Below are 285,521 nucleotides of genomic sequence, written 5' to 3' on the forward strand. Positions count from 1 at the left end.
AGCCTTGGAATTGGTAGCATACTGCAAGCACACCTTCAGATTTCAACATTTCTACAGTTTGGAAAATATTATCTGATAAATCAAAGCTCCTCATGTGGCCTTGCCCACAACACTTAAAATTAAATCTAATTCAACAAATTTGGACTGATCCACAAAATTTCATGTGATAAAACACACTCTCTGTCTGTGGCTGGGATCCTGTGCAAGACAGCATGGGACTCATCTTCCTTTCCCCAGAGCTCTCAGAAGAACATTGCTGCTGAACCCCGATGAGTATTGTAAAAGGACAAACATGGACATGAATCCAACCTTGAATGGAGGAGAAGGAGCCCATACTTTTCTGAGCTAGCTTAAAATATACTGAATTTGTGTGGACTGCTGGTTGCCACATGATGGTCGTACATATGTTCCTTTAGGTCCATGTCTGGGAATGATGAAGGCCCATGTCCTACTTGGCATCATTAATGACTTCTGCTGACAAGAAGAACAGTTTCCACCCAAGATGACTCAATATTTGCAAGGCTTTGTGGCATTTCTCTGTTTAAAAATGGAGACCACTTGAGCTCAGCAAATTTTTAATGCATGGGCATTTGTGAGCACAAACAGAAACTAATAAGAAGATATAAACACCAACGTGTTAACCCTTGAATGACCTCTGAAACAGCTGCATGGGGAATGTGGGGCTTAAAGGACCCTCCTTTGTGGCACTTCAGTGGGTGATTTGAGGAGTATTTTCAAAGATGAACGGGCCCTTGTTAGAGGGTGGCAATGCACAATGCATGCACACATTTGAAAGTCCTTGGTGAAAGCCAAGGCAGGCACCTGGAGAGGCTGTGGAAGATGGAGGTGCCCTGGCTGTGCTGTGGTGCTATCACCCCCATGGCTGCGGGGAGCAGCGCTGTGTGTGGTGGAAGTTTTTAAAACGATTTTCATCAACATGATTAAATACTTATTACATGAGTCAGCCATACGGGCTGCATTAAACCAGTGAACTGAGAGGAGTCTCCTCATCTGTTTATGAAATCCATCTGGAATCACGGATGGCTCAGGAGAAGGAGGATGAATGCAGCTCAGTGTGACAGAAGCCCATTCCCCTCCCAGGAGCCTGCCTGCACCAACACACACTGCACTCCTCGCCCCACACTCAGGGAAAAGAGCTTTTATTTTTCTTTCTGCACATTCCCGGGCAAAGAACCAAGGCCTGCCATGACTTTGACAGTGAGACTTTAAATATACCCTGTCGGGATGTGACACAGGCACCTTTTTCTGGTGGCAGGATATAATAGAGCTTTAAAAAAAAAAAAAAAAAAAAAAAAAAGTAGATGCAAGCTTTTGCACTGGAGGGAAGTATACCTTGAAAGGAACGGCTTAATGAACTTCAACCAGCCTTCCAAGATCTTTATTAGTTGCCCCTTTATCAAATTAAATTCACACTGTGCTAGGCCGGTTAATACTGCGAGTTGATGTCATGTGCTAAGTGCCAAAGTAGGCTTTAATTGGCTGTTTAAATGAGAAAAGGGGTCCTGCTGTGCAGCACATGCGTGTGCACACACGAGCTCAGCTCGCACTAAACAAGGTACCAGATTTTTCTTAAACCAGCTGGGAAGGTTTTGCTCCATGTCAGGTTGAGCCTTTTCTCTACCAGGACAAATAAGTGAAGGAAAAGTTGCACAAAGGTCCCTAAGCTCTGTCTTCTGAGTTATAGGTGACACAAGGTGTCCATGGCTGATGTGCTTCAAGATAAGCTGGATGAGATGCTCCTTCCAGAAAAGTTGTCCCATGGAATTACTCAGAATTGGCTCTTTCTGAGCAGCACTCCTGAGGAATGCCTGCTGATTAACGTGGCAGGGTTTTAATAAAGGTTTTTTGTACTGGTCACAGCTCGGTTTCATCGATCACCAATTAGTCACAGATGTCACCAAGAGTAGCCAGAACAGTAAAGGCCAGATGGAGACTAGCGGGTCACCTGCAGAAGGATTTTCATCTTAAAAACACTTTACGGCAGCAGCAGTGGTGACTGCAGAGTTAAGATTACAGAACATGGGGGGTCCTTTACCTTCCCAGTGGGAAACTCTGGCCTCCCAGGAGGAGCAGTTAGTCACACATGGAAAATCCTGCTGGCATTGCTTGCGTGGGATTGTCCGAGGCAGCCACTCGCATGACTAACAGCTCTGCCCCTTTGTGGGAGGGATGAAAAATGAAGTGGCAGCGGCGTTTCGTACTCCTGCGGCCCAGACAGAACGAGGGTGAAAGTGCTGCTGGAACTTGCTAAATTTGAACAGTTGTTTTCTGTTAACACATGGCCTTAAAAATGTGATTCGAGAAGCTTGTTAGAGAGTTAGTGTTAACATCTAGTCCCAGTGCAATTGGGCCCAGCTGGGCAACAAGCCTCCGGAGCATCCTGCTTTCCCTATCCAGCTGTATCCTCCTGTCCCACTCATCAGCCTTTGCTTGATCTGCCATGGTGGCAAGCTCCAGTGCTGCCTGGGAACACTCTTCCTGCCCATCCTGACCCACAGGGTGAGCAGCTGAACCCTCAGCTTGATTTCCACAAGATCTGGGACTGGGGAGCAATGGCACTTGAGCACTGGTGGCTTCTGTTTTCTGCTTTCCTGGACAGTGATGCTGTTGGTGCCTGTGGGGCTTTGCCACAAATCTCTTTATCTTCCTCCTTTGTTAAGCATGCAAAAAGCAATTTTCCACTGATAGAAAGCCTTGCAGTAGGTCCTGCTCCCTTCCTCTCTCTCCTTCTCCTGCCTTTCCTTCCAGCCCTTCTCTGGTTTCCTCCCAGCCCCTCTCATGTCCCCATCCCTGAGTTTACCTTTCCCTTTCTCTTTCCTACTGCTTCCCCCATTAAGCTGGACACTTTGGGGAACTCCTGTCTCCTCTCTGCAGCTTGCAGCTGATTTGATCTGCCCCCCAGGGATGGTTTTCCTAGGGCAGCAGCCAGCACAGAGGTGCAGAGTCTTCCGGCACTCGCACTAACCTGCATTCTAACATTAAAGATAATGGATACAATGGAAAATCAATGCAGAATATGTAACTTTATCCCATTCATAGCTTCATATTGCATTACACCATGGCCTTCAGATACATAAAAGTGATATATGGCTGAACTTGGCAGCAGAAAAGAACACAGGAAACAAATATCTTCGGTAAGAATCGCAGTCTAAGTATAACTTATACAGCAAATAGGCCTGAATATCTTCTGGTATTCATGAATTTTTGCTTTGTAATTATTTTCCAGTAATACACCAGAGTGTAAAAAATAAATCAAGCCTTTGTGCATATTACAGATTTCCCCTGAGCGAGATAAGAGAGAGAAAGAAAATGACTGCTTGACTTTCCAACCTCAGCCATATGCCAAATCTGTCAGAAATACTGGTTTTTTTACATTATATCAGTGGAGGAAATTATAGCTGCTGTTATCTGCCCTTTGGTCAGGAGCACATTCTGCACCTTGGCTAATGTGCTTTTGTGGTGCAGCACCTGCACTTTTTCGGGGAGTAGAGCGTAGATGAGTCAAGCTGCATTTCCTATGGGCTGTCTACAAACATAGGAAGTTATTAATACTGATTAGCTGAAAAAGTCCAGGTCTTCTCCACGACGTTTCCTGGCTAATATTAGACACACCTTCTGCGCTTGAAGGTGTGATGGCTGATAAGAACCAGTAGTGCGGCCACCGAGGTTTTACGGCCGTGGGTGCAGTGTGGGACAGACTGTCCCAAGAGGGTTTTTTTCTTACACCTTTGGATGCATTCAAGCAGACAGGCTGGAATGAGAATAGGAAACTAAAAGGAGAGGGTACAGCCCTGAATAAAGTGATGTGCAAGGCTCTTAGGAAATGATGAGGGAGTGGCATGATGCTGCCTTGCCTTGGTGCCTGGCAGCAGAAGAAAGTTATTGGGAAATTTTCCTTTCACTAGAAAGAAATATGTCCCCAAAGGAAAACAGAAAGTTCCTAGGAGATGTTGTTGTAAGACTTGAGCTCCTTGTTTTGGAAGAAGATTAAAAGAAACTTGACTGTTTAATGTGAATTAAGCAGCTGTAGCCAAGCTCTAACAACAGGCACAGTGGAAACCTGCTGGGGCAGAGGTCCCTGCACGACCGCTGGAATAACCAGGGTTTGGAGACAGACTGAAAGCCATGGGGCACAGAAGAAAGAGATGCTGCAAGGTCTATTTTCAGGTCTTCCATCAATCTGCAAATCCTTGCTGGGCTGTTTGCTGAGCCCTCTTTCACACTGGGCTGGCTCCTCTGTGCAATCCACCAGGGCCAGGGGTTGTTGGTGGAGTGCCAGCTTCACACTGGGCTTGTGGACTCCCACAGCGACCTGAGCCATGCTCCTTGTCATCATTCTGTGTGAAGAGATGGAAAAGGGGATGTCCTATGGCCCAGTGGGTGGAGGGACAGGAGTTTGGTGGTGATGGAAAGCTCAGCTCATGCCTGTCCCTGCCTGAGTGGTGGCTGTGGCTCAGGGACACCTGGCCCAGCTCTGAGAGGCAGCAAAGGGGTGGAAATAATGAGGTAGCACAGCTGGCCCTGCGGTTGGCAATGGGGTCTTCACGGGTGTCACGTGGGGATTTTCAGATGATAAACCAGAAGGTAGAAAACAGGACAGATGGGTAGAGTTATGGAGATTTATCCAAGTCGTGCAAAGGGGTAAAGAAAGCAGACAGAAAATTCTTGAGATGTAAGTGATTATACCTTAGAAAATAGGTAGAATAATAATGTCCCAGCAACCAGGACTGAGAGCCAGAAGAACAGAGATTAAATGCTTTAAACATTCACAAAACAAATCTTGTATCACAGATGTCTTGATGTTTTATCTTTTGATTTATTTCACATTTGCAAGCCACAGAAAAATGGTACGTGATGGTTTTTCCTTTTCAGTTCCCACTACTGAGCTTACAAATCTTGCCAAGTGTGGAGAACTTCACAGAAATCAAGAAGAAAAAGCTTCCTGGCTGGCTGGATTTTCCATTGCTTTCTCAGCTGTACTACAGTGGCTCCTCTGATTTATTCTGCAACCAGAGGGGACAACTGGGCACAGCATGGGCACATGGGATGGGGAATAGGGGCTGCCACACGGCACCACAGCTGCTCTAGAATCTAAGGAAAATTGATTTTAGGTGGAAGGACTGTGTTTTTCTGCTCCCTGGGTAAAGGAGGAATGCGTTTGGCATTGCATGGGCATAATGGTGAAAGGGAGAGAAGCAGGCTGCAAAACCTTTCCTCCCTAGGTCCCTTGGGTTCATATTCTTAGTCAGAGTGCATCATACAACAGGAAGTTTTGCTTCCTTTCTCCCTCACTTTCCTGGGTTTGATTTCAGCTCCTTCTGTGTGGCACAGCTAGTACAGGTTAAGTTATTTTATAGTATGAAGTTGGTGCTTCTCCAAGTAATTAAATTAATGTTTATAACATTATCCCCTGTAAAAGGGATAAGTGTTATCCCCCATTTTACAGGTGTGGAAATCAAGACAATTTGGCCATGGTGTTGAAAGGAAATTATGTTGAGCTTGTAGCATTGAATTCATGTAACTCATCCCACTCTTGACTGTGGATCAGAGTTCAGAGAGTCATGCTCTATAAATATCTGCCAGCAAGTGTATGTGAAACATAAAAAGCCTACCCTTCACTCAAACTTTGATTCAGTCTAAATGTATCCTTCTGATATCTGGTTTTACTATATTTAGTCAAAAAGCCCATAAATAGAGTTACACACAGAAACTTTGGGGAGAAGATTGCCAGAAATAGGGCTTCTGCTGTTGGAGGATGCTGCCCAGTCCTAACCTGTGCTTTTCATGTCTCAGCTGCAGATGAGATGGAAAATCTGAGCTGCTTTGGCCAGAAGCTTAAGCTGGATTCAGATTCATTTTTGTTTTTCTCTCCCTCAAACAGTATGTACAATTACTGCACTACTTTGAAATACAGAAGAGCAAAATTCAGGAGTGGGGCTTTGATGATCCTTGTGCATCTCTTTCAGCTCAGGGTATCCTATGGCTCTATGAGGATACTCCCATGTCTGATTGATGGAACTGGGATGGATCTGATTTATAAAATAAAATGACACGTACAAAAGTAGGCAAAAAAAAAAAAGGAGAGGGAAAAAATCAGTGAGAAGCAACTTTCAGGGAATCATTAAAAAAACAGAAGACAGAATTTCTTCCTTATTGAATAGTTTTTGCCCAAGAACATTCTAGTCCTAAAGCAAATTCAGAAACTGTTGTGAGTTTGTGACATGACTTGTATCTTGAGAGTTTACAGCAGATTGCAGCAGACTGAGATGACATTTAGGCAGCTGAAGCCACATCCACTGAGTTTTGTTTTGCAGGGAAAAACACCCTGCCTGGTGGGAATGTTGTGCTGTTGGGTGGCAGAATGCATTATTATTATTAGAGATGGCAAGGATCTATGTGGCCTTTGTGCTTGAAATAAGAAATTTGCAATTTGGGCTGGGCACTCCTTTGTTTGCTCGCTTTTGTATTGCCTGGGTTTCTGCATGTGCATATTTCTGCTAATGCAAAAATAGAGCCTCTTTTATTGCAACATTTCACAGAATTTTCCAGCTTAAATGAGCCAGTTTCCAAATCAAAAGGATAAACCCTGATGAAAAGTTGGCTTCTAAATGTGAGATTGTTCATTGTCCACATTCCATTGGCTTTTAAAGGAATAAAAAAGTATTTCTATAATGAAGAGAACTCATATTTTAAGGGGGCTGCAACCATTCTCTAGCAAATGGTAAAAGTTGTGTCAAATTGAGGAGGGTGGGTTTTTTCCACCACTTCTGGTTGCCTTATTCTTGCACAATGCAAAGACGCCCAGAGAGTAGGATGGAAATGCTCAGGAATGAAAAATATCTTTGATTTCCAAACTTCTGCTCATCTTTGAGGAGCTGCCAGGTCTTGTGTTAGTGGTGACTTTGTGAATGTGAGAGGCACCTTGCTGATCTGGAGGCAGAACCATTGCTCACACACTAGTGGCTCTTGTGGGCAAAACCAGGTCCCATCTGCCAGTCCTGCCTGCCCAGGGTGACAGATAATACCTCTGCAGGTTTGAACCCTGATTCCTTCCAGTTTGAGACAGGGCAAATCAGATTTTGTAAAATGGAGCCAGCAAAACTCTTTAAGGGGTCTTAATTCTAAAGTACCCATGTGCTTTTGCACTGATTTTATACATATTTTTTGATGAATTGTAATAGGTCATCTGTGGCAGGTAGAGGGAGAGTCCCAACACCCTGCCGTGCTTCTTCAGGGCCATTGGTTCCCAAAATGAAAACAGCAAAGTCAACAAGGTAAGCAGTGCTTGGATTGTGCCTCAAAGAAGGAAAAGACATGCAAGATTTTCAAGCAAGGTTCTCCATGGAAAAGAATTACTCCAAGACAGAAAATCCTTAACTCTGCATGAAGAGAGGCTGAAGTCCAGCCTCTTTACCTTTACAATACCTGCTTGACCTTACTGTGGCCCTACAAGAGAGCTGGAGAGGGACTTAGGACAAGGGCATGGAGTGGCAGGGCAAGGGGGAATGGCTTCAAACTGACAGACAGCGTGATTGGATTGGATACTGGGGAGAAATCCCTGACTTTGAGGGCAGTAAAGCACTGGAAAAAGTTGCCCAAAGAAACTGTGGAGCCTTTTTAGCCTTTTCCTGGCAGTGTTCAAGGCCAGGCTGGAAGGGATTTGGAGCAACCTGGTCTAGTGGAAGGTGTCCCTGCCTTCCACATTGGCTCAAAGATTCCCGGCAGCTGGGATGGGGGATGAGAGGCTGCCCTGTGCTCTCACTTCCCCACCCAGACTCTTCCAACACCCATCTCTTCCAACAGCACTCCTGCTGTCAGGACTGACCAGCAGAAGGTAAGTGAAGTTGTTATTTAGTTATTTAGTCTAAAAATAGATTGATGTAACCTGCAAAAGGCTAAAAATATAACCTAGAAAAAGAGACTGACGTCTTGTCTTATATTCCTCCAGTTACATAGTGCTGGATGATGAAGAAGATGATGATGCAGCAAATTAATTCCTGATTCTGCAAGTGCTTTTGAGGAGCTGAAAAATTGCTTGGCTAAGGTGACAGAATGGTCACAGAGGACAGCGAAATCAGCCTTCTTGATGTAGGAGCTAGAAAATTTGGCTAAACCAAGACATTTGCAGCACTTTTCTGTACCCATCAGTAAACCAGAGAAGTTTGAATAAGGGAGATAATTTGGTTTTTTACTCAAATAATGCAAAATTGCACTGGGATGGGAAGGCTCCTCAAAGGTCTTGCAATCTTAAAAGGCTGACTGGGAAGGATGGACACACATGGGTTTCGAAGTGTGGACCTGAGCAGCCCAGCTTTGATGCTGCTGCAAGATTTATTGCCAGATTGAGGAGAAGAGAAAAAAAAAAAGCTGAATTATCCAGGGTTTGTACAAGTCCTTGATAAATAGTTGGGCATCAGCCATTAACCTAAGCTGTTCTGGGGAGAGTCAAAATTTGAAATGAAGGAAAAGGAAATGCTCTACTTGAAAGGATAGAGAAGCAGAGGAAATTGACTTGAAACATTGTTCAAGTCCCATAAAACAAGAAAAGCTGAACTGGAATACAAAGAATGAGAAAGAGTTCTCTTACAGCCTTTCACTTTGCAATTTAAGAAAGAAAAATTAATCCTGGCTGCAGAAAAAGCTTTTAACGAGACAAAATAATCTGGGACAGAATTTCAGAAGTTCCCAATACAAACTTCTCCCCTAACACGTGCTAGAGGAGGTGGCATAAAGCTGAAGAGTCAGATCAGGGAGAAAAGTGCATCACAGTTGAGACCTGCACAGGGGTTCAGAGAATCTGGGCTTTTGTGGAGCAAACATGGATTCCCACTCATCTGCTGAGCATTTCTGATAAACAGCAGGATATTATAGAACAAGGAATGACTGTGAATCATGGCTTTCAGAGATGTGAGTGTGGAGGGGCAAAAAACTTTGGAAAAAGCAAGTTAAGTTCTCTAACTTGTCCTTGGACTAGTGCCAGCACAGGGCAGTGCTTCTAAATGGGGAAAGCAACAGTGCAGGACAATTTCTGAAAAGGAACCAGGCTCTGTTTTTCAGATCTCATAGAGGCACAGGTGTTAAAACTGATCCAGGTAGTGGCAGAAACAGGCTCATTATTAGTCACTCCACTGACTAGGAACAGAAGAAGAGGCTTTATGTACTGCTGAGCAAATGGATTAACTATGCATAATTAAACTTGAAGTCACAGAATTATTTGGGTTGGAAGGGTCCTGAAAGGTCAGCTCGTTCCTACCCTCCCTGTCATGGGCAGGGACAACTTGGACAAAGGTCAGTCAAGCCGTGACCTTCCCCCAGTTCATACTATGAAACAGGATGACAGCACCAGTGAATGCTGGAAAATTAAATTCAATCATTTTAAATGCTGGCTGTTGCTTGTATAGAGATGATATTAAGAATGCTGTGGTGGATTCAGGTGGGCTTTTCTTACTGGATCTGGAAAAATAGTGGTGGATACAAAAGGCAGGAAGATAAAAGCCCTGCCCTTAGAGCAAGAAAAGGCTTGTACTCATTTAAAGAGATGGCTCTCAGCTTGAAAATGTACTATCCATTGACAAAGAGGGTCTGGTGGTGTCATTTGTCCAGTGTGTTGTACCTACCTGAAATCCTGATGCATCCAAAGTCTTTGAAGGGGAACTCATAAACATTTTAAAAGTGGTTTGTGATAAGGAATGGGAGGAGCCCTGGGAAAAAGAAAAAAAAACCTTTCACATATTGTGCAGGAGAACAACAGGGATGGAAAAGAGTTATACAAGTTAAGGCATAGCAACAGCATGGAAACAACTGGGTAAAAGCTGCTCAGGAATAAAATTAAATTGGAAACTGGAAGGAGTTCTGTTCTGGATATGTTTTTATAGGAGAAGTGAGAAAGAGTTTATGAAAGAGACAGCAGATTCCAAAGAAAGAATAAATATTCCTCAGGGACTCTCTCAAAAGGCAGATGTAAGAAAAACAAGCAGGAAGATTAAAATCCCCCCAGGAGGCTTGTACAGGAGAGAGCTCAGACTGAGCTCGTGGTATGAAAGCATTATGACACAAAGTAGAGGCTCCTTATTATGGTTGTGCCATTTGTGACCTGCCCACGGTCCTTTTCTCTGTTTGGTGCGCACCCAGCAAGAAGCAGGAGAAGATGGGATACTGCTCCCCTGGAAAACAGCCTCCCAAAGGGTGTGTTTGGCCTCAGGTTAGGGCTGGTCTCACTGCTCCTTTCCTTCTATAGTGAAACAGCTCCTTTATCTAGTGGCAGCCAAAAAGGAAAAAGAAACAGAGCAGAGGACAGGGCAAATAATTAAAAACTGAGTTGAGAGGCTCAAAGGACATGGAGACATTCCCAGGACATTTGTATTTCCTATGATAAAGAGGCTGATGCTATTTGATTGAGAAGAGTGGGCAAGAACAGCGAGGGATAAAGCAAACATAAGGCACATCCTGAAGAAGAACAAAGAACAAAAGGTTTGGGGCAGCGTGGGGGCGAGCAGAAAAGCAGCCTCCTGCTGTTTGATCCCATCACATCCTGGCACACGGGGATCAGTTTGCATTTCCTAAAAATAAACAGAATGGCACTGAAGTGGCATCTGACCACAGCTCAGCATATGCATCCTCCTCGTGGAAACACCCTGAAACCATCCGGACCGAGGGAGGTGACAAGACACCCACGTGTGTACACACAGCAGTTACAGCTCTCCACACATTTATTATTAAAAAATCCCGTGCTACAGAATTGTCCTGTACTCCAGCAAAAGCAAAACCCATTTGCTTTCAACTCCTCTCCAAAGAACTTAAAAATCCATCACAAAAAGGGTGCTAAAATAAGGGTTTCTTTTATGGTACAACAGGTTCCCGGTTGTAAGGCAGGAACATGCATTTCAGACATGCCAAACAGCCTGGAATTCCTTAGGTTTCAATAGTCCTGCTCTCTCCTTCTTTGAACAGTCATTTCTTTTGATCCTTTTCTGTACCTCTTTGTTGCATTTCAGCTTTTGATACCAGTGGGCAACTTCTGTGTAAAAAGTGAATTCTGAAGTAGTCTCGGAATATGCTGAATTTCTCTACCCTAAAATGCACAGGGGGTAATTCATGTCCTCTGTCCATGCTGAGTCTAAGGGAACCTTCTGCATTCTGAATGACAACTCCCCAAAAAGTATTTTTCTAACCCCTCACCCAGAAGCTTGGCCCTGAGCATGTGAAGGAAGCCTTTAGATTCTTTATAAATTTGGGATCACCCTTTATTGAGTCTTAGCCAATATGTTTTCTGGGTGTGGGAAGGATTGTAATTGTTTCTTGGGATGAACCCCAAGCAGTGCACATTCAATGTCAAGAAATGTATGCATTGATCACAGACTTATATCTGATTTTAGAAACCAATAGAGCAAGTAGCATAAACCAGTAATATTATTTCATGTCAAATTCCCGAATGTCAAAGCACAGAATGGTGTCATGTCTTTTTTATTTGGTCCCAGAAATTAGATTTTACTGATAATCTAAGATATAAATGACTGCTTCTCTTTAGAAACCACTGTGACTCACAAGATTCATACATCTTGAGAATTGCACTCAAAGAGGTGTTAAATAGCTTTAAACCTAAATACAGACATGATAACCCTCAAGTCAGTGGCCTGGAGAAGAAGAATTTGAGCGCATTTCATGAGAGTTTGTCACTGGCTAACTAAAATCCCAGAATATTTTAAAACACCATTGTTCAGGAGGGGTGACTCCCAGTGGCTGCCTGGCCAGCCTCAGGAAAGAATGTGTGTTTTGGTTTGGTTTGTAAATGCCTACAGGATTTAGCTGATGAATGCTCTTCTCATCTGTGAGGAAGTTCTCCACTTCTTTTAAAGCTGGCATGGAGCAAGCTGCCAAAATGAATGGAGTTAAGCTTTACAATGACATCAAATTATTCCTCTTCTTTCGAAGCAACTCTAAGTTGATAACTGTGGATTAAAATGAGGAATCTGTGGGTTTTTTTCAGCATCCCAGAACTGCAGCTGAGATGGGAGCAGGATGCAGGATTCCCATGGCTTTTCCTAGGTCAGTGCCTCAGGGCTCAGACCACCTGCACAGCACCTGCAGGCAAATTATTCAAGGTAATTAGCCTCAAGATCTCCACTTGCTGTCAGCCTCCTCCCTCATTCATATCAAATGCTGAGCTGTCACTGAGGGACTGTGACAAGCATTCACCATGAATGTCTGAGCCTCTTCTTTTCTCCAGAGCTGCACTGGAGGATTTACCCTGTTTCCAAGATGGACAAAAGTCTTTAGAATACCACCAGCAACTACAAATGAAGTATCTCAGGTAACACCAAGGTGCTGATATATTGAATTGATTTCTATTGTCCTGCAGGACAAGCCCCAGGTTTGGTCTATTCCCATCTGTGCCACCATTCATACTCATGGGACTTGGAAATTGAGGCAGAGGGAGGAAAGTACTTTGGGCACAGCAAAGATGGGGCACTGGAGGCAACCAGATCCTGGTGCAGGGAAGTGTGGCAGAACATGCTGCTGTGTCTCACAGGTTAAATCCTTCTGTCTCTCTGCTGCAGAAGGAACAACCAGCTCAGATGGTTGTGTACAGCAGCAGTGCCTGGCAGGGTGCTAAACTCCCATGAAATAATGGATTTTCTCATGTTGGAGGTTGAAATCCTGTATCATTCCCTGCGGCACATTTTCCTCCATTTGAACCCTCTCTCAAAACTCTGGCCTGGAGGGCTCTCGTAATCCCCTGGCTGTGATAGATTAGGAGTTTAGCTTTTATAGTTTTCAAATTCTGTACTGCATTAATGTGTAACTCCAAACTCCATATGAAGAGTTAGTTAACTGCATTCACATTTTGGTTAGACAAAACAATCCCTCTAGGCCTGAAATCCAAGGACACCCTACTGCCTCAAGCCCCAAAAAGTGTAAACAAGAATTGAATGTGGGGGGGAGCAAACTGGGGGTGTATAACTTCATTACCTGAAGCTGTCACTGGAGGATTAACCCCTGATATATAAATGGACCAAACTTATAATTGTCTGAAAAACTCGTGACCATTGTCCAGCTTGGGTGAGGCCTCTGGAAGGCTTCTGACTGCCCAAGGTGTACCAGTTTGAAGGCCTTGAGCAAATACCCACTTTATTATCTTAATCTTGTCTAGCCTCAGCTCTAGGTACCACTCCAAGGCATCAGCTGTGTCAGGGGACACGTGTTGATCCTGACACAGGCACCGTGAGATGAAGCTGAACTCGTCCCCACCTGGTCCAGCCAAGGGGACAGGGACATCTCAGGAGACCTGGGCTGCCTTGGGTGGTGCTCAGCCCGTGTCAGGCCGCTTGACAGGGACTGCCCCTGGTTGTGAGGGCTGGTGTGGCCGGGGCAAGGGTCCTGTGTCCTGGGCCTCATAATTCCAAAGGTGCTGAGCACCAGAGGCCAGCAGTGCTCACGGTGCGGGCCGGCCGCTGCTGGGAAGGGTCACTTTTCCCCGGGCGTGTCCTCTCACACGGCCTGTGAGGAGCTGCTGCCTCCTCCTCACCGATGTCAGGCTATCCCCACAGAGGAGCTAAGAGATGCTTTTTCTGTCCTTTAGAACGGGTTTGTGCATAATTTTTGGGGAACACCCGGTTTCCCCATTTTTCTGGCTTTCAGTCTTCTATCAACCCCCCCATGCCTTTTGGAAGGGAAGGCGTGACAAGGTAGTTTCAGATAGCTCCAGGGTTTTTCTGCAGTGGCACCATGTGATGATTTTTCTTTTTTTTTTTTTTTTTTCAAGAAAAAGAAATGTTTAGAAACATGCCCAAGCCACAGATCTCAGATCAGGAAACATATTTTTTTAAAATACACTAAAGTTGGGAAGTGTTTGCCCTAGAGCAACTGTTGGACTGTCTTCAGCCTTCTAAAATAGCCCTGCCCAAAATCCAGACTCTGAACCCCACCCTTCAGTCTCATGCTTTACTTTAGCAAAAGTGGAAATATAAATAAAATCTCATTTTATCTGATATTTTTGCTTCAAAACACTTACACATTTTTTAGTTTTGCTTTCTTAATAATTCATGTCTGCTAAATAAATGGGTTTTTTTGACCTCTTTGCCCTCTCGACCAGTAGTTTTCCAAGCCTTGGCTGTCAAGGGTTAAAGAAAGGAGGCCTGAGAGAAACTGCCACTCATTAACTGTAACAGCCAAAATCCTTGAAATTGCTATTGAACTTGGAACCTTGTGTGCTATTGTTCTTCTCTCCTCTGCTGGAGTCTTGCATGATGGTGGTTTGGATGGAAACATTTTTGGGCAGGTCCTTGGAAAAACAATGGGAAAAAGCCCTTTTAAACCATCCTGTGAAAGCCAGCAATGGCAACACTGACCAGAACTCATAGCTTTAATTTCGTGCATCTGGAATTGAAGGGAAGCTTTCTCCCAGGGTGATGGCAAAAGTCCACCAGTCTGTCAGGGTTCAGGACCAAACTCTTTCCAGGCATAAGGACTAACTAATGTTGCAGAATACCTTTCCAGGTGACAGGATTAAGCATAAATTTTGGGAAACCATGTTGTTATTTTCAGCCTACCAGTCAATTGTTACTTATCATTGTGAAAACATAATTTATTGCAAGGTGTCTTGAGCCACCTCTCAAAGTGTCAAAAGTGTCTTGAGATACTTCTCCATTTTTTCTGGTACCTGTATTGAGCACAATAGACGTGGGAAAAGGCTGCAGAACTCAGCTTGAGCACTGAAACCTTCTGCTGGATGTCTACCTGTAATTGTTCTGAAGAGGGCACAGAGAGAGAAGGAGAAAAGAAAATGAGACAAAACTGAATTTTCCCTGGTTCTTGGACTCTGGCAAGCAATAGTGGTTTTGCTTGTGTATTTTTTCCCTACTTGCATGCAGTGGGGCAGCCTGCGAAATGGCTTTGCCTCGTTATTTCAGCTTTGCTAAGGTAGACAGCTTGTGATCCCTCAAAAGAACTTTACTGTCTTTGTCTTTGTGGAATATGTTTTGAGCAAAGAGGACTTTTGGACTTGGCCCAATATTTTTCTTCTGGGCAATTATGGTTTCCTGGCCTTCCAAAAGAGAATACCATACCCATGCGTGTCCTAGTGCCACACAAACCTTGTTTTAATTAAGATGATCACCAGATTCATGTGAATCCAAGCAGAAATGTGGGACAATGTCCATGAGCAGCCCTCTGGCTTACATAGGCTTGTTTTCCATTACACAGAGTCTCAGGAACCAAGCAGGATGTACCTGCCATGAGTGGTTTGTGCTGCTGAAAAATCTCATTTTTGGGCAACCTCAAAATGCTCCTGTTGGGACCCTTGAAGGCTGCTGTGCTCTAGAGAAGTTATCCCCAGCCCTGTTCCCTATGGAGCAGCACTCCAGCCTCCAGCAGAAATGCACTCCCAGGCATGGGATAGATGGAAATTTCTTCCCTCCCTCTTGTATCAGCCACTGGAACAGGCACAGCTCAGCTACAGAGAACTCTGGAGTCTCAACTGACCCCGGATGAACCTTGTCATAAAATAATAACAATAAAAACAATACAGGAATATGAATCCTGTAAATCACTGACCTCTTCTGAGAGTAAACTGGATCTCTCTTAACATTTTTAAGATTCATTTAGTGCTGTCTTTATGGCCAGCTTGTATGTCATCATGGCATGGGCAGGTCTTCAGCTGAAATAAATCCCAGAGCCTCCACTAAAACTGTCATTTCACTTTTGATTTACAGTCTCCTGAGTGAGACAGTCCCTGTGCTATTTCAATTCAGATAAGGAACTCGAGAAAGTTGTTATCAGAGCATATAACACTCTAATTATTCTGACATTGGAGACAGATTAGAAAGCAGATCTTTGGAAGCCTCTTGAACTGGACTGATGCTCTTTGAAATGTAAATATCTTCTGACTTGGAACAGTGATTGCACTTGCCAATTTATCAGGCTCTTAATGTTATTTCAGCATGCCTGAATAGCTGATTTTATTTGCCTGCTTTGTGATAAAAACTAATGGGAGCAGACCACAACTTCATGCTGTGTTTCCATATAGCAGAGTAATTACAGAACAGGCTTTGAAAATACATCTGCAATGCAGGTATTTCTCAGTCAGGTTTTTACTAGGGGATATGGCCACTTTTTTGCATGTATACTGACTTTCCATGTGTTTAGAGCATGCAGGGAGTTTGATTATCCCTTAAAGCATGGCCAGAACACCTGTCAAAATACCACTTCTGTTCTTGGAGATTAAGAAGTAATTTATTTCTTGCCATTTGCCAACTTATTCTTAGCTTGATATCCCTGTCTTGTATTTGATATGGACATATCTGTAGCTGACAAATTCAATTTCTTGATAAACCTGACAAGAGCATTTCTGACAGAATACAGCTCTGGCTTGATCATATGTCTGGAAATGAGAGGAACGTTAAGAGGGGGAAAGGCAGCAAACAGAGAAGGAACCAAAGACCTGAGCTGCAGCCAGAAATGTGCTTAGAGTCCAACCTAGAGAGAATAACACAGAAAGGGACAGAGAACATGGGGGAGTAGCTGATTACAGTAAGACCAGGTGTTGTCCCCACCTGTTATTTGATCCATGCTCTGCTCAGAGAAACTAGGTTTGGTTAATAAAGAGTATTTGAGTCCATAAAGAGATTTTGATTATTAACTTTGAAAAATAACTAAAGTGAGTTTCTTCTCTTAATGGAAAGAGCCAGTGAGACCCCCAAAAACCATTGAACTTCTGGAAGACAGCACTGCAAGGACCACTCAGGGCTTCAGCAGTACATGATGACTTCACCCGTGTTCCCTTGGACCTCTCGTGGATGAGCAGAATGGCCGAGGGGAGGCTGAGGAAAACCAGCCACTTCCCTGTGTGTGCAGCCCCTGCCTGGAGCATCAGAGAGCAGCAGATGGGATGGGGAGGTGAGCCAAGGAGCTGCTGAGCCTGCTGAGGTGTTGCACACCCCCTCGAGTGAGATGTGCCTGGCCAGGATCACCCAGGACATGTGTCCCACCACCAAACCAGTGGGGATATAAATCCTTGCAGGGACTGGACAGTGAGCTGTCTGAACACATGGAAAAGGAGCATCAGCCCCTGGTCTGGGGCTGTTGATAATGGCTAGAAATGCTCATTTTAGAAAATGAGGTAAGTGTAATGTTACTAGAAAGTGGAAAGCTTCCAAGCCTGATCCTGCCTTGTGCCCCTGCTGCTCTTCAGCTTGAGACCAGACTTTTGGGGTAAGCTTTACCCTGCAGCAAATGTTGACTGTGATGTTGGGATCCCTCACAGGAAAGGAGAGTTTGTGATGGAAATGATGATGGAGTATGAAGTGCCATGGTGTTTCGTGAGCAGCACAGCTACAACAACAACCCCCACACCAGTACATAGGAAAAAGGTCCTCTCTGTCCAGATGGGGAGGCAGGAGATATAACCCTACTCTACGTAACACCAGAGACTTTCCAAATCCCACTCCAAAGCTTTTAATCCCTTCAGTCCTAAACGGTTCAAAATTACATCATCATTTCCTCCATTTCAGACAGAGCATTGCCCCTTCTGCTTCTTAGCTGCAGTGCAGCTTAATGGGACTCATACTTCTTCATCTTAAATGGAAAAATATATGTCAAGGCAAAACAAAGCACAGTTTCTAGATCTCCACAGGGGGCAAGGGGGGTGTCCCACAAATCTGTGTGTGATTAAAGGCAGCTGCAGATTGACATGGACAGTTTGAGCTTGTCAGTCCCTTGATGGATGGCTGTTGGAGCAAGCCAGCAGTGGCAAGCTCAAGACAATGAATTTCCTGCACTTCCTAATCTCATTGCTGAGGACTGGGAAATGGATGCCTAATCAGCCCTCTATTGGTAAGGGCCCTAACCCAAACCCCAGCACAAGCACTGCAAGTTTTCAGCCTGGCCATTTATTCTCAACTCTTTCAATCTCTTGTTTCAATAGCAGCAAATGTGGAGAAGGACAATGAATTCCTTTCTGGTAACCTGAGAATATCGACTAATGGAAAAAACAAAAACTGCTCTGCAACTATATTAAATTTTCAGGGATTTTTCCCTCCTGCCCCCAACTGGCTGATGTTAACATTTTTTCCAGCGTCCTTGAGATTGCAGCAAACAGCTTGCAGGGAAAAGCTTGAACCAAACAGCTTGAACCACATCCTCAGCTGGCACAAACTGATGCAGCTCTCCTTTTTACACCAGCTGAGAAGCCAGGGCACTGCTGCTTTTATATCAGATTCACAACAGAGTTACCATCATAAAAGTAAGCTACTGCTCCAAGTGACATCATAAATTTGTGGGGAGCAGGAAATGTCTTGGCAGAGCTGAATGGGGTGCTGTGCACAGAGCCTATTTGGCACCAGCAACTAAACCCAGGATCCATAGGGATGCATCAAAGGACACAGTCTTGCATTTTGTCTCCTGATTTTATGAACATCAGACTGATCTGTGTGTTTAGAAATGGAAGTAGGAAAAAATAATGATGAAAACACACATCCAATATTATGGTTGCAATGCTGGTTATCTAGCATGTTTCATTATAAAAATTGAGTGATTTGAGAAGAATGGAATGGAATGGAATGGAATGGAATGGAATGGAATGGAATAGAATAGAATAGAATAGAATAGAATAGAATAGAATAGAATAGAATAGAATAGAATGAATATTTCAGTTGGAATGTACCTACAATAGTCATCTGGTCCAACTGTCTGACCTCTTCAGGGCTGACCAGTACATTAAGAGCAAATGTCCAAATGCCTCCTAAGCACTAAGACAGATTTGGGGAATCAACCACCTCTCTAGGAAGTCCGTTCCATGGTCCGACCATCCTCTTGGTACGGAAATGCTTCCTAATGTCCAGTCTAAACCTCTCCTGGTGCAGCTTTGAACAATTCCCAAGTGTCCTGTCACTGGATACCAGGGAGATGAATCAGCATTTGTCATAGAAAGAATCACAGAATGGTTTGGGTTGGTGATATTGGTAGTGTCCAGCAGCATCTGGAAGGAGGAGGAGGCACCTAATCTGAGGTGTGAATTTAGGGAACTCTGCTGCTGGGCACTAGGGATCCAACATAGTTTCAGGGTGTGAAGTTTATGAACAGGAGTTTGGGGATTTCAAGTTTGGATTTAGATACAACTCCCAATCTCTCAAAGGTGTTGTAAATACTCCTATTTTTTTCTGGGAGAAGAGATATTTGGAGAACTGCAAGTCTGGGGCTTAAAATGTGCAGAGATCTCAAGTTACCAGGGATGTACTGATGTCAGTAAAAGCTAAAACAAAAGAGCCTATTAAAGTAAAGAGGACTCCAATGTGCTCCAGAAGACCTTTTGGAAAAGCTGACTCCAGAATTCAGTATTTGCTAATTGGAGACCTCACAGTTTGCATTTGGGGGACTGAAAGTTACTACATGGAATTTGGAAGCCATGTTTTTAGAGGTGAATATGAAAGACAAAACAAAGCTAAGGAATCTACAAAACTGCTGTTTTGCATAAACTGACTAGTAATTGCTTTTTGAGCAGTCTCTCTCTCTTCTGTATTTTAACAGAACCGCAATACATATTCCAAATGGCTGGAGTATAAAAAAAAATCTTTGGCAAAAAATCAGGCTTGGCAGCAACTTGTTTCAGGACTTTAAAAATGAGATTAATGAGGAAGAAGGTGTTGAAAAAGGGGGCCAGAGAAGACGGGGATTGATGCTATTGTAGCACAGACATCCTTGTACCACTTATCAGGATTTCCTGCTTTTAATTTGTTTTTGCATTATTCACCTGGAAAGGAAAAAACCCTTAAGTTCATGCACTTCATTGGAACACACTGGTCTCAAAGAGATATGTTTGCTGTTTTCACATGGGAATGGTTACTACTTGGCATCTATTCTAAATTCAAAATGCATTGGGTCAAACTCCTCTGTGTTGCAGCCTTCTCAAATTGCAGGATTTCCAGTCAGGATGCATTTGGCCCAGTGTGCTCTGCCTGTTTTGGCTTCCATACATTATGAGATTGTTAGTTCCATATCCCCTGAAGGATTATATTCTTCCTTGGGCACAGAGCCCACTCGGGTCTCTGTGTTTCACTAAACCAGACTATAAAGAATAGGTGCAAAACCTGCACAGGAACTTCACTCATCCTATCAATACCATTTCAAGCTGCCCTTGGAAAGAACATATTTAGTGATGGGCTTGGTGTGCTCTTCCCAGTCATAAAAGATCTGAGGATTGAGTCCTTCTACACAGCTACCCTTAATTTGGGGGATAAAATCCTGCCAAGCCCTTCAGCACAGTGCCCATTAAGCAGTGTAGTTACAGCACCTGCACTGTTCTGCTGTCTGGGAAACATCCTGCACGTCAGCACCTCCAGCATGCCCAGTGTTCAGCTCCTGCTGGGAATCCTCCAAAGCAAACTCCTCCATTCCCCTTTCCAGGGCCACACATTCCTTGTTCCTGAGCTACACAGGGCTCAGGCAGTGCTCCCCCCATAGCAGCACAGAGCCACTTACAGACAGATGGGCAGAGGTGAGGCACTTTGGGCAATGGGAATTTTGGGTAATGTGGTGTGGATCTCATGTGGAAGACTCAAACATCACCACACTGCTATGGAATTCTTTCTGTAGCACAACACTACAGATTCCTGAGGTACAAGGATGAGAAGAGGACCACAAGCCAGGGCTGTGTGCCTTACACTCTGTGTACATGACTTTTCTGAGCTCACCCTGCAGGTTACAGCCCAGAAAGTCTGAAATCACCCTCTACGCTGAACTCCCCCCAAATCTCCCTTGGTTATGCAAGTCTGGAATGGCTCCGAACACTTGGGAAAGGAGAAATAACAAATAAGAGCCTTTCTGTCACATTTTGTCACTGTTTGATGAGAAGTCTTCATCAGGATCAGAAGCAGAGCCTGCTGTGGTTGGGGTTCTAGACTGGCATGCACAAGAAGCATGTATGAGGTCTCTGGGCATAGTTTTTCTACAGCCTTGAGTAAATCACTCACTTCTCCTTTGCAGGAAGCATTTGCAGCCTGTTTCTAGCTCTCTTACCCTGGCAGACTCGAAGGTGCTTTGTCAAGGCCATGGTTTGGAAAGTGTTAAGCAAATTTGGCCAAGGCCCATAGATGCTCCTGTAGCACAAGGCAGGAAGAGCAGCAACATTTAATGAGATTCTCCCTCAGGAATGATGGAGGAAGAGAGAACCTTTCTGGAGCTGAACACTGCCATAATCTGTATTACTACAAATCTAAACTGAAGTTCAAGGTAAATCTGGTTTCTTTTGTTGTCTTTATTAAAGGCAAAAAAATCTGATAACTTCTAATAAGCATAAAATGTAAATCTAAATGACTTAAGCTTAATAAAAAGACTGGCCTCCCATCTGGGAGTAACCTGTGCAGTTTTCAGTATAAGAAACAGGTCATTACCCCTCCATAGGCAATACAATTAATAAAATAATACAATTATGCTAAGCCAGTGCTGACGATCATTTCAAGGGATAAGTATAGTCATTCTGCCTTGCAAATAAAAAACAAAAGTAGTTGAAAGTTAGAACAGAGAGCAAATGGACGACTGTGAATCCTCCCTCTATTGTTAAACTGTACAAATCTATTGCTTTTCTAATAAATATTCCCAGCGCAGAGCATTTTCTTGCCAATATTTTCAGCGGTGGAAGCCAAGCCAGAAGGTTCTGAAACCAACATATTGGCATGGGTGTTTTTTTTTCTCCTTCTTCTAATATACCATGGAATCTAGTTAAATATTTTTCCACTTCTTACTTCTCTCTCCTTCTTCTGGAGAAAATGTGAGTCCTATTTCCTCATAAAAATATCTTAGCAGTTGACAGGTTGGGTGTCTTTGATCCTGAAATGTTTTTGGATGATTTTTCTCCCCCACTTTGACTTTGTAATATAACGCTCCATAAAAAGTATATGCATATATGCAACTTTAAAAGGGGATCCTTATTTGAAATTAAACTTTTACACCAATTAACCTCCTCCCAGTGCTCTATAAAGTGCAGTAAAAACAGTGCTCTTACAGAGACCCTTGCAATTCTCAGATTGATGCCTCCCTGGCTGTGGAACCCAGAACATCTGCTTTAAATTAGCTCTGATGGAAGGTCTACTTGTAAATGCATGACTTAATCAGCCTTACTAAAGTAAATGGCACATACTGTAGCACAGGGTGCTTCAGAGTCAGACTCAAACCTGTCTTTCTTTTGAAGCAGAGAGGGGGAAAAAAGGAGGGGCACAGAGGGGGCAAACTTTAAACCAAAGGCGATTTTTTTTTTTTTTTTTTGGTCTTTTATGAGCTGACATTAGCAGACGTGTGGCTGTACCATAGCCAGTCTAACTCCCAGCACCATGTGCAGCTGTGCAGGGCAAGCCTGCCTTGCTCCTCCCCATCCTCACATACTCAGGCTTTCAGGCAGGCCCCATTTAGGTGAGGGCTGCAGAGAATTCCATGGGAATTCTCTGGGAAAACTCCTCCTTTGCCTGAAGGCTCTGAGCATCCCCAAGAGCGCCCAGTTTGTCCTGAGGGAAGTCTAAAGGCAGCTAATCCAGCCAAGTTTGCCCAAGGATGAGTCTCCCTGAATTGCCCAGTCCCTGCTAATCTTCTCTGAGCAAAAGGAGCCACAGGCTTCCTGTTGGCTTTTAACAGTGGGATTGTGAAGGGTGAAGAGTTGCAGAAGGTCCTTATGAGGCTGAGTGACTGGGTAATAAAGTGACAGATGAAATTCAGTGTGTATAAACAGAAAGTGGTGCACGTGGGGAGAAACAACCCCTAGATTCATTATAAAATGATGGGCTCTGAGCTGACTATTACAACTAAGAAGTGAATCTGGAATGAAAACATCAGTTCAGGGCTCAAAAGCCATGAGTTAAAAAAAGGTAAATTGAATGTTAGGAATGATTAGGAAATTAATAGAAAGAAAACCAAAAATAATTTCATCACCTTCTACACCCATGGGTCATCCACACCTCAAATAATGGATAATTATTTCATAGCATAAAATAATGTTCTGTCCCCTCATCTTAAAAAAAAAAAAAGCATGTAGTAAACTGGAAAAGTTCTAAAAAGGGTCAAAAGTGTGATCAAAGGCTTGGAATAATTTCCATATAAGACATGATTGAATCTGGAAAAGGGAAAGTTTGAGAGTAGGGGTAAGACAAAGATTTAGAGTACCACAAATAATAAGGAGGGTTTTAAGCAGGGATAGACTGTTCACTATCATTTCCCTGAAAGTGTTCAAGACAAGGCTGCATGGGGCTTGGAGCAACCTGGTCTAGTGGAAGGTGTCCCTGCTCATCACAGGGGGGTGGAAATTGATGATATTTAAAGTCCCTTCCAACCCAAACCACTCTGTGATTTTTCCAGCAAAAGTGGCCATGATAAAGGGCTTGTAAAATCCAGGTTAAAAATAACAGGAAGTTTTTCTTCACACAAAGGTAACAGAGCTGTGGAATCCCTGCCAGGAGAAGTTATGGATACAAAAAGCTTAGTGATTTCAGGAGAGAAGGGTGAGAATTTAGAAGAGATGAGTAGGGTAGGGGATCAGTAGATAGGACAGATGAGCAGAACAGCCTGAGCTGTTTGAGTGTCCATCATTTCCTCCAGCCTTGGACCAGCATTGTGGTGCACAAAAACTCAGCATCCAAAACCTGCAGTGGCTACTCCCACTCGCTCTCTGCACTACAGACCACACCTCCCACCCCACAGATGGATTCAGAAATCCTTCTGATACTCCACGCTACCAAAAGGCTTAGATTTTATTTCTTCTAAAAGGAAAGCTCTGCAAGCCCCGCTTGTGCAAGTTTGGCAAAGCAGCCTTGGCTTTCCTTTCCTCTGTTGAGATGCCTGGGACTCTGTCTGAATTACTCTGCACATTGCGATATAAAAATATGGTTTCTGTGAGGAGCCTCCTCTCCCTCTGCTGGCTCCACTCAAACCAGGATTAAACCAGAGTTCAGTGGGAGCTTTCAAACCCCAGCATTTCCTGGGGGCCTGCTCTCTGCTATCATCCATCATTTCTGTACAGCTCATTTTTAGATGCATTTGTTACAAGTTACTCTCTGGCTACACCCTTTTTAATGCCATAAATCTGTTGCCTTTGGCTTGCCTGGACACTGCCCAGTCCCCCCAGTGCCATTACTACCAGCCCTCCAAAAATGCAGCAGACTGAGTCAAACCTCAGGAAAAGATCTGTAATTGCCCAATTTCATGTTATTTCTTTTCCATTAGAAAGCCAAACTAGAGGTGGCCATTTACATTTTTGGGGTAATACATATTCTAAATAAGGCCTTGTTGTTGTTTTCTTTTTTTCCTCTTCCATTTCCTTTTTGGTTTATTCATTATACGTGATTCTAAAAACCCATTTATTTAGCATTGGTCTTTTAGTGTTAGAGAATGGGAGACATATTGATCGGTAGTTGCTCATGTGAAGTTGTTTAAATAGTACTTTAAAAGACATTAAGCAGCATTTCAAATCAAAAACCATTCAGACACATGTATTTGGAAAGATACTGACTAGACTCATATTTCCTGTATTAAAATACTTGTATAAAAATGTGTTCTTTTCTGATTTATCAAACAAGCAAATGACCCTCCGGAGAGTTTCTGGTTCAGACATGAATACCTAAGCAAAATCTTGGTGAATCATTTGAACTTGCTAGAATTTTTCCATATGAAGGCTATTATAAGTGTATCAATATTATGGTGTGATCTTATTCAATACATGCCTGAAATCTGTATCACTATACTGTTGGCTCTGGAGATTTAAAAGGAAAAATGCACACAAGAACTTATTCTCCAAGATGTATGAAGAATATAAATTCCTTAAACAAATTTGGTTTGTTACATGCTGACAAAATGTTTAGCTGAACTTACCTCCTTAGCTCGGCACCATAAAATTTAAGCTTTAATTGTAATTTAATTATAATTTAAACTTTTTTCCATTTCACATAATTGTTTTGCACATTTAGGAACAAGAAAACACTAGGGTGAGACCCACTCAGCAGATCTTAGCAGATAATTTGACCCATCTGTAGGATTTAGAAGTAGGTTGGGAGATGTCAAAATATTTTAAGCTATTTAAAAGTCATGTGTCTAATTCAGCCCTCAGATATAGATGCATTAAAAAACTCTACCAGATGTTGTAAGAAAGGCAGGAAATTGTGGCAGACATGGGAAAATCAGAGAAAAAAAGAGAGGGGACAACGTAGAGATTTTGGCTTAGACCAGGAATTCAGGTCCTGATCTGAAACCCAAGGGGATGACAGAAAGATTCCTGTTGTTCTCAAAAGCTTTTGGATAGTATTTCCTAATATTGCCTAAAAAAAAAAAAAATTAGAGGCAGGGAAGCACTGAGATATCACAGGGGCAACATTTACTGTGCCTGATGCAGATTAGAAGGGTTTTAGCTTGAGCCTGAATAAAGCTGAGAGAGAGACATATGGATGATAAATATCTGTGTATGTGTGTGCATAGATGTACACACATATTTATAACGGGTTTTATGGAATTACTCTCTTGCTCTGAAGCCAGAGAGGAGTTTGCTCCAGCCCCAGAAGTGGCCAGCCCAGAGGAAGGGTGATGGGCTGGATGTACTTCTGGTCCCTCACCTGTTGAGAAGGAAGTCAAAATTGGTCCAATACCAGCCTTACAGTAAGACTGACAGAGGGAGGAAAACTCCCTCAAAATATATGTTCCCTGTGCTTAAATTTTTACACTGTTAAAATACTTCCATAATCCATGCACTTAAACACCAGTTGACTCTGGACACTAAAAAAATATCTCTTTTAAAAGAGATTTGTTTTAGGACAGTGAACCAGACAGCACAGGCAACAGCTCAGAGAGCAGCTGAAGGAGCTAAATTAGAGGAATTGATAGTGCTACCTCCACAGCAGAAGGAATTTATGAATTCAGGATGCTGTGCCCCACCACGGATGGAGCTGTAACCTGGATGGAGCTGTGACCTCTCTTGTCCTGTGGGGAGGATTGAGAGATGAGATAGGAGACCACATCCCACTTGGGTCCTGCTCAGATGCTCAGGGGTTTGCATCATGGTCTGGGCAGCTCTCTTGAAGTCAGGATTGCAAGTTCAGCTGTGTGGTGATGGGGAGAAGGGGTCTGCTTGCCAGGATTTCACAGTTTTTCTCTCTCCCGGTAAAGGTTTAACATAAGGGAACGCAATTACTTTTAACAGGCACAGCGGAATCTCAGCTAATCCCACACAGGAGTCAGATGGGATCATTATTTCTCTTCCTTCAGGTTTTTGGGGCAAGCAGGTCCTCCCTTGTAGTGTCAGAGCTGCAATAAACTCAGGGCAATTTGTGACTGTTAACAGCAGCAGAACAGCATCACCTCCATCACTACTCCCACCGTCCACAGGGGTTCTCTTCCCATGGGATTCACATCTCCCACTTGTCCATCACAATGCATTGTTCCAGGGTGGCTTCCTGGGTAGGGACACTCTTGATGCTTTTTCAGGTCTGTAGTTCATTTGAGTGTCCACCTTGGGTTAGCCAGGAAAATAGTGCCAAGAATTACATGCATTTTTCTAGCCAGCTGTGGCATGCACATTCTCTAGACAGAGAGACACAATTCTGTCTCTCAAGAGAAGCACAGAGAGAAGAAAAGAAAAAAATCTTTATCTCTGCTCCTTTGTTTTCCCCATGTAAAATTTAGTATAAAGATTGTTTACCTAAAGTAATTACTTAATTAAATTCCAATGAAAGTTATTTAAGTTCAATATCCAGTCAGATCCAGCTGTGTCTCAAACTCTCAACAACCACAAGTTTGTTAATCAATTAATAATTAAATAAATAAAAAATATGTCTATAAAACAAAATAATCTCTCTTTAAATAGTATATTAATATAATATGTTATAGTTTAAATAAAACTATCCTTCAACCTTCTAATCTAAAACCAAACATCATCATTTCTTCCTGCAGTTGGGGTCGCCTTTTTTACTGTAGCCAGCAGTGAAAAATATTCCCCTATGGATCTTTGGATTTCTAGACCTCTGTGAAGGCAAGGCTGGTCGGCCACTTCTGGAACCACTGTTAACCACAGGATTTCATTCAGACTATTCATAATGGAGAGGTACGGTAGGCCAAATATTAAATGCTTCCCTACAAAAGAGTGTCCTAGTAATTATTGGTGCCAGATGTGATGGCTTAGCTGAAATATCCTGCAGTTCTGCATCTGATGGGTGTTCCTAGATATCCCTCATCAACTGATACCTGGTTATACCCATCTGCACAGTGATCTTTTACTGTGTTACTGAAACATGGGCACATCTAAGTCCACGTGGGTGTGTGTCTATCCATGTGCTTCTGCAAGTGCAGGAATTAACTCCATTTCTGTATTTCTCTTCATAGGAAGGGATGATTTCCTGCACTTAGTGTCCATCAGGAGTTTATCCGACTTTGCAGCTTGAGAAATCCAGAATTATGAGTTATAATTTGGGAACTTCAAGGTCTGTAAACTGTCAAATATTTCACTATTGCCTTTGTTCTGTATTTGCCTTCCCTGATAAAACTCCCTGCCTTCTCTTGGTTAAAATCCATGCTGTGGTGTCCTGGGATAAAGTATGTCAACTGTCTGTGTGTGTGGAGTGAGTGGAAGCTACTCCAGAGTTCCCCTTTCAGTGAGAGGGCTTTGAGACAGGAACATAAATCTTTGAAGTATGTGTTGAGCCAGCTGCTGCATCATTTAAAAATAGTCAGGTTGGTGCCAACAAGACAGATCGCTCAACTTGGGGGCCATAAACAGAAATCAAAGGCATGCATTAGCAATGCCCCAGTGTTTGTGTGGTTCCATGACGAGCCCTCTGCCCCTTCCAGCACGTATGTGATGGTGTTAGAGAAGAGCCTGCTGTCACTTCTACCACAGATCAATGTCACCCAGCCTAGGAAGGTGCTGTATGCTGAGGGCTGTGTGAAGGGGGAAGATATTTTCCGACTTTTTGTGTTAGATTGCAGCCAGTTTTCTCAACTTCACAATAAAAGACAGGTTTTAAGAGTCCTAATAGCCCCAGCAGCTCTGGTGACCTGCCATTTGGGTATTAAATACTTGAAAAGGGTCAAAACCTATGAAGTGGTCAAAGGGAACAGAAACAAGGTCAAAAGTTTAAGCCATGGTACACGGTAGGCAGGGAGAACTCATATTTTAAGGAGTCTAGACAGCATATTAGCAGAGAAAGCTTACTGTGTTGTACTCTGTTTATGGGAGTTTTCCATAAACTGCAAAAATTATTAGGAATGCAGCATAGCCAAAGCTTTGCTTTTCCCTGCTGCTGTGCAGTTTTATGTTCAAAGACCGTGGTACCTATACACACTTAATTCAAGTACAAGGGACACAGTGCCTTAGGGAAAAAGATTAAAAATGAGTTTATTTAAGATAGTTTTTCCTGCTAAAAACCTTCCAACATTGATTTATGTATCTGTCTGGAGACAGGTATAACCTAGATGTTGGTGCTTTACAGCAGATTTAGGAGGCCACTGCAGCACCTGGGCACCTGTGTTTTTTATGTTCATGGATATATATATTCTTGTTTTCAGAATGAAAAATATGCAGTCCTGATTCATTTACTTTGCTCAGCTAGTTTCAAGCTTTTCTCTTGTTTTCTCGCTGAATAAAAAGCAAAGTATGTGACATTTTCAGCCCATAAATCTTGCCTGCTGTGGGCTAAATTCTGCCCACAGCTCTTATTCAGAGTAAGTTCATCAGGCCAACATGTACCCCAGGGCAGAATTAGGAGCTCTGAGGCTACCTGGGTAAGTGGAAGGATGCAGGCTTGGCTTGGGACTTGGGTTCAGCTCAGGGAGCTCAGCTCTGTGATGTCACCTCTGAGATCTTGGCAGAAGCAGCTCATGGTGTCCCAGGCTCCATGGCTCCACTCCATGATGGTCCTGGATTGAAACACTTACATCCTTTATTTCCTTCAATTAACATCCTTACCTGCCCCTTTGCATCACTGCAGAAGTGGAAATTATCATTATTTTTGTCTGACATGATTGACAGTTCTTTAAGGCAGAGAACACTCTTGTTCCTTTGATTCATTTCTACAAGAAAGTAAAGTAGTCTCAAATATTCTGTTAAAAGTAGTGGCATCAAAAAAATGATTATGGTGCACCATATAATTAAATTTTATTAGCTCTAATCAAGGAGTTCTTCCCAAAAATAATTTGAGAAATACTGTGCTTACCCTCTATGGTTACCTGCAGATAGTGAATTAAAAAGGGGGCAGTGAATCAGCTGCCCACAGGGGTGCACATCTAAAATACAACTGTCAGGACAGTTTTATGCAAAACACCTCAGCTATTCCAGTTCTGTCTCACTTGGACCAACTCAGTGCCTAAACTGTGAACTCATTGTCCTCAAGAAGTGGAACCTCCTTTCTGGACTCTGGCCTGGAAACCACCAGCATCCATCTCATATTTTGAGAAGAACAGCATTCTTTGGGAATAACTTCTGAACCTTAGATCAGGAGTTTAAGATGTTGCAGTGGGATTTTCAAAAGCCCTCTTTGGAAGCTGTGCTGGGCCAGTGCAGAGCAGTTTTGTAAAACCCAGGGTAAGTTCTGAGCCATGCTGCCCTCCTACCTGCAGGTGTTTACTGAGGTTGTACTGAGCACTTTGCCTAATCTTGCATGTATGCAAACCCTGTAAAATCAGGTTCAGTCTGATTGTGGCTGGGTATGTATTTTGTAAAAGTGAAGCCATGAGGAGAGAGATCAGGGAGAAATATTAATTGAGAAAGAGGAAGGCAGGAAGATTTGGAAAAAAACAAAAAGGTGGGAGCTAAATGAAAGAGCAAAACAAGGATAGAGAAAAAACTGTTCATTTACAATATTATCTATATGAAGTATAAAAGAGTCCAGCCAGCACCAGTGTTACGAGATACACCAGATCTTATACAAGTGTTATGATACAGCAAAAGAGTTTTTTGCTGTAATGTAAAATATAAATTTGTATGATATTGCTTATGTGTGTGGGGCCTTCAAGCATCACTGAACAAAACCCAGCAGCTCTCTGCCAGGAAGATTTCTGGGATTTGAATCCCAAGTAGGATTCATTGCAACAAAGCCAAAGTGCTGCCGGTCCGGTCACTGGGATGGGCAGGCTGAGTGCCTGCCAGCTCAGAAAGAAAAGTCAATTTTCCTCCCAAGAGAATAAGGATGTGTGAACTTCCAGCAAGGTAAGCTGAGGAAATTCACATGGAGCAGAAATCTCCCAGTGAAGATGAGCTGAGGAAGGATTTTTAGCAATGTGCACTGATGAGTCATTGCAACTTCTATTAATATAATTGGCACATATGCAAATAAATTCACATGTGCTCCTCTGGAAAGTTAGCTCATGAGATCAGTCAGCAATAATAAACCAAGAAGAAATGCAGTTTCATAGAAACAGTGACCCATGGCATTATTTTCCAGGTATTTTGGAAAGAAAAGGAACTACTTGGTCCTTTGTGGTGGAATAAATGGCCACATATCTCAGGAATTCTCTTTTAGCCCTTCACAGGTATTTACATGTGGTTCCATAGAATAGTTTGCTGAAGAAATTTGTACACATTCTCTGATTTCTTAAAGACAACCTGTGGTGTGTGGATCCATGGCTAGGCCTGGGGAAGGAAATCAGCACAGCACCCTGGGCTGAGCTTCAATACCCATCGAGGACCTGCCCATGTTCACCAGGAGCTGCAGGAAGCCCTTTCCTGTTCCAGGCAGTGTTAAACATCAGCACCAAAATGTAGGGCTGCCTTCCCCCTCCCCCACTCTTTTAAAAATGTGAAACCTGCTGCCTGTTATGCCCTTAGCCACCCATTCATACTTCAGACACCCTTGAGTCCAACATTGTACAAGAAGAACTTTGTGTTTTCTGAAAAAAGCTGCTGCTGCTCTTAGGGTGGGACTTTCTAGACTTATGGGTTATCCTAATAAAACCCAGGAATGTTTTAAAGGCAGTAGCATTAGAGACCACCAGCTATTTTATTGTTCAAGTCTAAAAGAAAAATCTGTTATACCTGAGACTGACCCTGTAGCTGTTTCTTTGAGCAGGCTCCTCAGAAAAGTAGAAGGGCTGAATTTTTACAAGGGCATTAATGCATTAGTTTAGATTGCATGAGTCTGGATATTTACACTCAACCATACAGCAAGCACATGAGAAAATCAACTGGATTTGGCCCCACCACACCTCATTTTTAACACAGAATACAGAAGAAAAAATATAAACAGAGAGGACCAAATCTTGCCTGTTCAGCATGGCTATTTTTACTTTTCTAGATGTTTGTGCGTCCTGTCCTCATCAGTGTAACATGTGAGCAAAACATATCTAAAATACATTAAAAATCCCCATGCATCCTTCCTCACACTCTTCCCATGAAACAGACCACAGCTAATAAACAAACAGGGAATCTTGCAGGTTCAAAACTGGGTCACCTAAAACTGAAAACCTGAAACACCTCAAGGTGGCTTAGTGACAATTTCCACTGACTTAAATGGACTGACTGTGTCTGGTGGATCTGGGTTTCCCGTGCCCAAGGCTGTTTAAGAAGGTATCAGGTAGTGAGTAATCTTGAGAGCCAAATCCCATAATTTATTTCAACTCTTGTCCTTCTGAATGTACTAAAACAGGTGATTTGAAAGCAACCTGTGGTCCATGGCTAGTGGCTCTTCATCCTAAGCATGTGGCTTTTAATTTTTGGAAATATTGATGGCAGGTTTGCATCTGGTACCTTAAATTAAATTCAGTGATCCAAATGTCTTGTCTGGAGTCCTAGATGGTCACATGGCTATGAGGAACTTCTTTCACTAGCCATAGCCTTTGCCATTAATTTCAGTTTGGTGGTCACTGTGTTAATATTTAATAATATCTTCATAATATTTCATATGAATAATGATAATGATAATAATAATAATAATAATAATAATAATAATAATAATAATAATAATAATAATATTTATTATTAATATTATACCATGAAGCACTGTCTGTGGAGGATGTGAACATTTAATGCAAGTTTTCAGGGACAAAGATTTAATTATCCAAGCTCTTGCCTTCTCAAAACAGCGATGTCCACTGTCTCTCATTGCAGGGTGAATATGCAATTGGGAAGATCTGAGCCTTGCCGTAAAACTCGTGTAGCCCTGACACTTGAGATGCAGGGCCAGGTTGTCCAGCTCCCAGAAAAGAACAGTTGTTCAAAATACATGGAGGGAACCTGGATCCCCACAGGGAACCTCATTTACACCTACCAATCCCCAGCAGTATTTGTGCTGTCTGCTGATAGGGAAAGCTCCAGGAACTGCCCTGAAAGAAGGCCTACAGCTGGCTCCTTGCCTAGCTAGTTTAGAGGAAAATTCCTGCCAATTTGGCTGTTTTTAAGTTATACTTCAAATAACAGGAAAAAAAATTGAAAGTGTTGAATACATTTTGGCCTTATCTTAAATTCGACTTAAAATTAAATGCTTGACATGGGATTACCTTAAAACATCCTTGCTTGATTCCACCTCTAGCTAAGAGGGAAGAAAAACAGACACAAAGAAACAGTGATTGAGAGGCAGAGATTTAAAAATCAGCTGCTGTGCTCAGTCTGATATATCCCCTGACCTACCCATACGTTTATACTCCTGCTCACACACAGACAGAATTAATTCATCCCAAGATGCAATTGTGCATCTGTTTTATATATTTGACCAGTCACTTCAGAAATATTTTTAACTTGTGGGGAGCATTTACAAGTGTAAGAGCAGGAAAGGTGACAAATAAAGGTGAGAGTATACATTTTCCAGACAAGAATAAGGAGACATAACAACTATGGACAAAAATCTACTTCTCGGTGATCCATCCTGTATGTAATCCCCAGCAGGGATTCAGTGATTTCACCTGGAAAGTATTGAGAGGTTGTAAGGAAATCCTGCTTGTTACCAGGCACAGGTAGCAGTCAGGTTGTCTGTATCCACAGCTGCAGTAGCACAGATTTCTGCTGCTTGGATTGAAGGTAATCTCAAGATGTTGTGTAAATCAGGCCAGCTGCTATTAGCTGCACATCCAAACCAGCACATGACAATGTGAAGTAGTAGACAGGAATGTACAAAGCAGGATAAATTCTAAATAAGACCCTGTGACCTTCCAGACAAGCTTTTTGTTTCCCCAGGTGAACCTCTGCCTTCATTCCTACTAATGAATTCTGAATCTTCCTACTCAAAATCAAAGGTGGTGTCTTCCCTCTGACAGCAATTAGGTCTTAAAAAGTTTCCTGACTTAATTTGCCCTCACAAAAATGCGAGTTGAAGGATTGTGTCTGATCTGAGCCCTTGGTCTTTTCCAGTTTCTTAAGCTGACAGGGATTTCTCTTTCCTTCTAATCCGAGGATCCCCACTGACAGGGCTGCAGGAGAGGAAAGGAGGCTGGCCACACAATGCTGGAAAGCAAACTACCTCCAGCTTCCTCCAAATCCCCTTCCCAGTCCCAGAGGAATGTATCCAGGAGGCCAAATGTCTCAGGAAGCAGCTGCCACACTAAATACTTCTAGCTGGGGACTAGTCCTGAGACGGTGGGAAAGCTGAACTAGTTTGGGAAATGTTGGTGAAAGCCCCCAAAACCAGCTCAGCAGAGAGCTGCCCCCCAGCTCGTGTTGCAGTGGCAAGGAGGAGATAAGAAACCCCCTCACGGTGCAGAGGCAGGGGGCTTTTAGCACTTGATATGTCAAATCTTGTTTAGGGTTAGATAAGCAAAATCACAGTGCTTCCCTCCTTTGGAACTGGGATTTTTTTCCCTCCTCCTGAAGGATGACGGTCCATTTTATGCAGTATACCTAAGGGGGCAATGTCAGGAAAAGATGTCTGCAGTCATGCATTTGAGAATTGTGGCGGTACAGGGGGATTTAAAGCAGGCTGTAGGCTCTGAGATTGTGTTCTGGTACTCACCCCAGCATGGACAATGTGTGTGTGTTACAAGGGAAGAAGAGCTGATTGCAGTCAGGGCTTGCTGTACTTCGTTTTTAATGTTCTTGGTTAGTGCAAGTGCAAATGTTGGGCTGAAAAAGGCAATAAAAATCCTTGATTCAGCATATTTATACCAAAACTAGCTTATTCTCCAGATACCAGAATTTTCTTTGGAAATAAGATTTATCCTTTGCTTTTCACATTTCTTTGGATAGATGATCTGACTTGGGAGGATCGTCATCACTTTTATTTTTTCGGAACATAAATTCTTGTAAAAAAACCCTGTATCTCTGTTTCAGAGAGAAACTTCAACAAATCTTTTTCTGAGGAGGGGATGAAATCTTTCCAAGTTCTAATACTCCTAATCCCTGAAGTGTTTTAGGAGGCGCAGACCTGCTCTCTGCAGTGTGTTGCAGGCAAGACCGACCTCTGCAGGACAAAGTAGGGCAGGGCTGAAGAAAATTAGGCTGAATGTATTTTGTAGTGGTACCACTAAAAAGTAAGTGCTCTCCCATTTTTTGGAGAAAATCTTTCCTCCTTCCCGTTTTCTTGAGTCAAACTCATAGTGTGAGTTTACAGGAAGGGGCAGGTGAAGTTTTTGTGTGAGCTCCAGCCCTCCCCAAAGGTTTCCTCTGCTCCCACTGATGCACAGAATGGCTCTGAAGGGTAATAAATTCTTGCCACTAGTTCTGTTCAGGGTGAGAAACTCCTTGCAAAGTGCTTGTCGGGGCCTAGGACACTTTGCTATGAATTTTAAAAGTTACACAGTGGTGGAATTCAGCCTAACACTGAAAAGGGGATTAACATTTTTCCAAGACCCCTAGGACCAAACTGAGATGGGGGGACAGGATGTGTGTGATGTGTGTGGCAGACTGGGGAGTGTTTCTCCTGCTACATGCTGAAATTGAGTTTAAATTTCTTTTTTTTTCTTTTAGGCATCCTGGATGAAAAAATTGCCTTTACTATTTTAATGGCTGCTCTGGTTCTTTTCCTTCTAATTACTTGCCAGCACCAGAGAGTGTTGTTCTTGTACAGTCATCACTGCAGATTCTTTGGAGACCCCAAAACAGCTGAACAAAAGCTCCTAAGCCTAACAATTTGCTCAGAGAGCAGTGGAACTTGTGAATCCAGGCTTCCTGTGGCTCTGCAGTGTGGGTGCTTTGGTGGCCAATAACACCAACGTCTCTGAAAGTGCTTGCACACGTGGGCTCTCTGGTGGCTGATAAAAAGGTGAGCTCACACTGTGGTTCTCCTCCTCTGAGGAGTTTCTCCCCTTTCCTGGTGCCTGATGGGAGAAGCAGGAGCTCAGTGTTTGAGTCCTCAGCCCTGCTGTAAGGTTGGGTGGAGATTTGGTGGCCAGACAGATTTAAGAGCTGTACAGGGAGAGAACAGCAAAGACTGATGAACACATGTGCGCACATGGAGTGATTTGGTGGCCCTTTAACTGTCCCCTGAAAAACCCAGCACCCCTCACCCTCTGTTCTCCCTGCAGGAGCATTGCTCCTCTAGGTGTTGGTGGCACAGGTAATTTCATAGCTGGGTGGTGGAACTGATCAAACCTAAAAACGTGTGAAGGATTGGGTCTTAGGTTTGGGTTAATAAGACTTCATGGCTTATCCTTTTTTCAGCCAGCACCTTCTCTCCTCTGCTTTGCTGTACAAACCCTTCCTGCACAGGTAGGGATGGGGTGAGGGGGTGCAAATATTTTGTCTTTACATTGGCAGCACCTGGTTTAAATGCACACTGAATCATAGGCACAGACACCAGGAGAACACAACTCTTCTTTCTTAAGAAAATAAACCTAAAAATATATATTAAAAAAAAGAAAGTGGTGGGTTTGATACCTAGCAGAGGAAGAATAAACATAAAACCAATGGTCAAAACATGAAGATTTGTTTTTCCAGTGACTCTGACTTACACAGAGAGATTTTTTTTTTTTTTTGCAAGGATAACAAAGGGAGCAGACAGAGCAAAGAGGTTTTGCAGCTACACCAGACTCTCAAGCATAGATCCAAGCATGAGAATTTTAACAAAAATTTCAAATTACCATGTAAAGATAGCAGTGGGGAAGTCATGGCAAGAATACAACAACCTTGAGGAGATAATCACACCAAAAGCAGTGCCTAAGGATGCTTAAACCTCCATCAGTTGGTATTGGATGCTGTTCCATGGAGGATGTAGGGTTTCTATGAACACCCAACAGCTTTACTACATATCTAACTTGCTTTTCTTTAGATTTTTGGGCCCTCCTTCCTTTTTAAAAATGACATAATAGCACAACTGAAATTCTGTCTCAGATCTAGGTGGATTGCATGTCATGCTTCTGGCTATGGGAATGTCAGGGAAAAGTCCTGTGATTATGTAATGCAGGAGATCTAATTTGGTTATCACAATGATTCCTTCTGTCCTAAAAAACCTGTGAATGTATCACTTACTGGGCTATGGATACTGAAAAAACCCCAGGTTTTTGTTGAAATGGAGCTTTCGAGATTTGTTTTCTAAGTGCTGGAAAGTTCTCCATTTTCAGGTGTATTTTGTACATGGAAGAGCCTTGGTTGCTGCTTCTTTTGTGATGCAGTGGTAATCTTAACTTCTGTTCCAATTCATTGTTTTTCAGAGCCACACCTGGCAACAAAGACAGACTGATTCTGGTTTGGATGTCCTCTTTCTGGAACTCTGCGGAGTTTTAGCACTTGCCTCTTGAATGGCCAGGAAGATCTTAAGTCCTTGCTATTATTTCTTCTTCACTATCCCTCTTGCTGTCTGTTATTGTTCTTGTTCCTGCCATTGCTGAAGCTGCATGACCTGGAAGAGCAAGACAAGCTCTCTCCCCCAAAGATCTGCTTGTTTCCACTTCACATGATATTCATGTTATGGCCATCAGCACACTGCACTTGTACTCCTAAATCTGCACTGTGCCATGGGAGGTAGCTCAGAAAGAGCTTGTGCACAAAATACTATTTCGGGAAGAAGTGTTACTTCAGGTAGAACAAAAATGACAAACCCTGAGCACACGTATTTCCCCTTCCATAGGCATTATTCTGGAGTTAGAAATCAGGAAAGCCAACAGTGTTGTGGTTGGTGATCTGATGACACCTGCCCTGCCATAACCAATGCAAAGGAGGAACAAAGCAGTGCAATGTCCGCCACTACGTACAATATTCCTCATAGTCCTGCTTTGTCCTTTTACTTAAAATTTAACTCCAGTCTTGGTTACTATTCTGTAGTCTCTGTGCTGCAGAAACACACTGGAGTTGATAAAAATGCCTATATTTTTTGACTGAGGCAAAGTACTTAAGTAATTGATTTGGAGCAGGATTTTGTTTGATTATACCCCAGTTACTGGACTCTTGAGCTGCTTCACTTCCCTGCTTGCTTCCAGGAGGCTTTCATTTTGAATAAGATCAGTCTCTGCTCCCCAGCCATCTGGCTTCGAGTTCTTCAGCATTTTCCTCCTAATCCCCTTCTTATGCAAGCCCAGAATAAAGGAGTTTCTTCCAGCTCCAGATTAAGTAGTAGCTGTATTTTTCTCTCCTGGTTGCCAAAACTGCCACAGTTCATCACAGGAAACAGTCCAGCTCCACATTCTGACCTGCTGGACCTTGGTTGAGGTATTTGGCCTGCAGGTCCTACTGCAGGAGGAGTGTGTGGGGGAAAATGAAATTACATCTGCAAAGTTGATCACAGAAATCGAAGTTTGCTTTGCTGAAGACACAGAATTTTTGCTATTTCACCAGAAAGTTTAAACCAGCACTAGTGAAATGTGTCCAGGTGGAAGTGCCTACAGTGCAGTCATCTGCACTGTGCTAATATTCTGTATTTCTTTACAGTCCATGGAGGGAAAGGCATATGGAGATTGTGATTTATCTCATTCAAGACATCTGAAGTAATTCAGATGAGCTAGACCTGGAAGTGATGTAGCTCATCTTCATTCTCTCCAGTGATTAAAGGGAGCTTTAAGTGGTTACAAAGCAGACCTCTAAGGGCAAAGTCCTTTCTAAGTCCTTAGAGAATTAAGATGTCTGAAAGTCTGAACTTTGTTGATTTCAGGATTGTATTTCTTTCACCAGGCTCAGGCTGAGCTCTACATGCCATGAGCATCTTAGGGCGACTGTAAAAATCAGGTGTTGTAGCTGTGACATTATTACCGTAAGCTGTAGCTCAGAAATGCCTCCAGATCAGCTGAAATGTGCTTTCAATCAACACCAGGCAGGGACAAGTCTCTTTCCCTTCCTTTCTGTCTGCAGGGAGGGCAAAGGGGAGCAAACCATGTCTTTTGCAATTCAAAACGGAACAGTCTCCACTTGTATCAGTGTTCCCAAATGACTTTCTTGTAGTACAGTGGGGTCTCATGGAACAGAGGATATTGTTTCCCACACATCTGTCTTTTTCAAACCCACGTCACCACAACAGCAAGCACTTGGTTTTAGTGACCTCCTGTGCCCATATTTGTGTCTCAATGTGGAGGGAAAGGATTTTCCTCCCTTAGCAGGTGAACATCTAGGTGGTGTCTCATATTCCATCTCCTTAGAGGCAAGGCCTGCAGAACAGGCATCAGGAAGGCAGCAGATTTCAGGCCTCAGGAGAACTACCCAGTGTTATTAAAACTGTGCTTTTTTCCCCCATTTGCAACACTATTTTTCAGCCTGTGGTCTGTGTGCCTCTGGGAGTCTGTAGAATACTCCAAGAGGTCCATGAAAAACAGCTAACAGGAGCAAGCCTATTGTCAGTAGGTTTAAATTCCCTACACAAAAATACATACCTCTTTTGGAGGAAAAAAAAATAGGCAGCTTATAAATTGAAAACTGTTGAAAACTGCAGCTCTGCAATGTTCCAAGGAATAATTTTTCTGAACTCTTCAATGGTGAGGGGTCGGAGGGTGAATTATTCTAGCCTGGTGGTTAGCAGTCGCTTTAATAATCATTGTATTATTTTGTACAAAGAGGAGAGGCTGAAAATTTCCTACCTCTGAATATCCTGTAGTGCAGGAATTAGGAAAATCTCTGGGAAGGTGAGAGGCTTGAGTTGAGCAGGGAAAAACGTTGAAAGCTTAGCACATGTGTTGGGAAAGTTCCCTTCTCCTCTATACAGGATAGCAACACAAAAGCAACACCTTTCCACACATCTCCCTTCTCAGTGTTTTGTGCTGTGTGGCCTCTGGTAAATGCTTCCTTGTGGCCGAGCAGTTGTACATGTGCTCAGTGGTGGGGTGGTGTCCTGGAAGAAGAGGCTGTGAGGGTGGATGTCATGTTTTATCTTCTTTTCTTCTGCCAAGCTCAGGATTAAATGCTCAAGACGGAATTTTTTGTTCTTGTATGTTTATTAATTCTTATCTCTGTTACAGTCTCACAAACCCCGAGTTCTACAGCATTTCACTAACTACAGCATTTCACTTACTAACTACAAAATGGAGCCCTCTCTCTCTCTACAAGGCCTTTGAAAGCTAAACTGTCCAATTAAGAAATGACACCTAAATTATTTTTACTTTTAACCCAATAACCAATCACCCGTGCCCGCAATGAGGACTTTTTTATCCAATTACACAAAATCACCCAAACCCCTGGAGAAGAAGGTAAAGAAGAAGGAACAGTCTCCACCCTAAGACTTCCATCTTGCTTTATATACATTATTGTATTCTAAAACCTTAAACTCTAAGTTTTCCACCACGTGATATTACACACTTCTATCCAAACTCCACACCCATAATCCCAGTGCTATCATTCCACTTCGGAAGCCTTCTCCACGGCCTCAGGTAAAATGCAGTGTTCTCCTGGGGCTCAGTGTCTGTCAGTACAGAAAGTCTGAAATTCTCAGCATCCAGGGCTCCAACAGGTGGAAGTCTAGAGCTGCAGCTCCACTGGCACTGCACCCATGGTGCTGGAAGTCTGTGTTTATGGGCTCAGCACCAAAAGGTGCTTTAAGATTAAGCCTTTTGTGGCTCACTCAAGGCCACAGGAGGTTCTTGGCAAAGGCAGGGCGTGAGCTCAAGTTCAACAAATACAACACCAGTACCTTGGCCACAGGGCTGAGATGTCTCTGTTAACACAGGAGTAGAAGTGATCAGATTAAGGATGAGCAAGAGATGCTCTTTCCCCCCAGAGAAGTTTAAAAGAGAACCAGCACATGGCAGTGCTACCAGCAAGGAAGTTGTGCCAAGGGGGAGGACAAAGCCCAGTGTTGGATGTGGAAAGTAGAGGTGTGGTGCAGAAAGAAATGTAAGGTTGGATTTACAAATCAGGGAAGGGTTACAAAGAGGAGGTCACTGCTGCTCCACAATTCCCACACACAGGTCACAGCATCCTAACGAGAGGCAAGGATGGGTACATGGCTCTAGTGGAAATGACACCCAGTTTAAAGAAATAGATCAGCTTAAAAGAATGAAGAGCTTCTTACTCCTCCAAAGAGCTGTAATTGAAATCAAGACAATCTACTACTTCCTGAGGGCTTTGTCATACCCTTCAGACACCCTGAGGATCCATAATTGGATTTTTACCATAAACAAGCACTAAGAAACTTGTTTCTTATTTAGGTTGTTCATGTGCTTTTTTCTTCCCTCTTAGTCAAGAGAATTTCTGTGGACATGAAGGGAACAGGAAAGGAATTTGTCACGTGAGGAAAGGCAAACTTCCCAAAGTCCACAGAACTGAAAACTATTAACCTATTTTGGGCATTTAGAAAACAAAATGTTTACCCTCACAAACTTGTTTTGCCTGTAATTTAAACTCATTTTCTCTCCCATGCCTTTTAAGCAGATTACATTTCAAAACCAAACAGATTTTCTAGGGAACCTGCTTATGTATTAAAGAAGGCTGACAAAAGCAAAGCAGCCACAGATCAGATCCTACAGAAAGGATTTCTCTATGCCCTATGAGGATATTTTATAATATTTCTTCTGTTGGAAAGCATTTTAGATTTTTTGGTATTGCATTAAATATTAAATTATGTATTACATAAATTCAATAATACACATTAAAGAATTATAAATTTTTATTTGTTGCGTTTACTGCTTGTATTTATTTGTATTTTTGTTTGTATGTATTAAATCCACTGAAGCTTCTGTTTTTTCCTCTGCCTTTCAGTTTATTGTGTCTCTGTCAACTTCTCCCAGCAGTGCATGTCTTAGTGAGAGGTTATGCTTTGTTTAGAAAACATGAATCCAATAATATGAAGAATAACTTTCAAACCTAATTTATTGACATTGTCAAAGAATTTGGAAATTTTGGAAAATTTAGAAAATTTGGAAAATTTGGAAAATTTCAAACTTTAAGGTCAAACCAGCTGAGAAAGCAAGTATGTAAATATGCTTAATCTTGGAAGATTGTGGATTATTCTTCAAACTTCCCTTTCTTGTTGGTCTTACTTTGATGCTTAAAACTGATTCAATTTTGCAGGCAGGGTACTGTGAATGGGAGTGAGATTCCTGTTTGTATTACAGTGACAACCAAACAGCTGGTAATGATAAGGGGATTTTCTATTACAAGTCAAGAGGTGCTGGAGGGAAGAGCCAAAGTTGAGCTTTCGGATCTAACTTTCCATGTTCTGACAGTTGTGTATTTGATTTTCCAGCGCTATGGTTTACTGCTAGCCCAGAAAGACTATAATGAGAGTTTAGAAGCAAAGTGATAAAATTGGTTTGTATGTGGTCTCTGAAAGTAAATAGCATAAAAACAATTTGGCTGCAGTGTTTTAATTGAATTTAACTGAATTGAAACACTTTATTTTTTAAAGAATAGGACCATTTGTGAATCTCCCAATTTTTTAACCCACATGCGGTATTTTTCTGCTCGTTGTGTTTTCTAAGGAGTTACATTTTATTCCTTTATCTATTCAGAAAGTTTTTGAACATACCACTCTCAAAAAGCACAGGGTGGGTGGTTCTGAATGCAATTCTGAAGAACAAGTCCCATGGAAATCTGTGGATATATTCTCACCCCATGGACATGCAAAGTAGGTCTGGATTCCCAGTGGGTCTGAGTCAAAAGCTCACAGAATCATTTTGAGCTTTCCCTGTGACTCCAGTTATCTTTGGCTCATGTTCAGTGAATGGGGAGTCAGTTGACTTGTAATTCTGACCCCAACTTATTTTTATTTATTATGAGTGGACACCAGCTGCTTCTTTGTTGTCTGAAATACACTGCGTGCCCTTGAACTTTGACATCTTCCTTCCAAGAGGATGATTTAGGCTTTGTCCAGGGTTTGCCAACCCAGCAGGCTACCCCATACTTTTGGACTTCCGACAGACCACGAGGGACCAATCCCCCACCTCCCTTTGGAGTGGTACATAAAGTGAAATAAGGAAAACATAAACGAGGCCTTATGAAATGGAACTATTGATCGACAGGGCCACAGCTTGTGTGCTACCTTTGCTGATATGTTCAATTAACAGTCCTGTCAAGGAGAACCTGGCTTTGGTCACTCAACCTTACTTCATTTGAGTTGATAACCCTCGATATCCAACAGTGGGATAAACCAGATTCCTCAGCTTTGTTTGTTTTGGCCTACCGTGTCTCTTTATGAGGAAAATGGTCAAAGTAAAGTGCTTCCTCTGTGTATTTTGACAGGAAACAGTACTAATATGCTTTCCTTTTGTCGTATGCCTTGCTCTTTTCTCCCAGTGTTGTTTAAATATTTTCAGTCCAATGACATATTTATTAACCCACCACTCTCTGCATGGGGTAAGACTTTGATTGGCCCATCTGTAAAGAGTCTCGGTTAAGGTGGTTTTTTCAGCGAGAGTTAATAATATTACTACTATTCACGTAAAACTCTGAGACAATCTCTTTAAAAATGGAGCACATTTATCTAAAACAGCTGGTTAAGAGAGCATGAGGGCCCAGCTAGAGTCGGCAAGGTCGGGGGTCAGGGTTAACACCAATCTCTCTGGAACTTTGAAGCTGACATTTTACAGATTATATGTGTCTCAGTGCACAGTGGGCATGGCATATAAATTGGTCTTAGAGGCCCCTATTTGTTCTCTGCATTTTTATGAGCCTACAGAGTTGTTCTTTGAAGCAGCACACACAGAAAATAAAAACTCATTTTAATGTTGTGGAACTATTTGCAGTAAATCATGTTAACATCCTGGCTTTTCTTTAGAGAGATGCAGGGTGTTTTTCCATGTTCTTGGGTGCTGTGATTGCCTCTGATTTAATCCTGTAATTTTCCTTCTAATCTCACTTCATACATCTTGTCTTCTCTCCTGTCCCCACTTTGGTGTTTGCACAGTTCTCCTGCGTGCCTGGCTGATTTTAAGCTCCAAGGACACCTTTCCTTTGCTTCATACAGTGACTTAGTTATTGTAAGTGCTTACTCCCTCCTCTATCAAAAATCCCCTGGCACTATAAATCCCTTGCTATTGTATGGCACGGCAGCCTTAAAAGAAAGCATCTGATTTCAAAGAGACCAAGTCCCATTCTGGAACTAATTATATCATTTATTTTATGATTTTTTTTTTAATTGCTAGGTGTTTTAACTGGAAAATGCTGAGTTCTGGAGAGCCACAAGGAACAGACACTGTTAACAGAATCTGCTGGAGGTATTTTAGCCACCTAATTAATTTTCAATAAATGCTTCCAATAGGTAATTTGCTTCTGGCCAAATGTAAATCAACTGGAGACAAATAGGGTTAAAATTGGAAATGTGTGATGGGGACAATGTTTATGGACAAAATAACGTGGCACTCCTAGAAATAACTTGCTGACAGTAATAGAAAATTGGACCACACAGAGGTTAACAAAACCTGAACACTGTGTGTCACATGGCCCTGGCAGAGTTTCTCCAGCTGGACACACAACTGGCTCCTGTGTGTGGGTCTCGCCATACAAGGCCTGTTTATCCTAATCCTCCTTTGGAATGGATTGGGAATGACATCCCTCAGTCCTCTTGTACCTGGTGGCCTTCCTCAGGTGCCTTTCTCCATTCTCTTTTGCAAAAATTTATTTTACCCTTCTCTGGAGCCTCCATGAAGCTCCAAAGACACTCCAGACAGTACAAACATCCTCTGCAAAGCTCCAAGCTTTTGTGTTCTCAAGGTTTAGGGGTCATACTTTCAGAGGTCCATAACAGGTGAAACACAGACAATTGATGAATAAAGTTTTCTAATTTTTTTAATTAATAATGGTACCAATCTACACCATCTTCTGAGATAAAATTGCATATTTGTTTTTTTTTTAAGTTTCCTCACCTCTTTCACATATTTTACACTGCTTCTAATTTCATGATAAATCCCATTGTCTTCTCCAGGTAATGAAGTCAGTATCTGTCCCTTCCCAAAGGAGCTGGTAAGAGATTAATTTTGTACTTCCCAGTATTTCCATGCAGGTGGCCCTTGGACAGGACTGCCTCATGGCCAAGGTCCCCCATGAAACAACATGCCCAAGTCCCTTCCTGCCCTTAAATCCAATCTGGAAAAAGTCTGACCTGGGCAGAAACAGACTCTTTACGGAAACCTTCATATGAAAGAGAAGCGTTAAGGTTTGATGCCTTTTTATTATGGATGTTAAGTCACTCACCCTATAATTTAGAATAAATTAGGCAATTTGGTTCAGAGGCAATGACAGGATTGGTGTTACTTACTCCTGGTGTGCCTGTGGGTGTTGGGAGAGACTTCAGAGCAGATGCCAGCTGCTGTATGAACAGGGAAATCCCCGAAGCTGGTGCCCATGGGCAGACCAGCAGCAGCCCTAACGAGATGTGGTGGAGCTACAGTGACATTGTCATCCTGAAAAACAGGCTACAGATAACTCTGTGGCACGAGGTGTGACAAACATAGGCTGCTGCCAAATATAAGAACAAGAGACCTTTGATTGCCCTTCTTGCTTAAATCTTGAGCATTTTCTGAAACCAAAATTCAACTTGCATGCTCGCAACTTTTATAAACTTCTCTAAACATATAGGTGACAAAGCAAATTATGACAATTATCCTGCCATTTTCCTAGTCTCTGTTACTGAAAAGGCACTTACGTGGTCTCAGCATTTCCCTAATTTTAGTGGATTTAGGTCTGGTCATAACCTATAGGTAGGAACTCTGTCAACTTCAGGAAAACGGCTGGGCAGCAAGTTTGCTGGTTGATCTAGCAAATCTTTTAACACTGTAGAATCATGAGGGGGTCTGGAAATTTTTGTTCATCTTTTTGAAGTCCTACAAAGTTTATTTCTGTCACTTTTATTTTTCCATGATGGCCAGTGTATGGAAAATGGCAACGTATCAGGCTCCATCCCTGTCTCAAGCAGCCCCAAACAAGGCTGTGTGCTGGCTCCCACGCTGGTTTCCTTCTTTTTCTTGGCTGTGCTGGCGGAGGCATTTTGCTGACACTGAGAGAGGAGTATTTATTTAGTTCTATACCAATGGAAAGTTTCTCCATCTGCAGTGCTGCTCATCAGAGATCTTTGGCTTTTTTTTTCAAATGGCTCAATGCTGGCAATGTCTTCAGTCAAAGACATGTTCTCGGTGTCCCTTTTTGCTGAGCAGGCAGATGAGTGGGTTTCATGACTGGACAACAGGATGGGCATGTCCATCCTGCTCCTGCTTCTCTCCAGTCTGGAGAGCTTTGCTGGTTGGTAAGAATGCTGTCACAGGGGCTGCCCAGGAGATTAACCACTGCAAGGCTTTGTGTTTTGGCTGTGGCCACACCTCTGTTTCAACATTGTGCAACTGAGCAGTGATGACAATGTCTGCCAAAATGTCCAGCTCACACTGTTCCTTCCTCCTTGTAAGACACACCATTGCTCCATCAAAACCAATCCTAAAGAGCCTCTATGCTTTGGTTTCACCTATTTGTGAGACTACGGGGTGGGGTGAAATACCTAATACACAAATCCTTGTATATTGACAAATTGTTCTCATTGAAAGCAGAAAACGCCTAGAGACCTTACCATACGGCTTGAAAATTCTTAAAGAAATACTTTATGATCAACAAAACCAAACCAGCTGTTCCCATTTTGCTGGGATAATGCAAGCCCAGCTGGAAGGTGAGCTGGACTGACCCCTGCCCTGAGGAGGCAGCAGCCCACAGCAGAGCAGGGTAGCAGCACCAGTGCTGTAAACATCTTTGCAAGAAATCCTGAATTGTACAAAAACAGAGCAGCCTTCCTTGATTTGATAATTCTGCTTTTTCCACATCTATCTACTCGAAAGACTTTTGCACAGCTCCAGTTTCCAATGTACCTGTCCAAGCTGGGTGTGTCCTGCACTCAGGTGTGCTGAAATCAGCGTGAGTTTCCCTCATTTTCAATGAAATAACAAGAAAAGCAGGTAAGAACTGAATTCAACAGGACTGTGCAGCTTGATGCAGAATCCCATTACAAACAGATATTTTAGATGTGTTCCTCAGAGCAATATTCTAAGGGAGTTTAATAAAGGAAATAACTGGGCAAAAATATGTTGTAAAGATAGGGACAGATTCTCAGCTGGCCTAAATTTCTGTAGCTCTGCTGAAACCAGTGGAGCCTCTTCATACTTTGCTATACAGGTGTTTCAGCACATAAAGCTGTCATTTTATGTCCATCATTAATTATGAGCTGTATTTTTTAAATTCATAGTCAGACAAATAATTCTGTAATTAACATTGTGCCTAAACATGCATTTAGGGTTGCAGGAAGAGAGACCAGCTAATCTACAGACCAATAAAAGAGTAATTCACATGAGGAAAGAGAAACTGATTCTACATGGCATTTTAAGAATATTTTTCTTCTGTATCATGAAGTATATTGATTACTTAACCCTTAATCACATTTAATAATCAAGCAATCAGTTATGTGTTCCAGGAATTCTGATTTTATGACCCATCTCCCGATAACAGCAAATTACCTTTACTAACTGTGTTTAAGATGGAGTTACCATAAATTTTTTTGACTGCTAGAAGAGCTGATGGTCATAACATCAGACAGATCAATCAGTTTTGACTAATAATCTTGAATTTTGGAGAAGGACAGTTCTACTCCTAGAATTCTCTTAAGATAAATGATGGCAAGTTTTCCTTAAGCCTGGTTCTACCCAGTAGTACAAGCTAGTTAATGAGGGACTTAGAAGTTGCTGGAAATACTTTATTTTTGAGTTTATGGACATTTGATACAGTGCTGAATCCATATATTGCCTTTAAATCTAAAAAGCATAACGAAACTCTACATTTTCTGCATTAATCTAGATGTATTTAATTAGCAGTAAAGCACAAGGCTGGGAGCCAGGAGGTCTGGGCTGTAACTGCTGTGGGGATCCTTTGCAAGCCTTGCCTTTGCCTGTCACCTGGGAATAAAAGTCTCTCCAGGGAGCATTTGCCACAGTGGAACTTAATTTACTGATGTTTTTAAAGAGCTTTAAAGGACTGAAATGGGAGGCACAGGAGAAATGAGAATTGTGAGGATCTATTGTGCATCCCAGGACCCTGGCAGCTGTTAATGATGGACACATGGCAGAAAGTTTACAGAATAGCTTAGATAGCCACATATTTGGGCACTTACCAAACACAAAGCTTGCTCCTGCTGAAATCAATGGAAGTCCTGTGCTAAACCTCATGAAAGCAAGACCAGCCCTTGTTCTCTGGGTCTGTGTCAAAAAAAATGATGCAGACATGTTGTCATAAAATTTTCCCACCAGGACTGCCTTCATCACATTGAACTAGAAAGTGCAAAGGAAGAGGGAAGCAAGATATGTATCTCTTTACATGAAATGGAATTTTATTTTTAATCTCGAGACAGGCTTTTCTTGATTGCTGTGCACAAATTTGTTTTACTTTGCTATTGCCAAATTTCTTGAGCTACTGCCAGTCGTAATTCATCTGAGCTCCCATGTCATGATTAAACACGTTGAGTGACTGAATGAAGATGGGAAATGCCAGTGCACATAAATCACAACAGTCTGCCAGTTGTTCTCCATTTGCTTCCTCCTGCTCCTCCTCGTTGTCTCCCAACACCCACGATCAGTGCTGTTTCTTGGCTGCTTCACTCACATGTGTCCTCATCCTGCCTTTCTTACAGCTTCATTTACAAAAGCTTCTCTCTTGTTCTGCCAAGTAATCCTTGTTTCTGGGGAAAGCCCACCTGGAACACTCAGGTGAGTCAAATCCAGTGGCTTCCATTAGCATTGCAGGGATATGTTCACATTAGTGTGAAAAACCACCTGGAAAAACCCATTCATCTTGACTTTTCAGCCACTGAGAAATTCCACTAATCCACATCTCAGTTCTCATGGCTCTGCCTCAGCAACTGCTCCCACCCCAGACCAAAGAGTCTTAAGCTCACAGCCAGTGGAGGAAAGTGCACAGAAAACTGGGGCTACGTTTCAGCCCAGACTGATGAAGAACTGTGCTCTGGGCTCCTGGCAGCTGTTTCTTCCTTTGGCAGAAGATCACAAAAATGATACGCGAAAACACCGAAAAAAATGGTAAATCACTCAAGGAAAACCACATCTATTTTGTTTTGTCCTGAAGTGTTTCATTATAATCATAAACTATAAGGTGTTAAAGGGGTTAACAGGCTCTCAACTCATTGTCAACTAATTATCTTTAAGGTGTTGTCATCACATACTAATCGCTGGGTGAATGCCAGTCCCACCACGGGGAGGTGCCCAACCCCAGGGTGACCTTCTCTCACCTAACAGATGCTTACTTCATTAACTTCAACCATCACTTGTACGGAAAAAAGCTTTTAGGGGCTTTCATCTTTTTAAAAGGGCAGGGGAAAAAACCCTAATAAACTGGTAGCCTGGTTAGCAGTAGGGGACAGCTTTAGCTTCAGGCACCATGGGTGGCTAAGATGTATGAGAAACAGATGTAAGGCCTTTGGTGATAGGTCTGCACTTTCTATTTATTGACAAATGAAACAGGCAATAGAAGGCAATTAAAAGCCAATGATTGCACACAAACAGTGCAAACCACAACAGCAGAGAGGAAAGAAAAGCAACAGCACAGTGAAGTTCAGCTTGTTCAGGGCCAAGTGACATCGATTTGGGAAGCAAAAATGTGAATTCGTTGCAAAGAAAATGTTTTGAGTTTAAAGCTGAAGAGGTTTGATAGTCGTTCTTGCTTTTGTATTCTGTTTTTCCCTAAGGGCTGCCCAGTTACAAGGTACTTCCCAGCTGTGTGACTCTGGTTTTCTTTCTGGGGTTCAAAGAGGAGCTTTAGTATTGGTATTAATTGATGGAACGGATAAGAAAGATAATCAAATGTGAATAGACAGCAAAGGGACAGTCCTTCATTGCTGTGACTGAATGTGGCAGTGTTTTGATACCAAACCTCAAGTTTGACAGCCTCTCTATATCTTAATGTTTTCTTAACAGGCAGCTGAGACCTGGACACGAAAAGATAAATTCAAATTCCTCTACTCAGGTTCTCTAGAGAGATTTCTCTCTTTTCATTACTAATCTTCTGTCCTCAGGAAATCAGTTTGCAAGACAGTTTATCTCTGAAAGAACTCGAGGAGTGTGTGTTCTGCTGACCTCCCTGATCCCAGAGCATAGATAGGGAATGCAGAGAAGAGGGGATCTTCTTTGTAGGTATTTTAACAACCAGACCTGGGATAACACCTACTTTTCACGTAATATGATGAAGGTGCAAATCCATAGGTCCAATTTAAGTGAGTCTTTATTCTCAAACTATAATTTTGCACCAGAGGCAAGGAGAAAACCAGCAAAACCTCTCAGGATGATGTTACGGCCAAGCAGAATCTCATTAAAAATCAATTCCTCATGTCCATAAAACAAGTTTATTTTATCTTGTGGGAGCCTGCTGTTAGCACTCACACAGTCCCATTGTGTGGAATTCCTGCCCCTAGCTGCATGCCAAACTGCACAGTGTACCATTAACAAGTTTCAATTTTATGCTAAGCTTTTCAATATTTTTGGTGTCATTAACCGCAGGTTATTTTGCCAGCATGTGGTGTCTTATAACATATGTTATTAATAGTGATGACATGTTTAGGTTCTGAAGGTTTAAACAAGACCTCCAATATTTACATTTATAAAAGGGGGAAATGATGAGATCAGGGCTGCCATTGGCCACTGAAGGCTCCAGCTGTGCAGGTATTCATCCTAACCCTCACAGGTCAAGGCTTGCTGGCCAACTGTTACAAAAACATAATGCAAACCACATTTTATAAGCACCACAAGACAAGCCAATACATGTTAATTATCTATTAATCTGCCCTTCTTGCAGAGGGTAACAGGAGGGACATGTGTTTGGCCTCGTGCTTTGCAGAGCCCCACCCAAGGCCTGCAGGGATGATGGCACCTGGGTGATGTGGGTGCCATGGGCTCAGGTGTCCTAATCATTTACACTGCCCTAACACCACAGATAATCACAGAATAGCCAGAGCTGGAAGGGATTCACAAGGGTCTTTGAGTCCAGCTCCTGGCCCTGCACAGGACAGCCCTAAAAATCACCTGAGAGTGTTGTCCAAATACTGGATGAACTGTGGCAGAGCTCAAGATGCTCAGCAGCTCTTCCTCACTGAGACCATGCCACGAAAGCAAGGTAAAATACGCTCACATCTCAAAAAGAGAGGGCTGAATTAATGCATTTTATGCCTTACTGCAACAGGTTAAGAATATGCATGTGCTCAGTAAATAGTTTTGCTGACCTGTGGTGATTTAAACTTCTGTAACTTGATTGTGTCTCTGGGCCTTTCATCTACAGGGCTTTTACATCTCTCTCTGTGTGTTCTGGTTGAAAAATGGCATTTGGGATTTTTAGGCGCTATTGTAATTAATGAATAATGGTTTCATATTAATTTAGAAATGTCACTTTTGCAAGCTGTGAAGAAAACATCATATGTTCAAAGTATTGCTAATCTTGCATGTGTGTGTTTGGGAAGGCAGGAGGGAATTGCAGTCCTTAGTGCCAGACATAATTAGGATGATTAGTCAGGGCTGACTACACTGTAAATTATAGGGAGCAAAGAATGGTGCTTGAGTGATGCTTTGTGGTGCTAGGAAATGATTCATGTCTAGGAAGAATAAACACAGAGTCTTAAATGAATTATCATATACTGTATTTCATTATAGTGACAGAAAGAGTCTAATTTTCATTTTTTTAAATTTATGGTGCACGTAAGATTGCAGGCTTAGGACTTTTCAAAAGGACACATCCAGCTCTATTTAGGCAACCAACTAATTGACTTAATTTACTTGATTAAATTTCCCTTAGAAATTCCAGAGGCACTGGTTTAGGTTTTTGGTTCACCAAAAAAGTACAGGCATGGCAAAATGCTGCATAAAGTAGAATTTCCTGTGAAGACAGAGTTGCTGTGTTTGTAACAGGTAAGTGTAGGCAGCAAGGAAGTGATGGTCAGAAATGTTCCTGTGGGCCCAGCTGCTGAACAGAACCAGGCATGGGCATGGACCTCTTGGGAGAAGTCATCCCCTTTTCATTCCTTACATAATGATTGTGCTTTTTGTAACAATGGTGTTATTTGCTGTGATCTCAAATGCTTCAATTAAAATACAGGTAATTAAAAATATGACATGACCTCATGCTGGTATCTCTGAAAAGAATTGAATGCTCACAGAGCACAGATAAGGACTTGGTGACACATCACTTGTTTGGGTCACCAGGGAGCCCAAGATCTCTGTTCCTCAAACTTGTCTGGGCATAGGAGTTGTCATGGTCAGTCAATTTATTTTATTTTCCTATTCTTTTTTGAATCGAAATTGCACAATGAATAAAGTGAGTGATAAAATAGAGCTGAAATTATCCTTATTGTTTTGTATAAGGAAACAAACAAAATTACCTGACACATCACATGTTCCCAAGCCTGTATTTTTAGCTTCCATTCATCCAATAAAAGTTGTGTGAAATTTTTAGGGAATTTCAACCAAATCAGACAAACAGAAGATTTAAGTAAGGATTCACGGGGAATTCCTACAGGTTTTATAGAAAGTGATGTCTGTGTAAAATGAAATCTCCTTTCAGTACTTCAAGGGAGCTTATAAAAAAGAGTGACTTTATGCACGAACAGATAGAGGTAGGACAAAGGGGGATGGTTTTAAACTAAAAGAGGAGAAGTTTAGATTGAAAGAAATTCTTCTCTGTGAGGGAGGTGAGGCCCTGGCACAGGGTTGCCCAGAGAAGCTGTGGCTGCCCCATCCCAGGAAATATTCAAGGCCAGGCTGGATGGAGCTTGGAGCAACCTGGGAAAGTGGAAAGTGCCATGGCAGGGGAATGAGATGATCTTTAATGTCCCTTCTAACCCAAGCCATTCTGTGATGATTCTGTGACAGATGTAAATAAAAGCCCCCCCTGAGAGAGAGAGAGAGAGGCAGCAGCACAGCTCCTGCTGTACTGACAGAAATGGGAAATACCTGTGAAACACTGAATACCTGTGTCACATGGAACACCCCAAGAGGAGAAGAAGCCTGTGCTGGAGTTCTGACCCAAGTATGAGACACAGCCACAGGTTTCACAGGTTATGGTGTTTACAGAACCCCTTGACTTTAGACCCCAAAAATTAAAATTCCATTTGAATTCAGCATCATAAAATAGCATCTAGGAAATGGAATACTTGCACTATGGTCAGGACACTGAAGAAGGATTGTATTTTGTTTAAAAGGCTTATTTTTATGAGTCCTCTCAAATTTTATACACAGAAGAAATAATTTGTTGTTAAAGTACTTAAAAGTCAAGAAAAATTACCCAAATTTTATTTTCTTTCTAGTTAATGAGTTTCAAAATAATATTTATTGGAGTTTTTCGAGGCAAATGGGCAAGTTAGGCATGCATCTCCTGCTGGCTTTCAGTGAGGACTCAACAATTCACTGCCATATTTTTTCTTTAAAAATCTCCTCCACCACTATGCAACTATTCATTTAGGCAGGACTGATTTTGTACAGAAGGAGTGCCAGAACATTAGCACAACTTGTAAATAATAGAGGGCTCTGCTGGGTGGTGAACTAGGTCCTGTCTCACCATGCTGCAGCCCTCTCACAACAGCTGTCCCTGGATTCAGGCGTCCAGCGCTAGGAGTGCAAATTGAGAAATGCAGCTGGTGACTTTTTTGCTTCATTTTTATTCTTCTCCTCCTCGTAGAAGTCTCCAGCTAGAATTCCACAGTGAGGCCCCCTGCAGACAGCAGGAGCAAAGTAGTTGGTGGAGTTGGAAAATTCTGGGGAACCAGAATGATCTGACCTTCATTGTTGATCCTCTTGGTTCATATTTATTTCTGGTTTGGGAAGTGTCACTGCCTCCCTACAGCATCTCTTAAAGGTTACCTGTGGAACTTTTTGGAATTTTAAGAGCCCTCAAATTCCTCCAGTTCATCTGGTGACAAAAAGATGGGATGGCACAGCGCTGTGCCCAGGAAGGCTTGGAAGGAAAGTGTGACCTGGACTCGGGTGTGCCAGCTGCTGCTGGGGCCAGGAGTGTGTCCATGTGCACTGAGCAGCTTCTCCCACATCCTTTCATTCAGTGAGCTGAGTGGGGTCTCTGCCCTGCTCTCATTCTCAGCACAGGCTCTTGCCTCTTCCCTGACACTGCATTTACAGCACAGCAGCTGAACAGCCTCAGGACTGGTGCTTTTCTTCCTGTTTACCTAAAACTTCCCTTTTCGAGGGCTCTGACCATGCAGGTCACTGTTTTGGAGGAGCACACAGAAATGTGGGGTTTGCAGCAGGGTCTAAATTCAATTACTGCTTTGAAGTCATTACAGTAATCAACACCAAAAGCACACGGACTCAGATGCACTTCCCTGCTTTCCTCATTTTGGGAGCTCTTTGGGATCAAGGCAGAGTTCTTGCTGGTCTGGCTCTTTCTCATTCTCAGTATGTCTTGTCTTCAGGACCTGGGAGCCTTTTCTGCTCCTCTCTTGCATGCTTTCTTTATCTCAGCTGGTGCTGAAACCAACATTCTTCAGGATAAAAGCATCTCCTGTTTCCTGCACATGGTGTCTTTCCCAGAACCTACAGTCCCTTTGGTCTCTTCATTTGCAATTCCCTGCCACTGTTTTCTGCTACACCCTCTCTTGTCAGATGGCCTCAAGCAGCCTCCAAAGTTATCCAGGTCCCCACCTGATCATCAGCAGCTGAGCCTTCTTCCCTCCCAGTCCCTGAGATGTTCATCATACTTAAGAAGTGATGTAGCAGCTTTCTCTTTGTCCGTGGCTGTTACAGTGGAACAGACTTTTGGCAGCATTTAGTCACCCCTTTTTTTATTAGCCCTGTGAAAAGGCACTAAAGTTTCTCTCATCACCTCCTGTGGATTCTGTGACACTCTAAGCCTAAGGGAGCCAAGAAAGAAAAAGATTCCCTGCTCAGAGTAGGTTTTGTAGCCTCTCAGATATGCAAAGAGAGTCCCAGAGAGCAAGCAGAATTCACAAGCTGTGTGTGGAGAGATTGCCCAACTTGTCACTTAACATGAAATTTTACAGTCTTTCCCTAGGAACGTATATTACTTTAACAAAATAAAAAGACTTTCCCCTTATCAAGCATTATTCTTTTACATTTACAGTTTGCCTGACATACAGGAGTAATATTCCATGGTTTGCTACAACTTGTAGGTTTATGACCCTTCTGTGGCAGATCAGACTAAACATAATTCATTCACAGCTACTTAGTGTTCTGGGAAATAAACCCCCGAACTTAAATAACTATAGTGTGACCTCTGTAAAATATTATTTATGGGTTAAGAACTGTTATTATGTACATATCAAGATATGCCAAAGGTTATAAAACAAACACTAGTCAGCAAACTGCACTGTTTACTGGCCAAGTCACTCGTGGCTTGCTTTCTGGTTATAGTCCTACAAATTCTGTAAATGGAGAAAAAAATATGACTTGGCTGCCTTGGTAATTAGAATGAAGTTGAAGCTATTGACCACTAAGGATTCGATAACAAATAATTCTCTGTCATAAACAGAATGCCAAAATACAACCAAGCAATCCAATGGAAACAGATGGTGTTTTCCATTAAAAGGACATTGATTGCCACGAGGGTGCAGCCACTGTCCCAGTCAGCAGGGAAATGACAACCCTTCATCCACTACTTGTTTGTAAATCAGTCAGGAGAAAGCTCCAAGCACGATGTAACGCCTCCAGAAGGGAATTTCAGGTTCTGGTTTTGATATCTGCCATCCCACAGGGGGCTTGGGGAGCACGTGAGGGTGTATTCATTGCTCTGCTTGTTCGTGGGTAATTTACCTCTGTCAGAGCACATCTTGTGCACAAGGCTCCTGAAATGTTTTACAGGCAGAGCTGTACAGACACATAGATCAGAAATGTTCATATCAGTCAAAACCACATCATATAATTTTATGTGAGAAATCTGTTATGGTTTATTTCCCCTTCCCCTTACTCTCTCCTTCCCTCCCTCCCCCCCTTCCCCCCCCCCCCCCCCCCCCAATAATGGTAATAAAAGAAAAAAGACAAAAACTGTTTGAATGAAAAATTAACCACTAACTTTATCTGGACAAATCTTGTAACAGTCACATTTAATGTCATAGACAGACCCTTCTCTATCTCTTTTTCAGACAGAGAAATTCCCCAGGAATGTCAAAGGGATTTTAATAATATCTGCAGTAAGGACAAATGTAAGTACCTGCACACCGATTTTCCTGGCTCTCACATCAAGTCCAGTAATGCTCAGCTCACAAAGATCCCTTTCAACTTGCTCTTTAGACATCAGGGAGGGTTTTAGGCATGTAAAATAAATTTGTAAGGGGAAATAAAAAAAATTTTAGCCCTCTGAAGAGAAAACTTTTTGTTATTAACTCGGGATTTTTTCTTTTCTTGTCTTACTACAAAACTACCACATAAGAGAGCTGGTACCAAAATAGCCAACAGCCCTGTGTTTAGGACAACCCCTAGAGATAGTGAAGACTGAAATTCATGTTCTTTTGCAAACTTTGGATTTGCCCCTTGGTGTGCCACCTCCCATGAGAGTGCCTGCTGACCTTCCTCTGCTGACCAAAACCCCATGCTGGGCTGAGCCAGCTTTTCTTCTGGGAGCTGGGTGGGAACCAGCACCGTTCACTGGAATTTCTCAATCCATTTTGTTCAACAGGTCTCTTCTGCCCTACTAGCTCATGCTTTTTCCATAGTGTTTGTACTGAGGGACCTCAGTCTGTTACACATCCTAACGTTTCCTTCCAGACTCGATCCCATGACAGGAGTGACACTGGCAGTGACTCTGGGTATTTACATAAATAGCATTTTCATTGCATTGAGCCTGCTGAAAGATCCCAGTTTAAAAGCAAGGAGAAACCAGGTCTTGCACCAATATGATGTAGAATGGGAGGAGTGAGTTTGCTGCTATATTGTCACTTCTGGATAGAGTTGCATGAATACCAGGGTGATATCCCTAATCTGGGTGGAAAACTGCCTGTTAGCATGGGAGCCAAACTGCTCACTAAATCCCTCTGAGCTTCCCTTAGAATATGGCAGGTGTAGACTTAGCCACCAGTCTCCAGGGATATGGGAGGTACTGGAACAGGCAGAGCTGGGTGGATTTTCCTTTGAAAAAATGAAGAGAGGTAGCATTTCCAAATATTTGGTTCCTTTTGCTAGGTCACAGTTTAGGTTAATGTTTACTCATGCTGAGTAAACACTTCCTGTGACCTGCTTTAATTTAGCTGCAGCAGGTCTAGAGGGGCCTGGCTTTCAGAGGAGCTGTGCATCCATATCTGCATTCTAGGAGGAAAAACCCAAACCATGGGGAAACCAGGGCACACGGTGAGCACAGAGCATCTGAAGCCAGTGTGAGCCAGCACAGGGACCCTGGCAGGGGAACTGGGTGACCTGTGTCCTATTCCTGGCTCTGTCCCACCTGCAGGGTAGTCTCAGGCCACCACTTTTCCGCTCTTTGGTCTGTTTTCCTTCTTCCCTTATGCAATGTCTGTTCTGATGGCAAGCTCTGTGGGACAAGCTGTGTGTTTCTTCCTAGGGGTTCACCCATTTCTTAGTACAGGGCATATCTGCTTATTTCACTCCACTAAGGCACCACTAAAAAGCAAATAACATGAGAGATCTGAGCATTTTTGCACTTACATATTCAATAAGATTAAATATGTATTTTAAATGTGAGCTCCTGTGGGTCTCCTGTTTTTTTTTTTTTTTTTTTCATTTACACCCCAGAGTAATTTTTGTCTTTGATTGCACAGGAGGCTTTAACGTTTATGTCCTTAGAAGAGGCTGGAGCTGGTAGTTGAAAGCACAGCCCTGTGCTGCTCAGTGCAGTCTCAGCCTGCCCAGGGGGCTGGTCTAACCAACCAGAATCAAATTAAAGCACATCATAAAATTACAGCATGCTTTTCTGTAAAGTTTTATTTTTACTTTCCTGGGCCTGGCCTTCAGGTTTCATTAGGAGCAGTGCTCAGCAGAGCTCCCCGTGGGCTGAGGGTACCCTCTAGAGGAACAGGCACTGGCAGCAGTGAAACACAGGGATGCTCTGTCATCCCAAAGGCTTTTTTAAGGCTGATGAGAAATTAGGGAATATGAAATGCTGACTCTGGATCCTGCCCATTTGTGCTGCTCACTCTGTGCAAGGGTGACAGGGTGCAGGTGGTTTTAGGGGTCACATTTAAAGGGAGATGTGTGCTTCTTCAATCCTCCTAAAATCTGGGGTTTGTGGTTCCCAGGCCTGGTGGGAATAGTGCAGTGCAAAGAGGGACACAACACTTGGCGTTTTCACCCAGCATAGTGCTGGCAGAGAATCATTTAGGTTGGAAAAGGCCTTTTAGGTCATCAAATCCAACCATTGTCCCAGCACTGTCAGGCCCACCACCAATCCATGTCCCCAAGTGCCACATCTAAAAGTTTTTTTGAACACTTCCAGGGACTGTTGGTATGATTCCACCACTTCCCCAAGCAGCCTGTTTAGGGCAGTTTGACCACCCTTTCAGTGAAGAAATTGTTCCTAATATCCAGTCTAAACTTCCTCTAGTGAAGAAGTTCCTCTGACCCCCACCTGGCTCCAACCTCCTGTCAGGAGTTGTGCAGAGCCACAAGGTCCCTCCCGAGCCTCCTTTTCTCCAGGCTGAGCCCCTCCAGCTCCCTCAGCTGCTCCTCATCAGACTTGTGCTCCAGATCCTTCTCCAGCTTCATTCTCTTCTCTGCACCAGCCCCTCAAAGTCTTTCTTGTTGTGAGGATCCCAAACCTGACCCCAGGATTCAAGGTGTGGCCGTGGTGGTCCCCTCAAGGCTTATGGGATCATGCAGGCTGAGCATGACATTCAGGCTGTCCATTCTCTTCAGTCTGGCCAGCCCTGCTGGGAAAATTGTTTCCACTGTCCATGGAATGGGGCAGGTCTTCCTGAAATGGAGGAATGTCCTCCCACTTTATGGGAGGAAAAGGAGTTCTTTGTTATCTGAATTTTTGCAGCCTTTCCCTCTTCATAGGGATATTCTTTACACTCAGAACTCAGCACCCTCCAGTTGAATCTGTCTCTTAACCCCCAAACAATTGGAAGGAGTGACTTTTGTAAGCAAGGGCATTGGCAACACATGTTGCCAATCAGTTGGTTTCTCAAAGAATTATGGAGAAGCTGACAGTATCTACTGACAGCACAACATGCAGGCAAAATAATGCTCCCATTCCATTCTCCCGTTGCAAATACCTAAGCTTTATGTTCCTGCTGCCTTGCCTTATTGCAGTACTTCAGTGGCTCTTGCTTGGTTTGAAAACAAAAGAGGCAGCTCCATCTAGAGGTCTGTGACAAGGGAAGAAATACTGGTTTTCATAGCTCCGCTCTTAGGAGTTTCTATTGATGCAGCGTTGTCTATGTGGGAGTGCTTTCTCCTGTTCAGCGTGGCTTTTCCTCCTGGTTTCTGAATGTTTTCTAAGTTCTAAGATTTTTGGAGCAAGGTCTTGAAGTTTTAGAGCAATCCTGAGCTATTCTTATTTCCCCAGCTTATTCAGAGTGAGCTGCAGCTCAGCAAGAGCATCCCTATGTGTAGTTGGCTGCCTGTGTGCAGTTTGGGACAGAAATGGGATGGTCAGGGAGGACCTGAGCATTGTTTCTCCCTGATTCTTTACAGACATCTGAGAATTTCTCAATGCAGTGTGGGAAAGAGGACTGTGCTCGGGCCTGCACTGGTATTTTCTGGCTGAGAACACACCCTGATCCCAAAGAAGGGAAGAGTTCCACTCTGGGAACCACCATGGAGTGGGGACAGGGACATGCAGATAACTTTTACTCATAGGTGTGTACCAAGAGAAATGTTATTTTAAATAATTAGGAATCTAACAGTCTGACTCAAAGGGTCCTTGAGATGGCATCTTCATATCCCAGAGCTTTGGCCTTTACTGAGATTTTTAAGATCTCAGTAAAGGTGCATACAGTGCTTTTTTTCTTCCTCTCAGTGATGATTAAAGCAAAACCACAGAGATACATCCCCTGCACAGCCCATCCCAGAGTGCAGTCCTGCCACAGCACTGTAATCCTGTGCTGGGGGTTGTGTTGGGGCTTGGTTCTGAACCAAGAGAAGAGTTCTTTGTAATGGACTGAAGAATAAAAATCAATATTCCTTAGAGGGAATTCAAAGGTTAATAATGCCCAATACTTCCTATGTGTTTCTTTTTCTTCTGATCATCCAGTCCAGGTAATTGCTCCCTTCTCCCTTGAAGCATCCTTCATCATCATTATATTCTCCATAGTGTACTCTCATTAGAATACTTTCAACACCATTATTCCTAACCCTTTCCTGCTGCCTTTTATACTGCCATCTGTACTATAGGTATTGAAGATGATAGATCTTGTGGTTGCTAGAAAATGTACAGATAAATAGAAATTATTGGTCAATGCCTGCATTTCAGTAGAACAGAGTTCAGCTCTTGAGATGAAGAATGAATATGCAGTTCTTGGCAGATGAGATTTTGTTCTGAGAAAAAAAAACATGAGAGACATGGCAGGAAACTGAAAGATCAGGCTCAGTCTTGACTGAAAAAAGAACTTTGAGAGCTTGTTGATCCTTTGCCAGTGTTAAAGGAGTCAACTCAGTTAAGTATTCTTAGCTAATATAATGAGTCTACAATGTGTAGTCATAATAGCCCCATAACATTATTACATTTTTTCCCTCCTCTTTAGTGTTAAACAATGTCTACTATTGTTTTAGCTCAGCTCATAGTTCAATCTTTGGGGGACTTAAAAATGCAAAGTTAAATCATTCAATATATGAACAACACCCTACTTCTTAAGGAATAACATTAATATTAGATAAACATTGCAGTGAACAAGGACATCTTTAACTAGATCAGGTTGCTCAGAGCCCCATCCAACCTGACCTTGAATGTTTTCAGGGATGGGATATCCATAGCTTCTCTGTGTCAGTGTTTAACCACCCTTATTGTAAAAAATGTCTTTCCTCTATCTGATCTAAACCAACCCTCTTTTAGTTTAAAACCATTACTCTTATTGCAACAAGGTCTTCTAAAAGTTTGTATCCATCTGTCTTCCAAGCCCCCTTTAAGTATTAAAAAGTCTCCCTGGAGCTTTCTCTTCTCCAGGCTGAACACCGCTAACTGTCAGCCTTTCCTCACAGCAGAGGAGCTCTGAGCACCTCCATGGCCTCCTCTGGACCATGTCCAACAGTTCCATGTCCTTGCTGTGATGGGGATCCCACAGCTGGATGCAGCACTCCAGGTGGGCAAAGACTCTGGGGTCTCTTCAGTTTTTGAACAGTCCTGCTGTTCCTCATGGAAAATCCTGGGATTTATTAAGTTCCTCTTGGAAAACCCCAGGATTTATTAAGTTCTGAGCTGACCAGAAGCTGAAAGAGGCAGAGATGCTCTTTTATTCTACCCCATTTCCAAAAGGTAAAGAGAATGCACACACCTGACAGTCTGGGGCCATTCCCAGCAAGCCTGTGCTGCTTAAAGGCATAAAGTGCACATCCTTGGGCTTCTTAAATACTTCTGAATTTCTTGTCCAACCGGTTCTGTTGCACAACATGTTAGCACGTGCTGGCTTGGGAAAGAGGGTGGGAAGGAAGTTGTTATCAGAAGCTGATAGGAGGGAAGCTGTATCCCAAGTGCCTTTTTTATAGACAGGAGCAGATAAGGTGACTCATATCTCGGAGTCCCCAGCACTACAACATCCCCATGCTCATACCACGTGAGACACAGGCATGGGCATACACAGAGGCTTTAACCTCTGCCCCAGGGATGACAGAAGCACTTTTTAATCCTTGGTTGTACAAACCAGCAGTGTCTTTAGCCTGTTCTTAGCAAAATCTCCCATCTTTTTTCTCTTGATACTGGATCCATCGGTTGCCATAACATCTGAATGGGCTTGCAGGTAGCACTGGGCTGATGTAATTTGACCAAATTTGAAGTCCATGCTTGTCTTCTGACCACTTTGTGTGTAGTCAAACCATGACAAGATCCCATTTCACATGCCAAACAGGAACAGGGTTGGTGAGGCACCTCCAGTGCAATGCGTTCAGATACTGCATCGTGAATCACTTTATTTGAGGAGTGTGACCTCTCCTCTTCAGAGATTTAAGCATCACATGTGCCACCAATACCCTGTGCTGGTTGTGGCCCTATCTGATTGATCCAAGCCTTTAGTGAACAGGTTGGATCACCTATTCCAGGTGTGCCTTTGTAGCAGAGAACAACTTTAAAAGGACCACTAATAAGTGCAGTGGGGTAGGAAAAGACCAACAGCTCAGAAATTGAGTTATTTCAATACCATTAAATGTACCAAACCACACAGAGGGTAAGGCTCAGTCATCTCACATATCTCCACCTCTGAAGCGCTGATAGTTGTCTTGCAACACCAGCTGGGTCTAGCACCGAGGGAGTCCAGGAGATGGTGCTCTCAAGGAGCACTAACAAGGCATTTCTGGGTGTCTCCTCCCTCATTTGGGTACCATGGCACTGCAGGTTGAAGAACACTGCTCAGACTGCTCCATGAAAGCCACTTCCATGACAAGCTGCTGCCCGGCCTTCATGGCATTTTGACACTGGTGTTGTTTTTCCATTGCTTTGAACTGCAAAAAGGGGAAGAAAGCAGAGAGAAAAGTGGATCAGGGGCCTTCAGCAATCAAAATGTGGAAGGGAAGGGCTTTCATATCTCAGTAATACTGGGCAATATTCCTCACGTGCAGGCATTAGCAAGATTATGGCTCTAAGCTTATTTGTAAGCCACAAGGCCAGAAGAGGACTGTACAATTATCTGGAGTAAATGTTAATGAGGAGCAGAAAGCATTCACCCTTAGCTGACACATCAGTCCCTATGAAGAGGAAGTAAAAGACATTTTTAAACTTGAATGTTGGATTTCAGTAGATTAGAGAGAGAGAACCATGAATGAAGCAGAAGATTTTTCAGCCTTCTATGTACACGCTACTGGATCTTTTACTTAAATCTCATTATTATGCATAGGGTGGAAGCTGCTACCCAACAAAAAAATACAGAAAAATCAGGAAAGCAGAGGGCACTGCAGATGCCTGGTGCCTCAGAGCTCTGTGGTTTAGAGGAGAGGTTTGTTGGGCTCAGGGGTAGGGGGCTGGCATGTGAACTGAGTGTCCACATGGATGCCTTGAACCCATTTCTGAGCATGGCCATCATGTTCGGGAATAAGTGAGAAACTAAATTATAAATAATAGAGCAAGACTGCTGGGAAAGAAATAAACCCCAGTAAACCAGAACAATCAGTTTGTTCTCCAGTGTTTCCTGTACAAGTAATAAAATCTAATAACTGAGTTGCTGTTAACAGTTAATGACCACTGCATTTGTTAATGGACCCAGACAAATGAGAGCAGTTTAATACAACAAACAGGCCATTAGCTGTATTAATGCTTGGCTTGTAGGAGTTAGAGCTCTTATAAACTATATTCTGCAGTTTATAATACCAGCACTTTATAAAACGACCTGGTGTTTTCCAAAAAAATAAAAAATAATAAGGATCAGGTGAGCTACAATTTAAAACAATTTAGTTTAAAAAAAAAAGAAAAAGAAAAAAGAAAAGGATCAGGTGAGCTACAGTTTAGAAAATTAGTATTCATGGCAACTAGGAAAAGCTGATATTAGGCTACAATCTCTTTTTCTGTTTTGTACTGGAATAAATCAGGATCAACAGCAAACATGCAAACCAGGCCTGATTCTTGTATAGCTTAAATGAGTGGCAGCTTTGCTTTTGACTTCAGTGAGTTTTGGATTGATCCTATAATTATTATTATTAGAGAGGAATTTGATCTTTTTTTTTTTTTCTCTTCTTCTCACTAAACCACAAATGATTCCACATATGGGATATTCAGTCTTCAGCAGCTGTCATTGTTTAAAGGTTTAACAAGCAGTCTTATAGAAAGAACTATAAAAGGGAAGTGGTATAAATAGACTAAAATTAATAGAGGAACAAAATAGAGTTAGTTCCTACTTCAATTGCCTCTACAGTTCTCTTAATTTTTGTATTTTTATAGTCTATTTAGCTGCAGTTTCAGTTACAAAAAGTGTCACTGCCACTTTTTGCAATGGTAGTTGTGAAAGACAAAATTCTTCCATTGCTTTACAGACTCACTGCTGAATGTAACCAATGTCTGGTAGAAATTTAATGTGGAGCAATTTAAGACTTTGCCCTTAACTTGCCAAATGAGGATGATACTAAATTATTACAGAACTATAGGCTACTGGGGAAGGGAATAACACAGTTTGGTAGGAAAAAGAAATGGAGATTTTTATAGGGTGCATGAAAAGGGCTCTAATTTGTATATATCTGTAGTGTGAGATGAGGCCAGGCTTAAATCATAGTGTTATAACAGGACTTGGTGAAGCTCTTTGGCTTTGTTTGTGGATCTGAACTGGAAGTTTTTCAGACAGATTCCCAAAAACATAAGAGAGAAGTTGCATAAACTTATCCTTAAGGTTACTGTGACCTGAAGGAAGAATGCAGGAGTAAACTTTGAGAGTTGTTCCCATTTCTGATCATTCACCCACCTGCAGGGAATGGTGCCTAAGCCAGCCTAAGGACGTGTCTTTCTTCAATTTTTTACTTAGATACGGAAATTACAGTTCAGAGGAGCATAGCATGCTCACTGTGTCCCTCCTAGACCCATCATACCTCAGCCATGCTGTTCCATGTCCTTCCTGTTGATTCCTTTCAGCTGGCAATTTGTGGTTTAAGACATTCCTGAGCCAGGGTTTATCTCATGGTCAGTAGCCACTATTAAGTCTATCCTCCATTAACAGCTAGTCCTGGATAAGTCTGTTTATATTTCTGGCCTCTATTTTCTGCAATGAACTCCAAATTATAACTATGCATTCTGTGAAAAGGCATTTGCTTCTGTATGTTTTTAGACCTCTGACCTCAAAACAATTGTAAGTGTCCTTTAGGTCATGGCTGGGAAAGAATGAAAAATCCTTTCCCATTCATACAGCTCATGTGGTTTTATGATTGTACAGATCTTGCTCATATTTTCCTTTTCATTCATTCCTTCCCAGACTTAGAAATATCAAGTTAGGCAGACTCTTTCCCTTCACAACCATGTTTCATGCCTTTCATCACCTTTGTCATCTTTTTCTGTGCCTTTCCTAGATCTATTCTGCATTTTTTGAGATGGAGGGAGCAGCAGGCTTGCACACAATCAATGGTATGAGTGTGCCATTTATACAGTGCCTGAATGACAGTTTTGGCATTGCTGTCAGTTGTTTCAAACAATTACCAACAGTCTACTTGTCTTTTTGATTGTTGGTGAGCTCTAAGCTTTTTTTTTTTCCCCAGGGGGTTTACTACTACTACACTAAAAGCTTCTCCTAGAGTGCCAGTTTAATAAGATTGCCTGTACTCTGGCTTGGTTATCCTGTAATTTACCCATAATTCAGATTGCACTGGCTTTCTGCTTTATTTTCTAATTGTTGCCACTGCATGTCTGCCACCACTCTGCTGCTCAGGCACATCAGGAGAGCTGTTCACTCTTCTCAGTGGGTTCCTTGAACAGCTCTGTGCCACGGGCTGACTACTCAGGGAATCATCCAGCTTGGCAGGAAGAACAGGGAAGAGCTCATCCTCCCTGAGCACTCGAGGCCACAGAATGAATCACCCTGCCATGCCTGGAGCCTGGTCTCCAAGGTCCTGCTGAGGAAAGGAAGAGAATCCACACTCCTGCAGACCTGACTGGCCCCCAGAGGAGGCAAGGAGGATCAATGCAGCCATCACCAGATGGTGCAGCTGCATGCAGCCTTGCAAGGTCATGGTGTGCAAGGATGTTTTGATTCTTGGAAGAAAATACCTAACTGGGGATGTTTTTCCATTGCATGGATGTCTGGAGAGTAGGCAGGGTAGATTCTGACTTCATGTTGCTGCTCAGTTCTCTTTGAGAACAGGACATTTGGCCTTTGGCTGGGAGTTCAGAATAGGGGTGTGTCCAGATGCTGTTTGAGATTATCTGTTCCAGACTGGTTTGAGTGGATAAACAAAATTAATTAGATTCACATCATATGAGTCCACAGGATTGATTTTTTCGTGCAGCAGAAAACTGGCTCGCACTGCTGTTCACCAGAAATATTTACAACTGTAGCTCACCTGCTTTTTTCCACGAGTTTTACAATACTTGCTGGGTTTATTTGAAGTCCGGGTAGAGGAATCATGTTATCACATGAGATTCCAATGAACCACTGTATAGAAAAAGTTATTTTTGTCCTCATTCCTATTACGGATGAAACTCCAGCATGGCAAAGTACTTCACCTTGTGTGATTAAGCAGAGGAAATGGCACTGTCTGAGCCTTTAACTAGCAGATTTTTGTCTTCTCCCTGTTTCTGGCAGTAAATCTGTGAGCCAGCCATTACTTCTAACACATAATCCTTGGGATGACTTTCATCTCTGCCTGCTCAGGAAACTGAGGAAAAGGTAAATAGAAATTTTGACAGTACTATGGCAGTTTGTGATTGTAATTCATGTTTATCTCTTAATTATAGTTAGCCAAACATTCTTTGCTGCTATTGCACTGAGCCCTCTGAAAGGACTCCAAGCAAAGTAAAATCTGTATTTGATGATTTGGAATTTACAGAGTGAGTGCTTCAGCCTTTCTAAGGCCTTCAGCCTCATCCTTTGGGTACCCATGCTGGGTGCTTTAAAGTTCAGGCTGTCTTTAAACCTTGTCTGCAGCCCTGAGTGAGTCCTGGTGAAGTCTTCTAGGAACTCTGGGTTGCCCATGATGGTCAGTATGGATTCTGCCCTGGCTTCAAGGCACAGCTCTTAACTCGGAAGGACAGAAGTGGTGAAAGTACAAAATGACAGATACTGGTGCTCTTGAAAAGGTAAATAGGGGACTTTTTTATTTTATAGTGTCATGAAAGACGAAGTGGTGAATCCAGACATGAAAGCAGTAGCAGATACACAGATGATAAAAGGAAATCTTTATTTCTGACCAGCTCACTGCTGTGGGATACTGGAATCCAAGAAAGTACAAAGACTAAAACCAGGGAAAATAAAATTACCTAGAATGATGACAGCTAATGCTAAAATGCATTTCAGAAGGAACATCAACACCAAAATCCTAAGTCTACAAGTCTTTTATGAGAAGAGAGTACTCTGTGTTTACTTGGCCATACCTGCTGTTAAAAGATCTGGAGCCAGTCACTCCTGGAAACAAAATCCCAGAACATGGGGTGGCAATTTCTAAAACTAAGCCTGTATTCCTCCTCAGGATGAGCTGTCCTAACCAGCTCAAAAAAATCTTAAACACTTGTCTTCTCCGGTTAATAGTGACAGAGCAAGGAACTTAAAAGCCTTGAAAGGAGACCTGTCAGAAGTCTGATTTAAGAGTCTACAAGTTTTTCTGGCAGAACAGTTGCTTCCATGTGAGGAGTGATCACATTACTGAACCTGCTCCACCTGCTCTCTCCAGAGGAGGCAATCAGAAACAACCTGCTTTGTCTGAGGCTTGGAAAGAGCCTTGGCTTGGTGGTCCTGCAAAACTTGGACTTCTAGAAGAAAACAACATGGCAAAGGGGGCAAGTGAGGAAAGGGGATGGGAGAAAACAGAGATGGTCTGCTAGGGAATGTGAAAAATGGCAGAGCTGAGGTAAGAGTGGTCTGGAAAATAAAAGAAAAAATAATAAAAAAAAAGAAACACATAAAAAAAAAGGCTGCAAGCTGTCAGCCACTCTTGACACCATCCAGCTGTGGTGGGGTCACTCAAAGGACCGCATCTTAGGGAGCGCAACCTAATTCAGACGATGCCGGCTGAACAATGCCACCGGGAAGGCAGGATTTCATTGTTCCCTACCCAGTTCACACCGCTTTGCTGTGAAATCTGCAAAGCAATTAAAACTAATTAAATTCCGACTTTATTAAGTGCGATCAACCCCCCGAAGACAATCCACCCTAAAAACAACCCTGCACGCCGAGTGCCAGGCACGTTAATCACCCGCAATTAAGCCCCAAACGGCGCAGCCAACCCATCCTTGTGTTCTCCGCGCACGTTCTCCCGGCTGAGCGATGCGGGAAGGCGCCGGCAGCCGAGGGCGAGGTGCGGGCGGCGGAGGCAGCGCTGCCCTGGGTCGCTCCTGTCCCCGTGCAGCCGCCGAGGGGCCGCGGGTCCGAGCGGCGGGCGCAGCCCCAGCCCTTCCCGGGAGGTGCTGAACGGGGGCTTGGCGCCCCGGGGGTCGGAGCCCCTCGGGGGTGTCTCGCAGCTCACTCCCGGGGCCGTGTCCGCTCCCCGGGGCCGGGCAGCGGCCGCTCCTCGCCCAGCGCCGGGGGCTCCGGGCCGCGCCTCGGCAGCAGCGGCACGGGCAGAGCCGTGCGCTCCCCGCCCTCACGGCGCGGCTCCGCGGCTCCTCCCCGCCCGCCGCCGCCGCCCCACGCCCAGGTGTCCCCGGGCCGGATCGCGCCGCTCCCCCGCGGCAGGAGCAGCCCGGGCCGGCCGGCGGAGCGGCGGAGCGGCGGCGGGGGCGGGCGGGGCGGTTCCGGAGCCCCGGCAGAGCCCGGGGGCGGGCGCGGTGCCACCGCCCGGCCCCCTGAGGAGGCGCGGCGGGGCTGCGCCGGCCCGGCAGGAGAGGCTGGGTGCCTCTCCCGGCGGGAGCGGGCTCTGGCTCTCCTCCCGGCGCCCGGGCGCCCCCGGGGCGCGGCCATGTCCGGAGCCATGAAGTTCAGCGGGTACCTGAAGGTGCGGATCGGGGAGGCGGTGGGGCTGCAGCCCACCCGCTGGTCCCTCCGGCACTCGCTCTTCCGCAAGGGCTACCAGCTCCTGGATCCCTATGTCACCGTCAGCGTGGACCAGGTGCGCGTGGGGCAGACCAGCACCAAGCAGAAGACCAACAAACCCACCTACAACGAGGAGTTCTCGGCCACGGTCACCGACGGCCATCAGATCGAGCTCTCCGTCTTCCACGACACCCCCATCGGCTACGATGACTTCGTGGCCAACTGCACCTTGCACTTCCAGGACTTGCTGCGCTCGGCCGCCCCCAGCGACACCTTCGAGGGCTGGGTGAGTACCCGTCCGGAGGAGAAGCCGGGAGAGCTCCTCTGGGAATGAATGAAGGGCCCTGGCGGAGCCGGGGCTTGTCCTTGCATGCCTGTGCCGCAGACACGCAGCCCGGTGTGTGTCTGCAGGTACACAGGTGTGCTCCTTCACGCATCTGTTTGTGCCCCCCTGCTTCACTTTTGCTCGTGCTGCTGTTCCTTAGGGACCCCAAGGACCCTCCGCTGTCGTAGCTTGAGGGTGAGGACGCTGTAGTGGAGGGCTGTGAAGTCTCTCCTCATGTTTGTAAATGAACGGAGACAAGACCTGTAATACGTAGCTTGCAAACTACACCAGCAAATTCACACAAAGGTGTTCCTCCCTCCTTTTGCTCAGCACACAGAGGCGCACTTGGAGACTCGGATACCTGGGTTGGATGTATTTCTGCCCAGCTCTACACATGCTTGCACAATAGTTTGATGTGTGCATGTGGATTTCTTTGACTTCTTAGCAGAATGGCAGGACTAGTCTTGTGTCTGTTATGTACACCGCTGCTCTGCGTCAATGCAGTTTCACTCTGAGCTAATTCTAGGTTATTTTCAGGTAAATGTCACTTGTATGCAGCCCAGAGAACCTCGTTCATGGATTAGTCCTGATGGTGTGAGAAAGAGTACAGTCTCTGAAGCTGTACCTTTGTTTCCAGTCTTGTAAAGGAGGGCGAGGTGACTGCATTGATCCAGCCTGTTTGCTGTTAAGAGTTAGTTTGATAAAAAAAGGCATTTATTCAGAGTAGAGGAGGTGCAGAAGTGCTGAGAATATTCAAGGCTGTGATGGGTATAAACTTTTTGAGGCCAAGAAGTTCAGGATATGCGGTCAGATAACCACCACAATAAACCCAGATGTTGAGGCTGACAGTATAGAGAACAGATAAACATCTTGATCCTATCACTGGTGAGAATGCTGGGACTTTCTGCTCTCAGTCAGTGTTTGTGGCTGAGGTGCGATGCTACACACCTCTGGGGTGATTGCAGGCAATGATTAATAAATGTATATTGGGGCCATTTAGTTAGTTAGGTCCCTTATGGATAGGTGTGAGGTTCATGCACTGGAGGTGTTCTCTCTCAGACCGTCCCTGGTGTCGGACAGAAGGGTCCCAGCCGGTCTCCAGTGGCTTAGCTGAGGTGTTGCTCCTGACAGCCCAGCCAGAGCTGAGGTCATGGGGTTTGCCTGGTGGATGCATGCCCAGCTTCCCACACTACCTGTGCCCCTGGAAAGTATCTGCTCTGCTCCTGGGGTTTGTGCCAAACCAGTTTCAAATGCAGAACAGACCCCTACGGGCAAAGCAGAGGAGTGAGCTTGGGATAAAGCTGTGTGGGTTTGAGGGTTTTCTTGATGTTTGAGTTGCTGGGGATGTTTGCTGTTGAGAGAGGCCCAGTCCTCTAGGGAGGCTGGAGTCCTGGTCACACTGGAGCTGGCTACATGTGGGCTGGGACTGCTCTGCTGCAAAGGCGGTGGCCTTATTTACATTACTGAAGTACCTGTCATGATACTGCTGGTGTGGATCCACATACATTTCTTCCATTTAGTCCATCCTGCAGTGCTGATTTTTAGGGCAGATGCAGAGTGTGACCTGAAATATTTATCTGGTCTTTGGTGAGGGAAAAGTTTCTAATCCTTGCAGGATAGACATGTGTTTTATGAACTCCTGTACCTGTGCGCTGATGGGTGCAATAGGGTGGGAAATCAGAGAATTCTTTTAACTAGATTGATGGAAACTGATTTTATATCTGGCCATGTAGACAGAGGCTAAGAGCTGCTGCTCCCCCTTTAAATGAATGTCTGAAACAGCTGGGGTGGATTTAGTGGGGAATAAGCAAATGTTTGTCTTCTGTTGCCTTTCTCTCTCCCCTCCCTTCTGATTTGCTTCGTTAGCATCTCGCATAGCGTGCAGCCTGGATCACATGATGACAGGGAACAGCATCTTGCCCTGATAATTTAATATGTCTTGATAAATCCGGCAAGGCTGTCACGGGAGTTTGTGTAATCAGAAGAATAGGAAATGCTGGTTTGCACTAACCCAAGGTCTACGAGCTGCTGGCACAATGCAAAACACCACAAGGAAATGTAGATTATTTGAAACTCCTCCACTCCAAAATCCTTCATTTCTGTCCTTTTTCCATCCCCAAAATAAAAGCACAGATAGGCAACTAAGGAGTGAATCAAGTGAGAGGAAAATTGGTGAATCTGCCTTATGCTACTTGTCTGTGCACAATTTTTCATTTTGATTTGAAATAGAACTTTTATGTTCACTTTTCAGAGACAGGGAAAACAGTATTTTGGTAAAATCCAAATGATTACTAGCAGGCAAACAGGGCAGTTGGCTGCTTCTGCTCCCTGAGCTCTCCACCTGAGAGGAAGCTATCCGGAATTACCTATGGCAGTCTTGGTGTCAGGCTCATGCTGCTCTGTTTATAAACATGGATTTTCTCCTGGTGAAAGAAAAAAAAAAGTGATTAGTTGTAACATCGGTCAGCACCTTTTGTGAGAACTGTAGGAAGTTTCAGCGAGAGGCGAGGAGGAGCACTTGGTGTGTAAAAGCTGGTGCTTCCCAGATGACTTGCAGGTAGATCACTGCAATTATGACCTGAACACTTATGCAGATGAGTAAGTGTATGGACATGAGCTGTCTCATCAGTAATGCTTATACACCTGAGTCATCCCACTGGGTGCTGGGACAGTGTTCTCTGTTCATGGTTTGCTTTAAAATTCCCGTTTCTGAGGCTTCAAAACTGACCCTTTTCCTTCTAACCATTTGGGTTGTTTTCCAAAGTCTTTCTAAAAAACACATTAGCATGGTCATGCATGTTTGTTGTTACACATATTTGACTAATTTTCCACAGATCAAATTTGCAAGAGCTTATTAACTTCAAGATCCTTCTCACTGTTTCCCCTTTCTTATATTAACTCGTCAGGTTTCAGCAAAGTCGTTTTCATTAACATTGTCAATTAAATGCCATCGTGCCTTCAGCGTGCTGTAACGCAGTCACAGCTGAGTGCCATCTCCCCAGTGCCATGTTCTGTCTCTGGTAGGAATTTGCTTGTGTGGGTGTGAGATTGTGCAAACCTGAATGGTTGCATTTTACACAGGTGTGCATGACCAGGTGCAGGGAGGGAGCTGAGCTGTTTGCTGGGATTTACATCAGGGCTGAAACTTGCCTCTTGAAAGCATTTCATTTTGCACTAGCCTGTGCTAGGATCTTTTTACTTGACATATGCACCTTTAAAAGGTATTGTCTCCTCTTTGACTGTCTCTGAGTGCGGTATAGAAAGCTGTCATATATCAGTGAAACAAATGGAGTGTAGCTGAAATGGGAGATGTTTACAATACCTAGGATTATTCCTGAATTTTATGTAGTAGCTAAAGTAATTTTTAACCTTGGGGAAACACTCTTTACAGATACTGAATGGCATTGTTACAAGGGAATTATTTAATCACAATTGTAAAATTTGTTAGTCCCTGGGTGGAGATGCCATAATTTCTAAGACTTTAACAAGGAGTAGACATTTAAACCTTGATCTTGAAGTAGCAGATCATGAGAGTACACTGAAGGAAATCACATAACAGATGGGCTATAAGATTAGTGAGCCAGTCACAACTTCCTGATGAGTTTGTTGCCATTTGCTCATGTGCAGGAAAAGATTAAGGCAATTCTTGTGTGTTCCTTCATCTCTTTTGCCTGTATGCTTCCCTTTGATTTTTTTCTTTCTTAGGGCAGAAATAATCGTGTTTTACCCATGTTTATATACAATTGTATTTGTTGAATGTGAAGTTCAAGAGTTAAAAGATAATTCACCTTCTCTCCAGAGCATCAGGGCCATGGCAGAGAGGCAGGGTGCTGCAAGTCAAATATAATATGGTTGCTGCTTCTTTTGACTCCTGCTTGACTGCAGGGTTCTTCAGGTGGGCAAAAGCTGCTTCAGGAAGATGAAATACTTTATAGCTCTTGACAGAGGATTTTGTGGTGCAGTATTTTGTGTCTGCCCAACTGTAGAGATAAATTAAGCTTGTAGAGCTGGAATAAGTGGTGTCTCCATGCACGGGGCAGAAGCAGGCTGGGGTGAAGTCCATTTGACTTCTGTTTCCATGCACACGACAGTGATGTACATAGTGCAGATCTCTGATTTGTGTGAAGGTCACACTGCATATTAATTAGGCTTGAGTAAAATGAGCTCCTTCCCGAACTTTTTGGAAGCTCTAAGTTGTTTCTGCAATTGTTATTACTGATTTGCAGTTACTATGTTGAATAGGACTTGTGGAGAGAAATGCCCACTGCAGGAGGTAAGATAGGTCTGAAAGCTACTGGAATTTCAGCTTTTCTTTCTTTCCTTTAGTGTAAAGTTGTCCTTTGGCCCTAAGAACAGACCCCCTCAAAATGCCTCAAGAGACCCATGCACCACGGCTACCTGAGAGTGCCCTGCAGCCCAAGACAAAGGCTGTAATAAGTAAGGGAAAAATTGTTGCTGTTTGTCAGGTGTTTAATAGTCTGTGGGGGTGTGATGCTAAAAACAGTTGTTCTGATTGAGGCAGATGAGACAGCTGACTGTCACGAAGAGCTGCACACGTACTGCCCGGTTTCAGCATCAGAAGTTGAGCTATTTGGAGTCCTGTTTCTTGCTCCTCCCCAGTAAAAGACCTGGCTGGCAGCTGTGAGAATCCTTGGCGAACATGGGCATTTTGCTTGAGAGGAGAGTGTGTTTGGCTGGGAAGATTTGACCCAAGCATGAGAAGAGCCAGTTTCCAGTGGTTGGGGCCAGTAGGGATGTGTAGGACTGGTGTTCATGTCCTGGCTTTGAATTGAGTGCAGCAAGATGTGGGTTTGGCTCTCAGGGTTTTCTGGGGGACAGCCATGTGGGCAGTGATGTGACAGTGTTCTTGTCCCCTTCAAAGATGTTGTCACTGCATTCATCAGGGACTGTGGCTGAGGTGGGGGAGTTCTGTGCCTGGGGCAGAGCCAGAATTCCAGGAGTGCAGGACAAGGCAGGACAGAGTCCAGGCAATCAGGTGCTGCAGTGACCTGGAGGGAAATAGTCACATGGCTAATGGACACCCTCTGGGTACTCTTGCCACCAAGAGCAGTGGCAGTCACCTCGAGGTGACTGGAATGATGTACTGGAGTACTGCATCTATCCCTGGGGCCCCTCAATAAAATAAAAACATGGACTTTTTGGAGGGAGCCTAGAGGAGGCCATGAAGATGCTCAAAGGGCTGGAGCACCTCTGCTGTGAGGACAGGCTGAGAGAGTTGGGGTTTCTCAGCTTGGAAAAGGCAAAAGGGAGGCCTTACAGCACCTTCCATTGCCTAAAGGGGCTAAAATAGAGCTGGGGAAGGATTTTTGTCAAAAGCATAGAGACAGCAAAAGGCTAATGGCTTTAAACTGATAGAGGAGAGATTTAGGTTGGTTGTAAGGAAGAAGTTTTTTACAATGAGGGTGGCACAGGTTGCCCAGAGAAGCTGTGGATGCCCCATTCTGGGCCGTGTTCAAGACCAGGCTGGATTTGGCTTGGAGCAACCTGATCTGGTGGAAGGTGTCCCTGTGCATGGCAGAGGGTGTGGATGAGGTGGTCTTTAAGGTCCCTTCTATTCGGTGGTTCTGTCAAGCCCTTGTTGATGTGGTTGGCTGGAGTGGGGGGCTGACTTGGATGTCAGGGGTACCTTTACATTCCTGCTGATGGAGTTGCTGCTGAACCAGTTGAAAGCCCTGGTTGGAGGGAGAAGAGGCAGCCAAGGGCTGATGCCCACATTGCCTTTGGTCATGTTAGACGCTCATGAGAAGGTGTTTGCAGACCTGCACCTGCAGCCCTGAGGGTGCTTTTTGCAGAGAGGCTGTGAGGAGGAGGAGGGGGCAACAGGGTGACCACAGCACAAGTGAGCCCAGCACCCCAGGAAGCTCTGTCCCCAGCCCTGCGCCCTGCTGGCCCCACCTCACCCTGTTGGTGGTTTATATTTAGCCTTTTCCACAGGTCTTTTAGTAAAGCACATTTCACTCAGGCTGTCAGAAGCTTTCTGTTTGGAGTATTTTCTGAGTAATGATTTGGTTTCTGGCCATTTTGAGCTTATAGGCAATAAACTCTGCAGAACGCATTGTCAAGGGGGCCGTTTGAGCTATTGAAATGCCATTAGAAAGTCTGCTGATTTACAGGGTAATTCAATATGAAAAACATATCCCTTACTGAAGTGAATAAGACTCCCACCCTTTCTTCACAAACTATCAAGGCTCCTTTGATGTTTTAGGCTTCAGCTATTGTGCTTTGCTAATACAGCCAGGAAACTGGGGGCCTTTTGTGTAACCATGGAGAAAAAGATGAACAGCAGAGTTACCACATGAAATGAGTTACTGGCAGCTTTTATAAGGATTCTGGATCAGCCATCGCACCTTCTTGCCTCCCAGATTTCATCCTATTTAGGCATGCAGTTAAGACATGTCAGACCATGCTGCAAATTTAATTTCTTTTGGAGACAATGAGCAATCTTTGCTCTGATTGCTTGCTCCACCCCTGTGCTATTTGTAGGGCCATGCTGGACCCAGGCTGGAGTCGTGGATAACTAACCTGGCGCCATGTCCTGGTGGAGATCACCACGTGGTTGTTCCTCTCCCATGCCATGCCCTTTTGCTGGCTGCTTGTGAGGGAAAGCCCTGCTTTATAATAATTATATCAAAGATAAATATGTTTCTGAAACAAAGAGCATCCAGAAGAGTCCCATTAACATTGCTAAGCCACTTAGGGTAAGCCAGACAAACAACTATATTTCTGCAATGCCACTGATATTTTTGTATGCTTTGATATCATGAGATGTTCTCATCACTTAGGGAGGTCAATTGCTGAGGAAGCCATCCTGCTTTAATTTAGAAGCCAGCACCACGAGCAGATCTGAGCCAGCTTTTGTCGCGTTTGAGCAATGCTGTGTGGTTGCAAGCATCCCTCAGCAACTCCTGTGCTCTTGATATTCAGTGTCCGTCCTGGGCCCAAGGTGATGGAAAAAACTGCTTTTTCACTGCCCCTGCAAGACCTTTTGTGCCCTTGTTGTGCTAGACCAGAGGCATCTAATCGATGTCCAGATCTATCCCGCAGGCTGCCGGAGCAGTCTGACCAGCTGATGGCCCCACTCCCTGCACTGCTCTGTCCTGGGGCTCCTCCAATGTGGGGCAGCTTGCAGGCAGAAGAGTTGTTCTGATAACTAGCAGGGGTTTTTTTGGCAGGTCTTCCTTGTGAGACCCACTGCATCTTCAGAAAGCCTCACGCTCTCCAGCCCGCTGGTGCTCTGTGTTCAGATGCAGCCCTCAAGCAGAGACGGGATGCCTGTGACCTGTGTGACAAATGGATGGCACACCCTGGACTGTCTCCTCTGAGTGCCACATTGCAAAGCAATTAATCCCATCCTGGGGAAGATGCTCTCCTGGGCTGCAAAGCCACTGGGCTTTTGGGATGTCAGGTCTGGTATAAGATTTTCACTTGCTGGCTGGACCTCTGTGGCTCTGGATGGGAATTTCTGTGCTCCATCATGTGGTGTGGACCTGCCCTTTGGGTCAGCACAGCTCACAGAGAACTGAAACCCAGCTGCTGTGACTGTGCTTACCCAGGAGCTTTGCCAGTACAAAAAAATGTTGGCAGGGGAAGAAGGAGGGAGGGAGGTATAAATCTATTAGATGACATTACATAAGGGCTTTTTCTTGGTGTTCACCTGCGCAGTTTCGTAAGGTTTGACTTTTGTGAGTGAGTTGGTTGTATTTGAATCAGTGATACAGTGGCAGCTCTCCAGACTCCTTCCAGGAGGGATCTCCTTTCTGTGGAACAGGTAGGAGATGAAGTATTGATGCAGAAACACAAGCTGGGCAGCTTTGGTAGCTGACTTCAGTTTGTGAAATGGGAGATAGAACAAATAATCTATTTTTTAACCAACATGAGAATGCTATTTAGGCCTTAGTGGAATTTCTCTCGTATTTTTATTTTTTACTTTTTATTGTAGTACAGGTATTTCTGTTGAAATGGGGAGAGGAGGAAAATGCATCCATGCAAGACACATTTCTAAATGTGTGATTTGCTGTATGAGTGTTGCATGTCTGCTGTATGTTTAAAAAAAGATTGATACAATCATTTGCAGTGTGAAATCACTTAACAGATCAGTAGAACCCAGTAATCTCTAAAATCTCTAAAATGAGGCAGTAAGGGACAGGATGTGAGAAACAGGCTGTGTGTCTCTGCTGTCCCAGGACTTTACATCTAATAGTAAGAATCACAGTGACAGATTGTCTGATGATGTGCAGCCAGGGGCTGAGGAGAGGTTTGAGCTGGTACCTCCATATCTGACACTGTGGTGTTTTTCCTGCCTTTCTCTCATATATTCTATATTAGCCATTCTCAGAGACAGGATTTTGACTCGCCAGTTGGTCTCATTTGGTGTGAAAAAGCAGCTCACACCTCTCTGCAGCACCTCTGGTTTCCAGCTCTCTCTCGCTCTCTGGCCTGCTCTGTGGTTTCTGTTTTGCCTTTGCTTGTTTCTTTTTTTTTTTTTTTTTTTAATTCCTTGCCATCAGTCTGCATTTTAGCATAGCACGGTCTTTTCCATTTTTTTCTCATGAGTACATTTAATTTTACTCTGTCATGTAAGCAAGACATCCCTTGGAAACTAAATTCTTCATGTACATCTCCACTTGCTAAATTTAGTGTCTTAAAACTCCTATGATAGCAGTGGCATCTTAGTTTGGGAATCCTGTTGTCATTTTTGGATAGAAAAATGTTTGCCATCCTTCACAGCTTTATAGATGCTGTAGTAGGTTCAAGCAGGACCAGTGGTGCTGGGTGCGAGTCAGAGGGAGAAGTGCACTGTCAAAGGGATCATTTAGGGTTGTGGCAGCTCTCTGGAGCTGGCTGGCTCCACAGTCAGGATGGGAAAGAGGATGACAGTTTAACTATGACAGTAAAAGTCAGTATGGGATGTCTGTGCTCCAAAGTGCTTTTATCTGACAAAATAGTTGCAAATCAGTGCTGTCCCTGATAGCATTGGAGCTGGCTTGTCAATGTGTGAGTTAGTTCCTAGAGGGATTCTCTCCACCTAGACTGGTCAGTGTGCTCATCCCATGCTAAATGTATTCAGTTCTGAGCTTTGTTCCTTCAGAATAACAAAGGTTGTCTAAATCAGGAATGACTAATGAAAGACTAGCTTATCCTGTTTGAATTCCTACTTTGTCTTGCATCTGCTTTCTTAGTAAACAAGGACCTATAGCTTGTTGGCCTTTTCCTCAGGACTGAAGAGCAGAGGAAAAATAGAGTTCCAAATAGTGAAATTTGGGATTGATTTACTGCATGTTTTCTTCTAAATCATATCCTTCAATTATTTTAAATTTTACGTGCTTTTAATGTTATCCTTCCCTTACATGTAAACTGGCACATACATGAAGCTCTCCATACCTCACTTCTTTCTGGTATCAATTTTTAATAACATCTATGTTAAAGTTGCCTTCTTTCTTACTTGTTTTTAAAAAGCTTCTCTGTGTCTTCTGTGAGATTCCAGCAGAACAGGAGCCTGGTGTTTGCTTCTGCTGTTGCTTGTGAGGTTTAAGTCAGTGGATTCCCCATGGCTTAGATGGAATTATGCTCCCAGCTTTGCACTGGCTAACTGGGAGAAGAACTGGACACGTTTCCTTCCCCCTTCTTGCATGCAACAGAGTTGATAATGATGGCTGGGTTGTACATTATTTATTGGGCACAGCGAGTGCCCATGGTGCTCTGAGAAAGAGGAAGGAATTGGCTTCTGTCAATGAGTTTATTATCTAGGTCATTCACAGACTGAGGCATCACACATTAATATATTCAATGAAAATTTATTCCCTCAGGCAGTTTGCTAATGAGCCTGGAAGAAAATATAACCATGTGAGGAAAGTGTTCCCGCGCAGTCCAAATCCATGGTGGGATTTCTTGTCAATGCTGCTTGATGGAACACGCTGTTAGTACAAAAACTACCGAGCTTTGTGTAGGGTGAGCCTCCATCTCCTAATAGGGCTTGGTGGGAGTATGGCTGCTGATAATCAGTTTTCTACACGGAGCCCCACGCTTATCACTTCATTATCTGTTTACTTGGTAGCAGTAAAAAGTCCAGCTTTGGGTACTTCCCAAGAACTGCTCACCAGACTGGTTTGTAAGGGAGGGTGATTACTGGAGATTGTTGGAAATGACCCTGCAATCAGTTTTCTTTTATAGAAGTTTGTCCCTTGTTTCTGCAAGGAACTCCTGATGTGGCAGCTAAGAAGAAATGCTGGTTTATTTAGTCTTCTTGAATATGATGGGATGTAACTATGGTTAATTTAGTAGCTACTTTACAAGCAACTAAGCTGTTCTCAGCTTAGAGTGGAACAGAACTGCGTGGAAAAGATAAGCCATCTTCCTCTCAAAAATTAGCCCCTGTTACAATAATCCTATGAATACCGAATGATAGTAACTAATTTTGACCATGCTTTAAATCAATTAGCTTGAGTAACATGTAGCCTGTCTTGCCAATAAGGAATGGTGTTTTCCCCTCTTTCCTTGATGCTAGAAAGGAACATGTTCCACTTTCCTCTTGCTTGAAAGGTTTATCAAAATCTAGATCTTCAAATTCATTTTGCTCATGTCCAAGAAAGGGGCAAGTTCTAGAGCTGTCCTAATGAGCCCAGACAATGGAGCTTTATTCTTTCCCTTTGAAGGACAAAAGGGGTAGGATATAGGCAAAATAAGTGGTACAGGAATAGATAAAAGTTTCTTTGGCACGTTTGCACAGGTTGAGGCTGATTTCTCCAGCTCTACCTAAAGCACAGTGGAATCCCCTCATATTTACTGTTAAGGAGCTGTCTCTGCTGGCCTAAACTCATTGTATCCACATCCTTAGGGCTTGTCATCCTCTGGGAGTGACAGTGTCGAAGAACAAACTCCTGGATTCTGGAGGATCAGGGATAAAGCATCAAAAATCCAGGCTGTGCTACACATCCTCACAGAGTGTTTTTCAGCCCCTTGTAAACAAAACAGGTTCATGTGCTAGCATGACCCTTTCCATCTGGGCTAACATAAGACTTATGAAGTCATCCAGTGTAGGAATGAGTTTTGTGTTTAAATGTGAGGGAGCACTTTTTCAGCAGGCCTGTGACTTGTGAGCTCTGGCAGTTTGGGCAGGGCAGATCCAGGAGGGCACCCAGCAGGTTTTTGGCCTCCTCTGCCCCACGGGCAGTCGCTGTGCAGCAGGAGAGGTGGAGAGCTTCCTGCTTGAGCCTCTGCTTCTCACATACCCCATTTCACAGCTGAGCTTGCTAAAGAAACCATCAGTCAGGCACCAGGCAAGTCAGTGTGGGGGGCTGTTCACTGTGGTTTTGGAGTCGTGCGAAAGCAACCGTCCATTGTGCTGCCTCTGCAGAGGAGTGGTGGCGGCCGGAAGAAGAGGCGGGAACAGAATTTTGGGGCAGCTGGGGCCCTTAATCTGCTTTTGGTCAAAGCTTGATGCAAGGATGGTTTTTCCCTGTATTTTGTATCTACCAAAGAACTTGGTTAATGATGTATCAGTTCATAGAATCACAGAACGGTTTGGGTTGTAAGGGACCTTAAAGCTCATCAAATTTCCAGCGCCTGCCATGGGCAGGGACACCTTCCACTCGACCAGGTTGCTCCAAGGCATGTCCAACCTGGTCTGGAACACTTCCAAGGATGGGCCAGCCACAGCTTCTCTGAGCAAATTGTGCCAGTGCCTCACACCCTCATAGGGAAGAATTTCTTCCTAATCTCTAATATTTACCCTCCTTCAGCTTGAACCATCATCAACCCTGTACTTCCCCAGGAGTTTCTGATGACCACTGTACCAAGCCCTGTTCTGAGGTTACCTGTGCTCCTCTGGAGGGAGTGTTGTGAGCTGTGGCTGCTCTTCTCTCTCTCTCTCTCTCTCTCTCAGCTGAGAACTGCTGCGTGTGGCTGCACATCTGCAGGAGAGCAGGATGTTGATGCAGTGGTGTGGAGCTGCCTATGAACGCCTGTGTGCTGTGGCACAGACAGGACATGACATGCATTCATTTTAGCTCTTGCTTGGTGCTGTGTCTAGCGAGGAGAAACCCTTTTGGCTGGTTATGTTCTTCCTGGTTAGCGCTATCTTGGTTAAAATTCTTAGAATTAAAAGCTTCAGAAATTTTGAGAAGGAGCTTAGAACAGAGAATTGAAGCTGTATCTAAAATCATCACTTGATTCATTTTAGAATAGCATGATTCTGATTTTGATTCATTTTAGAATTGCATGATTCTGATTTTGTCAAGAATAATATTGAAGGATCTGAGTGATTTCTTCACTCTGAAGGATCTGAGTGGATTTCTTCAAAGAGGAGCAAAAGATCATTCAAGTTGTCACATGTTTTGTCTTATGTGACGTGATCTCAGAAGGTTTCTGGTGTGCCCTTGCAAGTTTGTAATTTCCCTTTGTCATGGAGAAAGCTGTGTCTGTGATTAATACGAGGTCACTGGTGTTATTTCTATATATAAATAAGCTTAGTGCAAAGAGGCTTGCCTCAGCAATGCATATGCAGTACTCATTGTTTTTAAGTAATGCACTTCTTATTTTAGTAACATTTTTGAAGCTCTTATTCCTGTTTTGAACATGAACATTAGGTGAGAAAAGAGTAACTGAGCTTGCAGGTTTTAAGTAGCCCTTGGTGTCCCCATGTTTGGCTTCTAAAAGATTGCTCTGAAAATATCTTTGTGACCTCAAAAAAGCTCATCAGTGTTTTCTCAGTATAAGTTTTGTGGTTCATTTCTATGTTGACTTAACTATCTTTTTATGTTAATAGTTCTGGTCGTCGGAAATTTCATTTGCAGAAAAATTTGCAGATCTATCATCTCTGGAAGTGTTCAAGGCCAGGTTGGATGGGGCTTGGAGCAACCTGGTCTAGGTAAAGTATCCCTGCCTGTGGCAGTGGGGTAGGAATGAGATGATCTTTAAGATCCATTCCAAACCAAACCATTCTATGATTCTATGGAATTTGGGTTTGGTGTTTTTTTAGTTTTTTGGTTTTTTTTAATTACTCCAGCTGCACAAAAAATATGCTGTTTCAGTGCCTGATAATGTTTTTCACTGTCAACAATAAGGAATTTTTTCTCTTTTGAATATATATGTATATTTTAGCCAGTAAATGGGTAGTTGCAAAATTCTGTACACCTATAGCATTTCTTCTTACTCCATCTCTGACAATATTAAGCAAGTGTTTCCACAGGAACAGTGCTCTTTACAATAGACAGTGTTGTGGCTTGCTTCAAAGCCACAGCCAGAGCATGTAGGTGTTTGAAGAGTACCAGATCTTTCCATCTCTCGCTGTGAATTTTCCAGTGGGTCAGTACTTGTTCAGACTTTCTATCTCAGTATCCGAAACCACCCCCGTTTCATGTTGCTCTGTGTGGTAATGCCCCAGAAGCTTTTCAAACTCTGCTGGGCTGCAAGAGGAGTTTTTTAAGAATTGTGAAAAGTCGCATTTCGTGGTGCGGCCAAGATCTAGTCAGCAGCTCCAGTTCAGGATCAAGTGTTCAAGGCCAGGCTGGATGGGGCTTGGAGCAACCTGGTCCAGAGGAAGGTGTCCCTGCCCATGGCAAGATGTTGGAACTGGATGATCTTTGAGGTCCTTTGCAAACTAAACCGTTCTATGCTTTTTTTGTGGTTCCATCAAACTCCTTGCTACTGTAATCTTATCTCAGGCTCTTTCAATGTAATGTGTATTAGGAGTTGAACAGTGTTAGGTATTTTATTATCTTTCTTAGGGAACTGTGTTCGTAATGTTTCCCTTCACTGAATGTGAGTCAGTCATTAAAAGGGACTGGATCTCTTCATTTACTTCCCTCCAAGGTGGTTGCTGAGAGGACAGGAACTGAGTGGGCTCTTGGCTTTACAACACAGGGCTTGGTAAATCTTAAAGAAGGCAAGCAATTTGACTTTATTTTCAGAGGAGATAAATGCTGTCCAAGGGATTTCTGTCCTCAGCTGGTGAGAATTAAGGTAGAAGACTAAAACTAATGTGACTTTTCCCAGAGTGAGTAAACTCTTGCTTTGGGAATTATGGGAATGTATCCCCACACACAGCAAGGGCTGTTTGTCAGCAGGAAGAGGAGCATGAGGTCCACATTAGCAGTACCACCCAGGTGGGGATGTGCTTTTCTCCAGGAGGAAATTTATACTTTAAACACATTAGCGTGCTGGAGTTAAAAGCATGTGTGTTTGTATATAAAACACATGCAACACTCTGGCACAGATAAAATGCCAGGCCTTCCATTCACAAAGAAACAAAACATTAAAACATTTGTCAAGGAGGGAACATGACAACAGTTGTCCTAAATATGACTGGCTTTGTAAGTGAGCCTGTCCTGCTCTTGCCTTACCCAGGATTGCCATGTGCTGGGGCTTGTGGCAATCCTCAACAAAACCTTTGTTTGGAGAGCAGAAAGTTTATCTGCAGGTTTGTGGATGCTGAAATGTGAATGGGAAATGTGGTCAGCACCCAAGTTATGTTCTTGACTGACCTGTCAGTAAAACCACTCCAACCATGTTCTGACCTTTTCCTCTACATACCCTTTCTGGGTGTCTCAACCCTCTCGTTTATTTAATCCAAGGTAAATCTTGGTCACATTGGTTCCCCATCTTGAAACCACACTTTGGAAAGGGAAAAAGAAATACTAAAAAGAGGAAATACATGACAGCATGCTGCTGGTACGTGCCAGCAAGCTGTCTGTCAGCTTGCAATTGTTCACAAAACCTTGGAGAGCCTTCTGTCCTTCAGAGGGAGGCAGGTGGCTGGGTCAGCTGAGCAGCACATCCCAGTGACACGGCTCCTCGTCACCATCCGGTGGCTTGGGAAGGCTGGAGGCTGGTGCTGTTCAGCTCCTTCCTGGCTTAGCCTAATTGCTGGAGTCACAGCTCTGACTTCATGGTCACAAGTGGGTAGTGAGATCATCTCTCTCATGAGGTAGATGAGGAAAACTGTAATCACAGACTTGATAGGACTAAAAATTGCTTGGTCTTGGACAGTCTGTCTCTTATTGTAATGCTTGGCCTCAGGATTTCAGGACAATTTTTTTTTCCATATTATTTTTGGTACTGATATCCAACCCACTGTCCTTCCCCATGAAAAACCTCACCTCTGCACCCTTTTTTCTAAGTGCTATTTCACAGAAATATTTTGATTGTACTCTTCCATCATCCCCACAAAAAAAAAAAAAAAAAAAAAAAAAAAAAAACCAAAACCCCAAAAAAAAAAACCCAAAAAAACCCACCCAGAAAACCAAACACATAAACAAAACCCACTATACAAATAGGATATGATCTAACTTGGCAGAGCAAGTGTTGGCAGTGGCGTGTCCTTTCTGGGTGTTGTCATCTGCAACCTACGTTCTTTTTGCTGCCTGCAGACTTGATTGTGGCTCCCAGCACTGGACCTCATGGGATTGGAGCAGAGATGTGAGCAGTAACATCTGGACACCAGAAGCAAGCATCATACCTTCAGGAATGCTGGGGGAGTGCAAGCCTGGGCACTCCTTTTCTTTTTTTTTTTTTTTTTTTGGTACCTTTGGAAGCATCTAATTGGCTATGCAACCAGAAACTGCTGGTGCTTTTACATGATGTTCTGGGATGTGTGTACCAGGGATATGGAGCAATCCCATAAGTGGTTGGCAGGGAATGGGAGAGGGAGTATGTGGGCTAAAGTACTTTTAAACCTTTCTTTTCATCTTTCCCTGTGTCTCAAGCAGGTTCTTTTCCGTGAGATGCCACTCATATTTGAGAGTTTGCTTTTCATGCTTCTCTCTCAAATTATTGGGCAAATAATCTTGCAACATGGAGAGGGGATGTGGTGGATTAATATTGACCGGGTATAAATGTTAGTCCTTAATAATTTCAGTGCTAAGAAACTGCCAGGTGAGGAAGTGAGAGGAAGAAGAATGAAGTCACTGTGATCAATTCCAGATCTGGGAAGAATTACCAGAGCTGAGGTGCTTAGGCTTCCCCATAGTGTTACAGCCCATGCTAAGGTTGAAAGTTGCTGGATTTAACCTCTCCTTTTTGTATCCTCACTAAGGATGAGTAATGGGACTAACACTTTAAATGGGAGTGTGAGCGATGTTGAGAACTGTACTTCTAAAGACTGGCACGCCCCTGAGACATGCTATTTGAAATATCAGGATTTGCCAGAAATATTGCTGATAACTTGATCCTGCACATAAATTAATTCATTGTGATGCTGACAGGGGTGGTGTTGTGTGCCCCTCAATCAATTATCTCAAGGCTTTAAAGTCACTGAAAAGACTGAGGGTTCTGGTGCTTTGAAGCAATTGACTCTTCTTGATGTCTGGACTTCTGTGGAGTCCAGGTACATGTTGCTTTTTTGGGTTTTGCCAAGTTTTCCTTGCACTTCTCCAAGCAGTGTGGCTGCTGTGCAGTGAGCTAGGTCTGCTTTTTGAAGACCCAGAGCCCTGTTTCTACCTCTGCTCCTGCCATCCGCATACATTGCTTTCCTTTTCTGTAAAACTGATGGTGTGAGATGTGCTCAGCACCCAGAGGGGCTTTGCTGTCTTTGGTTGGAAAGGTGGAGATGTGTGGGATGTGTCTGATGTGCGTGATGTGTTTGGAGTGCACGATCTCCTGTGCAGCTCCTTCCCTCTGTCACGTTGGCTTCAGGAGAGATACGGCAACAGCGCCGGAGGAATGTGACACCAGGATGGCAGCCTGGGTGACAGCCAGCGCTGTGGGCCTTCCTGAAACTTCTGCCATCCACTTTTTAGGGTTCCAGCTGTCCCCAGTGCAATGAAGATCAGTAAAAGTCTTTTCAACACTTGGTATTGAAGGGAGGGATGAAGAAGAAAGGTGCCTGTAAATCAAGTTCTCTGCAGAGCTGTTGTTTTGCATCTGTACCCTCTGTGTTGTAGAGCCCCATCTTCCTGGCATCAAGATTCTGAGCACATCTCACTCCAGAATCCTTCTTTTGTAGTTTTACAGTGCTCATTATTAGTGATCAAGCATCATAAATAACTGAACTTTTCCATCAGATTGTGTTCTGCTGCAGCACCAGGACTTAACTTATAACTGTTGCTAAAAGGAAGGTATTTGGCTCTTCAGTATCTGACTGAAATGGTTGGAGTAGGAAAAAGTTATGACCTTTCCCCTTTTTACCTGAGGTGTTTAGAAATTTGATGGATTAGCTTGAGGACTAATGGATTTTAATGGTTCATGATCTCATCTGCTGTGGCCTGGTTTTAGAAAGAAGAAAGAGCTATTGGACAAAAATGGAAAAGCAGCAGTACACCAAATGAATTACATGTAGTAGGAAGATATTTTAAAAATAGTGACACACCTAATGGAGACTCAAATGAGAATAATTTCTCAGAAGTTTAGGATTATGCAATAAAGCCTATGAATAATGAGAAAATATTTCCCAGCACTGAATAGTGGAGAACAACACAAGCAGGTGAGTGAGCAAAGTTCTGGGGAGACAGCTGCAGAGGGGCTCTTCACATAGTGATGCAGCTGGTTTAGGGGTCCCTGCTCCTTGGGTTGGATCCATGAACAGCGTATTGGGGGCTCTGCCTGATGCTGTACAACCCAGTGGGTTGCCCCTAAGTTACCCCTAAGTGCTGTCCTGCTCTAGCTGTGCAGTGGTGGTCCCTGGGCTACCCATGAGACAACCTCAGACCATGTGCAGGCTGTGCTGCTTAATGTAAAGTCATAAATTATTCATAAAGTCTGCCTCGATTTGTTAGGGAGGTTAATTAAAGCTGAAGGTGAGTGCTGTGCCTTGGAAGACTTCTCAAGACTGAGAGAGCTGTTGTTGCTTCTCTGCCCAATCTTTTTGTTTCTCCTCCTGTATTTCTGCCTGGTGGCTGTTCTGTTCCTCTCTGGGCCAAACCCAGGTCTCTGGTGTGCACTGGGCTACCTGAGCTTGCTTTTTCGTTGCTCTTTCCTTCCTAGGGGGCATTGCCTCAGTTCTAAGCACATCTGTGTCATTGCTTTACTTGAGGAAGCTCTGCTCAGCATCTCATTGTGGTGGCCCTTGGAATGTTTTCATGTAGGAAGTGTCACCAACTTGCCTACTTGGTACCAGTAAATTAATTTATTTCTTTATAATTGTAAACAGAAGAAGTGGCACAATTTCCTGTGTTTTCTGCCAAATTGTGTTGGGTTCATGTAGGAGACAGAGAATACTCTGGTTGATAATCTCCAGATCTTGGAGATAGAGAAGGGCAATTCCTGTATTGTGTGCTCAGTGATACACCTGAATCGTGAGCTGTCAGGATCATCCCTTTGCAATTCCAGCTCCACAGCTATTGAAAGATGTTAGGTTTGCTGGTAATAACTGGTTGTTGAGGTTTATTGATATGTTGTCACTGTTAATTGAATGGAAATAGAAGATTTTTATTGTTTGATTATTGGTCAATGCTTTGAAGTCCCCACAAGAGCAGAGACCTTGTCCCACTCTCAGCCTCTTTTACCTGCAGTTGCACACACAGGTGTCTGCAGGCAGATTTCCATACCTTGCATAAGCAAAGCTGATAGCCTGATAGCAGCTACTGAATGCGAGCATGGGTGTATTTGCTGTAATCAAGTGTTCAGACAGCTGAAAATTAAGCCCTGCATTTGCCATCCTTTAATTTAGTGGTCCTGCATTGATGTCAGCGTTTGCCTTTGGGAAATTCAAGTAATCTGTGATTTTTCCTTCCCATCCCTTAAAAAAAACTAGCTGTAAGAGGAAGACAAGAGGAGTTGGAAGGAAAATACAGTGGTAGACTGGACATGGTGGTATTTGGCACGGTGTTACAAAGATGCATGGTGAATAATTAAGGTTTAATTGTGCTCAGCAGAGCTAAAGCTCTGCTTGTATGTGCTTGTGGTAGGGAAAGGCAGCATCCGTCCTGCCCACGCGATTCTGGTTTCACACGGGCTGTGGGAGGGAGCTGGGGGGTTCCTGTCCCTTCTCTCTGCTCAGGGAGGCTCAGAGCAGCCTTTTCTCTCTGCTTGGCATCTCCCCTGGCCACCATGTGCTGTCCCTGGGGTGGTTCCAGCAGCTTTGCTGTTCGTGGCAGTTCACAGAGTCGTCCCACGCTTGGCATGTTCTGTGCCCTCAGGAAATGGACCCTCGCTGGTAGGGTCTGGTCACCCTTCACATTTTCTTCTCAGCCCATTTACCAGCCTAGCTATTTCTAGCCCCACACCTGTAGGAGGCCGTGGATGAAAGCTCTCCTCTGTTGCAGACTCCAGTGTGTGCATGACATTCTTAGATTCTCCCATGTCCCCCCCATTTTGTTTTGAATTTCACTTAAATTTCTAAAGGAGTGGGTTCTTACTCAGTGATGGTACTGTTGGCATCTGTGCCTTGTCTTCAAGAAACTTCAGTACCATGGGATTTGTAAACAGGCAATTGGATCCTCTTCCCCTGGCACATAACTTGGGGAAAAAGGTAAAAAATCCCTCTGGAGAGTTGTTGGTATTGTTTTTCTTTGAAAATATAAGGAGAACCAATACATAATAGTCCTTGCACCGGTCGTGTCTGTGTTTCTCTCTTTTTAACTTTATAACATTAATTTTTTTTTTCAAATATGCTAAAGAGCATCTTCCTGCAATCATTACTTGTAAATCATTCATTGCTTTAGAGTTATTTCTCAAAAGCCATATAGGAGTAGGCTCTAGCTCCTGCTTTCAAAAGTTCTATTTTTTTTTTTTAAGATTTGAAACCTGTTTTATCTGTATTATATTTGTAGCTCTTCAAGCAGGTTTTCTTGGCAGGAATTTTCACAGGATAAATAAATCTTGTTCCCACCTCAGCAAATCTCCTGTAGAGGTGGGTAATCTCTTGGATGAAACCAGACTAAAATTGATTAAAGAGTCCAGGATTGGCTAAGAGTCATTAGTTATGCATACTTGTTCATGGCTGGTGCACAGCTTATAATTAGTCAGCTTGAACGAAAACAAAAGTAATATTTTAAGCAGCTGTCCTGAAACAAAAATTAGAATGACAATATTACAGTAATAGCTGGAATAACTGGTTATAGGAGTTTTGAGAGAGACTGACTTTCCACCCATGTGTGAGTTTAGCTGCAGAGTATTAAACTTTGTTCAGGTGAGCTGTGAGAGCTTTAACACTCAGGGTACATGGACCTGCTGACTGCAGGTGGGATTGGCAGCTTTTCCCAGTGCTGCCCAGGTCTGCCCCTGGCACCTGTGGTGGGAATTGCTGCCCTGAGCACTTGCCACCCTTTGCAGCAATAACATACTTGGTACCCTGTTGTGTGTGTGTGTGTTTGCTCTTTTTTTTTAGGCACCCTAATTTGAATCTTAAAAAGTGCATGCTGTGCATTTGTAGGAAAAACACTTCAATGGCTTGGTCTGCAAATGCAAAATCCCCTTTGTACTAGACAGCCCTGAGGATTTTCAAAGGTGTCTGACTTGATAGACAGGTGTCTGTCAGCCTCAAAAAGTGTAAGAGGGACTGATTAACCCAGACATTATGTATTTGGCTGAGAAAATTGCCATTTGACCTGTCCAAGGAGGTGCTGCCTTATTAAAATACAGAAAGATCTGACATTCCATAAGCATGATCTGGTAAGAGCTTAGACAAGAAAGATGACAAGAAATAACTAGAGGCATGTGAAAAACCAGCTTTAGCCTAACCCAAATCTTCAGCTCTTTCGACTGAGCCTTGGGAATTGCCTCTACAAACTACTGATTACATGTGCAGTTCTGTTAATTAAAATTAAAAATTATGTAGGAAGTCTAAAGATACAGCTACTTGTTTAATTAAGCTAATGAAGTCCCTAGGTAGCTTTTATATTTGCTTTACTCACTGCAAGTGTCGGGCCTGTTCTGTTTTTGAAGCCATGTCAGCATTGACATGCCTTAGAAAAAGGCTGTACTTCTAGGATGCTTATGGATTGTGCCTGCGGGGAAGGAAGGACGGGGCAGCAATGGGAGAAGGGATGTTCTAGGCTCCAGGGTAAACACAGTCATCTTTTGTGTCTGATCCAAACACAATGAAAAGATTCCCGCTGATTCTGATGTGCCTCAGATCAGACTTCCCAGGCTGGATTATCTGTTGAGGGGATGGGAGGAGGAAAAAAAAAATCTTAGAAACTTGTGTTTGCGAGATGTAGTGCTCTTGCCAGGTGCAGTGTTGAAGATGTCTTTTCATCCTGGAGACCCACCTTATCTACCTCATCTTGATTTTGGCGAGTGAGCAACTTGCAGGCAGGCACCCTTTGGATCTGCCTCTTCCCATCCTCTCCCGGGGCAGGCTGGGCTCTCTCGGAGGCCAACTCACTATACCTGCTCTTCAAGTTCAGTGGATGCTTCAGCTGGGTGTTGATGTGTTGCCTGAGAGATTACCCTCATTCTGAATTTGTTTTCCAAACCTCTTCCATTGATGAATCATGCACGGCCAGCTTTTATTATATGTGGGAAGGCATGTGATTAAGGAGCCCTGTTTTGGTCTCCCTGCATCTGCTCTGCTCCTGAACTGACTTATTTTTTGTAATGCAGAGAAGGGGAGTAAATAACAGCTGCCCTGTGGTTGGGAATGATGCCAGCACAGCCCTTTTCTGGGGAAGGTGTGTGAGATGCTTCACTGGGGCCCCTCCTTGTGGGAAACTGGTCCCTGGCAGCTCCCTTTGAAGTCACGTGGAACAGCAGGATCCTGGCAGGTTCAGGCATGGGGCACCATGTGAGTGGTTTGGGTTAGGAGTGGAGTTCCTAACTCCCAGCACACTGTCCTGGCAAAGGCTTGTGCCTCGCAGTGGAAGTGTCATGAAGCCGTGGCTGAACTCATCATCCTTACCTGCTCGTTTCCAGCTCGCCTGCCAAAATCCTCCAGCGTTTGTTTTCCCTGGTCCGGCTGTGAAGTTCAGCAGAAGTTAAAGTGTGTGCATAGCTCTGGGCTAAAATCCTGTGCTGTTCTTACAGGTACAGTTGAGCTCCAGCAGTTGATCTTTTCCTCCTCTTCTGCTGTGGACAAACGTGTAACCTTCATTTCCTTGAGGGTAACTAAAAGATTTACTACACTGATAAGCACACTTTCCTCTCCCAGTGAGCTAAAACTTGGCCAAGTTACCTCTAAACCAGCCAGAAAGTCTGTGTTTTTCCTCCTGGTTCTTTCCTGGGGGACCAGGATGAAAGTGCTGGAGAGGGGGAAGGGTGATGATTGCTTACAGGTCTACCTGCCAGTAGTATGATGCTGCATGCCACCAGTTTAGTTTGATTTATTCTGAGATCACTGTACCTCACAGCATTCACAGTATCAGGCATGCGTAGAATTTCATACTTCTCCTTTGCTCCCAACACAGCAGGACTTTCCTTTGGCTTTGCTACTAAACCTTCCAGGCATAAGCTTGTGATTCCCTAAAATAAGTTATCCCATGCCAGATCTTTGGCATTAGGAAACTTTTCTCTGTATGTATTACTCTTTGATGATTGTGTCAAATACATATGGATGGTTACATTCCTGTATCACTTCTCTTATACTATGGTGTAGGAGTTTCCCCTGAGCATCACCTGTGCTGCCTTCAGGCTGTTGCGCCTCTCCTGCTTTCTTTAAGAAATAATATCAGCTGCTTTGTTGACCCAAACTGATATCATGGTCTACTATGGACTTTATTAACTCTGTCAAGATTAATTCTGTGCCACCCTGTTTCTCTGTAAAAATGTAGGGGTTTTGCCTTTAATGTCAATGCTGGGAAATGAAAAACAGAGAAGTGAGGAGCAAAATTTGGTGTCTGCGTGGTGCTTGTGTTCCACCCACGCTGCTGTTGGGAGGATCCTGAGGGTGTTTGCTGGTGCTGGGAGGTACTGGCATCACTGGAGCTGTGCCAGCATGGAGTCAGGGCTTGGGCTGCCAGCCCAGGTCGGGTTATCCCTTCCATGGCTGGAGGGCCAGTCCTTTGGCTGCTGCTCCCTTTTGAACTGCTCAGGTCTTATTAAGTAACAGAACACGGTGAGAAGCCCTCTCTGTCTCTGAAAGTAGGTGCTGGTGCTTGGAAGCGCTTTGGTGACTGGAAAGATTGAAGGAGGGCTTATATCAGGAGTTCCTCCTTGTGGGGACACAGCGGGGTACCAGACTCCTGATCTGTGGGTCTCTGGTTTCAGCTGGCTCTGGGCGATTTCTGCGTGCCCAGCTCTGGCTGCATTTGCTGGGTCGGGAGAGTTTCCCACAGCGTGTGCTGCAACTGTGGCTGCACTGCAAGGGTGAGAGCGGTGCTGAGGGTGTGAAGGTGATGCTGAAGGTGTGAAGCAGGGGCAGGAGCATGAGTGGCTGTGCTGCAGGGCTGCCTGAGGTCACCGCCAGGGCCTGAGCAAGGTGCTGGCCGCTCACAGCCAGCTCAGCACGTGGGGCTGTCCCGGCACCGCGCGTGCAGCAAGTGTGAGCAGCTCACAGGTGTCAGCTGCTGCCAGCACGAGGCCACTCTGGTGGCGTGGCCGTGGCTCAGGGTGTCCCTGTGATGGTGGGAAGCATGTCCTGCCAGGCAGGTGCTGCTCTCAGGGAGTTAGTGGTGTTTCTCAGGCCAGCTCAGCTCTGCGGTCAGACATTTTCCTTTCAGGTTTTTACGTCAGGTGTTGTTTTCTGTTACGGGCATGTTCCACATGTCTGAGAGTTATCTCGGGTACCGAGTTGGCTGCTACTTAGCTGGTCAAATTCATCCTTAAAGGAGATCACAGCGAGTCCAAAAGCCAAACTTTTCCCTGTGGTCTGTTATTATTTCATTTCCTGGTATGTTATCTTTTGTTGTTCTGTTGCTATCAATTTAAGACTAGAGAAACCCTTAAGACTGTCTGGTTTAAACACTTGTCTAGGATAAGAATTCCCCATTGGTCCTGCATCCATCAGCACTGGTGTGCCAAAGTTTCAGCAGCTCCTGGCATGCTGGGGCTTCAGCCTCATTTTGGAGCCTTTCAGCTGAAATTTTTAATTAGATCCCCCTTAGATGTTCTGTAAGAAGATACAGAGTGTAGCTCAGGTCCTCTTGGCTGAGTGCTCTTGGACTGTGGTACAACATGAGCACAGCTGCTTACTAGGTGTAGGGGATTTGACTGGTCTTTAATCTTTGAGTCTGGAGGGGGAGAGAGATTGTTTTATAACCCTCATAAATCTCCTGCTATTGCTTTCTGAATTAATTTGTTTCTGTTTTGTAAGACTGCTATAGGCAGAGGACTGTGCTGTGCTAGGGGCAGAGGAATCCTCTTTGCAGAGATGGAGGACAAGGTGTGTCAGGACTGTGGGCCAGTTTTGGTCTGTGCCATGTGTCGAAGGTGGGTGATGCTTTTGATGGATTCCCTGGCCCCATCCCAGAAGCTTGAGTCCTGACAATCCTTTGCTTTTAAGACTGAGCAAGGAGTACAGGATTTATTCCACATCCCACCAGAGGTACTGTGTGTCAGAAGAAGGGAGGAAGGTTCTTCTTTGTTAGTGTGGAAGCAGGAATCTGACATATCCTGTATGGAGACTGGTAGGAAAACGATAAGCACTGAAGAATGATTTTGGAAACCTAAGTAAGTAAGGATTTTTCCATAAAACCTGAATCCTTAGTGACTTGTAAATCAATTTGTGTGATTATATATTATTATATATTTTGGAAAGAACCATCTCTTTACAAAGCTGCACATCTCTCCAGGGAACTGAAATTTAGGCAAAAATGATGCATGGTGTTGCTGGAGTTGAAATCTATTTGGGAAATGTCTTCAATATTAATGGAGACAGAGGGCTGTTCAAACACAGCTCCCTAAAACCAGTGTAATATGCAGTGCAAACAAGCACAAAAATTAATATTGAGTCAAGACTAAATATTTGCTTTAAAATTTCCTTGTGAGACTGATTTTTTTTTTTAGTGGAGAATGTAGTGTCCATAAAATCATCATTTTGGTAGGATTTTCCCAAGCAGTTGTAGTTTCCCTGTTTGTGTCCCACTGATAGGAGTGTGTGTGTGGCACCTTACAACCATAGATGGAATAATGTGAATGAGCTGTTTGCTCATTCTTTTTCCTGAGAATATTTCTTCTGCTCATCCTAACAAATTCCCAGCAGTTTAAGTAACAATTTCTCTACTTCTGCAACAGACTGTGGGCTAGGGAAATGTATGGCTGTCTGTGCTTCCCCTTCACTTACCCCAGAAGGCTGTTCTTTTCTGGGCTGTGTCAGCATTCTGTACCTTAGCCCTGCAGAGTCAGCGCAGCTCAGTCACCTCCTCCCACCTACAGCTGTGCAGGTGCTTTCCTTGCATTTGTAGCTTGGCTGTTTGGCTTCTCTTTAGGGTTCACCTTTCTGTTTTTCCAGTATCCTAATATTATTGCCTGTTAGGTTCGTGGCAGCAGCGTTTTTTGGAAACCAGGTGCAAGTTCTGGGTCAGGGGTGGTCCATAGCCCTTGCTTGAGGAGCTCAGGTTGATGTTGGGAGTTTATTTCAGTGAGGGCCAGGTGTTTACGCTGGAGAGGAATCAAAGGGCTCACGGGGTACAGGAGGCAGCCTGAGCTCATCATCCTGTGGTTGTACAGGAGGAGCAGGGAGGCTTTGGATGAGCACTCTATTAATTCCCCCAGAGTGCTCAATTTTCAAAATTCCTGTTCTGCACAGGGGATCGATATCCACGAGGTGTGAAGCTCCTCTTTGCTAATTTTAGTCTTGAAATTTGTGGGAAATTCAGGGGGTGCCTTGTTACTTCTTCCTTTGTTTTTGTTTTTTACCTGAGATTTCTGTGTGACAGCCTGACTCAAACGTCAGGAATCCTTAGCTTGCAAAACACCAAAAGCAAGACCTTTATTAAAAATGTATCTTAAAATGAAAAATCTACTCACCAAAAACTAAATGCTTTCTTTCAGGGACAGGCTGGCTGACACTGGGATTGAATGTCTGATCCCTAAAATTATGTTCTGTATCTCTATCTAATTTAGATTAAACGACAAGAAGTCCTTAGGTAACAGCACCAATAGTTTTCTATTTCCTATGGTTTAAGGCCAAAAGATGATTTATGTAAGAAATCAGCATTTGCCTCAGCAATGATGGTATTTTGAGAGACTGAAACAATTTCACTGAGATAAAATATAATAGAGAGGAAATATCCATGTAATTCTCGAAACAGCTGCACATTGATCTTTTCAGAGAATTCAGTGTTAGTCCTGCTTCATTTGTATCACAAATTGGAACACTATTAACCATTTTTTTTTTAAACTTCTGTTTCCTCTAGCAAGGTTGAGATTGTTCAGCACTTCCAGGAAAAAGGAGGACTCAAGTTCCTTATTTTTTATGGAGCCCTGAATGCTGAACAATTTGGGCACTGAATGCTTGATTTTTTTTTTTTTTCAATTAAGGTGTGCATGAGAATATATACACGTTCAAATTTTTTCAATTTTCTGCCTCAAAGAAACCAATCTTCTAACACTTCCTTTCCTTTTTTTCAGGTGGATTTGGAGCCAGAAGGCAAAGTGTTTGTTGTCATAACTCTTACAGGAAGCTTCACAGAAGGTAAGGGAGTTACTCTGGCTTGTTTCCATTCAGTGCTGGACTCTGGTCTGTGTCCCTGCCATCAGTTCCAGAGCAGTGCAGACATTTGGATTCTTCAGGGGCCACATGCTGTGGTGTGCCTGAGGTTTCTTGAGTGATGGGGGAGATCTGGAAGGGGCTGTTGGTGGCAGCTGGAGCTGTGTGTGCCCTCTGCTCTGATCTCAGATCTGGGGAGCTGGGTCATGCTCTCTCTGGTTTCTTTCCCTGAAGTTGTCCTTCAGACAGGTTGTTTTTGTCACTTGTGCTTTTCACCTGGCTGCCTCTTGAAGGGCAAGCTGAGGAGAAAGCAGAGCATGTTTAAAATGGAGCATGTTTAAAACATCTGGGTGGTTTTTGTTCCGTAATGGTTCACATCTGCTTCAGGAGCATTTCTGTTTCCCGCGTTCCCTTTGAGCAGGAAGCTTGCAAGATTTTTGTGTGACAGCTGCCCCAAAAAATTATCTGAGCAGCCTTTTTTTGGTAACTATATTTAATATATATTTAATAGTGTGATGGTTTTGATGTCCCTGTTGTTTATTGTGATACCAGTTACGAGCATGGATGTGAGCTGTGCTGCAGCAACCCAGGAAATCTCTGTATTTGTAACCAGAGAACAGGGAGAGTGCCAAGGTGTGCTGGGGAAGCCTGGAGGAATTTCTTGCAGGGATGAAAAGGATGTTAGAAATTGGATTTAATTTCCTATGACAGAGCCAGGGATGGAAGGAGAAGAAACTGGAGTGCTTTTACTGACTTACATCCCAATTTGTATCCACATGCAAGAGTGCCACGCTTGGCCATTTAAAGCAGGGTTGAGCAGGGATGGTGGGCATGAGCATAAATCCAGAGTGTGTTTCAGACCTGTGCTGGTGGCTGAGCATGTTGCTAACAAGGTCTCAGAGATGAGAAATGCAGAACTCAGATGTTTGTACAGCTACTGCTTTCCGAGGGAAATGGGAAATGTTGGAAATAATTTACTTCACTTTCCTCTGTTGTTCTTGAGGATGTGTAGACTTACAGAACAGGAACATCAAAGATGGCACTTGGGTTTTTCCTTATCTGGTTGTTCCCATGTATGGTCACATTTAGAGTTTCCAAGAAAAGTCTTCATCCAGGGCAAGCCTGATTGCAGATACTGACTTTTCCCAGTCATTGGGTAAAGGAGATATTCATGAAGAAGTGGTTTCCCTCTGATACACAGAGAGGTCTCATTCATAATATCATATTTAATTCTGCTTTTGCCTCTTTTGCTGAAAGTGTGGAGGCTCTGAATGGTATTTGAAATTTTAAGGGTTTTTTAGAAAAAAGTCTGAGAATAATTCCTTATTTGAAAGCTCAAAAAGTGGCTTCCCACTCATTCCCCTGATCTGGAGGGCAGCTAATACTGCCACATTATTTCTCCCTATGACTTCTTATGCTGAGCTAGTTGTTTTGTTTATGGAAATAGCCAAATTCACAGGGTCTCAGGCACCTCCAGTAAAGTAAAAGTCCAAAAAGTGGGCAAAGAGAGGGAGGAAGTAGGGGGGATAGAAGAAAAAATAGCAAAATCCAAAAAACCCACAACAAAACAATTGAGACTGGGGTTTTAGGCCCACCTGAGACTGCCCTATTTTGTTTGTCCTGTTTTACTTACTCAAAACAGGCAGTCCTAGTGGTGCTTGGACTTTACCTTTAGGACTGGTGTTTTTTTGGTTTGATCAAAAGTTTTGACCAAAACCTTAATTTGGTTCTGCTCACCTGCAGCAGGGATGGGGAGCAGGGTGTGACTCCTGGGAGTCTGCCAGAGGCATTTGAGAGCTGTCAGGATGTGAGGGCAGGATAGCAAACATGCAGCTGCAAAGAGGTCCCTTGTTTGCAGGTTCCCATATGGCTCTTCTGTCCATCACTGCTACCCTGCTGTTTTGAGCAGGGAGATCTGCCTGTTTGATGTGTTAAAAATACATGTAGTTTCTCAGAAAAAGAAAAGAACAGAGCAATAGGAAGTGAAGGAGGCCTAGAGAAATTATACCTGCCTCTCTTTATTTTCTCTGCTTGGATATACTTGCTGTGCTAAGCTGTATTTGATTATATTAACTACCCTCTTTCAGCTGACATTTCCTGTGTAAAGCAACCAGTGCAGAATTAAAATGGAAGTCTCCTTACCTTGGGAGGAGATTACCTCTCACAGAAATCACAGAATACTCTGAGTTGGAAGGGACCCACAAGGGTCAGCAAGGTCCAACTCCTGAACTCCCCAAGGGTGACACATCCCTGGTGGCCCTGGCACCCAGCTGGGGTTCAGGGAAGCACACTCTTCCCCAGCCATCTCCCTCACTGACCCAGGAGCTGTTCCTGTCCAGACTGTTTTACAGAGAAGGGGAGGACTGACTTCTGCCTGCCATACTTCAGGCATTGCTTAGGGATTGATTTCCTGCCTCCTCAAATGAATTTATTTACTCTTTTCTGGGTTTTATTTATTTCCCCTTTTAGGATTTTTTTCAGTCATCAGATTTTTTTTTTTCAAGTCATATGATACCTTTTGAAAACTTTCTTACTGTTTTTACTCTGGGTATAAATACTATTTTTTTTTCTCCCCCAAGGGTGTCTTCAGCATTTCTTACCTCTGTCTCTGTCTCCTTGCCTCTGCTCTCATCAAATAGTGAATGTGCCTTCTCTGAGGTGTGTTTTTGCTGTGGATGTGAGGCATGTTGTCAGCTGAGGAGCTGGGAGCAGCAGCAGGCTGCAGTGTGTGGGACCACACCAAGCTCTGCCCAGCCCTGGGGGCTGCAGGAGTTGTGGTGTGACGGAACCCAGAGTCTCCTGCTTCCCTCCCTCCCTGTGATCCCATGTGTGTGCCAGGATCTCTGAGATAATCCACAAGATCTCAACTCTTGCAGGCCCTCTTTAAAGGGAAAAAAATCTGCTTTATTGCTCTCTTATACATGTAGGGCTCTTGAGGTGCCCCAGAGGGTGTTGCTCAGCTGGTGACATGAATTCAGACCTGCTCTCCAGTGCTTGTTGCTTTTCCCACTGAACACTGGTTTCAGCTGTGAAAAGGCAAACCCTGAATTAACTCTTCTTGGGCAGGATATGTTTTGAAATGAAAAGCCTTGCAGTGAGTGTGGGTGAACCACTGCTGTGGTTTGTGCCTCTGGACCCCTGTGAGAAGCTAGAAGAGATTCCCAAGAGCTGGTGATGGTGCTTGGGCCAGGCTGTTCAGCTGCAGCAAGGTCAGGCTGGACACTGAGAGGCCCCAGGAGTGTGCCTGGATGTTTGAACCTCTCCCCTTGCAAAAGTCCCAGAGCCAGCCCAGTCTCCTCACAGCTTTGCCTGCAAGGTGTGCTGCTTGCCCTCAGTTTGCCACCTCTCTTTCTGTTTGCTCTATCTAATTCTGAGCAAAGCTAATTAAATTAATACAAATGAAGTATTTGACTGAATTAATGAATGAAGCAAGCCCTGTAGAAAACAGAGTGTTTCTATTTTAGTGCTTTGAACTCTTGCAATTTGCCTTTTTTATTTTTTTTCATGTTGTCACTCAAAGTGATAATTCTGGCTTGAAGTTTGGTTTTAATTTCATCGTTCTAAAATAAGTAATGGTTGTTTATTTTCTTTCAGTGTCAGTAAAGTCAATGACAAATTTGAGTTCTGGGCAAGAAATAGAATGACAAGAATATTGAAAAGCCAAGTGTCGGTAGAGCGGATATAGCACCTATTACTAAATATTTCATGTTGGTAGGGTTTGCAGCAGCAAGGAATCATAGAATCATATTGGAAGGGACCTTTAGGATCATCTAGTCCCATCCCCCAAGGGGGAAGCTGAACCTGTTTACCTACAGGTAACCTAAGAAGCAGGTTCAGGAAGCCTAAACCTGCTTCTGGACCAAGAAATGCTTATTTGTTTTGCAGCTGGCACATTCAAATGGTTTGTCCTCAAACACAGAGACTTGTTACCTTTTGCTGTCATTTTTCTTAGAATACATTTTTCTAACACAAAGTTTTTTTAAAGAAATAATGTTTTCTCTGACAGGTACCACTAAAGATATGTAGCCTTAAAGTGTCAAGTGGAACAGAGGTATTGTGCTAACAAGATCCTTGCTCTGCACTATAATGTAGCTCCTCAGCCCCATAAAATTTCTATTGACACATCTGTTATCAGCTTCTTGTACAATAGGGAGGAAAAAGAGCTCTACCCATCCTCTGTAAACTGCAATAATGACTGCTATCAGCCCATCTTTTATAGTTAAGGGAACAAATACTGGAAACTAGGAACCAGGAATTTAAAAAATGCCCTGTTCTCATCTCCTGTGTTTTGGGCCACTCTTCTCTTTTGGTTTAGTGGCTCTAGCAGAGTTTTAAAACTTGTAGTAGACACCATCTAGAAAACCTGCTGGTCCAAACAGGACATACCAGTGCAGAATAAGAAAGTTCTACTGTCTTTGGTTCACAGTCTGAGGACATGGAAGTCTTCTGTGGCAGAGACCAGCAGGAAGCATGCATTTCTACACTCTTGTATTTTTTTTCCAATGTCTGCACGTTTTTTCAGTGCTTTACACTTGTCACACCTGTGTGCTGTAGGCAAGGGATTTTCAGATCCTCTCCATGTTGGTTCAGCTCTGCATTTTCAGATGGAGATGGGTCAGGACAGTGTTGAGTCTCATGGGGGAGAAAATACACCCTAAGTGTGCCCTGAGAAGATTGAGCCCTTGCAGGGACCAGGAATGTAATCCACAAATGCTGTGCATCTCTGTGTGGCAGGCAGGTGAACTTCAGTGGATCCCCAGCCTTGCTGAAAGATGTCAGGTTAAAAAATAAAATGCCAGGTTAAAAAAATAAAAGGTTTCCAGAGGCTGATCTTGAAGTCCTGAGCAGGTATTGGTCTCCTGGAGGTCACACTCTGCACACCCCAACAGAGGTTTATCAGCCAAGCAGGTGGAGCAAGAGCAGCTCTGTCCTTGTCCTGAAGCCTCCATGAGTTTCTTTTTGTATTTCAAAGTGAAACTTTCAAAATACGCATATTGCATTTCATGTGTAAATATTGCCGAGAGAACCTGAGTATTCTTGCACCCTGGAACTCTGATATCTCATATATGTCTCTGTGCCATTAAAAAAGAAAACAAAACAAAGCAAGTTTGTTAAATTCCGAATTTTCACAGGGAGAAAATATTTCAACATGAAAGGAAACAAACAAAGCTGTTTATTCCTGGTAGCAGGAAGAGCAAGACCCTGGGAAATGAAGTGATTTGCTTGGTGTTTATGGAGGGACTGTAATGCAGAGGCAGGAGGAGAACAGCACCCCAGCCTGCCACATATCCACAAGACTACTTTTACTTCTCAGAAAATGGTCCAGTGTGAGCCCCACAGCTATTGCAGTGTGTCTAATGCCAAGAGTTTTTTGTCATTCATTTGTGACTTGCCAAGATGTGCCAACTGCAGAGACACCCAGGCACTGTAAAAATGCAACAAACATCAGTATCAGGGTTAACTTCACTTCCTCAGTGGGCTCTGTTTTGTCTGGGCTCTGAAACCTAGAGATAAATATGCAGGCTTGCAATCAGTGGGATTTCAGTGTTCCTGGCTGTAATGAGGAACAGAGGTTTCTTTGCTTTATTTGAATGTGATTCCTGGAAGAGGTGACGGTAGTTCCCCGGGGAGATGAAATCTCCTTGGCCTTGGAGGACAGGGCTGTGCTGGAGCTGGTGTTTGTGGGGCAGGATGGGCAGTGTGGGATGGAAGGAGAGGAACATGAAGCTGTAGGAGGTGAGTGCTGGGGTCCAGGGATGATGGCCCAGCCCTGGTTGCTGCACCCTGATGCTGTTTCGTGGCCAGCCCTCTCTGGACCCAGTGTGGTTGAAGGCACCTGGATGATACCCTGGATTGGGATGAAGGGGATGCCCTGACAGTAGCACACCTCAGGCTGTTCCTGGATTTCTCTAGACCACAGTTTGTGAGGTGCCTGAGTGATGGAATAGGTAAATGGCTGTTCAGAAGCCTCAGTGCTTTACCAGGGGTCACTCTGTAAAGCTGTGCCATAAACTGCAAGGAAAAAAATACCAACAAAGCCATGCTGTTCATCCTTTCCCTTTCCCTTTCCCTTTCCCTTTCCCTTTCCCTTTCCCTTTCCCTTTCCCTTTCCCTTTCCCTTTCCCATCCACACACATATATGTATATATAACTTCAGCTCAACCAACTATCAAATTAGTCTGTATCCCATTTAATATCTGAGTCTCTCAATTCTGGCTGCTGGAGGAGACTCCTGATTTAGGTGGTACCACCCCACTCAAGGGTTTTCCTTGTGTCTGGAAGCCCGGCAGCCCAGCCTGTCCGACGTCCAGAAGTCCTTGTCCCCTGAAGGTAACAAGTGCTGTTGTGCTGCAGTGTTTAATTACCTCAGTTTACCTGGGAGGTGTTCAGGCATGGTTAGTGCTCGTGGGGAGACCCAAGGGTCCCTCTGGCTCCACAGACATGAGGAGGATCAGCAGCATCAGTCTGCTTGGTGAGGGTGTTGTGCAGTTCAGTCCTGCACTTCACTGGAGGGGGACAGCATGTTCCAAATAACCAACTGAGCTCTGACCCAGCAGAGCTGGGTCTTTGGCATTAGGTGAGCTGGCATGGAGCTGTAGGAAGCAGAGCTCATCTTCTAGTGGTGCTTTAGGAGGTGAATACTCACACTTGCAATTTATGCATCTCTGCTTTAGGTTGTTGCAGACCATGCCCAGCAGAAAATAATGGGTTTCCTGCTCTTCAGTGCCAGCTGGTTTTGTTTCCTGGAGTGCTTAAGCAGCAATGATTCTGTTTGTTTTCCAGAATGAAATGCTGAATCAAAATAGAGCTTTGAGCAAAAAGATCCTGATGTTGTTTGGCCAGGGTGACGTCAAGCTTGGCAGAGGCAAGAGAGGGAGGGAAGAAAGGTTCTGCTGTCCCTGTCTGCTGTCTTTGGGGAATATTTACTCATTTGTGATGTGGGATAAACTGCATGCCATCAACATGGCTTGGGGTGCTGTGGACACCACCTGCACTGAGCCACCTCAGTGGCTGCTGCTCCTGGCACTGCCTGCACTGCTGGTGGTTGCAGATGAGGGAATGAGGCAGTTTCATAATTGAGGGTAAATCTGTCTGTCTGAAAAGGATGCTCTTGGGTTTCCCTGGGGCTGCCTTAGGTGAGGCCAGTTCTGCACCAGCTGTCTGGACTGGGCAATTGGAGTAGGGCTGTGGTTGGTTTTTGGGCCAGAATTCTCCCTGACTGAGCTCAGCCCTGCCCTGGGTGCTGCAGTGAGGCAGGAGGGGGAGCCCCGGCAGTGCTGCAGAGGAGGGAGCAAGGCAGGAGGTCTGGCTGAGCAGGTGTCTTGCTCTCCTTGCCCCATCTGCTGAGATAAGGGACCAGGGCAGTAAATGGTGGAAACACTGGGAAGAGTTGCTTGGAGAAGAAATAAAGCCATAAGGGTCTGGAAGAAGGACAAGAGATAAGGAATATAAGGAGAGATAGAAGGAAGTAGGAGACTGGTCTGGGGAGAGGTGATGGACAGGTATGGGCAGGAGTAGTCAGGAAAAAGCAGCTTAAAAGAAGCCCAAAAGGGTAAAGGAGGTGGGAGGAGGAGAGAATATGGACAGAGGGGACTGTAGAGGAGCTGCAGGGGACAGGGAAAGGCTGCAGCAGCAGCATAGCTGTGACCATCAAAGCCAGTTTCTTGCTAGAGTCTGGAACTGTTTTTAATCCCAGAATCTCAGCTCTTTTCTGCCGTCTAGCTGCCAGACTTGTTGAGCATGTGTGTCTGTCACTAGCACTGATCCACACAGTAAAGCAGAGTCCTTTCCTGGGAAGTGTGTTCCCCTGTTAGTGTTCTCCTCTCTCCCTGGAGCTGTGTGCTCAAAACCACAGCCTTGCTGCTGAGCCAGGACCGAGGAGACTGCTGCAGTTCCAGCAGATGAACTTGCTTCTAATAATAACTTTGTTTATAAAATGTAGGAAATTGCCTTAAAGCCAGAAACCTTTTCATTTGAAGGAAATCACTAGAAAATAAAACTCTCAAAAGTCAGGCAATGCTGTATTTTTGTGTCTAAAATGTGTCCTTGCTGTATGTTCACAGTACAGACTTGCAGATCACACTTGCAAGTCAGCAAGGATAAAGGCAGAAAAATGTTTCTTGTCCAGCCAGCCCAGCTCAGAGTTCTTAGGTGTTGAGTGAGGAATCCTTACTGAGTGACGGCCTCAGTCCAGTCCTACACCTGTTTTTACTTGCATCAGCTCTGGTTCTGTATTTCACTTGTGAATGGGAGGCAGAGTGGGAGAAACAAGCCCTTCAAGGAAGGGTCCAATTGCATCCAAAAGGGCTGATGACAACTTGCACATGAAGGCCATGGCAGAGAAATCCCTGCGTCCCATGCTGGAAAATGGCTGTGTGGGAAGGCAGTGCTGGATGGAAGGCGGGGTGCTGTGTAGGGGGAGAACTGCTTCAACCTGTGTGAGGGCTGCTGTGACCATCAAACCATAGGCTGGCTTTCATCTCCTGTCATTTGATACTAAACAAATTCCCTCCTGAAGTGTTCCTTCCCCATTGAAGGACTGGGAAAAAAGATAAAGCGAGGTACAGGTTTTAGGTGTCTCTCCCTAAGCTGTTGGGGAAAGTGACTTTCTTCCTGCTCACCCACGTCTGCTTGTTGGTTGAGAGGAGTGAGATGGGAGAGCCCGTGGGGAGGCAGGGTATGTATTTACTGCTGTTCTTACACCTGCTGGAAAGGGCCACCTGTTTGGGAGAACGAAATTGGTGGTGTCACATTATGGAACTGCTGACACCAAACTGCCCAAGCAATCTAATGGTGAGTCACCACCCCTGGAAGTGTTCAAGAAACAGCTGGACATGGCACTCAGTGCTGTGGTTTGACAATGTGATGTTTGGTCAGAGGTTGGACTCTATGATATTGGAGGTCTTTTCCAACCTTTATGCTTCTGTGAGCCTGAGCTGAGGCAAGCAACACCCTCTCCATGTGGCAGCCAGCATTTTTAAAGCTGTATTTGTTTGGATTTGGGACATCTGCTTTTGAAATCCCAGAGACATATTTCAGAAGTGGAGAAATATGTATTGCAGGGTGAAAACCATGTTTGGGAGGAGATGGGGAAGGGGGAGAGAATCAGATCTGGCTGTTATAGCTGCTGGGAAGCTGTTGGGGCCAACTGCATTTCCTGGAGGCCTTGAGAAATCCCTCTGGGAAATCCCAATAATCCCCTGGCACTGGGAGGGGCAGAGCACTCATGGTCCCTGCCATCTGCAGAAGTTTCAGGATGGATTGTGAGCACTGAGTATTTCCTTGCTGCATTGCCAAGGTGGGGATGTGTTGATGAGGTGTTTCTTCTTGGCAGAGCTCTTCCCAGTAAGCTGGGAATACAAGAGGCTGAATTTATTTTTCTTGACAGATGCTTTGCTGTGGCAGTGTCTTGCTCAGCCCATGGTGTGTGGGAACCTGCGTGGGAGAGCAGCATGGTAAACAACCTGATTTTTAAGGCTGTTGAAATTAGAGGACTCATTGGCAAGCTGCCACATGGAAATCTCAAAAGTTCCTGGGTCAGCTGTGGGATCAGAGCTGAGTTTGTTGCTGGACCACTTGGGCTCTGCAGCTGTGGGGTGACCAGTCCACCAGGAGAATCCAGGTGTAGCAGGGTGGTGATTCAGGTGTTGATCATCCTGCCCAGTGAGCCCAAGGCCAGTGCACCTCCAGGGGAAAAGCTGAGGCCTCTCATGACAGCAGTTGGAGGCCCCAGTGGCAGAAAAAGGGGAATGTTTAACTTGTCCTGTTGAATTAGCTTTCCAAGGTACTTTGTTCCTGACTAAATTCCAGTTGTGCTTTGGGATACAGTTTGCTTTCTTGTGTAAAAAAGTGCAGTGCCCTTGGTGAGGAAGGCTCAAGATTTCATCCTAGAGATGGCTGCTGTGTTGAGTAATGTGGTTACTTATTTCTGGAGATGCTGCAAAATTTTGGGACCCTCTGGACACAAGATGCTTGATATTCCCATCTCAACTGGCTTTTTGTTCATCCTAGTTGCTTGGTGTGTTTTGTCTTTGTGTTCCATAAAGAGTATTCTCCTACTCCTCCTTCTTTTGAGGTTGATGTTAAACCTGTGTCTCTACAAATTACACTGCCTGGACATAAAAATGTGAGTTTTCAGCAGATTTGGTTGATTATCAGACACTGTGTGGACACCCTTGTTTCAATACCAAAGCGGCCAACTTCTGAAGCTGCCCCCATGCCCAAAAAGGGGGATGTCCACTTTAAAAATAGCTTTAAACTGCCCTTGGTTAAAATTAGTTTTGACTTGGATCTCGTGCTTCCCTATGTGGGCAGGGCCTCCCAAGAACTAGTTGTGATCCCTGCTCTGGAACCACCCACAGCATGTGAGCTGCTGGTGGTTGTGGCACACAGGAGCCCCCATGCAGCAGGAGCAGGGAGGATTCAGGATCTCCCTGCTACCAATTCTGCTTTTCTGGAGGATTTTGCACAAGTGATGGGAGCTTTGACTTAAAAATGTTGTCACTCTGTTCCTGCTACTTCTGCTCTGCAGCCAGCGTGGTTTGAGATCTTCTAAATCAGAGGGCTTCTGGTGCATGAATTAATCATGGAAAAGATCAAAGTTGCTTTGTTAGTTTTATTTTCCTATTTTTAATGAATAATGTATTAAAATGGTTTCCTTCCCTAGTAAATCACATCTCAATGTTTTTCTCTTGAGTTTAGTAAGTGGGAAGGACCGACAGGAGGTTTTAGAATGGAAATTCGCTTGCCTAAGCCCAAGGAAATAGTAATGATTCTAATTGTGAGGGGAGGAGGGAGAGGAGTCAGTTTGTTAGGGCTCTAATGAGCCATGCAGTAAGAAGTGTTTTGGGTTTTGTTGGGGTTTTTTTGCCTGTTCCTATGTAGGTCAGTTGACAGGAGTGGATGATGGAGCAGTTGAATGCTGGTAGGTCTGAGATGGCAGGGAGGGGGCTCCATTGTGAGGAGGGAACAGTGGGGCTGGGATGACTTTTAGATTCAACTTCTGCTGGAAGACCATGTTCAGCTACAGCCAGAGGGAAGCACCTGTCTGGAATACAACCAGACTAATTTATTTTGCTTTTTGAAACTGTGTCTTGCTGGGTAAGGGACAGATATGAGGTGGCATTCTGGTCACAGTGCCATTCTGGGGCTCTGACGGCCTCAGTTCAGTGCTCAGGTTTCTCTTGTCTCCCTCAAATCCCTCTTCTGATTTCTATATAAAATTCTTTTCTACTGGAGTCGCTTCTCTGTGCAGGCTGAAATGGTTCTTTGCCATCGTTGCCGAAACCTGGTCTCTCTGGCAAACAGATATATCCTGAGATTTTGCAAATGAATGCAAAAACTTGCAGAGATGGAATGGTAAGGTTGCTCACTATAGAAATGAGAGGAAAGGGTTTTCCATTGACATTTTTCAGCCTTTTGCGACATACTGTGGTGCCTTGCTTCACAGCTGTCAACATCTGCAAGCAAACGTCTAAACCCAGCTTTTCTTAGGAAAAAAACCACAGCTTTTCCAAGAAAAATCATGTAAAAACAGCTGTGGAAAAGCTGCTCTGTGCATGTCTGAAAGCCTGTGGGGCAGTTGGGATTAAAACTCTATGCAAAGTAACCTGTATGGTGCTCATAACTGGTTGGGAGACTTGAAGAGGCAGAAGAATACTTGTTTAGAGGTTCTCAAGCTGCCTTCTTCCTGCTCTCTCATGTTCTCACAGGAGTTATGCAAACAGATAAAAGCAGCTATTCCTCACTCGGCCCCAGCACTGGGCTGTACCCTTGGCTTTGCAGCCATCTCCCCTCCTGCAGATGAGGATGCTCCCAGCAGCCACACACTGGTCACTCCAGCTCTGCAGAGCTGTCCTGCTCTCCCGGGCACTGCTACAGCCAAGTCCAAGAGGCTGAAGAAAACTGAGCCCCTCAGAAGTTTCTCTTCTGTCTTACCTACTGGTATCACCAGAGCTTTGGCATCATTGTGTAATTCTAGAAATAAGCCTGTGATGTGCTTTTTGTCATGCTCACCAATATTGTTGTGTGAACCTCACTGATCCTGTTCTCACTGCTGCCACACTGAAACATCATCCTTCAGCTTCAGTCCTCAAATACTATTAATTACTGAGAGCTGAGAAGAGTTTGTCCTAGATCTGGCAAGAAAACAAGGAAGATGGATCTGCCCTACTTCAGCACTTGGACCAGAAACAGAGGTCTTGCCTCCAGTGCACAGTTCTGTGTGATTTGATGCAGGGATGATTACACGTTTGCATTTCCAAGACTGCTGATAGTGCTGTTTCACACTCCTGAGTGGGGAAACCTTTTTTTTGGATTCAGAGCATCATTGTTCCTTCTTACTCTTTCAGACTTTGACAGGTTGGCATTTTGAGATGAGCTGCCTGTTAACATGGCTTTTCTGTGAAGTCCTGGAAGACAGCAAAGTGCTGCCAGCCTTTGCTGGCTCTTTATGTGATCTTCACACAAAACTTTATCCAGTTTCAGAGGGCAAAACAGCAGCTGGATAAACTACAAGTCCCAGCCTGTGTTTGATGTGCCACATGTTCGCTTTGCAAGAAGCCTCTCCTGGGGTTGGAACCAGAGTGCAGGGACCGGATTGTGCACAGACTGGCAAAAGCAACAGAAAGATCAACTGCTGCTGGGAGAGAAACCCCATGTGGTCAACATGATCTTTGTGGAGGTGGCTGTTTTCCACCTGGCTGATTTGTGCATCCAACTTAACTTTTGAGGAGAACTGAAGAAAAGCTTTGTAACAAAAAAGACTAGGCTTTCACTCTGCAGCACTAATGTTAGGGAAACAGAATAGGATGCTTAAATCCTTTTCCCTTTTCAGGGTCAGGCTGTTAGCTTCTTCAGTGGTGTGTTTGTGTTTATAACATTTTGATTAGCAAAGCTTCCTATGGTTTTGACCATCCTTAGGATTATGGTGATAGAACTCCTGCTTAAAAGATGCAAAACCTTCGTAAGGGATTTTTGTCATCCAGCCAGAAAAATAAACATACTGGTTTAGCCTCAGTTTATATTCAGTAGATGTGAGGAAGCCCACTGTTAGGTAAATATTGAGAGAACACCTACATACTGAAGGCTGGAGGGTGTGTGGGGGGGTGAATTAATTTACTTCATCTGATTTATGTATTCTTTTCTTAAAACACCCACTACTGCTCTCTGTTAGGGCATGGGCTAGATGAACATTTAGCATGATCTGGGATTGTTGTTCAGTGCTGTGGTGCTTGCAAGAGGTGAGGGGTCCCTTAATCTTCTATCTTGATTTTTATACTCCAGTAAAATCAGTGGTTGGTCTTTGCTCTGTGCTTGTGTGTCACTCAGTGCAAGGGGAGCTTGCTCACAGTGCTCCTAGGGGAGGATAATGTGTATACTGCTCCTGGTACTGATAAAAAAAAAGGCTTAATTAAGTTTTTACCTATTATCATTATTGATTTTAGGCTTTTACCATGCTTTTTAAAATATCTTTATTTCTTTCAAATTAAAATGCCTTGGTGCATGTGGGAGTGCAACACTAGGAACTGTCATGTGTGAGGAGGTACCTGCTGACCTTTGCTGTGCTGGAGTTACAGCAGTGGTCAATAGCATCACGGTGAGATTTATTTCCAGCAGATGAGACCTGACTCGAGTCAAACAGTTCCAAACACACCATTTCATCCTGCAGCTCTTCCTCTTGTTTTCCTGCTGTAGTTATGCCACCACTGTAAGGATTTGCCTGGCATAACCCCCTGGAATACAAACCGGGGCAGGGGGAAAGAAGGGATCTCTGCCCAGGAAGCTCAGGGGGCAGGTGGGGTGGTGATAGAGGCTGCTGAGTGGGTGAGGATGTGCTGGTGCTTGCATGTGTCCTCAGATGACTTGGTGGGTTATTTATTCTCCTCTCCCGCTGCATGTATAATTTCCACTGCCATAAACACATGTTCAGTGTGAGTGCAGAGGAGGAAAGGGGAAGAGGCTTTTTAGTGTTGAACTTTGTAGTTAAGTTTTGCACATAGGCAGGCGCAGTGGATACCCCGTAGTTACAGATGTCCCAGTTGAACCACGGATGTGGAAACTCCCTTCACTGAGCAATTGCTTGTCTGCTTTTATAGCAGTATTTGGACATTTGAGCCATTCATGATGGTTGTTGCTTTACCAGAGATTAGAGGCTTTTAAAAGTCTGGGTCTCTTTAACGGTCTAGAATGGCTTTGTTTTGTAAAGCACTCTCTGTGTCCAGAAGGAAAATATGTATCCTGTAGGAAACTGGCCAGAATGCAAAACATGAGCTGGGAAAATGTCTGTGATGGCTTTATATCCCCTGATACCAAGGATGGGAGGCATGAGGGGCTGCTGCATTGGCCACCCTGTCACAGAATTACAAATTGGTTTGAGCTGGAAGAGACTTTAAAGATCACTTCATTCCAACCCTCCTGCCATGGGCAGGGACAATTTCCACTAGACCAGGTTGCTGCAAACCCCATCCAGAGTGCCCTGGATCACTGCCAGGGATGGAGCAGCCAGCAGCTTCTCTGGGCACCCTGTGCCAGGCCCTCACCACCCTCACAGGGAAGAATTTCTTCTTAACAGTTCATCTAAATCTATTATCTTTCAGTTTGGATCTATTCCCCCTTGTCCTAACACTACCTACCTTTGCAAACAGTCTCTCTTCAGATTCCTGGTAGGTTCCCTTCAGGTACTGAAAGGCTGCATTAAGGTCACCCCAGAGCTGCCTCTTCTCCAGGCTGAGCAATTCCAATTCTCTCAGCCTTTCCATTACCAGGCTTCAGTGCTGCATTGATGGATGATTTCTGCCCAGCTCTCATCCAGTGGCAGTGGGACCTGCTGAACAGATGTGATGGGTGTGAGCTGAGGAACTGCTATCCTGGTGCTTGGAATGAAGGAGGTTTTGGTAGCCGTATGTTTCACCATTTCAAAATCACTTGCAGCTTGTTGGAGGGCTGAACTTGCCAGCTCCATGGTGTGGTGTGTGGCGTGCATGAGCACCCAAGCCCTGAGACAGCAGGATTTATTCTGTGGGATGTGGTTGTATATGTAGATCCACTAAATCACATGGTGGATGGTCTCCTGCAGCTACACCTGGGCTCAAGGTATGGCTGAGGTTGTGCTAAGCTCTCCCTTTCCATTTCACTTGAGCCAACACCAGGAAATGGGAAAAAAGAGTGCCGGAAAGAGTTGATGGCATGTGGAGAGTAGTCCAAACCTTCCTGAAGCCTGCTTAGTAACACCCAGCTTTGTTATATTGTAAATTGAGGTGAACATAAAGTATGGGTGAGGATCACCTGAAAGATATGCAGTATCAGCTGAACATTAACAGGGTCTGACAGCCAAGTAGTGGAAGAAAGTGTGAAATTTGAGGAGTGTTTTAAATATGAGTTAGCTTTTAGTAAAGAAAAAACCCCAACTTGTGGCATGTGCATTAATGACAAGCAGGTCTGCAAGATGGAACTGTTGTGCTGTGGGATTTTGGTGTCTGGAGAATGGGGGATGGAAGCCAAGTACAGCTCTAGGGAGGAGGCTTCAGGCTGGCCCTGGATGTGATCCACCAGTGCTGGCAGCATGGAGACTCCCTCTGTAGCCCAGGAAAAAGCAAGTGCCTGTAATTTTTTGGGCTTTGTGAACTGTTTCAAAATTGCAGTCTGTCTGAAGCTGGGCAAACCACAGGGATGCACAGCAGTGTCCCACGGGTGGCTTTGCAGGCTGTCATCGACTGTCCCCTATTCCTGGTGCCAGGGATTGATTCCCTCTTGCCACGTGTGGTCTGCACTGCATGGGAGAGCACCAGGGAGGTGATTACCCCATGCTGGTTCTTGATGGGAACCACAAAAAAAACAGAAGCTGTGGGAGCTAAATTGGGAACATACTCTTTTAAACCCTGCTAAATGGGAGCTTAAAGCTGTTGGGCTTCTAATGGAGCAGCTGGCATGGAGCAGGCTGGTAACTGGATTGCTTCTTTAGGTGATTTACTTGGGTGCTCACTACCCACTCAAGCTCTGTGCTTCCCTTTCCATGCCTCAGAAGTTCTCCTCTGCATGCTGAACACCTACACAGGACACTTTGCCAGTTGAGGTGTTTGGCCCTGATCCAGGAAATACACTTAAGTGCCTAAACCTAGGTCAAAGTGATGATCTCTTGAATTTGAAGTTGGGCACATTATGTAATACTACAAGGAATTTTTTTTTTATTATTATTCTCACATGAAGTTGCAGGACGCTCAGGCTCAGCAAAGCAACCGTCTCTTCATCTTCCTTTTAGAGGCCCTTTTGGTTGACCTCTTGAGGTTCTTCTTGGGCTTGTTTTCTATGGTAGATAACAAGGCAGTTGAACTTGTGCAATGATGGTTGAACATTTGAAAGGAATATTAAACCTCCACAAATCAGATCTCACTTCTGGAGATCAAAATGACATCTCGTGCGTGGGAAAGAGGCGAATTATCTCCCAGCTGCAGAGTTCCTCCATCTTGCTGTCATGTGTTTCTGGTTGCCCACTGACAGAGGCAGGATGCTGAACTAGATGGACCAGTGTTCTGATTCAGTCTGGTAATTCCTGTGGTCCCCTGAGTCCTGTTGACCTCAGTGGGAATTAAACACATGTTTAAGCACTTCCCTGCATAGGCAGGCTCTTCTGAGCCAGTCTCTGCCCAGCTGCTTGGAGCTCTGCACTGAAGAAGGCAGGTTTCTGTTAAATGCTTGGATCAGCCTTACCACATCCTTTTTCTTGGTGTGTTGAAATGGGACAATCCTAATTTATAGCATGTGCTTCCATGTAAAAAATAAATGCAAGCTGTCCTAAAGTCCAACCATGCTCCATGTCACTGTGATGCCATTGGGTAGGAAGTTTCCATCAGTGCCTGTGGAAGGGACACATGCAGAAATGGCTGGGAGAAGTCAGCAGAAAACTCCTGGGCTTTATGGCTGGCTTTGCTTCTAAACCTGTTGCAAGAGTACCAAGGGGAATACATCCTGTGGCTCATGGCCCCTTGAAGTGGCTGGGCTCAGTACTGACAGGATGGTTTCCCTTATCTCGACTCTTACAAAAAGGACCAGGAAATATGCCTGTGATGTGGGATTCCTACATTTCAGGCCTTGATCAGGTTGACAGCCTTTCCTCTATTTCCACCATCTCCCTCCCCACGGTGGTTAATCAGCAAAGCCAGTTGAAAGCAGGGAATTGCTCTGCCCCCTTTTTTGTGGCAAGATAAGTGGGAGGGTGACAGCTGTGTTTGGGTCCTGCTGCCAATCCACTGCTCTGGGAGTTTACAGACCTGTCCCTTCCTGCGGAATTATATCCATGCAGAGGGTTTGGCAGGAGCTGGCTTTGTTCTTGCATCCAGTCCACTCTCAAAACAAAAGTCCTGAACACAGAGCACTGTGCACAGTCACCTCTGGCAGACTCTGGTGTGTTGTTTTGAGGGCCTTCACTCTGCAAATTAACTAACTTGAAAACTGCAAATTTCATTTCTTTCTTCTGAGTAAGTGTGCCCCAGATGAGGCTTTGATCTGGGAAGCTCAGCTGAGTCTGACTAGGTCTGTGTGAGGATCCCAGAGACCAGCTGGCTGGGATATGCAGTTTGGACAGCTGCTGCCTAAATGAGAATGGCTCTCTTGATCTAGAGCTCAGTTCATGCCCTTTGAGAGACACTTGTTTTGTGTAAATTGAGCTTTGCTAGGAAATTGTTATGTGGCTGAACTAAACTCAGTAAAAAGATTAGATTATATTGATAGGTAATTAAATTGTGATATTAAATTGTGCCAGAGGAGTTTGGACGGGACATGAGGAATCTTTTTTTTAATGAGAGGTGAGTCAGACATGGAAAAAGTCTTCCTAGACAGGTGGTCAGTGCCCATAGCCTGTCATGTTTCAGAAGCATTTGAGCAATGCTCTTAAAACACATTAACTTTTGGTCCATTCGGACATGGTCAGACAGTTGGACTAGGTGATTATTTTAAGTCCCTTTCAACGGAAATAGTCTACTCTGTTCTGAAATTAAATTTTATTATGGGACAGTTCAGATTTGAATGCCAGCAGTTCCTAGATCCCTTCTTTCTAGAACTATCAAATATTACCTAACCTTTGGAAAATGAACCCTTTAAAGGAAGCTGAGTGTGGCACATATCAAACAACTAGCCATCACTGAAAAAGTAACCTACGTTTTTTTAATCAGCAGAAGAAGTATTGGAAGTATGTAAAAATGCTGCAAATAGTGATCAAGAAATGTAGCATGAGAATACCACAGGTGGATGAACACTGTTCTCAAAGAAAGGCACTGCTTTCACTCAGCACATGTGGTGGTGGTGGTCAGCTGGTTATGTGTAGTCTTGTTTTCAGGAGTTCTTGCCCAAAAAGCTGTGAGTTACAACAAGTCATTAGCCTTGAGCTTCTGGTCTATTTACAGTTTTTGAATTAATAGCTTACTGGCATGTCTCAATATAGGAGAGGAGTGAGGGGAAAATAGGAAAAGGCAGATATTTCTAGGTAAAAAATACAATTTTGAGCTAAAGGGGACATTGCAATTAAGTTCTGTACCTGTTCCAGATGCCATCCTTGTTCTAGACCACAGTCCCCTGACTTCTAAACCAGGGATGTAATTATGGCTTTTGAAAGCATTTTAGCATAGAACCATAGAATGGTTTGTATTGGAAGTGACCTTAAATATCATCTAATTCCAACCCCTTGCCATGGGCAGGGACACCTTCCACTAGACCACGTTTCTCCAAGCCCCATCCAGCCTGGCCTGGAACATTTCCAGGGATGGGGCAGCCACACCTTCTGTGGGCAACCTCTGCCAGGCCCTTGCCTCCCTCACAGTCATTCATTTCTTCAAAGCATCCAGTCTAAACCCATTGTCTTTCAGTGTGAAGCCATTCCTCCTTGTCCTGTCACTCCATGGCCTTGTCAAAAGTCCCTCTCCAGCTCTCTTGGAGCCCCCTTCAGGCACTAGAAGGAGCTCTAAGGTATCTCCAGAGCCATCTCTTCTCCAGGCTGAAGAGTCCCAGCTTTTCCAGCCTGTCTTCACAGCAGAGGGCCTCCAGCCCTGGCATCATCTCCATGGCCACCTCTGGCCTTGCTTCAGCAGGTCCACATCCTCCTTAGGCTGAGGACCCAAACTGAATGCTGTAGCAAAACCAGAAGCAAACAACTGTGTGTGATGACCTTAATGTTTTGTTGTCCTTTTTTCTTCTTCTTCCCTGCACAGGGACTCTGCAGAGGGACCGGATCTTTAAGAACCTCACTCGGAAGCGGCAGCGGGCGATGCGAAGGCGGGTGCACCAGGTGAACGGGCACAAGTTCATGGCCACCTACCTGCGACAGCCCACCTACTGCTCTCACTGCAGGGAGTTCATCTGGTAAGAGCAGCTCAAACACCCTGGCCCAGAGCTCCCCAGTCCTTTGTGTTCTGGGGACAAGGCACCCCAATCCTGAATGTCACTTAGGACTTTACCCAGGGCCTCCGATGTGATGCCCTTTGGCCATCAGGTTTGGCAGGGTGCATTTGTGCTGCAAACTGGAGTCTGCTGTAAGAGAGGCCAGAGGTGATGTGTATCTTGGATGCTGGAAGCAAACTGGCTTGGTGTGGGGATGTGGCAGTGTCCCTCCCTTGTAACCACAGATGTTATTTCAGGGGAGAAAAAAGTAACGAAGCAACCTGAAGAAAGACCCCACTCACTGGAGTGGAGCATTGAGATTACACTGAGGAAAAAACCAGTTGCTTGAATGTTTAGAGAAAATTCCTGAGAACAGAAAAGCCATCAGAGAGGTGTGAAGTGATGCACATGGAGGAGTAGGCAGAGTAAGGAGAAAAACGTAGATATGCCTCAAAAGAACATGGAGTGGGAGAAATAATAACAGGGTGTGGGCTGCTGGGATCAGTGTAATACGTGTGGTGCGTGTTGTAATGAAGTGAGGTATTTGAGAAATGAGAGTGAGGGGGAATATGGGGAATACAGGCATGTTGACAGCCTGCCCTGTGAGCCATGCCTGTGCAGTGCTTTCCTGTGCTCTCACACCCCTGTGCTGGATTGCACCACTACTGCTGGGCACCTCTGCCATGGGATCTGATAATTTGGGATCCTCCTTCATTTTGGCTCTGCCCTCTGTAAACAATCTGCAAGACGACGGTCCTTCTGCCATTGAATTGTGTCCATGTTTTCTCTTGGCCAGGGGCGTGTTTGGGAAGCAGGGATACCAGTGCCAAGGTAAGGTGCTCTGCTCCTGTGTGCCGTGTGTGTGGGATGTGCTGCTTTGGGATGTGCTGGGACATCCTGCAGCTGTGAGCTGCTCTGGAGTCACCACTCCTCTTCCTCCCCAGGCAGCCAGACCTGTGCTTTTGAGCCCCTGTCAGGTTTGCCACCAACATTCCTGCAAACACCTGCGTGTCTGGTTGCTGTTCCATCCTGTGCAGGTCCACTCAGTTGCTACATGCAACACCCAGCTGGGCTTGAGGCACCCAGGGTCCCTTCAGGACAGTGCTCAGCTGGTATTGGGACACCAAGTACCCTGCTGGAATGGCCACCCTCCTTTCTCTCCCTATGGACTTCAACAAAGTAAAATTCGGGAGTTTGCAACTTTGTGGGCTGGCACAGCCCTTGTGCCAGAATGCATGGTTTGGCTGACTGGCTGTGGAGATGTATGTGGTGCTTGTTTGCATTTAATTATTGTTCTACCTTTCTCTTTATTTTGCCTTTCCCTTTTTCCCAGAACTGCCTGCTTCATGGTCATTCAGTACAGCCTAACACAGCCTGCTCCTGTGCAGTATAATAGGGCACTGGTGTCCTGTGAAAGGAAGCTGCGTGTAAAATAAATGGATATTGCTGTGTGAAACCCTCTTCACTGGATAATTATTTCAACAGCATTTTTTGAGTAGCTTGAGAAGCTACACTGTTGTTTCTGTGTCCATCACCCATATTTGATATAGGCCACTGTTTTCTAGGCTGTGTGAATAATCCAGTGCAGAATTTTTGTTGCAGTAGGTTGAAGATACATCTCCATGTCTGTTGTAAATTCCAAGCCACCAGTTATTTTTCACATCTGTACTGTGTGCTGACGATGCAGCTGAGCCTTAAGGAACCCAGCTGGTGGATTGATGTGTTCTGAGTCTTCCAAGGGCTCTTCTCAGCGTGCCTCTTTTATTTCCTAGTGTGCACCTGTGTTGTACACAAGCGCTGCCATCACCTCATTGTCACAGCTTGCACGTGCCAAAACAATACTAACAAGAACGATCTCAAGGTAGAGTCATGTTGGTTATTTTGGGTCATCATACTTTGTCCGGGTTGCTGGGGTTGTCCTATAAGAGAATTTACTTTATGTTATTTTATTCATGGGTTTAAAAGTGGAAAAGAGTGATAGGGGCCTGCTTAAAAGCCATGCAATGTCATCCAGTTGTTCTGTCAATGCCATTGACTGTTTGGAGTAGCACATGGTTTAAGAAGTCAGGATATTTTCACTGGAAGACATCAGTAAGTGGTAAATCCACTGGTTTCCTTGGTAATTTTCTTGCATGATTAACCATGGTGCAATCAAAATCTGGTGTCAAGTTCTTAATGTGGATTTCTCTGGCCAGCCACTGGTCATTGTTTTGCCTCTCTTTTTTTTCCTGATTTCCTGAAGGGCTCATTTAGTTGTCGCTCCACACCTTTGCTCTGTGAAATACATTGTAATAAAGAACCCTTGCATAGCTTATGTTTCTGAAGGTTTTCCTTCTTGCTGGTTTTGGCTGTGTTTGATGGGAGTAACATCCCCACCATACACTGCCCTGTGCATTGCGTGTCTCATTTCTGGAACTGGAAATGGTTCAATAACTGTTTGAGGCAAAATCAAATCAAATCTGTTTATTCATGAGGCAGCTCTGTGTTTTGTGCCATGCAATTGCCTTTGTTATTTCTTGCCTCCAAACTGCTGAGCTGAACTCTTTAAAATGACCCCTTGACAAGCCAGATGAAAATGAGTTAAGAAGCTTAAGAGTAAGTGCAAGTTAAATAGTGAATGTCCTTGCCCCTCTCTCAGGATTATGATGGTTTTATGACACATTTAAACTACTTTAAAAGAAGCCAGAAGTAAGGAGGCACCACTCACCTTGAACTTCTTGTTCCAGTCACACCTCTGACTTTTCTTTAATAGAATTGTGGGTTCCACCTCAGCTTTCCAGGATCTGCATGTTGAGAAACAAAGTCAAAAGTGATGAATATGCTAAATGGGGACTGGTTTCTTCAACCATTGAAATATTTTTTTAAAGGTGCCCTTGAGATCTGAATGATTTACAATTGGAAAAGAACAGGTTTAAAAATGGGATGAGTGCAAGTGATAAAGTGAAATGTGTGCCTGAAAGGCTGTTAATTACAAGGAGGGCAAAAAGAGGAATGAGAATTTTAGGAGGAGCTGTGAAAGCAGTTCTATGTTAAAATTAATAAAATCAACAGTTTGACCTAAAGTTACATATTTTTGCACATAGTATGCAAGTCAATAATTTTGGAACTGTGTGATTAAAAAATGCTCTAACTCACACTGCAGTGGGATTGGTTTGTTTTGAGGTATTCCAATTATAACTTGTCTTTAAGAATTTAGACTTGGCTAGGGAGCCCTTGTTTTAAAATCTGCTTTGCCAGGTAGTCTGGCCTGGCCAGCAAGGGAAGCAGGGCTGGCTCACAGCAGATGAGGCTGTTAATTCAGTATTCACTTGCCATAAACCTCAGTGAGGTGACGGACTGGGACATTTTCTGACTTTAAATTATTTTCTTAGATTTGCACTTAAATGTCTGTATGTAAATGAACACCAGCTTAGAAATATGTGTTTGAATTTTAAACCTGTTCTTTCCTTTTGGTGCTGCAGGTGACTGAACAGAGGTTTGGGATCAACATTCCTCATAAATTCGGCATCCACAACTACAAAGTCCCAACATTCTGTGACCACTGTGGTTCCTTGCTCTGGGGGATCCTGCGACAGGGTCTACAGTGTAAAAGTGAGCAGCTTCTCACATTTGTTTTTAGACTCTTGATGCACTGTGAGGACTTGATTTGTGCAACCTTCAGGAGAAAGCTGAGCAATGAATATTTATCTTTGTAAGAGTTTAAAAAAAGGCGGATCTCCTTTTTAATCTCTGCCTGCCAGAAAGACTCTACTTTGCACTCCCAGCACAGCTTTGTTTAACTTGCATTATTAAAAGTATTCTGCTCCCTGAATTCGTATTTTCCCTTTACCTGTAGGTTTTTCCTCAGCTAATGAGGTAAGGCAGTGAAAAGGCATCAGAAGGGAAAAAAAGGTTATTGCTTTAGGCTGACTATCCTGCCTATTAATTGATGACTAAGCATGTTCCAGTGTTAGGTTTTTGTTTCAGTGATCCAGACTGTAAAATCCTTGCCTTCATCTCCCACAAGAGGGTGCGTGTGTGCCCATGAGTTAGATTGCAAGAATGATTCTTGTTTCCTACTGAACACTGTCTTTAAAATTAGATACAGGAAAATGCAGGGGACATTTGTTGCAAATTCTGTGGCATTACAAATATTAATTGTACTTACAGACATAGCTGCAATGGTAGTTATGCACCTCAAAAATATGTGCTTGTGAAAAGCTTTAGGCAATAATGGCATCCTGCTTGGAGAATTTGGGGTCTGTTCCTGGTTTTCAGGAGACTAAAGTCCTAATTTTGCTTCTAATTAGATCAGTGGTGAAGAAATCCCTGTAGTTTAAAGATGCAGGGTAGGTCCAGATGGGTGTATTTCCTGAAGCAGAATTAGTAAATTGTTTCTCAGCATTAAACCCCTCCAAGTTATTTTAATTGTTCCTTTGCTTTTACTTTCCATCTCCAGTCTGTAAAATGAATGTCCACATCCGATGCCAAGCCAACGTTGCTCCAAACTGTGGAGTGAACTCAGCAGAGCTTGCCAAAACCTTGGCCTGCATGGGTCTGCAGCCGGGAAGCATTTCCCCAAATTCAGTGAGTATTTATATTTTTTCCATCTCTATTTAAAGCATTTACAACTGAGTCTTTCTATGGGTGTAGGAGGGGGCAGATGCTTCCCATAGGACAGGTAATGTTGGGTGGTGGACTGCAGGAGTAGGTCTGTGGCTTGTGGCAAAGGCCTCACCTGGAAAATAGATGTCTGACATCCAGGTCTTAATCTGTTGGTGTTGCTTTGCAATGTGCTTGTGTTTCACTGTGCTGTGACTCTTCCAACACTCTTTCATCTGCTTCTCACAAATGAGAGCAGAATAAGACCCCCTGACTAATTAGAGATCAATATAATTCATGCCATGCTTTTTTTTTTTTTTTTTAACTACAAGTGCAAATGCTATCTGCATGCATGTTTTGTGATAGAGCAAGAGAGCTCAAGAAGAAGCCTAGTTCTCTTCCCAGCTTTCTTACTTTTTCTGTGTGATTTTGGGAAAACCATTTCACTCTTCACTACATCCCTGGCCAAAAATCTGTGGTCCCTGTCAGCACAACAAAAAGAAAATATTAAAGCCCAAACCATAATTTCCAGATGTGGTAAATCTTCTCATACAATTGGCCAGCTACATTGATCAACCACATCAGGCTGTATCAGCCTAGCAGGCTCATTAGGCTGTGCTGCCTCTTTTGATTTCAGTTGGTTTGTAGCAAACTCTTATGCTTGCTCTTCCCCCTGTAGCAGTTTGGGGGACAGTTATCCTGAGAGTTACAGGGAAATCCCATACTCCCTTTTCCATTCTGCAAAAGTCAGCACTTGTTAACACTTGTTGTTTGTATCATCTGCACATCAAAAGGAGATGAAAACAGGAAAAAAAAAATCTGTGCTTGGTGTTTAATGATGTCTTCTTGTTATTCATGACATAAAGGATCTAGGAAAGTGTTCAGATTGTGCTGTAAGGACAACCCTAAATGGCTTTAAGCTGAATGAGGGTGGGTTTAGATTATATATTAGGAAGAAATTCTTTACTGTGACCCTGGTCAGGCCCTGCCACAGGTTGCCATGAGAAATTGTGGATGCCCCATCCCTGAAGTGTTCAAGCTCAGGTTGGATGGGGTTTTGAGCAGCCTGGTCGGGTGGAAGGTGTCCCTGTAGGAATTTGGAACTAAATGATCTTGAAGGTCCCTTCAAACACAAACCTCTGTGTTTCTGTGACTGCTCTTGGTTCTTTGCCCATGGTGACGAGTCTCCTGTGCAGAAGGAACTTTGCTGTACACCAAAGTAGTCACAAGATGGAGCTCACGAAGTCCCTGTGACTTTGTTCAGACCAATAAACTGAATAGAAGTGCCCGTTTGTATGCACATGCATACCTGGAGAGCTGTGAGCAGAGGGCACTGGAGGTTCGCTTGAGCTTTCTGTACTTCAAAATTAAGAGGTCTAGCAAAGTGTGCTAATACTGCTACAACTCCTGAATATGCAGCACCTCACTGCTGGCATGGGAATGAACAGCTTTCCATCAAAATTGAAGCAGTGGAGCAAGCCAGCAGCCCAAATGTGGAAAAGAGACATGTTCTGAAGTTGGGGTCCCACTGAGCTGGGCTTGAGTAAGAGTCTTAAAATCAAGTAGAATCATAGGAAATTCAGATGAGATCTGCTAGGGTTCTGAATCTCACCAGCCCTTTGCCTATTGCAGAAATTATGCAGTCCTCCTTACTTTGCTGATAGATAGAAGACTTGGATTTCCCCAGTCATTCTCTTTATTTTTTTGTGGGGAGTAGGGATGGAGAGAGTCAACCTTGCCTCTTGACTCTTGGGGATGGTCCTGTGCAGGGCCTGGAGTTGGACTTGATCCTGGTGGGTCCCTTCCAAACTCAGCATGTTCTGTGATTTTCTGTGATGTGCTGGGCAGTGGGTTTACAACCTGAAATGCTCAGATCAGGAGCTGGTGTTGAGATGTCAGCACAGCCCTGAGCAGTGCTGAGTTTGGCTGGTCACATGTGGCAGCTGTGTGATTCTACCAACACAACTTTCTGTCTCTGCAGCCATAAAGTGCCCCTGGAAAGGCCGCAAATGCCCTGGTTGGTAGATTGCCTACATGTGAGCACCTCTGAAGCAGAAGTACAATTCCTCTGCAGCCTGACACTTCTTTGCTTTCTTCCACAGAAACTGGTTTCCAGATCTACATTGAAACATCAGGGAAAAGGCAACCTGCAGGATGGCAACACCATTAATGAAATTTCAGCAAGCAAACTTGGGATCAAAGACTTAACCTTCCTTCGTGTATTGGGAAAAGGGAGCTTTGGAAAGGTGAGAGTTATTCCTGGCTATTTTGTGAGAAACCACATTCCTTATTTAAGAAGCCCCAAGGTAGGTGAAGTGGTTTCATAACATAGTACACAGGCTGTCCAGTGGTACTCCAGAGCAAGTACTAAATGGTACTTGCTTTGTGCAACAAAGTTGGTTACAGAGAGCAGGGAGAAAAGGGAAGAGAAAGAAAGCTGACAGCAAAGTGAAGAATTGGATATCACAAAAAAGAAGTTGGCACCTGAAGGAACAGCTGCATACCAGGGCCCATACCAGGAGCTGCAAGTGTGTGTTAACACCCATTTGGGCAGCATTTCTTGGAGCACGTAAAGACTTTTCCTTTAAAGGCAACAAGGCAGTGGTTTCAAGCATGGTGAGATGGTGGTTTTGTTTCTCTGCTTTGCCAGGAAGCTGATGTGAAAGAGTGTGTTTGAGTTTTATAACTGAGAAGAGAGGTGGAATGAAAGGCCCTGCTCAGGCAGTTTGTGCTGGCACAGTGGGTGACCTTCGACCAGCCAGCCCTGTGCCAGACAGGAGCAGCATGTGGGTATTTCTGTCCAGAGCAGCCTGCTGCAGGCAGTAGTGTGTGTCATTGATTGTACACTGGTGCCCATGCTAACAGGCTGACTCACTTTGGTCCACAAGCCTGGTCATGAGATGACTGACATTTCCAGCCTGGGAAGGTGTGACAGGCTCTGTGCTGCTCAGAGACAGAGGGCTCGGCCCTTGCCATTCACCCTCACTTTTGCTTTAGGTGATGCTTGCCAAGATGAAAGAGAGTGGGCAGCTGTATGCAGTGAAGGTGCTGAAGAAGGATGTCATTCTCCAGGATGACGACGTTGAATGCACCATGACCGAGAAGCGCATCCTCTCCTTAGCCAGGAACCACCCCTTCCTCACCAAGCTCTACTGGTGCTTCCAGACTCCTGTAAGTATAGCCAGGCAGTGGCCAGCCTTCCTCCTGACACTGGCTGGCATGAGCAACCTTGCTGTGTATTTGGCCCCTGGCCTGTTATGAATGTCCACCTCAGACCCAGGAGAAACCTCTCTGCTTGAGGATGAACAGAGCACTGTGCTGTATTGCACCTCTAACATCAACTGAGTGTTTGGCAAGCAAAATCCCAGCCTTTTCTAAGCTCCCTAACAAATTGGTAAGGCACAAAGCCTTTCTTTGTGTCTTCCCTAGAAACATCTCCGTGCCATTGAACGTTTCCAAGTGCAAATGTCTGCACACCTGCAGTGTCCTCTGGTTGCTCTGTTGCTGCCTGAATTTTTAACAAGACTGTATTTGCATTGAGTTTTCTGCAAACTTTAAGATTTGCACTTGGAACCGACGGTAGCCTCCGGTCTCTGACAGCCTTTGCAGACTGCTCAGAACTGAACAAAAGATCCTTTAGGGGTTACTGGAAGGGTCTGCCTGATAGGGGTGGACACTGAGTCAGACCCATGTATGGTAGGTATTTCTTTTTGTGGGGGGCAGACAAATGGCAGCATTGCTGTCCCTTGTGCCCTGTGTACCGAAGTAGAGGACAGAACATGGGCTGAGTGCCTGGCTGGGAGCCTCATCTGGTGTGTGCTGGTGGCTGGGAGCCTCTTGCTGGTGTGGGTGGTGGAGGGAGGAGTGGCTGACATGGAGGCAGTGGCCACAGCCATGTATGGCAAGGTGAATTTGGGAATCCTTCAGCTAAGCTGTTATTAGGACCAAAGCATTTTGTGCAGTGTAGCTCTTCAAAACTGCCTGGGCTGCTTTCCAGTTGCATTTTATTCTTTGCTAAAGGGCAGTAGAGCTTTTTTTCCTCTTCCAAGATGTAGGAGAAACTTGCCCTTTTAATTGCAGCTTTGCTCCTCCTACATAAACCCAAAATAACTTTAAAAAACCAAAAAAAGAGCAGACAAATATATTCAGCCACCCACCTATTTCTCTTTTCACTGGGGTGATGCAACAGCCAGCTATGGAGGTGAAGAACTGTGCTCATTTAGCATGGAGCCTTTGGGTAGGCTCATCTAATAGAAATGAGTGGTTTGTGTTGGGTTTTATTTAATGCACAGCTCACATGGTTCACAGAGCAGCTGTGCTGTATAGCAGAAATGAAAGTTAAAGTTCACTGTTGTCACTAGTAACCGAAGAAACTTTCATTTTGTGATAGTTCAACTTGCAATGGTTTTCCTGAAATACCAGGAATGTCCAGTATTGTTGTGTTCTCTTTGAGGTCAAATGTGGACTTTGCCACTCATTGCTATGGCCTTTGCTATGGCTTTTATTACTAAATTTGCAGTGTGGATGTGAAAACAGCCATTGTGCTCCTGGGCTGTGCAGAGTGCTTCTTATGAACTCAGGGAAGATCCAAGGTCACTGTGTGAGCACTGTTTGTCACATTTAGAAAAACTGAGTGCAGTCTGTTGTGGGTGCAGGCAAGGTCTTCTGGGCTGGTGAAGTAATTGCAGTCTTTTGCAAAGAGGAAGAAAAGGGGAGAACTCAGCCTGTTTAGACTAGCAAATTGAAAGCAAAAAGAGGATCTGATTGATGTCTACAGATGTCAAGCACTGAGGAGAGAAACAAAGCTGTCAAGATGCTGGTTAAGATTAAATGAGTCTAGGCTGGCCATGGGTACAGTTTGACTGGAAATTAAAAGGAGGTTGCTAAACAGTAGAGCAGCCTGGAACAGGAGTTTCTGGACCAGCTTATCCTCAGAGGAGCAGAGGGAAGAACCCCTCTGCTCTTGGTGCCCCAAACACAGAGCTGGTCAGTCCTTGAAATGGGGCCAAGGGAGTAGTGCTTCTATAGCAGGACCCTGCTACTTCCAGTCTTTCCTGGGTTCCTCTTTTACTTAAATCCCACTTCCCCTCTGATGAGGAATACCACAAAAAAGGAAGCTTTTTAAACCAAAAAAATGCAGATTTCAAATAAAGGTGGTTCATGATGTCTTTTGCCCATGGTCTGCACTCAGTGACACCCACTTCAATCCAGAATAACTAGGTTTAGATTGCTTATAAAAGCACAATAAAACCCCTTTGCTATAGTAGAGAAATTATTGCAACACCAGGATATTCACTGGTCACAGTCCTTCTAGGAAGGCTTAACCAGACTGATACAAACTTGGGGTTTCTGTTTATTGTTTGTATGGCCTGGGGATATCCCCTCCATTAACAAGACCTTGACAGAAAAAGATGTCTATATATATAAACCATTATAGATATAAAAAGAGTAACCACTTATTCAAAATGTCATCCTGCAGCCGTATTTAAAAATTTATGGATTTTGGGCATGGTAGCACAAATACCCAGTTTGCAATTAGATGGAAACCACATGACATGTATCACAGTTACAGCCCAGACTCTTAAAATGTGGTATTAATGGTTCATGTTATAAAAAACAAAACACATCTCCAGTCTGCCATGGAGATCCTGGATACATAATGACCTACAGGGCCTGCCTTTGGGAATTTTTCAAGAACTAGCCATTTTGAGGCCTCTTACCATTTGCCAAGGCCAAGTCAAAGCCTGATCCTGTAAGATCAGGACAAGCTGGGACTGAGTGGCACAGCAGTAGCCCAGCTGGAAGGCACACAGGGCTTATGGTAGGTGCCAGGTTCAGTTGGAGCCAGCAGTGCAGCCCCATGGAATGTGAGCTAAATTATGGACCAGGCTGCTTCAGGAACTTGGAAGAGTCATTATCCATTCTGCCAAGCACCATCCATGCCTGGCACTGGTGAGGCTGCACCTGACACAGGGGTATCCAGTTACAGCCTCCCCATCCCAGTTCAGGAGGAAATAATGGAAACTCAAAAGGAAGGCTCTTGGAAGCCCCTGAGGTGCTGCTGCAGTGTGAGGACAGAGCACTCATAGGATCTGAGAATTTGGCTGGATCCAGAGCCATTTGAATTCTGTTTCTTTTACAATATCCCACCCAAACCAGCAAACTCTTCCCCTGGCTTAAGCAGCTTGGGGGTGACTTTAACAGCCTTGTGCTGCGTGGTGTGATGTCCTGTGGTGCCAGGAATGCAGCGTTATTCCAGGGATGCCCCATCCCTGGAAGTGTCCAAGGCCAGGCTGAATGAAGCCCTGATCTAGTGAAAGGTGTCCCTGTACAGGGGGGTTGTAATTAGATGATCTTTAACATCCCTTCCAACCCAAACTGTTCTGTGATTCCATGATTAGCTGAGCAGGCACAAGTACCCGAAAGAGCAGTACATTACCTGAGTTCATCTATACTGCTGCTTCTTCTTCTTGCCTATTTTAGAGCTGGCTGAGGTTTTTCTGAGCTTACATTAGCCCCTAATGGTTTTCAGAAAGGTTTTCTGTTCTCCTGTGCTGCCTCTGTGCTCAGTGTGAGCCTGCCTTAGTCTCAGCTGTTGCTTAAGTGATGCCTTCCAGCAAGGGCAGCTTTATTTTCCCAGGGTGGGCTGAGGCTGCCTGACCTCCAGGCAGCCTCCTCGCTCCATCAGGGCTGAATCCTGCAGCCACTAGGTGGTAGGAGCTGCAAGGGCTGTCTCTGCCTGCTGTGGGTCACAGTTTTCAGAGCGTAAAGATGAAATATCAGCAGCTCAGCGGGCTGGCAGAGGCTGGATGTAGCCAGCCATCTGTGTGCCCAGCACTGGGCTGGGCAGTTTTGGACTTGCACCTCTGGATTCCTTTCCTATGAAAGGCAAGGAAGGAGTCCAGATGCTCCAGTGCAGGGGGACAGTTTAAATCCTGCTTCAGCTGTATCTGTGGAAGGTCTTCCTTCCTCACCACCTCTCTGTTTTTGTAAATTTTAATTTTTTTTTTTAATTTAAGGCCTTGCCTTGGGAGCTTTCCACTTTGCCTAAGCCATTTACCTCTGCTTTTTCTAGGGCCTTAGAATAATTCTTTAGTGCCAGAGAGGATTATGCTTCTGCTCCAGTAATCTGCGAGTTGTTGACAGGTGCTGGGACCTGTGGATAATCATGGATCCTGCATTAGGGGTGACAAGCACCAAAAAGTGTTTGTTTCCTTTTACCTGACACTGGTGTCATCCAACACCTCAACAATACTGTCCTAGGAGGGGTGATAGAGGCTAAATGTATAAATAGCTAAGTCAGTAATATAATCCTGGGGAATGTGAATGCTGGAATGTTTTAATTAAAATCAGTTTGCAGTAAGTAGGTCCTGTCTTCTTCGGGGTTTAGGAGCTATCCTTCCTGCACAGGTGGTTTGCTTTTAAATCCTTTTGTCTCAACTCATATGCATGAGAATGAAGAGGGGTGGGGGAGATCAGCTTCCCATGCCAATAGTGTTGAATAGCTTCTGGGGTTTACTTTTACTGCCCTTATCCCTTTTCTCGTGACCAAAGGGTCCTTCCAGCCGACTGTCCCCCAGGCGATGCTGTTCCCTGCACTGTCCCGGTCAGCCAGCCTGATCATTGTATGGATTTGCTTTCCCTCTGGCTCTGCTGACAGTTGCTGTGGCTCAGAGCCTGCCCCTGTTGTTCCAAAAATAGTGAGACACGAGAACTTGGCAGCGGGATGTGATTTTCTATAACGAGCGTCCTTCCAGATAATGACAAGCAGGGGTGCCATTTAAGCCAGGCAGGACTGGCCTGGGACTCCAGGACAGTATAATCATGGAACTGGTCCCGTTTTACGAGGGCAGCCTGCTCTTTGGCACGCAGCTTTTTGTCCCCGTTTCTGGCTGAGGGCTCAAGTCATGTCATGCTCTCAGCATGGAAGGGGAAGGCTTCTCTCCATCTCCACTGGCTCTTGGGGCACTCAGGCAGTTCTGCCAGGGTCAGCGTGGTCATCTTGTCATGGAATTCTGTTCTTTAGAGAAATGAGCCTGTATTTCACCTCCTAGCAGTGTTAGAGCTGACCTGGAGCCTTCAAGAGTAGCATCATTTTTAAGTGAGGGCCCATGAGCCAAAGTGGTGGGACTGAGAGGTGGCAGCTCACCCATCCCTTGCCCCCACGTGCCACAAGGGAGGTCTAAGTGCTCTTGTATATCCAGGGGAGTCCTCAGTCATGGTCTCCCCAGGGGATCTCCAGGGTCAGCCTGGTTGTCCACCAGCCACTCCAGTGTCACCAAATGGGCAGAGCACAGGGCAGAACCTGGTGTGGTGGAGGTGAGGGAGGCTGGAGAGGCAGTGACAGCCTTCCCAGGGCTCTGGGAGATGAACAAGTGCCCTGACACAGACTTTGGAGTGTGCTGGTGGGCGTTCAGGAAGCTGTGAGGCCTCTTTGATGTTCTCTTTGAAAGGCACTGGGAGGGAGCCCTTTGGGAGCAGAGGGGATGGCTTTGATCCACTCCCAGGCTCTGAACCCTCAGCATTCCCTCTGTGGCACATTGAGGAGGCACAGCTCCTGGCATGCATTCACGTGACAGCCAAGTGCATGTCTTGGATACTTTTCTGCAGGCGTTGACGCTTTTTTTCTTATTCTTGAGAGTTGACACCCGTGTTAGCCCCAAGTCACTCTGCTGGAAGGCTCTGCAAGTCAGGCTGGAAGGAGCTTGAGTTGCTCTTTACCTGGGGTGTCAGGTTGGTTTCTGGGGGGCTCTTGGACAGGGAGGTACAGGGGAATTTCCTCTCTTCCCCTTCACTCTCCAGTATATATCCTGCAGGTGTGTTGACTTTGTGCCTACATCAGGGACAGCCAGTTTCTGCTTTCCTCTGGCTCCTGTCAAGCACAGAATAAAGTCAGGCTGGTTGAAAGTGCATCTTCCTGTGGTTTGACAGTGTCCACATCCACCAAAAACCCCTGATGAGTTTGCTGGTTCCAGTTGTCAGTAAACGTGACGTGCGAGGCCTCCACGGCCCGCTGGGAAAGTCTCCGCTTTTTGTGACATCTGCAGTGACACCTTGCAGTGGGCACTTCATTGCAGGAACATTTGAGGCCAGGGTTTTTTTTGCAGGCAGGAGGTGAAACAAGATCAGACTGACATTTCTGACTCTAATCTGTGAACTTTGCTGGACGCCCATGCTTGGGCTGCACACTGAGGCGATGCGAGCTGAGGTGAAAACATGAGCTGGAGGGTTGGAAGGGTCAGCTGCCATCGTCCTGTCATAGCTCCCCAGTGTAACTTTCTGACCCCAGATGGTTGAGGGACTTTGGATGTTTGCATTTTCATGAAGTTGATACAAGTGCCTGTCTCCATCTGCAGTGGCTCAGGGGAGAGGCTGTAGCTTGGACAAATCATCAAGCTCACTACAAGGGTAGCCATGTGTGTTGCCTATGGTTAGCCACAGTATGTGAAACTAATATTTTTTCTCCTTAAAATCAAGGAAGTTGCAGCATAAAAAGAGATCAAAATGGAAGCAGCTCTCAAGCAGCCCTGAGCAAGCAGATGTCAGTCAGTATTGAGGAGGAAGGGGAAGAAAAAATGGCAATCTAAGCTCAGAGAAGAGGTAACAAACTGAGGTGTAAGCCAGTGATGTTTTAGGTTGCAGTCTCTTTGAATCCGTATTGCTTTCCAGGTGATGTTTAAGGTGAGAAGATGATTCACAAATCCTCACAGCAAGCTGTTTCCAAGTGGCTTTTGGGTGTTTTCGCACTCTTAATTTTTGTGAAGACCTTTGGCAGGGCTTGTAGAGGTCTCTAGCCTTCCCTAGCCCTGCCTGAGCCAGCAAATATTGCAGAGCTCAGTATTTGTAAAATGGGAAGAGCTGTTGCAGGTTGGTCACTCTGAACTGAAAAGACAAATTTCAGTAGTCTTTTTAAACTGAGGGCTGTAAAATAAGCATGGTATTTACAGGACTATTCTCTTCTGAGACACCAAGATGCCAGCTGCCAGCTGAGGGGTGCAGATGACCTATAAATCATTGATTAACAGGTAATGTCTCTAGTGTCATACACTCTAGTTCCTTATTTCTCAATTTATTCCCCTCTAAGTTCAGTCAGTCCTTTGAAATTTTGTAATCTTTCAGGTGGGAAGGAGTATTTACATAGTTTTCTTTACCATTTTTAAAGTTCTGGGCGGGAAGATTTTGTGTTTCTTCTTATTTCAATTTGTTTTGTATCCTTTTAATATTTCATTTTAATAATGCTCAGAGTGTCTTTTTTTTTTTAATTGGGATTAAAAAACCAGACTTGTTTTGTACATAATTGGTTGGCTTATCTGAGTTTTGGGTTTTTTTCTAATTTAGGTCTGGTCTTGTTTCAAGTGGAATAGATACAGGTTTACAGGATAATCATCCTTTTGCACATATAGTGTGTAAAAGTTTCTAGTGAAAATATAAGCTAATAGTGCTGTGAATTAGGCTGTCTTGCAGGGAGGGCATGAGGAGGAAGGATGTGTGTATGCTTCACTTGAATACCCCAGAAGATGCATTATTCCAGACAAATGACTGAATTTGCCTGTTACGAAAACTCTTCAGCATATGAGCTTGAAATATCAGCCAAGTGGTTAAGAAAATAGGGGTGAGGATGCAGATAGCTTTGGGCTTGTTTTTTTTTTTTTTTTTTCCCTCTGGGGCAAGTGGGAATCCACAACTCCTGTCAGCCCATCCTGGTTTGTGGCTGTCATCGTTGAGCTCCTCTGGAATGAGCTCAGTGTTGATGCTGCACTGTGCAACCGAGTGCCAGGGTCACCTTCACCCTGAGGGACCCTGCAGAGTTTATTTATGCAAGTGGCAAGAGCCACTTCATGATTCTCTGGGCCATGTGCTTGTGCCTTTCTGCAGTGGCCTCACAGGGAGCCTCGTGGTGCCCACTGTCAGCAAGGTCAGGGAGCAGAGGTGGTGAGGTGATAACCAGTGATAACTGCCTCATTTAGGTTGGTGACTCTTTCTTAAAGGACCTGAAAACGAGCCTGGTGTGGGGAAGTGACCTGAGATTCTCAGAAATGTGTTCACCGGCTGCAGAGCCTGGAGGAGAGACACCATATGTACCTTATGCCCATTCTGAGCTGGCTTAATTTCCACTGCACCTTCTTCTAGCTTAGAAAACCACCCAAAACCAGCAGAAGGAAGAAACCTTCCCCTTTTTAGCCTTTCAGCTGCATCACACAGTGAGCCCTCATCTGGGAAACCCCAGGGCTGTGTGCCATCTGTGGCAGAAGTGGTTCCTGGGGCTGGCAGGCACTTCTGCAGCCACTGGAGCAGGGAGGAAGAGCAACTCAACAGAGCAGATGGCTGTAAGACCTGCTGCCTCTCTGTCTGGGAGTCCTGGGCCACATTCATGGAGCTCCATCTGAGCCAGCATGGGGCAGAGGTGTTCCTTGATGTAGTTGCTGTGATTTGAAATGAAAGGACTAAATTTTCACCTGACATCAGTCACTGTCTTGCTCTGTTGCAGTCGAGTGAGAGTGGCTTCGTCTGGAAATTTGGGGCTGAGCTCATGAGGTCTGCTCTTGTGCTCACACACGTGTTTGTGCAAGGGTTGTTGTGGTGACTGCTTCATGGTGAGACTGTTCACAGGATGCCTGTGATCCTCCCTGGGTTTGAAGTCATGTGTAACCCCCTGGATGGCCTGTTCTCCCTAGCCCTTGGAGCTGGGAGCAGCAGGTAGCTCGTGGGGTGCAGGACTGCCTTGGTCCAAGGGCTGGACCAAGATGGGAGGCGTTTCCAACAGGAATTCATAGAATCTGCGTGTTCTGTGAAGGGCTGAGTATGGGATCATAGGTTCATGGAATATGCTGAGTTGGAAGGGACCCATCAGCAACACTGAGTCCAGCTCCTGGCCCTGCACAGCAGAGTCCTCCAGAGCCCCACCTTATGCCTGAGGGCATTGTCCAAACGCTCCTTGAGCTCTGCCAGGCTTGGTGCTGTGACCACTGCCCTGGGGAGCCTGTTCCAGGGCCAGCCACCCTCTGGGTGAAGAAACTTTTCCTGATATCCAACCTAAACCTTCCCTGATACAACTTCAAGCCAATCCTTCGGGCTCTGTCACTGGGCACCACAAAGATCAGTGCCTCCCCCTCTGCCTCCCTCATGAGGATGTTGAAGAACACAGTGAGGGAGGGGAAGCACTTCCAACAGGAATTCATAGAATCTGGGAATGCTGTGGAGGGATGGACATGGAGGGGAGGCATTTCCAACAGGAATTCATAGGTTCTGTGGAGGCCTGGGTATGCAGGATGAGCATTTCCTCACACAGCAGCATCTAAGAGTTAGTCCTACAAAAATAAATACTCAGTTACAAGCCTGTTTCTTATTCCTCCTCCAGATCCTGTGCTTTGCAGTGCCTTGACCCAGATACAGATGGCCACTTGCACTGCTGGGGAGTTGGACATGTGGCTTTCTGGAGCCCAGTACTGAGAAATCATGGTTTATTTGCTCGCTCTCAGCAAGACCTAGGGCAGATTTGCTTTGTGTGGGGGTTGTGGACCACGAAGGGAGAACATTGGGAACACTGAGAGAGCCTGCCAGCTCTTGTAATTATCTTGTAATAATTTGCTTGCAAGCTCCCTAAGCTCTGCTACTCTTTTTGGAAACAATGTTTCTCTGGGAAGCAGCGACGCAGCTGTCTCTGTTTGGGGATAAGTTGGAAAACCTCCTTTCTGCTCTGCAAAGCATAAATTACCAAAACAGGGAAAAATTACTGTTTTCTTGGGGAAGGCCTTTGGCTTCAGTGAACTCAGACTGAGCCCAAAGCTGATTTTCTAAGGAGTTGTGTGCATGAATTATTTCCAAAAAAATAAAATGCAAACGAAGTGGAATTCCTGAACCAGGTGGATTTTTTTTTTGTGGGGGGAAAATTGGACCCTTGTGATTGGTGAAAAGGTCCCAGGAGGCCTTGGTATTGTGTGAGTTGTAAATGGACATCAGCTATGGCTTTTAAGTAGAAGAGGGTAGAAGTTGGCCATCACACTGTCCCTTTTGGGCACAGGGAGAAAAAGGACGCTCTTTAAATAAAACCTGGATTTTTTTTTTTCCCTGTGATGACAAAGAAGAAAGGTAAGAGGATCCAAAACAGCTTGTAGAGCTGGTGAGGACAAAAGGCTAAAGTGATGCTTGAGATGGGTTTTAGTGTTTGCAAGGGGCAGTAACCAGTGTGTGGATTGTCCTTCTCGGTGGCTCTTGCAGTCAGAGACTTTCTTCAAGCCCCACAAAACCCCCCAAGACAATGAGCAAATATAATGGGCCACTGCTGTGCTTCCAACAGCCCCTGCCCTGCTAATGTGTGAGCAAATAGGGATGGAAAATGAAAAGAAATAAATTTTTGGAAAAGCAAGAAAAATAAAAAAGACAGCTCTCTTGCGTGAAAATTTACAGGATTAATCTCTACATGTAAGTTGAAACAAACCTGCTTGATCCCATGGGTTTTGTTTCCTCCAAGTGGTTTTTTTTTTTTTTAATTTGCAGTAACAATTGCTCTCAGAGTTTATTCATCTTGATCCCAGTCCAGGAGTGGTGCAATGTGATTTCCTCCTGTGGCTGCCACTTGCTGCGAAGCCTTTCGTGTCACTGTTTCCTGTTGACTCAAATGCTCCTTTCTTACCACGTCAAACAGAGATCCCACATCAGGCAGACTTCTGGGCAAAGCACAATAGAAAAATAGACATGTGAGGAGTTCAGCATTGGGCTCTGTCAAAAAACAATCCAGCTTTCAACTCCTCCTAATTCCCACTGACAGTCCCCAAGAAAGGAGGAGACACATAACTGACTCTTAGGTCAAATTTGCAAGTGTCTGAACTATCTGCTGTTTTAAGATTTACTTTTCCTGGCCTCTTCTTAAGTTATTTACTCCATCTTACTCTTCTGGCTGCAAATTGCCTTCTTTTTTTCTTCTTTATTCTTTTTTTCTATTCATCTCACTCCTTCCCTCCCTCCCTCTTCCCCCCCTTCCCTCCAGCTCCTTCCTTCTTTCTCCCTCTTTTCTTTTCCTTCTCCCCTCTTTTCTTCCCCTCCTCTTTTTTTTTTTTTTTATTAGGATACCACTGTTTATTTTATTTCTTAATGATTCCTGTGAGAGTGGTTGGTCTTTGCAGTTTTGCAAGCTGATGGTCTTCCTTAAGAGTAAAAATCATCTAGAAGCCTTGCCTGGCTGGATGATTTTCCCCAAAGGATGATCATTAGTGCTGATTTTCCAAATGCATTTTGCCAGGCATGTAGCTGACCTGTGCACAAATGCTGCATTATAAACCAGTTGCAATACCAATACAGTAAACCAGTTGTAATACCCATCCTGCTCTTTTCTTCAGCAGCCTTGTGGGATTTCTGAGTGTTAGGAAACTGGGAAGACAATAAGCTGGACCTCCTAAAAATAACTTGAAAAAAAAAAAAAAAGATGCAGTAGCCCAAAGTTCTGAATCTATGCTTGACCAGTGAAATGAGTCCACGGGTGGGTGTGACCATATAACACGGGCATTGCTCAGGTTTGCAGTTAGTCTGAAGCAAAAGCAGTTTTTAGAAAAAAGCTGCTAATTCCATGGCAGCAGTGATGTGAATTTTAAAATCAGCTCTTTTGGTGCTTACCTGAACATTTGAGAAAGAAGTAATGTCTTTCTGTAAGCATCATAGTAAAGACGAGTACAGCCAGAAGTCTGAGGGGGCCGTGGAGTTTTGCTTGTTCTGGAGAAGCTGGGCATACATGTTTTAAGATAGCAAGTGTTAATTTTGTTTCCCTGAAGGTCACCTTTAAGGAAAGAGTAGAAAATCCATGTGTGTTCACCCAAGTGTGTGCATGTTTATACAGGCATATGTACCACTTACATAAATACACACACCGTCCCTCACCAGGCTGCTGGTAAATTAAATTGCTTCCTGTTGGGGTTCTGGCAAGAGGGATTTCTTTTTAAGTATGGGCTTGAGGAGATGTCTGGACAAGCTGGGCTAGATAAGCGTGTGTCATGTGGAGAGATCAGCAAGGAAGGAGGTGGGAAAGAATAACAAGGAGATGTAAAAGCTGGCCTGACTGGAGAGGCAAAGGTGATACCTGTGCTGCAGCCAGAGAAACAGGCAGGCACAGCACAGCCAGACTGAGTTTAACCATCTGCAGTGAGGATGTGGCATTAGAAGGCTGATGTGGGCTGAAGAGCCAAGGCTGGTGATGGGTTCTCACAGTTCATGCTGCTCTGGCTCAGACTGCTGCCTAGACAAACCAGCTCGAGTGAAACAGTGAGGTGGTGTTGTCTATATGGACTGGAGATAGAACTCAACACGTGGCCTTGGTGCTGCAGTAGTGTTGTGGGAGTGCTGGGAGCAGTGGTGAGGCTGCACCTCAAATTCTGCATTCAGTTTGGGACCCTCAGTGCAAGAAGGACACTGAGGTGCTGGAGTGTGTCCAGGGAAAGACAGCAGAGCTGGGCAGGGGTCTGGAGCACAAGTCTTATGAGGAGCAGCTGAGGGAGCTGGAGGGGCTCAGCCTGGAGAAAAGGAGGCTCAGGAGGGACCTTCTGGCTTTCTACAACTCCTGACAGGAGGGTGGAGCCAGGTGGGGGTCAGGCTCTGCTCTCAGGGAACAAGGGACAGGACAAGAGGAAATGGTCTGAAGTTGCACCAGGGGAAATTTAGATTGGATATTAGGAATAATTTATTCCCTGAAAGGGTGGTCAAGCTGCCTGGAACAGTCTTCCCAGGGCAGTGGTGGAGTTACCATCACTGAAGGTATTTGAAAGATGTGTAGATGTGTGGCACTTGGGGACATGGTTTAGTGGTGGGCTTGGCAGAGTTGGGTTAGTGGTTGATGGTCTCTAAAGGTCTTTTCCAACCCAGATGATTCTATGATTTCATGATCTTTACCTTCTGGAAGGAGACCAGGAGGAGCTGTTGGGCAGAGCCCAGGTTGGCTATGTGAAGAAGGCTGTCCTCATGTGTTACAAGCCATTTGCTTTCCTGCTCATGTCCAATGAGAAATGAGAGAATTTCTGGGTTTTTTTCTTCTCCCGTGTGCATCTCAAGATGTTAATACCAGTAGTCATTTCAAGCTGGCTGGCTGCCAGAAAGTGGAGCACCACAATGCTTATCCTCTTAAACTTAGGGAGGGTTTAAAAGTAGCTTGTAGATAATTAGCATCAGACTTGAGAAGAGGCTTGTGGGAAAGAAGGGCAAATATTACCATTTAGAGCCTGGCTGATCTCAGTTGAATTCTATGCCTGTTTTCCAATCTGCTTGTTCCTGATATGCAGAGAAAAACTGAAACAACAAATACTGAAAGTCCTGAAACAATTGCTGAGAGGAATTTTTGAACTGGACAGCAACAATTCCAGGGTTTATTTTTGTGCCAGATCTCTCTGTGTCCTTCCTCTCACAATCAAGTGAACACAGGTGAAACCCCTACTCACTGTGGAGTACACGACTTGAGCAAGTGCCTCCCTATCTGTAGGCTTTTGCAAAAGCCAGAACAAAGCCAAAAAAGAAACCTCAGAGACCAACAGCTGTGGTTAATGAACTGAACTTTATCAAACAGGTTGCTTTTCTGCTCAGCAGAAACTTTTATTTATGCTTCATGCTTATCAGTTCCTCTATTCCCCAGAGGTGTCTGCACGTTAGTCAGAGGAAAGCTGGAACCTGAGGGCCCAAAAAGCTGCTGCCATGCAAGTGTATGGCAGGAAATCCCATCCTGGAAAACAGCCCACATTCTCCAGAAATAATGTTGGGATATCCTCGAGACAATGTTGTGATGTTGTGGTGAAGCTGCAGTCTGGTTATGTACATTCTGTTATGGAGCAGCTTTCCCCCAAGATCTGAGCTGTTTCCTAGGGAGTGAGTGATTTTTTGCAGATTTCTCTTGTGCCACTCAGCTTAGAGAGTACTGATGAAGGGGTATCATTTCCTACTCGTTGAGGCTAAGGATAATTCCAAGAAACCCAATGGGAGCTGATTACTGATGAGCACGCACTTACTAATATGCCCAATGCACACATGAACAAAATTTCATTTCACCACTGGGGTCAAAACTTTTGGGAGGAGTGCAGGGCAAGGAGGTACTAACAGGTCTTCCTGGTATTAATTTGATTTTTTCCTGAAAAAATCAGCCTTTCCCCTCACTCACTGTCTCATGCTTACTTACTCTGTTTTTGTTTGGGAGAAAATAGTTTTACTAAGATTTTCCAAGCCTGAGCAGGGCTGCGATTAACGCTGTTCGTGTTTGTTGTGTTTGCCTGCGTGTAGGATCGCCTGTTCTTTGTGATGGAGTTTGTCAACGGTGGGGACTTGATGTTCCACATCCAGAAGTCACGGCGCTTTGACGAAGATCGGGCCCGGTTCTACGCTGCAGAGATTATTTCAGCCCTCATGTTTCTCCATAGCAGAGGCATCATTTACCGGTGAGCTCTGCGTTCATGGCTTCCCTTTGGCTGAGATGAGAGCTGGAGTTTTCTGCTTGAATAGAGAAGTGTCACTTGCTGCCCACCAGGAACAAGTTGTCAGCTGGGGTCACAGTACCTCCACATCCCCCGTGCGCGTTGGTCAAGGTGCACCACTTCCCAGCAGGGAGTGAAATTTCTGGGCAAGCATCAAATGAAACCTTCCCAGATTTTCTTTGCGGTGAATGTAAGGATCTGTTGTTTTGGCCACAGTGTGCCATCTTATTTCAAGGCTAATACATGCTAGTCACACCAAAGCCTGTGCTTCCCTGCAGTAGCTACTGTGTTTAAACCCTATCTATTTCACATACCTATGCAGTGCCACTCATCTCAGCCACTAAAAGTGTTTTCACTTCTGCCATGTTTCTAGAGCAGGAGTTTTTCCTTCCTGTCCATGTCTGGCATCTTTGTGTTTGCAGCAGGATTGGAGCATTGTTGCCTCCATGCGTCAGTCTCCACTCGAGGTCTCAAGGCTGTTCTCAGGAAGCTATTTCCCATACATAGCTCTCCTTTGTTATTTGTCATTTTTTTCTGTACTCAGGGGGGCAGTTTGGTTATATTTTTTCCTTTCTGTGCTGCTGAAGTGCTCCCCTGTCAGCTCAAACATAAATGCATAGAGCAGCCAGCATGGATCAGAGCCAGGCTGCCGTGCAGAGCCCTCCCTGGACCAGCATCACCGTTTGACCAGCCTCCTCCCTCATGCCCCAGAGGCAGAGCAAGGCCTCTTCTGGGATGGAGCTGGACAGCTGAAGCAGGGGGGTGTCAGCACTGAGACAGTCTGGTTGTACAGAAAGGTTTCTTTCTGCCATACTTCACACAACACCTCTGAAATCCTTCTGCCCAGAGTGCTGGGGAGGAGGAACAGGCTGTTGTTTTCTTTGGAATACTGTTACCTGGAATCCAGCAGCAAAGCACGTATTTTTGAGTATGGTCTGCTCTAGCCCTGCTCAGTCCCACTTGTGGCATGCCAGCACTGCAAAGAATAATGTCAAGTCTCTCTTTTTTGCTGCTTGGTTACAGTTGTACTGCTGGGATCCAGAGCTGGGTGCAGGATGGGACCAGTTCCAATCCCAGTCCAGCTTTGTTAATGCCATTTCTGTGGGTTGGGCCAAATGTCATCTGATTTGGGACTTTACATAGTTTAACCCAGTCAGTAGGACATCCTCCCATGACAGATAAACTCAGGTTTGAACTCACAAAAAACCAGAATAGCTGAGGGCTAAAGTGACCAAAGGGCTGGAGGCTGTGCAAGTGGCACTTTCCTATCTGATGGGGAGATGATAGGATCAGCCGAGTAAAAGCAGCTTCTCTGTCTCTTTCTAGCTTGAGCTCCAGTAAGAAACAGATGGTCAGGTGAGGACAGAGAATATTAAAATATTTTTAAGTATGAACTCATGTGATATATATGGCACAGTGAAATAGAGAAGGAGTGTCATTTTAATATTCTCCATGTCCTGAGAGTTGAAGATGACTAGTGATATATACCCTATGTATCAAGCTCCTAAAGCACTGTGATTGTCTGTATAGAATAGCAAATCTCCTTACTCTACAGCTGGATTTCAGTCTAATTCTTCCCTTGTGAATATTGCTAGCCGCTGAGGAGAGACCCTGCCAGATAATTACGCAAATGACATTATCCTTAAAATAGTGACATGCAGTAGTTATTGTCAGTCATTCAGCAGCAAAACTGGGTCTGTGCATAATGTAAAGCCTTGTGCTCATAGCTTGTCCTGTCTGTCCCAGCCTGCTGCCTGTCACAGGGCAGGAATAACTGATCCCTCTGGGTTTTGGCATTCTTCAAGTGCTGCTGTAATTCATGATAGAAACTGGAGGAATAATTGGAAAGTTCCTCGAACAACTGCACAGGCTTTGATCTTGTTGAGAAACTGGTTAAGCTGTGGAGTCAGGTAGCTTCAACTTCATGGGACAGGTCTGCAGGGGGCTGGGTGACTTGGTTTCTTATAATTAGTTGGGGTTCTGGAAGATACAAGAGAACAGAGCTGCTGGCTGGGGTTGTACTGAGATGAGGTTACTTCTGTCATGTCTCACACAGGAGGCTCTGGGAGGGAGTGTGCAGGGTAGAAGGGGATATTCAGAATGGATATTCACTGCACTTGTGTAAGAGTTTGGATCAGATTTTATGATAAGAATGTGAGTGCTTGCTTAGAGAACAGGGGGCAGAGACACCAGAAATAGCCTGACCAGAAAGGGTTTTACCACAAGCTCTTCAAGGTGTCTTCTTTCTGGGCTTCCAGGGTCAGTAGAGGAAAAGACTTGCTGGCCTAGAATACTCTGTGTAATTTGTTTTTCTTCTGGGCTTAACTTAATAATACTGTATTTTTCTTTGCCCCCTTCAAGACTGATCAGTTCAGGAAAGAATCTGCATCTGCCAATGCAGCTTGACTTAGCAGGAGAACACTCTTTGCAATGAGTGTTCTGCTAAGCCAAGTTGCATTTGCCACAAGTGCTGTCAAAAGCTGGGTTTTCTCTTCTTTGAAATGCTAGAGAGGTTTGAGAGACAGCACTGAAAGTTCATCAAGAAGTAGCTGAAACTTGTCATTGTGGCCTGGCAGGATGGTGCTGGTGGCTGCTAAAATCAGGTGTTCATTGATTCCTTTTTCAGCCACACACAAGCAATTTGAAATAGCTGTAGGGCAATATTTTTGCAATTCTACTGTAATGGGGTTTTGAGGCAGATGATGCATTTTGGCTATATGTGATTTTTAATTTTAAAACTGGGCTTGCAGCTGGATTAATTCTCTCATGGGATGGTTTTCAGGATTCAATTGAAATTCTCAGTGAGTTTGCACCTCATTTTCAGGAAAGACCTTTTTGTTTTCTTTAAAAGAGACCTTTCAGTTTCAAAAACCTTTCTTTTTTCTCTCTTCATTTGCAGCACTACATAGGAGAGATGGCTTTCTGGCCTTATCAAGGAAAGGTCTCTGTCTTGCCCTGAGCTGAGGCTTAGCTGTCAATTTAGCAGCACCTATTTATAGTTGCTTCCTGTAAAAAAAAAAAAAAAAAATCAGCATGTACAGTGGAGTTCCTTAGGCCATCATACAGGAGTATGCATCCAGACATGAAAACAATCCTTTTACATCACCCCTAACTACAGAGGAGTAGGGCAAGGACATATTTGGGATCAGCGCATGCTGGATGCTGCCAGGAAAATGTTAGGTAATAATCATGCTTATTGTAAATAAAATCTTTGCTCACAGGGCAATATTTGTGCACTGCTGCTTTCTCTAAGATTATTTCCAAAGGAAATTACTGTGCTGGGCTCTGTTGCAGATAGTAGGTTGGTTTGTCATTTTTCCTAATGGCTGGATGTGCTATTTTTCTTGAGGCAGCTCTTGCCGACTTTCACTTTCCAGTTCAGCAGTTCCCAGGGTAGGGGATGCATATTTTGGCTTCTGTACATGCCAGAAACAAAACAAAGCAGCATATCTGAGCAGAATTAGGTTGCACAGTGGCTTACTCAGTACGGGGGAGCTGGTCCACTCACAGTCTGCTAAAAGGCAAGCAATAGGGGATGACTGTAAGGGTTTATTTTAAAAGCAGGATATTTCCTTCTGAGTAGCACTACTGTGGAAATGGCTGGTCTGCCCTGCTGTCCTTGAATTCAGACCTTGGCATAGGCTGAAGTACAGCTTTGGGAGTGGGTGGATCCACATGCCAAGGTCACCTACCCGAGTATTGAGGGCAAATGCAAGTATTTCCTTAAATTTGGTCGTTGTGGGGTTGGATTTTTTTTTTTTTTTTTTTTTTTGGAGGAGGGGGCTTTGAGGTTTACAGTAAAATACAGTAAGACCTTTCTAAAGGCAACATAAAGCAGTCTGCCCAGCCTAGTGGCACAGCCTTAATTTTTATACAAACCTGTCTCTCTCTCTGCAAATATGTCTCACTAGCAGGATGCCTGGGCTGAGTCTCTTTTCAGAACATACCTCCACTACCTGCAGAGGTGGTGCAGCATGCAGGACACAGTCAGCTGTGCACCCTGTACTTTAGTGGTGGTTTTGGCAGCCTGAGGTGTAGAGTTGGACAACTCCATGCCCCAGCTCAGTGCTTGGCACAGCACAGGGGCAGATCCATCCTTAAGGCTACAGGTGATGTAGCATGGAGGTAATGCAGCTGGCCAGGAGCCAGAGGAGCTAAGACACTGCTGAGAAGGACTGGTTATTGGCTGGCTGAAGAACCTTGTTTTTATCCTGAGGGCTCTGCTGGTCAGCTCATTTCGCTGCCTTTGTGTCTCTGATGGTGTTTCTAATGTAGCTGACCCCTCTGGAGAGGTTGGGGGTCTGCAGGTGCCCTGTCACACCTCTGCATGTGAGATGGTGTGCAAAGAATCCCTGTGCTCTGGTGTGTTGGTCCTGTCACTCAGTGGTCTTTAATAGGATGGGTGGTCCTTTTGGAAGGCAAAAGATAATTATGCAATATCCAGATGAGAACATGGTCTGGCCTTGGGGCTGAGCTGCAGCTCTTGGGGAAAATAAGATAGGCATATTATAACAGGCAGTGTTTCCTCCTCTGTGTGTTACCTGAGAGCATCTCCTTACTGTGTGGGGGACTTTTTTATGTCAAGGAAAAACTTTCTCCTCTGGGATCTGGAAAGATTGCTGGATACTGGCCAGGCCTCTGAATTCATCACCTTTCCTTGGTGGAGGAGACCCATCAGGTCTGCAGCTGTGTGCCTCATGACTATTGGCTTTTATAGGGAAAGGACTTTTTGCAACAGGTTAATTCCCTGCCAATTCAAACAATGAGCCTGTGACACTTGAAGGAAGCTTTACATAAGCCTTTTGTGGAGACCAGTTTTGCTGGAAAGACTGCTGTTAACTGAAACAACACTAAGGTTTCTTTCAGTGAAATCAATTAAAAATTACATGCTGAAAAAAGAAGCTGAATGCCTTTCTTAATTACATACAGCCACTGTTAACAGAGCAACTTTTATTAGTGTGATGTTTGCTTTTTCCGTGGGTCAAGACAGTGTAGACATGGGATTCCTCATGTTCCCTCTTTGATTTTTTTCTTGGTTGTTGATTTTTTTGTTTTTGTTTTTTTTTTTTTTTTTTTCTTTTTGCAATCTGTGATTTTGTTTATTTTCATCTCATGCCCTTTTTCACAACTGGAGCCAGCTCTTGTTTCCCCTGAAGTCAAGGGGCTTTCCCCGGGGAGGTAAATGAGCAGTTGAACTGGATCTGTGACTGATAGCAGCAGTGCTCTGCAAGGCAAACTGCCTGGCTGGGGGGCTATTCAGGGATTACTGGTGGTTTGCTTAGGTGCTGTGCATAGCTTTGTTTTCTTGGTAAATAAAGATAAGCCTTTGGTTCAATGAGGTGTTTTTAAGCTTTTCTGAAAGAGAAAGACCTGATAGCAGCTTTCTAATATCTAAGAGGGGTCTACAAGAAGGCTGGAGAGAGACTTTTTGCAAGGGTATGCAGTGATAAGACAAGGGGGAATGACCTTAAGATGAAGAAGGGTAGATTGAGATTAGATATTAAAAATAAATTCTTTCCTGTGAGGGTGCTGAGGCCCTGGCACAGGTTGCCTAGAGAAGCTGTGGATGCCTCATCCCTGGAAGTGTTCAAGGGCAGGTTGGACAGGGAAGGTGTTCCTTCCCATGGCAGTGGGGATTGGAATGAGATGATCTTTAAGGTGCCTTCCAACCCAAGCTGTTTTATTGCGCAGTGAAAGTTTTTGCTTGAATGTGCTACAGTTGATGCCTCTCTAGGTAACCGTTGCTGATTTGATGTGTTTTATGCCTCTGTTCCCCACGGATTTGGCTGTGTGGGCAGAGTTGTTTGCATCTGAGGAAAGGGTGGGAACAGCCCAACCAGTGCCAAAACGGGTGTGAGTCTCCATAACCTCAGCTGTGGGATCTGCTCGCTGTCACTTCGAGAGCTCTGTTTGGGAGCGCTCCGAGGCTCGGTGCTGTGTGGGATTGGGGCCCCAAAGACCAGAGTGGATATAAATGTAAGCAGAGTAAAATGAAGGATGTGCTGCATTCTGAGAGCAGCAGAGGGGATGAAATATAAGCTGATTATCTGGTGAATGAGTGAAGCAAATCAGCTAAAAGCTGCAAACTGGCACAGAATACCCCACCAGCAGTGCCATCCCTACAACAACTGCTTAGTGTAGAAGAGGAATTTTCATGCTGGAGTCTCTGGAGATGCTTCATTCAGCTTTAGAAAACATAAAGGGATGTGTCTGGGGGTCAGGAGTGTAGTGATGTCTGTGGCTATCTTATCTGACAGTCAACAGCTCGTGTAGGCTGATTTGTGCTTCTAGAGAGTGCATCTTCCACAGAGTTTTCTACTCCAGTGTGGTTGTTGCATGCTTGTGAGATGGGCTCTTTTACAGCCTCTGGCATGCAGTGCTTAAAGGATTTTCTCTGCACTTGATCAAATGGAAAGTGCAGAGAGGAAAAAAAAAAAAAAACCCAGCCTCTCACGTTTCCGTGTCATGTTTAATCAGTCAGAGTGCAGGCCAGTTTAGTCCTGATTTACAGTTGTGCTTACGAAGAGCTGTCCTGTTTTGAGATCCACATATCAGATCTCTGTGCCCCATTGACTCCACTGTATATCGTCTGTGAACTTTGGTGGAACTTTCCACATGACTAAGGACTACTGAATAGCCCACAGAAGTTGTTGGCTCTGCTAGTGTCTACTTTTCCTTTATGGTTATTTAAAGGGACTAATTTAAAACCTGCAAACCCTGCACATAATGAGTTTGTAGAAATCATTAAAAAACCCAGCTCAAAGGGGCCTCAAGAGTTTGTGTAGTTCATCCACCTGCCCCAAGGCTGGAGAACCTTTGCTGAATGCCAGTCTCATACTTTCACCTTTTATTTTGGTGTAGCTGCTACATTTGCATATTAAAATATGTGAACTCTTACAGGCACAGACTCATTTAGGGAATGCTTGCAATGAGAGCTTGGTGTTGTTTGAGAATTCTGGTGCTGGTGCAATAAAAATATAAATAAAAAATCTCCTCATCTGTGGAGGGGATAGGTGATGAGATGTGAGTTGTGTTCTGGCATTCCTTTGTGACTAATACATCCTCATGCAGGCATTTCACAATTAAAGAGCATGCAGATGCAATTAAGAAATAGCTATGTGTAACAATTACAAGTTTGCAAAGAAAGGAGACTTGGAAACCAGAATTAGGCTCAATTTTAAGTCCCAGAGCACCAGGGAATATTTAGATTAGAACTTTTGAAATGAAGAAACTTTTCTACAAAAATACTGGTTTTCTGTCTTTCCTGCTCTTTTCATTCTGTTTTAAAGGCATAAAGGTCACCAGAATGAGAAAACATAAAGACTTAAATATATTTTATGTTACTTAAAATTTATTTTTAAAACCTGCCCCTAAATAGAACTGTTATGTTTTTAGCCAGAACTGCTCATATGACTTTTAACATGTTCCCTGATACCAAGGGCATTCAGGTATATGATTTCACAAATTTTGAAAACATTTGCTCTGAGCCCTCCAGAATTGCCCAGCATTAATCCAGTAATTTTATTGATCTTTGTACCCATCTCAAAATGAGGAAGCTTTCAGTGTCACTCTCTGAGAACATGAGCCCTGGGTTGGCATTAGGAGGCTGATATATATAGCTGGGGAAAAGGTCTCTCTGTCAACCTTAATAAATGTTTTGTACAACTTCTTGAAAGAAGGATTATGCTGACAAAACACTGTTGCATCTGCTCCTCTGACTTGCTGAAATGGAAGATTTCTTGCATCACAACGTGTTGCAGTGGGTGAAGTTGTTGTATTTGTGAGGGACACAATGAGAGACTCTGTGTTGAAATATTTGGCCTGCAGCCTTGCTCTTTTAGCTGCAGCAAGATTGGCACCTGATGTTCCCTTGGTTAATAATCCCAATGTTTAGATCTTGTTCTTTATGCTGAGGAGCAGGTGGGTTACTCTGCTTTTATGCAAGCAGAGGAATTTTGTAAAGCCATCCAGCAACTTTTAATATTAGTGGTGCATCACTGTCACACCTTGTCTGCAGATTTTATTTCAGAGCTGCCTGTAATGATACAGATATAAACTAAAAATAATAACACAATGGAAAATTTTAACTATGACAGGGTAATGCTGCAGTAATAAGTGTTTTACAATTCACAATTTCTGTGGGAGAGATTTCTCTCTCCTGTCAGTGGTACCCTGGGCAGGATGGTGGGCACAGCTTTGTTTCTGCCCTCTGTGTGCCAGCTGAACTGGTGCTAGGGCTTGTCCTTAGCTGCTGGTGCAGGCCAGGTTGCTTTTTATGGGGCCTATTCTCATGGAGCAAGGGGAAAGCATTGCTCATCATTTGGCCTCTGAGTCATGGCACCTTTGCTGTTAATAGGTTGGAGAACCTCCCCTTTTATGAGGCTGTGCCTGAGGGCACAATTTAATCTTGGAATTGTATTACCTGGTTATTATTCCACTGAAGAAGCATGGCAGTATTCCAGCTGACAACAATGGAAAGGGGAGCAAGCCTTCAAGTCTCAACCGTGTACAAATGTGATATATTCAGAACCACAGAGATCCCCCATGCTCTGAGCTGATTCCTTCTGAATCAATTAAAGTTTCACAAGCACGATTTATTATTAACATCCAGAGCTGCCTTCACAAATCTCTCAGCAGCATGGTAGAGGAGTGCTCATGAATCAAGAAAATGGCTTCCAAGTAGGAGAGGTTATTTACTAGCTAAGTCCCTGATCCAGGCATACTGCCACGGTAAAGTCTCTCTGATAGGATGTGTGCATCCACATCTGAAGCATTTCTGATCTGAAGCATTTTTGTCATGGTGCCTGGCCAGAGTGGGTCATGCCATCTTTGGTTGTTGTGCTGGAAAAGGAAGTGGGATGGGGGAGAGGATAAATTGGGAAAAGCAGGGTTAGCTGTGCAAGGGAGCATGACATTCTGCCATGTGCAAAGCTGTGTGGCAGCAGGGGCAGTAGGAAGTGCTTCCTTCAGACTCTCCAAGGACATTCCAGTCAGGCAGCGTGGGCTGTGGTAGTGAGGCTGCCGTGTGTCTCCATGTCCAGACTCTGTGGCACTTGTGCTAAGGGTCTGAGCTGGTGTGTGACATTTAGCAAGCAGGCTTTGGGTTTTCTCCTTCCTTCTCTGGATCTTGTTACGTTCCTTTTGACATTTACCTGGGCATGAAAATGTAGCAGGGTCCCATGTCCTGGTTGACTCGTGCCTAAAAGCTGAATTACTGTGCTTTGTATTTCTGTTTGTCAGTATCTCTTAACTATAAGTTGAGGAATTGTATGCTTACCTATGCTTTGGAGATTTTGACACAATCTTATCAACTTTGTAACCTTTGACATTTCCTGCACCTTCTCTTTTTTTTTTCTTTTATTTTATAACCATTCTTCCTACCTGGGGCTCCCCATTGCAGTATTACTTATATAATTTCTCATATATTTTGAGCAGTAGCTTGATACTTGGTGTCCAAACAGCAGCTTTACAGCCAGAATTTCTTCCTTCAGACCCTGTTGAGCACAGAGGGAGCAAAAACCTTGGCAGCTGACTCCTGCTTCTTGCTACTCTGTCCAGCCTTGATAAATGAGAAAGCCAAGGAGAAGCTGTGACTCCTGCCAGCTGGCCAAGCTCCCAGAGAGATAGTCCAAGCACTGGGAAGGTCAGGAGGCAGCACTGCCTGGCCACTCCACCCTCGCAGCAGCACAGAGCGTGGAACCAGAGCTGGGCCTGCCAGTCCTGCTCCTGCTGGGGTCTCTTTGGGGCCAGGGCCACCCCCCACAGGAGGGTGACAGCTCTTGGTGTCCTTTGTGCTGCTTGGGATGCAGCAAGCCAAGGGAGATTCAGGCAGTCAGCTCATGCCTTGCACTGCAGAGTTAATTTTGAAGTTGGGGTGGCCCATGGATGGCAGCTGATCTGCTGGTCGTAGATTTGAGGCAGGACTGGTGTAACTCCCACCTGAATTTATGGGTTTTTTTCCCTATCCTTACACAAAGAGAAAATGCCCAAATAAGCCTTTGTGGCATCATATCTGTTTAAGTAGATATCTTTTATCAGTGACTGAGCCACTTGAAACATAGTTCCCTGTCTGCTGTCAGAAAAGGCAATACTAAACTGTGCTGCTTCTTGGAACTTAGGAGGTTTTGGAAATGAGCCAGAGCAAAGGGAAACCAGCTTTCAAACCCCTAAAGCCACAGGTCCTCTGTGGCTTGAGTGGGCTGAAGTTGGATTCATGCATGGAAAGTCTCTATGTCACAGATTCCCCTACACTCTTTTGATCTTGTGAAATTGCCCTGCTCACTCAAACTGGTGACTGCCCTGACAGGGATAGCCCCAGGGGAAGGACAGCTATTTGGTGTGATAAAATTAATGGGAAACTATCTTGCAGCCTGCTCTATTTACTGCCCCTCGCCATCTCTATACAGAGCTGCCTTGGGGTCCTTCAGGACTGATGGTTTTCCCAAGCCACAGGACAGTCAGAAGTTCCTGCCAGAACTGTTGGTTGCTGCTTCCCAGCATCAGCCTGTGGCATCTCTGGATCCCTGCTGGCCAGGAAGCAAGGCAGCAAATGCCAAATATTGCCAGTGAGCTGACATTGGGATGGGGACACATGGAAGAGAGAGGATGGTCTTTGGAGGCCTGGCTGTTGCCTCTGCACGAGTTAAATGTGGCATGGAGTACTGGGTATCTCACGTTCTGTCATATCTGGGTCAGGATAATTGAAGTCACTCTTAGGTTGCCTGAGAGCCTTCCCTACTTTCTCCTCACTTTCCTACAACCAGGCTCATGCTGAAAATCTCTACCTCTTCTCCAGGGAAGCTCCTAATATTTCCAAGTCTTTGCTCTGCCTGTGGGACCCTGGGACCTTGCTGTGGTTTGGGGCAGTTCACGTTGTTTTCCTGTTCCCTGAGAGACGCAGTTAAAAGACAACTGTCCTTCAGCAGAGGTGGGTTATAGAAATAAGCACATCATTTCCAGACAATCCCTATTTCCCTGAAGCCCACAGCGTGTAAGGGTGGCTGGGGCCTCTGGGTGTAGCACAGGCACTGCTTGCTCCCAGGTTCTTTGGGCTGTGCTGGCACAGCCATGCTCAGCACTGGCCAAGTGAGTGTCTGTCCCAGTGCTGTTATGTAAGGAGGAATTTCAACATTAATTACCTACCTTGGCTTTGGGTTTCATTCTGTCTCTGCTGACACCAGAATGAGTCTCAGAAGATTCAGCCTGGCTTCCGCAAACAAAACAAACTTTATTTCACAGGCTCTGGGCTTCGCTGCTTTCTGCCAGGAGCATCCACTCTTCTGGGATGTTTTCCCTTTGTTTCCCTGCCACTGAGGAGGGACAGCAGTTTTTCTGAAGATGCTGCTGAGCATAGCTAACATGCTCAAGTATTTGAGCTGCAGGGGCCAATTAAAAGGGAAAAATTAACATTTCCCTTTGCTCTCAGCCACCTTCCTGCATTCTGAAGGCTGGAGGAGGGAGGGATGCCTTTAGAGCTGTAGAGGTTGGCTGGGACAGAAGTGTGTGCTGTGCCAGAGGTATCTGTGTGGATCATGTTCTCCCTAATGGCTTTCCTCCCCCCCGTCTGAAGTCATTAATGCTCGTTAAGCCAGGATGGAAACAAACCCAAACAACAACAGTCTACAAAATAATTCCATCACTCCAGACTAGTTCTTTTTTTTCCTCCAGTGGAGCAGTTAGTCTCCTGTGATCCCATTTTTAGCCAGACTGGAAACAACCAGTCGGACAATAGTGAATTCCTCTTCTGGCAGAGCAGTCATCGGATCTGCTCCCTGATGGGAAAGGTGAGGCGAGTCCCCTTGCCTGTCTCTAGGGGAAGAATCTCCCTGCAGAAATTCCTGTGGGCCTTGCTGAAAGCCCTATTTCTGTGCAGCCTCTCCCAGTGAGTCACAGCCTCTGACTCTCTGGCTGCTCTGAGAGCTCACAGTACCATGGCTTTTCTGCCAGCCCACTGCAGGGTTAATTCTCTGTGGTTTTGCTCTCATGGGTGTACAGCCCATCCCACTCGCTGGCTGTTGATGCCAGTTGTGTGTGCCAGAAAGTCATGAAGTAACTTGTGGTTTATACCAACAGCAGACCCATGTAGGACTCACACGGAGGTGAGGCGAGACTTTTCCAGTCTCGCTCATTTGAGTGGTACTTGGTCCTAGGAATGGCCCAACTTGGTCCTAGGAATGGCCCAACTTGGTCCTAGGAATGGCCCAACTTGGTCCTAGAAATGGCTCAGCCTGTGCTAGGGGACAGTGTTGTGGAGCAGCAGAGTGTGATATGAGCAGGGTCTGGCAAAATTCGGGGTGTGTGATAGGGCTGAAGTCACTGAGGCTGCCACCTGAGCAGGCTGAGCCATTCCTAGGACCAAGTTGGGCCATGTCCCTGCCCATAGCAACTGGGTTGGAATGAGATAATCTTTAGGGTCTTTTCTAACCACAGCCATTCTGTGATTCTCTTCTGTAATTCCCTGAAGTCCTGTGTAGCACCACACAGAGCTGTGGGGGGAGCTTGGCCAGAGCCAGCCGGGAAATGACTCCATTCCTGTAACTGCTCCTAATGTGAGTAAGGTGCAGCGCTGTCCTCTGCCCGGGGCAGAGCCTGCAGCTGTGTCACACAGAGGGCCTTCCTCTTGCCTTTGGGGTTTTTATAGGGTGTGGGGAAGCACTGGATTCCCCCTCCATCACTGCAGCTTCCTGCAGGACACTGCCTGCCAGGCATGCTGCACCCTCACTGCCCTGAAAAGCACGGATGGGACAAGGGGGGGCAGGTACAGCTGGAGAGCACTGTGGCTGTGCTGCTGGAGGAGGAGACTTAAATCACCAGAAAAAGGGATCTTGCTGTCTCTAGGTTCTGAAAAGCAGCCTTGATGCCACCTTAGCAGCTGGACAGTGCTAAACCTGAACACTTCCCTTTCAAGATGCAGGAAGGCTCTAAGCCCAAATCCACATTTTACCTCACGCACATGAGGTAAAAGCCACAGGGTTTCTAGTCAGGTGCCAGGAAAAGCTGCAGCTGCCCAGAAAAGGGCAGCTGAGGACAGAGGGGAGCTCTGCTCACTCGGCTGCTGGGATTAAGAGCAGCTCACTGCGTGTTTGAGTCATGTGTCACCAGCACCGAGCTCTGACTCCTCTGGTATGAAGGTGCCGTGTGGGCACCGGAGCCGGCGGGCTGTGGAGTGCTTCTGCTCGAGATGGAAAGCCAGGGTGGAGAGACACTTGGCAAAGGAGTCTGCCAGGCAGGCTCATCTGGGGATGTGCAGAAAAAGTGTTTCTGCCTGATCCCTACAGCTTGGATAGCGCTGGGACAGAGCCTGCTGCATCCGAGCATCACCCTGGCTGTCAGCTGCTCCTGCTCCATGCCTGGGCAGAGCCACCTTGGTTGCTATGGAGGGATGAGAGGCTGTTGGTAAACCTTGTCATCTTGTTGGGTGTTTTCTGTTTTGAGTCATTCCAGCCATGGTGATGGTTGCTGGTAGTGCCAGCAGGCACTTGGGGTGTGGGCAGCAAACCAAATGCCTGAGGGTTGAGTTCCAGGTGGCTGTGGAGATGCCAACGTGTGCAAGGGAAACTCAGGGATTCCAAACCTGCAGCGCCAAATTAAGAGATTGACTGGAGAGGACGCAGGATGGGTTTGTGTTTGTATCACTGTGGTTCTTCCCAAGTCACCACAGGGACAACGGGAGGTAGGAAGTGAAGTAACCCAGTGTTCAAAAGCTGATTCCAAATGCTCTTGGACATAACCTTGATGGGAAAGCAGCTGGTGTGGCATGGTGTGATTGCTTTCCTGTTAACGGCCCAGGACAAAGCACACTGCAGCAGCACCCCCCAAACAGTGTCCTGTGCTCTCACAGCCATGGGATCATTTCAGGTACTGTGGAGTCATTCCTCATGCAAAAACATGGAGAAGTTTGCAAACCATTTGTGAAGTAAAGCATTGTGGAGTCTGTTTGAGAACAGAGATGGAGGACAGGTAAACTTAAAAATGATGTCCCCAAAGTGCAGAGATGACATGGGCTATCTATTGCTCCATGTCTGCAAATCCATCTAGAAAAATTCCAGGGGTTTGTTAGCTTTAATGTGTCAATTGTAGGTAATGCATTTCAGCATGTTGGTATTAAAATAATGCCCTTTTTATTCCTTTTTCTCAGGACAGTACAGTCATTCTGCTTTCCCTGAGCCTCCATGGTTTTCCATTAGTCCTCAATCAATTATTTATTCATGGGAGAGTATCTGAGAGCAGCAGTCCAGTCTGAGAGCAGCAGTACTTGACTGTGGAGATGAGTTTGAAGTACCTGATGGCTGAAACCACTGGAATTGTCAATAACATTAAGAAGTACTTTCCTGCCACAAAATAAAAATGTAGCCTTGTAGGTGGAGAGTGCTAAACTTTGATGAGGACATGAGCTAAAAAACAGTGTGCTTTAGATGCCACCTGGGTGTATCTCTAGTGAGCACAGACAAGGAGTTTTTTGAAAATCACCTTGCCTTCAAGTTGACTAACTTTTGCATTGTGATAGAAAATCTGTATTGTTGTGCAATTCTGGCCTGTGTTGTAAACATGGGAGGTTTAGGTAGAAAATCTGTAATTCTGAGCTTTGATCTGATGTGGTGCCTCAGCAAGAGGCACCAAGGTTTTTGCCTGATGTTTCTTGTCACCCTAGACTAGAAATAAGTTTTGGTGGGGGTTTGTGGTGTCTTCTTCCTGACCAAAGGGATTTATAAGCAAGACATATAATTGGAGCCTGTGTAAGCAAGAGGGACCTGACGGCTTCAGATCTTCCACAGCTAAAATAGTAAAATCTGAATGTGTCAGGAGGCATATTTCCAGATAGACACACAGTACCCTGGGCATCCTTCTCCATGGTCACACGTGTCAGAGGCCAAAGGGACTTGCAGGGACTCGATGTGTGAATGTGCTAAAAATTCAAGGGCTGAGCATTGTGAAGACAGACTTTCCTCACTCATATCCCATTTCTAATTTTTTTCCTTGATGGGGCAGAGGAGACAGCGCTTATTTCATTTTGTGATTCATTTGTTTCATACATAACAGGAACAAGGCAGCTGGCAGCTCCTTGTGCCTGGTAGCCATGTCAGGTGAGCATCACTTGATTCCTGCTCTGGGTTACTGCTGCTTTACTAACAACCAGGCAGCCATCTAAGGCAAATGATTTGGGAACTTTGGTAGCCTTGTCAGCTGGTGAGTCAAGTTCAGAGGACCTGAAGTGGCTTGGGAAAGCATCTGTTCCCCTGTGCCAGCTGAAGAGGGAGCCCAGACCAATGAGACTCGAGGGTTAAGTACTTGATGTGCCATGGGGATAACACCAGCCAGCATTGTTGATGGGCAGTTTGGGGTCTGTTTGATGCTGTGTGGCATTTGGGGTGACACATGGGATCTGGTCTGTCCCTGCTGGCTTGGCAAAAAGGTCAGTGTCACTGGTTCCTGCATGCAGGCAGCCTGGGTGGAGTCAGAGTGGGACTGCAGAGAGCTGAGCATGCCCATCCAGGAATTCCACCTGGCTCTGCCCTGCTTATCCAGCATCCTTGGGCTTCACACAGCGCTGGGTGAATCACCTGTAATTCACATGAAATGAGAAACTAAATCTTGGGATAATGACCCATCTTCTAGGTTCCTAGACAAGCTTCTTCCATTTTATATTTAAATGATTGCCGTGGTCAAAAGCAGAGAGATCAGAGCAGTCAGAAAAGCACTGTTTGCCTAAAGGTTACCTGGAGTCTTGGAAAAAAAAAAGAGCCAATTATATCAGTGATGGTGTCCGTCTGTTTTTTTAAGAAACAGCTCTCAGGACAGCATTTCCTAGGAAATTCATTCATTTCTTCCAAGGGGAACCAGGCAGAACCCCCTCGTGTGCAGCAGTAGGATGGCTGTGTGCTTTGTGCCCACAATGTGTCACTAGCAGGGAGACTGTTCTTTTTTGCTCTGTGCATAAAAATTCAGTGCAGATGGTGAGATTTTCAAAAGCAGCCATGCTGGGCCAGCACGGATGCTCCCTCAAAAGTTAATAGTAAGTTTGGCAGTGGAAATCTACAGGCCAAAGCAATGTGCTTTTAAAAATCCTGTCTAAAAATACAGTACTTCTGCCTTCAGCTTTGTTTATTCCATTATAGAAAGGAGATTAGCACCTGTAGCCTTAGCTTTATAAATCTGGATCTGTAATTCAGAGCCTTAATAAGGTTAAGTATTTTTTTTTTCTCAGGGCCTATTTCAGAATTGAGTGAACTTGACAGGAGTTGGTTTTTTTCTTTCACTGATTTCCCTAGATTTAGAGGTAGGCTCAGAATACAGTGAACCTTACCTGTATCAAATGAATGTGGAGAAGTCTGCCTGACCAGATTTACAGGTTCCAGGCAGGAGTGTCCTTCCCACAGAGCACTGCTGGCATTGCCAGTACCAGCACAGGTTGGTTTGCTGCCCAAGCCAGTGCCAGAGGCAGTCTGCACACATCATCCTCATGGATAGGGACACTTTCATTTTTATTTTCTTTGCTATTTCTAGGAGCGAAATATTCCCCCTAAGACTGGAGTGTGAAGAGGGTGGATTCCATGGCAGCTGTGGGATGAGCAGGAGAGTCCCTTTGGTGTGGGCTGCTGGCTCATTCCCCCAGGGCAGGCTTAGTGGCACACAGTGGGGACCTGTCGCTGTGTGCTGGGGGAAGGAGGAGCCTTCTCAGCAGCACAGGCCAACCCTGATGCTACCAGGACAGCTTGGAGTCTTCAGCAGCCCTGTGGTGGGCTGTGGGCAGCTGGTGATGACTAATCCCGGATAACTCTCACTCCATCTTGTAGTGTTGAGACCATGCTGTGCTGCAGGCACAAACCTGATTTCGTTTTAATTTCTGTATCAGGCTTTGAATCAACATTGATCTATTTTTGTCCAAGTGACACAACAGGCTTGTGCTTTTTAACCTCTCCTAACTCCGTCAGTCCCCTGATTCTTGTTCCTGCTTTTGGGTCTTGAGTCTGTTGTGTGCCTCCTCTGAAGAGTTCAGGCAATGGGATGCACAAAAAGAAACATTGTGGTTGGTGGGGTTTTTTTCTTTTTTTCCCCTTTTTCCCTCTTTTTCTGGCAGCAGTAAAATAAAGGCTCTGTTGGGAGCAACTCAGCAAGTAATGTTTCAGGGCCAGCAAATTCCAGTGCTGCTGCCCAGTGGGACTGAGGAGTCTATCACAGGACTAGGCTGGCAGCTCATCCAGAGAGAGAACGTGTGGCATCCATACCAAAAGATGGACACGAAGCCTTTTTCCCTCCACCTCTCCCCTTCCTGCAGTAAACGGGGGGACAAATGCTCTGGGATTCAGGGAAACACTTCAAGTGTAGCTCCTCTTTCCTGATTAGAGTCCCACATAAAAGTGCAGCAAACAATACATAGATTATATATAAGTATCCATTAAAAATGCACGCACACCAATTTAGACGTATAAATAAATTATAGGGATTGTGCCATCTTTGGGATTACTCCAGTGTGGCAACCTCCAGCACGCCTGTGTTTCACCAGTAATGGCTCTGGCTCGTGGCTGCCCCATTTCACATGTCCCCCATGTCTTTTTGCCCTTGTAAAGCTGCCTGTGGACACTGTCATCAGCCCTCTTACAGCCGCTGTGGCTGCAGTAAAGGGGCAGCTTGTGGGTGTGCCTGACCCCAGAGGGACTCGGTGAGGTCCCACTGGATCTGTACCTCCAGCGTGGGGGAAGCTCTGTGATCATCTCTCGTGGTGTGCCCAGGCTTTTTAGTCTCTGCTTCTGTCCTTGAGCCTACCACTCTTGTTTTAACTGGAGGATGAATCACACCTGCTCATCTCAGCAGCAATGAAATCCTGTGAGTAATTGTGTTAACCTTCCACAGGTGCCCTTCTGAAGTGCCCAGAGGGAGTGCTGGTGCTTCAAACCACCGGAGAGGTCTTGGATGCTGGGTAGTGCCATCTCCTGTGCTGTAAGAGAAGTCAGTGCCTTGGGCACTGCTTTGTCTTCAGAGCAGCAGCCCAGGGTTTAGCAGGAGAGGGCCAGTGCTCTGATGTGGGTTGGGGAGCCCTTGCAGGCAGGAAGGGGTCAGGCAGATGGACAGCCAGCAGCGCTGGGTGCCAGCCCATCTCTGCCAAAAACCCCATGGTGCTGCCTTAATGCAGGCAGATTCCTTGTAGAAACTTGTCCTTGTGCTTCAAGGGCTGCTTGACTTTAAAATAATAACAACAGAGCACTTCTGGATACAGTGCCTGCCAGTCTGTTTAGCCGGAAGCCCAAGCAGCAGAGCAAGAATCAGAATTACCCCGTGAGTGTGCAAGACTGATACCGAGTGCCTTTGGGCGTCCTGAAGAGCACAGATGCGGGTGTGAGGATCTGTCTTGGGCTAATTCACCCACTCCTGACCTTGCCCTCAGGGCAGTCCTTAGCCATGTGCTGTGGTGAGAGTGTTCAGCATGCTCCAGTGCTGAGTCTGACCCTGGACTTGAGTCCATATTGCATCAGTCTGTAACATCTTGTGTTGCAAGAGAGGTGGAGCCTGCTTTGGAGGCTGAGTATCCCTAATCCATCACACCTTTATCCTAGCACATGGCTGCAGAGCATTTCCAAAGGTCTGTACTCTGTGTGCCAGCAGGGTGCGTTGGGTGAAGCAGAGACAAGGCAGGAGGCTCTTGTATTGTGCCACATTCCCCTCCCCAGCTGTCTGTGCAGTCTGCAGGATGTGCTCTGGTGGGATGAGGCTGTAAAAGCCCCAGGAATGGTGCTGGGCTCACATGCTGAGCACTGCTCGCATGCTGAGGTGGCTGTAGGATGGACCTTTCCCCCAAGCCTCCTCGGGCTCCCATGGACAGCAAGGACAGGCAGCTGTCTACTGTTAGGTGGCCCAGCAATGGGTGTGGATTTTCAGTGGAGTTTCACTTACTTGTACCACTTACCCTGGGTTCTGTGTTGGATCCATGAATCATTATATCATATTTCTGCTATTGCTTTGTTTGTGAGAAATGAGAAGGTCAGCCTGGAGCCGTGGTGGCTGTATTTACAGTCCCTGAACACTGAAGTCTGGTCAGATTTTGGTAACAACCTTTGGCTGTTAGGCCAGTGTAGAAGGGCACTTGCTATGTTTCATTCCCACTTTCTGGTAATTACGAATTACAAATGTCTGGAGAGATCTTCCCTTCATTTCTGTCCTGTTATGCAGCACTGCAGGTTGCAGTTTGCTGTAGCCAGGCTGCCTATGTGGCTGACAGTGGTCTGGGTGGGTTTCACCTCAGAGGTTGTTTGGAAACCAAAATAAATGTTTTCTTTACCCAAAGGAATGTTTTTCAAGGAAACAAAGAGTTGAAGTTACGTTTTTCAGTCCCTGTGTATTTTGACATTACTTCGTGCCGTGCTGGGGAGGATGGAGCACACAGAGTGATTCCCATGGGATTTTGGGAATTGTGCTGGGAAGCTGCAGGTGTGTAAAGCAACACTTTCCATCTCAGCCTGCAATGCCCACACAGTGGTGTGTGTAAATGCCTACACACTGCTTATATGCTGGGTAACAATAGTGTCCTACCTCTTTCCATTTGGCAGCAAAACTCAGGATTTCAACTGTTTTTCTCCAGCTTGCTGAAGCTTGATCCTTTTCTGATCTCTGCTTTGTGGCTCCCTTTATCAAAGGCCAGTAACCTGGTGTTTCATTTGTGATTTCAGTGTTTCCTCCTGCCCTAAAGATGTGCCTAAGCAAATACCAGCAGCTCAGCCTGGGCTTTTATGTCTTAGCTCTGGTAGAATATGTTGCAGGTGTCAGCTTCAGCCTGTATTTACTGCTGCCACTCAGCTTTACCACTGCCTAGGACATGCTTATCTCTTCCTTGGGGCTATAAGAGTATAAGTTTCTGGTTATAAAAGTTTACTTGATCATAGAAATAAATAATGTTTGGTTGTTATTAGAAAAATGTGGGAGATGTGAGCCATTTTCTGTGAAGGAATTTATAAGCAAGTTCTCTACAACCCAAGACTTACAGTAGAAATGGCCTTAATTCCCAAAGTGGTATAAAATCTTGAGGTCAAAATGTGGAGATCCCTAGTCCAAAGCTGGTGGGAATAGATTCATGAAAATAATTATTTTCTTTGAGTTTCCTAACTGAGTCTCCAAGATTTAGTATGGAAAGAAAGATAGAAAATAGTTTTGTGAGCCCAAAATAAATGTTAAGGCTTTTTAAAAGCAATTATATGTTTTTTTTGCAAGTCAAGACAGCATTAGTTTCAGGTAAAATGAAGTGGTTTAGTTTGAATGTTCCTTATGAATGCAAAGGAAAATGGGAGATATTATCAGCTTCAGAGGAGTATTTAGAGCTTTACATAAAACTGAGACCTCCATCTGTTCTCCTCCTTATTTAATCAAAGCATGGGTTTAAATCTGTTGTCCACTGTATTTGGAGCAAAGCCTCCAACGTGAAAACTACTGCCTTTTCCTTAACTATCTTACCAACTGTGCTATTCTGCAGGTTGTACATCTTTCATTCTTCTCTGTTGAAGTTGCTTCATTTAAAAAAAAATTACAGTGTTTTTGGAGCAGGCGTTGGAAATGTGTATTGCTTTGGCTACCAGGGCAGGCAATAGAAATGCATTTTTCTGCATCATGATGGAGATTGCAGTATTTCTGTGAAGTAAAATGACTTCAGCAGAAGAGGTGGAGAAAAATTAAAATCTTATCCCTGCTTGCAAAGGGACTTGAATGCACATTTGCTCACACAAAAGTGTTTCCAAGGAGTGTCTAAAGGGAAAGTTTTCCCCTTCAGGAAAGCCAAAGTTACTCATTTAGCTGATTTCAGGTTTGGGAATTTTTTTTTTCATTGTGTATTTTTTGAAAACCATTTGGCTGGAGTTTTATGTTAGCCACATTTACCTTTGTGGCTGGCACCCACTGCTTTCACGACTGAGTGATTTGCATTGAGATGGGAGCACCAGGCTTTCATGAGCTTTAAACTGGACCTTTGAGATGAGCAAATCTGGGATAAACCTGAGGGGAGGCAGGAAGCCAGTGTCTGCCACCCTTACACCTCTGGATCCTTACTACATGGACAGCCCTTACCAAAACAGGGTGATGAAACCAAAATAAGGAAAAAACTCACTAAGCTTCATCCTTTCAAATACAGTTTCTACATCAGGAGTGAGATGGCAGGTACTTGTATCACCCACATTCCCTGGCAAAAGTCCCTGGTGCAGGGAAATTGCATTTGACAGATGCTTTGGAAAAGGACCAGATCATCTGCAACTGTAATTTTGGGTTTTTTACGAATGTCAAACTCGAGCAGCAGATGTGCAAAGAACACCTCTCCCAGTGAGTGACACTGAAGCAGCTCATTTTGTCATTTCTTCTGGGTCTAGACTAAACAAGGCCATTAAGCCAGTGTGCCATAGCTGAGGGTGAGGACAAAGAGAGCCTTTTCTGAGTCAGGATGAAGCCTGTTTTCCAGGGAAGGTTTGCCAGTGAAAGGCAGAACCTCAGCTGGACCTTAGAAACGCAGCCTCAGAAAACCTCTCTGCCGTTACTGCTTCATGGAACTGCTAAAAATACTGGATGGAAAATGCAAGTATTAAGGAAATGAGGTAGATTTGGCCTTTCTGAGCTGGATGGCTTCCAGTTTCATCAGCTTCCCGGAATCCTTGTTGCAAAAATGAAGAGCTCCTTGTAAATCTCAGAGAACTGTCAGTGTTTTTCCTCTCATGTGGCCGTGCTGGCTTACAGGGTTCGGTGCGTGGGGAGACCTGTCAGCATCAAGGAGTGAGTTCAGAGCTCACAGCTGCTGGGATGGCTTGGGACAAATGCTCAAACCACAGCTTTCCCAGGGATTTATCATATGGAGCAGCCAGAGAGAGCAGGCTCCAGAAGAGCCCGTGGCTGAGGCTGCCACTGTGCTGGCCCATGAGACTTCTGAGAGGGAAGCGTAGGATGATCTCCTGTCACTTTGCCGAGCAAAGAGCATTGAGCAGCCTTCTGTGGTCATGGGAGGTCCTCTTCTGAAATGATCTGCACGTAGCCAAGGGCCTGAGCAAGTGAGAGCCAGAGTAACGTCACACTACAGGTTATGTGAAAATAGAAAATGCAAGTGTTGGGTTTCACACTGCTGGACAGAAGTCAGGAGGAGACAACAGACACTGTTAATGGGTTTAACGTGCAGTGTGGAGAAGCCAAGGGCTGGAGCTTTGCCCCATGTGGTTAGAACTACGCTTACCCAGCGAGAGGCAGACGGTTTAAATTGAATGGCACTGACAGAGATAGAGGCTCTCTGGGAGGACACAGCCAGCGCAGCGCTCTCGCACCTGCAGGACTCCTGCCATCTCAGAGCTGGGATGAGCATGGTGCACTGTGCAGCTAGCAGGGATTTGGGAGATCCTGCAGCACGTCCTGTGGGGCAGAGGCTGGGAAGTGGCAGCGTGCCTTGGCGACGTGGTCAGCAGAGCTGGCCCAGCCCCGTAGCTGTCTCTTGCCTCTGCTCTTCCACATTGGTGACTGTGTTTCTGCTGGCTCAGATGTAAGGATGGTGTATTTTGAGGTAAGCCCAAAGTGTTCCAGGACGTGGTGGATGTTTCAGGGAACAGAAGGAGGTTTGCTAGGAGGATCTCCAAGCGAGTTCACCAAAATTCCCCTTCCAGCTGTATCTTTAGGGGCACACCGCAACAGTCAGCACTGCCCAGGACTGAGAAGGTGTTTGCTGCATTTAAAACCAAGCCAAGAATAAACTGTGCATTTCAGCCACATCGTGGCAGATTGCTGAAAACAAGGCCTGCCTTCATGCTTGGAGGGCTTCCTTGCCCTGCCAGGAACCACAGGGAAGAGCAACAGGAGCTTTGGCTGTAAATTACTGCTGAAGATGGGCTGTTGTGAGCAACCACGCACAAACCTCTCCCTGTGCTTGCCTAAAGCCTTTCCAGGACAAGCCTTTGCCCACATGCCTCAGCCATCATTTGTGATTCTCAGAAGGGAAAAAATAAGTGTCTCCTGCTGAGCATCCCACCCAGAGCAAACACTGCAGCATGAAACAGGCATGGGCACTGCCCTTGGCATCCAAATTTCACTGGCAGCTCGTGGGCCTGCTGGGAAGGGCAGCAGTGTTGCAGAAAGACTTTTCGCTGGCTTGTGTAGCCAAGCCATCTTAAAGTTGAAGAGAGAGGATGTGTGATCTTGTGATTAAGATCCGAGCTGGAATTCAGGAAGCTGATGTTCAGCCTTGTCTCTGGGGGACGAGGGCAAATTTCTTAACTTCTATCCTGTGCTTTCCCATCCATTCAAAAGAGGCTAAGAATACTTTTCCTTATCTCTTTAGGAGAGGATGTGGCTCTGATTGTCTTACACAATGTGTCCTTGATCTTTCCAGTGCTGCAGTGTAGCTGAGGGAGGGCTGTCTGGAGTCCTGTGGAAATGCCAATACACAACACAGCCATCAACCCCCTGATTCTCACTTTAGGATCATAGATAGAGGATGAACAGGATCAAGCTGGATTCAGATTGCAGCTCAACCACAGGTTTTTATATTGATGTGGAGATGTCACCACCTATGTTACCACCCTTCCTACTGCTCTCCCTTCCTAGGGAAGTAGATATCCAACCAAAGGGCAAAGTGGATCAAGAATCTAGCATGAAGGAGTTCTGAGACCCTAGAATGTATTTTATTTTTTGATCCTGATGTGGGCATCAGAATGGCTTTAAAGATGACTTTGTCAAGCCACCCTGTCACGGTGCTGCTGTGATGGCTCTGGGCAGCTCTTGGGCCAACACCTGACACAGTTCAAAAAATGAGCTGTGAGCTGTTTGTGCTGCACAGAGCTCCCATCAGAGCTCCTCTCCTGCATCTGCAGTGGTGCCTGGAGCTTGTCTGGCAGCTGCAAAGCAGAGGTGCTACGAGCTGCTGTATTTTTAGGCGGGCATTGCCTAAGTCTGCAGATGACCTGTCATGATCCTGACAGTGCTTCTGGCTGCAGGCTATTCCCATGGGCAATCTCAAGGTCAGGCCAGCTGATAAGCTTTGTTAAGGCTCTGTCATTTTGGCAGCTCTGCTTTCCTTGAGGAGCTCCCCGGCTGTTAGAGGTGATGTACTGGAAAATGTGTCCCCCTGCAGCTTGTTGGGCTGCAGGTCTCTTGTGACAGTGACAAGGAGGTCCCCACTCCAGTGAGGGCTATGGGGGATGTTCACTGCTTGTATTAGTGCACTGCTGGAATTGGTACAGCTGGGAGGACTATAAGAGTTTGCCTTATGATGGAGACATCCTGTGCTGCCCGAAGATTCCCCCTGCCCATGTGGTGTGATGTCAGTAGGGAGTTTCTTCTCTTCTCAGCTTGGATGATGCTCCAGATGGGGTATATCAGTCAGGCTGATAACAAGGACTGAAGCCCCAGGACCTCAGGAGAGCAGGGAAGGTGTTTACCCTCTGCAGAGGCCTTGCTGTGCTCCCCAGCTCCAGTGTCTGCTCCAGTGCAGCTTGGCTGAATCAGAGTGCAGCCTGTGTGCAGCATTTTGCTGCATCAATATCCTTACACAATCTGACAGCTCTGGCAACCTCTGCTCCAGTGAGTCTCAGAGCTAAACGAGCAGGAGCCTTGCCAGCCAGGTTTGTGGTGTGTTTGGAAACCCATGTGGGCAAACTCCTGCAGCATTAAATGGCACTGGCAGAATGATGCTTCTTCCTCATTCCCTTTTGTAAGAGATGAAGCAAAAGAAAACCTCTCCTGCATGACTTTTGTTTTTTTTATGATGATGATGAAGTTTGTCCAGGTTGCAGGTTGAGCTTCTGAGGCCTGGGATGGTTTCTGCTTCTGTGTGGGGCTGCTCCAAGCACGCAGTGACTCTGAATGATTCTCATTTTAGGGACTTGAAGCTGGACAACGTGCTGCTGGACTACGAGGGGCACTGCAAGCTGGCAGACTTTGGAATGTGCAAAGAGGGCATTCACGATGGCATCACCACAGCCACCTTCTGTGGCACGCCAGACTACATTGCTCCAGAGGTGAGGAAACCTTTCTTTGGTCAGGAAAATGGCCACCATGTGAAAAGTGTAGGTTAGCTTTGGAACTGCCAGTGTCTTTGGCTTTGCCTTATTTGATTGCTGAGCTCAAGGTTTCCTCCTTAGATGTATTATCAGCCCCTTGTGAAGTAAAGGATGAGTAAATCTTCAGGCTGCTGTATACACCAAAATAAGCCTATATTTTTCTCTAGAAAATGTGAGGTGAAAAATGGAAATAGAGTTGCAGAAATCTTGAGAGGCACATACAGATGCTGCCCCAGCTTCATTTGAAAGATCGAATTCTCCTTCGTTACACAGTTCCTTTTTCTACCTCCTCACACTCCCTGTCATTCCCCAGTCTCACTACAAAATTAATAAACACCTCTTTAAGGAACAGCTGCCCTGCAGATGCTGCCAGATGTTCCGACAAGGTTTCACATCCTTCAACACAATTGAAATTCTGTCTGTGGTTGATGTTTGCACCATTCTCCCACACTGACACTGCTTCTCCTGTCCAGCTGAAAGCCTTGCTGTAGGAGTCAGGTAGGTGTTTTCTTCCCAAGGGCAAGGAGGAGGTGATGTCAGCTCACACACGTGGCTGCTCAGCTGCTTCTGAGCTCAGCCAGTTTTGCTGGAGTGCCCCTTCTCCTCCAGCTCAGCCCCAGCATCATTCTAAGGCCTTGCTTCCCAGGTGACCCAGCCAAGCTAATTCAGCCCGTGCTTAAAGCACCTGATGTACCTTTGTGCTGATCTGGGGGTTCCCAGAGTGAGATCACCTCATGTTCCTGGACATCCTAACAGAGAGCGCTGTTAGCAAGAACTTCTGTGTTACCATTTCCAAATCCTTCTTTCCTCCCTTGCTCCCATATGAAGCTTCAAGGCTGGTGTTTCTTTCCACCCTGTGCTGCAGATCCTGCAGGAGATGCTGTATGGCCCTGATGTGGACTGGTGGGCCATGGGAGTGCTGCTCTACGAGATGCTGTGCGGCCACGCGCCCTTCGAGGCCGAGAACGAGGACGACCTCTTTGAGGCCATTCTGAATGATGAAGTTGTCTACCCGACGTGGCTCCAGCAGGATGCAGTGGCAATCCTCAAAGCAGTGAGTTCCTTTGGCTGTATGCTCTCTGTCCTAACTTTCTCCAGCCTAATTCCAGCAAAAGAGAGCAGGGCCGGGGTATTGGCACGTAGAAATCGCGTGAGAGTCTGACCCTGACCCTCTTCTTATCTCGGATTGAAGGGTAAACAGAAAGAACATCCTGCCACACTTAGGTGTGTTTGCACAGTTTAGTAGCCAATTTGGCAAGTGGAGCGTGAGCCTGTCTGTGTGTCTGGGCATTCCCCTGCTTGCTTAATGATTGACAGTGTGTGGTCATCTCCCAGAGCAGAAGCAGCAGGTAAACACAGGGTTTAATCAGTAGGAACTATATGGCCAAGAAGTGAAGGCTTCCTGATAATCCTCTCTGGTAATGCCAACGTCCCCCAGGGTTGCTGCCTATCTGCATGCAAAGACAGGGCTTTGATTTTTGTGTGTTTGGGAGGAAAAGAAACAGCAAAAAGTCTGAGGAGAGCTGTTGCTGGTGACACTCTGTCCTTGTCCTGCCATGTGTTCCCAACTTTTTCCATGAGTTCTTTACCCACATGCCTCACATATTTGCCTGTGACATGGGAACTAAGCTTTTAAGATTTTGGGCTGTGTGTAAGCCTAATGCACTGGAACTGCCTGCCTGTAAGGAATCAAAAGGTGATTTATGACAAGAGTGTTAAACTGTGAACTGGGAGACCTAACTTGACTGTTCTGCTACTGACTTCTTCCTGGCCCTCATCACATCACCAAATATCTCTAAGAACCTTTTGGAAGGAGAAGGTTCACATTATTGCCTTTTCTTGAGAAAGCACTGTGGACAAAGATGCATTTAAGTGTGGATACCAGTAAGTATTATGGTAATAGAGGATCTAAGAAATAATAGGATAAGGCAGTAATTTATAGAAACTCATGGAGCACTGGCCCAGAGAAATGGGGTAGTCAGTGATGGGACCATTTGAGGGAAAGAGGAGAGTTTTTAGTTGCGAAAATGTGGAAGTTTTCTGCTGAAGGGTTTCTGTTGTGAGTCAAGCAACTGCTTCCTATAGCTGAAAATACATCCGATAAATTTCACCGAAGTCAGCTGACAATAATATCCACTCCTGGAGGAGTAAGAGGAGCTTTGAAATCACAGGTTGTGTTCAGAATTGATTGTTTGTGATGCTGGAGGCCCTCTTGGGTTTTGGAAATAACTCGCTACATATTTTAAATATAAACATGAACTTCAGACTCATTGGAGCTTCTGGAGCAGTGTTTATGTCGTTGAACTAGGACTCTAAGTACCTCTTAAGTACCAATTCCTCTTCTGCGGAGACAAGCACTAGAGGAGTGGATTTGTTGCAGGTATATTGCATAATTATGAGACGGAGGTAAAATGTGCTCATGTAGATGCTTGTCATAACAGGAATCTCAGGGTGTAATAAAATATGATTTGTGTTTTAGCTTCTTGATGAAATGAGTGTTTTCCTCATGCTGATATGGCCTGCCAGAAACAGCCAATGCAAGCTGCAGTCACCTCAGGCTGTTCTAGTTTGTGTTCACAGCCCAGATTTTAACAGCGTAAGGTCCCTTCTGTGATTAATAGACAAGAAACTTGATGAGGGGCACTGGAGGGAAGAGGGCCAGAATTGAGCAGGGAGCTGAGAATTTAAATAGAAAACATTGAGCATCTCCAAAACCCAGTCAGCTCAGTAACTGCTGGTTCCTTGCCTGAAAAACTTGTATTATGCTTGTCTCTGTATTATGTGTTGCTGGTGACAAACAAATGAAATCACAGCTGCCTCTTCGAAATGCACATGCACTGCTCAAGAGAAGCACTACACTGTATCTGCTCTGGGGAAAAAGGCTGGATTTTGGGGCATTCACCGGGAGTCCTGGGGATTAACTAGTGGGAATTGACAAGTGAGGTGTTCACTGGACCTTCACCTCCTCAGTGTTTCTGCTCCCTGGGTGGCTGCTGCCTGGAGATGATTGTTGCATCTTATTTCACAGCACTGGTGATAGCTGCCTACAGGCTGAATTTCTGCAGCTTCACAGTAGCTGCTTTTGGGCCAAGAGCTGTTCGCTGGAAGAGCTCCTTCTTTCCTCCTTTCCTTCTTACACTGAGTTCTAAAGAAGCATCAGAGCATGATGGCTTTAATGGGAAGGAAACATCCTGTCAAGAGATTGTCTGGGGCTCTAGATTAAAACGGAAGCCACACACACAGACACTTTGATTTCTTTTGAATGATAACAAATGTTGTTACTGCTGAGGTATTACATTTTTCATTACATTTTTGATAATGTTTAATCAGTATTTTAGGTGTAAGTATAACACAGAATGGTAAACCTGGTTTTTTTTTGAGAAAAACAGTAAATTTTCTAGCTGCTAAATGTGTAGATTTTCTTTTATACACACTTTTGATGCTAATATTTCTCTTAGATGCAGCATTATGACTAAATGAGCATCTTCTAATAGCTGTTTTGTTTTTCTCCAACAAAACATGCACTTGAGCTCTCTGATTTGGAGCTGTGACAGTGCTTTCTAACCATGATGCTAAGAACTCTGGAAAATCAGCATCCAACTACTTCAGTGACATAAGTGACTGTAATTAATTACATGGCATGGGAAGCCCGTGTAAGATCAGGGAATTAAACCTGGATTCTCTTGTATTGCAGGCTAAGGCCTTAGTAGCCTTAGTAACTGGATTATCCCCTCACTAAAAGTTCTGGTCTCTAACCTCGAACAGGACTAGTGAGAATTCACCGAGTTTGAATGGTACAAAGCTCTGAAATGAAAATCAAATTCTTAGGTGTACTTTGGTACAGGTGCTTAGTGATGCTCTACAAATAGATATGTCTAGGTTTAGAAAGCACTGGATTCATTTGCCTTTGTGAAGAGCTTCATTTTAAACGAGGATGGTGACTTTTGATACTCATTTCACAGATGCTTTTGCCTCGTTTGGCTTTCATTTTGCGTAATTGCATTTCACCAATTTCCCCCCATCAGAAACCACATGATTTCTGAAGATTGCACCCTGTTCATTTCTGCAGTTTCTTGATAATAACAAAACTACGTTCTTAGGACCTCACTTACGTCACTGGGTGTTCCTGGAGGGTTTGTGAACACTGGTACCAAGGAAAACAAAACTGACCTCAATGCCCTGGGACTTTGTATAGAATTGAAAGAGGAAATATTTATGCTCCTGAAAACAAGTTTTTATCAGTTTCCCTTTCTTTTTTTTTTTTTTTTTTTTTTTTTTTTTTTTTTTTTTTTGTCCTTGAAATTTCCTCTGGAGGGCTGGGGAAGGGAGTAGGACAGAGGTAAATCAGCAAGGTTTGATAGAGTCAGTATTCCCAGAGAAGGAAAGTTGAACATCTCACTTGTGTACTCTGCTGTGTCAGAATGTGTCACTGGGGAATTCAGGTACGGATGCTTGAAGCCAGGAGGAGAGGACTCAAACTGAGCTCTCCTCTGCTTGTGTGAGCAAGTCAAACTGGGCATGGATTTGCTTGTAGGAGTAATAAAAGTGCAGGAGAGGAGAATTGCTGCTGAATGGATTCAGACCGGTTCAGCTTATTCTAGGCATAAGTTTTGCTTTGATTTTAATTCCTAATTTCTCCATTGCCCTACCTGAATGCAGTTACAAGGAGTTCATGGCAGTTACAAGGAGCTATTGTGTTTGGGTGTGTCAAATAAATTATTTCAAATACTCTGCCATCAGCTGACAGAGCAGTCACCAGGGTCTGATCATGGGGAAACTGTGTGAGCGCGCAGAGAGCAGAGACTGCTGCACCAAATCTCTTACAGGGAGAGTGCAGCTAGAGATTACTTTGTTGCAGCATATCAATATTCTGAGTTTGTTAATTGTCACCACCAGTAAGTGCTGGAGCAGAGAGGGTAGCTTTCCAGGCAGCCTGAAGCTTTGGGATTGAGCTGAGTGAACTGCAAAATGAAATACAATCCTCTTGCTTCCCATAAGCAGGGTGGGTTTTTGGCAGCGTGTTTCACTCACTTCATGCTTGCCTTTCTCAAATGCAATTCAGCCACCCTGCCTGGCTCACAGGCAGCTTAGTTTGAGGGGAGAATGGAGGGGCACACTGAAAATCAGAAGTCGATGGTGTAATGGGAAGCAAATTCCCTGGGAAAACTGCAGGGATTTTCCTTTCTGAGCGTGGTTTCAGATGAGGAGAGAAGGGCTAAGCCTATTGAGTCACTCCATGGACTGGTGATCTCAAGTAGCAATGCTTGGCCCAAAGGCTTGGAAATTTGGATGAGCAAGTGCAGCTTAGAAGTTTTCACCCTCAGAGCCTGGTAACAGCAGGGGCTGGAAAGCAGCATCTCCCTAGGGAAGTGTTAGTACTGCTCTGCCTTCTGCACCCTGGGTTTCCAAACTCCTGTCACAGCTGAGTTTGCTAAAGCCAAGGATGTCTCTTGGCATTTTTATGCTAACCCCCAATCCTAATGAGAGCTCTGAAACGCTTCTGGCCTAGCTGAAATGCTCCCTCCAAAAGTGAGGCTTAGGCAGCCTTGCCTGTAGCTTTATGTTCTGGGGACACAAATGAGACTAAAGCCTGTTCTTCCTCCAGCTGGTTAAAGGCGTGCATTTTGAGAAAAACCCTACTGGAGTTAAGAGAGTGGGCAGAAGTGGTTACATCCACCTCCAAGTGGGTTTTATGTGAAAAATAAACACCAGACAAGAAAAGAAGAAGGTGCAGAGGAAATTGGCTGTGGTTTTAGCAGCCTCTGCTCTCTCTCAGCACAGGTGGAACGGCACCGGGGTGCCCAAATGCCCCTGGACTGGTGTGAAGAGTGAGAGGGGTGGGAAAGTGTGGGAGCTTGGCTGAGGGCAAGCATGAGAAAAATTGCATCAGCACTACAGTGCCAAGGATGCAAAAGTAAAACCTGAGCTGTGTTTCTAGAGAACAGCAGCCTGGAAGTGACTCAAAAGGCAAATGGTCTGGTTGAGTGAACTCTTTCCTGCTTTGTGTCACTGAGTTCCTCTCCCACCTCCAGACACCACTGAGACTTTGTTCTTGCAGAATTGTGTAAAATCCCCTTTGCACTGTCAGGTTAACTCCAGGAGGCTGTCCTGTCTGGAAGTGGTGCTGCAGACTCAGCTGCAGCAGTAATGGTGCTTTGTGGGTCAGCAGGAGCAGGGTCCTGCTCTGATGACCTGTGTTTTATGGACTTGTTTCTGGCTGTCAGACCACAAGGTGAGGGAGCTGAGATTTCCTATGTGTACCCATGTGCATACATATAAATAAGTTTGGTGGAAGTCAGGAAAGTGTGTGTATGTGTATGATTTTCTTCTTCCCTAAATTTGCAGCTGACACTAGGTGAGGAAAAACTGTATTTGAAGGGTACCTTCCTCTGTCCCTCCTTGTGATGAAAAGGAGCAGTGTTTCCCATCATTTTTCAGGAATCCTAAGTGATGATAAAGTGAGATAAATTTTATTGCTATGTTTGTGTGTGTGAGTTGAATCCAGGACTCCCTGGGGAGTACAAGTTGTCATTCCAAAGAAATACTGAGGAGCTACTCGTGTCCCACATGGCCAGTGCACAGGGCAGTCCAGTTTGGCTGGATGCAAAATAACAGCTCCAGCAGAGCCCCTGGAGATTCAGGCTGTGCAGGCACTTACCATAATGGGGGCTGAGAAGAAAAGAGTGGAGAGATCACAGAATGGTTTGGGTTGGAAGGGACTTTAAACACCATCTAGTTTCAACCCCCTGCCATGAGCAGGGACACCTTCTGCCCGACCACGTTGCTCCAAGCCCCACCCAACCTGGCCTTGAACACTTCAGGGATAATTCACAGCTTCTCTGGACAATCTGTGCCAGTGCCTCACCACCCCATGGCCAAGAATTTCTTCCTTATATCTCATCTATATCTCTTCTCTCAGTTTAAAACTGTTCCCCTTGTCCCTATCTGCCTGTGTAAAAAGTCCTTCTCCCTCTTTTTTATAAGCTCCGTTTTAATACTGGAAGTGTCCACATACAGATAAAAAAGAAAATTCCCTGGGACACATCATCCAGGCCTTACTAAGGGAGAGAAAGCAAAGTGAACTGCCCACCCTAAGGGTGCCACCCTGAGTGCCCAAACCCTCAGTGAGGACCCCTTATTTTCAGAAGGGCTTTGTGGATGGTGAATGCTCTGTGCTGAACCAGACTGGCCCCACCACTGTGGGCAAATTGAAAATGCCTTGATGAGGAGAGGAGGCAAAGGGATGGAGCTCTTCCAGCAGAAAGACTTAGAGGCAGATTTTTTAATGTAATCAAAGCACACAGTCTGCTGTGACAGAGGAGTGGAGGGGAAAGGGCTGTTTCCAAATTGCTGACGAGGATGTCTGAATTCAGGAGAGGTGTGGATGATCCCAGCTGCCTACTTGCTGCAGCTGCTCGCCCCTGACATCAGCAGGAGGGTGAGGTTCTCTGGACTTTGGAGAAGTTTATTCTGTTCATATTCTGCAGTTGTTTGGGGTCAAGCACCTCTGGATAGGGGGAGGTCAGAAGTAGCTGTCACCAGCTCAGATGCCACGGGGGTGTCTGCCTCCTCCCTCAGCACATCACTCATTGTGACATCTGTGCTTTCTGCTGCCTTCATGCCTCACCTTTTCCCTAAGCCCTGGGCAGTCACTTTGGCCCCTTTGTAAACTTGTAAACTTGTAAACAACCCCCAGTGTTTGTGCTCCCCAGCCCTCTCCTGAATGCCTCCTAGGAGTGAAAAGAGGCAGCCAGATGCTGATGGTGCCCTTGTGTCACTGCTCAAGTTGTGTCTCCCCTTTGCATTTGTATCCTGCAGATCTGAGCCAGGTTCTTCCTTTCCAAGTGACAGAAAAAGGCAGATAATCTGTTTCACATTCAGTGCTGGAATAGACAGAATGAACTTATTTCTGAATGAACCAGATGTATTTTTTAGGCAAAGTTCAAAAGGAAAAGGGACAGCACGATGGTGGACCCACTGAAATCAAAGAGGGAGCTGGATGAGCTCGTTTCTTTATCCTCAGAGCTGAGGAGCCTGCTAACAAAGGCAGATAGATATTAAAAGTGCCTTCCAGTGCCAATAAATTATTCTCCTTGGCATCTCTTCAGAGTTGGCAGTCTCCATAAATTCTCTTGCACAATTTGATTAAGCTTTGGCTTTCAGCATGAGGCTGATATTTAAATCTCTCTGTGAAGCTCCGTGCTGGATCTGTGTACACATTTTTCCTTTATTTTGTTTTTCAGAAATGCTTTCATCTTGCATTTCCTGGTTGGCTCCACAACCACTGCTGCAAAAGCAGGGCTCTGGAGCCTGTTGTTTCCAGCTGGGGAGGAACTCTGCAGTTTTGAATGATCTCTTGCCTAGACCATTTCTGCTATTAACACACCGTGGTGAGGTGACAGGGCTGTGCCCCACCACAGGTTGCCTTCTTACCTCTTCTGCCTGAGCTTCTACATACATATCTGTAACCTGCTGTCTCTTACTCTTTCCCTCCTAATTCTTAAGCAGCAAACAGCTTTCCCCAGTGATTTTAATCTCTTCTGTTGATTGATCACACCTTTTTCTGAAGTGCTTCTCTTCCCCACAGTGATAGTCCCATGCTTCTGAATAATTCACTCTGAAAGAAAACTACAGATATCTGTATAGAGCTTGCCCAGGCCAAATTAATCTTGAAGTAGTCATTAGGTCTTTTACCATTCCCTTTCCAACAGGCTGAAATTAGCTTCTCGTTTAAGTCAGCAGCGTGCAAGCTCAGATTTACTTCAGAAAAAGCTCCCGAAGCAGCCTATTGTAACATCAAGTGTGACTCATCCTCCTCTTTCCTGCCAGGGATGGGGGAAGGTGGAGGTGTATTCATAGTGCCAACATTGTCTTCCCCATCTTTTTTTACCTCCTTACTGCCTGGTGCTCAGGAAGGAGCAATTCCCATGTCTGAGCCTAAGACTTGTGGCCCAGGCTCCTTCCTCAGTTCTGCTGTATCTAAACTGATATTGAAGACCCACAAAAGGGGTTTGGTGAAGTCCATTAAAATCCAGTCTTGGGGCAAATCCTAAGGATTCCTTTGAGAACCTGGGTCCAGCCTGGGTTTGGGAATGATTGCTGTGTGATGGGGCCAGCTCTGGCTGTGCAGCCCCTGGCAGAAGGGGCCAGTCCATCTAACTGGGAGGTCTTCACACTGTGATAGAGGTAGCAAAACTCTGACTGACTGAGCTGTCCAGGGCTTTAGGTCTTTCTCATCCCTCCAGCTTTGAACTTTATGACATGCTGTGTCTCCTCAGGAACTTTAAAATTAAAAGAATTGAAATATAACCAGGACTACAAAAAAAGCTTCTTTGAAGTATTTTTTTTCTTTATTGGACTTTACAGGTTTGTTCAGGACACTTTAGTCCCCTTTGTACTTGACCCTATGTAAATAGACCACCCAGGGTTTTGTGACAGATTCCCAGTTCCTCTTGACAGGACTATCAGAAAAGGATTAATTGTTTTCCCCTGCAACCCAAGGAGGATTTTACTCCTGCTTAAAATGAGAGTGGGATCATGCTCCCAGTCTGTTAATAAGTGTGATGCTCATTTTGCCTTCATGTTTGTGCTACTCTGATTGATGTATTGATTTAGTAATGGACCTGCATATCCCCAAGCTGCACCTGTAGCCTGACTGTGGTAATTGAAAACCAGCAGCAGGATTTTGATGTTGTCTGAGCAGCCCCTGCAGCTGGTGATGCCTGTGGGGGTGACTCCTCACTTCTGAAAGCACAGCTTTCTGGGGTGTTATCCTGACTAAAATCTTTGTCAAATACTCCATATAGCCAATGACTGAAGTTAGTGTCTACTTATTATTACTTATTACAGAAGTACCAAAAGCAGAAGTGTCAAAAATCAGTAGTTATCCTCAGGGGCCAATGCACTTGATACTTGTGGCCTTTTTATTCTACTTTAGTGTTGATGAGTTTGTTGTTGATGAGAGGGGAGAGGCAAGGAAACTGGTAGATTTTAGCACAGTGAGGAGGAAGTTTGTAGCTATTCAGACAGCATTTCATTGTGGTAGTCAGCAAAGTCTCATCAGTTTACACCACTGGGAGATCTGGAGCCAGATGTGTCTGTCCCACATGGGAGATGCTCTGTCCACCTGGGTTTATTTTGCCAGTCAGTCCACCTTGGTCTATTTTGCTGTTCTCTTGCTCAGCACTGTTTGCAATCCAGTGAATCCTTCTTGTTCCCTTGAGCTCTGTCTGGGCAGCATCGAGCAGTCATTTCTGCACCAGAGGAAGGTGAGATCAAATTTATCTGCTTAATACCCACTGCACTGACATTTTGTCCTTCTTGCCTGGGGCCAGCACATTGGACATGTGACTTCTGTCATGCTTATTGTTACATTCTTCTGGCTTTTAGGGAGCTGAGCTGAAGACTTATTTTTACCTCCCTTCCCCTTTTTATCTGGAAAAGGAGATAACAGATATTTCACACTCTGTCTCTTCCTCCCCCCTCTCCTTCAAATGCTTTCAGGGCAGCCTTGTACTTCTGAACCCTGGCACTGTGCTGGCTGGACCTTCTCTGCACTGAAGGATTTCACCTGCTCCCAGTTCTGCGTAGCCAGGACTGCAGTGTGGGGGTACCCACGCCCTTGGGGTCACATCCTGCCTCCGCACCTCCATGAATTGCACTGGTAGCAATCAGGGCTTCCAGCAATTGATCCTTCTGTGTGCAGGAGAGGAGCAGAAACACCCTGTGGCCTCTGATGTCTGCAGTCAGGGCAAATCCCCAGATGAGACAGAGGTGGCATTTGAGAGCGCCACGGTGACTCCAGGCCTGCTCTCAGCAGCACTCAGGGAAGGTCAGGAGGATTCCAGCTTCCAAGTGCCTGGCTCACAGCCACAACCAGGCACTGGCTGAGCTGCCCTAAGTACAAGGACTTCCATGGGGCAGCTCTCTGACCACACCTTTTAGTGAAACTGGGCTGTGCTGCCTCCCTCACCTCTTGTAACCTACTTGTGTGTCCAAGGCCTGGATTGCTGTTGCTTGGGGAAATAAGGCACATTTGTGAGCATCACCTGGCAGGACTGGGATGGAGGCTGATGGGAGCTTTGCCCAAGAGAGTGAAAGACAATTCCGGCTCGAAATGAGCAGCTTTGTATTAAAAAAAAAAAAAGAAAAGAAAGATTCTTGGCTTCCAGTCATTAAAAATAATACAAGCATTAACAGACAGAACCACAGAACCATCTTTCTTCCTTTTTGTTTGAGGGCTAATGACACCCCAGACCGTGAGTTTTTTTGCCTTACATAATAGGCAGCCAAACTGTTTTCAGCAACTGCAGCATTCAGTTGAGAGATTCATGTAGGGAAGCCTTAATTAGAGTAATTGCTCTATTTATATAATGATTCCCTTTTGTCTCAGATCAAATGGATCTTTGAGAAATCTTATTTCCTTTCCAGTTAATTTCTGCCCTGTTAGTTTAGCTCATGAATCTTAATGAAGAGAAGTACCTTGGGTATCTCTGATCTCCTGCTCTCCCTCATTACTGGGGGGGAGATTGTGGGGCATTAATCTCCTGTGCTGCTGCTCTTTACTTTGGTACCAACATGGGAGAAACACCAACAGGCAAATTTTAAAACCATAACCAGGGAAATATTCCAATCCTTTAACAGTCTGACTTGACTATTACAGTGCCACAATTGGAGTAGGGGCCCTGTGAGGCACGGGGTGTGACGCAGAGGAGGTGACACTGAGGTACTGCCATCCTATCTGCGACAGGCTACCCTTGGGCTCCTGGCAAAGCAAAATGATGAATTTTCCTTGGTCTCTGTTCCCTGCCTGTATGTTTGGGAATATCCTCCCTCTCTGCTGTGTGCTTGTGTTTGAAAGATAAACTGCTGGGACATAGGATTTCTCTTACAGGGTAAATACACCAGAGACCTGGTGGAAACTGGTGTGTCTAAAAGGTTCTTTAGTACAAGAGAGAATGATTTCTTTCTTGTCCAGATGGCTGACAGTGTGAAGGGACTTGCTGAGCAGAAAGTTGTATTTCTCTTCCTGAAGTGCAGCACTCCTGTGACAGGATTGAGGCTTGTTAATGTTTCCCTAGAACATGATGCAATCTCACGTAATCTGTGATATTACTCATGAAATTAATTGTCCTGATGCAAATAACACATAATCAGCTACGTAAAACAAATCAGGGATTCCAGTATTGAGAAAGGAGACTTGTAAATTCAAGGAAATTAATGCAAGGAAGTGGCTGGTTTGAGCAAACATCCCTGCAGTGACTCCCAGGCCGTTAGACTGATTTGCAGACTCAGCCTCTTGAGACAGAAGTTGCAATGCTGCATGTGAGCAGCACTGGAAGAGTCCACCACAGCCTTGCCCACTGTCCTAGGAGTCCTGGAGCCCTTCCCAGCATGGTCTGAGCTGTGGGTGAAGGGGAGGACCAGCACAGACACCCCTCTCCTGCTGCAGGCTGAGCTCCCAAGGCTGACACAGATTTTCCCCAATGGTTGGCACTGCTATAGCAGCATTTTTTCCTTGTAACTTCACGGGCCCTCTGTGGACTAATACCCAGCCTTTAATTTCTTGTCATGGCTTGCTGCATTTTCTCTCACTAAAGGTTTTCAAATGATCTCGTGAAGTCATGGTTTTGGCTCATGCCAGCTGCTGGTTTTGGCTGCGATGCTGCTGGGAGGGTTAGCTCAGGTCAGAGAGAGCCTTGCTCCAGTTTGCTGCTCAGCAAACTGGTGTAGCCCAAAGGATCCCAGTCTGAGGATGCTCCCAAGGGGCTCCTTACCCTGGGAATGGGGTAATTTCCCATGGCTGGATGTGGTCACAGAGCAAGGGCTTGACAGCCTGGTTCAAGTTTGAGCTTGATAGCGTTGTTATTGGTTTTGCTGGGAGGCATCTTGGATTTGGGTTTCTTTTTGCTCAGGAACATCTCTGGTTTGCCTTGTTGTTACTGTTAATTTTTTGTTTTCTTTGTGTTTCTTCATTTCTTCATCTGTGTGCCAGAGGCTGAGGTTTGTGCTGCATTCATGGTTATAGTGGAAAAATAGAGATAATTAAGCATTAGGAGATGACATCTTTCCACAAAAAGCTTTCTGTTGAACATCTATCACCACCTGCACTGAAAGGTTGTCCTTGGAAGGACATTGAGGGTTATCAAACCTGTGAAGCAAGTGTCAACCTCTGGCCTTCCCAGGAATGCCAGAACAGCAAACACTTTGTAAGACATTTTCCAGCTGTTTTTGAGTGCAGCCAAGGGGATCAGGGGGAAGAGGAGCTACACTTGTGAAAATCTTTCCCCTGTGTGTGTAGGGGACAGTGTCTGTGCAGTCTCAGCACTTCACCCCTCCTGCTGCACAAGAGCCTCTCACATGGTCAGGACAGGGGCATGGGTTGCAGATACTCATTTCAGAGATGGAGACTGAGCTGGTAATTTAAGTTTTTCAGAAGTCTTGAGCACTTTGCTTTGCTGTTAGTGCCATCAGACAGCAGAGGCAGCAGGAGATGGTCTGCCAGATGCTGCCCTGCAGCATCAGAGAAATGTCAGTGCTGCCTTAGGCAGGGAGGAAGCAGGATTCATGGGTTTTGGAGCCTTTGAGAGGTCATTGGAGTCTTTCAGGTTTTTCTGCCTACTGGGCAACACAAACTGAAAATTTATCATTTCTGTGTCAGTGCAATAATTCCTGGTGAATTCAAATACTGTTTGAGAGGCTTTGTTATTAATTTTAGTGCAAGCGGGCTTCAAAATTTTCATTCTGTCATTTTATATACCTCTTACCTCAAAGCAGGCAGCTGTTCCAGTGCAGAACATCAGTGTGTTTCTGTTGGAGTCATCATTTGCATTCCTGCTTTTCAGCCCAGGTAAAGACTGGAGCCACTTCCCACAGAAACACACCCCATTCACCAGACTGTGATGGATCTGGCACCTCCAAAATTCACCAGGAGATTTTAAGTGAGGGAGGAGCAGCCTGTGGTTTTCCATCACAGCCCCTGGGTGCAGAGGTGTGTGTGCATCCCCAGGCTGGGTAACCTGGCACAGTGCTGCACTGCCCACACTGCAGGGCTGTGTTTCATGTGCCATGCTGCTCAGAGCCCCATCCAGCCTCACCTTGAGGTCTTCCAGGGATGAGGCATTCTCTGGGCAACCTGTGCCACATTTTTGCTGAAGCAGACCAAGTGTGAGTTTGACTGCCATGGAAGGGGAGCCTCTTCACATTGTGTTCATACTCTTGGTAGAGTGCACGGTCTATAACTCACTTCCAAGGTGCTGCTAGCCTGTGTTGGGTGCTTCCAGCACCTAGGAAACAGGCTTAGAGAGTCCTCTCCAGAGTGGTTCATGATGCTGTGGGGTCACTGAAGCCTCTTGTGCTTCTCAGCCCTGTTTTTACATAGCCAGAGAGGCAGCAGCACTGACCATAGGTCAGCTCATTCCTGTTGGAGGCAAGGAATAATTCAGAGGGGTCTTGCGGAAACCTGGCATCGGTTTCAGGAGCTAGCCAGGGAAATGTGCTCCAGCAGAAAATGAATTCTTCACTCTTCTCCTGCCTCCTTTGTGGGGTGGATGGTGCCTAGAGTTACCCAGCTGAGGTTTCCCAGTCTCTGAGTCCAATGGACAAACCGGAGCTGGCCACTCGAATTTGAACAGTTTTGGTTTGAATGTTGTTTTACTTTCTCAGACCTCAAAACAGCTCACCTTAAGGGATGGCCTTTGCCTAATCCTCATTGTCCTAACAAAAAGGGTGTTTTAAGCAGCCAGGAATGAATTTATATTGGCTCTTCACTTGTTGCATTGAATTTCTTTGCTTGGTGCAGTTTTGGCATCACATGGAATACATCAAGCAATTAGGAATATAAACACACTTTTATATCCCAGGACTCTGAACTGGTCTGGAAATGGGCAGTTGGGTTCAGGTTTTGGTCTTATATGGTTGGGCATGAATGGGAACCCAAGCAAAGTTTGTTGCCAGTCCTTTTCAGAGTTTATTTACTTTCCTGATTATTTTTTCCCTTTCCACATTTAACAGAAAGTTCCTGGTGTAATGGAGGTGGCAGTAGGGCAGGAGCCAGGAGACATGTGATGTATTCCCAGATCTTTTCTCCATTTTTTTCTTGTCTTTTTGGAATGTTTCAGTCCATACAACTCATAGCACCAGCAAGCTCTGGTCTTTTTTGAGCTTTCTAGGTGTTCCAGCAATGCAAATAAGAGCTAGTGAGGTGCAGATATCCATCTGTGGGGACAAAGAATGAACCTCTAGAGAAAGACAGGGCTGCCAGGAGGTTTCTGGTCTGTTTTGCAAAACAAAGAAGTCTAGTTCAAGGCTTGCAAAGGCTTGCCTGAACCAGGTCTCTCAGAGATTTTGGCTTGACCCATTTCTTGTTTGGAAACCAAGCTGTTCCTGGGGATATCACTATCCCACAGAAATGTTGGGGCAGTCTCTTGGGAAAGAAATTGTGTTGAAGTTCTGCTGCTAGAAAGGGAGAAGAACAGGCTGGAAGGGTTAGGGAGATAGAGAAGTTGTGCCTGTCCTTGGGCCTGACCCTGGAAATGCTGCATCACCAGGGGCTGAAGAGTCCAGAGGAGCATGGGAAGAGCCCAGCTGCAGCAGCCACCTCGGATTCATTCCTGTCCTGTGGATCCTCCTACAAATCTGGGTACACCTGGCAGCTCTTTCTACTGATGTGTTGGGTAGAATGCTGGAAAACAGTTCTACTGTCCTGTGGCAGCACGTGACCTCAAAGGGTTCAGGGGGTCAGGGTAGAGCTGGGGGGTTTGTGCTGATGCCAAAGGTGCAAGGTGAGCTGCAAGGTGTCAGCTAAAGGTGCCCCATCTGCTTCGTCCCTGTAGCCCCCTCAGAATGGGGTGTTGGGGAGAATTCTGTAAATCAGGCAGTCATCTTTCTCCTCCCCACCTTCTCTCTAGATGGGGAATGACTAGACCCTTTATCCATTTGTCCTAGGAGAGTTTGTACCTTGTGAAAGGCTCCTGCAGTCAGAATGAAGTTGGTCTCTCGCCGCACCTCCCCTTTTCATTCCCCCATTGCTGAGATGCAGCAGACTTGGCCATTCCCAAACAGTGACCGATTGTCTGCTTTGGCTGGTTCAGCTGTTTGCTAAACATAATGCTCTTTCATCTTCCAGGAAATCGTCTGGACACCTCCACCGGAGTGCAGCTTGCTTTATGCTGCTGTTTCAATAGGCAAATAAAAGCAGCTATTTTCCCAGTTTAAACATAACCTGATTTCTCCAGTGAATTGGAAATACTTGGGGGAAGGGGAAAGATTGTTTATTACTGATTTTTCAAGAACTGTAATTCTAAATTAACAAGCCAACCGGCTCTTTTCCTTCCTGGGGAAAGGATTCTCCTCCTCCCCTTTAAGAACATCCACAGCACTCACACTTCATCATTTTCATCAGGACCTAAAGCGCACCCACCGGGGCCCTCTCACACCATCTGTGTGATGTATGGCTTTCCTTATTGCTCCCTGGCAAGTCAGGGCACTTGGGCTGAGATTTGAGATTTCTTTTTTGGTGGCAGCAGAATAAAAATGTTACAAAATTAAATCCTTTATTGGCGTTTCAGCAGCGAGAGAGGAGATGGTCACCTGTCTGCTCCCCTCGGCTCAGGGTCAGAGGGCTCTAAAAGCCAGAGCCTTGCCCATTTTCCTCTGTTTCCTGAGATGACAGGAAGGAAAGCGTAGGCATCTGGCAGGGCTTCAGCAGGGAGAGGTTTAGGAAAAAGGCACAGCTCAGGACTGACTCCAGGCCAAAGCCTGGCTGGCTGCTGGGCGGCGTTTGAGAGAAAGCTTGTACTCCTGAGAAATTAATACAGAAACAAATAATGACCAAACACACTGGGCATTATTTGTAATATTGCAAATGATGCAATTCAACTTTTTTTTCTTACTGTGGTAATCAAGGATTTCACCAAAAGCAAAAGGACCGTGGAGAAATACACCCCAACTTCTTCCTCTGGGGAGCGAGTCAAGTTCCTTGCACGCGGTTCCATTACGAGGAACTTGAGAAGTCCGGCCAGCAGCTGGGTTCAACAGGAAAGCTGAGGACAAGCTTTTGTGTGGCTGCTAATGGGTCCCTCTCCCGTGGCCGTGCCGGATGGGAGGGAACAAACAGCCCTTTCTGTTTTGCAGTTCATGACGAAGAACCCCACGATGCGGCTGGGCAGCCCCGGGCTGGGCGGCGAGAGCGCGATCCTGCGGCACCCCTACTTCAAGGAGCTGGACTGGGACCTGCTGAACCGGCGGCAGATGGAGCCCCCCTTCAGGCCCCGCATTGTACGTGGGGAGGAGGGCTGGGGGAAAGGGATCCCTCGGGATTTTTTCCTCTTTTGCCTCTGTAAGCAGATTTATTCCCGTGAGACAGGAAAGAGGTGAAGGAAAGGAAGTGTGGCCTCTGACCCTGGCTTGGCTGCTGGTTGGCCACCTGGTGAGCCACCTCTTTTCCCTTCCATGCTGGATTTTCAAAGGCAGCTCAGTGAAAAGATGCAGATTTGTAAAAGCAGCTGCAGAAGGTTAGGCACTAAAGTACCCTTTGGCTTGCCCCAAAGATAAAACAGGGTAAGTAATCCTCATCCTGCTCACTCCATCTACCCCTCCACAGCAGGGCTGTCTCTCCCTTGTTTCTCTGTGTCTGTTCAGCACCCAGCACAGTGCTCCCTGCTCAGGCCACTGTCAGTGAGTGCTTCAAATGGCAGAGAGGCTGCACAGGACACAGTGCTGCCCCTGTCCCCAGTGGTGGCACACAGCCCTCAGGATGCTGTGTGAGAGAAGAGCGCTGCTCTTGATGGACAGCCTGTCCAGGGTTATTGCTGTGGCTTCCTTGTCTTTCAAATTATTGCCTGGGGTGGCCTGTCTCATGCTGTGGTCGCTCTGCGAGCTCTCAGTGGCAGTGGTCCATCCAGTCCTGCTCCCTGAACACTGCGTGCAGGATCAGGTACTTGGGGAGGTGTGACAGCTCAAAAGCAGAATCTTCAGGCCCCTTAGCCTGAATCAAAGGCTACGGCAGCCTGCTCAGTCTGCCACAAGCTGGGCAGGATCTGGGAATGTTAGACTTCAATGTCAATAAATTTTATTGACCTCAATGTCAATAAAATATCTTGCTCTGTGTGCAGGAAAAACACACCTCATGAAAATGTGCCACGAACACAGTTTGTGTGTGTGCATTCAAAACGGCCCCACTCTGTGGCACACAGCAAGGAATCCAGCACCTGGAGGCCAGCCATTTGTCTTCCCACGGCCCAGTAATTCAGTATTGTGTGAGTTTAATGGCTGGCACTAAGAGGAGTGCCCTCCACCCCCTCCCCAAAACCCAGCTGAGACACTGTGCAGATGAGGAGGGACTGTGTGGAGTCAGCCAGTTGGGAACACAGCTGGTAACTGCACGGGGTCTGTGCTGCCACTCGAGGGGAGAAACTGATTTATGTTCCCTGCCCTGCCATGTCTGGCCAGGGAAGCCCCCAGAGTTGCTGTCAGTTAAATTTGAGAAGGGGTTCCCTGTCAGAACCTTCAGAGGCTGGAAAAGGCTTTGCTCTGTGAGGGGCTCTGTGGGCATAGCTACTCCTACTCCAAGCCCCGAAAAAGCTCTCAGTCAGCTCAGCCTGGGTTATGGAAGTGATGGTTCAATGCACTCAGATACAGAGCAAGGGTCAAGCAGATGATACATACTTTTGACATGTCTTCCCTTTGTGTTTTCCATTTGACAGAAATCCAAAGATGACGTGAGCAACTTTGATCCAGATTTTATAAAAGAGGAGCCCATCCTGACCCCCATTGAAGAAGGGATCCTTCCAATGATAAACCAAGATGAATTTAGACACTTTTCTTTCACCAGCCCAGAACTGTATGAATAGCTGTGGCTCTGGAGGAAAGTTACTGAGAGGACTGGGAGGAAATCAAATGAAAACCAAGTTTACCAGTAATTTCATTCTCAAGGAGTAGCAGTGCACTGACTGGCACGATACAGCAGCACCACTGTCAGTGTTACCTTAATGTGAAATTGAAATCTTCCTGTGTTTGTAGGACTTCTGCAGCTCTTGGATCAAATATTGACAGGGTGGAACAAACATGATATTGTAAATAGCTGCTGCAGACAGAGCTTTGGATGCTGAGCTGGTTGGCTCAGCCTCAATGTCACCGCTTGCAGTGGATTCGAGGAGTTGGCTTGAGCATGAAACAAGTGTCTTGCAGCCCTGAGCCAAACAAACTTGTTACAATGCTGATTGTTTGCAAGACTCTTCTGAGGAGTCCCAGCACTGTCCAGCGTTTTGGAGACGTCATCCAACATCCCGTGGCATGACTGAACCAGATGTTCCTACTGACTTTACCTGTTTCCTGCAGTATTTATTTCTTTCCGAAGCACAAATGGCTCTTTTTGACACTGTTTGGGTTCCCATGTGAAATATTTCATTGTGCTGACTAGCAGAAGGAAAAAAAAAACAAATGCCCTGTGCCCCACACAGATTCTTCCAAATCAAAGGGAAGTCATGTGCTCGTAGTGTTTTACTCTTTGTGCGTGTTGAAAAGTTTTAGTGTTTGCATTCTGTGAAATGCCTTTTTACATCATGCATCTTCAATGCTCCTTTCTTTGCCTCCCAGCTGTTTTCAACAATAATGTAACTTGTTGTACTGTTTATTTAGGCCCTTTCTATTTAATTATGTTACACAGAGCCCCTTTTGTGGGTTTAGTGCCTCATTAAAATTTTGATCCAAAGTGGTAGCACTTAAATTATTTGTAGCATTATTGCGATGGGAGCCGCAGAGCTGGCAAGCTGCTTGAAGGCAGAGTTGTCAACCAATAGGTAACACAAAATGACAGCTTTTCTCCCATGAGAGTGATAAACCTTATCTAAAGATACACAGTGACTTGGTTTGGTTTGGTTTGGATTGAAGAGCTCATTACTCACAGGGTACTTCTTATCTGTTGCATTCTCAAGCTTCTGCCACAGGCAGACTGAGATGATTTTTCAGTGCAGATTTTAGAATCCAGATGCTCTGGGAGATGGTTCTGTGCTTTTCCTGTTCTCTGGAAGCTGGATGATTTTTCTGAAGCTCCTTGGCACACCTTTGCACTCCTTGCTGGGCTTGAAGCTGTATGACAGTTTTATAGTCTCTTCCTTGGGCAGATATGAATTCCTGGAGAAGGAAAAGGATTTCTAACCTCTTGCAAAACTGAGGATGTTTGTAGAGGGCTCCTCATGTGCTTTAACTTGAGAGGAGGGTGAGGTGCAGCAGAGAGGGACAGTTCTGCACAGACCTTGCCCCACTGCAGCTGTGGAAGTTGTGTAGGGGAGCAGGAGCCTTGGGCATGGAAATTACAGAGGTAATGCACAGACCCACTGGTCTGTACATGCTCACCTGCTGTGAAGAAGAAATCTGAGATGAAGAAGCTGAGATGTACATGCAAGAATTATTCCTTCCCACTCCAGTCCCCTCCACTCGACTCAGTCACTTCTACCTCTAAAGCATCTCTGAATTGTCTGATAGGTGGGGCAGAGGCTCAGTTACCCTTGGACTCTTCTTGTCTTTGTGCCTGTGTGTTCCACCAGTTCTCCCTCTTTCTTTCCTTTGTCTCCTCTTCCAGTAAGCACAGCTTCATCCTCTGCTCTCCCTTCCCTTCCATGGGCACCTTCTGGCCACATTGCAGCCCATCCCTTTGCTGGTGTGTAGATATCCAGCTCTTCCAAAGCAGGGAAAGAGAGGAAGGAAGGAAGGACAGGTTGTGTTGTATAAGCGGGAGAAAAAGAGCAAATTTCCAGAAAAATGATCCCAGAACCAGCCATGCAGGCTGGCTTGAGTTGTTTTCCCATATAGGAAGAAGCAGTACAGGGATGGATGCATTTGCATGAGGGGGCCACTGTGGCACCTTGTTCGCCTGTGAATGACATGTGGTGTACATCCATCTGGTGCAGATGTGACCCAAGGCAACTCCTCACTCCAATTCCTTCTCAGTTTCATGGGATTACAGCTGCAGCAGTGCTTGCTTGCCAAGGTGTAAGTGCAGCTAAGTTGGCCACCAAGAGCAGGAGCCCCAAACTGTCTGAATTTTGTGTTAGTGGCTTTTTGGCTCTCAAAAAAAGTCTCCTACTTCAGACTCTGCTGTGACCTCTCCTTCCCTGGTGGTCAGTGCTGAAGAGAGGTAAGTGATAGACCTTTTTTTGCCAGCACAGTGACATCATCCCAGGGTTTCATTGGTTGTGTTATTCTTTGGGGCTCAGGAGACCTTATGGAATAGTTCCTGCTGGAGAAGCTCCTGCCACAGTGTTGCCTTCAGCATCAAAACGTGGTACTATTTCCATGGCCCCAGGATCTGAGAGTTTACGTCGCTGACAGCATGAAGAAAGTGCAGTAGTCACCTTTGGAGAGCTTTATTGGTGTGTCAGTATTATATCATATCATATCATATTTCATATCAATACTCACCAACCAGTCTGTGTCCTAAAAGCTTGGTGCGTGAAAACTAAGTCACCTCTGGAGGTGGTCTGTTAGGATTGTGGTGAACTGCAGACCAGAAAGCTTGTGCATTTCTGGAGGATATAAGATGGTATTTTGGGGAGTAGGAAAGCTCTCCCTGTGGCCAGCCACTACCTGCTTGTTGGCTTAATGGGGCAGGGTTCAAGGGACAAAGGGAGTTTTTCCCCCAGCTTCACTTTTCATTGATTTAAAGTGGCATCAGGGTCACTGCACCCTTCCATCACCCTTGGTGCAAATTCATTGGCAATTCTGTGATTGGACGTGGAAGCCTGAGGTTCTGCTATATAGGAATTTTCTTGATTTTCAGAGTTTTCACCTGGATCCTGATTTGTAATTTCGGGCAGCTCTTCCCCTCCATTGCCTACCTGGAACTCGTATGTCTGGGTAATGCTTTCAAGCCACTGGAGTCAGCAGATCCTGAGTCAGCCACATTTGGCCAAGATCCCTGAACTCTCCCATACTTTTTATGAGGAGCTGCCATTTCAGTTGAGTTCCCTGAGACTCCGTCAGCAGTATGGATGAAGATCAGCTCAATAAAAAGTATCAGTGCAATAGCTTTGCTTTTGAAAAAGCTGGATTAGTGTTTGCCCTGCCATTGGATATGTAAGTAAATATTGATTTATTAAAGAAAGAAAAAATCAAGCAGGGGTACAAAACTCAAGAGTTTTCTAGGAGCTACCTTGGCAGCTTTTTTGGCTTCATTGCTTGCCTCAGTGGATACAAGATGGTTTTAGTCTGTTAATTTGCTTCTGGCTTTAGAAGTATATTAAGCTGGCAGCCACAAGTTTGTAAGGTTTAAAGCATAAAATGCTTGTATTTGCTCCAGTGTGAAAACTGGCAACTGAGCAAATTGTAATTAGTTCCCTTTGCACTGCTTTTAGTGCTTGCATGAAAAAAGAAGATCCCTTTGATGTCTGTAAATTTGTGTTCAGTGCAATCCTTTCATTTTCAAAGAGGTTCATGAAGTCTAGCTATAAAATTCAGTGGCCTACATCTCCTTCAAGGCCTTTGAAAGTTGAGGGTAAGAAGCAGATGGTCTGGGATGAAGAGATGAAAATCATCTTGCAACTGCTCATGCTGGCTGTGCTGCCAAAGCCATAGTTTTAAATACCGCTGCTTGATAGGCAGTGGAAAAAATCTCACAAACTTCCAGTGCCCAAGGGATTTTAAGGTAAAAAATTCAATTCTAACTGCTGGCTGAGGATGCTTTGAATGCATTCCCAAGGACTGGCACAGGTTCCTCACTCCTTGTGAAGTCCTAAATGCTTTGCAACAGTATTTTTTCTGTTGGAGCTGCGTGCTCCTCCTACAGAAGCTGCTCATTCTCCAGTCAGATTTGAGAACAGCTCCCATGGCTGTGGTATGGCAATAGACTTGATTAGCAAAGCCCAGAGCCAGGAGCAGTGAAATGAAAACGTTTCTGGGATCATCTGCTCTGTCCCTTGGCCAGAAGGGGAAGAGCTGTTCACTGCCGCCTGCTCTACCTCGGTTTGTTCAGCTGCTCAAGCATGTAGCCAGAAGGTTTCTGCTCCTCCCCAGGGAGACCATTTCACAGCTTTTACAACTCTTCCCGCTAAGTAAATGTCCTGATATTTGGAAATGACGTGAATGAGATGAAAATCTGTCTTATCATGCCATTAGGATTCTCATTGGAAGCTGCAAGTCAGGGTTTGTATTACTAAATATATACAGGGCTGCCAAACCAAAGCATTCAGAAATGATGAGTCAGGTTGTCTGAAAATTGCAGCTCTCTCAGAAATCAAGAGCTTTCCAAAATAATAAATGTCTCCTTTTCTTTCTTTTTTTCCTTCACTTTTTTTTTTAAACATCTGTATTACAAATATTTTAGTTCCTGACTTTCACTTCTCCACATCAATAGGAGCAGGAATGTCATGCAATTATAATTTTTTTAGATGAAAGCTGAGGTCTGTGAATTGATGTGAAGCCAGCCATTGGAGCGTGGAAAAAATGCCAAACACCAAGAGCTGGAGGATAAAACTGTGAGCAGGCATAGGTTTATGTATTTTTCCATCTCTTCCTATTGTTTATGTACAGTCACCAGAGTGTGCTCCCTTGCATCCTTGTCTCCAAACCCACAGAGCAGGGCATGCAGAAGGCACGGGAGTGAGGAAGGAGAAGGGAGGAAGGCTGGGGAAGGCATTTATGTGCTGTGTAGTCACTGTGTGTAGGGCTTGTCCAGCAGCATTTCTGAACATGTGCATCAGCCCTTGCACAAACCTGTCACCTTCTGCATCCCACACTGCCCGTCCTGCCTTCCCCTGGGCACAGCACTCGGCATCATCCCTCATTCTGCCGTGGGCTGGAAGTGCCCTGCTGATGGAGCCAGGCCTGAAGGAAGAGCAGGAGATCAGAAAGCATGGAGGAAAGGGAGCAGTACTGGGGTTTGGCAACCTTGGTGTCTTCTCATGGGGTCTTTGGTACAGCCAGTGTCCCAGTGATGCCCATATACATGACTGGCAGCTGAGGGGCTGTCTCCCCTCTCATGCCTTCAATAGCAGCTAAAAAAGAGAGGAGAGAGGGCAGAGCCCTCAAGAAATGGGGTCACAGCTCTGGGTTGTGACTGAGAAGATTTCACTGTATTTTAGAGGTACCTCAGGCCACTGCAGGCACTGAAGGCACACAAGAATCATCAATTCTGCCCCATCCACCCTGGGGAGGTCTCTCCCTGAGGGCAGTTTGAGTGAAGAGACTTGGGGACCACAGGTCTCAGGGATGTGGGAGTTAGACGGCGCTGTGGCAAGAGGCTGCGGGGCAGAATTGGAAAGGAACATCCCCAAACCCTTTCATCTCAAGAAGGAAGCTTGAAACGAGCTTGGGTCAGACAAAGACGAAGTCTTCCCTGTGTGGGCTCCCCCAGGTAATGTGTCAGTGTGAAGTTAGCCCTGAAACAGTTTTAACTTGCCCGTGGTGTCAGTTCTGCTCCAGCTCTGAGCTCCCACAGCTGCCGTTGGCAGCAGTTCTTATAAAAGTGGAGTTGAGAGAATTTAGCAGTGAGTTCAGGATTGCTCAAAACTGTTGACTCAGTTCCTCCAGTGCCTCCTTCCCCCTCCTTCAAATGAGGGGTTTATTCATCACCTGGCTTTTCATTTCCAACCATGAACTGGGGTCAGGGCCTCAGTTTTCCTACAGCAGTGACAATTAAAACTCCATTTCTTCCATTTCTTCTTAAATGGAACCTCACTTGATTCCAGGAGCAGGATCTCCAGATCATCAAACCACTGCAACAACTTCAACACCTCCACTATAACCACCACATCTTCCAGGAGAAGAACATTGCAGGAGTTGTTAATGAGCCTTTTTTGGAGAATGGCCAAGGTGTGCTGTAGTTCATCTGGGAGTGAGAGGCAATTTTCATGTATCTCCATCTTATCTGCTGTTAGACCCAGACAGGAAGCAATTCCAGACCATCCCAGCCTGTCTGCTGCCCAGAGATGCCTCCTGCACAAAAGTCTGGCTTTCTTTTCACAAATGCTGTCTGGAAGAAACAGGCTGTCAAGAGCTTTGTTAGGGGTTGGTGCTAACCACACTTTTCTTCTGAACTGAGACACAGTGTCACGTTTACCCCAAGAATGGGGTTGTTGGGCTTGCAGATTACTCTGGCCAGTGTCTCCTCCAGCCTCTGGGATGTTGCTGTCTCCACACTTTGGAACAATGGCAGCACCATCAACAGCTCAAACGTGACTGAGGCAGGAGGGCAGCATTACAGGTGAGTATTTCACCTGGAATTGAGTCATTATTTTTAAGCTCTGTGAAGAGCTTGAGCGGAGGTATTGTTATCTGGCAGACATATCTGGACATGTTGCTCTCCTTGGGGCAGCCTTTCTGCTTGCCTCTTCTCAGGCCCTTTATTCTTATTCATCACCAGCCCTTTCTCCAAAGGGAAAGCTGGGTGATGGTTTTGAACAGCTTGGTGCTTCTACCATGTCCCTGGAAAGTGGGGAAAACCTGCCTCCAGCTGCCTGAGGAAATGGGTCAAGCATGCCCTATGTCACAGGATAATGTTCCCTCTCAAAGCTAATCTCAGTAGTTTAAAACCCAGTTTTAACTGGAGGAAAAAAAAAAAAGGCAAGTGGGACCTTTAAGCCCATTCAGCTAGGCCTGGACTTCAGCAAAATCCCTGCACTTGTGGGAACCTTCATCCCCAAGTTTCACCAGGGCTCCCTGCAGACCCATGGAAATTGCCACGTAGAGCCTGTGTCTAAATTAGACCCTGGCAACCAAAGGCTCTTTTGTTTCTCCTTACCATGAGCAAGAGTTTCCTCTGCCAGTTTGGGATGTCTTCCCTCATCCATTACCCCAACTCCTTTAATTTTTCTTGCAATGCACCAATTTACCATGGCCCCAAGTCTCCTGCACACACAGTGGGGTCTTCTTCTGGTGCCCATCTGGTGGAGACGTTGTAACCCAAAATGGGGCTTTCTCTCAGCTATTTTAGTGGAGTCTGGTAATTTGTCTGTCACAGAAAATCCCCAAGCTGCAATCAGTGCCCGGGATGCTTGAGTGGAAAATGACAAAATTATAACACAGTTCATCTCCCCATGGTCAATTGCTCTGTGCCTACACATAGTCTGGAGCAGCCAGGGTGACTGTAAAGGTATCCAGCCTTTGTTTTGGCTCCATGGCCTCTGTATTTGGTTAAACATGGCCTCTGTTTTTGGGGAAACAGAACACCCATGGCCTAACAATTGTTAGAGGTGAGTGGTCCTCAGTTTCTCTGGGAGCATCTTTGGCAAAAAGCCATCAACCTCCTCTTCCCTCCCATTTAGCTGGGCCTGGGCAGAGGGGGTGGAGGCATGGATGGATGCCTTCTCCTCTCAGCAAGAGGGGATGTGTCTCCTGGAACCGAGGGAGGTACCATGGAGCCTGGTGGTGGTGGCCAAATTTTCAGGGTGACTTGATAGAGGCATCTCACAGTTTTGGTGGAGCATGAGTGTATCCCAAGTGTATCTCTGAGCTGATTTAGGGCCCTAACAAATGGTTTTGGAGCACCTGGAGTTCCACACCAGGTACGTGGCCCACGGTGTCCTGCCTTGGAGACTGGATCCTAGGCAAAGACAAGGCGTGAGCAAGGAGTTGCCTGGAGCTACCCAGGCCTGGAGTGAAAGCCTTAATGCAGAAAGCTTATTAGTGCTCAGTTGGGCTGCAAGAGGCACTTGAGGTCACTCAGGGACTTTGCCTTAGTCCTCCACCCACCTGTGCACTCGGGCTGGGGCCATGGTGAGCAGCTCCTGGGGGAGTGGAGGAGACCTGGTGTGCAGGTCCTTGGGCTTGGGCAATGTATGAAAAGGCACGTGAGACTGGAATCAGGAAGCTTCTTCTAAGCACAGTATTACAGAATATCCTGAGTTGTTGGGACCCACAAGGATCACTGAGTCCAACTCCTGGCCCTGCACCAGACCACCCTTATTTAGACAATACTTAAATGAGCATTTTAGTTGAGAAAAGGTGATTGAGCCCTAAGCTGCTGGTGGTGCCTAGACCCTCTCCTGGTCCTTGCTCCCAGCCTTTCCCCCCTAAGCACTGCTGCCCTTGAGACAGTTGTTAATGGTGTGACGACCACAGGCAGCAGGAGCCCTCTGCTGATTTGGGGTCATTGGGAAAAGGTCACACAGACAACATCTAAGCTTCTAAATCTTGGTGTCCACCAAGATAGAAAGCAGTGTTCTGCAACTTGTTTCTATGACCATCATAAACTAACTCCAGCATTTTCCTGAGACAGGGTACAAATAATCCAGCAACAAACCCAAGCAGAGAAGTAATTTTATTTTAATTGCTGTTGTAGGACAGTAGAGATGAAAAACCAAGTGTCCAAGGGTATAGAAGCCCTCATCCCCTGATTAGATACATATAATGAGATGGAAAGCTAATCTATCATATTTAGAATCAGTCAATTAGAGGGTTAGGGTTATAGATGCATTTAGCTTCAGCGTTAGGGAGATATTTAAACCACATACTGTACTTAGTCATTGCCATGCTAAGTGATAGTAGATGCAGGTCACCCTATATATATGGGCCATGGTAATCAGCTTAAGTATTACTAATTAAGCCTTTCACCTTTGGGCTCCCTTCCATGCCACCACGCATGAAATGGGCCATTGAGGTCACAGTGAGATGCTCCTTAAAACCCAATACTCAGTGTTTATGGTGAAGTGGAGGGTGACTTGGCTTTCTAGCTCTGTCTCTGCTGTGTGGAGAGGGCTGTAAGCACACAGCTCTTGCTTTAATCATGTATTTTGCTTCTGAGTCTCAAGATGCCAGCTGGGCACTGTTAGCCCTCCACTTGCCCAGCTGCCTGCCTGCCATTATTTGAAGCCCACAAACTGTCCAGGTAAATAAACCACATCAAAGAGAGCGTGGCTCTGGCATCTCCCTCCTGGCAATCCTCAGTCATGTTTTCAGAGGAACTCAATAAAGGCTGCAAAGGCTGTAGTTGCTCTGGAAAGCAGCTTATGTGATTAGGCAGAAGGTCAAAAATAGCCCACAAAGGAAAGGCTGAAAATTTGTGGGTGTGATGCAGTGATGCCCAGTGATGCCCTCCCTCCCCACGCCCTGAGACACAGGTAGGTGTCCAAGGTCCTCAGCTGGCTCTGGCACCAGCCCCTCCTCTTCAGATTTCATGGATGCCTCTGGCCAAAAGCTCTTGATGACTTTATATTAATGTGCAGTTGCATCTGCTTTTAGGACTTTGCTGTGTCAGGATGGTGGCAGAGCCACAGGCCACCCTGCTGCAGAGGGCAGGAGAACAGGGAGCTTCCCAGTGCCTCCCAGCCCAGGAGGAAGGCAGGGGTAGCCGTGGAAATGGGGGTGCAATGACTCTGGTTGCTCTCCAGCCCAAAGGGAGCAACTGTTCTGGAGCAGCTTTATCTCTGACAGTGTTACTGAGACATTCCTGGGAACACTCAGGCTCCACTATCACAGAAGCATGGAATATCCTGAGTTGGGAGGGACCCACAAGGATCGTCCAAGTCCAGCTCCTGGCCCTGCATAGGACAACCCCAAGAATCCCACCATGTCCAAATATTTCTTGAGCCTTGTCCAAATATTTCTTGAGCTCTGTCAAGTTGGGGCTGCGAAACAACCACCCTGCCCTTAAACCTTTCGCTCTCCATCCTTTCCTCAGAGGTTAATTGCTCCATTTCTGCCTTAATTTCTGGTCTGCTGGGAATCTGAGTAAGATCCTCCTGCTTGTGATGGGTAAAGCTGAATATATGTCCATAGCAGCCCTTTTCAGGCACCTCCAAACCCTTCAACCACATCCCTCTGGGGCAAGTCTTTGCAAGCTGGCAGGAGCTGGCACAGAGGGCTTGAAGCAGGGATTCTGGTATTCTGTCTCAGGAGAATAGCAGGAACTGGTGCTGCTCACCAGGTACTGGGAAAAGTCTTAATTTTGGCATGCCCTGTGACCAGGAAATGATTTGAAATATTGCGTATTTTCTGGGACATGGGACAAGCATTGGCTGGGGCCAGCTGGTGAAGACCCCCCAGGGAAAGCTGGCAGGTTTGGGACTGATGGAGACCTGGCCCAGGGAGGTGGAGTGGGGATGATGCAATGAGCCACAGCTCTTGCACTGCCAGGGCTGGGGCGTGGGCAGGGAAAGTGTCCGCGGTGTCCGGAGCCAGCGCTGGGCGGTCAGGGTGCTGTGACATGGCAGCAGCTCTTCACCAGGCTCTGGAGGGGCAGCCAAAGCTATTGGCTTTCTTGGCAGGTCCCTGGTGTTTTGCTACCTGTGTTTCCAAGGGCCAGGGACACTGTAGGTGGAGCAGAAAACCTTGATGTAGAGTTAAATTAGCAGCAAGTGCCTGTGGCAAGAAGCCTGTGACAAACATTTCATGTTTTCATGGAATCACAGAATGGTTTGCGTTGGAAGGGACCTTGAGGATCGTCTTGTTCAAACCCCCTGCCATGGGCAAGGACACCTTCTGCTAGACCAGGTTGCTCCAACCCCCATCCAACCCCAATGATATTTCCCTTATGCTGATGGGGAAGCATTTTTGTCCCATGAACTGTGCTCTCCAGCAGCAGTAAAATCTGTTGGGTTTTCCCCCCTAACTCTTAGACAGTAACTGCAGGTCTTTGAGGGAGTTTCCATCTGGCCATGTTCAGCTGCACTCTGGCACTTGCAGGTTGGTCAATCACTGGACAAGTCTTTGCAAATCCATGCTGAGCCAAGCCAGCCCACAGACACACCTCTCTCTGTACCTGCAGGATCTGTGCATCTTTTTATTCATCCTCCTCCTTTTGTCCTTTTGCCCATCTGTGATCCTCCACTGCAGTTTCTGCTCCCTGTTTGGGGAGGAGCGGCATTGTACCAAGGAAAAATTATCAATGTGACCTCTGAAAAGTTGATTTTATCACTCCCTGAGCCTGTGTTTTGTTTTGGGGGGGGTTATTTGTTGTTCATTCACCCGGCTTGCCGAGCTGCTCCGGTGCTCAGTCAGCACTTGGAGGTGGTGTAAGCGAGCACAGCTCTGCCCAGCAGGGTAGGGATGTCTTTGCTGTGGTGTGAGCAGTGTTGCCATTGGTTTGAATGTGACTTTTGGGGGTGGCAAGGCCATCTCCCCATGACTGGTGGGGAGGGCAGTGCTTCCCTTTGCTCAGCATGATAGTGGGGCTCCTTTTCCATGGAAAGAGACAGGCACTCTGAGCGCAGGGAGTTGTTCCTACTCTTCCCCATAGGATCCACCACCATTTTTGTTGCCTGTTTTTCCCATGAACTTTGCCAATTTTCCACAGGTACCAGAGGTGTCCTGCCAGCCTTCCTCTGAGCCATGGCCCATCTGTGAGAGCCCAAGAGCAAAAGGGCTGAAACCATGGGGGTCCTGCATGTCAGAGACCCCCAGCTGGCATCTGTCTCTGCTTGAAAGGTGAAGAACTGTCTCCCAGCTGGGTATTGTGGAAGAGCAGCCATGCCCAGGGTGAGAGGGTGGAGCCAGCAGGAAGCACACCTGTGGTTTAGATGTGGGGTGAGAGCCCGGATTTTCAGAAGTAAACTTGGGGTCATGTTTTGGGGAGGTGCTGGAGTTGGGTCGGTATTCTCCTGTTTGTTTTCTTACATTGCTGAATTCCTGAAGGTGGGTGCTCAGCCTGGACTCCAGGCCTGTATTCCTGGTGATGGCAATGGAAATCCTGTCTGTGACCTGAAACACCATCAGCTTTCCAAAGCCTGAGCACATTGTGTGACCCCTCCAGTGCATCCCATGGCAAGAGAGTGAGTGAGTCCACTCCTGACTACCTGCTGCAGGGATTTAGGGGATAAAAAAAAGGCAAGAGCCATGCTGGGCACTGACCCAGCTGCCAAGCCCAGGGCTGAGGTGGTGTGAACATTGTGGGGGTGGATCCTGGCACTGGGAAAAGAGGGCTAAAGGCAGACCTGCTCTCCAGTCACGAGTAACACAGGCTGTGGGGACATTTAGTTGCCTCTTGGCAAGGCACTGGCTGGGAGGGGACTGTGTTTCCTGCAGCATCCCTGGTGCAGGAATACGGGCTGTGGCAGTGTTTGTCCGCCGGCACACGCAGCCAACAACAGGCTGTTAGTCCTGGCTGCCTGCCTGGCAGCTGATACCTGTTGGAGTCCAGGACATCCCTCTGGCTGCCCTGGCTGTCTCGAGACCCTGGCAGGGGGCTCGGAGACCTTGGCAAGAAGTCAAAAACACCTGTGGCTTCGATTTTAGCCCGTGGGAGAGGCTGCCAACTCTGTATGAGGAATTACAAGCCAAAAGGGTTTGAGTAGTGTAATAGGTGAATTGACACAGGGTGGAAAAGTAGAATTTTGGGATTTTTAGAATGTGATTCAGGGGTACAAGATGGAGGAATCTGGGCGTGTCCTGGCCTTCTTCTCCTTCATCTTGTCCTCCATGTCTCGGTGTGATGGTGACACTTTCCTATTGGTTTAAGGTAGAAATTCACTGTTTAACAGAGGTGGTGGGCATTGGCACAAATCTGTAAACGTGCAACACGTAAATTTCAGTATATAATGTGGGAGCCGCCCAAGACTCTAGGCAGACTGCCATGGCTTCTGTACCAGGCGGACCTCGGCAGGTCAGAGAGACAATGTTATAGATAAGAAAGAATAAACAACCTTGAAAACTCAACTTCACACATTCCAGACCTCCTCTTCGGCTGCCGGGCTAGGGGAACAAGCACTTTTACACTGTTGGGTCTCACCAGCTGACCCTGACAGATACCAAGGGCTGTTGCCATCCCTGTGGGATGGAGACCCAAGCCTACCACAGAAAGAGGAATCTTTTCAGCTGAGAGAAGCCCAGAGATGTTTTCTTGAGGTCCCAGCTTCAGAAGCCAAGCAGGTGCTGCAGTGAGGAGAAGCTGCCCGCTCGCTGCCTTTGCCACTTCTCCTGTTACACCATCCCAGCTGACAAGTCAAACGTGGCAAGGAGTGCCCTTTACTCCTTCCTGGGTCAGTTGCTGCTGAATCACTCAATATTTGTTCTGGTTACATGGCCCTTCTTATCAGAGCTTTTTCTGCTTCACCCTTCCACTTCCTGGCACACCAGGGTTCATCTCCTGACCCACTGGGCATTTCCAAGCTCTGTTTCCAATCCGGGGTTTCCATCCTGGCCCTGTGAGTGAGGCAGGCTCAGCCTCCCCACTGCCTTCCCACGCATTCATCAGGGCTGACTAAGGGCTCTATTTCACTGTGCCAGGAGGATAGAGCTGCAGCACATTTCTGGGTTAAATCACACCAGTTAAATCTCTCCTAGGACATTCTGGCCCTCCACAGCATCCTGGATGCTCCCCAGTGTGCTCTGGGGCCCGGGGTGTGAGGTGGCAGTATCCCAGAGGCTCATTCCATCCTGAAATGAGCCTTAACACCATGCATTTGGGCATGCCTAGTGCCTCATTTTCCTCCCCTCTGCAGATCAGGAGGGATGGGGTCTTCAGGAGCACAATTCATGGCTGTCCTCCTCAGGTTTACAGGCCATCCCAGCTGGAGCATGCCCAAATTCTGGATGTGGCCCTAAACCAGGTGATAACCACACAGGGAGCTTCCAGCTGGGTGGGTGCAGCCATTGCCCTGAGATGCCAAGGCTGGGGTGTGGAGCAGCTGTTTCCAGGGCTGTGCTGGCACCCCTGCAGCATCCAAAAACTGCCCCTGGGGCCTGGATCTGAGAAGGGGTCACCACTCTTCCCCCCTGCCCCACACAAAAGTGTTGGCTACCCTACACAGCCATCAGGGAGCCTGAGCAGGGTGAGGTCCCTCCCTGTGGCGTCAGTTCACTGCGCCCCTGTGTTTGTGCTCTGGCTGATTAAAGCTCTGAGCTGGGCAATTATGGGATGCAGGGTGCATAAACAGGAGGTGCTGGGGAGATGAGCTCCTCTGCTCTCTTGGAGAGTATCTGGGGGTGTATCTGTGGGGCATTCCCGCCTTCCCTGCCCTGCCTGAGCCACTGGATCACCTTCATGGCACAGTGATTTCCAGTAGTGATTTCCCAGGTTTGTGGTGGTCAGCAGTGGCCTGGAGGGATTTGTTCTGTCCCTGACTTAGTGATGTCTTCCCTCCCTGGCAGGGGTGATTGAAGCAGCTGGAGAGCCTGGCCCTACGTGTCTGGGCAAAAGCAAACCCTGGGAGGCCACGGTCAAGTGAATTTGCTCTTAGAGTTCACGCCATTTTCATTTTCAAGGACTTCTCTCAATTTGTAATTTTAACTAATAGGAGTGACTCTAGAAACAAAAGATAAATCCAGCCCAGCACTGCATCACTGAGCATCCTTTTCCCACCTCAGGGCTTTCTTGTTTTGATATTTAGAGTTTATTTAGTGTTTTCACAGAATGGTTTGGGTTGGAAGAGACCTTAAAGACCATCTCATTTCAACCCCTTGCCATGGGCAGGGACACCTCATGTTGCTCAAACCCCCATCCAGCCTGACCTTGAACACTTCCAGGGACGAGGCATCCACAGCTTCTGTGGGGAACCTGTGCCAGTGCCTCAGCACCCTAAGCATTTTCTTCAAACCTCTTTCTTTTCTTTTCTTTTCTTTTCTTTTCTTTTCTTTTCTTTTCTTTTCTTTTCTTTTCTTTTCTTTTCTTTTCTTTTCTTTTCTTTTCTTTTCTTTTCTTTTCTTTTCTTTTCTTTTCTTTTCTTTTCTTTTCTTTTCTTTTCTTTTCTTTTCTTTTCTTTCTTTTCTTTCTTTTCTTTCTTTCTTTTCCTTCCTTTCTTTCTTCCTTCCTTCCTTCCTTCCTTCCTTCCTTCCTTCCTTCCTTCCTTCCTTCCTTCCTTCCTTCCTTCCTTCCTTCCTTCCTTCCTTCCTTCCTTCCTTCCTTCCTTCCTTCCTTCCTTCCTTCCTTCCTTCCTTCCTTCCTTCCTTCCTTCCTTCCTTCCTTCCTTCCTTCCTTCCTTCCTTCCTTCCTTCCTTCCTTCCTTCCTTCCTTCCTTCCTTCCTTCCTTCCTTCCTTCCCTTTCCTTTCCTTTCCTTTCCTTTCCTTTCCTTTCCTTTCCTTTCCTTTCCTTTCCTTTCCTTTCCTTTCCTTTCCTTTCCTTTCCTTTCCTTTCCTTTCCTTCCCTTTCCCTTTCCCTTTCCCTTTCCCTTTCCCTTTCCCTTTCCCTTTCCCTTTCCCTTTCCCTTTCCCTTTTCCCTTTCCCTTTCCTTCCTTTCCCTTTCCCTTTCCTTTCCCTTTCCTTTCCCTTTCCTTTCCATTCCTTCCTTTCCATTCCTTCCTTTCCATTCCTTCCTTTCCTTCCTTTCCTTCCTTTTTCTTTTCTTTTCTTCTTTTCTTTTCTTTTCTTTTCTTTTCTTTTCTTTTCTTTTCTTTTCTTTTCTTTTCTTTTCTTTTCTTTTCTTTTCTTTTCTTTTCTTTTCTTTTCTTTTCTTTTCTTTTCTTTTCTTTTCTTTTCTTTTCTTTTCTTTTCTTTTCTTTTCTTTTCTTTTCTTTTCTTTTCTTTTCTTTTCTTTTCTTTTCTTTTCTTTTCTTTTCTTTTCTTTTCTTTTCTTTTCTTTTCTTTTCTTTTCTTTTCTTTCTTTCTCTTTCCCCCTCAGAAGCCAGCTGTCTGGATGAATCCAGCTTTTCTTACTGCTGCCCCACCTTCCCATCTCCTGGAGCTACAGAGCAGTTGAGACATGGTATTCATGTGCATCTACATGTTGTATATGGAGAGATCCTCTATTCATCTTAAACACTCTTTGATCAGAAAAGTAATGACTCCCCGGCATGAATTGCTTCACAAATTTTGCTTTTGTGGAGAGAAGCTCCTTGGCTTGAGCTTTTCCATCCTAATAGGAACAAGTTATATCTGATGAACAGACCTTGCTGCTTTCATTCACAAAGCAGTAATTTACCCTCCAAGCAGCAGCAGCCCAACTTATCATCCCTGCAGCACCATTTATTCAGCAGTGCAGTCAGCCAGGAGGATAATGTGGGGTGCAAACCGTGGGGTTCCTATCTGCTCTGCACCATCTGGCATGGCTTTCCCCTTCTTGGTATATTTCAGGACAACATAAACCAGGCAGGGAAAAGGTTTTTTCCTTGGTGTGCGGAAATTCACATCACCGCATAACCAAATTTATCCTGCAGAATAGCAGCTACAGCTCCCAGTAGATCCAGTGGAAAATAATTGTAGCCCAGCAGATTCCACTTTGGCCCATAAAGCTGCAAAGCCATAAAAGACTTGGGTTTTTCCCTGCACAAAGGTCCTATAAGGGCTTCCTGCAGCCTTGACTCCTTGCCAGCTCAGCCCCCCAGGCCACCTCAGCCCAGCCAGGACTTTCCAAAGAAAATCCTGTCCAAACCTCCCTAGTTTCTCTGGTTGGTGTTTTGTGCAGTGCTCGGATGTGAAATATTGATTCTGGACTTTAAAGCAGCTGCTTTGTATATTTGACCAATTCATCCATACCAAAGTGTGGCCTGAACTGTCCTTGTCTGGGTCCCTTTTTATATTTTTAATGCAGCCTTAAAAGCACAGGGGGTATTGACATAGGGAAGAGCCAAATGTAACAATGATTCAGCACAAATTCTCTATACTGGCAATTTAGTCTGTTTTGGCTACATGCAACTTTTTTTTTTTTATTTCTTTTTGTTCTTTTACCCTCCAGATTTTATTCAAAATGGAAAATTTTAAAAGGGCATCTCAGAAGAATGTTAAGCATTTATGCAGAAAGAGAGAAAATCAGGCTGATGGAAAAAATACAGAAACCCAAACCTTTAGCTGAAGAAGAGTAGGTTTAGGTGGGATATTAGGAAGAAAATTCTTTGCTATGAGGGTGGTGAGGCCCTGGCACAGGGTGCCCAGAGCAGCTGTGGCTGCCTCATCCCTGGCAGTGCTCCAGGCCAGGTTGGATGGGGCTTGGAGCAATCTGGGATAGTGGAAGGTGTCCCTGCCCTCGGCAGGGGGTGGAACAAGATGATCTTTAAAGTCTCTTCCAACCCAACCCATTCTGTGATTCTATACTGGTCACACTGACCTGCCCAGAGATTTCTGTGCCTAGGGCTTTTCAGCAGTTTCTGTGAGCACAAACCTTTCCACAGGGCTGAAGCTGATAAGGTTTGTTACGAGGAGCTGGAGTGCATCCTGTGCTTGCCACTCACTAGGCCCCAGTCAAAACTCCTTTCCATTTGCTTAACATGGGCTCAGCTCATGCCTGTGCCTGCTCCAGTTGGGATTTGGGTCGGAGCAGTGTTTGGAGGTGGTCTGGCCCTGTTCTGGCACCCCACACTCCTCAGCACGGAGCTGCTCCCTGCTCAGCAGTCCTGAGAGGGGCTCTGGTGATAAAATCTTTTGGCAAAGCAGCAAATGATCCCAGTGGCAGCCCCAAAGCCCTGCATCAGAGATCTGTGCGCTAGAAAATGCTCTGCCCTCACTCAGCACTGTCCCAGTGAGGTGTCATGCTGAGCTAGTCTAAAAATTTAACCCTTGGATGAAGGAGCATCAAAGATATATTTGCTCTAACTTAGAAGTAGTTTTGTATCTCTGAATCAAAACCTTTCCATGGCTTGGTTCCACAACTGGGCACATTGTGTAAGTCTTCCTGGGTGCCTGTGCTGAACCCTGGGCATCTCCCACCACTGCACCTCCCACCCTTGCATGTCCCACTGCTGCTCTGTGCTGGTAACAGGGGTATGATCCATGAGGGCAGACGAAGAGCCAGGGGAGTTTTATTTTCCAGCTCTCCCCATGCCCTGTCAGCACAAGCCAGCCCATTACTCTGCAGCCAGCTTTGAGGACAAGACACCCACCACAGGGTCCAGGTGAGGACTGAATGTCACCTCTCCAAGGAGCAGGACTGCCTGTGCCTGGGCGGCGTGGGAAGGCAGCCTGAGCTGCTCTCCAGCTCCATGTCCTGTCCCCTTATTTAGTCCAAGTCTTCTTAAAAGGCCAAAAGGCAAACGAGGAGGATAAAGGGTGGGGAATTTCCTCCTGGGCATGGCTCAGTGACCCCGTGGGTTAAGCGTGTGGCTATTTTGAAACAAAGCAGGCAGGGTGGAGGTAATGGAGTCTCTGCTGCCATCAGTGGGGTTCATGAGCATGTGCTGGAGCTGGGGTTGGTGCAGGGGCTGTGCTGTCCCCCTCATCAATTTTAGATTGACAAAGCCCCAGACCTTTCCAGACCACATCCTGGTGTCTTATGCAGGTCTGTAGGATGGTAGGACTGAGGAGGTACCGAAGGCTTCCCACTGAGCCCAGTGGGAGAGGCTGGTGGGTCTCGTGAGGCTGCAGCTCACCTCTGCATTTGGGAGAGAGGGAGGGGGGAAAAAGATCCAGCTTTTTGTTTCCAGGCTCTTTGTCTTTCTCACAGAGCTGGAAAATAATGGAAAGAAAGTGTGTGGGGCAGGGAAGGAAGATCTTGTGTAAATGTGACACACTCTGAAGCTGAGAGCTGTTGTCTTGGCACAGGGGAAGCAGCTGCTGCAGTGGGACTGGGTTTGATGTGCACAGAGCCACTTGGCAAAAGTGTCCTCAGGAGCATCGTGGGGCAGATTCACACAGATTCACTCTCTCCAGCTTGTTTTAAAAGGTGAGGAGCTGACAGGAGCCTGCCTAGCACAGCTTTTCAAGCAACAGGACAATGTGTGGCTGCGACTCAGGGCAGCTATCACAAACATTCTCACACAGGGGCAGCAGGGGAGAGCTGAACTTGAGATAACTTGCTAAGACTGAAGCAAGATCAGCTGAGAAAACGACCCTGGCTTTGCACTGCTGCCAGTACCAGCAGAAGCTGGAGATGGAGCAGTCCTGGCTCAGACAAAACAAAAAAGCTCGCTGGGCATTGTTGCCAGCTTTTGTCCGCGGCTTTCCACAAGGCTGGCTCCCCACTCCCTGCAAAGCTGTGCAAAACTTGCATCTCACCACAAAACATGACAGGGTGAGCTAAGAACCAGAGCTCACAGGGCACTTCAACCCAGCTCAGAGCAAAGGTGAGGGTTGTTCCTGTCCCCACGTGGGGATTTGCCCTCCTGGGGCTCCATGAGAGCCCTGAAGTGAGGAGAGCAGGGAAAAAAGCCTTCACCTTGAAGAGCTTGTGGAGAAGCCACAGGTGCTCCAGGGTACTTGACTGGGATAAGAGGATCAGGAGAGGGCTTGGCGGGACTTACTCTTAGAAGAGAGACAAAAAATAAAGCTTGTCAGAGTTTCTGAAGTTATTTGTGCCCTGAGTTAGTGGTCTTGATGGACGTCCTCCTTACAGCATTTGGTGAAAGTGAGTCTGAAGGTTGTTTAGCAGCAGTTTATTTTTAGCTGAGATGACTTGTGACAGCACAATGGTGTTGCAACACCACGGTTCTTGTCTGTGGCTTCCCTGTGCTTTGGTAGTGGAGCGAGTGAAGGCTCCCGACAGGGGCTCATTGTGCTGGAAAGTGCAGCGATGTTGCAAGAGCAGATCCCTCCCGAGGAGGCAGAGAACAGCCCTGCAGAAGCAGAAAGAAGAAGTGGAGTTGGCCTCGTGGACAGCCTGTGGGTCCTTGTCACAGCCCCGCCGTGGCTCGAGCCACCTACCCCGACCCCAGCACAGCCAAGTGCTGCACAACCCCCATGGACCTTCTTCTCTGAGGGGATGGAGATGGGAGGCTCCTGACACAGGAGCTCCTTCCAGCTCTCCTTCCAGCCTTGCTGCTTCTTGCACAGCTGCTTTGCTTTCCCCTCTATCTCCTGCTCTAAAAGAGTTGTTCTAACTCCAGCAACATCACTGCAACTGTGTGAAGCGACAGAACTGGAAACCAATATGGGGCCAGGGAGGAGACTGGGGGCCAAAAGGAAATCTAAACCTACAGCCCATCGCTGTAACTAAACCTGTCTGCCAAAGGCAGCCTTCTCAGTTCAGCTTCTTACCTGATGGAAGAGAAGAGACATCAAAGGCATAAGGATCTGGTTTCCTCAGCTACTGTCCTTTCACTTGTGCCTGCTTTCTGCCTGTGTAAATCCATTAACTCTTGCCCAAGGTAACAGCCCAGAATGAGGTACCTGATCTGCCTCTTTTCAGGCAACACAACCTGAGATGAAAGCTGTGCAAGCTTGGCATGCCACTCTGTAAATCCCTACGTGTTGATTCCCTGTCTCCTCCTCAAGTTTTACAGGATGCTGACAGCTTTCTGCCTGTTTTATGGTTTCATGGCAGTTGCTCGACACATCAATATGAGAATTAATTAATCTTGGCTACAGGGTAGGCAGCAGCTCAGGCAGCCCAAGAGCAAACAAGGTCAGGATTTCAGCAACAGCCCATTTAGAGAACTTGCTGGGGCTCCAGCAGAGCAGCCTCGTCTCTGCAATTTTTATTTGGATCACTGCTCTCTTGCCTTGTTTGCAAGTTCTGTCCTGTTGGCAAGGCTGCTGTGAAGCCAAACCCAGAAGACTACAACAGATTACTCTGCTTCATACAGGGAGCAAGGATTAGGGCAGGGATAACAAACACAGTCACTACAAAACAATTACTTGACTTAAAATCCCTTTACTGATGACCCAGCTTTCATTTGATGATGTTAAAAGGTCAGAAGGAAAATGAAACTTTTTTTACCCTAATTTCTTTAAGTGCTAAATTCATGGAAAGCAATTGAACCAACAGTTTAGATTAAGGCAATCGCTTCAGATGATGGAGAAACTCTGCTCCTCAAAGGATGCCTGAATAAAAAATGAAATGCAGCTTTTCAGAATGGGATTGGAATTGCCCTTGGCCTCCTGTTACAAAGATCCTCCTTGGTAAGTGAATAATCCAGGACAGCCATGCTCATTGCAGTGCTCAGCCCTGCAACATGCCCACAGATCGCAGTGAAAGACTTTGAGCAGCAGTAATAAATACAGGGGAGAAAAAAGATCTACATCAGACTGGTTCTAAATTAATCTGTCTCCTGAAAAAAGATCAGTAAATAATTACTATTACTAGTGGACAGTATTTATCAAGTTGATGCTCTTTACAGTCCTTGGTAGGTATGAATTTTTTTTTTTTTTAATTTTTCTTCTCCTTGTGTAGCCAAACTTTTCCTGGATGATCAGAGTGCAGAGTGAGGATGCCCTGATGGAGAGGAGGGATGTCCTCTCTCCATGGAAAGGGGCACAGTGATACAAAGCACGGTGGCAAAGACAAACCCAAAGGAGTGCTTGAGGGTGATGTGACTCCTTTCTTCCTCAAGCCCTGGTTACAGCCCCTGCTCCAGCTGAGTGCTCTCAGCTCAAGCAGGCAATAATCCAAGAGGCTGCGAGGTGGTAGATTGGATCTTGCATGGTTTAGTTGGGATGCAGCCAGCTCGTTTCCTTGGTGCCTGTTGACAGAAGGGCTTTTACTGCACACACAAGCCTTAGCAGAGACAAAACCCATGTCTCCCTTTCCAACAGGAGAATGGAGAGATATGACTCTGTCAGCAAAATGTATTTTTCATGTGAGTGGGTTGGGTTGGAAGGGAGGCAGATATCACGCAGTTCCAACCCCCTGCCATGGGCAGTGACATCTTCCACGAGACCGGGTTGCTCCAAGCCCCACCCAGCCTGACCTTGAACAATTCCAGGGACTGTGCGCCACAGCTTCTCTGGGCAACCAAGAAATTCATCCTGGACTTTCTCATCAAGCTGCAAAGCTGATGAATAGTGGTGTGTGGATTTGCATGGCCCAGCCCCTATAAACTGATAGTTTTATTCCAGTGTGAGATGACCCTTTGTAATCTAAACCACAATGGTTGGCCATCCTGGTGAAGCAGGAAAATCCTCTTATTAGGAGCAAAAACTTATTAAATTCCCATTTATCACTCTTAAACAGCAGTTCCAGCCATCCCTCTATCCCAAACCCTTGGCTTCAATTTTTTTGTTGTTGTTGTTTTTTGTTTTTTTTTTTTTTTTTTTTGTTTTGTTTTTTTTTTTGAGTTTTAGATTTGCCTAGGAAATTTCTTGTCCTGAGAACCATGCTGAGAAACATGTTTTCCATGACTGGTTCCTTCAGAAATGTTATTACTGGCTTGGGAGAATTCTTGTACAATAAGATTAAGTTTCTCTTACTGGAAAATTCAGACACTACAAATTTTTAATGTCAAAAAACCAAACAAGTAAAAACAAGCAATTTCCTAAGAACATACACAATCTGGTGTTGGTAGTTTTTCATGGGAAAATGCTTCACTCCAGTGTGTGCGCCTGTTCCTAAGGAAACTCATGGCAGATGGGGTGAGAGGAAAAATGCACAGGATAATTACAAAGCCCCACTTGTCAACCTGCTTCTAACTGTGCTTTGGAGTGGTAGGCAAACATGCAAAACACTGAACCACTCTGTATTTTTATGATGCTTTGAAGTGCGAGTTCCAAAGAAATTTTAACTCGCATCGCTTCAGCATCTCCATAGCTGGGTAGTGCTGGTGTCTTGGGGCAACAGCCACCATCTGGCTTTCCAGAAAGAATTCCAAAACAGAGGGCCTAGTTGGAGATACCAAGTCCTTAATGAAGAGAAGAAGTGGGCAAAGGAGGGAGCTCATGAATTGGTAAGTCCCACCATGGTCCTTCTCATGTCCTAAGGGATATTCCCACCATGCAACCTTCGGTGCTCCAGGGTGGCACCTTTGAAGCACAAACAGGTTGGTAGAAGGGGAACCATCATCCCTGACGTATTTCAGAGGTGATTTTTCAGGGATCCTTTCGTCGGGGTACGCTCCCTCTTTCAGCCAAGCATGTGTGTTTCCCACTTTTCTGGTATTGCTCTCCAGAGTGGAGTGGCAACGAGAGGTGCTGAGTGTCAACCCTGGGGAGCCTCTGCCATCAGCAGATGCAGGTGTTGGCAAGTGCAGGCAGGCTGCTAAAAATATCCTGCATGCTTTATTCTTGCTTCAAAGGCCATTAAGTATTTCTGTGAGAGTCTTTTTCATCTTCAACATGGAGATCTGCCTAGTACTCCCACGCAACCTTTATAATCCCTGGAATCTCAGGTTCTTCCAAACGGGGATATCTGGGCTGCAGATCTGAGCAACAAAACCTTTAGTGCTGTGTGGCAGCACTGGGAAATGTAGGCAATGAAACTGAATTTCTTCCCCTTTTAGCTGTCCTTGCAACACTAATTCTACTGAGTGCAGGCTGTGGGTTTACTTCCTGTATCTGCAAAGAGCACAATCAAATCCAATTACACTGCACATGAGCATAGTCCACATATGTGACTTTTTAATGCAGACTATTTAGGTCTGCTTCATAAATAGCAGAGGGGTGTTGCTAGGAAGTGTTGTCGTCTCACCCACAGGCACCTCACAGAACCCAACACACCCATGCCTTAAAAACAAAGGCACATTGCTTTCCTCTCAGCCAATGCATTCCCGGTGTGTGCTCTGTGATTCCTAGTAGCCCTGTGATTCCTAGCAGCCCGGGTGTTTTTAGTCATCCTAATGTGTTTGCTTAGGCACCAACATTAGTGTCAAAAGCACTTAATGCAAAGGAAACTCCCCAGGAGTGCGCTGCTCCCTGCCAGATCCATCGGTCCCGCGTCGGGAGCGCGTGCAATGTTTATTACCGTGGGCTGGGTAATTAATTACCCTCTGATTCTGAGGGCTGCTTCCCACTAGGCCATCTGGGGAAAAAAACTGCTGGGCCCCGTATTGACAGGCTGAGAGGGTTGGGGTTTTTCAGCCTGGGAAACAGAAGGTTTTGGGGACACCTTATTGCATCTTCCAGTACATAAAGGGGGCTGGCAAGAGAGCTGGAGAGAGACTTTGGGCATGGAGTGACAGGACAAAGGGGAATGGCTTTAAAACTGAAGGAGGGCAGAGTGAGATTAGATATTAGGAGGAAATTCTTGACTTTGAGGGTGGTGAAGGGAGGTTGCCCCAACAGGCTGTGGATTCCTCATCTCTAGGAGTGTTCCAGGCCAGGCTGGATGGAGCTTGGAGCAACCTGGGATAGTGGAAGGTGTCCCTGCCCATGGCAGGGAGCTGGAACCAGATGATCTTTAAGGTCCCTTCTAATCCAAACCATTCTGTGATTCTGTGATCCTATATTAGGTGGCCGTGGGTCCTCGTGCACTCTCAGCCTCCAGTGACAATAAATCTGAGCTGAAGATGGAATTGTTTATTCTAGACTGATGCTGTGATCTCGTCTTGAGAAGATGATTCAAACCTGTGACACAGTGACATCCTCCCACCCTGGAGTCTATTCATGAAAACTCTTTTTTCCCATCAGGCTAACTGGGGCTGAGCCCCTGGGAACCCCTGGCAAGGTGCCTGACCCCTTTCCCAGCCCCTAGCAATGACTCCAGATTTTCTCCTGTGCCCCCAGCTGTTTTTCAGTGCAAGCAGCTCAGTTTGGAAGCGAGGCTTTAAACCAGGCTTACCTGAGCCTAGATGTGGGTTTTGGGGCAGAGGATTTAGCCAAGAGCCTTCCCATGTGACCCCATCTTTTAGTAAGCAACTGCAAGGCTCTGTCTGTGGGCTCTCCTTAGGCAAATGGAGGCCTGGCTCACCCACTGCTTTAAGAACCCTCTTTCCTTCATGATTTGTTTGCTGCTTTGATTATATTTTTTTTCAAGTTTCAAGTCTTTGATGTAAAGGAAACAGTTAGGAGGAATTTGAGCTGAGCTGTGGAGGTGAAGAAGTAGTCAGAGATTCCATTTCAATCTGCTACTGGAGTTTTGAAGGCAACTCTTAGTCATTTTTCTTTTCTAATCTCTTCTTTCTTTCCCCTTTGTAGCAGAAAATGACCTTTCCTGGGATTCCTGGCTATCACATCGTTGTGGAGGTGAGTGAATCCTCTCTGTGCCCACCAGGATTTGTTGCTTTGCTGTCAGATCAGCTCTGCCTGTGGAGGTGCCTCCAGCCATCCTTCCACGCATGCTGTCTTCCCTGGAGCTGTAACAAGGAAAACACAATAATAATATTAATATAAGAATCCCCACAATTGCTTTAATTCAAATGCTTTTTTTCTTAGGGTTTCCAGTGCCAAACTCTTATGCCTGGAAATATCCAGAGCTAATCCATATTTGTAAATGCTGGAGTCACCCTAACAGCAGCTGAGCCAACAATAGGCTTCCCTGCCCCTGTACCTTTACATCTGGTGCTTCAGAGCCTGGCAGTGATGGCTCTGACTCACAGGACACTGTCCCAGTCCCCTGGAGATGGAGGGTGGAGGATCCCAGCCTGCACAGGAGCTTTCCAGAGGGAGCTGGGAAGTGGCAAGGCTGGTTTGTTCTTCCCACATGTCAATTTACTGTAACACACGGCAAGTCACCTCCTAGCTATCATCAAAGTGGTAGAGTTTATTCCAGGGGATTTTTGGAGTGGATATGCCTAGGGCTGGTGCCTGAGCTGATGAGGCCATTAATTAGAGCAAACAATATTGACTCTCAGCCTCTTTTGAGAAACTGAGGATCATTTTAAAGAGACAGATCCCTAAAAGGACCTTGTGCCAATCCCTCACCATTCCAGGAAGGTTGGAGCCAGCCTGGCTCATCCCATCCTGGCCTGTGCCTCCTGCTCTAACAAGGATTTAACATTCCCACTACAAATCCATAGAGGAACTGACCCTCTTTCCATATATATCTCTGAGAGAGAGTGAGATCATTACAAACAGTGCAACTCTGAACAATTAGTTGCTTGCAATGTAAATATTACAAACAGTGTTTTCACCCTAAATCCCAGAGTTTCTCACCCTGTGGAGAAGGGGTGTGAGCTCCTGCTCCTCCAGCCAGCTGCCTGGCTTAAAGCCAGTGTTTTTACAGCACCAGGGAGCAGAATTTGGAGTATTTGGGTGCAGACACAGCAGCTGTGCCTTTGTCACCACGTGCCTTGGCAGCTGGAATGTGGAGCTCCTCAAAGGGCATGCCATCTGATTTCCTGGCACGGTGCAATTCCCTGGACCCTTGGCATTTTACAGCCCTCAGAAAAGGTTTCTTGCTCAGGGCTTTGTTAGTGTTTGACGTTTTAAGAACACTAAGCAGACACCACTCTCCTAATCCTGTCAGACTTGCAATGAAGCAGATACGTAATCTTTCATGGGTATTAAATTTAATAGCAATAAAGTCTATTTAAGAATTACACTGTCAAATGCCTGCCTAAGCAGAGGAAAATATTCTTAATTTAGACTTCATCAGAAATCTATTTCCAGTTGTTATTGTGGAAGTCTCCCCTGCATATGTGGAGATAAAGATGAGAAAAATCAGCAACAGGCAGCCCCAGATCACTCTTTTCTGGACACTTTTGTGAGAAACAATTCCCTGTAATACATGACCATGAGCGCACCTACATCTGTACAACTGCTTTTATATCCGTAACAGCAGATGTGGGTGCACTCAGGGGCACCCCTGTGTTTAAGGAAAAGCCCCAAGCTGCATAATGCATATTCATGCTAGGGGCAGGATTTTGGGGCGGTGGGAGGGGAGATGTGCTGGGGGCTGAGAGAGAGGAGGTGGAAGCTGTGCCACAGGCAGGATCAGCAGCTCTGGGAGGGATGAGCAACAGGTGGGGTTGAATAAGGAATGGAGGGCACAGCCCTGGGGAGGGGAGCAGTGGGGAGAAGTCCTGAAACTCTGGGTTTGGTGCCCCTCCTAACTGGGGAGCCGTAGCTTGGCTTTGCTTGGGCTTGGCCCAAACACTGGGGGAAGCAGGTTCATTCAACAGATGGAAAGCAGCTTTCTCAGCTGAGTAAACAGCTGAGTTAGCTACCTAATTAAACAATAATTTTAGTGGCTAAAAATTTTAACTCAGCCTCTACTTTTGGCATGAAATGGATAAGAGGTCCTTATCTGAGCCTCAGCGTCCCAGTGCCGTGGCTGGGAGCCCTGGTGCAGGCAGGAGGATGAGGTGGAGCTGCCGTGGTGGTGGTGGTACCTGTGACACAGCTCACAGCAGAGGAGAAAGTCTTACAGAAAAAGGCTTTTGTGAGACTTCAGGTCGAGAAAAAAGAGGAAAACTCCATCTTCACTGGCTGTGAGCTGTACAGCACGATGTGGTGGGCAAAACATGGAATGATTGTTTCAGATGCTGGGTGACTTTTCTCTGAGAATTCCCATCCTCCTCCTCCCACCAGCTGTGGCACAGGGAGCTGGGAGCAGAGGACTCTACCAGGACGTCACACAAACAAATCCTGTGTGCCACGAGTGCCCCTCTCCAGGTCCCCTCTCTGCCCCCAGCCCCCCGGGTAGCGAGCAAACACCCGGTTGTGCTGTGGTTTACACCAAAACTTCTTCCATGTGACAAAACGAAGCCCGTGGTGTCGCCCAGCCCCAACCAGCCGCCGGCACAGGAACTGCCTGATACCACGGGCTAATTAAGGAGCTTTTAATTCGTTTCCGCCAGCGATATGATAAAGTGCTGGCTCTCCTCGTGAGGAAGCCTTGAGAAAGGTGACAGGGTTTTCCATGCCACTCCTCCTCTCCTACAAGGAGCTACCGGCAGCTGCCTTCCCAGGAAAGCCGCTGAACGCCGGGGCAGGGGTGGAAGATGCTCCTTCCCTTTTGAATGCACGGATCGTCCCCGCCACGGCTCTGGATGCTGTGCAGGGATGGTTGGCGGCGTGCGGGGACCTGTTCGGGGTGGGAGGCAGCTCAGCCGGCTTTGCTTAGTGCCACAGCCCGGTGCCATCCTCCCAAGAGGGATTTTCCACATCCATCCAGGGCGGGCAGCTCAGGCTGCCCTCGGCTCCAGGCTGCCGGCTGTCCCAGGCTGAGCCTGCTGCTCCAACACGAGCCCGAGGGAGCCGGGGAGAGCTGGAGCTCGCAGATATCTCCCCTTAAAGACTCCTTAAAAACCCGGCAAAGCGGGTGGAAATCCCCCGCCCGGGGCTGGAGGGGAGGCCCGGCGCTGGGATGAGTTTTGGTTTGATCCTGATTAAGAGCGGGCAGCAGGAGCCTGAGCCAGCGTGGCCCCCGCTGCTCTCAGCCTCAGATGACCCCGGGCAGCGTCCGAGCGCTGCAGGGCGGCTGCTGGCAGCGTTCCTCCGTGCCGACCGCGGAAAACTCCTCTGCTGCAGCTCCGCAGCCCATCGGGGAGCTGCCGCTGCCGGCGATGGGCGCTGGACGCACGGCGAGGCTTTTGCTGGCAAGCGAGACTTCGCGGGGATACGTCTTTGCAGAATTTACAAGTCTCTCGTCATTTTTCATGCATGTACTGGGAAAGCATCGCCTAAATCACACCGCGGGGTCCATTTTACAGCAACACAGGCATTGTATTTCACACAGAAAATCCATATGCTTGGAAAACATTTAGTCCATGTAGTTTGAATTTAGCTAAAACCTCTGAGATAAACATCTTTCGGACTGACAATTTGAGCTGTGGAATAAGCAGATTGAAGTCCGCTAAACTTGGTTTTTTACGGAGTTAGAAATGTGTGATTAAAGGGACATATTCCTGTGGCTGAGTCACCCCCTTGTAAACAGTGTCACAATAATGCTTTGCCTTGAAACACCTTCCCTTGGAGCAGCCAAGCCTTGACCCTTCCAGCATGAAAATATCTATATATATCGTTCCAGTAGATTTTCATACTGTCTGACCAGCTGCCAGCACCTACTTCGGAGTTTGCCTTCCCTGGAGGCGAGGACGCAAACAGGAATCTGTGTTATGGCTTCAGTTTTCTCTTAAAATGCAAAATTGAATTTTAAACAAATGAGAGGGGTTGGCTGATCACAGGCTATTCTGTGGTGGATGCTCTGTACCTGCTGACTGATGGAGGCTGTAAACCTGCTCCCCATGGAGCAACCCTGAGTTACATGGGCTGAGGATTGAGACCACTGGATCTATGTTAGACATTGTGGCTTTTGACTCCTGGTTGTGTGCCGGGCAGTGCAGGAGAGGAAAAACTCACCCAAGTAAAAGGCAGCTGCTTGCCTTCATGTCTGTGGCAGAACAATATTGGCCTCTTAATTTCCTACTGATTAAACTGTAGGAAAACAAAATCTGCTTTGCCTGGAGTGATTTGGCTTCAGCTCAAAAGCTTTCTCATCAAAATGAAATATCATTTGCTGTGAAACCGTTAGCAGGAGGATAAATGTAGTTATAAAAGCAGCTATTTGTAAAACCCAAGTGGGGAGCAGCAAAATGCTGTAATTTAGGAGAAAATCTCCACAAGGGCTCTGGAGGGCAAAACTCCTTATAAAGCCCAAGTTTCATCAGGACTGTGTGATGAAAAAGAAAATCGTTCAGCTGCCCATCACTCAGATACAGAAGCATTTTCTTTCCTAACATCTCTCTTGGCTTTTCTAAAAGATGAGCTGGCTGGCACAGGGCTGGTGGGACCCTCCAGTCTGGTTTTGATGTCCCCAAGCTCAGAAGAAGGGGTTGGAGACAATAATTTGTTTGGGAAGCATGAGGTTGGAAATGGTGGTGCGGCCCCTCAAACACCCACATGCTGTGATCAGCAGGGCTCAGGGCTGGAAAATGAAGTATAACCTGCATAATCCTACATAATGCCTAGTAAATAGCAGGTCATTTTAGTCCTGGGAAATAGCCACAAGAGGGAGATGTGATTGGATGTGCCAAATGTATGTCTTTAATAGTCAGGAATCTTGAGAAATTGAGTATTAGTTCAGAGCTTACTAGAGATCCAGGAAAAAATTTCACCACAGGAGCCTGCAGTTTTGGGTGACCAAGTATCTGAGCTGAATTTTGGAAGTACTTTTACAATAACAAAATTCTCCATGATGCATTTTGGCCTTAAATCTCCCTAGTTCTAATGAAAAATTGTGTTTTCTTGACCACTGCCTGAATTACATTAACAATTTTAAGTGAAATGAGGGGAAATGCCGAGCTCCCCCAAACCCTAACAAAAACAAGAAATCAAATTTTCATTTCAGGCTGATTCAACGAAAATTTTTGATCAGTGAACCAAAAATTCCCTCATTCAGACAGCACAGCTGTAATTATCTTGCCCTTAAGGGCCGACGGACTGGGTGATGCCGCAGCATTTTGGAGCGTGCTATGGAGATGGCTCAAATCTGCTTCCTGCATTCTGTGCTTTCAGTTTAAACAAAACATTTCTTGAAAGCCAGCAGTCTGTCACCTTTCCCTTGTATGAGAATCATTTCTGCTAAAAATTAACCTCCTTCTTTCTCCCCTTTCTCATTTTTCCCCCGTCTTCCACAAACCCAGACTCTGATACCAAGAGTTCTGTGGGGCTGAAGATTTAGGAAGCGTAGCCAGGGCTGTGGATACTCCCTTTAAAATCATCTCTGTGCCCTTTAAATCATCTGACTCTCGACTCTCATTGTAACAATGGGGAATTTTTTTTTTCCCTCCTCTTAGAGCTGCTCCTGTTACATGACTGCTAATACAGTATCTGGCTCCTCTTGTCCATCCTCCTTGGGGCTTTCAGACCTATTTACACACAAACAGACTAACACCCATCTGAAAGTCATCTCTGGCACAAAGAAAGGATCCTTTTGCCTCCCCAAAATAACAATCCTTCTCTGCAGGGCACTGAATACCTGTTTGGCAAAGTGAGTGCCAGGCTGGTGCTTAGGTTAATCTGCTTAGATCGACTAACACAGTTGTGCAAGGGTAGAAAATATCCAGTCAAGTAAATTACATCATCCAGGGAAAAGCTATTCTAAAGAAAGCTCACGCTGTATAAGCCTGAGCAAAATCCTGCTCAGGTAAACATTTACATATATTTACAAGCAGAAGCTCATCGCTTTCCTTGTGAAAAAAAAAAGAAAAAGGAAAAAAGAAAAAGGAAAAAAAGAAAAGAAAAATGAGATCTTTGAAGTTTTTTGGCTAATAGAAAACATCTAACTAGATTAATTAACTGGCCAAGATCCAGAATGAATTAAAAACCCATTACAATTTTTCTCACATTAGTAGTACTAAGTAGGTAAAGTCCCCAATCCAGAAGAAAGGAGATCAAGGTGTTGCTTAGCATTGTGCATAAGCAATGGCACTTCCCTGGCTATATTGGGTCTATCTTTGAAATGCTGTAATTCCTTCTACTGTCAGACCATATTTTAACAATCTCCATCAGTTGATGCTTCACTAAAATATTTTGTTCTCTCTGCAGTCTTAAATGCAATATGAGAAGGGGGAAAATGAAATTAGGGTGGACAGGGGAATTTAGAGACTGTAAGCACATCTGGATTTAAATATTTAACCCCTGCTGACTTGTTCTTTACTGTCCTGTTCAGAAATACTTTCAGTTTAAGATCTATTGTCAGTGGTGAGGCCGGAAAAGGGCTGATGGTGATGTGCCTGGCTGCCAGCAGCTTTCTGGCTCATCTTTCCCCAGAGGAAGTGCTTGAGCCTCAGCAAAATGAAGGATGGGATCAAAAGCTAAGGAAGGGTTGGTCTTGCAACAGAGCCTGAGCTATTGCCATCATCCTGGGTCACATCCTTGGGAATTACAGCCCAGAGGGCAAGCACCACAACAGTCTCAAGAAGAGTTAAATGCCCCCACAGAAGTGTGGAAAGGTAGCAGAGGGTGTTGGAGACAGACCAGATCTTGGGGTCTCTGATGCATTCCCTGGCCCAGAGCCCATTCCAGCTGCCTTACACCCCTTGCTGGAAGGAAGTGGTTGTGCAGTGACACCTGAACACATCAACACAGGGGTCAAGCTCAGTGCACAGACCCCTGAACTCAGCCTTGGCAGCAGCAGCATCCCTCCCTCCATGCTGGTTTTGCTTTAGCAGAAAGTTCTGCATCATGCCAGGAGTTCTGCTTCAGCTTTCTGTGGTTGCACTGAAAAATCTCCTCCAGCAAAGCTCCTTGTCATGGTTTGAGCCTTAGATTACAGTTTGGGTCCAAATATGCAAGTGTGTCACATTGGGAATTCCCACAAATAGAGTAAAAGTAATGTAGCTGGACTAAGTTCATATTTAAATGCAGTAGCTTTTTTTTTCCCTAAGCTCTTGTAGACTTCACCTAGATATAAAATTATATTTGGGTTCAAATTAATCTTTTGTTTTTTCCTCTTCTTCCTCCCAAATTCATCTGATCAAGCCCTTGTCAGTTTTAAGAACACCTAGCTAATCCATTTATATTAATTACCCTTTGGAATAATCTTGTTTTAGTACCTTTCCCTCCCATCCCTTTTCATCCTCTTTCCTGTGGTCTTGATTCCCTTTGGCTTAAAGTCCCATGAAATGAGAACAGCCACATTAGTAACAATAAAAGGATAAGGTTTCTGCAAGGGTAATTGAGCCTTTAAGGATTTTATCTGCCTGACTGTGTTAGCAAAAGGACTATTAAGGAAATGTGAAATTTAAAACTAAGTATTGTGTATGATATATTGGCTTCTACAGTCACCCATGTGATCAGCTGGATGGGTGATTCATCATTACAAGGCTTAGTGGTGCTCAAGAGCTGGACAAGGCAGCATTCATCAGGTTCTCCACATTGACTGCCCTGCCCTGGACTGCTCTGACCCAGCTCTCCTCTGCCTCTCCCTTCCCACTTATTCACCAGTTTGATCTCCCAGATCTGGCTTCAGACCATCACTGCAGATAAACTCCTCTATCCAATGGATAAATACACCCACAGACATGTTGTGGCAGGGCGAGGGTCATAATATTGTGTCCATACAATTCTGTGAGTCACACTGAGTCCTTGTGTTCATAAGAATGAGGAAAATCCTTAATAAGCGTTATTACTATTGGTGTTTAGTGACAGTCTTGTCACTGGCATAGGTGTTCCCATGCAGGCATATATTAAATGCCCATTTTAAATCCTCAATCTATTTTTTTTCTATGCTACAAATGAGCTGATAAATGATTGCAGCCTTTTGGGATTATAACATGAATTGACATTAAAAAAAAAAAAAAAAAGTTCCAGCTCCATCTGTTTAGGTTACATAACTCATGATCTCAAGCAATCTCAGGGGCAGGATTTTCTGCATAAATAGTACAATTTCCAGTAAGGAGATTAAGGCTTCTTTGCTGGGAAAGGAAGAAATTACCAAAAAAGCTGTCATGTCAATGGAGACAAATAAATCATGTTCCAAAATACACAGGAAGACAAATTTATGTCACTTAGTCCCTCTGCCTCAGATGCTCCCTCCCCACCTGTCAGAAAAAAGCATTTTGCCACAAAATACCATTCATCCTTTAAACATTTACAAAACGCGGTCAGCTCTATTTTCCACATGTTAACTCCTTAAAAAATCAGTGCTGCTGTTAACATTGTACATTTTTACAGCTTTAATCCAAGTGGTTGTTTGGGGTTTTTTTTGTTTCTTTTTTTTTAATATCTAGTGGCTTTGTGCAAGTGCTGGACTTCAGTGAATCCAAGCACTGGGAATCATAAAATATATTCCACCAGGATAAAGAGAGGCACTCAGAGCAGCTACTCTGAGGCAGCCTGGCAGCAGATCCTGCTATGTGTGATGGAGAGAAAAGCTCTCCCCCAGCATCTGACAGCACTGTGTTCGTGCTCCATGAAAGCACGTGAGTTTTAGGTTAAAAACACACCATTTTTGTGTGTGTGAATAAGGAGAAAACTCCTGGTTTGGCCTCTTTCTGCACACAGACAGGCAAGTGTTTCTGCAGACAGACTGTCACCACACGTCACATCCTCCCGAGGCAAAGCTCCCATTAAAAAGCTGCTGGCAGAAAGTGTTTATTAAAGAAACTCACAGCGATGGCAGCGCTGCCCCACAGCCAGCACTGCACAGGATCCCTGCCCCAGCCAAAATTCCCTTGGCTGGAGGGGAGAAAAAGCAGAGCCCACTTGGGAAAGCCCCAGGTCAGGCTGGAGCTGTGTGCTGAGCCCCAGCTCAGGGCTGGTGGGTCGCTTTCCCAGCGCTGCCCAGACCTCTGCCAGGCTGTGGGCTCTCTCCAGGGCTCACCCTGTTTCTGCCCCTGTTTATTTTTCGTTTCCTGCTGCAGCTCTTATGTGCACCAAGGCCCCTCTTATGTCGAAGGTTTTAGCATGGACCAAGCCATGGCTACTCAGCAGATCCCTGTTTGTCCTTCCTGGTGTCTTTTCCTTGGAAAGCCAAGCGAGTCTGGTGTGTGGTTAACAGGAAATGTTCTGCTGGTGGCTCCCATCTTGCTACTCGTGCATTACCGTCCCTCTGCTGAAACCACTTCATGCCTGAGTTATGTGTTCACCATCTCTGTGCTCTAGGGCCACGTCCATTCTTTTACTCATCCCCTGTGTGCTTCAGGAGCTCAGGGACTTCCAAGGATGTCCTGGGAAATCCTCCGTCTTCCTAGGCTTGGCTATTTGCTTCTCCACCAAAATGGCATGGAAAAAAAAAATGAGGAGGCCCTCACACTGCTCTCCCACAAGTCCCCAGGACTCTAAAATAACTCTTAATCTCCTTGTTTCAGCACAGGGGAAGTGAACTTGCCCATGCTGATATGCAGAAGGAGCAGAGCAGCAAAGGGGGTACGGCTTGCCTGGAAGCTCCTGCGCTCAGCAGCATCAGCAAACTGAGTCAAACTCAAAATGCTTTGGAGCACTGTCCCATTTAATTCCTGGGAAACTGCTGCTTATGACCTACCACAGCAAAACATCACAGAGATGACTCAGGAAAACAGAGATTACTTTGTGTATGGGGGAAATACAGAGTCAGTGCCTTCCTGCTACCTGTCCTCCCCTCTTCCATGCATGTCCCCTCAAACTGGCAGTGAGACAGTCTCCATCTCCAGGGGCTATCACACCTGCGTCCCTCCCCAGACAACAATTTCCCATCAAACCCCCTTTGCCTCAGCTGCACAAAACCCCATCCCAGCTCCTCTGCACTTCCAGCAGGGTAAATGCAGACATGGGTTTCCAGAGCTGGTCCCCATATTCCTGGAGATAAGCTGAATATTGAAGGGGGAAGCCCTGGGTTTCCCTGTCCTGTGGCTCTGTGGGGAACTGTCAGTGCTACAGAGAGAAATGACTGAAGAGTTGCAAAATGCCACTGCATGTATGACTGACTATGAACATTTCCCATCATCTGAAAAGAGAAAGGACAACTTCTGGCCTGGCCAAGTGGAGAAGAGAGCAGCTGCTGGAGCAGGAGCTGCCTGGGAGCAGGGAACAGAGCCAATGACCTGAACCCAGCCCCATTTAACTCCTGCTGCCCTGCAGAAGCTGCAGTCATTTCCTAAAGGTCAAAATGGTGTTACAGCAGGACACGAACCCTGGTGTTGTTTCAGAGGGATGGATCAATACTCCTGACATGGGAAAGTGGCCAGAGATGAGGCAGAGCCCCACTGCCATGGAGAGGGCTGGCAGTACTGTGTGGCTTGCAAGCCAGTTTACAATATGGACTTGCTAATGTACTTATGCTTTAATTGCTATTTAGCAATGAGGTGTTTGGGAGGAGTTGCCCAGACAGGAGAGATTAGAGAGGGACAACAGAAGAGATGCTAATCGATGAGATGAGGGACTTTCTCTGGTCTGATATGTTGGCTAACTCCAGGAAATTATTTTTTTCCTCATACCCTTCTTATAAGCCAGCAAGAGCTTGGCCTGATTTCACTGATATTCAGCACTTTGAAGGTGGCCACATCCAACATCAGGATGTGTCTGACACTGGCCACAGCCCTGGGACCAGCAGCTGCCTCTGCTTAGCAGCACTTTTCAGGTGATTATCCATCTGCACCATTGACGTTTTTGCACTGAGATGTGTGGTTTTATAATTTATTTTTAAAAAATAAACCGGTCGTGCTGTCTCAGCCATGATTGACAGAACTTCATTACTCTCTCCACGGGGCTGCAGCAGCAATTTCTTTACCATCACATTCAGCAGAGGCTGCAGGACACTCACAGGCTACAGAAACTCTGAGGTCATGCAGAAACTTTCCACATTAATGAGGGCTCCTGAGCAGAATTCTGTTCTGCAAAATAAACATTGCTCCTGGGTAGTTTTTGCTCATTTAGGTCACTTTCAGCCATTTTTTACCATGAGTTTGCTTAGCAGTGAAAAACAATAGAAGTTGTATGATGCAAGCTATTTGTCTTTTCTTGATGGGGTAAAAACATATGAGGGACTTTTTACTTGTAAAAAATCTCTGTCAGGATGACTGTGGTTACCTCACAGATCTGTGAATTTGGAAACTGTGAATCCCTGAGAAGCTGACTGGTCGTCTACGTGATCTAGAAGTCAGTGGGCTGACAACAACCTTTGGGTCGAGCCAAGCCTACTTTGAGGGGAAAAAGGGTGGGTTTTGTTGGGTTTTATGACTGTGGCTGTTTTCTCACATCTCTGATTTTCCACTGAGAAGCCACAGAGTCGGAGCAGGCTGCCTGTCCCTGCCTTTCCTGCAGCCCAGAGCACTGGGGACACCTCACATGGGCTCTGCCCCCTCCTCTGCACATACCTGTGGGGAAGAAAGGTCACACCAAGATGCCACATATGGAGCGCTGCTCAGCCAGCCAGGCTGGCTAGAGAGGAGCCTCAGATCTCCCTGAGGTGATTCCCTAAGGGATTGATTTTTGATTGTTCATTTTCAAGCTTACATCAATTAAAAACCTTTCAAAAGTGTTCCTGTTACACCAGAATGGATTCTTCCCTCTCAGAAACCCACTCTCTACTCGTGCAATTTCTTTTCTGCTGCTTTGGGAGAAGTTGTTCAGCTGCTGGTCCTATCAATAATCCACGAGCTGCTGTACTCAGGCCTATGCTTGCTTTTATCTGGGGGAGATTGCAGCAGTGCTTCCTTCTCTGACTTTTGCATAACAGTTCCAGTAAAATAAATGAGTAGTAGAGATGCTATTGCTACAATCTTCCTGCATTTTTAAAAAGAAAGTCATGAAGTGGTGATGAAATTTAACTGGTTTTTGGCCTTGCTATCCAGTTTTTGATGACGTGCTTTGTTCATGATGAGCCAAGGGTTTCTCAACTAAAAATGAAAATTACATCCATGAACGAACTTTTTTTTTTTTCTTTCCCAAGAAAACAGGAAAACCAAAATTGATTAGCTTGTGTGTCTCTCTCTGTTGTAAGCATGAATACCTATATGTACTAAAGGTTTGCCCTGAGCAAAAGCAGTCAGCATAAATAAATTTTCATTTGGTTCTGAAAATGGTGAGGTCTGTGGTCATTCTTATCTTATCCTACAAAATCTTTATTTCCCACGCTCATGAGTTGCCTCTTATTGATGAACATTTCATTATTTAGGGCATGATCTCAGATAGCAAAGTGAGGTTTGATGCACCAACTTTGTCATTATGGTTCCGAATTTTGCTTACTCAGTTCCTTGGCAAACTCCTTCTATCCTGTGTTGATGTCTTATAAACCCAGGGGTTTCCTGGGCTCTGAAATGCTGGGCTTGTCAGTTCCTACCAGAACCATGCCAAAGCCTTCATTAACAATATAGAAATGCCCTCAGCCCGTTCTATGCCTCCATTATATTGCTTTTTCTGATTTTCCCACCTGCCAAAGTGCTCTGAGACCCCAGCACTGGTGGTCCTTGTTTCACTGCCCTACACTTCACCCTTCCCGTGCTCCACAGCACCTCCAGCTAAAGGAAGGTGGAGTTTGAACAAAGAAATGCCTGGAAAGCCATCAAAGGGGATGATGGTCTCCTGCTGCTGGCTAAGGTGGGTAGCACTAAGGAGAAGACACCAGGCAGAATGCTCAGATGCTGCTTTGTGGCCAAATACCTGGAGCTGCTGTCACTGCCCATCCTCAGCTCTTACTTGGCCTTGGCTTTTTGTGACAGAAGTTGTTCTGCTGGAAAGTACCTATTACACCTTTCCTAAGTGGAGAACTCAGTCTCCCTTCCAAAGGACCACATCCACAGACTATTTATGTATCTAGGTCCAACTGATTTTTATCTCAGCTGCCTGGATACCTTTGCATATCTGGACCGAGTGTTTTGTCTGTGGTCATGAAGGAAGTCTATGGTAAGCAGAGAAGTGAAAACACAACGCAAGCTAAAGCTGTAACTACTTGTGCCACTCTTCCCTTCGCTGGGAATTCTTTGGGAGCTGGAGAAGATCTCAGTCTGCTGTGAATAACAGCAGTATGTTGCCTCTGCATTTTAATATTTGTCTTTAAAATAAAGCCCCATATCGCTGCAGTGAATGATGCCTATTGATTATCCCCTCAGAAGCTGGAGAGCTCATTTCAGCTGGCACTGCTGCGGCTGAAAGCCAGCGCTGCAATTGATCATTTAATTAACTGGAAGAAAATTAAAGGAACTGTAATCTGTGTCTCAGCTCTGTTGTTATCAAGCTGGCAAAGCGCTTGTTTCTGCCTAGAGCAATGATCTGCTCCGTGACCCTGTGATTTAAAACACCTGTTTTAGGCATCCCCCCTCACCTACCCACCTGGATTTCTGCAAGGCAGGAAGCAACGCAGCTGGATCCTTCCTCCATCTTCTTGTGCTTCCCAGATACTTCAGGGGTACCTGACACCTCTCACAGTGGGCTGGATCAGCTAAACCCACCTCTCATCACCTCCATGAAGGTGAGATTAATGTGAAGAACCATGAAGGTTCAAGATTAATAGGTGGAAATTCTGGAAAGACTGGAAGAAAAATTAATGTACTGTAGAAGTCCTTTATTTAGAGGCTGAAATGAGAACTTGGGAGCTCTTGAGTTCAACATTTCCTTAAAGGGATTGAGATATTGATTTTTATTTTGCTACTTCAAACAAGTAAGAGGGAACAGTGTGTTTGAGAGAAAAAATTCTGGTCCTGAAAATCTGGCAAGCTCTAAAGCTTTGGCTTAAACAAGAAACTTGAGTGGTCTGTGAACACAGAGAGGAAAAAAAAAAAAAAAAAAGAAAGATGTAAGAAGGCATTGTTTTAACAATTGTGTTGCCATATCAAGAGAATAAAGACAGCTGCTTCGAACTTGTCTTTGCATGCCCAAGTAATATGTTAACTACCTCGTTCCCCCATAAATGCCTACAGTCCTCCAAAAGGCATGTTAAAACAGACATAGTCATTAAAGCTTGCACTGCATTTTCTAATGTGTTGCTGGGAAAACAAACAAACAAACAAATAAAACCTCAAGCCCTTTGTCTTTTAGCTAGATCCAAGTTGGGGAAATGTTAGGCAAAAACACCTAAGAAACTGTATAATTGGAAAGAAAGTGTGTTTTAATATCAAACCAGGAAAAATCCCCAGTCAGAATCTGAAGCTTCTTTATGTTGGATCAGGTAAAAGAGTTTGGTCACCTTTACATTTTCTTTACAAGTGCAGCCCATTTAATTTCATCTTTCAATTTATTTTGGACTCTTTCTTGGTCTGTGTGAGAAACTTGTGGTCCAGGCTGTAAAATAACAAAGGGCTTCGTAGGAGGGATGAAAAGAATCAAAAGAAGGAAAAAGAAGCCTCTTTCTGAATGTTCCTGTGGATCATAACTAGCTGTAGGAGTCAGAAATCTGCATGAAATTGAAAGCACTCCTCCTGAGAAAGGCATATTCCCTCTGCTCTGGGTTATAACTTATGCAAAGACTGTCACCCCATTCACGCTGCTGCTGCTGGCTGCTCATCTGGCTTCCCTTCCCTGTCCTCAGAGAGCTTCACTTGTGTTTATAGTGCCTTCAAAAGGGAAGAAGTGCAGAGAAGAAAGTAAAACTAGCCTGGTAGGTCTGAGGTGTTACGAGCTGATTGGCAAATGGGGAGTGTCCTGCTGGCTCCAGAGATGTGGGTTAAAACCACTTTGTTGGTCACAAGGAGAACCAGCCGGTGTCCTGCTTCCCAGTGTGATGAAAGACTGTGCTGCCCCCGTCACCACAGCCTCACAAGAAAGCTGTGCTTGGAGAGTGTGAGCAGAGCAGAGGAGGAAAAGGAGGTGTTTGTGTCTCCATCTCACACAGTGAGACTGGTGGCCATGAAAACAGCACGTGGTGAGCTCAGGAGTACTCAGGATCATGCCAAGGAACACCAAGCCCACTGGTCAGGCACTCTGAGAAGGGAAAACTCTGCTCAAATCTCTTTTGCCTGGTGTGGTGAGAGGATTTAAACCCAGTTCCTTCATGTCCCCAGTGTTCCTCTGGAAACTGCAGTTAAGGGGCTAAACTGAAACAGCTCCCAGAGGAGAGACAAAGGGAAGCTTTGACCAAGTTGTTGCCAAACCTTGCTCTGAGCTGGACAGGACAGAGGCTGAAGAAGCATCTCTGACCTCCAAGAGAGCACTTTATACCCCAGACTTTGGCTGCTCTTTCCAAGTCCCATTGCTGTGCTTTGCTGCAGGGTGGAGTTACCAGCTGGGGATCCTGGGCACAGACTTATCTTGAAAGCCAAAACCTGGACCTGGCTTTGACAAGGTCTTTTTTTTTTTTTTCCATATTTACATTGTGGTTGTCTCTTGCTCCCTCCTCAGCTGGTTCCTGAGGGTTCCAGAACTGCCAGTTTGCTGCATGGGGAACTGGACTTCATGCATGGCACGCAGTGGATTCCTCCACTCAGCACTGTGGCAAAGGATTGCAGCACTGAAAATAGAAAGCCTTTCTCTAAGTGAGTTGTGTAGAGTCCTACAGGAAGCCTGGAACCAAACCTCGGCCCCCGGAGCCTTTGTTCAGGGCTTGGACCACAAACCCGTCTTTTCTGTAAGGACAATTTAAAAATTCCATGCTGTGTTTTGTCCACATCAGGAAAACCACCGTACAATTGGCAGTATTTGCTCAGGAGGGACCTGGGATAGGCAGGATGCAGCCAACTGGTGAAACTGTACAGTGTACCCTGCTGAGTGTCTGCTTGCCTTATGCTTTCATCTGTTAAACTCCTTCCATGGGTAGAAAATCCTTCCCCAAATCTAATTGCACTGAATTGGACATAGTGCTTTTATTACACTGAAGAATTTGTTATCATATTGGGGTACCTGCACAGAAACAACAGTCCAGAGAGTATTTCCAAATGCCTAAGTGTACACTGACCCAAGCAGACTTTAAGAGGCGGTCATAGTTCGAAAAATGGGGATTGTGCAGATGCAAAAGGAAAAATAAACAAGATCTTGGCACAAGAAGGAAAGAAGAAGCACCGAGGTTAGAAAAGACACGAGGAAACAACAGTTGCCAAAGGGAGATTTTGTCTCCCAGCACGTTCTCTTGTTTCAGAATATATTTCATATTTGAGAAAGAGCAGCATTAGGCTTCCAATGCCAATGGTTTGGTTTGAATTAAATTCAAATTTCAGTTCATTTTGCTATTGTGAAATGAGTTGACCACCACAGCTCTCAGGTTCTTGCACTGTTAAGCACAGTAAGTTGTACTAACAACTATTAGCCTGTGTTACAGAGCCCTGGGTCTGCACAGCATTTGAGACTTCGTGGCATTCCTCTGTCAACTCAACACTTCACAGTGGTGCTGTGAGCCAGACAGGTTTTTTGGTCAAATATTGATAGACTAGAATGTACCCTTCATTATAGCTCAATTACTGAACCAGTGAGTGTTAATTCCCTACAAGTAGGTGATGCCTTAAGTTTTAGTTTTCATATTTTTCAGATTCTGTACTGCATTAGTATATAGCTCTGAACTTCATAAAAATTGTTAGCAAGTTCTCTTCACAGTTTAGTTAGAAAAAACAATCCTTTTCCAGCCCAAGAACTAAGGACGCCGTTGCAGCTTCAGCCCCAAAAAGAATAAACAACAGGAGGATGGGACTTCATAACCTGAAGCTGTAATTGGACAATGAACCCCAATAAATAAATGGACCAAAACTTATAAAAGTGTGAAAACTTGTGACCCGCCATCCATCTTGGGTGTAGTCTTGGCCAGGCTCTCGTACTGCCCAAGGTGTGTCCTTTGAAGACTTTTAAAATAAATATGTACTTTATTCCTTTAACACTGTCTAGCTTTTGTTCTCGGTAGCCTCTCAAGGCAGCATAGGGGGCTGTACAAGGAAGAAAAAGCCCAGGAAAGCCAGTGCTGAGGGCAGGTCGTTTGTGACATCCCCTGTGATGTGAGCTGCTAGCTCCAGAGAGATAAATGGAACTTCTCTTTAACACCCTCTTCCTGCCCCAGTGAGTCCCTGCTCACTGAAATGGTGAGTGGTTTTGGGAGGTAAGATGCCTTAATTAAATCCCTGATTTCTTCCCAACGAAATCAGAAGTTCTGCCAGTCGTTATTGATGGGGATGCGCTTGGATCCTGAGAGTAAATGCCTACAGAGCCCATCACGGTGACACCTGACTCTTCAGCAAACAGATCCGAAGCCACAGGCAGGAGCACTTGTCACATCTTCACCCGGACTTGTTCTGCTGCCCAGTCGCTGCCGCTGTCCTCCCGAGCCGTTTGCTCACTCATCAGCTTGTGCATTTGCCCTAATTAGTCATTTGCAAACACCATTGTGTTCAGGAAGTTCTCTAACGTAAGCGTGAGTGTGAACTTAGAGCAGCAATAAAGGTCAAGAGAAGTGACTAAGGCATCATATACTGGAATAAGTTTCTGTTATCAGCCACTGGGAAAGCAGGAAAGAAAGTGTATATGCAGACTATTAGAGGAGTGACACAAAAGTTTAATAAAGGGAAGGTTGTGTGTGAGGGAGGGCATTTGCTTAACATCTCTCAAGAGCTGCTACAGTATGAAATGCTTAATTGCAGAACAAGTTTCCACTAACACCCTTCAGAAACACAGCTGGGTTTTGAAGCATTATTCTTTATTATGAGCTCGGGGTAAGCATGTTTGGCATGAAAGAAATGTGTCTCATAAGGAGACCACAACACTTACTCACAGCTCCCCAGACAGTTCATGCTGGGAAGTCTGATATCTTTGAACAATCATTGGAGCAGCATTAGCAAAGTGTAGACTGGGATTTTTCTCCAGTGATTTTTACTCAGGGCTCACCAACAGATCTCGAGCTATTGTGTCCAAGTGATTTAAAGTGAGCGGAACCTTCGGTAAGAATACCCAATGAGAAACCCTTTTGATGTATTGCATATTATGTGAATTTGGATAGTAGTAATAAAGGTGCACAAGTGAACCCTAAGACATCCATGCTTATAGGCACTAAAATTGTCATTCAAAGAGTAGCAAGAGTGAAAATAAAATCTTATTGGCTAGGGTAGGGCAGGTCCTGTAGGTTATAACTCAGCAGTCCCTGGTCCAGACCCGCATCAAGTGCCTCTTGGTCTTTGAAGGGCACTGAGATTGCAGTCAAAGTAAAGAAGAGGCTTTCACTTTCAAGTGTGCCAGGCTCACCAGGAACCACTTCAACCTCAATCTGAGCGATTAGAGGAGCTGCAATGGCTGCTCTGAGTTGCACCAGCCTCCTCTAAGGCACGGGAAGTACCTCTGTTATCACCACTTCACTACCAAAACTCCCCGGATGCCTTCCAGGGGCTCTGGTGGGGAAGGTGGCATTGAGCTGGCCTTGTCATTTCTGCACCCACCAGGAGATTCCCTCCCCATTTAACCAGAAAATTCTCTAGGGGCTGTTATGGTGACTCTGTGAACAGACTAAAAAAACTTGCACAAGCTGCAGTGCACAACTGAATTTCTTCCTATGTTTGAGCTGCCCAAACATCATTTTGAAAGATAAAGTTGTCTGTGAGCCCTTGGGGAGGGCTGCTGGGTACTTATGCAAGACACTTGAGGTTGAGTCTTGCTTAGATTGTTTTTCTTCTCGAGGCTCCAGTGAGCACAGAACAACAGAAATATCAGTAGTTCACAGCCACACTGCCATGGGCTATTGTGTTGTCACAGCTCATAAGGAAAGCAGAGCTGGGCTTTGTCCATGATTGGATGGAAAAACCTTGAAGGAATAAAAGTAGTCAGAAGCACCTGTGCCTCTTCCACGTATCTGACTGCAGTGGGCAGAAGCAATCATTTTCATACAGGAACTCCTTGTGATTGCTAACAAATGTCACAGTCACTGCTTTTTCTTCTTCTAAAAAAAAAAAAAAATAACCCCCCCAAACACAGAACACCCATGACTGTATGCCTAAACCAACTGCTTGTTACCTGGAAGTTGGGAATCCACAGCAGAAGTGTTAGGAAGGTGCAGAACTGAAACACCATCACTTTGCCCTGCAGGTGTTTCTTATGTCACCACATGTGCACACAGCAGCTAAAGAATGCCACTCATGCCTGTCAAAGCTGCTTTTTTTTTTAAGGTATCATTACTGCTGAGCTGCAAACTGAGTAGTCTCGTAAGGTTCAGCTCCAGATGGTCACTTGAAGTCCTTGCTAGTAGGAGCCCACGAGATGTAAAGGAACCCCTGAGCTCTGTGGGGTCACTCCACCTCGAACTGTGCCTTTCCTGCCTCCCCAGAGTGCTTACCCACACATGACCCTGAGCTAAGGGTACAGAGCTAAGGCTTTTAACTTTAAATGTGTGGGCTCTGCCCCAGTTTTCCTCTCCTTGCTGTCCCATGGCTGTATCCTGGCTCCTGATCCAAGAGGCCGCTTGCCTGTGTGGCCATGGCAGTGCCAGGTGTCCATTGTCCAGCCCCTCCTGCTGTGCCTCCAGGGCCAGCCAAGGTCAGCAGGAGATCCTGGGACTCTCAGGTGAGCAGTGCCTGAGGCCATGGGGGAGCAAGGAGAGGAAAATTGGACACAGGCACTGGGAAGATGGCATTGGATCTCGGCCAGCCTGGGTGGGTGGCAGGGAAGGCAGAGGGGTCACAGTTCCTCGGCACAGCCTCCTGGCTCTGCTGTTGGGTTTGCTTTGGGTTTGGGAAGTTGTAAAACTTGCTCGAAATGCGCTTAATTACCTGTCGGTTCCCCTTCTGGGCTGCCTGGCTGTGGAGCTGACTGTTCCCTTTAATTACTGTGAGGTTCTGAACCCTTTAACTGGAAATGGACTAGAAAAACTCTCGTGAGGAGTGGCTGCGGGAGCTGGGTTTGCTTTGTCTAGAGAAGAGAAGGTGCAGGAGGGGGCTTCATCCCTGTCTAAAACTCACGGAGAGGAGGTTGTAGGGAGGTCTCTGCTGCCGTGGCCGCAGCGAGAGGACAGGAGGACATGCTCTTACGGCAAGACAGGGGAGATTCAGATTAGATAGGAGAAAATAAAAATGTCTCTGTTCGGATGGTCAGGCATGGGAATAGGCTCTTCGGGTGCGGTGGAGTCTCCATCCCTGGAGGTGTTCAGGAGGCGCTGGGGATGCGGTTTAGGGGCTACAGGGGCAGTGCCAGGTGGGTGCTTAGACTGGATGATCCTAAAGGTCTCTTCCAACCTCGATGTTTCTATGAGTCTAAACGTCCCGGCGTTTTAATATACTACGACACCTTTGGGAGAGGCGGCGGAGTCCAAGCGCGGAACGAAGTTACGTGAGAACGGAAGAAAGGAGGCGATAAAGAAGGGACTAACTCCTCGCGCGGTGCCCACGGGGGTGCGATTTGTGGCAGGATCCGCACGGGCGGTGCTCGGGCCGGGCCGGGCCGGGCCGGGCGGGCGCTGCGGGGCCGCTGTGGGGCCGGCCGGGCCCGGGCCCGCCCCGCACGCAGCGCCGCACGTGAGGCGCCGGCCCCCGCCCAGCTGAGCGCTCAGCTGACCCCGCGCGCAGGGGCCGGGCCGCGCCGCCGCTCCTCACTGGCGCAGCGCGGGCCCCGCGCCGCGCCCGCCGCCGCCGCGCCCGCGCCTCCCCGCAGCCTGCGCCCCGATGCTCTGAGCCCGCGCGGCCCCAGACCCGGCCAGCGCCGCCATCTCCCCGCGCCGGCCATCGGAGTCCGCGGCCGCCTCCGCATCTAGGGAGCCGGCGGGAGGAGAAGCCATCCCGCCGCCATGGACAGCCCCGGCGGCGTCACCGACAAGAAGAGGTACCGATGCCGCGCGCCGCCCGCCCCCCGCCTCCCCCCCGCCCCGCTCTCTGCTGCCGGCCCCCGCCGCCCCCTGCTTTGTTACCGCCGCCCCCTCCTCGTCCTCTTCCCCGCTGCCCTCCCCGCGCTCCCCCGGCCCGCGGAGCGCTCCGCTCTTCCATTCCTCCTTCTCCTTCTCGTCCACGTCGCCATTTTGTCGGCGGGGGGAGCGGGCCGGGGCTCGGGGCTGGCGGCGGGGCCGGCGGGGAAGCGCCCGGTGTCGGCCGCGCTGCCGGGGAGCGGCCCGGGGGCTGCTCCGCTCCCGGGAATGAGCGGGCAGGGATTGATCGTGTCCCGTGCCCGGCGCGCCCCGAGCCCGCCGTGCCCCGGCTTTGTGCGGAGAAGGGCCGGTTCGCATTCTGGAGATATGAAGCTTTAAAAAAATCCCCAGAAGTCGCGCTGGGGAGGTGTAAGGGGGGAGGGGGGTGGATGGACAATGTGAGTTGAGGAGTATGAATAATTCACCGAGGATTGTAAGCGCAAATTAGAGGAAAAGGGTGGGGGGGGGAGCGGGAATAAAAGCCTTAAAAGCCTTTGTTAGGCGGTGAAGTTTAAGGAGCCGGGGGGCTCGGGTGAGCAGGTCCCGGCGGTGGGGCTTTGTGGGGGGATTAATTGCTGTATTCGCCATCTGCAGAAGGTTTGTTTATATGGATATCGATACCTTTTCTCGGCTTTTAATTATTCGAGATGGGTTTTGCCTGCCCTTGTATCCAAGGGTCATCTGAGCAGGTTAAGCGCAGTAAGTGTTACAACGTGTAAGTTGTGTCGGGAAGGAGCCTGGCCGGCTTGTAAAATGGATGGTGAGATTTGTGCTGAGCTGGGAGGAGGCACCGGCAGCGCCCGGACAGCCCCGGCCCCCTTGGAGCGCCTTCGGAGCCGGTGCCGGGGTGGGATGGGGGAGAAGCGCCTCTCGGTCCACTGAAATCCCAACACGGGGGCACCTGGGGTGGCACTCAACCTCTAGTTTCTCTACTCCAGGCAGATGGCTCTTGAGAAGCCTGTGAGAAAATGTTGCAACCAAAATGATTAATCTGCTCTTTGCTCTGATGCCCTAATTTAGTGGCAGGTCTAGGAAAGAGGTTTGAGAGTCGAGTTGTTTTCTGATACTTTTTTTTTTTTTTTTTTTTGTTTATTGGGCTTTTTTTGTTTCTCTTTTTTATTTTTGGTTTTGCCCTTGAGCATTTGTTATTTTTTACTTACCGTTCTCTCCCTCTGGAGGACTTTTTTATTTTTTGAATTCTCTTATCCTGGATGTAATCTGCTTTCTTCAGAATGCAAGAATGAGAATGCAAAGCTTATCCTTCCTTCCTAAAGGCAGGGCTTAAGAAAGAGAATTTGTTATTTTTCTGTTTCCTGCAGACAAAGTTCAAAGTCAGGAATGTTTCTTATAAAGGAATATTCAGATTACTCCTGTTGTAGGGTTTTAATGGAAAACATGAAGCTGTGTCTGTGGTACATTGATCCTGGGGGCTGTGGATGTACAGTTGAGTGAAGACGGCTAAGCAAAAAAAGGAAGGATATGAGCTCAGCAGAGAACTTCATGAAAATAGCAAGCATTTCTCAAAAACCTGGGTTGTTTTTGAAGGGTTTAGGTTTGATAGTGTCCATATTCAGAATACCTTGAAGAGAGAAGTCCTTTACGTCCTGTTTTTTATCACCTTTGATGATAAAACTTTGGCTAATTGTATATACAGTACACCTCAATTTTGGCATGGGTTAAGATCCTTTTATTCCTTGTCTCTCCCTCTGCTTGTATGTGGATAGTGTTTATCTCTTGACAGTTAATGTAAAGCTTGTTGTTCACTTAATTATATTCTGTGAGATTCAGAAAATAATGGAATTCGACCAAGTTTGTCTCTGTCTTTAAAGTGAAGTTTGGTCATAGCAGTATCTGGGGATGTGGATTTTTATACTGGCCTGTTGAGTCCATTTTTTCATGTGGTTCCAAGCTTCTCATATATGTACAGGGGTCAAGATTCCCTAAGAAATCCCGTATCAGCGCCATGATTAGATACTGAATTATTTGGGTTTTAGCCTTTCTTCAGTTGTATCACTTTGATGTGCTCCTGGGTTTTCCCCCAGGTGCTGCAAGGACAGCGTTTCCGTGCATGGAGTGGGTGAAACAGAGTTGTTGGGAGCTTTGTTTGCTCATCGACTCTCATTTGAGCCAAATTTAAGGCTTTTGGTGAGAAGTATGAGATATTTCTCATTATTCTTTTAACAAACTCCAGTGTGCAGATGGCTGATGCAATGAAAAGCTTTTCCTCGGGTCTGTGCTGTGACACTTCACTATTAGCAGAGGAATTCTGGTGTCTTTTTAAGTAAATGAGCCATTTAGGGTTTTGGGCTAGTCGTTACTTTTGTAGTGGCTTGCAGCTGGTAGATAACCCAGATTCATTTTTTTTAGTGTGCTGTAAGTCTTTAGAACATAAAGTACATATTTTAAATGCTATAGGTACTAAATAAAAATCATAAGTGATTTCTGGAGCATTCATTCTGGGTCTTAAGATGGTATAAGCCAGTGAAATTTAATATTCTGACATGAGTGCCTTGCAGAAGAACTTCAGCTTTTCAGTTTCTCAGAGTTGGGCCCCGAAACTTACGTTTTAGTGTCTAAAGGGGATGATTTGGAAGATCAGGGGGTTTTCTGCTGGATTTTTGCCACCGAAGTCCAGCTGCAGAATCTGTTTGAGAAGCCTGTACCCTGTGCTGATGGAACTGAAGGGCAGTGGCTATCCCTGTTTTTTCTTAAACCTGTGTGAGGTCTTTAGGATTGTATGTGCCACTGCTTTTGTCTGTTAATTTCTCTCAGCGCTGGGGGAACTGAGCCACCATTGCTAGAGTCGCAAGTGAATACAAAACCCTTTTGTATAATCTGGGCTGTAAGAAGAGGAGGAATCTTTCAGTAAATCTCCTGTAGAGTCTTCCCACAGGTATGGGGAAGGCTGAGTGGTTTCTGGCTCATAGAACAGTGGTTTTACTGCTTTCTGGATTTTTCTGGATTGTTTGCTTTGCCACAGGGCTTATCTGTGTTGTCTGTTCCTTGCACTGCCTCAAACATGAAAAGTTTTGTGAATTCCTTTAATAAAAATGACTAGAAATGGTTTTCTTGTGCCCACTAAAGATGAAGGGGACAGCATAGTGCTACTGCCTGTCCTCATCAGCATCAAGGCACTGAAAATCAGGGAAGAATAGCTGTGGAGGATTTGCCTGCTGTAGAAATTTTCCATAATTTTGCTCTGCTGGTGCTTTGGTTCCATTTATCAGTGAAAGTCTGATAATTTGCCAGTGAGCTGATGGAAGCAGCAGGAGGATTTTCTGGTTTTTGTTTACGGTCATGCTTGCTTTGCTCTTTAAAACACAGTGTCTCCAGTCTGCAGTCTGGGTCTCTTAGTTGGGGTGCCTGAAATACCAGCAACCAGTCCACGCTTAGCTAAGAGGGCTGGTGCAGCTGTGATTAGATGGTCCAGGTTGTCAGGGGGTATGTAACAGGGTGATGTGATAGTAAGAGGTTTTTCTTTGAAGCACTTTCAAGTTTTTCTAGCAATTCAGCCTTCTGTTGAAATGCTTTTCCTTTCCTGGAGGCACATGCTGGACCATTTTTGGAAGGTGTGGGGGGGAGCAAACGTAACTGCATACTCTTATCAGCATCCTAAATGTGGCAGTTAAGTCAACTGTTGGTTTAAAGGTGAAGGTGTGAAGTGGATAATCGATTTTATTCTCTCATTTAATTGCTGTCCCTGTCTTCTGGTTGGTTTCTTTTATCAGAAGTGCCCATCAAGGGCTTACTTAGGTTAGGCGAAGGTGGCCTTTTGTAAGCCTCGAGGAACTGAGAAGCAATGCCATGCTGTCTTCCTGGTGCCACTAGAGGAGACCACGCTGCTGTCATGCGTGTGATGCGTGAATTCAGCCACAGGTGCTTGCTTCTTCCCCTGCACGTTGTGTGAGCAGCCATAGACCTTTGTTCCTCCCTATCCTTGAACTGTAATGCCTGGAGTTCATGTGTCTGGTTCCAAGACTCTGATTGCTGATGGTGAAGTGGAAAAAAAAAATTAGTCAATAAATATTAATAACACTGTCAAATGTTAGCGGCGTTGCAGTGTAAGCCCAAAACTCCTAAGATTGTTCATGTCCCCGTTGGTGTGCTTCCAGCCTGGAAGCCTGGGCTCTTGCTGAGCCTGTGTAACACAGTGGATTGAATTCTTGGATGTATTCATGTTGCTCAATAGTGATATTGCACTAATTAGTGTTAGAATGCTGGATTTCAAGTAGGCTTGCATGTGATTTTTTTATATTAAAGGGGACATTGAATGACAGAAGCTGCTGATTTTTATTTTTTTTTTTTTTTGTACTACCAAAGAGAACTTGGCAGTATTAATTTATTCCTAAAGAGCTTTGGTGTTAGGACATGCCAACAAAATAATTTTTACCTGATTGTAGCGTGTGCATGGCTAAGTAAACCCAGGAGGGAAGTCCCACATGGTTTAGTGGTGGTATACAAGAGCATCAAGCTTTTCCTGATGATACTTCCAAGCAGATGCAAATACCAATTCAATTACAAGATGTGTTCTTGAAAAACAAGCAGATTCAAAACAAAAACAAACTTTGCAAGAGCCTTACAAGAAGACACAGTAACCCATACCTGTTCCTAGCAAGCTGGTGTCCAAAAGGAAGGGAATGCTCCAGATCACTGCACCTTTTATCTTCACATACACAGTTACATGGGCAGGTGTTCACATGCCTCAGAAAAACCACCTAGGTAATGCATGGAAAGGGTGGACCTTAATCATCTTTTCATGTTATAACAGCCCTTTCCTTTTTGAATTCGAGAAAGTCTGAGCATTTTGAGCCTCTCCTGAGAAACTTCCTTTGTATTAGAGTGGATGGAAGAGAATACAGGAAAATCTGAGTTTTCCACTGAAGACTGCTCTGAAATGGGAGACACAGGGAGGTTTTGTGACACTGGAGACTACAGGAGAGAAGATGAGCCTTTGCACTTTAACTAATGACTGAAAATTCAAGGAAGATACAGGTTGCCAAATTACCACTGGACATGAAGCCTATTGAAATTTTTCTCTGCTGAGATCTCTGCTACTTAGCTTGGAATAAAAATCTCTATGAAAATTACATTCTGAAATCATTAGGAACATGGAATCAAGTGAATGCATGCTAGCATATGTATTTTTTGAATGCAGTTTACGTAGGTGATGAACACTTCAGGGTTCTTTGATGTGGAGCCACAGCCTCGGTTGAAGCTACGCCTGTTCATACCAGCCTGGGGGTTGGGTTTGAGAACTCAGAGAAAGTGCATTGATAAAGAGCAATTTCATCATGTGCATAATCTGTCCTTTCTTCCTGTTGAAGTCTGATAACACTGGGACTTGTAGAGAAATGTAGCCCTTTAAAAGCTTGAGATATTTTAGTACCAAGAAATTCAAAATGGCTTTGCTGGCACTGACGAACTGGTGCTTCAAGATGGTAACTAGTTGTTCCTTAAAGACACCAAAGCGTAACTGTGTGTGTTAGCAGAGATACTGTGCAGCTTCTGTTTAATTTGGTGTGAATGAATGCTCCTTAAGCATTCTGAGAAATGTTACAACAAATCTTTTAAGTCGCTGCATTAAAATAGAGCCTGAGCTCCAAGTGAAGAATTAAGGATACTGAATCAGCAGCACTGATTATAATTACAACAGTGGAAGGTTTTACCAAGCAACTTGTTTAATAACCATTTTGACTCGATTTGTAACAATCCTGGAAATGTTACCTGAAAAAGATGACCTGTTTTGTTTACCAGAATGAGTTCTTTCATTGTCAATCCTAAACCAAAACTAGACTGATGTCACTTTATGAAAATTTGTGTGTTTCAAGAAGCAAAAGGATTTGAGGCCAAGCCTCCTGTTTTTGCTCACAAATGAGAATAGTAAATGGACTGTTATGATAGAAGGGGAGTTACTAAAGACTTACCTCCTTATGTTTGCTCCCTGCTCTCCTCCCTTGGAAGACATTAAGTAATCCACATCAAATATAAAGGCTGCAGCCTCCACTAGCTAAACTATAGAAAGGAATGGTTTAGCTGGGGATGGGAATTTTGGTGCTCAGTCCTTCAGAAAGGACTTTTTCCTCGCACCCTATTGAGTCTATTGGATGCTGAGCTGACATTGCTGCAGGCTTTTTGTCCTAGCTATTGTTGTAAATGTTTCTCTTGACTGCTTAGTGGCTCTGTTCTTTATTCATACAGAAAAATAAAACTTGATATCTCTTTACTTCTGTTCTTTTTTTTTTCTCCTGTTCTTAAAAACCTTGGATTACAAAATACCCTGTTAACTGAAGGCAGTTGAGGAACTTGAGGTGAAGGGATGAAACTTGGATGGAAGCAATGAGGGAAAATATCCAGCCTCCAGTCTTGAAAACCAAATGCAGTGAACAAAACAGAAGATATATTTTAATGCCATGATTTAGACTAAAATTAGTTACTTTATCAAGAGTCTGCATCTGTCTGAAGGTAGACCAGTTCTTAGCTAAAACATTGTTAACTGAGAGCCTGACAGATGTCTTGGGGATATGTTTTGCATCATTTTTTGTGAGCTTGGTAGAAGCAAAAACAGAAGGGCTGAAGGGAGGAGAGCACTTAGTGTCTAGTTCTGTCAAGCCCATGTTCAGATATCTCTTTTGAATAGCTCTGATTTTTCTGTAATAATAAACACAGTTTTACTACCATGTACCTTTAATCCTGAAGGGTAAAGCACAACTAATTAAGGAAAAAAAATATACTCAAGAAAAAGCCAAATAATGTAGCTGAAAAAAAAATTTCTTACATGCCACCACTGTATGCCATATGGTTATTTTAAACTGATATATTACAATGCAAAGGTAAACTCTGGGTGTGTTGCACTGTATAGTAAAACATGATAGAATCACTTCACCATGATCTAAATTAGAAATGACAATACTTAAGCTTTTCCCCTCTTATCCACACTTTCTGTGAGGGGAGGTAGTTGGGGTTTCAGGTCAATTCAAGGCCAAATCCAGTTGATGGATAATTTTGTCAGCATGGTGCTGTGATGGGTTCAGGCCATTAGGGCTCTGCTGCTGGCTGCTGTGTGCTGTGATTTGTCTGTAGGATGGGTGTTTATATGGACTTTGTGGTGTTGCCAGTAAGACTTCCCTAGGTGAGCTGAGTGAGTCTCCTCTGGCTGCCTCTCCCCACTCTCACTTTGCAAACCCCGGTGGCTTTCAGAGCATTGGTGCTGCTGTAGCTAGTCCAGGCTGACCTGCCTGCTTGCTCTCCTGATTTGTTAGAGTTTTGTCAGTTAGGGGTTTGTTTTGGTGGTTGTCAGGCTGTGGGAAATGCCTGTAACGATCCTTATGTAAAGAAAATGGTTTGAATTGCTGTGTTAGAAAGAAATATACAAAGGAATGAATTTTAATGGTTTGTGTACAGCGTTGTTGTTTCTGCTTGGATATTATGTTAGTTTCTGCAGTTAAATCTCTTTTGAACCATTCATACTGTATGTAAGGAATTTCTGAGTTCTTTCCTGAGTTGGATTAGTGGGCTGTGATGTTCATTAATTCACGAAGAGTAAGACTCTCTTCTGTGTAATCGTATGCTTCTGATTGCACAGGAGGTTTGGGTGTGGGTTTTTTTTTCCCCCTCACAAGAACTCTCTACACAGACTATAACATGAGAACAACTAGTAAATAAAATCGGCCATAAAGCAATAATACTTTAAAAGGAAATCACGTCAAAGCAAGGTGGGTCAAAGCTGTAACCCTAAGCTCATGGAGAACTGGCAGCTGAGAGGCTGCAGTAATTCTGTACAGCTGCAGTAGGAGGAAGGAGCACCCCTCCCAGCCAATTTGAAAAGTTTGCCTGCTGAGGGATGAACAGTCTGGGCTGCTGGTCAGGACAGACAAGTGTGTCACTGCAGGGCTGGGAGGGAGAGGGAATGGGGCTCTCGGGGCTGCCTGCGACCCTGGGCCATGTTTGTGTGGGTCTGTCTCAAGACTTGATAGATGGTGCTAACACTGCAGCTCTGTCCCCCTCCTTGAAGTTTATCAGCTCTTTAGCTCTCCTATACCTAAATAACTGGATTTCAGTGGTGTTCTCTTTCATTATAAACCAGTTTTTCATATGAAGTTGTCGATAGAGCAGTTCCACTGTTGTAGTTTCTCTGTGCTAAGTGCTGGGCTTGCCTGGACCTTCTTTCCATGGAGAAATAATTTAGCAAGTATCATGGCTAGCAGCTCTGGACAAAACACAGATCTTGCAAACGGTGAAAAAACCCAAGTGTATTGAGCACAGTCGGGAGAGTAGAACTTTGTCCTAAAGCTCTTTGGCTGTAGGTGAGAGTGGTTGGTGGGACAAGCCTGGGGCTGAGCCATTCACACTCCACATGGACACAACTGGTTATTCTGGGTGTTCTGCAGGGTATGGCTGCAGACCAGGAGCTGCCCCTCTGTCCTGTTCAGCTGTGCTGCCAGAAATACCTTGCATAGGCTGGGCCTGAAAAGGTGACCAAGTTTTATACCAACTGCAGGAATGCATTCAGCCTTAAAAGTTAAATGTGAGACCACTTGCAGGTCTACTTTCTAAAGTTCCAATACCATCCTGATGTCATAGACTTTTATTATATTACTGTGTTGTAATATTTGGTTTTTTTTTTTTTTTTTTTTTTTTTTTTTTTGGCGTAATGAAGAAAAAACATGAAGCTATGTTATAGTGGATAAGGTTTTTGTGACTCCATTTCTAAGCCAGGTGTTTCCCAGAGTAATTTTACAGTCTGAAAGGAGAGATTGTTACTAACATGGAAATATTACCTGAATCTTTTACTGGCAAATGATGGCAATTAATGGCAGAACTGAAAACTAGTTAAAGCTCAAGAATATGTTACCAGATTTGAGGCACGTTACTAATTCGGATTTCTTGTTTCTTACAATGTATATTTCTGTGAAACTTCAGTAACAAATAATGTGATAAATACAAAGCCACTTGGTCAAAGAAAGCAAATCTAAAGAGAAAAATGTGAATTGCTCTTGGAAGATGTTTATATTTTAGAATGTTCTTAAAACCTGTATCAAGAAAGATGAGCCGGGGTTAATTAATCATGCACAAGTTATTTTACATAGGAATTGAAAACACCTATAGAGTAAAATGTACCTGATTAGAGAAATAGTAAGTTTGAGTGGGAGAAAATCTGTAACCATAGCAAAGTGACATAAAGGAAACCTCTTGATTTTTTTTTTTTTTTAATCTAATAATATGTACACAGTATAAAAATTTTCTTAACACTGAGTGGTGATTTTAAAAGCTAGAAGGAGACAAAGGAGACAGAGTTGACTGCTAGACATTTTAAGTTCTATCCATTGGCCATTTTTTATGTAATTATTTTTAACCAAAATTACCAGTTACTGGTGGTATTTTCCAGGTTTTTTTTTTTTTTTTTTTTTTTTTTTTTTTTTTTTTTTTTTGTCTGCCATTGGTAAATAAGGAGGAACAAGCCAACTTATATGTGATTAGTTTTTCACTCAAGGAAATGAAAAATCGGGGCTGCATTTAGACAGCTGGGGGCTCACTTGTAGGAATCTGCTGTGGAGGGGTCTCTGGGATGGTGTGGAGAATCGTGTTATTTGGGAGATGCTGTGGCCCAGATGGTTGGTGTGACTATGATGACAGGAGCTGCACGCTCAAGTATTAACATCTGTAACTGGTGGGCACGGGCTTGCTGCTGGTGTGCTTTGCTCTCAAGACTGTTGGGAAAATTCTTGCTGTACAACTTTGTTTCTGTTCACCATGATTTGAGGGAGGGAGAGGGAGTCTGGGTTATATCCTTCGGCTGAGCTCTTGGTTCAGCTGCAGTGATTGCTGGTTGTGAAATACCCTTTTGCTCTGGGTCTCTAACTCAAATATCTTCTGGAGCCCAGATTTTTATTTGGCTATTGCATGTAAACATCTCTTATATATAAGAAGTGGTATTGGGTTTAAAGGTGTCAGTGAAACTGTTTTCACTGAGCTCTCATGGATAACATGCTTATGATTCTCTGCTTCTGTATTCTGGTGGTAGAAATACAAAATGAAATGAATGTCTGGCACTGAAATTGTGCAGGAGAAATCAGACCTGCAAGTGCATGCAATTTCCTGTCCAGCACCGGCATTTCTGATATTTTCATTGCATGTATAATCCACTCAGCAGCTGAGGTTTTCTTCAGGCTCTTGAGGTGTTTTTGTTTTGTGCCAGACTGACAGCAGAAGGCTGCAATACAGCTCTGAAGTTTGAGAGTTGTTTTAAATGGAGCCTGGCTCCTTTTCTGCAGAATGCTCTTTCTGTTGAGAAGATCATGAGCTTTACACAGGGGCAGCTCCAAAAGAACAGATAAGAGAAGTAATATGATTTGTTTAAACTGATCTTGTGGCACTTCACATCTCACTGTTTAAAATCCCCTTCCCTGATCTCCCTTTCTTTCCCCTCTGGTGAGGAGATTGCTCACTTTGGAAATACATTTTCTTTACAACAGTTCAGTGTCATTTAATTGACTGCACAGAAAAGTGTGAGCAGCTATACATGCTGATGTGTGTTTTTTTTAATTTACTTTATGCAATTGTAACAAAGCTTAGAGTATTCACAATAGTAAAGATTTTTATTTTTTTTTTAGTTTGGTGGCATTTCAGTTTTGAAGCAACAATGACTTCACTTGGTAATTAAACCTCATTTGTGAAAGACCTTTTCCCTATTAATTTGATCCATTAAAGAAACGCTCTTTGAAGCTGGTAGTTAATCTTCCTATTTAAATGGCTGGGTTTTACTCAGATTGGTTACAGCTTAGGTTTAAATAGCAGCTAAAAATAGCCAACTGTTGTGCTGTACAGTTTAAACATCTATCTATAGTAGTAGCCTTTCTAGAAAGGAAACATGTAGTAAAAGGGAGAGGAGATGCTGCCACTCAGGCAGCACTGGTTGGTTCCAACATCCCCTTTTCCTTGGGTTTTGCCCATCAGCTCCAGCTGGCAGCACCTGACGATCTTATTGTGGGATTAATTTTTACCAGAAAGCACTATGGGCTGTATTTGAGCAACCTTTTGGTGTGTAATTAATAATTCAAGGGCTGGGAGAAGTTTTGACTGTTCCTGTTGAGGCTGCTGCCAAGGGTGCTAAAAACTGGGAAAAATCTGGAAACTACCCAAAATATTTTCAAGAACATTAGGCTGTCAGAAAGAAAATCCAAGGGGCTGAAATCCCAATTTGTGAGGCTAGTATCTGTTTTCATCTCTTGAGTGCCCTGTGTGATTCACACAAGCCTGACAAACCTGTGGACTTGAAGTGCTCAGCTTGATTGCCAAAGCAGGGAAGTTTTAACTTAAAAGTGTCTGCAATTGAAAAGGAAGCCGTGACAAAACTGCAGGAATCTGGGTGGATGGCAAGCATTTACTTCCAGTAATTCTCTCGAGTTTTTTTGTAGGATGAGCATTTTGCCAGTGCAGGGATCTTGAATGAGTAGCTAACAAAAATCAAAGGTATAAAGGTGACTGTCTGAGGCAACAGAATTTCTTGTGCTGGTGTTACAGTTTCAGCTGGGTTAGTTAATTTTCTTTCTAGTAGTTGGCGCAGGGCTGTGTTTTGGAGAACAGTGCTGACAGCATGTTGAGGTTTTAGTTGTTGCACAGTGCTTCCCCTGAGTTAAGGACTCCTCAGTTTCCCCTGCTGTGCCAGTGAGGAGATGCACAGGAAGGCAGAAGGGGAAAAACAAAGCGCAGCCAGGACACTTGACCTGGACTGACCAAAGAGACATTCCAAAGCACAGAGCATCGTGGCCAGTGTGTGAACTGGGGGAGTTGGCTGGGAGGTGCTGGGCTCTGCTCTGGGACAGGCTGGACATCAGTCAGAGGATGGGGAGCAATTGCATCGAGCTTCACTTGTCTGTCTTGAGTCTTGTTTCTTTCTTTATGTTGTCTCCTTTGTCTTTGCAATTATTACTTTGTTTCAATTATTAAACTGTTTTTAAGTTGAGCCATGGGTTTTACCTTCATTGCAGTTTTCCTCCCCATCCCACGAGGGTGGGACAGGTAGTGAGCGAACAGCTTTGTGGTACTTAGTTGTGGGCTGGGGTTAAACCACGACAGTTACCTTGAAATACCTTTGACAAAATAGAGTTACAGTGAAATCTGGGTCCAAGAAAGAGGACAGATGTTTTCCACTCCACCCTTAGTTTTCCACCAAGAGAAAAGGTACTTGAGGCCTGTCTTCAGTAATAAATATTTAATCAGGTTAAATAGCTAAAATATTTTTGCAGTATTGTTAAAGGTCAGCCTTTTCGTAATGGCTGTTTCCAGATATACCTGTATGTCAGGAGCTTCAAGCTTCTCAGACCAAGATATCCATCACTACAACAGGAAGATCTGTTGTCACAGGGAGATTCAATGTGAAGAAATCTGCAATATGGGGAAATATTGTCAGATATTTTAGGCTGCCTTTCTTAGGGACATGGGCTTATATTCACAGGAATCAATGGGACTATTGTATGTCCAGAATTTGTTACAACTATAATTCCCATGAGTTAGTTTTCCAAAGGTCTGTATTACTATTATGTCAATCCATTAATGTTTCTCATTCTACAGAAATAGTTTTTCTCTGCTGGCAGTAGTAGGAGTAGGAGGAGAGGATGGTGGGGATAGCATATAGTTTTATCAAGTTGATAAAAAGGAAGGTAATTGTAAAAGAGATTCTGATAGCTTATTTTGTCTTTTTCATGCATTATTCAACTTCTTCCATATGTCAAGGCATTTGTGCTTCCAACATCCAACACGGTATTGTTACACCTGTGTTTCTGCTCAAACTAAGGAAGGTTTTAGCCACTGTGGGTAGCATGGCAGATAAAGGACTGAAAACGTATTTTTGGGTACATTTGCTAATACTGAAGAGGGGAGATACAGATTAGATGTTGGGAAGAAGCTCTTTGCTCTGAGGGTGGTGAGGCCCTGGCACAGATTGCCCAGAGCAGCTGTGATTGCCCCATTCCAGTGCTCCAGGCCAGGTTGGATGGGGCTGGGAGCAACCTGGGATACTGGAAGGTGTCTCTGCTGATGGCAGGAGGGTTGAAACTGGTTGATCTTGAAGGTCACTTCCAACCCAAACCATTCTGGGATTCTTTGAATCTGGTTCATTATGTCCCAGGGATCATTAGTTCATGAATTGTTTTGCTCTGTAATTTGTGGTACCTCTCACAAGATATGTGCTAACTAAAAAGGACTTTTGCACAGATCACAGACTTAGCAACGGGAATTTTGCAGTGGTAGTAGATGGCTTTTAAGTCTTGTGAAATCATTAAAAAAGTAATTCCCGAACTGCATCTGCCTTTTATATCTCAGGTGAATGCAAAATGAAGACAGGGTGCCTTCAGAAGATGGAAATGTATAAAAAGAAAACGTTAATACAATAATAGTGTGTGGTTTTGTATTGTTCATTTAAAAATAAAAGCATATTTATTTCCTCAGGGACCACAGCAGCACTGAGTTCTTGTTTGCATGTGGGAAAATTTGGAGCTCCCATGTGAAAATGTTTAGTTCAAAACTTATCTGATCAGATGCATGAGGCAGAAGTGACCCGGTGTGGGTGATGTGAAAATGGGGAATTCTCCCTGTTACTCACAGTCTTAACTGTTTCAGTGCTTTCTCCCAGTGAGCTGCTCTCTACCTCGTGTTCGGGAGGAGGCAGGTCTACAGAGGCAGTGGAAGGAGAATGAGGTATTGTTTTCCAGTATAGGGGAGAGTCTGGAAGGGGCTTTTCTGGAGAAGGAGTGAATCATAGAATGGTTTTGGGGAAGGGGCTTTCTGGATTGCTTGAAAAGCAGCATATCTCATGTTAAATGAGTACTCTTGGTTGTCTGACCTGTTAGGTGGGCTTTGTAAGGATGGTAAAAAAGGAAGGACTTGGAGAATGTACGTGATACATGATGCTGGAGCATTGAGCTAGAAATTACCTACTCTGTAATTTGTTGAATGGGCTTTTGAAGGGTCAGGATTTGGAGGCTGAAGAGGCAGCACTCAAAGTATGAGATAAGCAGGAAGGGTTCTGAGTATGAAAGTCTCTTTGAAGAACTGATCTCGTTGGAAGACTGTGGGTTTGAAATTAATTCTGGCAGAGCCCAACTGGGGCAGTAGTTGATACAAAGAATTACACTTGCACTTTTAAACTGAGTCTTTATGTTATTCAACTTCCACAACTGGTTTACTTGACCGCTGGGCAACTTAGTTTCAAATACGCATATCCCAGAGAGCTCACTTCCCTATACTAACCCGAAACTTTGTTTCTATAGGATTAGCTCTGAGCGCAGGAAAGAGAAGTCGAGGGATGCAGCCCGGTGCCGGAGGAGCAAGGAGTCGGAAGTGTTCTATGAGCTGGCCCACCAGCTGCCCCTGCCCCACACGGTCAGCGCACACCTGGACAAGGCGTCCATCATGAGGCTGACCATCAGCTACCTGCGCATGAGGAAGCTGCTGGATGCTGGTGAGGGAACAGTGTGGCACCATCTGGGAGGGATATTGAGGAAGAATCTGCTTGTAAGGCCTGTCAGCAGTAAAATAAATGAATGTGTTATTAATTGTGCCCGTGCTCTGGGAGGGTGGGGGACCTTACAGTAGAAATCAGCTATTAGCAATGAAGCAGGAAAATTCCACTGTTCAATGGACTCCCATTTTTTCCCTTTCTATTATGGTGATCCTGGTTGTCTCATCACAGCTGTTGTGCCCTTTTTGGTCTCATTTCTAACTTCTCCCAAAGTTAGATTTCTTCATTTAAACCTCTTTTCCGTCTAAACTCGATTGTTCCAGCTCTCCTTTCTTTACTGTAGGTAATTTGCTCAAGGTTGACTAAAGTAACTATAGTTGTGTCCCCTTAAAATAAACTGCAAGGAATAGTTTTGTAAATTGTGTTTCTGTGATGTGCTCCTCTGGAGGTGAAGTCAGCTGAGGATGTGTTGTCTCTGCAGCTACAACTGGAGGAATATTTGAGTCAGGTTGTGAGCCTGTAGCTGATAGCCTGCCATGGGCAGTGTGCTGGTTATTTGTGCTCGTGCATGTCTGCCTCCACTGTGTGGAGGAGTAACTTCAGTAGCCAGACTTGGAAAACACTCCCAGAAAGCCCCTGAGACAAGTTTAGAATGCCTTTTTGAGATGGGTGATAAATTTTTTGCCACATAGACCTTTTCCTTAAGGTGGAAGGTTTATTGGTTAATACATAACAGCACAGAGGGTTAACCTCACTCTGATTTTCTGTGATTTCTGATACCTTTACTAGAGCTTGAAGAATTGAACTGATCATTTATCTAAATGAATCATACTGGTTTTGAATGGTCCTGCAAGAATGACTCCTTGCAGACTGGTGCCAGAAGTCATTCCTGCTGGTAAATGAAGAATGGCTGGTGTTTGCTTAAACAAAAATGTGTGGCTGCTTGCAGGTGAGCTGGAGACAGAAGCCAAAATGGAGAAGGAACTGAACTGTTTCTACTTGAAAGCTCTCGATGGCTTTGTCATGGTTCTGTCTGAAGATGGGGACATGATTTACATGTCTGAAAACGTGAACAAGTGTATGGGACTCACTCAGGTGAAATACTGACATTTCCTAAGACTGTTTCAAAAAGCTGTTCCATTTTTGTGTATGTGAAGTTAAACACCTGTATACCTCTTCATTTTTGCAGTTTGAGTTGACGGGGCACAGCGTATTCGATTTCACTCATCCATGTGACCACGAGGAGCTGAGAGAAATGCTTACACACAGAAATGGTGAGAAGAAAGAAAAAAAAAAATCAATTCAGTTTACTTATGGATAGTTTCTGTTGGCATTAATGCAGTTGGATATCTGCCAGGAAATGGTGTTGAGTTCAAAAGCTAGTATGTTTTTATTTCTTAAATATCAAATTAAACCTTGTTGAGAGACACTAACAACAGGAATACCCAAAATGTTTTGGCTATATCCTAATTATAGAAGAAATGAGATTTCAGTAGGATTCTTTAATCTAACAAAATTAATTACTAAAATGGAGTTTTTGAGGGCTGAAAGAATTAGTGCCTACAGGAATAAAATTAGAGGTAGGTTGAATGAGAATACAGCAATTGCTTAAAATCAGAGGGACATGGAGAAGCTCAGTTGGTGCATTTGTCTTGGTCTGGCCTTGCCTTTACAGGACAGCTGAGAACAAATGCTTTCTTCCAGAAATCTGTGGTGGTAGATCCAAGACAAAAAAAAATATATACTGTATTTAAATTTTAGGACACCAAGACCCTGATCTGGGAATACTTGAACAGCCCCAAAAAGGGCTTTGGGGTTGATGCTTCTCTGCACCTTTTAATTGGTGCATGAAATTGGTATCTTTTCACAGATTTCTGGCTCTTCTCTTCTCCCTCTGTGGGAGCAGAACACTGTGTTTATATGTGCTGTGTGCTTTGATATTTAACAATTGCCCACGAATTACAGCTCTTATGTCTTCTAAAGATTTGATAAAGGCTATAAAGGCTTGGCAGCCTGCATGCCTCCAAACAAATCTGCTTTACTCAGTAGTTAGAAGCCTAAAGTCTGACCACTCTACTTTCTCTTTCATCAAATGAGGTTTATATGGACTCTGAATTCAGATAGTGATAAATTAATAAAGCTGATCTCTGCTTTCTTGTAGCACTGTAAATCTTATGTAAGTCTTATGTTGTCATCCTATTTAATTCAGTTGAAAGGACCTGATAAGATACCATAGCATTAAGAGCCTGACTTTGATTTTTTTAAGCATTTTGTAAATTTGTCTGCCCTTAGAATTGAAGTATGTTTCTAAGGCTAGATTAGACTCCTCCCCTGCCTCCCCCTTTGGAAATCAGTAATACATCTTGGGAGTGGGAGAGCAATTTTCCTAAAGCAGCTTAAAAATCCTGCTTTTGTTGCAAAAGCTTATTCTTAAAAATGCAGTATCACTGAGTTTCATGCAAACCATCTCAAGCATGTCTAAATTGGCCAGACTGGAATCAGATGTCTGGAAACCACTATTACAAAAGCTGTTTTGCAAATGACGTTGGCAGACAGAAGTCTAAATTACAGTAGTAATAGTACATTTTTATATTTTATTAGTATTCCCAGGTTGCTTTCTACTGCAGCTCTTACATCAGTGGAATTATTTTGGTTTTGAATTGAGTATTAAATATTTCCCTTTGGGACTGTACAAGTGCAAGTGAATATAAATGCATTTGGCAGAAACAGAACTGCATTCTCATTTTATGAAGCTGCTTTTTAAACTTTCAAAGCTGGCCATTTTAAAAAATAATGTCTGGTGCTGAATCAGATTGAAAGTTGCTCCATCTTTTACAGCTACTTCTCGAAGCAGAGCCTCATGCATCAGGACTTGGTAACAGTAATGTTGTGTGATCGTCAGCTATCAATTTATAGATTGGTTTAACTCTTAAAACATGCTGAATTAAATAAGGTTTTGCTGCTTCTGTGAATTCTGCTTTAGTTTCTCCCTGACTTCCTCCATTATCAAGGTTGTTTTAAAGTAGCATAAAATATGCTTGAGCCCTTTAGTCTTTGCCTCTGCCCGAAGCAATAAACAATTTAGTGTAGGGGCTTTAACGTTTTACTAATTATTTTTTTCAAGCCAGTAACTGCAGTGCAAGCCATCACAAAGAATTTCATAGCTACTGTTGTATGTGGAGGATGAGAGCAAATTATTGTGTAAACTTGTATCAGAAGTAAGCTCATGTGTTCTGAACTTCCCCCTCTGCCATGATTTGGTCCTTGCTCTTTAGCAATCCTCAGCAAACTGGCTCTTCCACTGCTCCTTCTCCTGGGTGCTGCATTGCCTCCTTGCACACATTGTGAGCTGCTCCTGATAGCATCAGTTACATTTTCTTTGGCCACAATAGCATAACTAGTAATTGACTCTGCAAGGTTCTCCTCTGTACAGGCAAAAACTTAAAGCCTGCTGGTAGAGAGACTAAAAAATAAGTGCTGCCAATGTTGACTTTTATTAGGGTTTCTCAACTTTTTTCCTCCCAGGAATGTTAATAATGTGTTTAAAAACTTGGTCCCTGTTTACTCCAAGAGTGTAAATCACTGTGGAAATACTTGGATGCATATAAACAGCTGAGTTGTAAGTTTTGAATTTAAAAACTTGCAGTCCTGAAGAGCAACAAGCCCAAAAGGTGCTTTGAATGAACTCATAGTGAATTACTGATGCATTTCAGTGGAAACCACCTCAACAAGGCTTCTTATTCTACATATGTTTTTATTGTCCTCTGTCACAATTGTAAAATATATTGAATTTCCAATTGGTCTTTCTTCCTGCTCCTTTTTCCTGAAATCTGGGAGTGTGGAGTTGGCTACAAATACAATCCTGATCTTAAATTATTGAAACTGGGCTGCATCAAAAGCCTCTCCTGTGAGGACAGACTAATAGAGTGTTGGGTTTGTTCACCCTGGAAAAGAAATGGCTCTGGGGAGATCTTTGAGTCTTTTCCTCTACCTAAAACGGCTTAAAGAGAGCTGGAGAGGGACTTTGGACAAGGGCCTGGAGGGACAGGACAAGGGGAATGGCTTCCCACTGACTGAGGGCAGGCTTAGGTGGTTTTTGGGAAGGAATTCTTCCTGCTGAGGATGCTGAGGCCCTGGCACAGGGTGCCCAGAGCAACTGTGGCTGCCCCATCCCTGGCAGTGATCCAGGCCAGGTTGGATGGGGCTTGGAGCAACCTGGTCTAGTGGAAGGTTTCCCTGCTCATGGCAGGAGGGTTGGAATGAGATGGTCTTTAAGGTCACTTGCAACACAAACTATTCTATAACTCTATGAAACTTCAGGGTTTTTTTTAATCTACTTGATAGGAAAACTTGCTCTGAAAAATACCATTATCAGAAGTGCTATTAGGTGTATGAATACTTTCAGTTTATTTTTGGGTCTTCCCTTAGTCTTAGAGTTCTGTAAGATGTTTGTGGAGGTTTTCTAATGCCTTTGGAAGATGATCCAAGAGTTTTAAGAATGGGTTTGCTGTTTGCTTCTGCTAGGTCCTGTGAAAAAGGGCAAAGAGCAAAACACGGAGCGCAGCTTTTTTCTCAGAATGAAGTGTACACTGACTAGCAGGGGAAGAACAGTGAATATAAAGTCTGCTACATGGAAGGTAACTAAAGCAAAGGAATATTTGCATAGTTTGGCAGCTTCCTCTTCAGATGTCATAACACTGTATTTCAACATTTTTGCTTCATGTAACGAGCTTGAATTTCACTAAGTACTTTATAATTTAATAATTGGGCTTCATTATGCTGAATTTTAATGCTACTGCATCACAGAGGTAACTGAAACAATGTGTTAAAATTAGTTTTTCAAAACTTTTAATGAATTTTCCATTTTAAATTAGAGGTCATTTACTTACAAACAATTATAATTACCAAATATGTTTGCATAAAGCCTTCTCTGGGAAAAAAGTACTTGACATCACTTATGCTGATCCCTGATTTCTTTTGATTTGTCACTGAAAATGTGATAGTTGAGGTCTCTCTGAAGGACTTCAATGCCATTCTTTTGAAGCTGCTGGCTCTCCCTTTTGTAACAGTTGGAACAAAAAGAGGCCAGCCCTGTAACTTTCTGCAGTGAATGCATTTTCTCCTCTGGACAAAGTAACCTTTTACTGTATCCAGTGGATTATGGCTCACAGTTCTCTTTTATGATTTGAATTTGATTACTCTGGATCAAACAACTTCTTTGCTGCTGTCTGTGAACTATTTCTGCTTCAGAATGGCTAAAAGAAAACCCCACAAAATGCAAAAGTTCCTGTCTGTTGAAGAATGTATTTGATCTCTGTCATCAGCTCTGCAGAATATCTAAAATGAGGATTTCTACTACTACTGTAACTTTCAGATTTAAATTGTGGATGCCTTTTGCTGAGGCATCTGCTCATCAGAGTTGACATTACAGTGACTAGAAAGAAGAGTTCACAGAAATGCAGCAATGTCTGGTGTTGCTTCAGCCAGTGCTGAGGAAGGAGTTGGGCTGCAAACCCGACCCAGGATGTGTGGGGTGAGGAGGAGGACACTGCTCTCCTCCAGCCATCCCTTGTCACTGTCCCCTGGAGGGGTGGGGTGGGGAAAGACTTGGCTCCAGGTGTGCTGGTGGAAATAGGATTGTGTTGTCTGACAGACCAAACCTCGTCTCTTTCTAAAATGCTACTGCCCTGCAGGTGCTGCACTGCACTGGCCACATCCGTGTGTACGACACGTGTGGGAACCAGACTCACTGCGGATACAAAAAGCCTCCCATGACCTGCTTGGTGTTGATCTGTGAACCTATTCCTCACCCATCAAACATTGAGGTCCCCCTGGACAGTAAAACGTTCCTCAGTCGTCACAGTCTTGACATGAAATTTTCCTATTGTGATGAAAGGTAATATATATGATTTATACTGTAAAAAAATCATTCATTTGAAAGATTTGCAGGGCTGGTACATGTTGGCTAATGTTTGCCTTCTCAATAACTTGATTTATCTTGACAATGCAATCATTGATGGCATGCTTGGCCTTTTCCTAACTGATCAGGATGTCTTAAAAGCCAGGTTTTTAGATCTAAGGAGGATGCAGGGTTATTACTTTGGAATAACAAAAGGGAAAGGGACTTTTTATACAGGCAGATAGTGACAGGACAATGGCTGTAAACTGACAGAGGGCATGTGTAGATTAGCTATTAGGAGGAAGAAATTCTTGACAAGGAGCTGTGGCTGCCCCATCCCTGAAGGTGTTCCAGGCCAGGCTGGAGAGAACCTGCTCTAGTGAAAGGTGTCCCTGCCCATGGCAGGGATCTGGAACAGGATGATTTTTAAGGTGCTTTCCAACCCAAACCATTCTATGATTTGATGAATAAATCCTTTTCCTTCAGTTAACTGCCTCTTCAAATTGGGCTTTACTGTAGTGGCAGTGATTTAAATTGAAATGAGAAGATTCTTCCAGACACTGAAAAAGCAGGATTTTAAGTTTGTCAAAGATGGGGCATTTTGGTGACTGAAAAGAGTGTGCATGTAATACTTGTCAGATGTATTTATTGCTACTGCTTCCTCCCTGTCCCTTCCTCAGGGGATCAGTGTCTGCTTTCCTCTGTCAAAAAAACTCCAGACATTCAACTGTACTTATAATGCAATACATCTGCCATTGAGAAATGAAATTCTGTGTTCTGGTGCAAATCAGGGGTGTAGTCAGACACATCAGACTGATTTTCCTATCCTCTGGGAACTTAGCTTGATAAATTTGATAAATGCAAATGAAGGAAATAGCTCAAGTTTGGGGTTGGTTTGTTTCTTTCTTTTTGTTTGTTTTTAATTTGGTGTTATTTGTTACTACATATTTCCTTTATTTTATAACAAAAGTGAATTTCTAGTTAGCTGTTGCAGTTAGATGCCGAAAGAGGTTGATGCATGGTAATTTCTGACCTCTGCAGTAACAGCCTTTCTAGGACTGGTGGTGTCACATAAAAGGTACTTATTTGGTCACATTCTGCATCTAGATTGGGGCAAAATGCAAGCACTTCCCTGGTTAGCACTGCCCTCTAGAGACTAAAGAAATCCCACTTGCCTTAAAAGCAGACAATGCTTGAGTGGGAAGAGTAAATTTGATTCCTGATTTCTCTTAATTGCAGGATTAAAACTGTTGAAGTGTATCTTTATTATTTTGTTAAATTCTCATATTTGCCTAAGCTGGTCTGTAAGTAGCTGGTCTACCTTGAAGCAAAAAGACAAAATGTCTAAAAAGTGGGGATTTGTTTAATCCTATTCCCACTACATGATTTATAAATACTCAGTGAGAAGTAAAATCCTATGCCTGCTGAAATGTCTCTTTTAAAGAAGCATCAAAATAGCAATTTATTTCAAAATGAAAAGTCACAATTTGCTGCTGCTATGTGTGGTAGTGATTCTTAGGGTTTTTCTAGATGTGCAAGCATCCAGATGCTCTGGTATTTGTGTTGGCCCGTGTCTGCTTTCACATAGCAATTTTTTCCCTTGTTTTAAAGAATTACAGAGTTGATGGGGTATGAGCCAGAGGAGCTCCTGGGTCGCTCAATCTATGAGTACTATCACGCACTGGATTCTGATCATCTGACCAAAACACACCACGACAGTAAGTGAAAACTGAATTTAAACCCTCAAACTGCAGGAGGTGAGAGACAGCCCTGGGGGAAAGCAGCAGAAGATCAAGGGCTTTCTTTTAGTTGCAGATAGGAATCTGCAATGAGTACTGACCTCAAACAGTTCTGGGGTTTTTCTGCCTGTAATTGAAGCTGGTGTCCTTTCTGCTTTTAGTGTTCACAAAAGGGCAGGTGACAACAGGACAGTACAGAATGCTGGCCAAACAAGGTGGCTATGTCTGGGTTGAAACTCAAGCAACTGTTATATACAACACTAAGAATTCTCAGCCACAGTGCATAGTGTGTGTGAACTACGTGTTGAGGTAAGTTGAGTGCACTTCAGTGTTCTTTGTCATCACTTTTACTGAAGATCAAGTCAGATTCTGATGGCACTGATCCCCTGCTGAGTATGTTGTGATGTTACTGCTCCCTACCAGTGAATATTTTCTTAGAATACTGCCAGTCCTAGGGTTAGAAACTGTGTTTGAGAACAAAATGCTTTTTTGGTCTAGTGATGTCAATAGATGATCTCTGCAGGCAAATGATTGTAGAACCAGCCTCTTCTGTATGATTGGAAGCACTCGAGCATTTGCATTCTAGACAACTCTCTAATCTTTGCCCCAAGTCTGGAGCAGTTAATTCCACTAATAACTTAGTCATGGAGTCAGAGCAGCAGTAGTGGTGTCATTCTCAATCCTATCTATCTTTTTATTCCTTAGAACTCCTCTTTTAATTGAAAGCTTCAGCTGAGGGCAGACTGGTTGACTATTCTTCTGCAAATGCCTAATAGTCCTAAATTAGTTTTTCAAAACTTCAGTGAATGTCCCAATATAACTCTGTCAAGATACTGCACATTCAATTAAAACAAAGAAAAGTGGTTTAGGAAATAACTAACTTTTTTTCCTTTTTAAAAATATTTTCCTTTATCAATGCCTTCAGAAAAGCATGTTTATGTTTGTTACTTTTTTATGATTGCACCACAGTTAGTGCTTGCTTTCTTTGTCTGTTACTTTTGAGGAAAGAATGAGTAACAAAAAAAAATTTCTTAAAGCTCTTATCCTGGTAATTTTGTGGGATATGTGTGATGGGGTGGCTTTTGTTTGATTTGGTTTGGGGTTTTTGGGTGGGGAGAGTGAGTGGGTTTCAACCTACAAAACTATTAGGCCAGAACTTATTCCTTTTAGCTGCTCTTTAACAGTCATCTTCTTCTCTGACAGTGGAATTGTTCAGAAGGACTTAATTTTTTCCCTTGGACAAACTGAGTGCATGCTGAAACCAGTGGAGTCTCCTGACATGAAAATGACCAAAACACTCAGTAAAGATGACCTGGATGATACCAACAGCCTATTTGAAAAACTTAAACAGGAACCAGATGCTTTAACTGTGCTAGCCCCAGCTGCTGGAGACACAATTATCTCTCTAGATTTCAGCAGTAATGGTGGGTGTGTGTTTAAATTGGAGAGCATGTTAATTAGCAAAGTTACTTTTTGTCGCAGATTTCGTAAAATAACCTCCCAGTACCTCTTGTCCAGTGGTATTTCAACTGCTGTTTCAATTTAATGAGGTCCATAGACACACACAGTACTGTTACTTAGGTTGATGGTTTCTTTTAATTTTTATAGAGTCTGATGAACAACAATGTGATGAAGTTCCTTTGTATAACGATGTAATGCTCCCCTCATCCAGTGAGAAATTGCAGAATATAAATATGGCAATGTCCCCACTACCTGCCTCTGAAACTACAAAGCCACTTCGTAGCAATGCTGATCCTGCACTCAATAGAGAAGTTGTATCAAAGCTGGAGCCAAACACAGAGCCACTCGAACTTTCTTTTACCATGCCTCAGGTGCAAGAACAACCAACCAGCCCTTCTGATGCAAGTACCAGCCAAAGTTCACCTGAGGTGAGTTTCATAATTTGGATATGCTGTCATTAAAATGGATGTGCTGTTGGGGCCTGTGGGACAGATCTGGTTAAGGATGCAGCCAGGACAGGGACTGGAAATTATTTCTACCTTATGACTTAAGCTCACACCATGATTTGAGGAAACTGATAAATTGTCATATCTTTTCAATAAAGTGACTCTTGCAAATGTATGCAATACTATCTGACAGAAATAAGGAGAGCTTGGGATTGGTCTTTTTCATTCAGTTGGTTCAGATACAACTTCACTAAACAGCAAAGTATTTGCTGTGAATTATTGTAGAGGCTACTTCCAGGTTTCAACTAAGCAAGTGCTTCCCTGGTGGGGTAAATTTGAATGTATACAGGTAAAAGTAAGTGTTTTCCTTTCCCATTTTAATTTAGTACAGCTACAGCTTGGGATTAGTTTCTACATTAGAACATTTTGCAGAGGATCTGTAGGTAACAATGCCAAGTGATGCAGTGACAGAAACCTAAAACTGTGTTCAAAATGTTTTCACAGCCCAGTAGTCCCAACGACTACTGCTTTGATGTGGATAATGATATGGCCAGTGAATTCAAACTGGAATTAGTGGAGAAACTCTTTGCCATAGATACAGAAGCAAAAAATCCATTCTCTACTCAGGTAATGTACAGTAACTTTAAATGCTTTATCATATTATTCTGAGTGTACTTATTTTCCTTTTTAGAACGTTTTCAGGAACCTCCTTCTATTTTTATGTAATATTTTGATTAAAACGTAAAATAAAAAGAAATTTGTAAGGATTTGGTAAAAGGAAAAGCCTTGATGAAGTAATAGCTGAGGTTTCTTCCACACTGATAAGTTCCACGTCTTGTCCGTTCCAGGAAACCGATTTGGATTTAGAGATGTTGGCTCCTTACATCCCGATGGATGACGACTTCCAGCTGCGCTCCTTCGATCAGCTGTCCCCGCTGGAAAGCAGCTCCTCCAGCTCTCAGAGTGCAGCCACCATCACCATATTCCAGCAGGGCCAGACAGCCGCGGGCAGTGCTGAGGAGGCGCAGCCGGCGGAGCGTGCGGACGATGTGAAGACGATAATTGGCCCTTCCTCGCCCGCGCGCGTGGTCCCCGAGTCCAGCAGTGCCCCCGCCTCGCCCTATGGTGGCAGCAGGAGTAGAACTGCCTCTCCCATCAGGGCAGGGAAAGCAGCAGTGGATCAGGTGGAAAAGCCTTCTCCAGGATCACCCAGCTTGCTAACAGTCACTCTGAATGAAAGGTATTTTAAAAGTGCAGCTTAAGCTCTGGTGTCTGTTCGAGGAATTAGATATAAATTCTGTGAGCTGCTGTGTGTTCATCCTCAGCGTTCTTCAGAATAGAAATTGATACATTTAAATTTGGACATGTCAAATTAGTCCTTTTTTAATAGTAAACTCCCTTAAAGGTAATTTCATGATAGCTTTTACCTAAGCACCTCAAGTAAAAGCCAGCTACTGTAAAAATTCTCTTCTGCTCTTGTACCTGATGTGCAGCCTTTCTGAAAATGCAGGCAATTTAGGTAGTTACACCCACACAATGTTTCTGGTGCTTTCCTTGTCCACTGTGTTAGAGGTAAGAGGCAACTACAGTCTGTGCTGCAGATACTGCAGATATCAGATACACAGATATCTACAAGCAGTAGATATTGCTTTTCAAACTAAATGTGTTTTGTGATGGTCTGTGATGCCTGTAGTGCATATTTATCACAATAGAAAACTATATTAAGTCAAACATGAAATTTATGATATATAAAAGATGTCTGTACACAGAAATATTCAGAATAGACTTTCCCTCACCCTTTCTTCCCTTTTTTCTGTTGATAGTGAACTGCCGAACTTTTATGCTTTTTTTCCTGCAGATTTAAAAATTTTTGTTAAAACTCATTCTGAGCTTCACAGCAAGATTAAAGGCTAACATTTGCTATGCTCATAGAAAATGATTGTTGAAATAAGTCAATTTATGAACGAAAAGTAGTGGAGTTCATAAATTCAGTTCTGTGATGTTGTATATAAAAGTGTCCACAAAAGAAGAATGGCTCAAGGAAAGTAGAAACGTCTTAACAGCCTGAATCAATTTTTCTTAGATCTACTGCACTGGATGAAGAACTAAATCCAAAGATGCTAGCTTTGCATAATGCTCAGAGAAAACGAAAAATGGAACATGATGGTTCACTTTTTCAGGCAGTTGGAATTGTGAGTTTTGTTTTACCATTTTAAAATATTCACTTTTAACCTTGCAATTTCTGAAATGAGGCATCAGTGCAGAATCCCGAGTTGAGCTGTTGGTAAGCAGTGGAATCTTGGGATGAAAGATAATTGATAGTGAAATTTTCATATATATATATATATATATATATGTGTGTGTGTTTATATATATATATATGCAGATACTCCACTTTTAGTTCTCTTACTGTCAACTTTTCAAAAGTGCCCTCTACACCCATGTGCATTTCTTGATTAGAAACATATGTGAACATGTGTTTCTTCAGTAGAATATGCATAAATGTAAGACATCACATTTGAATGTGTAATTGCTGTATTTATTTTTTTTAATTCAAACTCTGTTTTCATATTTGTCAACACTGAAGATTAGTGTTCTTATGCTTCTTCCTGTGCTTTGATTTTTCCATTGGGTCTGAGATTCCTTTACTTAATCAGATGACAAGACCATCTGAACTATGAGGGAAGAGAGCTCCTATAATAACCTAGCTAATGTCTGTTACTCCCTTTCATGCATGCTCTCTCTAATATTAGTGTAGGCACTTGGGAGTAGCTCGTCCTCATCTGTCCTAGCTATTCAAAAGAAACTTTGTAGATAGTCCTAGATTTGTGTCACTTGATTGGGGGTTGTCCAGCTTGTTATTTTCTGCAAGGGTACCTTGTCTCCATAATCTTTGTCTGTCACTCTCAGTTCTCAGTATTTTGAAACCTGGAGCTTTGCCTTTGCACACTGTTCTCTCTCTCTCATCTTCACCGCAAATTCCCACTTGTCAAGTTTTGAGAAATCTTAGTCTTAATTCCTCTACTGCAATATAGCCTTTGAGCTTCTTTGTTTCTCTACTGGGCCACCTCCTAGTTGTAGTCATCTACCATATCTTACAGTGCAGGATTATTTTTCCTCTGAACTCTGCTTACTCCTGTACTAGTATTCTAGTCTGGGCATTAGACAAATCAGTTTTTCTATGCCATTTCTAAGTGGCTGTTTTCATTTGCTACATGCTTTGCACTTCCATGCATGTTGTTCTGCTGCTTCCAGAAGCCCTGTAAGAATTCACAGCTCTGCAAGAAATGTTATTGCCTTCCACTGCCCTTTTCTCATTCAAAGGTGCTACAGTTCATAGTGTTGCTGATAAAATATTCAAAACAGCATGGGAAGTCATTAAATGCACAGAACACAAGCAGTTCAGTGTTAACTGCTGGAATAGTGTTCAGGCTTCTGTGCTTAGTGCCAGTTCAATGCTTACAGGTTCAGACTTCATCCTATGCTAAACTTTTTCTTCTGTCTGTATCTGACAAAAGTGTTACAAATATTTTGATTGTTTCTCAGAGTCGGAAGCTGAATTTCCATGAAGCTGGGTCTTAGTGGAGTTATTTTAAGAAGTGCTTTTGTTGTTTGGCTTCTCTCTCCACCATGGATTTCTGGGAGGATATACAGGCCTTTCACACAAGCAGAAGAAAAATAATGTTAAATCCAGGCTTAGAGAAATGCTGTGCTAGGGCCGTACAAACACTTGCCAAAACTTTTTTGCTCTAGGGAAGTGGGATGTATTTTGCAAAGAGTGAAAGTAAGTGAAGACCAAAGTAAAATACTGCTTTAGCTTCCTAGCAAACAGGAGAATCAGACAAGGACAAGATACAGTAAGGTTATAAAATATTGTGTTATAGTGAGGTTATCAAATGATACAAATCATTACACTGGAACAATTACAAGCCATATCTTTCTTAACATGAAGGGCTGGAATGCATTCATGGTAGAATGCAGCAGCAGTGTAGGTGACTAATCTCACTATGAACTGCAGCTCTGAGTTAACTATAACTTCTACTATACAGCTGCTCCTTTGACTTACACGGGTGTTTTATAACCTGAAAACATATGCTCTTCACTATTTTGAGGATAATGGCAGTGTTGTGAAATCCCTTCTCTTTTTGTAGCAGTTAGTATCTCTAACAAGACCAAACTTTGCAGATTCAAGTACTTTTGCCAGCAGACTTGATATTAAGATGGTGCTTTTTCCTTCCATCCCATCTGTTTTAGTGGAAGCTTCTTCTTCCTTATCCCAATTATATGAAGCCCTTACAGCTTCCTAATCTCCATAAGTTCTGTTCTGCTGTCAAAACAAAATGCTAAGGAGCCATATCTGCACTAGACTGGTGTAGGACTGCATTTTCCACAAGGTTTGGGTCAGGTGGCTTGGTGGCAATAACTGAAGTGCAAGCAGAATTTACATCCTAAATGTGTAGATAGAATCGACCTACTGAGGTTCCTGACTCTCCTGCCTACACTATTAATTCAAGTGCAGAAAGCCATTAGAGACTCCAGTGAAAACCTGATGCTTACTCACCCCAGAGCAGTGGTAATTAAGGGGGTGTGTTTGTGTACATGTACCAGCTAATCTTCAGCATGGTAACTGATGATAACCAGGATTTTATAATTGTTTTCTCTAAGGGAAGTCAAGTCTTGAAACTTGATTCAGTTTTCTGTTAAATAATTTTCAAGTTACTGTACTTGGAAATAGATTTCTCCCCAAATTCTGAACAAAATCCACTTTAAATTGTAACAATGCCATATTAGTAACAGGAACTGTTCATTTGGAAGAGGGACGTGGAGGGTTATAAAGATACAATATTCACTAAAGAAGATTAATTTTATTTCTTTCTAGGGGTCTTTATTCCAGCAGACAGGTGACCGTGGAGGAAATGCATCACTTGCTTGGAAACGTGTAAAGGGATGCAAAACAAATGGTCACAGTGGAGTGGAGCAAAAGACAATCATTCTACTATCAACTGGTTGGTATCTTTCTTTCCTAGGCAGAGGGGGTGGAGGGGGCTGTGTGAAAGAGAACAGAGCCTCCAAAACTCTCCAAACACAGCTCCTTGTGAACAGCTCTAGGAGAGGTTAAGCATGGTGAATAAAGTGCACTTTTTCTCCTTCCCCTCCCTCTTTAGACATAGCAAGTAAACTTCTAGGGCAGTCGATGGATGAGAGTGGACTCCCCCAACTCACGAGTTACGACTGCGAAGTAAACGCTCCCATACAGGGCAACAGAAACCTGCTACAGGGGGAAGAACTGCTCAGAGCTCTGGATCAAGTTAACTGAGCTTTCACAAAACTTGCTCCTTTTTTGGACACTGGTGAATCATCACCTAAAGCAGTCTATTTATATTTTCTATATCTGATTTTAGAAGCCTGGCTACAGTACTGCACTAATTCAGTTAGTTCAGTTTTGATCCCCTTTCTACTTATTTTGACAGTCTTTTTAATATGTTCTTTATGTAACAATAACTCAAACTCTAGTGCATTTTTATAATTCTTTGGTAATACACTTTTAAGTCCATTACATTTAAAACACACTTGCAATAGCAGCTTTGAAATATGCACCTGATTTTAAAAAAAATATTTATTTTTTGGCTGGGGAGTTGGTCACCAAAACTTATCATTAGTAAAATGTCAACACAGGAAAAACTGGCAATACTTCCATCCTGCTTTTCATAGCTAGTTGGAAGACTTGTGCTCTCTTACTCTTTGTGTTCAAGTAAGTTTTTTATGTTAATAGTTTTTATAAGAAACAACAATGCTTTGCAGCAGTGCATTGTAGCCACAATCGCACAATATATTTTCTTAAAAAATACCAGCAGTTCCTCATGCAATATAGTCTGCATTTATAAAAACTAGTTTTTAAGAAGAATCTTTTGTTTGCCTATGAAAACATGTTTAAACCTGGATTATGTCATTATTTTAGTCACGTTGTAATATAAATTGTTCTCAAATGCTGTCTTATGCTTTTGACTTCAGTGGGTGTGGTTAGTCAAAGGAAAGGCTTTATCTGGGAAGGGCTAGCAGCATTTTCTTTGGATACGTTCTCAATTTAGAGAAAGTTTGATGTTCTTAAAGTAGTCACTTTGCCAGCTTAAAAAAAAAAATCCCTGCCTGTAGTTGTTGAAGTTAATGCTAATATTGTGTATGATCTTAAATCTAAATGTTCAGCTTACCCTGTGTGGTATAGGTGATATTTCAAGCAGATTGTAAAACATCTTGCATTGTTAGCAAACTTTTATCTAGTACATCATTGAGTTGCTCAATATTTTGATGTTTTGGTTTTATGCACCTTGTTGCTATTAACATCCATATGTTTTCATGTAGATTTCAATAACTTGAATATATTTAGAAGCCTTTTTATTTAGAAATATATAGTTGTCACAAACATCTTATTTTCCTATATGTACTGTACAAAACCTTCATTCACTCATTCTTTTTGCTCTTTGTGGTTGGATCTAACACTAACTGTATTGTTTTCTTACATCAATAAACTATATGTGGACCAGGCCCCCTTGGGGAGTGTGTTATCTGAGAGAAATGAGATAATTTATATTTTTGTTAGTGGTTATTGTTCATCCGTGTTCCCTTTTTAACTTAGAGTTGATTGGAAACTACTGCTTCCTTATTTTGATTGTAACATCTCTGCGTTAATTATTTGAGCCTGTTCAGTACTGAAGTCTCCCAGACAGTGTTGTACTACCACTCGCCAAAGACGTTACACTTCTCAACCTGTAATCACAGCAGTGAGCAAACCTGGCAGCGAGGAGGCAGCATCTTTGTTTTACTTTAGAGCAGAAAGAATTCTTCTTTATGAACAGCTTAAAGGCTTGTCTCTGGAAGCTTTATCAAGGTAACACAGGAAAGCAGGAAAAGGTAAAATTCACAGGAGTGATTGATCTGAGATGGATTTCTATCACAAAACTCCATGATTAAAAAATTAAGCTGGTACTTGATGAAACTTGTTCCACATTTTTGTGCTGTTGACCCAGTGATTTTCCATTTTGCTGTCGTAAAACACAATGCTACTGTTAACCCTGTGTTGTGTAAATATGGTCAAGACATTCTGTGCATTCTCCAAACTATTTTTACAAAACCTATCTCAATATAAGTAATCAGTTGTGGAGTGTGAAAAGAGTTACTTTGGGTTCATGTTGTAAACTTCTTGGTTTCATTGCACTGTTTTGAAATCAATGTCATAGTACATAAGCGTAACCTGTTCTCTAAAATTACTGTTTCACTGAAAGGGGCACTTTCCAAACTGCCACAACTCTATGAAACTAAAAGGACACTATTAACAAAAAATGATAAGGCACTGGCAGCAGAAGATAGTTGCACACATGTTGAAGTTTTGAGTAGAAGCTGCACAGAGAGGAGAAGGTAGGGGCAGTCAGCTGCAGCTGAAGCTTCACGCAGAGAACGTTTTCACTAGTGAACATTTTTAATGGCTAAAAGCAGCAGAGCTCCTCCCTGCCTGCTGTGTCTCTGCTGGCATTCTTTCTATGGCGTTTCTTTCTCTGTCAGCAGTTAGGAGGTTTAAATAGTGAAGTTGGGTTAAGCCCCCACTGCTCCTGGCGTCCCTCCTGCTTTAGCTCTTTGTGGATTGATGTGGTGCTTCTATGAGAGTCTTGCAGGCAGGTGAAAAGTGCAGCTGGGTTCTACTTTTGTACTGCCCTACCAAATTTGAGCTAGCCTTGTGGGGGGGTTACCCCTTTGCACTTCCAAGAGACAGGTCAGAGGTGTTCTGCTGCTCTCTTGGCTGTGTTTTGGAGGAACCTGACCTGTTTGGATCTGTCAGGTCCTCTTCAGTGCACTAAGAGGGCAGAAAGTTTTCAGACTAAAACCCGTGTTAAAAAGAGAAAGAAGACTGGAGTGCCCCATATGATTTATGGTCATGAGCCGCTGGAGTCGGAGGATGGCTTGGGTTGGAAGGGACTTTAAAGGTCATCTTGTTCCCACACCCCTGTCATGGGCATTCCATGAGATCAGGTTGCTCAGAGCCCCATCCACCCTGACCTTGATCATCTCTGTTCTTAGTAAGAGCAGGTGTGGATTTAACTGAGCTAGGTTTCATCTAAAAATCTCAATTCTAACATTTCTTTTACTATGCATAATATTTATTATGCATAATAATAATAATATTTAAATTACTGTGATGAACTGCTCTAGCTGTATTGGTTTACTGTAGAGGAAAAATTACCTAACAAAATCCCCCCAAGCCTCCTAAAGACACTGAACAAGGCACAGAAAAGGAGCAGTAATTGCTCTGGCCTTGTAAGAGCTTTGCTAAATGCAGATGCCAGTTTGCAAAACCTAGTTCACCTTTCAGTTGCTTTTGCTTTTTTAAATTTATCTTTTATTAACTTCCCCTCCCCCCGTAAACATTTTGGTTTTGGTCTCTTTAGACTTCAGGAACATACAGTCTAGACTGATTCTAGGGCTAAGTTGCAGTACAAGCTTCTAGAATAAATAGTTTTCTAAGTGTTTTCTTAGTGATTTTGCATGCTTTGTTTGCCAACTTGCTGCCTTTTTAAAATGTTGAGACACCATATTAGAAATAATGAGGAAATTAATAACTGTGAGTGTGGTGAGACACTGGCACAGGTTTCCCAGAGCAGCTGTGGAGAACCCAGCCCTGGAAGTGTCCAAGGCCAGGTTGGATGGGACCTGGAGCAACCCAGGATAGTGAAAGGTGTCCCAGCCCATGGCAGGGGGTTGGAACTGGGTGAGTTTTAAGGTCCCTTCCCACCCAAATCATTCTGTGATTTATTCTTTGTTGTAAAGAAGAAACTGTGGGTAAATACAGTATTTTCTCCTGTATATAGAACATGCTAATTATGTGAAAATGGTAAACTGAGGAGAATAACAGAGTTACCGTCCAGGTTTTCCTGACTACAGCAGTAAAGCCAGGCCTTCTTCAGGGCACAGTACAATTACTGTTCTTACATACAGATTTTATTGATGTTTTAATCATCAACAGTGATGATTTTGTTAAAGAGTAAAGGAATTTTTAAACTACTATTTATGATGACATAATTCCTTCCTTTACCCGAAAGTTGTTAAAATTAACTACAGCTGTAACTCCTCAGAAATCACTTAAATAGGGTGTGCAGTAACTTATCTTGGGTGTAAGATATCAGTAAACGAAGGTAGCCTGAAGTCCAAAGTACCTCTTGCTAACATACCTTCCTCCCACCTAGTGAGACTGGTTTGGACTTCAGTGACCTTTGAAAACCTTTGGGTGAAATGGAAACAACTTACCTGAGAAACAAAACTTAATAGTATCTGTGTACACACATTAAACTCTCCCAAAGTAATTACTGAATTAAAGAATCACAGATCAGGGCCCAAAAGAACCATTTACGCATAACTCTGATGAGGGTTTTAAGGACTTCAAAGCTTAGCTTGGATGAAATGATCAGCTCTGCTTCCAATGAAATACAACTGTTGGGTCAGGTAATTCTGATGATTACAGGTTAAACTACTGCATATTTAATAGTAATGTTTCATTACTTAAAGAGCTGTTTAATTAAACAGCTAAGCACTGGCAGCTAAAGGCAGTATCTGTTGGCAAGTGTTCTCCCCTGTTACACTGCTGAGTGAACCTTTCCCGACAGTGTGGTGGGATCTGGGAGCATCCTGCCCCTGTCAGCTGAGCTGGCCAGGCCCCAGGTCAGCCATCTGTGCCCTTCCCACTGCTGCCCTGCTCCTGACCTGAGCACGCATCTCACTCACATGTCACTGCACTTAGGCACGTTACTCAAACTGTAACTGCCCTGCATGAATATAAACACATCACAGGCCACAAGGACTTTGTAGGAAGTCCATTTTCATAGGAATCCCACACGAGTTGGGTATCCAGCTTTCATGAAAAATACCATTATGACTTAACTCCCTGAAAAGCTCTGTTCTGGAGGGCTGTGATTTTTGATCCAAATTCTAGAACTGAATTATCATTTTCCTTCTGCTTCCCTGTTTACCTTGAGCAAGTTACCAAAAAGTTAAAGAGTTTGCTGCTGGATTTATACAGTACAGTAGATTTTGTGAATAATAGCAGTATTCTCTCATGAAGAAGTGGTATATTTTAATGGAATTCTTTTTTGGAACCAAGTACAACGTATTGCAATTGATATTTCTCTTGAAACATTTTGACGTACTTGTGACTGTATTTCTTTTTGATTGTGTACCAGTATAAAATTCAATAAAAGAGAGGGTTTGTTTCTAATTTGTGACATCTGTGATCTTTCCGTCCATCCCTTTTCCCTGTTGTAAAAGGTGGAGGTGACATTAAAGTGAACTAAACCACTGTGCAGAGTAACAAACTCTTTGCAGGACTTTACTGCTCGCTGTCAGAAACTTGGGCATCAAGCAGCCATAGTCACAGTCTCCAGAAACATACATTTTATATTAAATATAATAGAAATAGATAATATTTATATATAAGCTGAATCTTATTCACATGTGGTTATCTCACCTGAGTTAAGCAGATCGCATGTGTGAACAAAAGAGGTCAAACATAACAATTTCACAAATTGGATATGGGAATGTTAAATCATTGCCACTTCCTACTGCACAGATTAAAAAGCTTTTGCAAAATTTGTGTTTGTTGGGAAGTCTGAAAGCAGGAGGTGTGCACCAGTGGAGTATGATCCTGTTACTAGCAATAGGTTTGTACATACCGAAGGTGGAACAAGCCACTTAATAAAATATATTAATGATTTATTTTCATGTTTTCAACTTGAAAATGTGTTCTGATGCAGTCATATATGGTATTAAAAGAGAAGCTTGTTTTGTGCCATATGCACCTGGAAAACCCCATTATTTATTTCAGTGCAGGATAAATGGGTTTAAAATTGCAACGTATAAACTAGGAATTAATAGAGCAAATAGGATTTCATCATTTTGTTTAGCAGTTAAATATGAAGAAGATACAGTAACCAGCACACTCTTCCTTATATCATCTAATTATTTATATTTTTTTTAGTTTGAAGTCATTAATTGTATTAAAATGTACTAATGAATAATTTGAAGGAGCACTGAAAATACAGGTGATGAAGAGTAGAGTATTAATTAGTTTAAAAATTGATACTGCATTTAATTTTATATACCACACCAGAGAAACTGTATGAAGAGACCCTGTCACTTTGTTTTATTCTTCTGCATTTTCATTCTTTACAATGTACCCAAACTTTCTGCAAGGGAAGACTTAGGGCACATTCACATGGGCACAACAGCCTCATCCTCACTACATCTTGCATCATGCAGCCCCATCTGCCTTAGGAAAAAAAAAATCCATATAGTGTTCCTTGAAACATCATCTCTGAGAAATCACCCCACTCACTGCACACTTAAAATACAAAAGATCAGAAAACACACTCTGAGCTTTACAAATTCAGCATCAGTCCAGAGCCAGGCTCCTCTGCTCCTATTACATTAAGGGATGACTCCTATAACTAAACAGGGCTTGGTTTGAGCTGTATGTAACAGTGAACTTGCTCCATGATGTGTCAGTTTTGACTCACTTGTGCTTTGAATCCTTAAATCCATTGTGGAGGGGGAGAGCATTATATCTGTTTTCCTAAAGTGTTGGCATTCTGTTCCAAAATCAGTACAATCTATTGACGTCAGGGTCACGTACTGGATGAATGGGGTCACTGCCCTCCATCTCTAAACATGAATCCAAATGATAGATGAAAGTGTCTTTTTAGAAAAAGGAAAAAAAAATGCAAACCAAACCCTGGCAGGTACAGTCCTGTTAAACCCTCTACAGTTCATATGCAACAGCTCTGCAAATATCTCTGTTCCTATAGTCAATGACATTGGCAACCAGTGGTGCTCAAAGGCAACTGCTGTTCAGCCGATGGCAAATTACCTCCTAATAAAGGCTGCTAAAGGTTGCATTCCAGCAACCTTTTGGGAAATGCAATAAATATGGAAAGATGCTTGCATGCCTGGAGCACTGTGGGAGCTCCTGACATTCATTGTAGGAGCTGACAGCTTGATGTGCCGCGCTGTAAGAAGCGACCTTTGGATCAATTAGCTGATGCTATTGGTGAACTGGAGAACATCACAGTACCGTAGCCAGCAGAATTCAACACTCATTTCGCAGTGCATGATTATTTGAGAAAGCAAAACGTGAATTTTTTTACCCAGTCGCTGGGAAAACTCCTGCAGATTTAAACATCCCAAAGGCACCACACAAGGCTCTATCCCAAGCCCATACTTCCCCTACACGCTGCGCAGGTGACCTCGCACCTGCCGAGCCCCGCACCCCGTGGGTGCACGGGCACCCGGCCGCTCTCCCGCCCAGCCCGGGAGCGCTCCCGGCGCAGGTGCCGCTGTCCAGCCGCATCTCCCACAGTCCGCAGCCAAGCCCGGACCGCAGCGGCAATCGCCGCAACACCGCCTTGAAACCCGAGCCCTGTCCTTAAACCCTCTGGAGACCCGCCCGAAGGGCTGCGGAGCCTCCCGGGCACCAGAACCTGCTTCCCCGGGACCCTGCCCGCCCCCGCCCCGAGCGGTGCCCGGTGCCCCGGTGCCGCGGGTCCGTACTCACCGCGGCGCGGGGCTCTCCGACGCCGGCGCTGGTCCCGGCAGCCGCCTCGGTGGCCGTTCGCCCCTCTCTGTACGTGCGCCGGGGAACGCGGGCAGGGGAGCCCCCGCCGCCCGCTCCGCGCCGCCGGCGAGGCCGCACCCACCCACCCTACGTGCGGCTCGGCAGCCGCGGCCCCCTCCCCGCCCGCCCCGCTGCCCCGGCCGCCTACGTGTGGCCGTGCATGCGGGGAGCGGGCGGCGCGGCACGATGTGACACGGCAGGGCAGGGAAGGGCAGGGCAGGGCACGGCATCCCGCCGCTCGGGGGGGCGGCCGCCGGCTTATCCCTGCCTGCCGCGCTCGCCCCGGCGGAAACGGGACTCCCGCAGCCGTCGGGGTTTTGGGACAGCCGGGGCAGCAGCGGGGACCGGCGCAGGGCCGGCCCTTCACCGGAGCGTGGCGGCGTGTCACGTCCCCACGGCCGCTCCGCGGGGCCGCCGGGCGCCCCTCCCGCGGGGGAACCGCAGTTCCCGAGCCCGCCGGGTCACGGCCCCCGAGCTCGCTGCCGGGGGAGCCTGCGGGGACTGGGGCGGGGAGTGTGAAGCCCCGCGCACTCGAGAGCGTCCCCGGGATCTCTGGGCTGTGGTACAGCGGCGTCCGCCCGAGCGGACCCGCCGCTGCTCATCCCGCCCGAACCCGCTCATCCCCGCGGGCTGCGCCCCGGGACCACCGCGGGATGCGCTGCTCGGAGAGGCATTTTGCCCGTGAACCGGGCTCGCCCTCCACGGCGGGAGGGAGCGGGACAGCGCCCGAGGCGCGCAGAGCGAGCGCCCGTCACTGACGGGGTGTCGCCACACACAGCGGCACCGGGGCCGGACCGCGGCGGGAGCGCAGGGGGTCGGGGCAGCCCCGCTCCCTCACGGGCAGCCCGAGCGGCTCCTCCCGGCCCCTCCCGGCACGGGCCGTGCGCAGGCGCGGAGGGGCCGCGCAGGCGCCGCGCGGCTGCCGTGGGGCGGGAGCGCATGTGCGGAGCGGCCGCGGGGTGAGCGCGGGGCCGGCGGCATGAGCGGCGTGCCGGGGCTGAAGGAGGACTGCGAGGAGCTGCTCGGCGCCTTCCAGCAGGCGGACACCGTCCGCTTCGAGCGCTTCGCCGAGCTCTGGCGGGAGCGCCGCTTCCACACTATCTTCTAGTGAGTGAGGGAGGGAGGGAGGGGATGGATGGCTCCCGGCCGCCCCTCAGGCCAAGCCTCGCCTTCTCCTCGCCTTCTCCTCGCCTTCTCCTCGCCTTCTCCTCGCCTTCTCCTCGCCTTCTCCTCGCCTTCTCCTCGCCTTCTCCTCGCCTTCTCCTCGCCTTCTCCTCGCCTTCTCCTCGCCTTCTCCTCGCCTTCTCCTCGCCTTCCCCTCGCCTTCCTCTCTCCTGCCCCTCGCCAGGCCCGCAGCCCCCGGTGCTCGGCTTCCCCCCGGGGTAGGCCAGCCTGCGCCGTGTGCCCCCTCAGGCCTGGCTCAGGGAGAGAGTTGCCCGGCTGGGCTCTAAAGAAGGTGGAGCATCGGTCCCTCTGTACTGATGGAAAAGAGTTTTAAATTCAGTGTATTTCGTGCATTAGCAATGTGTGTGCTTTGAGCGCTGACTCCGCAGGGGGCTTGGTGCAATCCTCGGGAGATTTGAAAGTGTGATTGCAGGACATGCATGTTTCACTGAATCACAGAATATCCTGAGTCGGAAGGAACCCACACGGATCGTGGAATCCAACTCCTGGCCATGCACAGGACACCCCAAGGGTCATAGCCTGTGCTGAGAGTCTTGTCCAGACTCTTCTTGAGCTCTGTCAGGTTGTGATTCTTGGGGTCGTCCTCTGCGGGGCCCGGAGTTGGACTCAGTGATCCCTGTGGGTCCCTTCCGGCTGAGGACATTCAGTGATGCTATATTTTTAAAACATCTAAAGCTTGTTTCTGCATTATAGATTTTTGTAAAGCCTGCAGTTTTATATTTACATGCTTTAACATGTTGCTTTTTTGTTTGTTTGTTTGTTTGCTTTAGTGGTAAAATGAGAGCTTTGGAGAGGAATAAGCTCACGAAGAAGACTCTAGATCTGGCCCAGCAGTACTTCTTTCCCCCCTACTCCTTCCAGATCCGAGTTGGTGCTCTGTACCTTCTGTATGGGCTCTATAATGCCCAGCTTTGTCAGCCAAAACAAAAGGTAATTGTTCCTGAGGTTTTATTCTCAGGAGATACTAGGCATAAGATATGTGGTACACTGCTGTCTGCTTTGTCATCATAAATGGTTAGGGCATTTCCTCTTGCTTTCTTAAAATAAAAATACTTAAAGCCAAATTGGAAGCTATTGGAAAAGGCAGAGACAGAGAATGTGTTCATCAGCTGTAGGGTGAACCCCATTACAGCCTGAGTTACTCTTTAGAATTCCAACAGAATGCAGACTGAATTATTTCCACTTCCAACTAACCAGAAAAGGAATTAATGAATAGGTTGAGAAGGTGTGTGCCTGAATGACACTCTCCTTGCTGCTTTTAGGATAGGAGACCAATATCTAAAGGAATTGCAAACTCAGTGCAAGGAGAAGTGGCTTGCTTAGGAACTTTATGATCTGTGTTGAGTGCACACAGGAAATTAAGTCCAAACTTTAAAAAACAAACCGAATTTGGAGTAGTCTACAATGATGCCATGATGTCTCATATTTTGACCTCAGAGGAATCAATAACTTTTTATGAAGGTGAATTTAGGCAATTTGAAAGCCACTGCTGGATAGCAGCTGTAAGAGGGCACATGAGTTATCCAGAACGTTAAGCAGAGAGAAAGGGAAGTGGGCAGAGTGGATGTGACAGGAGAGAAAGGAAGAAATAAGGGAAAGAGAACATTTATGAGCAGTTCAGTGGCAGCATGAGCTGGTATGAGTATTGTGTGAAGAATGAATGTTTTCAAATGTCAGAAAGGACTTGTGTTCCATGTCACTGTCAAAGAAAGTGACATAATAATAATCTTAGGTGCATAAAATGATGATGGTAATAACGGGTGTTATTGTGGGATCCTTTCTGCAGCTCTGGACATCCAGGTGTTGTCACAGTAGTCAGCTCAGTTAATTTTTATTGTTGAAGTATTGATTTAACGGTATGTAACTCTTTGGTTGCAGATCAGAATCGCACTCAAGGATTGGCCTGAAATCCAGAAATTTCAGCTGGATCTGCTTGACTCCCAGCACTATGATGCAGCCTATATCTTTAGGAGACTGCGACTTGCCAGAGCCTTCCATTTCACAGCAATGCCAAAGCTAGTGAGTTATTACACTAATGACTTTCATTTTTAAATAAAATACCCTCATCTTTCAATGCCTGGCAGTTCAACGGCACTTGTGGTTAGCTCAGCCTTGAGGCTGTGTTAAAATGCAATATGTGTGGCTTTACATATGTAGGTGATGAAGGTCTTAGAGGATGTTTGAATGCTTCTCACCTGAAAATATTTTTTCAGTGTCTAATGTTCCTAATGGATTTGAGATGTCTTACCAGCTGGGGAAATTAGTCTAGGTGCTGGATTAAATTCTTAACTAGAGAATAATTTGTGAAAAGTGCTAACTCTGAACATGTGACAGCAAAGCTGTTGTTTTATGTGGTTTTATGCCTTTCAGTATCTCCCGACTGGTGGATATGCAGTAGGAATCCTCAAGAGGAGGTGCCTTTTAGAATTTTCTTTTAGGTTACAAACATTTCCTCTTCTTTTAGCTGACCTACAGAACTAAGAAGAAGATTGAGGAAAATTATTTTAAAGAAGAATTTAAGGACCCGAGTAACAGAGTAAACAGCCTTATCACTAATGATGTATTGGAGGTACAGTAACCTTTAAACTACAGATTAATCAATGGGGTTTGTTTTGTTTTAATTTCTCTGTTGTCCAAGAGCTGTAACTTCTCTAATCAGCAGTCTTGTCCTTTAGTGAAATGCAGACTAAGGTAATTTTACCAGACACTCAGAAATGTGGCATTTAGTTTGGAAGAATTGTGGTACCTTTTCCAATACTGAAATATGCTCTAATGTTTTGTGCTTTTGCCTCAGTAAGATGTAAAAGGGTGTCAATGGTTAATTGTCACTTAGAGAAAAATGGAAAATGAGGGAAGTATGTTTGTTTTGATATGTCTGCAGGTTTCAACTGGAGGCTTGATATTTGTGATAATATGAATTTACTTATCTGCAAGTTCATAGCCTTCTCTCACTTTTATTTCTCCTTTCAAATGCTAGGGCTTTTTTATTTTATAATGCATTTGATAAAATGCATTTTATTTTTATTATATATAAAAACCTGAGTAATTCAAGACAAGTACAGGTTCTCATATCAAGCATAAAGGTTCTTATATCACTCAGTGATAGAACTTTATTTGCAGGTTTTTTCATTTATTGCTGGCAAATGTGTATAAGGTTGACTGCAGTGGTACAGAAATCTGTGAAGTAAAATGTTTCCTCCAACGAGATGAAAATAAACCACAGTATCAGAATGAGCCGTGTGTGAACAGTGGCCCTGAATAACTGTCTTAGTTTAAGTACTGTAAGATACTCTTTCTTCTTTAGCTTATTTGATGGGTCAGTTCTGGTTAACAGGATTTCTTGGCTCTGAAACTCAAATAATCTAACCAGAATCAGTTTCTAACATTCCTCCTGGTCTAACGATATCCTTAGAATGGTTTCTATAACCCTGCTTTTGTACATTGAGGACTATTACTGCTTTACTGCTGGAATTTTTTTTTTTCCTGAAAGACACTTTTTTTTAAAAATAATTTCAGGAACTGATGAATATTCACGACCACTATCAGAAAATGAAGTGTGTCATTTCAGCTGACAAATCCCAGCCAGACAAGGCCCTGAGCTTGATAAAAGATGACTTTGTGGTTAGTCTCAAAGACATAACCTTGGAACATCAGGAATGGCAGCAGAACAGGATGGTAGGTACTACCAACCACTGTGCTGTGGTGCCTTAGCGGGTTGGGTGAAGGAACTGGATTTCTTGGTGTGATTTCCTCTGAGCTGGTACATCTCAGACTGAAGGAGAAGGAACTGTGACACTGAAGGCATGCACTGTGTGAAACCTGAGGCAGGGATGTGGTATGGAAGAAAGGACTTGTGGGTGGTCTTGCCTCTGGGATACCACAACTGACTGCTGAGAGGGAAGCCCTGACCTCATGAAATACCTCTGTAACACATTCCTGGATCAAAGAAAGGCCACAGTGTAAGGTAGATGTAGAAAATGGGCATGTGTGTTAATACGTGTCTTGTTTTTTACAGTTCTTGGATTTTAGCTTTCTTGTGTATCACAGATGTTTAAAGAAAAACACTTTTCTTTCCCACAGAAATTAGTCCAAAATGCTCAAGTAACTCATGAAACAGAAGACAAAAAGAAAGAAGAGACTTTCCTAGAATCAGAGGTAAGGAAACTGCTGCATTGCACATGCCAAATCTGTTCATTTTTTGACTTCAGATCTCAGGCTAAGCAGTGTAGGCCAAAGTTTGATAGTGCCAAAATAAATTGCAAGGACAGCTGGTGGGGCTGGTTGCATGGTTTTGTTTTTAACTTACACTGTTTTCTATTGAGCTGTGAGCATTTACTGCTGTGACCGCTCATACATGATCACCATAAAAAGTCTCTCTCAGGTAAGGAGGGAAAAGAGATGTATTTTCTCAGCCAATCTCCTTTACACTTCCTCCTGGAGTTTCAGCTTAAGGCAATATTCATTTTTTTATGCTACAGAATTGTCTCATGTTGTCTCAATTGTCTGCTTTGAAATTTGAGGAAGATGCGAAGTTTTGAATGTGATTTTTCTCCTTCTGGGCTTTGTAACAGTGAAGGCAACCTTTTTAACAATTTTTTTTTCCTTGAAGTACCATTTTGGTGGCATGGAAATTATGTAGAACTAATTATAGCATTACAGCTGTAGTGAGATACTGCTCAAGTGGTTGCCTGATGTAATATTTCAGTACTGCTATAATAGAATAAGAATATTTTCTGACTGGACTCTTGTTTCTTTCCAGGGTTCTAAAAGAGCAAATGCCCTGGCCAGAATCAAATACAAGTCTTATTCTGCAGTTGTTGAGGTAGGTATGAAAATTGATAATGGGGATGTATTTATTTTTCAAGAACAGTTTTAAGTACCAGTTTAATGTAAATGTTGGGTCAAAAAGGAATGAGTTAAAACTGCACTCTGTAATTCAGTTTTTTGAATGTTTTAGTTTTCCTAACGCAGCAGGGAAACCCAAAGCTCTTAGTCTTCTTAGATATATGGAACAATGCAGATAAGGCCTGTGCTTGGTGGATTTTCCTTTACAGGGTATTTTTTAATATCTACTCTCTGTTTAAGTAGATGGAATTTTAAGAAGATGTATAAAAATACATGAGAGTTTAATTGCTCTGTCTTTGTATCTTAGATATTGGAATCTTGAAAGATGCATGTGAAAATGGGACTTGGGAGTTTAAAGTCAGTTGCAAGTTCTTGAAAACTTTGTTTCAGTAGCTTCTACCTTAAAATAATATTATTGGTTTGTCTTTTTCTCAGCAGTCCTATGAGAAACATCCCAACTTTCTCTGTTTATTAAAATCTCATATCAAAAAATGTGTCATTAAATGAAACACAGCTCTGGATTTTATAACAGTCCAGACTCATGAATGTGCAGTGATGTTTTCTAGGCACTCAAGCAAAATATGATGGTAAGGAGGCTTTACAGGGCAGCAGTTTTTGGAAGTGTTTCTTTTGTCTAGGGGGATGCAGCATCATGTGGCTAGGTAGTAACAGAGAATGGATTGGGAATTAAGGATTGTTTCATTATCTGCATTTTAAGTTATACACCCATTAAATCATAGAAGGGCACTGTCCTGTTAAAGCTGAAGAACAGCAACTAGTGGGAGTCCTCCCTCCTTCTCTCCCCTCTATCCCTTTTTCACCCTGACATCAAGTTGATGCTTTGGTCTCTGCGGGTTTGTCAGGTGACCCACAGCAAGATCTGGCTGTAGAAGTTCAGCTTTTTTTGTGTCATTCAGGTTTCCAAATCCAGGAGACATCGCCAAGTGCAGTTGGAATCCTCTGAATCAGGGCCCAGTTGTGGGAAGTCTCCAAGTCGAAGTAAAAAACCCCGCAGGCGACCACAGCCAGCAAGGAGAGGCTCTTCAGAAGTTAGAGGTACTTCTCCATTGCATCCATGAACCTGGGGAGGTTGCAAAATTGTATCCATTGCTTTGCTAGCTGGGTTAAATTTTGCTGTTGATCACTGGGAAATTACTTTTCCTAAGGAAATTCTTTTTCTGATACCCAACTTTTTAACTGATAGAAGTTGCTCTGCTGTCTAAATTTTTTGTTTACTCTTTATTTGTTACAGTTTAAATGAAACTAAACAGCAAAATGGTTTTGGCTTGTCTTTATTTTTTGACTTGTCTTTATTTTTTGAGTTGGTGATTAATTTGCTTTAAATTGGTAATGTTAACTACTTGTTATTGAAGGTTTCTTAGCGAGCCATATGGAAGGTACTGTGAAAAATAGGTTTGTCTGCAGCATTTGACAGCATCTTGGGAGAGCAGCAGTGAACAATCTTTTAACTACTGGATGAGGGATGTAGAAGCAAAAAAATGCTGACAGTTTTTCCTCAAAATATGTGTGCAGATGAAATGCAAGTGGCCAAGGAAACTGTAACTCAGCATATTGGGATGCCAGTAATCACAGAAGAGGACTCAGATGAAGGAGGTACAACAGTTGCAATTCCAGCAATCCAGTGACTTGTTTTTTAATAGCCCTCTGCTGTGTTTTTCTGAAACTAAAGCTGATACTTTGATCATGTCTTGATGAGCTAGATTTGGTTTTAGCCTGCAAATTGTTGCATGAAAATTGAAACTTTGAAACGCCATGGCAAAGTCCTCAGAGTAATATTTTTCTACACGGATTTCATTGTAGCGTGTTCAGAGTTAAAACTGGTCCAGTTTAAAGCACTCTCATTGTTCTGTAATACAGGTTTGTCTTGAGTAGTTCCATCGTGTAGGGAGAAGTGATTTTTTTTCTGAGTCACCCACTTCCAGAAGATGCCTGTTCTGGTAACTCTGTGAGCTTAGGAAAGAATAACCCTGGCTGCCCTCACCGTTGTTGAGGGGAGAGAAGGTTTCTCTCTAGCCTTACTTTCAGCTGGGCAGTGTTTCATGGATTGAGCTCCAGTACAGCAATAGCATCCTCTGCTTGTACTTGAAGTTACCTGACATTGTCAGGGGAGGACTCTGCAGCTGGGGAGTGAATGGCTTTGCTCTCAGTCAGGTTACTGGAAATAATGTGATTTTAATTGTGAAGCAGTGATTGCTCAAAGCTTAAAGTGGAGCTGCTCTGCAGAAGCATCAGTGTTGGATGATACTGAGCTGCTCTGCAATTCAAGCTTCAGGGTCTGTTCTCAGCTGTTTGAGACCATGGCACAGTGTGAAGAATCTTCTGCAGTTAATTCACTATCCAAAATATGTAATGGAAGGATATTTAATACAATTTAATACATTTAAGCATATTAAAATACATTTTTTAGTGACATTGTGTATTTATATTTGCTCCTTTTAGAAGCAAAGGAGCATCTTGTAGTACTGAAGCGAGATTATGTTCTCTGGTCACTTTTTTTATTTGTAGACAGTGGGAATTCATTCAATTTTAAATGGTCAGGTTGAAGGTGCCATGGAGCATTTAATATTGTACTTTGTTTATTTTCCCTTCATTTGTCCACTTGTTGTGGACAAAAAGTTTCTTTCTAAATCAGGAATTATCTCTATTTCTCAGAATTTTCCAGTAAATTCTGAAGCATTAAAAACACCCATAAGCAGTCTCTTCAGATATTTTGTGAGTATTCAATCTGTCAAATTCACAGCAAAGTCTGAAAAGGTGTTCGTGAGGAGCAGGAAGCTTTTAAGATGGAGTAAGTTTTGAAGTACAATATTCATCAGTGGAATTTCAGGTGATACTTTGAATGATAGTGTACTGTAGAATCCAGAAAGATTTTTTTTCATATTTAAAAACCATGGGGAGAGGGACTGGGAGGGGATCTCAAGATCTCATCTAGGTAATTTCCTGTGCTGGATAGAATTCATTCTACTTGAACAACTCCCATGAAGGAAGATGGATTTAAAAGCTTGTAAAAAACCCTTCTCTTTATTTTGTTTCAGAAGTATTTCTCCCCAAGAGGAGAAGACTACATTAGAGGATGCAGTTGGAGAAGCACTAATGTTAATTTTAATGACAAAATGAAAATGTCAGAGGTAACACCAAGTGCTTGTTTTGGATACCTTGGAACATAAAAGAAGTGTCTGGGACCAGAAGCACAGGTGATGTTGGAATACTGGTAGTGACTGAGATACTTCAGCTGTCTTGTGGTGCCTTTATTCACCTGGTGAATGCTTCCTGTGGGAGACTGAAGTTGCTGTGTCCTGGCTGAGATGGAAAAAGAAGGCTCAGAAAATATTTCCCCATGTAAGACATGTCTATAATCCTTTATCTCTGAACATAAGGTTATTGACTGTTGAAAATTAGTACAATAAATTATTTTTCATGGTTGACTTGCTCCATTTTATGGTGTGTAAACTTCACTGCTTATCATGGTTTGATCCCACACATGTGGAAATGAATTTGCTGATAAGGTTTTTGTTGTGCCCTGTCTCCAGCAGATCTGGAGTTACTGTGTATTCAAGTGGAGGGATATAAAGGGTGTTCATTAATTCTGCAGATAACCCTAAGCTGTACAAGGGCAGGACTGGAATTCAAAATTATCTTTATAAATTGGAGACGAGTGAAAGAAGTGGGTGCAGAAATAAACAAGGATCTCAGCATTGAGAACAGGCACAGCATGGGGAAATACTTGCTTGGCAGCAGTGCAGCAGAAAAAGCAAATGGGCTGAGAATCATCAGCTGGAACGTTTTCTGTAAACACTAAAACCAGGAGAATTTGTGTCACTCAGCCTTGGAAGGCTGTAGCCTTAAATATCCCCATCTGACCACAACAGTTTAAGAAAAATGTGGAGTTACTCTCCAAGGAATTTCTCCAGTTGATCACAGCTGTTCTTTCAAGAAAGGCAAAGGAGTTAAGTGTCCATTTCTACAAGAAGAAATAGAAATTAGAAATTTGAAAGATTTTGAATACAAAAATAACCTCATTTGAATTAGTTTGGTAGTGTGACTCTCAAAGGCTGGAGGAATTAAAATGCTCTTACTAGAAGAAAAAAACATTTCAATGGAGATACAAATGGTTTTACTCTCAAAGGTTTCCATATTAAATGTGTTGGTTGGCAAGGAGGAATGGGCCAAAATGAGGCCGGAGCCTGGAAAAGCTGAGGATGAAGTGCCAGTGTTGCACTCAACCTTGTTAAGGAGAAAAGAGGAAACACTTTGTAATAAAGCCAAACCTTACTGCACTGTAAACTGAACAATCATATATTCAGTTGAGTAACCAAAGTCTTGATAGTCTAATCCAAAAGTCATTATTAGTTCAGATCTAATTATTATAGAAAAATAATACTTCTACACAGATTAAAAACCCCTATAGTGGTAAGAACGCAGTTAAAGTCATCATACATATATTTAGTTTCTACTCTTTTTTTCTTGTTTATCATTCACTCTTCCACTGCTCTCTTTGTCCTCAGGTTGGGCTAAGGCTGTGGATGGTTCAGATGTGGCCTTCTTAAAAGGACTCATCTATAGCTATAAATGTTTTGGAGGTATCATTTCTGTAAATTTTGAACAATTTGATTTTACTTGGGTTTTCTGACAGTGACAATGCCTGTGCTTTTCTGTTGCCTGCACATACCGTGCCTCTGTGCATTTCTTCTACTTTTTGATGAGTGGGTACAAAAAAACCAGAAGAGACCTCAAAGGGAAACTTGATCAGACTATTTTTGCTCAGTAACATGTTTAAGGAACATGTTTAATACTGTCCCCTGCAGTGGCACTTTTTTGTAACATGGCCATCTAATTTGCCTCTCCTTATACCTTTGAGCCATCCCAAGAGCTGAATAAGGGATGGAATTTGTCACAATTTTTGATACTTAGTGACATGAGTCCTCCTTGCACTCTTCTGCAAATGATGTACAAAGTGTGCAAAGGCTTGGCGAGGCCCAAGGATGGGTGCATTCAACTAGAAGTTATTTTCATATTTTTATCATGAAAACAAATGTTCTGTAATTTGTTTATAAAATTGCATAGATGTAAAATGGAAGTCATGATTAAGAATAAACTTAGAAGTGCTGACTGTATGCATGGTGATGTTTCAAAACAGTAATCCTGAGAATTTAGAGGCAGCTGTAAGCAGAGTTTCACAATGCTGGTGTAATCTTTAAAAGAAAAAAATCCCTTGCTGCAGTCTGATGGGCAATTACAGGCTTTGAAAAACAGGAGAGGGACTTCCTAAAATGCTTCATAGAAGCAAGCAGCTGTCATTAAAAGAAACTTTCAACAATAATTCTGGAAATCCACATAGTAATAGTAGTAGTAGACTTTCTGGGATCTAAATTCTCTCCTACTTGTAGCCTCAGCTACTGCAGTGGTTAAAGTCTGCAAAGAAATTTAATCTCTGTAATGCCAGCCTAACTTCCAGCTGTGCTGGTGGATAGGAGTGAGGCCATATGACAGTGTGTATCTGGATGTTGTTACAGTTTTCAGAAATAAATTGAATAAATATGTTTTGGCTGAGGCTTCTCTGAGGTAGATGCACAACTGTCTGTTCATCCAAAAGTAATCACCATTTCTTTGGCAAAGGTGAAAGATCCTCTTAGTGGAGGCTTGAGCCAGTGCTCAGTGTTTGCAAGGATAATGTGGGTGATGAAAAATAAATACACCTAAAACACCTAGAGGTGACATCAGTTTACAGAATCACAGAATCAATTATCTTGGAAAAGACCTCTGGCATCATTGAGTCCAACTTTTGACTGATCACCTTGTCAACCAGAGCATGGCACTGAGTACCATGTCCAGTCTTTTGAGCACCTGGAAACTCTTTTAAGTGAAAGTATACAATATATTTTTTTATTCTTATTATTAAAGCAACCAACAAGATCTAATTAAGTCAAAGTAAGTGCAAAAGACTGGACAAATTAAGCTGAAATACCAGCTTGGGAATGCTCCTGTAAGCAGCTGTGCTCAACCTGGAGGTTTTTGCAGCCTTCAAACTGAAGCTGAAACAGCAATATGGGAGTGATGTGAAAAAATTCCAAATGCCATGGATGACAGTGGAGACCTCTGTGTGTGTAGCTTAGTGTCAATGTAGGTATCACCTCTAGAATAACTGGAGAATCCTACAGTAAAAGGGATTTTGCTGTTTGTTTTAAGGCCAGATTGTTTACTGTGACATTCTCCTATTAAGTAAATCCATGTTGCTACCAATTGCACATCTCTACTGTAGTGAGCACAGAGAAAAATTAATTAATCACCATCTGCATAAAGACACTTTACAAAGCTGGAGAGACTGTTCCACTCATTCTAAACCCTTTCTTTTTCAGACTAAAATCAAAAGCAGTCTGCTTTCTTTGTGTTGCTTTTTTTTTTTCCAGGATTCTAAAGGTAGACCTGATCCTAAAGGACTAAAAGATACTTTGAGGTTTATTCTGGTGTTATACGTAAATGTCTTATGTAACAGAACTCTATGCAGAGTGTTTGTATTCTCTCATCACATGAGACCTGCATAGCAGGTTTCTTCAAATGACACTGATATTTTATCCCTTCTTGTCTGGAATGTTTCCTTTTGAAGTTCATTCTGCATCTGGAGTTGCCTATTTAGATTTTACAAAGCTTGCTAAGTGGCTTCCTCAGCCCAATTTCATCTTGGTCCTCAAATCGGGGCACGTGATTAAGCCAGATAATGGAATATTTCCCTCCTCCATGTGCAGCCCAGCGTTTGGAAATGGGACTCCTGGAACTTCATCAGCTACAAGGAATTGTAAAATGTGCTAAGCTCTGTCTTTCTCCTAGCACTTAGGACTTAGAATTGTAGAAGATCCTGAGATGGATGGGACCTACAACAAAAATTGAAGTCCAAGTCCTGGCCCAGCACGGGACATGGCAGGAGTCACACCATGTGCCTGAAAGCCTTGTCCAAGTGCTTACTGAACTCTGTCAGCCTTGGTGACCAGTGCCCTGGGGAGCCTCTTCAGTGCCCGACCACCCTTTGGAGGAAGAACCTTTTCCTGATATCCAACTAAACCTCCCCTGACACAACTTCAGGTCATTCCCTCAGATCCTGTCTCTGGTCACCAGAGAAGAAATCAGTGCCTGCCCCTCTCTTCCCCTCGAGGGGAAGTTGTAGACTGTGATAAGCTCTCCCCACAATCTCCTCCGAGCTGAACAGACCAAGTGACCTCAGCTGCTCTTGCTTGGCTTCACCTCTGGGCCTTTCACCATCTTCATAGCCCCTGGGTCAATCTCTATGGTGTGACATAGTTTGGCTGTAATAGAAACCATCAAAGGAAGATTATCTTTCAGCAGCTTGAGCTTTCTGTAACAGACACCAAACTGCTTCCTCTTTAGTCACAGCAACATAAACCTGGATATGGGACATCAGGCAGGACGTAAGAGCCAGCCCTCAGCTTCTAAGGACAAAGCTGTTGTTGGAGATGGGGAGTAACTTGGTTTTTTCTTATAATGGAGTTTTGTGTGGGTTTTGAAAAGCGAGGTAGCAATTAAATCCGAGAGACAAGCTCACCCTGCTGAGCAGGTGATTCTGACACGGGGCTGCGAGTGGTCACTGTCCATCCCGCTGGGGTGGGGGTTGCCTCTGGTATTTCACCCGTGCTACCAACCGGTCAGCCCAGTCCTGAGGACCCATGAAGAGACGCGGTACAACATTTTGGAAGACGCAGCGAAGCCCTTACCCTCCCCAAGCTGCATTTTGGGGTGAAATGTGGCAGAGCCGCGGTGCCGCCCCGGCAGAGGCAGCGCTGCTCCCTCCCGCGGGACCCCGCGGCCGCGCCCGGCTCCCCGCGCTGCCCGCGCCGGGCGGGGATGAACCGAGCGGGGCCAGCGCGCACCCTCCGCGCTGCCGGCCGCGTCCCCGCGGGGCTCCGCTCCGCGCAGCGAGCGCGGCTGGCCGGGCCGCGGCCATGGCCACGGACGGTGAGTGCGGGCGGGGGCGGCGGCCGCGCCCCGCTCTGGCCCGGGATGCGGGATGCGGGATGCGGGATGCTGATGGGAGCGGGATGCTGCGGAGAGCAGGATGCTGCGGGGAGCGGGATGCTGCGGGGAGCAGGATGCTGCGGGGAGCGGGATGCTGACGGGAGAGGGAGTGGGATGCTGCGGAGAGCGGGATGCTGACGGGAGAGGGAGTGGGATGCTGCGGGATGCGGGATGCTGATGGAAGCGGGGCACTGAGGGATGCTGACGGCCCCGGGGACGGGCACGGAGGGGGAAACTGGGCCCAGCTCCAGTGGCCCTGCCCCTGGGACGGTGAGGACCCTCCGCCGTGGGGCCCGGCGGGGTGGGAGAAGGAGGTTCGGGGGTCGCTGTCCCCCTCCCCGGGCCGGCTGCGGGCGGTGCCCGCAGGTCTCACAGGCAGCGGTGGTGGGGTGTGCTGCCTGTGTGTTTCCCACCGAAAGGGCTCCTTTGCACAGACACGAATTTTAGGGAGAATAAAGGAACAGGAAAGCTGGCTTTTGAGATATTGCCGAAGAGCAGGTGTTCTTGTAATCATGGACATGTCTGTGTTGGGGGGCCTGGGAGTTGTTGGGTTTTCTTATCACAGCATAAGATAAATGATTTGAGGGGGGATTTTTGAGTGATGAGGGTGTTGTTTTGATTGATGGTGTTGTTGACCCCCCCTGGCTCAGCTTATGCTTGTGACAGTGGTGCTGCTGCCAGGTATTTCCCTTAATATTTCAGATCACAGCACCAGCAAGTTGCTGAACCTGAACTGCTGCTGTTAGACACAGTCCTGGCAGTCTCCTCCTGATTTACTATAAAAATGACAACTTCAATGCTTCTTGAGGATTGCTGGGTTGATTTTGCTACATCTTTTGCCAGCTTTGGGGAAAATAATCACGTGAGCCTTCAAGAGATGCCAGGATGACATATAGCAGTGTATGAGCGCTCAGGAAAAAAAATCCTAGGCCTGAGCTTTTTATTAAAAAGCTTAATCAGGAGTCTAATTTCTCTCCCCCTTTTGCCATTTGGTGATGTTCCTTTGTGTTTGCTGTTCCTCATTTTCTTTCAAGGCTGCGTCCTTAAGGAAGGGTCATCTCAGGCAAGGCCCAAGCTGATGGGCTGAGTTGTGGATTTTCCACAGCATGCAGTCATTTGGTGCTTCAGCATGGCCTTAGCAGAATTAGGAACTAACCTGGTTTGTTTAGAGTAGTATTAGTACACTTTTACCTTGCAGAATCTGTGCTTCCATAATTTAGATTTTTCAGCAGGGATCCGCATCTGACAGTTGACTCCTCATCTGTTTGAAAATTGCTAAGTGTTTTGACTGAGAAATAATAACCTGAAATGAAAAAGACTGGAGGAGAGCCTGAAGTTAAAATGAATAAATTGGCATTCCTTGGACTTGGTGTACTTGTATTAAATTCCACTTAGATATAAACTATGATTTTTATTGAAGTGGGAAAATCTGGATTGTTCTGTTTGGCTTTATACCCAACCTCAGCAGATGCCAGCCTTTCCTGTATTTGTGTGGAGTAGTGGCACCATTAGCAGGACCACAGGATTCTCTTTTCTGGGGAGCTTTAGGAGGAGCAAGGGCATCCTGAGAGCTCAGGTAGTGTCCACGTCTGTCCTTGTGTCAGAGCTGTTCCTCTGAGAAAGTCAGAAAGAGCCAGAAAGTCTCTCTTACTCTGTGATTCTGGGCTGCCAGAAGAGGTGGCAATGATGACTTGAGGAGATCAGAGATACATTTTACAACTGTCTGCTCTGGTTTAATTGCTGAATAATTCATTGTTCCTGCTGGCACAAGGATCAGAAGTGAGGGAAGTTTGGTTTCCAGTAACTATGGCTTCAGCTCAGTTGGAAATGAGTTTAGCTTGGACAGAGTTCAGGTCAGTGCCAAACAGAACTGTGGATCATTTGACTACATTTCTAATGGTTTTAATTAAAGGTGTGGGAACCAGTGCTGTTTAGCCCTTTATTGATGATCTGGATGAAGGGATTGAGTGTGTGGGTGGCAGCATCAAGTTGGGTGGGAGTGTTGATCTGCTGGAGGGAAGGAAGGCTCTGCAGAGGGACGCAGAAGGCTGGATTGATGGACCAAGTCCAATTTTATGAGACCACAAGGTGAATTGCCAGGTCCTGCACCTGGATCACAACAACCCATGTACCACCACAGCCTGGGCGTGGAGTGGCTGGAAAGCTGCCTGGAGAAAAAGGACCTGGGGGTGTTGACAGCAGTGAACATGAGCCAGGTGTGCCCAGGTGAGCAAGAAGGCCAATGGCATCCTGGGCTGTGCCAGGGAGAGTGTGGCCAGCCAGATCACAGCAGTGATTTTCCCTCTGTACTCTCACTGGTGAGGCTGCACCTTGAATCCTGAGTTCAGTTTTGGGTCTCTCATGCCAAGAAAGACATTGAGGGGCTGGAGCATGTACAGAGAAGGGAATGGAGCTGGGAAAGGGTCTGGAGATCAGTTCTCATAAGGAGCATCTGAGAGAACTGGGTGGGCTCAGCCTGGAGAAGAGGAGGCTCAGGGGGGACCTTCTGGCTCTCTACCAACTCCCTGACAGGAGGGTGGAGCCAGGTGGGGATCAGGCTTTGTGTGGAACAAGCAATAGGACAAGTACAAATGGCATCAAGCTGTGCTAAGAAGTAATTTAGATTGGATATTAGTTAAAAAAAAATGGAAAAGGTTGTCAAGCATTAGAACAGGCTGCCCAGGGCAGTGGTGGAGTTACCATCCCTGGAGGGATTGAAAGGAAATGTAGATGTGGCACTTGGGGACATGGTTTAGTGTTGGGCTAGGCAGTGCTGGTTGGGCTTGGTGATTTTAGAGGTCTTTTCCAGCCTAAATGATTTCATGATTTGATGGTATTCTCATAACAGTAAGACCATTCTGTATATTTTAAAATCAAAGATCTCCCAAGGGAATATATTTAAAGAGGAGACATACATGTGACTCCTCAGAGTAGTTTTTAAATACTGCAAGTATATTGACTTCCATTTCCAACAAAACAAGTTCATGTCATTGTATCTTGGTTTTGGTTTTAATTCTTGTTTCATTTTGATGTAACATTGCCTAAATTTTTGCTAATAATCGACCTGCATCACATCTGGCTGTGTTGAAGTCTTAAAAAATGTCTGCTTTGTGGAAAATATTGATTGCACTTATGTGTGTTCTTTTCTAAACATGTGAAACACAGGCACTTCCACAAAGAGCCTGCATTTGTGCATATGCACCTGTCCCTGTGAGAAAACATTTAGGTACATAGTCAGTCTTCAAAGTAAATTGGAGGATATTTAAAATCTGTTTCCTTTCTGTTTTGATTCAAGGGATGGGGGGGGATATTCTCCAGGGATGCTGCCTCTGAGGAGAGTTTGGTTTTCACAAAGATATGCACCTTTATATGTCTTGGAGGAGAGGATGGAGAGGGCTTCACTGAAGAACTGGGCTGCAGTTACAAAGCTGCAGAGAGCATAAAGGGCTGCTGGGCTTGTGAATCCTACAGCCAGGCTTATAATAACATTTTTAGAGGTTTGAAGACAAAAGTGAGTTACCAGACCAAATATTTTTGAGGTTGCAGGGCACCTGAAGCCGAATGCATCCCCGTAGCCTTGTTACTGAGGGCTGTAGCACTGGTTTAATATGCTTATGTCACCATGAAATGGGTCCTGTTCAGTGCAGAGGGGTAATTATGGAGGAATTGTTATGGCTGTGGTGTGGCTGAGGATGTGCTGGAAGCACTGTGGCAGCCAGAGCACTTCCAGCTGTGTCAGGTTTTGGGAAGTGCAGCACTGTGCCCTGCCTTTGCTCCAAATAACGATGCCAGCCCTTCCTCAGGGAGCCATCTGCAGGAGCCTGGGACATTTATTTGCCTTCTTGGAGGGTTCTTTTTCTTCCTGTGCACGTGGGGAACGCGTGAGTTCCATCTGGGTACGTCCTTCCATGGTGCTGCTCAGCTGTAGAGACATCTCTTAAGCAAAGAGGAGCAGTCATAATTATCAGGGGACATTTCTAAAAACATCAGGCAGCTTTGTTTTGAAAAGCAGCCTCAGATGTGCCTTAGGGGGGTTGATGTCATGACTGATGGGGTTGAGTAGTCACTAAGGAGACTTTGTGTTCACGTCCCATTTGTGTGATCTCTTGTTGAAGGCTCTGGTTCTGCACACAGAAAGTTTGATCAGTTATTCAACAAGGGCTTGAGTCTGAGCTGTCTCGGAGCTCGCAAGCCACTGCCTCTGCAGACTGGTGTGGTTGGTTGTTACTTAGGCACTCTGACTTTGCACAGACTGTTCTTTGTGTAGTTTTGGGAGATGAATTCCCAGTCAGAGGAGAATATGGTTATCAAGCAGATACATATACACCCAGCCTGTGACAGTGGCTGTAATCAAATCCAATTAGGCATGCTTTAATCAATCAGGGCTGCTAAGTTATCTGTGCTGTCTGGAATTAACTTCTTGGATGCCTTCCTTTTTATGTTTCAGACAGATTGGCTTTGTGTTGGAGGGTTAAACAGGGGGGTAAACAGTCAGTTAAAATTTCCAAAATTATCCATCAGCAGCTGCAGGACTTGGTTAAAGCACTGAGAAGTGACCTTATGGCAGCCTTCTCAGTGGGTATGAGGGGGACGGGATGCCATTTGTGAAGTCCTGAGAAGAGCAGTGCCTAGAGGAGATATGATCTCAAACAAAGTCTCTGATTGCATCAGCTGACAGGTTGAGGAGGACAGAGACAGTGTTAGCCAAAGAAGGGGTACTGGGGTGTCGATGTCTCAGGGTTCTGAAGGTCAGGGTGACCCTGAGATCATAAAGTATTTGCTTCCCTAGCCCGAAGCAGCCAAAGAAGGAGCCTGGAATGCATCCGATTGCGCTTTCAAAGTTGTTTATTTCTTCTTATCTATAACATTCTTCCTCTGACCTGCCAAGCTCTGCCTAGCAAGGAGGCCATGGCATTCTGCCCTCGAGCCTCAGGCAGCTCCCACCTTATATACTCAAAACTACGTGTGTATGTTTATAATTTATTACCAATTCCCATCATCTATCTTAGGCTGTGGATCTCTGCCTTAAACCAATAGAAAAGTGTCACCATCGCAGCAAGACATGGAGAACAAGAAGAACAAGAAGAAGGCCAGACACCCAAATTCCTCCATCTGGTACCCCCTTGAACCCCAGTCTAAAAATCCCAAAATTCTACTTTCCCACCCTGTGTTAGTTCAAATATCACACTACTCAAACCCTTGTGGCTTGTAACTCCTCATACAAAATTGACAGCTTTTCCCACAGGCTAAAATCGAAGCCAGAGACGTTTTGGACTTCATGCCAGGGTCTCCGAGACCCCTGCCAGGGTCTCGAGACAGCCAGGGCAGCCAGAGGGATGTCCTGGACTCTGACACTGGGAGGGTATCACTGAGCCCACCCTGCACACAAACCCACAACATTGCACTTGTTCCTCCCTCTGCTTGGGTGGCATCTCTTCATTAACTGGGTGGCATCTCTTCATTAACACTGCCCCCGTTTCTGCCTTGGAATAACCTGTGTGGTGCTCCCGGGTGACATGAGGAGTGCAGGGTCCCTGAGTGGCACTGGGCAAGGGCAAGGATGGGATGGGGCTGGTTTATTTTCTTTCTCAGGGCACCTCCTCCCATTCTGACCCCTCTGTTCCACAAGTTACCTTTTGTGTCTCTCTCTGTCCCTTACAGGAGGCACAGCTGGGACTTGTGTTGGGATTCTGCCACAGAGTCCTAGAATGGCTTGGGTTGGAAAGGGGCCTTAAAGATCATTTAATTGCAACTCCTCTGCCACGGGCAGGGACACCTTCCACTGGACCAGACCTTGCTCTGATGCTGACTTTGAGACTGTGGGGGTTTTGCTTCTGCTCCCTGTTTGGCTGTGCTGTTTCTATAGTGCTTTGTAATGAATAACAATTATTATTATTATTATTATTATTATTATTATTATTATTATTATTATTTAGTGACTCAAATGCACAAGACACTGGGTGCCTTCAAGGAGTGGCAAGTCAGTCCTGATTAGCTTTCATTGGCTTTGATAGGGTTTGAAAACATCTGGGAACTTGCAGATAGTGCTTACTCCTACAGCTGGCAGGAGTGTTTTTAAGATTGTTGTTATTCTTAAAAAAAAAAAAAAAATACAGGTTTTCAGATGCCAGAACTACTTATGGTGGGACAAAACCAGAGTTTTCAAACACTTAAGCACTTCTTATAAAAATGTGGAAAATCAAAATGTAGTTTACGTCTTAGAAGTGTTTAGGGAGCATAGTCAGATAATGTACATAAATTTTAAAAAAATCCCCCAAATGTTTCCCATCACATTATCTTGAAAACCAAGTGCTTGCACAGTTGGAATAAAAATGTTTGGTAGCTGAACAAAAACCCAGTAATTTTAACAAAGATCTATCCAGGCCCTTTTGGTGTCTCACTGCAACTGAAAGAAGAGAGCTTTCAAAAAGAATTTATTGCTCTTTGGTGTGGTACTTTCTCTTTTCCTAAGCATTATTTCTACCAGTGTGGGGAGAGGGATTCTGCAAAGAGAAGGCATCTACACAATGCTGATTCCTGCTGGTAATGTGAATTTGATCTCAAGATAAACATTTGGGCTACTGTTTAAAGGCAGTTATTGGGATCTTGAGGTTGTTGTCTGCAGAAAAGAATTTGTTATGCATTTATCAGACAATGGCAGAGGGGCACGAAGCACTGTTCAAGAGTGGGTATTTCTTCTCTCTTGTTTCCTGTCGGCTCTTTGGAACCAACATTTTCCATCATTAACTTTTGTTGAAAATACTTAAGAAGGTTTGTTGTCTGAAACCCATTTTGCATAACATGCTTTGGTTATGCTTTGTGCTTAAAAACTTTGAGTCAGCCCTGAAGAACAAAACAATCACCATAGAAATCACACAAAATGCTTCATGTGTGTGGGTGGGTTTTGTCCTCTTTCTTGTTTTGCAGCGCTTGAAATCTTCAGAGTTTCTGTCCAAAGGAGCAGATAGAAGGAAAGAAGGCTTTTTATTCATTGCCACAAGGACTAGAAGGTTATTTGTTATAGCAGCTGATATTTTTGCCTTATGATTTACTTCAGATATACGCATTTAGGTAAAATACCTATTACTGTTTGATGAAGGTGTAGATTTTAGTTGGTGAAGTTGTGATACTTGCCTTTAAAGTCTTTAAAAAATGTGCATGCTCCATGAAACATGCGTAGAGTTACAAATTATTTTATTTTCTGGGTGCAAAAATGACTTTAGAATTTCTATAACATCAACACTGCAATTATATTCATTAGTCATCATGTGGGGGATACAGCTGTGCTGGGAGCCTGGCTGAAAAATTAATCCAGGAGGTTCTGTTGCTGTACTTCAGAGTAAATGCTTGTTGAGATTTTACTGAGGCTGTAAGAGATGAGATGTACAAATGCTCATAGCATTTTGCAGCAGTGCTTTGGGTTCTGTTCTGCAGTTTGAATTACTTGGTTTGCTCCCTGCATTTCAGTATAATATTAATAATTGTTTCCCCAGCTTAACTTGGATTTTATATGATTCTTGTATCACAGACTTTTCAGTGGAAGCAGAATGCAGTTCATGCTGAATTTGGAAGACAGCCTGTAAACAAATTAGGGTGTATTTCTGTTGCCATGATTTGCATTGGGAAGTTCTGCCGTGTTTTTTGAGGCAGTTCACAGTGAGGGATCTGACAATGTGCAGGTTTTTCTGTCTGTGCTGCTCTTGCTGTGTATCAGAGTGGTTGTCCTGCCTGGCTCCAAGGGCCACATGCCAATGTTGTCATGGTCTGAACCACGTGATGTGCACCTAATCAAGCATTTATTACATATTTGTTACTCATTGCATAAGACCCATATGTAAGGGACACTTCACAGGTGGAAAATAGTGATCCCACCACCCAGTTACAGAGTCTTGACTGTATCTGATGATATTCTCAATTTAGCCCAAATACTGGCACCCTCACCTCTTACATTACCCAGGAGCCCAGGCCATGACCTCATCTGTCCAAACTGACAAAACGACCAGAGAGCTGCAATTTAGTAAAGACAAATGGAAAGTTGTACCTGCAGGAGGAGCCCTCAAACCGTGCTGTCTGTGCAGGTACAACTCATTGTGTCCTGCTTTGGTGCTGCTCAGGATTTCCTCTTTGTCACTGGGGCGTGTGCTGTGAGGGTCAAGTGAGGCAGAGGCGGCAGGGGATGTTGCCACTTTGAAAATTTGTTTAGGTATGTCTGAGTTACAGAATGGTTTGTGTTGGAAGGGACCTTAAAGATCATCTTGTTCCAACTCCCCTGCCATCCCCTTCCACTAGACCAGGTTGTTCCAAGCCCCATCCAACCTGGCCTGGAACATTTCCATGGGTGAGGCAGCTACAGCTTCTCTGAACAACCTGTGCCAGTGCCTCAACACCCTCAGAGCCAAGAATTACTTCTTAATATCTAATCTAAACCTACTCTCTTTCAGTTTGAAGCCATTACTCCTTGTCCTATCAAGAATTACATCCTTCAGGCTCTGTGAAGATGTCAAGGTGACAGTGTTGCCACTTGCTCCTCAGCCTTGGCCTCCCAACCCTGTAAGCTACTGTTGAAAAATCACTAGTTTTAAGTCTCAAAAAGCATACACACTATGACTGACTCTGACCTTTACTCTGCTTACCTTCAGTTTCCAAATATTTCTCCTGCAAAAACACGAGCTAGAGACAGAAGTATAAAACAAAGCTGACCTTCTCTATTGTGCTGACTTGGGTCCACGTGTTACAGAGTCAAGAAAAACAGCAAATAATTTAAATGTGCTAGCAACTCTGGGAACAGAGCTGCAGGTCCCCCTCTTAGAGGAAAAGGAATGGATTGAAGATTTCCCAACAGGCAGTCTCAAGGTGGGGAAGGAGTGATTATAGTGGGCACATTTGTTTTCAGTGCTTCCACAGCAAGGACTATGCACAGTATGTAGTCATTTATTTGCCTGCTGAAGGCACAGGGACAGATCTCCAGAGCTGCCCTTCTCCCTGTTTGCCTTCCCGTTGCTTCCTTGTTTTTTTTGGTCCAGTTCTTTACTCTCTTCACTTCCCCTCCGGGGCGATGGAAAACTGGGAATTGTGCTTGG

At 44.8% G+C, this 285,521-nt stretch overlaps 3 protein-coding genes and 4 long non-coding RNA genes across 11 annotated transcripts; 5 read left to right on the plus strand and 2 right to left on the minus strand.

The window, feature by feature from the left end:
- Positions 1 to 14,590: 14,590 nt before the first annotated feature.
- LOC137475151 (uncharacterized) lies at positions 14,591 to 15,679 on the minus strand. Its single transcript, XR_010999708.1, has 2 exons — positions 15,574 to 15,679; positions 14,591 to 14,768 (listed from the first exon to the last, which is right to left on the minus strand). It is a non-coding gene; the product is annotated as an uncharacterized lncRNA (long non-coding RNA).
- A 1,582-nt stretch (positions 15,680 to 17,261) lies between these two features.
- On the plus strand, positions 17,262 to 35,461 carry LOC137475150 (uncharacterized). The gene is made up of 4 exons (XR_010999707.1): positions 17,262 to 17,850; positions 17,942 to 21,243; positions 34,312 to 34,428; positions 34,865 to 35,461. It is a non-coding gene; the product is annotated as an uncharacterized lncRNA (long non-coding RNA).
- A 14,767-nt stretch (positions 35,462 to 50,228) lies between these two features.
- Positions 50,229 to 180,894, plus strand: PRKCH (protein kinase C eta). Of its 2 annotated transcripts, none has more exons than XM_068192153.1 (14): positions 50,229 to 50,395; positions 94,717 to 94,780; positions 113,995 to 114,145; positions 114,960 to 114,994; positions 115,936 to 116,024; positions 117,625 to 117,754; positions 118,602 to 118,729; positions 120,847 to 120,990; positions 121,742 to 121,915; positions 135,992 to 136,146; positions 161,003 to 161,141; positions 162,049 to 162,237; positions 178,317 to 178,460; positions 179,888 to 180,894. In XM_068192153.1, exons 1-14 carry the CDS (start codon positions 50,351 to 50,353, stop codon positions 180,032 to 180,034), a joined length of 1,734 nt encoding a protein of 577 aa, XP_068048254.1. In that variant the 5' UTR covers positions 50,229 to 50,350; the 3' UTR covers positions 180,035 to 180,894. The 2 variants fall into 2 exon arrangements, with proteins under 2 accessions (XP_068048254.1, XP_068048253.1); XM_068192152.1 differs by lacking the exon at positions 50,229 to 50,395 and adding an exon at positions 67,758 to 68,277.
- On the minus strand, positions 58,367 to 60,814 carry LOC137475153 (uncharacterized). The gene is made up of 3 exons (XR_010999709.1): positions 60,681 to 60,814; positions 59,326 to 59,611; positions 58,367 to 58,927 (listed from the first exon to the last, which is right to left on the minus strand). It is a non-coding gene; the product is annotated as an uncharacterized lncRNA (long non-coding RNA).
- Positions 59,329 to 60,851, plus strand: LOC137475154 (uncharacterized). The gene is made up of 2 exons (XR_010999710.1): positions 59,329 to 59,448; positions 60,375 to 60,851. It is a non-coding gene; the product is annotated as an uncharacterized lncRNA (long non-coding RNA).
- A 44,575-nt stretch (positions 180,895 to 225,469) lies between the features above and the next one.
- Positions 225,470 to 255,552, plus strand: HIF1A (hypoxia inducible factor 1 subunit alpha). Of its 4 annotated transcripts, XM_068192157.1 has the most exons (16): positions 230,642 to 230,660; positions 233,971 to 233,983; positions 239,981 to 240,171; positions 241,121 to 241,266; positions 241,361 to 241,445; positions 244,696 to 244,808; positions 245,865 to 246,067; positions 247,682 to 247,788; positions 247,971 to 248,118; positions 249,013 to 249,233; positions 249,418 to 249,698; positions 250,221 to 250,343; positions 250,565 to 250,956; positions 251,800 to 251,908; positions 254,596 to 254,722; positions 254,882 to 255,552. In XM_068192157.1, the coding sequence occupies exons 1-16, from the start codon at positions 230,657 to 230,659 to the stop codon at positions 255,031 to 255,033; spliced, it is 2,415 nt and encodes an 804-aa protein (XP_068048258.1). In that variant the 5' UTR covers positions 230,642 to 230,656; the 3' UTR covers positions 255,034 to 255,552. The 4 variants fall into 4 exon arrangements, 3 of the variants coding, with proteins under 3 accessions (XP_068048256.1, XP_068048258.1, XP_068048257.1); XM_068192155.1 differs by lacking the exons at positions 230,642 to 230,660; positions 233,971 to 233,983 and adding an exon at positions 225,472 to 225,634; XM_068192156.1 differs by lacking the exons at positions 230,642 to 230,660; positions 233,971 to 233,983 and adding an exon at positions 239,389 to 239,408.
- A 7,768-nt stretch (positions 255,553 to 263,320) lies between these two features.
- On the plus strand, positions 263,321 to 271,841 carry SNAPC1 (small nuclear RNA activating complex polypeptide 1). Its single transcript, XM_068192158.1, has 10 exons — positions 263,321 to 263,472; positions 264,321 to 264,480; positions 265,429 to 265,569; positions 266,015 to 266,119; positions 267,067 to 267,225; positions 267,631 to 267,705; positions 268,310 to 268,372; positions 269,313 to 269,451; positions 269,929 to 270,009; positions 271,452 to 271,841. Exons 1-10 carry the CDS (start codon positions 263,345 to 263,347, stop codon positions 271,484 to 271,486), a joined length of 1,086 nt encoding a protein of 361 aa, XP_068048259.1. The 5' UTR covers positions 263,321 to 263,344; the 3' UTR covers positions 271,487 to 271,841.
- The last annotated feature ends 13,680 nt before the right edge of the window (positions 271,842 to 285,521 follow it).

This window comes from Anomalospiza imberbis, chromosome 6 (genome assembly GCF_031753505.1).
Source record: "Anomalospiza imberbis isolate Cuckoo-Finch-1a 21T00152 chromosome 6, ASM3175350v1, whole genome shotgun sequence".
In the NCBI taxonomy this organism is placed as follows: domain Eukaryota; kingdom Metazoa; phylum Chordata; class Aves; order Passeriformes; family Viduidae; genus Anomalospiza; species Anomalospiza imberbis.

Bases quoted from the DNA above. Each gene is read 5' to 3' on its own strand.
- HIF1A (XM_068192155.1), top strand. From the start codon at position 225,600: ATGGACAGCCCCGGCGGCGTCACCGACAAGAAGAG. The intron at 240,172-241,120 runs GTGAGGGAACAG...GGCTGCTTGCAG, and splicing joins GAGGAAGCTGCTGGATGCTG to GTGAGCTGGAGACAGAAGCC. The intron at 244,809-245,864 runs GTAACTAAAGCA...ACTGCCCTGCAG, and splicing joins TAAAGTCTGCTACATGGAAG to GTGCTGCACTGCACTGGCCA.
- SNAPC1 (XM_068192158.1), top strand. From the start codon at position 263,345: ATGAGCGGCGTGCCGGGGCTGAAGGAGGACTGCGAGGAGCTGCTCGGC. The intron at 264,481-265,428 runs GTAATTGTTCCT...CTTTGGTTGCAG, and splicing joins TTTGTCAGCCAAAACAAAAG to ATCAGAATCGCACTCAAGGA. The intron at 268,373-269,312 runs GTAGGTATGAAA...TGTGTCATTCAG, and splicing joins CTTATTCTGCAGTTGTTGAG to GTTTCCAAATCCAGGAGACA.
- PRKCH (XM_068192152.1), top strand. From the start codon at position 67,918: ATGTCCGGAGCCATGAAGTTCAGCGGGTACCTGAAGGTGCGGATCGGG. The intron at 94,781-113,994 runs GTAAGGGAGTTA...TTCCCTGCACAG, and splicing joins TACAGGAAGCTTCACAGAAG to GGACTCTGCAGAGGGACCGG. The intron at 116,025-117,624 runs GTAGAGTCATGT...TTGGTGCTGCAG, and splicing joins CTAACAAGAACGATCTCAAG to GTGACTGAACAGAGGTTTGG.